Genomic DNA, 288358 nt, shown 5'->3' on the forward strand with positions numbered 1-288358 from the left:
TGTTACACCACTTGATCCCTGTTGGAGCTCTATTTGCTCTTATTATCAGATATAGGTCACCTGAAAATATTTTTAGGTGTGCTTGATTTAAATTGAAATTAGCAGTATTGGGACCATTGTTTCCATTATACTAGCTCCACAATGAAATAGGGTGCAGGCCAGGCAGCAGGCTGTTAGCCAGCCTGCCAGCATAGTGGAGTCTGCCACTAGCACAGTCAGTGTAGTCAGCTCAGCTATCACCATTGAGACCGTGTCTGTGCCTCGACCTAGGTTGGGCAAAACTAAACATGGCGGTGTTCGCCTTAGCAATCTCACTAGGATAAAGACCACCTCCATTCCTGTCATTATTGAAAGAGATCATGATACCTCACATCTCAAAATAGGGCTACTTAATGTTAGATCCCTTACTTCAAAGGCAATTATAGTCAATGAACTAATCACTGATCATAATCTTGATGTGATTGGCCTGACTGAAACATGGCTTAAGCCTGATGAATTTACTGTGTTAAATGAGGCCTCACCTCCTGGCTACACTAGTGACCATATCCCCCGTGCATCCCGCAAAGGCGGAGGTGTTGCTAACATTTACGATAGCAAATTTCAATTTACAAAAAAAAAAATGACGTTTTCGTCTTTTGAGCTTCTAGTCATGAAATCTATGCAGCCTACTCAATCACTTTTTATAGCTACTGTTTACAGGCCTCCTGGGCCATATACAGCGTTCCTCACTGAGTTCCCTGAATTCCTATCGGACCTTGTAGTCATAGCGGATAATATTCTAATCTTTGGTGACTTTAATATTCACATGGAAAAGTCCACAGACCCACTCCAAAAGGCTTTCGGAGCCATCATCGACTCAGTGGGTTTTGTCCAACATGTCTCTGGACCCACTCACTGTCACAGTCATACGCTGGACTTAGTTTTGTCCCATGGAATAAATGTTGTGGATCTTAATGTTTTTCCTCATAATCCTGGACTATCGGACCACCATTTTATTACGTTTGCAATTGCAACAAATAATCTGCTCAGACCCCAACCAAGGATCATCAAAAGTCGTGCTATAAATTCACAGACAACACAAAGATTCCTTGATGTCCTTCCAGACTCCTTCTGCCTACCCAAGGACGCCAGAGGACAAAAATCAGTTAACCACCTAACTGAGGAACTCAACTTAACCTTGCGCAATACCCTAGATGCAGTTGCACCCCTAAAAACTAAAAACATTTCTCATAAGAAACTGGCTCCCTGGTACACAGAAAATACCCGAGCTCTGAAGCAAGCTTCCAGAAAATTGGAACGGAAATGGCGCCACACCAAACTGGAAGTCTTCCGACTAGCTTGGAAAGACAGTACTGTGCAGTACCGAAGAGCCCTTACTGCTGCTCGATCATCCTATTTTTCTAACTTAATTGAGGAAAATAAGAACAATCCGAAATTCCTTTTTGATACTGTCGCAAAGCTAACTAAAAAGCAGCATTCCCCAAGAGAGGATGACTTTCACTTTAGCAGTGATAAATTCATGAACTTCTTTGAGGAAAAGATTATGATTATTAGAAAGCAAATTACGGACTCTTCCTTAAATCTGCGTATTCCTTCAAAGCTCAGTTGTCCTGAGTCTGCACAACTCTGCCAGGACCTAGGATCAAGAGAGACACTCAAGTGTTTTAGTACTATATCTCTTGACACAATGATGAAAATAATCATGGCCTCTAAACCTTCAAGCTGCATACTGGACCCTATTCCAACTAAACTACTGAAAGAGCTGCTTCCTGTGCTTGGCCCTACTATGTTGAACATAATAAACGGCTCTCTATCCACCGGATGTGTACCAAACTCACTAAAAGTGGCAGTAATAAAGCCTCTCTTGAAAAAGCCAAACCTTGACCCAGAAAATATAAAAAACTATCGGCCTATATCGAATCTTCCATTCCTCTCAAAAATTTTAGAAAAGGCTGTTGCGCAACAACTCACTGCCTTCCTGAAGACAAACAATGTATACGAAATGCTTCAGTCTGGTTTTAGACCCCATCATAGCACTGAGACGGCACTTGTGAAGGTGGTAAATTACATTTTAATGGCATCGGACCGAGGCTCTGCATCTGTCCTCGTGCTCCTAGACCTTAGTGCTGCTTTTGATACCATCGATCACCACATTCTTTTGGAGAGATTGGAAACCCAAATTGGTCTACACGGACAAGTTCTGGCCTGGTTTAGATCTTATCTGTCGGAAAGATATCAGTTTGTCTCTGTGAATGGTCTGTCCTCTGACAAATCAACTGTAAATTTCGGTGTTCCTCAAGGTTCCGTTTTAGGACCACTATTGTTTTCACTATATATTTTACCTCTTGGGGATGTTATTCGAAAACATAATGTTAACTTTCACTGCTATGCAGATGACACACAGCTGTACATTTCAATTAAACATGGTGAAGCCCCAAAATTGCCCTTGCTAGAAGAATGTGTTTCAGACATAAGGAAGTGGATGGCTGCAAACTTTCTACTTTTAAACTCGGACAAAACAGAGATGCTTGTTCTAGGTCCCAAGAAACAAAGAGATCTTCTGTTGAATCTGACAATTAATCTTAATGGTTGTACAGTCGTCTCAAATAAAACTGTGAAGGACCTCGGCGTTACTCTGGACCCTGATCTCTCTTTTGAAGAACATATCAAGACCATTTCAAGGACAGCTTTTTTCCATCTACGTAACATTGCAAAAATCAGGAACTTTCTGTCCAAAAATGATGCAGAAAAATTAATCCATGCTTTTGTCACTTCCAGGTTAGACTACTGCAATGCTCTACTTTCCGGCTACCCGGATAAAGCACTAAATAAACTTCAGTTAGTGCTAAATACGGCTGCTAGAATCCTGACTAGAACCAAAAAATTTGATCATATTACTCCAGTGCTAGCCTCTCTACACTGGCTTCCTGTCAAAGCAAGGGCTGATTTCAAGGTTTTACTGCTAACCTACAAAGCATTACATGGGCTTGCTCCTATCTATCTCTCTGATTTGGTCCTGCCGTACATACCTACACGTACGCTACGGTCACAAGACGCAGGCCTCCTAATTGTCCCTAGAATTTTTAAGCAAACAGCTGGAGGCAGGGCTTTCTCCTATAGAGCTCCATTTTTATGGAACGGTCTGCCTACCCATGTCAGAGACGCAAACTCGGTCTCAACCTTTAAGTCTCTACTGAAGACTCATCTCTTCAGTGGGTCATATGATTGAGTGTAGTCTGGCCCAGGAGTGGGAGGGTGAACGGAAAGGCTCTGGAGCAACGAACCACCCTTGCTGTCTCTGCCTGGCCGGTTCCCCTCTTTCCACTGGGATTCTCTGCCTCTAACCCTATTACAGGGGCTGAGTCACTGGCTTTACTGGGGCTCTCTCATGCCGTCCCTGGAGGAGGTGCGTCACCTGAGTGGGTTGAGTCACTGATGTGGTCATCCTGTCTGGGTTGGCGCCCCCCCCCCCCCCCCCCCCCTTAAGTTGTGCCGTGGCGGAGGTCTTTGTGGGCTATACTCAGCCTTGTCTCAGGATGGTAAGTTGGTGGTTGAAGATATCCCTCTAGTGGTGTGGGGGCTGTGCTTTGGCAAAGTGGGTGGGGTTATATCCTTCCTGTTTGGCCCTGTCCGGGGGTGTCCTCGGAGTGGGCCACAGTGTCTCCTGACCCCTCCTGTCTCAGCCTCCAGTATTTATGCTGCAGTAGTTTATGTGTCGGGGGGCTAGGGTCAGTTTGTTATATCTGGAGTACTTCTCCTGTCCTATTCGGTGTCCTGTGTGAATCTAAGTGTGCGTTCTCTAATTCTCTCCTTCTCTCTTTCTCTCTCTCGGAGGACCTGAGCCCTAGGACCATGCCCCAGGACTACCTGACATGATGACTCCTTGCTGTCCCCAGTCCACCTGGCTGTGCTGCTGCTCCAGTTTCAACTGTTCTGCCTTATTATTATTCGACCATGCTGATCATTTATGAACATTTGAACATCTTGGCCATGTTCTGTTATAATCTCCACCCGGCACAGCCAGAAGAGGACTGGCCATCCCATATATGCTCTCTCTAATTCTCTCTTTCTTTCTCTCTCTCGGAGGACCTGAGCCCTAGGACCATGCCCCAGGAATACCTGACATGATGACTCCTTGCTGTCCCCAGTCCACCTGACTGTGCTGCTGCTCCAGTTTCAACTATTCTGCCTTATTATTATTCGACCATGCTGGTCATTTATGAACATTTGAACATCTTGACCATGTTTTGTTATAATCTCCACCCGGCACAGCCAGAAGAGGACTGGCCACCCCACATAGCCTGGTTCCTCTCTAGGTTTCTTCCTAGGTTTTGGCCTTTCTAGGGAGTTTTTCCTAGCCACCGTGCTTCTTCACCTGCATTGCATGCTGTTTGGGGTTTTAGGCTGGGTTTCTGTACAGCACTTTGAGATATCAGCTGATGTACGAAGGGCTATATAAAATAAATTTGATTTGATTTGATTTACAGCTCAAATTATTGTTATTAGTCAAAGAAATTGAAGTTATGTCCATCATGAAGTTATGTTCGTCTCTTGTAATGGGAATGGATCCCTTTGTTTCTTGGCTTGAGCACCACTGGCACTGGTCTGAGCCATGTTGGACTCCCGAGGGGCGCAGCGGTCTAAGGAACTGCATCTCAGTGCTGGAGGCGTCACTACAGACCCCGGTTAAATTCCAGGCTGTATCACAACCGGCCAGTGGTGTAACGTACTTAAGTAAAAAATACTTTAAAGTACTACTTGAGTAGTTTTTTGGTGTATCTGTACTTTACAATTCATATTTTTACTATTTTTACTTCACTATATTCCCAAAGAAAATAATGTACTTTTTACTCCATACATTTTCCCTGACACCCAAAAGTACTAGTTACAATTTGAATGCTTAGCAGTACAGGAAAAAGGTCAAATTCACACACTTATCAAGAGAACGTCTCTTGTCATCCCTGCTGCTACTGATCTGGTGGACTCATTAAACATAAACGCTTCCTTTGTGAATTATGTCTGAGTGTTGTAGTTGCCCCTAGCTGTCAAAAAAAAGGAAATTGCCTATAAGGAATTTGATTTTGATTTTACTCAAGTATGACAATTTAGTACTTTGTACTTAAGTACATTTAAAATATGATACTGTTAGACTTTTACTCAAGTAGTATTTTACTGGGTTATTTTCACTCAAGTCATTTTATATTAAGGTATCTTTACTTTTACTCAAGTATAACAATTGAGTACCTTTTCCACCTCTGCAACCGGCCTGATTGGAAGTCCCATAGGGCGGCACCCAATTGGCACAGCGTCGTTAGGGTTTGGCCGGGGTAGGCGTCATTGTAAATGAGAATTCAGGATCGGTGTCCCGTCCACGGGACGGCTGAGCTAACGTAGGCTAATGCAATTAGCATGAGGTTGTAAGTAACAAGAACATTTCCCAGGACAAAGACATATCTGATATTGGCAGAAAGCTTAAATTCTTGTTAAAAATATTATGCTAAAGCAAGTTAAGTGAAACATTGAACGTGTGTGTGTTATGAGTGTGGGAGGCTACTACTGCTACTCAGTTTAGACTTTTTTGCCCCAAACTGCTGTAATACGGCACTGACGCAAACCGGCCGCACCCCAATAATTACCCAATCACGTGGTTTGAGCCTGACAACGACATCAAAGATATTTCTAACCTAAAATAGTATATTTCCAGGAGGTGCCAAGATGGCGTCTTGAACAGATGCTTTTTTATCGAGCTCCGTACCAAACTTCAGAAAGATTGTGGGAAAAAAACAAGTTTACAGTCATTACTATTTTTATTTGTTCAAGATATAAGACCTTTCCTGTGACTGGAAATAATTATTGGCAAATTTATTTTGGCATGTCCATGCAAAGTCGTGACAAAAAAAGAAAGGAAGAAGTTAGCCGTTCTATTGCAAATCAACAAGAGAGAAACGTGCTTATAGACAACTGCCATAACTACGCTTGACCTATGGATAATATCATGCTTTCGAATGCTGTTGAAGATGACGAATTCCCCTCTTTACCGGTTACTCCGTGCAAACCTCCACCCTACAAAAAACCCAACATAAACTCTGACATCGTGGCTACCCTCTCCTTACTCATCAACTCCAGGTGTGACGCCATTGAGAAAATGGTAGGCGCGAACACCATGGTTATCGAAGGCTTGAAAAAGACTGAAGTTTGCATGTGGTGAAATCAAGGATGTGAAAACGAGTGGCAAAAGTTGAAAAAAGGGTGGGAAATAATAACAATGTCTACCATAGACGTCTCACTGATCTGGAACAATATACAAGAAAATGGAACCTGAGACTCTACGGCTTGCCAGAGGTGGAGAATGAAGATGTGCGAGGAGAGGCTATCCGTATCTGCCAAGAAGTTTTGCCTGCAGAGAAGAACAAAGTTGGTGATACTATCGACGTTGTGCATCGCCTCGGCAAGAAGCAACAGCAAAACGATTCAAGACCTAGGGGTATCATCATCCTCTTCACTGCCAGATTCTACAGGGACGCTGTCTGGTGTCGTGTCTTTGGCTATGCCAGATGAAGTGATATGACATGCTATTCTATAAAATAATTTCTCTGTAATTAATATTACCTGATTGAGCTAATCATGTAAATGTAATTAACTAGAGAGTCGGGCACCACTAAATAATATTTATAGAGCTGTTATCTTCCGAATAAACTCTTAAAGATCTAGTAATATTTTACATCAATAGCAGTCAATATTAATCTTCATCTTAATTCAGTCTCATCTGAAAGTTGTAAATTCTTGGTTATCTGCACGAACCCTGGCTAACAATTTGAATCAGCAATACAAAATTGGGTTTAATCATGTATTTACTAAATACCTAACTAATCACACATAATTACACATACACATAATTAAATCATAACTTGATTAAAAATTACGTCATAAAGGAAAACGTCCCTAGCGGGCGGAACAGATATGACAGCTGGTTACACAAAAGAAAAGGGTTTGGGTTTGAGTGCAATAAATATTTACTCTGAGCTGCGCTTCGGTAGGTTGGTGGTAGAATGGAAGGCCGTGTTACCCAACCGAGTCCTTTGAAGAATGTCTCTGGTTGTCAATTGGATACGTTGTAGTAACGTCGTTGGGTGATAGACGGGATACTCTGTCTGTTCCTTCCTAACCCTCATTTGCATCTGCTGTTGCTAACTCAACTGCTAGGAGGTATCACTTCTGTAGTGAATAAGAGTTCAAAGTTCATACCATTTGCAACCAAAGCTCACGCTGATGTTGGCTTCGTTCTGTAGTTATTATCTGAACCATTCTGACATAGGACCGTCATCCTCAAGTCCTCGGAACAGGAAGTTATATTGTCGTCAAGGGCTTATATAGGAAGGGAGAGGAGGGCGTGTTTGAAAAGTTTTATAGCCCATGTCCCTTCACAGGGGTGGGCCACTGATTGAGCAGCCCTATCTTATGAAAACCCAAATCTCACATTTTAGAAGCTAAAATCACATTTCATCCCATCACGAATAATTTCATATTCAAACATTTAGATTGAACAACAATTCCATGTGAGTTCGATAACTCTGATGTGTAGACTTTCCACTGTAGAGTTTATGTCATCTTATCATTGATGAGAATGTCTCAGATGACAACCGAACTGACATCATATTCATTAAGTACCACCGCATATGTTAAATTGATCGGATTGCCAGAATATAGTTAATTTCCCCCTTATGACTGTCATAAACCTACCCCCCAGGCCAACGTCATGACACTGGAAAGCTGCTAGGAAGAATGCATTCCTTCAGAGCCATGGTATGCGTTTCACCGAGCATCTTAGCCCGGAGGACATAGAAAGAAGGAACAAGTTGTGGCCAACGATCAAGATAGCACGAAATGAGGGAAAGGCTGCTTACTTCGTCAGAGAACGAGGCTTCATCAAAGGTTTAGAAATCCATATTCCTCCCTAAAATCTCACTAGAAGGAACAGGTTGATTGTTTCAGCCATGGTATTCTCATTTTCCGTGTGTTGTTTACCTAACAAACATCAGGTGACTATTTTTCAGGAATACTCAGGTATTTCAATTTATTAGTTTGTTATTGTATGACCAGAATACCTATTTTGTTTACAAACTTACGAAGAAGATTTAAAGCTGTATTTTTTTTAAATGTATACAGTAACTAAGATACTGTTTTAAAGGGCATACAGGTCTGCTCTGACTTTACACGGTTATTGCTCTATTTAGTTATTAATACTTATTTCCAAAAAAGGTCTTAGGAACGTTTATATGTAAAACATTTTTTATTCAATTATTTTATGATCAGTTTTCATATGCGCTTAAAATAGTAGGTACCCTTTTATTTAAATTATTTCTCAGAATAGTTCCTGATTACACTAAAGATGGTTTTTAGTCTCTCTTACTACAAGAACCCTTGGTTTGGTCTAGAACATAATTTTCAGTTGAGTTGAATTTCAAAGCCAGATAACGTCTAGCTCAAAGGTTATGGAATAAGCTATTTTCACTTTAAATTGACTTAAATGGTGCAGATCTCGGTTCCTTATCGTTTACGTTCACTGCTCCTACGTCTTTGACTCATTCTACTACAGTTTATACTTTTATATAATCTTTGTTGTTTTGTCTTTGTCTATAGTTTCTCTTAATGCTAGGGGGTTACGAAACAATGTGAAGCGCAATGCCTTATTTTTATTTTCTAAACAATTTCGAACAGATTTTTGCTTTTTTCAAGAGTCTCACTCAATTTCGGCTGATGCCAACTTCTGGAGGTCACAGTGGGGCAACGATATTTGGGTTTCCCATGGATCTGAACGCTCCGCTGGTGTCACTACAATGAAAAATACCTTTGGTGGTAATGTTCTACACTCGGAATGTGACCCCTTTGGTCACTTTATTTGTCTTGTGATCAGTTACAATGACATTACGCTCATTACTGTAAACTTCTACGGGTACAACACCAAACAGGAGAATGATGAGTTACAATGACATTACACTCATTACTGTAAACTTCTACAGGTACAACACCAAACAGGAGAATGATGAGTTACAATGACATTACACTCATTACTGTAAACTTCTACAGGTACAACACCAAACATGAGAATGATGAGCTGCTTGAATCTATAGAGAAAAATATACTTCATTGGTTATCTAAATTTCCCAATTCGTTATTATTAATAGGAGGGGACTCTAACATTACTATAGATAATTCAACTGATAGATGGCCCCCAGGTAGGCCAACCAATCAGAATTTGGGTTTAATACTTTTTATGGAAAAGTTTGATCTTATGGAGAGAGAGGTTTCCGGCCGACAGATAATTTACTTGGAGTAACAAAACAGGTTCCAGACAATCCAGAATAGATTTTTGGCTTATATTAAAATGTATTGATAGTGAGTGTGTTACTACAAATATTTGTACTACTCCCCTCACAGACCATAGGGCTATTTACATTGATATCAAAATATTTACCCCTCATACTAACTTTGGTAGGGCATCCTACTGGAAGCTAAATAGATTATTAAATAATGATATAGTTAAATTTGAGGTTAAAGATCTGCTCTCACACTTTTGGGAAAGGGCTTGTGAAGAAAAATCCTATTGCAAGAACTGGGAGCTCTTTAAATTTGAGGTGTCCAAATACCTTAGAAAATATGGTTGTAATCTTGCTAAGACCAGAAGAGATGAGGAGGAAAAGGTGATCATTAAGATAACTTCCCTTTCTCAGAGGCCCCCAGCCGACCTCTCGGGGAGGAGAAGATGGAACTAATTGAGTTACAAAATAAACTGGATAATAATATATAAATATATTAATATCCTATTTCTTTAGACTTGAGAAATTTCACTCTAAAAATAACACTATCCATAAGTTAAACATTGATGGTGTTATTACAGATGACCAAAAATTAATCGCTAAATACTGTAGCAATTTTTACAGAAAATTGTATAGCTGTACGTACTGTCAGGAATCCACAGATATGTTTTTTAACTCACTGAATAATGTTCACTCTATCAGTGATATAGAATCTAAACAGTGTGATGAACCCATCAAAGTTGAAGAGATTATAGAGTATATCAAAAATCTAAAGAACAATAAATCCCCAGGTGTTGATGGAATTACATCAGAATTTTACAAATCATTTTCTGAACAAGTAGCTCCCTTCCTATTTGAAGTATTTTTAGAGAGTATTAAAAACAATGTTCTCCCTCCTACAATGAGTCAGGGGTTAATAACACTGATACCTAAGCCTAAAAAGAAGTGCTGCTCATCGATAACTGCCGTCCAATTTGTCTTCTTAATAATGACTATAAGATATTAGCCTTACTACTTGCAAAAATAATTAAAGAAGTCTTGGATGCAATCATTGATGAAACACAGTCTGGCTTCATGAGGAACAGACATATTTCTAACAATGTCAGACTAGTATTAGACATACTTGACTACTCAGACCTAATAACTGAGGATAGCTTCATATTATTTGTAGGTTTTTATAAAGCATTTGACACAGTAGAGCATCAGTTTCTTTTCCACTCCCTTGAGAGACTTGGCTTTGGGGATTTTTTCTGTAAGGCTATCAAGACTCTCTATGCAAATGGTAACAGCTCTATCAAAATTAAATATGGCACCTCACCTAGATTTGAGTTAAAGAGAGGAATTAGGCAAGGTTGTCCTATCTCTCCGTACCTGTTTTTATTAATCACCCAACTTCTTGCAAATTCTTTAAATAATAGTCCTGTACAAGGTATTTCCATAGCTGGTAAATAAATTATTGGAAGCCAGCTGGCTGATGATACTACACTTTTTCTGAAAGACGCTAACCAAATTCCCATATCGATCAATGTGATACAATCCTTTTCCAAAGCGTCTGGTCTATATCTTAACATGAATAAATGTGACCTCATAGCTGTCAAAGATTGTGTGACACCTTCATATTATGGTATTCCAGTAAAAGAATAACTTATATATTTAGGCATAACCATTACAAAGGATCAGAAGTGTAGAGGCTTACTAAATTTTAACCCTCTTATTAAAAAAAACTCAGAAGAAGCTAAATCAATGGCAACAGAGGGACTTATCTTTAAAAGGTAGAGTCCTAATAACCAAGGCCGAAGGTATCTCTAGACTAACATATGGTGCTCTATCTTTATATCTTGACAGTAAAATAAGCAAGGAGATAGACCAGATGCTTCTCAACTTTCTTTGGAGAAACCGTACCCATTACATTAGGAAAACTGTTGTAATGAACACTTATGAGAATGGTGGACTGAATTTTCTGGACTTTTCTACTTTAAATAATACTTTTAAGATCAATTGGATAAAACAATTCATAAGAAGACCCACTTCTATCTGGAATTTTATTCCTCATCATGTCTTCTCTACTTTTGGTGGCCTTAACTTCATGTTGTTTTGCAATTATAATATTGAGAAAGTTCCCGTGAAACTTTCTGCTTTTCATCAGCAGGTTTTCTTGTCATGGTCCTTAATTTATGAACACAACTTTTCTCCACACAGATATTATATATGGAATAATCGGGATATATTGTATAAAAATACTAATTTGTTTTTAGAATATTAGTTCCGAAATAATATCCTATTGGTCAACCAACTGGTAAATGCAGAGGGTCTTTTACTCAGTTATAAAGAATTATTATCTCTTTACAAGGTCCCTGTAACACCTAAAGATTTTGCAATTGTTTTAGATGCCATTCCCTCAGGTGTTGCTATGTTATTCAGGAACGTGTCAAGACCTGACCCTCAGAGCCTACCTTCTATTGACCCTGTTGACTCATCAGTAGGAAAGATTTGTTTCTCTTTTGGTCCATTCAACAACAGAGTGATACCAACCTTGTTTCAGTAGGATGTTGTATGTCATGCCTTATTGGAATGGATTTATTGATAATATCTGTTGGAAAAAAGTTTGGAAGTTGCCACACTTGTTAACAAAATTAAGGAAGTTTCCTTTAAAATTATTCATAAATATTATCCTGCCAACCACTATACGAAGAGGTTTAAGGAAAACATCAACTCAAATTGCTCCCTTTGTAATGACCACCCAGAAACAGTGTTGCATATTTTTTGGCATTGTAAGATAACTGTGGCAAGACATCAGTGGGTTTATAATTGAACACATTTATGAAGATTTTACACTATTGTGGAGAGATGTACTGTTTGGATTCTTTACATACAATAGAAATAAGCTGAAGCATTTTTATGTAATTAATTTCATTATTCTTTTGGCCAAATTTCATATACACAAATGTAAATTTACAAACAGAAAACCACATTTTCGTACCCTACAAAAAGAAAATGAACTGTATTTTAAGACGGTTAAATGCTCTACTAACAAAAAAGCTGTTAGAATTGTAAGTATATGCATGTCCCTTAAGGTCCTTGTGTAATTGTAATGTGATATTGTACCCCCTAGCTCGATTGTCCATTGTTTGTAATCTATGTATGCTTGTGTTCCCTCATGCGCTTTATGTATTGGTTTGTTGTTAATAAAATAAAATAAATGTTTAAAAAAAAAAAGTATATTTCCGTTAGGGGAAAATAATAAAATAAATGTTTAGAAAAAAAAAAAGTATATTTCCGTTAGGGGAGGCTTCCTCTGAAGTGCGTGTGTGCACAAACTCAATTCAACCTCCACGCCGTCTTAACATCGCAATTTTTGGGGGAACTTTGGCAAAGCGTCAAGTCTATAAAACGTATTGCGCTGTTCGTGACAATCTACTTTTAGGGAAATAAAAATGTATTGAGATCAGTTGTTTCATCGATGAGAAACTGTGCAGAATGTCTGCCCAGTTTCACCCTCTCGCACTCCACGCGACTGGAAGTGTCAGGGTTATCCCTTCTATATGTGACGCGCTGTCAGCTGACTGCAGTAAATTCACCAACCTTCGCTGCAAACACAGACCAGCAGCTGGAGGAACCACATATTCTTGTCCGTCTATCTCTCTCCGAACTAAACAATGGCAAGCCAGTCCCAGGGTATCCAGCAGCTTTTGCAAGCTGAAAAACGAGCTGCAGAAAAAGTAGCAGAAGCCCGCAAACGTAAGTTAAAATCTGCTGTCATTCAGCGGCGTAGATAAACTAAGCTAGCTAACGTTAGCTTGATTGGCTAACATTGTTTCTGGAAGATAACTAGTTTTAATGGCATAAGTAAAATTGTAACTATCAGCTACTGTAATAAACCCCAGATTTGACAGCCAACATATATATTTATTCCTAACTGCAAAGTGTGAAGATGGCAAGGCCTTCAATCCAAGATGACTAGCTACCTAGCCAGCAGATCCGACCCGCTGCGCTATTAGGTTCGGACAAACTTCCTGTATAGATTTAATGGCGTTTAAGACAACCGTGAACTCGTCAGTAATCTTCAGGTCGGAAAGTCGGAGCTTTAGAAAGAGGCCCCAGTTCCTTACTTGGAATTCCGAGTTGGGTGACCATTCAAAATTATTTTGTTTCCCTGTCGGAGCTCGTTTAAAAAAAAAGTTGCCTGTCTTAAAGGGAAAATTGATATCTAAATGTATCCTTTACCCTTCAGTCTAACTCCAACGGTTGGTTTCCCAGACCCCGATTAGCCTACCTCTGGACTAAACACTTAAATGGAAATTCTCCACTGAACATGGTTTTTAGCCCCAGACTAGGCCTAGACTTAAAATCTGTCTTGACAGTAGGCTACTTGCTTTTTTCCTCACAATTCTTTCACTAAGTCTCATTTCCCTATGAAACCATATGATTTCACTTCCTACTTTGTCAGGAACCACACAACAAACTGCGTAGTTGGGAAAACTTGATTGATTCAATTCCCCATTCAATGTTTATTTCACTTACTAGGCCTAAGTGCAGATTTTTTATTCTGTTTGATCAGGTAAGAACCGTCGACTGAAGCAGGCCAAGGAGGAAGCCCAGGCCGAGATTGAGCAGTACCGTATGCAGAGGGAGAAGGATTTTAAGACCAAGGAGGCTGCGGTGAGACACTGGGGGGACCGTTTTCATTTGCAAATGGGAAACATGAGTCATATTTTCCTAATCATAAGGCACTGTAGTTGGTAGCTAAATTGATAAGACCTTAACACTGGCCATATAATAACTTATTTAATACTTACTGTATGTTTTGAAGTGGTTTGTCTTGTAAGGTGGCCTAAATCGGTCTTCAATTTTTCCATTAGGCTCTTGGATCCCATGGTAACTCTGCTGTAGAGGTGGACAAAGAGACTGTGGGGAAGATGGGTAGCATCCAGACCAGCTACCAGCAGAACCGGGAAGGGGTGCTGGGCAACCTGCTTAAGATGGTGTGTGACATCAAGCCAGAGATCCATGTCAATTACCGTTTTGCTGGTTAAACCCCCTCATCACAACCCCTTATTAAACTAAGGAAACACTGAGACACTCTCATTGCACTGCCATCAGTTGACACATGCTTCATTGACACATCTACTACACCCATGCATGGTGCAAACCTCTTGGCCTGCCTGCTCATAACTTTAATGCTATACCCACAAGTTTATTTTCTCTATAAATATAATCAACAGATGTGTATATGATTCAAATAGGTATACCTTTGTCCAGTAAAATATAAAGCATATTCACTCTGTTGGTTAGTCAAAGCAGGCAGAGGTTCTTTTGGTCTTATGCAGTGTCTCTGTTTCCCATCTTCATCGCTTGTAGTATCAAGGTTTTTATGTAAAGGTTAGTGTGTGTCTTTCTGTGCAATGTTTATTAATATGGACATATTGTTCGTTTTATTTGTGGAGACCAAAATACAGTGCTTATTTCACTTAATGGACTGTTAGGCCTGGAAAAAAAAGATTGCTGTTTTGTTTGAATGTTTCCCTGCTGTCCCAATTTGATTTTTAATCTCTATGAATATATTATCCTGTATAGTGGATGTTCCTCTGTTCACAGCAATATAATAGTGTTCTTGTGGTTTATTCTTGAGTGACTGAAGTGACCATATCCTGTTTTCCTAATTTATTTCCTAAATTCTACAGCTAATGTAGAATTTGCTAGAGGTTGTGAGATTCCTCACCCCAAGTGCCCTGTGGTATGTTGTTTAGCTAGACTGTTAGAACCAGCCTGATTGCTCTGTTCACTGAAATAGAATGGTGAATGCAGCAATAAGGCTGGTTCCACCAGACCAGACGTGTCCAGCAGCCCAATACAGGAATACTGGAACAGACCAAAGAAAGCAGAACAACTGCAGCCATGTCTGTGACTTCTGGATAAGACATCATACATTGACAATCTTGATATAGCTGCCCCTGCGGAGTTTACATGCCTTTTGTGCTCAAAGTACTTCATAAAGTACCACTTTTATCCTCCAGAGGACACTACAACATCCCAATATATACATGTAATCTCAGAACTGATTTAGGTAAAGAATGCTCATTTCCTCAAACAATAGCTTTAGTACATCAAATTATTCTCAGTTTGATCATTTTTTATTTACCCTTTATTTAACTAGGCAAGTCTGTTAAGAACAAATTCTTATTAACAATGACGGCCTACCCAGCTAAACCCTAACCCGGAAGACGCTGGGCCAATTGTGCGCTACCCTATGGGACTCACAATTGCGGCTGGTTGTGATACAGGCGGGAATCGAACCAGGGTCTGTAGTGACGCCTCTAGTACTGAGACGCAGTGCCTTAGACTGGGAGCCCCAACATTGATTTTTAATTTACAGTATGCTTTTGATCATTAACATGTAATGTGGCTACAGGTAAGAGTTCACCTCTAAAATACACACATTGAGAATATCTGTAAATGAAAACGTACACATGTTTGTTTTTTGATGGTAACATGAAATTCACAGATGTTATACGATATCATGTAGGTTTATAACATGTCGACATCGTACGACATCGCGTCATCGTTCGGGCTGCCATGTGGCGGGGGGTTTCTACTAGTTACCACAGCCACAAAATCGTGAAAACAAAATATGAGTTTTGGTCTTAATTTAAATGTTAGGTTTAAATCATATTGCAAGAAGATAAATTGTAGAAATGGGCGGGGTTTATGACTTTGTGGCTGTGGTAACTAGTGACGGCGGAAATGCTTGCCCTGAACGGTCGTCTGATTGGCTACCATACGAAAACATGCGTGCTACGTCTACATTTTCCTGGTTTGTCAAAAGTCATCTTGCTGTGGTTGTTATACTTAAGTGTGCCGTGTGCTGTCGGCGTTTTGCCAGTAGAGTAAACGGGAATCTGGACGTTCATTTGAAAGCTCATAGTTAATCATTCGGTTGTGCGTTATTGAGACCAAAGAAAATCCCGCTGGAACCGAGTTCACTATATGTTGTGAGGTAAGCGCGTGCATGCCCAGACTATCCTCTCTCGCTTGTGTTTGACCTCTGTATGAAGCTAGCTACGAGGCAAAGCTAGTAGTCTAGCAAGTACTGGAGTTAACTTGATAGCTAGCAAAATATTTTTTGAGGTATCGTGCAACTTCAACCATCTCACAATTTAAGCCAAATGTTCTAAATATCTATCCTGGCGATTGACATCCCATTTTTATCGAATGTATGATTTTCATGAAGTCAGTTGTGGTTGAGAAACACTTGGATTTTGTATTCGCTAGTTGCAGTACACAAAACGCTACAGTTTGGTTGCCAACGACTAATTGATCTCTCCACTGCTAGGTTTCACGTGGCCCTTTTCCATTATGCTCTACCTATTCTGAAACAAGTAGCTAGGCTATCAAGACCGTTATCAAATTGTCATGCTTGTTAAATTGTCATCTTCAGCACAACCACAAACTTAAAATATACTCAATATTTCAATGTGTATTCCCTATTGCACAACTGGAATTTAAGGCTACAAATATGCAACAGTACGTTCTACTTACTTAAATGTTTTAGGCTAATTCAATTGCAGCCTTTTCAGAGCGATGATGAAACATGTAACCAACTGTGGCCCCTATAGGCTCCGTGCACTACGGTAGACCTCTTCCATCTCGGAACACGACCCATTAGTTATCCCCTCTCTGTAACAGAAAAGTGGACATTTTAATGTGCCTACAGACCAAAAGTGCCATGACCTATTGGTAATTATTTATGGCAGACCAAAAGTACAGTAGAAAAGGTCAAGACCCGACAACCAGAATAAATGTATGTTATCTATTTTATCTCTCATGGTCGGTACTCACTAATTTTATTGTGGGAAGTCTGCTTTTAAATTGCACTTGACAGCCACGGCAAACTGCCCCAATGCACACATCTATGGTCTTCAGAGATTAAGAGGCTGTTCATCAATATCTGCCTTTCCATCTTTTTGATGTAACTTTCTATTAGATTGCTCTGGAATAACAGAGTAACTCATAACTGGCTTTGTCATATTTTCATTTACTCTCAGATATGTGGATTGGAGGAATGTTTGAGTGGGTCTGAGGGAAACAGTGCCCTATTGTCTCTGTGTATCAGGAGGACAGGGTGACAGTATCCAATGGGCCAGGCTGTCCTCTAGCTCTGTTGTAGTTGGCCCTCTTTCTCATTGGCATCACTCCGATGTGACTGAAACTTGTTTGCCTGGCAAGGCTTCTCATTCTCAACAACAGGTTTACTTTACGGACAGACTTATACTTAGGCTAGTTAATAAAGGCAGTAGGGGACAACTATATTTGACTGACTTAAATTCCCTCCGCCAGGCTTAACTGACCTCCTTAGAATTTGAAATGGATTGTTTTGATCTTGATTATTTCAATCAATAATCAAGATCCAAACAATCACTAAGAATCCACTTCAAATTCTAAGCGGGTCAGTTAAGCCTGGCGGGGGGAATTTAAGACCTAGTCAAATATAGTTGTCCCCTACTGCATTTATTAACTAACCTAAGTATAAGTCTGTCCGTAAAGTAAACCCGTTGTTGAGAATGAGAACGTTTTATGTCCTGAAAACAAAAAAAGCCATTGATCTGTTTCTGGAACTCCTTTGCAGATTTCCTGAAACCATTTGGGTCACACACAACCATTCTATTCCATGAATGGTCCTATATGAGATTCCTGCTATTTATAATACACAAAGCAGTGGAATGATAACACAAATGACAGGTACAGTTAAATAAGGCTTAAACACTTGTAAATCAAAGATGGAATGATGAGTGTGATCAGAATGTAATGGAGAAAATCACGTTTGAATTGGCAACCTTTTGGTTATTGTACCTCAACCTGTATTGTTCCACACTATCAGGCTTTAAAAGATGGAATGTAGGCCTACATTGCCAATTTATTATTTTAGCTAGCCTGTGAAGCAACTAGCTAGCTACCCTTTACATTACTGTATTTGCCTCAAGTAGTGGCTCTTGTGCATTCATTAGGAATGTGTTTGATGTCTGGCAATTATGCAGCATGTTGGGCAACATGTGGTAAGTGGTGTGCTGTTAAACATGAAAGGATTAGGCTTAGGTCTACTTGATTATGTGGGGTCATTGATTGTGATATTTTACAGTGCAGTATTTTTTACTATCGTTTTGATGATATCGCAATATTATTTTTGCATTAGTTTGCTGTACCTGCACCAAAACTAGTTTGTTACCATCTTTTTAAATAGGTAGCCCATTTGTTAGCAGCACTTTAATTTCAGTGACTGATCAAAACATGGCTCTCTTGTCCCTCTGCAGCAAACATATGGTGTTGGAACATCGAATCGCAATACATATAAAATTGTGAGATTCACAACATGTATCGTGAGCTCCCTGGCATTTCCCAGCCATAGTACACACACTTGAGTAAATTGTAGTCTTCACTAAATAATTGAATTATCATGTCTAACGACAATGTTTCAGTTTGTGCAATCATAGAATGTTTTGTTGGTAATTGTCTCAATGCTAATTTTGGTTCCTTACATTTGTACTCTGTGCTATTTACTGCATATTTCATAATTGATTCAGTCACTCATCTTTGGTTGGGATTGTTATGAGCCAGTTTTATAAACTGACCTTTCATAAAAGGTGCATGTCGGCCTTGACACCTTTGACCTACTTTTAATTCATGTTTTTAAAAGCTGGAGGTGAGAATAATAAAAATAATCCTCAGCAATCTACACAGAGTACCCCATAATGACAAAGCGGAAATAGATTTTTAGACATGTTTGCATATGTATTAAAAATAAAAGCCGGAAATGCCTTATTTACATAACCCCCCCCCCCCCCCCCCAACCCCTCTTTTTACGCTGCTGCTACTCTCTGTTTATCGTATATGCATAGTCACTTCAACTATACATTCATGTACATACTACCTCAATTGGGCCGACCAATCAGTGCTCCCGCACATTGGCTAACTGGGCTATCTGCATTGTGTCCCACCCGCCAACCCCTCCTTTACGCTACTGCTACTCTCTGTTCATCATATATGCATAGTCACTTTAACCATATCTACAGGTACATACTACCTCAAATCAACCTGACTAACCAGTGTCTGTATGTAGCCTCACTACTGTATATAGCCTCGCTACTGTATATAGCCTGTCTTTTTACTGTTTTATTTATTTACCTACCTATTGTTCACCTAATACATTTTTTTGCACTTGGTTAGAGCCTGTAAGTAAGCATTTCACTGTAAGGTGTAAGGTACACCTGTTGTATTCGGCGCATGTGACAAACTTTGGTTTGATTTATTCAGACCCTTTGCTATGAGACTCAATTGAGCTCAGGTGCATCCTGTTTCCATTGATCATCATTGAGCAGTTTCAACAACTTGATTTAGAGTCCACCTGTGGTAAATTCAAGTGATTGGAGATGATTTGGAAAGGCACGCGCCTGTCTATATAAGTTGACAGTGCATGTCAGAGCAAAAACCAGGCCATGAGGTCGAAGGAATTGTCCGTAGAGCTCCGAGACCAGATTGTGTTGAGGCACAGATCTGGGGAAGAGTACCAAAAAATGTCCGCAGCATTGAAGGTCCCTAAGAACACAGTGGCCTCCATAATTCTTAAATGGAAGAAGTTTGGAACCACCAAGACTCTTCCTAGAGCAGGCTGCCTGGCCAAACTGAGCCTTTGGTCAGGGAGGTTACCAAGATCCCGAGGGTCACTCTAACAGAGCTACAGATTTCCTCTGTGGAGATGGGAGAACCTTCCAGGAGGACAACCATCTCTGCAGCACTCCACCAATCAGGCCTTTATGGTAGAGCACCCAGACGGAAGCCACTCCTCAGTAAAAGGCAAATGACAGCCCGCTTGGATTGCCAAAAGGCATCTGGCTCTCAGACCATGAGAAACCAGATTCTTTGGTCTGATGAAACCAAGACTGAACTCTTTTCCCTGAATGCCAAGTGTCACATCTGGAGGAAACCTGGCTCCATCCCTACAGTGAAGTGTGGTGGTAGCATCATGCTGTGGCAGGGTTTTTCAGCGGTAGGGACTAAGACTAGTCCGGATCAAGGGAAAGATTTAACGGAGCAAAGTACAGAGCGATCCTTGATGAAAACCTGCTCCAGAGTGCTCAGGACCTCAGACTGGGGCAAAGGTTCACCTTCCAACAGGACAACGACCCTAAGCACACAGTGAAGATAATGCTGGAGTGGCTTCAAGACAAGTCTCTGAATGTCCTTGAATGACCCAGCCAGAGCCCGGACTTGAACCCGATCGAACATCCTCTGGAGAGACCTGACAATAGCTGTGCAGTGACCCTCCCCATCCAACCTGACAGAGCTTGAGACGATCAGCAGAGAAGAACGGAAGAAACTCTCCAAATACAGGTGTGCGAAGCTTGTAGCTTCATACCCAATAAGACTTGAGGCAGTAATCGCTGCCAAAGGTGCTTCAACAAAGTACTGAGTAAAGGGTCTGAATACTTATGTAAATGTGATATTTCTGTTTTTTCTATTTAATACATTTGCAAAAATGTGTCTTATTGTTTGTCGTTTATGGGGTATTGTGTGTAGATTGATGAGCTTTATTCTTTTGAATCCATTTTAGAATAAGTAATGTAACATTAATTTTTCCATATTTGGTTATCTGAATACTTTCCGAATGCACTGTACATGCAATATTCCCTCAATGTTTTGTCACTGAGCAAATTTCAGGTCTGCTGAGCGCAAACTTCAATAAGCTACGTAGCCAATAGGCACTGCACTCGACACATTTATGAAATTGCTTATTCCACTTACTAATAAGCATGTACCCATTAACCTCTTAGCACACGGATCCCGTTATCTGGATCAAAATCGACAACATCCGGTGAATCTGAAGCGTGCCAAATTACAAAATTGTAATATTAAACATTCATGAACATACAAGTGTCTTACATCATTTAAAAGCTTAACTGTTTGTTAATTCAACCACATTGTCAGATTTCAAAAAGGCTTTACGGCAAAAGCACACCATGTGATTATCTGAGGACAGTGCCCCACATCAAAATACTTTTTCAAACCAGCACAGGCGTCACAAAATCCAAAATAGCTTGAAACTAAATCACTTACCTTTGAAGATCGTCCTCTGTTTGCAATCCCAAGGGTCCCAGCTACACAATGAATGGTCGTTTGTGTTGATAAAGTCCTTCTTTATATCCCAATAGTTGGTGCGCTTGATTCAGTAATCCACTCGTTCAACATGCATACAAACAAATCCAAAAAGTTTAAGTTCGTCCAAACTAGTCAAACAATGTTTCTAATTAATCCTCAGGTACTCAAATTTGATTGTTTATTTAGATATTAAAGACTGAGAATAGTATGTTCAATAGGGAAGATAAATAACGAAGAGTGCGCACCTCATGCGCAACAAGACTACCTTTCTAATTAGAGACACCTTGGGAAAAACATTTATTTGTATCTCCCATAGACTAGCATTGAAATGGCCTGTGACCCCCCCCCCCCCCCCCCCCCCCCCCCTCAATGCTACCAATTATATGCGTATCCTTCTGGGCCTGAGTAACAGGCAGTTTACTTTGGGCAAGTAATTCATCTTAACTTCCTAACACTGCCCCCTAGCCCTAAGAGGTTTTAAGAAAATGACTGTAAAAACTGTTAAATCCCAGTTGATTGAATTAAAAAAATTGTATGGTTGAGAGGGATGATGCAGAAGGAATTGAAAATAAGTCTGGCTGCACAACTGATTGGCAAACTTATTGCAAATTGAGATAATTTGACTAAATTGATAAAAAGAAGAAACTACACTATGAAACAAAGATGAATGATGGTATAAAAAAAAGCTTTGGATCACCTTAAATGAAATTCTTGGAAAAAAGGCACATTCAGCCCCATCATTCATTGAATCAGATGGCTCCTTTGTAACAAAACCAACTGATATTGCCAATTACTTTCATGATTTTTTAAAATTGTTAAGATTAGCAAATTTAGGCATGACATGCCAGCAACAAATACAGACATCCAAGTATATCTGACCAAATTATGAAATTCAAGCATTGTAATTTTAAATTCTGTGAAGTTAGTGTCGAATAATTGATTGTTCTCTATCAACAATGACAAGCCACCGGGGTCTGACAACTTGTATGGAAAATTACTGAGGATAATAGCGGACGATATTGCCACTCCCTATTTGCCCTATTTTCACTTTAAGCCTACTAGCATGTGTGTGCCCCCTGGCCAGGAGGGAAGCAAAAGTAATTCCTCTACATAAGAATAGTAAAGCCCCCTTTACAGGCTCCAATGGCTGACAAATCAGCCTGTTACCTACCTGTAGTAACCTTTTGGAAAAAAGTGTTTGACCAGATACAATGCTATTTCAAAGTAAACCTATTGACGACAAACTTCCAGCATGCTTATAGAGAAGGACAGTAATCAAGCACAGCACTTACACAAATGACTGATTGGCTGAGAGAAATTAATGATAGAAAGATTGGGGGGGGGGGCTGTTTTGTTAGACTTAAGTGCGGCTTTTAACACTTAACAAATAAGTTAGTCCTAAATATTTCTATTACTCAAAGCATTGTATTTGGGACAAATCATTCACTAAACCCTAAACCTCAACTACATCTCGTGTGGTCAGGTGCCACAAAAAAGGACGTAGGAAAATTGCAATTGGTTCAGAACCTTATGGAACAGCGGGGACTGTGAAGGAACACATGCCTCCACACACACACACACGATAACATATACACAAATACAAATAGGCAGAGGGTAGCATCATTTGTCTGTTCTCTGTAATAATGTATGGGAATAATGCAATTTATTTTGTAAAGTGGTTTCTTGCATCAAACAATTTTCAGTCACCTCCTAGATAAACAGGTAATTGTCAAGCGCTGCATGTTTTTTGTTTTTTTCCCCCCCCAAAAGTCTCATGGAATGTAGGCCCACATTGAACACCCCACATTGGCTGATAGTGTAGGCTGAATGATAAAACATGTTAAAATGTTATGGGATGCTGTGCAACTTCCAGCTCACGTTTACTGTGAACCCTGAAGTTGTACCCACTTTAAGTTGCAGTTTCAGACTAGAGGTTGACCGATTAATCGGAATGGACGATTAATTAGGGACGATTTTTCAAGATTTCATAACAATCGGAAATCAGTATTTTTGGACACCGATTTGGACGATAAAAAAAATAATATATATATTTTTTTTTAAGTACACCGTTTATTTAATCTTTATGTAACCAGGCAAGTCAGTTAAGAACACATTCTTATTTTCAATGATGGCCTAGGAACTAGAGGTCAGCCGATTATGATTTTTCAATACCGATACTGATTAATCTGACAATTTTTTAAATTAAAAATTGTATTTCTAATAATGACAATTACAACAATACTGAGTGAACACTTGTAACTTAATACATCCATAAAATCAATTGGCCTCAAATAAATAATGAAACATGTTCAATTTGGTTTAAATAATGCAAAAACAAAGTGTTGGAGAAGAAAGTAAAAGTGCAATATGTGCCATGTAAAAAAGCTAACGTATGAGTTCCTTGCTCAGAACATGAGAACATATGAAAGCTGGTGGTTCCTTTTAACATGAGTCTTCAATATTCCAAGGTAAGAGGTTTTAGGTTGTAGTTAATATAGTATTTATAGGACTATTTCTCTCTATACCATTTGTATTTCATATACCTTTGACTATTGGATGTTCTTATAGGCACTATAGTATAGCCAGTGTAACAGTATAGCTTCCCCCCCCCCACCTGGGCTCGAACCAGGAACACATCGACAACAGCCACACTCGAAGCAGCGTTACCCATCACTCCACAAAAGCCACGACGGGGATGGGAGTAACTACTCCAAGTCTCAGAGCGAGTGACATTTGAAACGCTGTTAGCGCGCACCCCGCTAACTAGCTAGCCATTTCAAATCGGTTACACCAGCCATTAGGCTGATAGGCTTGAAGTCATAAACAGCGCTGTTTTTGCGAATAGCTGCTGGCAAAACGCACGGAAGTGCTGTTTGAATGAATGATTACGGGCCTGCTGCTGCTCAGTCAGACTGCTCTATCAAATCAGACTTAATTATAACATAATAACACACAGAAATACGAGCCTTAGGTCATTAATATGGTCCAATCCGGAAACTATCATTTGGAAAACAAAATGTTTATTCTTTCAGTGAAATACGGAACCTTTCCTTATTTTATCTTACAGGTGGCATCCCTAAGTCTAAATATTCTTGTTCCATTGCACAACCTTCAATGTTATGTCATAATTACGTACAATTCTGGCAAATTAGTTCGCAATGAGCCAGGCGGCCTAAACTGTTACATATACCCTGACTCTGCGTGCATTGAACGCAAAAGAAATGACACAATTTCACCTGGTTAATATTGCCTGCTAACCTGGATTTCTTTTAGCTAAATATGCAGGTTTAAAAATATATACTTCTATGTATTGATTTTAAGAAAGGCATTGGTGTTTTGTGGTTAGGTACAGTCCAACGATTGTGCTTTTTTCACAAATGCGCTTTTGTTAAATCATCCCCCAGCGTTGCATCGATTATATGCCAGGCAGGACACACTAGATAAACTAGTAATATCATCAACCATGTGTAGTTATAACTAATGATTGTGATTGATTGTTTTTAAGATAAGTTTAATGCTAGCAAGCAACTTACCTTGGCTTCTACTGCATTCGCGTAACAAGCAGTCTCCTTGTGGAGTGCAATGAGAGGCAGGTGGTTATAGCGTTGGACTAGTTAACTGTAAGGTCGCAAGATTGGATCCCCCGAGCTGACAAGGTGAAAATCTGTTGTTCTGCCCCTGAACAAGGCAGTTAACCCACTGTTCCTAGGCCGTCATTGAAAATAAGAATGTGTTCTTAATTGACTTGCCTGGTTACATAAAGGTATAAAAAAAAAAGATGTAAAAAAATTGGCGCCAAAAAATACCAATTTACGATTGTTATGATAACTTGAAATCGGCCCTAATTAATCGGCCATTCCGATTAATCGGTCAACCTCTATTGCCTAGTTAAATAAAGGATACACACACACACACCACACTGACCAAAACATGATTTTGTTGGCATTTACATATGTCCCCATTGCCAGTAAAACATAATCAAAATCTCAAACATCAAAAACATTGGATAAACAAATCTGTATACAGTGTGTGCGTATGAAGTAAGGCGGTCAATAGGCCATAGTGGCGAAGTAATTACAAGTTAGCAATTATCACTGGAATGATAGATGTGTAGATGAGCATGTGCAAGTAGAAATCCTGGTGTGCAAAAGAGCAGAAAAAAACATGGGAATGAAGTAGGTAGTTGGTTGGATGGGCCATTTACAGATGGGCTGTGTACAGCTGTAGCGATCGATAAGCTGCTCTGACAGCTGATGCTTGAAGTTAGTGAGGGAGATGTAAGTCTTCAACTTCAGTGATTTTTGAAACTAGTACTGTCTAACTCCGTTAGGGCAACATCTGAAAAATAGCACACTTGGTAGTGTGTACCGGTGCTCAACCAGTAAGCGAAAAGCCAAAATCACGCATGACAGAACGGTTGATTGTCAAGGGCAATGAATTCCATTATCTTGGTGTTAATGGATTTCGCCTTTGAGTTGTCTTGCTGAAAAGTTCTTACTCTTTCAAATGACTGATCGATTTGTTGACTGCTTGATCCACACAGCTGACATTGTCGGCAAGGTTAGGAATGCTGTGCAACACAGCATACCTTACGTGTTGCGTAACATTTTACGTGGAGTCATTACGTCATGTACCTACGTTCTATAGGTATGCACAGTACCTTTGACATCAGTTTTTAACATCAGCATTAACCTGTCTACGATATTGGTTCCCAGCTGGGAACCTACCCTCCCACGTTCAGCTGAAACGGCGGCGCATGGAACGCAAAAATATTCTTAAAAATATTTAACCTCCACACATTAACAAGTCAAATAGCTCAAATGAAAGATAAACACCTTGTTCATCTAGCCAGCAAGTCAGATTTCTAAAATGTTTTACGGCGAAAACATAGCACATATATATGTAAAACCACCACCAGACACAGCTCATTTGAATAGCCAAAACATGCAATCAACAAACGCAGGATTAAAAAATAAATCGCTCACTAACCTTTTGAAAATCTTCATCAGATGACAGTAATATGACATGTTACACAGTACATCTTTTTTTTTCCCAATAATATGCCATTTATATCCATAAATGTCCATTTACAGTGAGTTCACGTTCAGAAATTACTCAAAAATGCCCGCAGGAAATCTAGGTAGCGCGGCAAGATAACGTAAATAGACATCATAAACTTTGACTAAATATACATGTTCTACATATAGTTAGAAAGATACACTGCTTCTTTATGCAACCGCTTTGTTAGATTTATTTTTAACGTTACAGAAATCGCACACTATTCAATATGCTGAGACGGCGCTCAGTTCCAAGCTACATTTCTACGTAATGTTGGAGTCAACAGAAACACAGATTTAAGCATAAATATTCCCTTACCTTCGATGGTCTTCGTTCAGAATGTTCTGGAAGGCTTCATACTTACCCAATACATAGTTTGGTTTCCAAGTCTTGCGTCTTTGTATTAGCTACTGCTAATAACATCAGCTGAAATGCACCCAAAACGTCCTCTGGTCCGGAAAAGTTGCGCATCAAAACTTCAAAATTACATATTATATGTCGACTAAACAGGTCAAACTAAGTGCAGAAGCAAGCTTTATGATGTTTTAGACACGCAAAACAAACTTCAATTCAATCGGCCATCGTCTGCCCTTCTCTTGAGTGCTGGAACAAAGGAATGGCTGGGACCAATTCGCGCCCCTACGCACAGCCTATTTTCTCGTGGCACGCACTAATTTCACTCCCATAGGGTCAATTCTCGCGGGATTTGAACGATTCAAAGCTCTACTGAAAGAGGACATCTACCCAGAATCATAACTGGTTGGGAAGGGTGGGGGCCATGACGTCAAAGTTGCTCCAACTTTCATGGCCACAAAAACTAGTTTGGAAGAATGCCTGCCCTGTGAGTTCTGCTATACTTACAGACATAATTCCAACGGTTTTAGAATCTTTAGAGTGTTTTCTATCCAATAATAATTTTTACTTGCATATATTAGCAATTTTTGACAGATTTTTTTTTCAGTTTACTAGGGGTACCCAATCTCTCCAAAGGGGGCATATGTCTGCCATATCCTTAACAGGTTTTAAACTAGACATCGGGCCAATACCGATGTTGGGATTTTTAGCTAATATTGTCCGATTCTGATATGTTCACCGATTTTATTTTTCTATCGTACATCCCTTCTAGTCACTTTAATAATGTTTACATATCTTGCATTATTCATCTCATATGTGTATATACTAATCTACTGTATTTTAGTCTTTGCTGCTCTGACATTGCTCGTCCATATATTTAAATATTCTTAATTCCATTCCTTTACCTAGATTTGTGTGTATTAGGTACGTGTTGTGAAATTGTTCTACATTACTTGTTAGATAGTATTGTACTGTACTACACCCGCAATAACATCTGCTAAACATGCGTATTAGTTGTGTTCTATGCATCAGCATTCAGTTTATGATCAATTATTTTGATCAGGAAAGTTTTTTTGTTTGTTTAACAGTCTAAGTGATGTGGATTGACCACCGACTGTTTGTCTGGTTAAAGGACGGTTTTACACAAACAAAGGTGTAATGGTTCTGCCCTCAAAGATGTCCCATAAAGCTAGCTTCATTTCTTTTCACTGCATTAGGGATAGCATAAACAGCCATTTCGGTTTTTAGAAAATATAAAATATTGTTGGCGCAGCAAACAACAGTGACTGGACATCCCATTATTTCTTCAGTTGGCTGTTTTGTCCAGCACGTATGTTTTTGGATGTGTTTTAAAGGGGCAATCCGCAGTTGCTACATTCATTTTTGGGGAGGGGGGTGGCACCATGTTATTGGTTGGATCAAAGGAAATGAGAGGCAGAATGGTCACATGAGGCGGACAGTCATGAGAAGGCAGATTAGTGCACTTCGGCATGACGCATTCACTTTCCCACTCTCTCGAGCAGGCGAGCACACTCGGGATCAGACTACACACCTGTACACATTGATGGGTTGCATGAACACTCGCACACATTGACAAGTATCTTGTCATTGATTTGGCTGTAACAGAAGTTCTGCATGTGGTGAGACATTTGGGTAAGTAAAAAAAAAAAAAACTGGAATAACAATTTCATATCAATTATCGAATCAAGAATGTTTATGCTACCATTTTAATAATGTACATTCCTTGTTGTATGAAATGTACTTCAGCTGTTTTTACTTCTTTGCATGCGCCAATGGATCTTTTTGGTTGTTCTGGAAAAAAGCATGGACTCCGTTAATTATTTGTTTCCTGCTTTATGTATAGCCCAACTGAGTGGGCTAATATATGAAGGAATTAGGCTAATTAACTATTACCCACTGTACTTTGACCGAGTGAGAGCAGTCTTTTGTCATTTGAGTCATATCTACATGAATGATGAAAATCATTCTTTGTTGTAACTGTCTTCAAGCATTGTGTAGCCTACTATAGTTTCCACTCTGGTACAAAACAGTTTACTGAGGATTTGCTTTGGTTAAAGATCAGAGTTCTAACGTTTATGATTCCAAGGACTTGCAGGAACATTTCACAATGGCTTTTATAACCTCATGTGGAGTGTGATTATATTCACAGTTCTTTGAACTCTGAGAGACAAAGTGCTGTGTAACACGACTTTAGACTGTTCTTGTCTTGCTTTAAAGGGCACAATGGTCTTCGCTTTGGACTTTTCAACAACTGATAAGAATTTAAGGTTCACGTTGACTTTGATGGAATGTTTATTTCTAAACCTAAGAAGACTTACGTGTTGGACTTAACTCTAAGAGGGACACCACCCATTATGAATAGCCTGTCTTCATAACACTGTTTTTGAGTATTAAGGTCAATTTTGTTGCACTTGGTCATAATGTCTACCTGCGTGTTGACTGTTTCTTTTGGTGAGGATTAAGCCCTTGACTGGCAGGTTAATTGATGTGATTTTGGGTCTTTTCATTTTGATTCTCGATGTCTGTTTTCCTTGTCCCCTGATGTCATTGGTTTCTGCCTCAGGGTGTCCCAGACATTTGATGTAACATGTTTTTCTCTAATTTAATAACATTAATGTCCATTAAGTGGGCATTTATTGGGTTATAAAGGCAGTTTTCTACGGATGTGGCCTCTGGTTGTTTGGCCATTAAATTAGTAATGGTCCTGGTAGAGTCAAATAGCATTTTTTTCCACCTTGATTGATTGCGCACTCTCATGTAGGGAGTGAAGGTGCTTTCAAGGTGCCATGGCTAGTAGACATGGATGACTCGAGCTGTGTATGAAATAGCCTTGGCACACAGTGGTCCAAACTGGCTTCACAGTTCTTGGGACCATGTGGTTCTGTTTGTAGCCTAAAATGTGCTTTCCTCAATTTAGGTACTTTTAACATCCAAACACAACTATAATTAGCCTAACTACCAGGAATTGCATTTTCAATACCTAGATTACAAACTGGCAAAGCTGCAATCGTTATCTTGGCCTACAAATGTTCATAGTCCGAATACTGTGCTTCTTTTTGCATGTCCTTGATGTCCAAGGAAATGGTTTCAACCAGTATTTACAATACACCCCAGTCAGCATTCTCCACCAGTGGGTTCAGTACAGTACGTTGAGGGGTTCATGGTTACAACACCTCTCACAATCACCATCTCTCCAAAGTAATAACACTAGGCACTTTGGAGAATTTGACTGACTTGTTTAATTATGGTGTTAACTTTTTAATCAGTGCTAACCCAGGAGCATTAGAGAGGATCTGGGGCTTGAACTCAGGCTGGTGCTGGTGGCACGGCGCCAAGCCCAGGACCAGGCTACTCCAAGTCTGAGTGGTTACCCCCTTCATCCCTCTTCAAGCTCACAGAGTCAAACACAGACCTGGACCTCACTTAAATTTGTCGTATACACCTGGAAAATGTAATGGTGGTTGCTTTCCTCATCAAGCAGGAGAGACACTGAATGTTTTGCGCAGGAGGAGAATAAGTAGAAGTCACAAAGTGCTGCTTAGGCCTTAGAGTTTTGGGGGGGTGCGTTTGTTTTTGTGCTGATTTCTGTCTCGGCTTCAAAAGAAGCTTCAAACATGAATTTTTGCAACATGTTTGGCACAGCTGCATACCTAGGCCAATTTGGGCGATTCTGTGGGAAGGTTAACCTGAGCATGCGCAAATAAAGTTAAGAATTTCCAAATGAGGTCTATATGTTAGAGTTCTGGCTTTATTTGAAAAGTAGGAAAGTGTATGAATTTTGGCCAATTCAGAGTAGGAGGGCAAGACTCAAAGGCTTTTCAGCCAATCCTGTGACCAACCACCCTGTTTCGGTCCTATGTAGAAACATTTGAAATGATGTTTCTTACATTGGATAAAAGTAGAGACTCCAACTTTCAAAGCAGCATTACGTTCCCCATTCTAGTTCGATGAACTTGTAACACCACTTTTGAGAAAATGGCCTGTGAATATTTTGGTACACCTACTGGAGAGATCTGCTTTGTCTACACCGGCTATTCCCAAACTGGGGTACGCGCAATGCCGTCGGGGGTACGCCAAATAAAAATGTGATTCACATTTTCAAATAGTTTGTTTAGATTTTCCTACAGGGCTATACATTTGGGTGATGTTTTTTTCTCGTCTGAGTAGCCTTGTTTCACTGCCAATAATAAAATGAAACCATCTAGTGTTCAGCGAAATAACACAATGTCAAATAATTAACATCCAGTCACATTAACCTGTCTAGGACTAGCGGAACCCCCCGCAACAGCCAGTGAAAGTACAGGGCGCCAAATTCAAAACAACAAAAATCTAATAATTAAAATTCTTCAAGCATACAAGTATTTTACACCATTTTAAAGATACAATTCTTGTTAATCCAGCCACAGTGGCTGATTTCAAAAAGGATTTACAGCGAAAGCCACAGAAACACAGCCATTTTATTCCAGACAAAGAGAGGAGTCACAAAAAGCAGAAATAGAGAAAATGAATCACTAACCTTTGATTTTCATCAGATGACACTTAGGACTTCATGTTACACAATACATGTATGTTTTGTTTGATAAAGTTCATATTTATATCAACAAATCTGAGTTTACATTGGCGCATTACGTTCAGTAGTTCTAAAACATGTGGTGATATTGCAGAGAGCCAGGTCAATTTACAGAAATAAACATTGATAAAGATACGACTCTTATACAAACTTCTCCTTAATGCAACCGCTGTCAGATTTCAAAAAAACTTTACGGAAAAAGCAAACCATGCAATAATCTGAGTACAGCGTTCAGACAACAAAGCAGCCAAAAAGATATCTGCCATATTGGGTGGTCGACATTAGTCAAAAATGGCATTATAAATATTCACTTACCTTTGATCTTCATCAGAATGCACTCCCAGGAATCGCAGTTCCACAATAAATGTTTGTTTTGTTCAATAATTTCCATCATTCATGTCTAAATAGCTTCTTCTGTTAAACAAATCCAAAAGCGCGTTCAGGTCCAGCTCAACGTCGGACGAAAAGTTCAAAAAGTTCTGTTACAGCCCGTAGAAACTTGTCAATCATTAGGATGTTTTTATCATAAATCTTCAATAATGTTCCAACCTGAGAATTCCTATGTCTGTCGAAAAGCAATGAAACGAGAGCTAACTCTCTCGTGACCTGACCGTGCCTCAGCGCCTGTGGCAATCTGCCAGACACCTGGCTCATTCCTCTCTCATTCAGTCCCACTTCACAGTAGAATCCTCAAACAAAGTTCTAAATACTGTTGACATCTAGTGGAAGCCTTAGGAAGTGCAACAACTAATATCCCACTATCTACAATAGGGGCTGAGTTTTTTTTTTTAACTACAAGCCTCAGATTTCCCACTTCCTGGTTGGATTTTTCTCAGGTTTTTGCCTGTGTACTATTGTTTGTACATATGAGTTCTGTTATACTCAGACATCATTCAAATAGTTTTAGAAACTTCAGAGTGTTTTCTATCCAATACTACTAATAATATGCATATATTAGCACCTGGGACAGAGTAGCAGGCAGTTTACTCTGGGCACCTTATTCATCCAAGCTATTCAATACTGCCCCCCCTGTCACCAATAAGTTAAAGGCGCACAGTCAACTTAGTGTATGTAAACTTCTGACCCACTGGAATTGTGATACAGTGAAATAACATGTCTGAACAATTGTTGGAAATGCACAAAGTAGATGTCCTTAACCGACTTGCCAAAACCTATAGTTTGTTAATAAATGTGTGGAGTAGTTGAAAAACCTAAGTGTGTGTGTAATTAAAATATATATATATTACACACACACACACATCTACCATTCAAAAGTTTGGAGTCACTTAGAAATGTCCCTTTTTTTTGTCCATTTAAAAAAAAAAAAAACACTTAAATTGATCAGAAATAGTTTAAACATTGTTAATGTTGTAAATTACTATTGTAGCTGGAAATGGCAGATTTTATTTATGGAATATCTACATATGCTTACATAGGCCCATTATCAGCAACCATCACTCCTGTGTTCCAATGGCATGTTGTGTTAGCTAATCCAAGTGTATAATTTTAAAATTGATCATTAGAAAACCCTTTTGCAATTATGTTAACACAGCTTAAAACTGTTCTGATTTAAAGAAGCAATAAAACTGGGTTTCTTTAGACTAGTTGAGCATCAACATTTGTGGGCTCGATTGCAGGCTCAAAATGGCTAGAAACAAAGACCTTTCTTCTGAAACTCGTCAGTCTATTCTTGCTCTGAGAAATGAAGGCTATATTTTTAGGTTAGGGTGTGATGACTGCCATTAAAGCTACATGTCATTTTTCAATCCTGAAGTACCAGGACCTTTTAACGTTCCAAATTACAAAAAGTGTTATACATTTTGATGATGAAATCTTTCAAATGTAAAGTCTAACATCCATAACGGTTGTTTTTCCTCTCTAAAGTACTATCGAAAATGTCAAATTATAGTTTGTGTTCAGACATGCCTTTCCTCCTTAATGAATATCCATGTTTTGACCTATGTTGTACAAACTCAGACTTTTGCTAATATGTTCAGAAAAAGCTTGGCCTACATGTAACACCAATAACGCTTCATATTTGCGTTTTACAACATGCCAATATTTAGAAGTCTGCTTTCTTGATTATACACCCAAGGTGTACTGTAGACGCACACATCAAACGTTTCATTTATATTTGCTTTGTCCATTCTTTGAAACATTAAGATGTGATTTTGTGTGCAAATGTAATGTTCATACTGCTGGAATCGCCTACCTACAACAAAAACAACCTGTCATGGACAAATGTGTGTAAAGGTGAGAAGTATACGTGACAATTTTTTTTGTCTGTATTTCCTGGTTCTTGCAGTACTACATTCGAGACGAACATGGACCACACGAACCATGACCATGACCATGACCACAGCAAAATGGCTGGCAGCATGGCTCCTCCCATGGTCACAGGCTCCCACGAGGATCATCTAGGGGGAGGTGGAGGAGGGGGCCATATGATGGTGAGTGGGCTTGGCACTCTGAAAAAGAAATCAGTCACACACTAATTTCTCTCTGTTACAATGTGGGGATGTACTTATGCTTGATCCAGCAATGCAGTTCGGAGGCGGTGACGCAGTTGCGGGGGCCAAGTCAAGCTCTGTACCGCATCGCCGTGCTCATCCCAAAAATGATCATAATTCTGAGGGCTCCGTATAGCTCCTCATTGATATGATTGGTTGATGGTATGTGGGGGCGGTACATCCTGTATAAACACAAACTCACTCCCTTAACAACTTCCTCCACAACAGCTCTGCTCCACGAAATGCAAGAATTACGAATGCCCTGACTTTTGAAGAGGCCGTATCGCAGTTAATGCTATATGTTCAATGCAGACACTGTAATGACCATAAATAGGCTTTTAGGCTTATCGCCCCATCTCTGCACTTCCTACGACCTCCTCACAAAGTTGTAAATCTGATTCAGATGAATGGTTTTAATTCAACTCTAGTTCAAACGGCCTGCTTGACATTTCTCTCTGCTGTGTGAACTGAATCAAATGAAATGTTATTGGTCACATACACATGGTTAGCAGATGTTATTGGTCACATACACATGGTTAGCAGATGTTATTGGTCACATACACATGGTTAGCAGATGTGTATGTGACCAATAACATGGTTAGCAGATGTTATTGGTCACATACACATGGTTAGCAGATGTTATTGCAAGTGTAGCGAAAAGACTTTGCTTCTAGTTCCTACAGTCCAGCAATATCTAACTAGTAATATCTAACAATTCCACCGCAAAATACACATGTCTAAGTAAAATAATGGAATAATGTATAAATATATGGATGAGCAATGTCAGAGCGGCATAGGCTAAGATGCAATAGATAGTATAGAATACGTATAAGATTAATGCAAGATATACAGTTGAAGTCGGAAGTTTACATAAACTTAGGCTGAAGTCATTAAAACTAGTTTTTCAACCACTCCACAAACTTCTTGTTAACAAACTATAGTTTTGGCAAGTCGGTTAGGACATCTACTTTGTGCATGACACAAGTAATTTTTCCAACAATTGTTTAGACAGATTATTTCACTTATTCACTGTATTACAATTCCAGTGGGTCAGAAGTTTACATACACTAAGTTGACTGTGCCTTTAAACAACTTGGAAAATTCCATAAAATTATGCCATGGCTTTAGAAGCTTCTGATAGGCTAATTGATGTAATTTGAGTGAATTGGAGATGTACCTCTGGATGTATTTCAAGGCCTATGGGTTCAAGTCTGTATATAGGCAGCAGCCTCTCTCTGCTAGTGATGGCTGTTCAACAGTCTGATGGCCTTGAGATAGAAGCTGTTTTTCAGTCTCTCTGCTTTGATGCACCTGTACTGAACATGCAGCTGCTCGAGTGGATGTTGTCCTTGATGATCTTTTTGGCCTTCCTGTGACATCAGGTGTTGTAGGTGTCCTGGAGGGCAGGTAGTGTCCTCTGGCGAGCCATGCGGTTGTGGGCGGTGCAGTTGCTGTACCATACAGTGATACAGCCCGACAGGATGCTCACAATCGCGCAAGTTTTAGGTGACAAGCCAAATTTCTTCAGCCTCCTGAGGTTGAAGAGGCGCTGTTGCGCCTTCATACCGTCTGTGTGGGAGGACCATTTCTGTTTGTCCTTGATGTGTACGCAGAGGAACATAACTTTCTATCGTCTCTACTGCTGTCCTGTGCATAGGGGGGGTGCTCCCTCTGCTGTTTCCACGGTCATCTCTGTTTTGTTGACGTTGTGATGTTATTTTCCTGACACCACACTCTGAGTGCCCTCCCCTCCCTGTAGGCTGTCTCGTCGTTGTTGATGATCAAGCCTGCTACTGTTGTCGTCTGCAAACCTGATGATTGAGTTGAAGGAGTGCATGGCCACACGGTCATGGTGAACAGGGAGTACAGCAGGGGGCTAAGCACTCACCCTTGTGGGGCCCCAGTGTTGAGGATCAGTGAAGTGGAGATGTTTCCCACCTTCACCACCTGGGAGCGGCCCGTCAGGAAGTCCAGGACCCAGTTGCACAGGGTGGGGTTCAGACCCAGGGCCTCAAGCTTAATGATGAGCTTGGAGGATACTATGGTGTTGAATGCTGAGCTGTAGTCAATGAACAACATTCTTACATAGGTATTCCTCTTGTCCAGATGGGATAGGGCAGTGTGGCGGCAATTGCATCGTCTGTGGATCTATTGGGGGCAGTAAGCAAATTGAAGTGGGTGTAGGGTGACAGGTAATGTGGAGGTGATATGATCCTTGACCAGTCTCTCAAAGCACTTCATGGTGACCGACGTGAGTGCTACGAGGCAATAGTAATTTAGTCTAGATACCTTTGCATTCTTGGGTACAGGAACAATGGTGGCTATCTTGAAGCATGTGGGGACAGCAGACTGGGATAGGAAGAGATTGAATATGTCTGTAAACATACCTGCACATCTGTGCATGCTCTGACGACGCGGCTATGGATGCCGTCTGGGCCAGCAGCCTTGCGAGGGTTAACACATTTAAATGTCTTACTCACGTCGGCCACAGAGAGCCCACAGTCCTTGGTAGCTGGCCGCGTCAGTGGCACTCTGTTATCCTCAAAGCGGGCAAAGAACATGTTTAGCTTGTCTAGCAGCAAGACGTCGGTGTCTGCGACGTGGCTGATTTTCCTTTTGTAGTCCGTGTTTGTCTGTAAACCCCTTGGCTCTATAGGTGTGATACCATTTTTTTTTTCTTTTTTTTCTGTCCCTCTTCTCCAGAAAATGACCTTCTACTTTGGCTACACAAACGTGGAGCTGCTGTTTGCCAGCCTTGTCATCAACACACCTGGAGGTAAGTTAGTGTGTGTTCCCAGAATGTATTTTCAGACTTGAAATGTAATGCAAAAAGTATTTTATGTATTGACCATGGCCATTGATTATTCATAAAACTAAAAATAATATTGGTTAGATAGTCTGTCAATTATTTAACATGTCTCCTCTTTCAGAGATGGTGGCGGCCTGCTTTGGTTGTTTCCTGCTGGCTGTGCTCTACGAGGGGCTGAAGATTGGCAGGGAGTTCCTGCTGAGGAGGAACCAGGTCAACGTGCGTTACAACTCCATGCCTGTCCCGGGGGCAGACGGCACCATGGTCATGGAGACCCACAAGACTGTAGGGTAAGTTAGACAACCAAGCAACAGGACTCCTTACTAACCGGACACATAGTAGAACTGCAGTGAAGTGGTCCATTTTACACCCCAATAATGAGACTTCTAGACATTGCAGTTCAAAAGGGCTACGCGCTCCATATCAACTTGCAGTAGGAAAATGTGAAGCCTCACTGTATGTGGTGAATGTTGTGGATATAACAGGAGTTTTTAAATGGCTTAGTTTGCCACTAACACCTGACTTGCAGAGTGCTGTCAATTAGTTTATTTGAAAACAACTTTTTTTAACCATCCTGTTTCCCCCTCTCCCCTGCAGCCAACGGATGCTGAGTATGGCACACTTGCTGCAGACGGTGTTACACATCATCCAGGTGGTGGTCAGCTATTTCCTCATGTTGGTCTTCATGACCTACAATGCTTATCTGTGTATCGCCGTTGCAGCCGGGGCAGGCGTCGGATACTTCTTATTCAGCTGGAAAAAGGCTGTGGTTGTTGATATCACTGAACACTGTCACTAATAGCCCCCCCCCCCCCCCCCAGTCTCTCTTCATCCTCCACCCACACACGCACATACATTCACACACAGGTATTCTCCATTTAATCGTCATCATCATGCATCCAGTTTTATATACGTTTATCTTATTTAAATGGTTCACTTTGTCACACAAAAGTTGCTTGATGGAAAATGTGAATTACGACTGAGCTTTTACATTTGTGACATTCAAGTCTGTCCTTTTAGTAGGTCCAGAAGACTACCCTCGACAACTAGCATGATGTTGGTATTCCAAATGCTGGCTTCTGTTATACCAACACCACTCCTGTCTGGCTCCACAGGGCCAAACATCCACTTCCCCCACTCGTGCCATTCTTCCATTCTGTTTTTGTTATTGCGCAACAACCAGTGCAGGTTCATCCTTGTAGCACTGGGGCTCTAGGCTCTTCTGCTCAGAGGGCTATTTATGACCCTTACAACAACCTCTCTCATTGAAGATCATTGTGAATAGGGCCTGAGTTTTTCCTGACCCCACCTGGGCCCAAGTTAAAGCCAATGTGTTCTTCTGAAGCCTTGTCATATCTGCATTCCATCTGACAATCTGGCGGGGGGGTCTAACATAATCAGTGTCTCAACTACAGGAGTCAAAGGTCATACTTGGGATTGTGTGGAGATGGTGGGGCAGCTCTGGCTGTATGACTAAGCCTTACTAAACCCTTTGCCTTAAAGGAGGGAAACATGACAGCCTAGGCCAACTGTAGTCTACTGACAAGTGCCAGTGCTATTTTAAAGAAGTTTGTCCAGTGGACAAGCAGTCAAGTACAGTACACTTTAAATGTTGTGTGATTATATACATTAGTGTAATGCAGCAGAGCGCGACAACATTTGAGACCCTCTTCATGAGACACACTGTAATGCAGTGTTCAATTTTGGTAGTTTATGAATGACAACCTCATTATTTACCAATGACACTTGGCACTCGGAGGCTTGATCTGACACACAAATGTAAATTGACTCTTGTACATCAAGAAGCCAATATAAAATGTTCATAATATAACTTGGGAGTAACTTTTGGTGCATTCATTCAATAGGCTTAAATTAGTTAGCATGTCAACACAACATGGACACTAGTGTCCTTATTGGAGCAAGTGCTCAGATCCCAAGGACAAGCAGGGAACTATGGGAAAGTACGAGGATGAATCTAGTGCTTTCTCAGACTGGCCTAGTAACATGATTACTGCACCTCTTGTGACCTATTGGTGCTTACGCCTCACAGTTCACACTTTGACAGGAGGGGATATCTATGAAGTAGAACCTAAAGAGAAAGTTGTATTTTTAGTTTCTTGATTATAATTTTTTTCATCTCTGAGAAATGACTAGTAAATGTTTATCAGTTGCCTAAAGCTGTGTTTTACACCGGCAGTCTGATTCTGATATTTTAATGATTTGGCAATAGAGCTGATTTGATTGGTTAAAGGACCAATTAGCGGAAATGTCAGAATTGCCTGTCTCTGTAGACCGGTAGCCCAATTCTGATTTTTTTTTTTTTTTTTTTTTTTTTTTTTTTTTTTTTTTGCACTCAGTTAATTGGTCTTTTGACCAATTAGATCTGGAAAAATATCGGTTGTAGAAAGATCTGATGTGATTGGTCAAAAGACCAATTAGTGGAAAAAATATCAGAATTGAGCTGCTTGTCTAAACACAGCCTTAGTGATGTGCTGTGCCTGGTTTGAGGGTCAAATTCCTAGTTGCTATAACTGGATTTAACTGCCGCACATTCTCATTACATTACAATCAAGCCAGGGACATTAATAGTTGGTGTATACTTGAACATATTATAACTGTTTCTGCTTTACCACATGGGATCATGTATCAAGATTTATTATTATAGTCTACTGTACAACTCGAGCGTTGAAGTTAATGGGCCAAAACAGCAGTGGGAGTCTGACTGCCACTCCAGCGCAGCAACAGCGTGAACATTACCTGGACTGTTAAGTCCACAGACATGTCTGTATAGTATGACGTATTTACTGTGCTGTAATCATCTAGAGAAAACAAGTAATAAATGGTATCATTCAAGAACTGTATGTTTGATTCTGTTGCATTCTCATAATGCAGCCTTGAAGGCCAATAAAACTACAATCATACCATTCTAAGTAATAACTGATTAGTTATCAAGTCCATTCCATTTTGCCCCAAAGATGCTACCTTCACCTTCCTGGGACTACCAAGTCTGGATTTTTGTAATCGAGGGAAACCACTACAACAGCTCCCATGAAACATGTTGTACAAAAGAAAGGCCACACGCTTTGCATCGCAAGTCATAACATTTCAGGTAAATGCAACAACATTACTTTAGAAGATATGTGTTATAAGCAAAACATGATCCTCAAACTACACATTTCTTTGTGAAGGGAATTCTGACCTCAGGCAAGCCCACAGGTATCCCTGACCATGTCAATAGCATTGTTACTGTGCCATCCACACACCAACACTGGTGGAGCCAACAGTTTGAGTAGTCTTGTGAATGTGCCTATTAGGAACCTAAAACTACAGGTTTCCAAAGAGTGAGGGCAAGGTGTTGGGTTTAGGATGGGGCTTGTAGCTTATTCTCTCGTTGATCATCTGTTCCCGTGTCTTTCCATCCCCTGTTCCACCGCTGGCCCCCACCATGTTACTAAACATAGCCACACCAACAACATCCACTTCATCGCTCTGTTTTTTCCGAATCTGAGAGGGGGGGCGTAGGTTGTTAGACAGAAGTTCTAGTATGTGTAATTCATGTAAAAAAAATAGTGCTTTTCTCACACCCAATGCGCGGATTTTATGCCAATCAAGCGTTTCTTAAAGTTAATGAGGAATTTAAGAAACGGGTTGCAGGCAATCCATCAACAACGCAAAGCCTCTTTATTATGCCTTTATACCTGCAGATAATACATTTATCCATGATGCTGTGGCTACTCACCTCAAGCTCTTTCTTGACACACTCAAACTCCTCAGTGTCATCCAACTTCAATTCCAGACGGGTGGGCTTTCTGCGCAGCATATTATATCCACAATGTTCGCTGTGAAGCAGATGTGCCCAAGGCTGTAAGTACTAACTTCTACTAGATGGCTAAAGACAAAGGTGACAGCTCAATTATCGAGTGTAATAATATGGCTTGCATTTGCTAAACCACTTAGCTAGCTACAGTGCCTTGCGAAAGTATTCGGCCCCCTTGAACTTTGCGATCTTTTGCCACATTTCAGGCTTCAAACATAAAGATATAAAACTGTATTTTTTGTGAAGAATCAACAACAAGTGGGACACAATCATGAAGTGGAACGACATTTATTGGATATTTTCAACTTTTTTAACAAATCAAAAACGGAAAAATTGGGCGTGCAAAATTATTCAGCCCCCTTAAGTTAATACTTTGTAGCGCCACCTTTTGCTGCGATTACAGCTGTAAGTCGCTTGGGGTATGTCTCTATCAGTTTTTCACATCGAGAGACTGAAATTTTTTCCCATTCCTCCTTTCAAAACAGCTCGAGCTCAGTGAGGTTGGATGGAGAGCATTTGTGAACAGCAGTTTTCAGTTCTTTCCACAGATTCTCGATTGGATTCAGGTCTGGACTTTGACTTGGCCATTCTAACACCTGGATATGTTTATTTTTGAACCATTCCATTGTAGATTTTGTTTTATGTTTTGGATCATTGTCTTGTTGGAAGACAAATCTCCGTCCCAGTCTCAGGTCTTTTGCAGACTCCATCAGGTTTTCTTCCAGAATGGTCCTGTATTTGGCTCCATCCATCTTCCCATCAATTTTAACCATCTTCCCTGTCCCTGCTGAAGAAAAGCAGGCCCAAACCATGATGCTACCACCACCATGTTTGACAGTGGGGATGGTGTGTTCAGCTGTGTTGCTTTTACGCCAAACATAACATTTTGCATTGTTGCCAAAAAGTTCAATTTTGGTTTCATCTGACCAGAGCACCTTCTTCCACATGTTTGGTGTGTCTCCCAGGTGGCTTGTGGCAAACTTTAAACAACACTTTTTATGGATATCTTTAAGAAATGGCTTTCTTCTTGCCACTCTTCCATAAAGGCCAGATTTGTGCAATATACGACTGATTGTTGTCCTATGGACAGAGTCTCCCACCTCAGCTGTAGATCTCTGCAGTTCATCCAGAGTGATCATGGGCCTCTTGGCTGCATCTCTGATCAGTCTTCTCCTTGTATGAGCTGAAAGTTTAGAGGGACGGCCAGGTCTTGGTAGATTTGCAGTGTCTGATACTCCTTCCATTTCAATATTATCGCTTGCACAGTGCTCCTTGGGATGTTTAAAGCTTGAGAAATCTTTTTGTATCCAAATCCGGCTTTAAACTTCTTCACAACAGTATCTCGGACCTGCCTGGTGTGTTCCTTGTTCTTCATGATGCTCTCTGCGCTTTTAACGGACCTCTGAGACTATCACAGTGCAGGTGCATTTATACGGAGACTTGATTACACACAGGTGGATTGTATGTATCATCATTAGTCATTTAGGTCAACATTGGATCATTCAGAGATCCTCACTGAACTTCTGGAGAGAGTTTGCTGCACTGAAAGTAAAGGGGCTGAATAATTTTCACGCCCAACTTTTCAGTTTTTGATTTGTTAAAAAAGTTTGAAATATCCAATAAATGTCGTTCCACTTCATGATTGTGTCCCACTTGTTGTTGATTCTTCACAAAAAAGTACAGTTTTATATCTTTATGTTTGAAGCCTGAAATGTGGCAAAAGGTCGCAAAGTTCAAGGGGGCCGAATACTTTCGCAAGGCACTGTATATACAATTACTAAACAATAGTTCATGTTAGGCTACCAAACAAATCAATCACACTAAAATCTCTAGCTAACTACATAAAAGACTAGTGACAGACCAAGCACGGCTAAAGAGGGCAAAATTGAGCGCTCCATACGTCAATTTGTCTCGGATCCAGTGGTACTCACAAAGAAACAGGCAAATCTTTCATATTTGCTTACATTTTGTTAATGTTGTTTATTTGGACAGCAGTAGCTAGCTAGCCTATCCCTGTAGAATCCGCTATAAATTGACGAAGGGTTTCTGGGTAACGTAGTTTTCAGCAGTGCCCGTGTTTGACCTTTCCGCTAGATGTCGCTGTGAAATGTGAACAGGCAACCACTTTTGTGTTTTGATTTTGCTAGCTGGTTGCGGTTCCTGTGTAATTGCGTTATTTCAAACCCAATACTAAAATACAGGTACATTAATCACCTTGAATGTTGAGCATTTTGTCTATTTGGTGATGCTTTTGGCAAACTGCTGAGTGTCGTTCGCTAACTAGTTTATCTGACGTTAGCTAGTTAGTCAACGTGTTCTTGTGTAAAGACTACTTTACAAACCCCTATGATTTTGTCAATGTGTCCCAGCCATTTAATTTACTGATTAGGGAGTTGTCAATTTTTGGTCAGCAAATTGATAGTTAGTAAACTACACACTCATTCCATTCATTCATATCTTTGTGTGGCTATTGTTTACTCCAGGACAGTATCATTCATTGTGGTGAACAGTGGGACCAGAGATGTCTGACGAGGATGAAGCTCCGCTGGTGAAGAAGACCAGAATTTTCTATGGCAGTCTGGAGGAGAGGGAGCGGCTGGGACGAGAGTCCTCTGGGTCAGGCAAAAATTCTGTCAAAGCAGGCATTGAGGCTGTCAACATCAACTGTTTATGGTTGGAGTCGTATGTATGTGTGTCTCTTAACTCAACTTACTTTCTCTCTCTCATCCCTCAGGTCCCGTGAGCTTGAGGAACACGTGAGTGAGCTTCAGTCTGGGGTATTGGCTGACTTTTTCTCGCTCGCTTTCTGCGCTCAGTCACAGTATCCACTTACGATCTAGAGGTTAAAGCTTGCTTACGGGCCCTTGGGGAGCCAATCGCACTGTTTGGTGAGGGGCCTGCTGAGAGACGAGAGAGGTGAGTCACAAGCATGGTTCTGTCCTACCCTTCTAATATTTTAATGTGTGGATTAAAAATGAAAGACCCTCTGAAGATCCTCTGATGCTTTTACAACATGTCACCCCTGTCAACTTACCAATTAAAATGGCAGTTTTGAGTTATTGTCTTTCTGCTTGAAAACACCACATCGAAAGTTATATTTTGCATGCATTATATCCACCTCTAACCTTAGCTCAACCTCTTTTCGATTTTGTTATTTATTTTCCAGGCTGAGGAATATCCTTTCTGTAGTGGGCCCAGATGCACTAAAGAAATCTAAGAAGGATGATGAAGGAAACTTAAATTACTTCTACCAAATCTCTATCAACATGTTAAATGTGCAACCAGAGGGAAAACATTTCTAGATCACCTGTACTCCACATACAGAGACGTGAACAAAGCTCTCCCTCGCCCTCCATTTGGTAAATTCAACCACAACTCTATCCTCCTGATTCCTGCTTACCGCAAGCAAAAATTAAAGCAGGAAGCACCAGTGACTCGGTCTATAAAAAAATGGTCAGATGAAGCAGATGCTAAACTACAGGACTGATGCTAAACTACAGGACTGCTTTGCTATCACAGACTGCAAGCAGGGCTTGCAAACTATTACAGACTACAAAGGGAAGCACAGCCGCGAGCTGCCCAGTGACACGAGCCTACCAGACGAGCTAAATCACTTCTATGTTCGCTTCGAGGCAAGCAACACTGAGGCATGCATGAGAGCATCAGCTGTTCCGGGCAACTGTGTGATCACGCTCTCCGTAGCCGACGTGAGTAAGACCTTTTTAAACAGGTCAACATACACAAGGCTGCGGGCCAGATGGATTACCAGGACGTGTGCTCTGGGCATGTGCTGACCAACTGACCGGTGTCTTCACTGACATTTTCAACATGTCCCTGATTGAGTCTGTAATACCAACATGCTTCAAGCGGACCACCATAGTCCCTGTGCCCAAGAACACAAGGCAACCTGCCTAAAAGACTACAGACCCATAGCACTCACGTCCGTAGCCATGAAGTGCTGGTACTGTAAATGTATCCATATTGAATGAATGGAGTGAAAACATTGTAGTAGTGAGAGAAATACATTGGAGAGTCAAGCCACATCATACCTTCTCCTGAATACACCTGTTGTATTCGGCGCACGTGACAAATAAACTTTGATTTGAGAAATCCAAACGTTCCCAGGAGGAGGTATGATATGTGGTTTGACTCTCCAATGTATTTCTCTCACTACTACAATGTTTTCACTCCATTCATTCAATATGGAGATACATTTACAGTACCAGTCAAACGTTTGGACACCTACTCATTCCAATGTTCTTTATTTTTACTCTTTTCTACATTGTAGAATAATAGTGAAGATATCAAAACTATGAAATAACACACATGGAATCAAGTTGCAACCAAAAAGTGTTAAACCAATCAAAATAGAAAGTACAAGAACTTCACAAGACCCTCAGCGTATGTCCTCCATCAGTCTCCAAAATAATTCAAGGACGTCTCTTGTTCCTGAAAAACTGTTGTAGAATATCAAAATGTTCTCTGCCTACTCAGAACCTGAATAACTACTGCAGTCAAATCGGTGACGACAGGCCTAAATCCTTCTGCCAATTTATCCCGAACTCCAAAATGCTTGTGACTGCCTCTTGATGAGTCCCTCAGTCTCCTCTCATTGCACTGCACAGACAGGAATGGTCTTGATGGTGTTTTATATCCATAGCCATCAAATAAGCATTTGTTAGAAGAATTGTCCTTGTCGTCCTGACTTGTTTTTTGTTCTCTCTAGGAGTGGCCTGTGGAATGTTCGACTTCACCCTTATCCGTACTCTTCGGGGTTAGAAGAATATCTTATTTTTGTCAATCATTGAGAAATTGCATTGCAATTTACTATTTTCCTTGACTTCTGTTGTCCTAAGTTAGGGCTGGGCGGTATACTGTATTTTACGATATATGGACCGGTTTGGGTTTTTACTTTACAGTAGACTAGAATACAGTATATACATATTAAATGAGTAAAGCAGTATGTAAAGTTTGGTCATACGCACATCCTTAACATAGGTGCTGGGCTAATAAAGAACAGACCTGATGAAGATCCATTTCAGATCGAAACGTTGTCAATAAAGTGGTGAATTTGGAGCTTTAAAGCAGTGTGTAAACATTAGTGACCAGTGATTCCATGTACAGTATATAGGGCAGCAGCCTCTAAAGTGCAGGGTTGAGTAACCTGGTGGTAGCCGGCTAGTGATGGCTATTTAACAGTCTGATGGCCTTGAGATAGAAGCTGTTTTTCAGTCTCTCTGTCCCAGCTTTGATGCACCTGTACTGACCTCGCCTTCTGGATGATAGCGTGGTGAACAGGCCGTGACTTGGGTGTTTCAATGAAAGCCTAGGAAGTGGGCTAACTGCCTTGTTCAGTAACAAATGCAGAAATGTATGAAAATGCAGATTTCTTTGAATTGAACAGTATTTAAATAATCAATGGAGAAAGACCAATTGAAATCACTTAGAATGTACAGTGGGGCAAAAACGTATTTAGTCAGCCACCAATTGTGCAAGTTCTCCCACTTAAAAAGATGAGGCCTGTAATTTTCATCATAGGTACACTTCAATTATGACAGACAAAATGAGAGAAAAAAAATCGAGAAAATCACATTGTAGGATTTTTTTATTTATTTATTTGCAAATTATGGTGGAAAATAAGTATTTGGTCAATAACAAAAGTTTATCTCAATACTTTGTGTTATACCCTTTGTTGGCAATGACAGAGGTCAAATGTTTTCTGTAAGTCTTCACAAGGTTTTCACACACTGTTGCTGGTATTTTGGCCCATTCCTCCATGCAGATCTCCTCTAGAGCAGTGATGTTTTGGGGCTGTTGCTGGGCAGCACGGACTTGCAACTCCCTCCAAAGATTTTCTATGGGGTTGAGATCTGGAGACTGGCTAGGCCACTCCAGGACCTTGAAATGCTTCTTACGAAGCCACTCCTTTGTTGCCCTGGCGGTGTGTTTGGGATCATTGTCATGTTGAAAGACTCACCCATCTTCAATGCCCTTGCTGATGGAAGGAGGTTTTCACTCAAATTCTCACGATACATGGCCCCATTCATTCTTTCCTTTACATGGATCAGTCGTCCTGGTCCCTTTGCAGAAAACAGCCTGAAAGCATGATGTTTCCACCCCCATGCTTCACAGTAGGTATGGTGTTCTTTGGATGCAACTCAGCATTCTTTGTCCTCCAAACATGACAAGTTGACGAGTTTTTACCAAAATGTTCTATTTTGGTTTCATCTGACCATATGACATTCTCCCAATCTTCTTCTGGATCATCCAAATGCTCTCTAGCAAACTTCAGACGGGCCTGGACATGTACTGGCTTAAGCAGGGGGACACGTCTGGCATTGCAGGATTTGAGTCCCTGGCAGTGTAGTGTGTTACTGATGGTAGGCTTTGTTACTTTGGTCCCAGCTCTCTGCAGGTCATTCACTAGGTCTCCCCGTGTGGTTCTGGGATTTTTGCTCACCGTTCTTGCGATCATTTTGACCCCACGGGGTGAGATCTTGCGTGGAGCCCCAGATCGAGGGAGATTATCAGTGGTCTTGTATGTCTTCCATTTCCTAATAATTTCTCCCACAGTTGATTTCTTCAAACCAAGCTGCTTACCTATTGCAGATTCAGTCTTCCCAGCCTGGTGCAGGTCTACAATTTTGTTTCTGGTGTCCTTTGACAGGTCTTTGGTCTTGGCCATAGTGGAGTTTGGAGTGTGACTGTTTGAGGTTGTGGACAGTTGTCTTTTTATACTGATAACAAGTTCAAATAGGTGCCATTAATACAGGTAACAAGTGGAGGACAGAGGAGCCTCTTAAATAAGAAGTTACAGGTCTGTGAGAGCCAGAAATCTTGCTTGTTTGTAGGTGACCAAATACTTTTTTTCCACCATAATTTGCAAATAAATTCATTAAAAATCCTACAATGTGATTTTCTGGATTTTTTTTTCTCATTTTGTCTGTCATAGTTGAAGTGTACCTATGATAAATTACAGGCCTCATCTTTTTAAGTGGGAGAACTTGCACAATTAGTGGCTGACTAAATACTTTTTCCCCCACTGTATGTGTTGCCACCATAGGGTCACGCACTACTCATGAAGAAAATGTTGAACATTCATTATTCAAAAACATAAAATACCGTCATACTGTCCTTTTTATTTTTATGCAGTGATATGCTATTTTGGCCATATCGTCCAGCCCTATCCTGAATGATAAATAAGTCAATCATTTGATAATGATAATAGTTATTCTCTTTTCCTGTCCCTTGGCCAGAACACCTATGTGGGGGCCATCTGTTTCCATCCTCAGGCCACAACACCTACGTGGGGGCCATCTGTTTCCATCCTCAGGCCACAACACCTACGTGGGGGCCATCTGTTTCCATCCTCAGGCCACAACACCTACGTGGGGGCCATCTCTTTCCATCCTCAGGCCACTCTGACTATGGAGGACTCTGATGTTAACATGGCCTCCTGTGCTGCCAATGGTACCGTCAGACTCGAGTCTGTACAGGTCTGCTCTGGTTGATATGTACTGTGTGTCTTTCTCTGTCTGTCAAATGAGGGAAACTACCTAAAGTTGGATCAAATATGATTCAGGAGGAGAGGGGTTGAGAAAAGCAGTGTATTTTTTTTCTAAATGTTCGCAATTATCATAAACAGTAGCTAACTGTGAGCTGGTGAAATGAATGGTGGCGATTTAAAGGTGTGTTGTAACCTCTCTCTCTGTCTCTGTCTCTCTCTGTGTGTGTGTGTGTAGTGATGAGCCTGTCGCTGACATCGAGGGCCACTCCTGAGGGTAGCACGAGTAGCCTGGCACCCCTGTGGACGCTTCCTGGGCACCACCTGGTGGGTGAATTTATTTGTAAACGTTCTTTAATTTGTTCTATCATTTTCAGAATGTCTGATCCAGGTAAAACAATAAAAACAAAACATGATCACTTGCACCAAATGTCTCAACTTTAGCCATAGATGTTACTCTCGTCAGACTTGTCATTCGAATTGATTCTGAAGTGGGGCTTAATCCTCACTCTCTCACCCATTCTCTCACTCACTCACTCACTCACTCACACTCCTGGAGGCCCAGGAGGAGATCCTGCACCAGGAGGGACACAGTAAAGGAGTCCACGACCTGCACTTCCACCCTGACGACTCTGTGGTAGGCACTGGGTAAGATCTCACTGGATACACTATGAAAGTCTGTCAATTGTCAGTAAAAAAACATACATTTTTGTGTTGTCTTTTCCTTGTCTCTGCACATCCTGTTGCAATATATGTTGCCAGTGAATCAAGCGAATGGCTGGTGACTTTTGTAGAGTATTATCCCATCCATTATTTCTACAACAAACCTTCAGATAACTGGGATCTCAGTGTCCTCTCCAAAACGAAAACATTAGCTAGAAAAGGCTTTTATCAACCCTGTAATTGAAGAGCTGTCAGGTCACAGAGCATATCTATATTTGGCCTATAGAAGGGAATGGGGGCTATAGGAAAACAATGGTCTTATTCTGTGATTCAATAATCTGTTTAATGAAGGCCAGTAGATGTCCACCCAGTTATCTCAATTAGAGGCTTGGCAGAACAAATAGCCTCTCAGTGGCTTGCTGGATTTGAATCATACAGGGATATTCCCTTCAAGTCCCCTCTTAATAACATGCTGTCTTACGCACACTTCCCAACTCTCTCAGTGCACAGTGATCTCATACATATAATCAACTCAGTCTACTGCCTGAGCAATTTGGAGGACTGAGAAGGTTTAGCAGCTTGTTATGTGATTGTTATAACCTCAATTAAATTAAGGCAGATGCAACAACTGGCTCCATGTGACACACGAGCTGATGTGTTTTTGTACAGATCTACGCTATTGTTGGAAAGTGACTTGCACCAGTCAAGACAGTCAGCACATTGATTTATAGTAGAAGGAATTACAGATCACTATTCACCCCTCATCTACAGGACTGTTAGTTGAATCCTAGTTTGCCTCAATATTAATCTCTCTCAGGGGTCTGGATTCGTTTGGGCGTATTTGGGACCTTCGGACCGGTGCTGTGTGATGTTCCTGGAGGGCCATCGCAGAGATTTACAGCATCGACTTCTCTCCCAACAGGTAAATTACATGGTTAGATTCTGTGTTAATGATATCTGATGGATAGGGCCAGATAATCCTGACTGTGATCTAAACTGGGAAAAAAAAGGAAACGTCCTCTCACTCTCAACTGTTTATTTTCAGCAAACTTAACATGTGTAAATATTTGTATGAACATAAGATTCAACAACTGAGACAAACTGAACAAGTTCCACAGACATGTGACTAACAGAAATGGAATAATGTGTCCCTTAACAAAGGGGGGTCAAAATCCAAAGTAACAGTCGGTATCTGGTGTGGCCACCAACTGCATTAAGTACTGCTGTGCATCTCCTCCTCATGGACTGCACCAGATTTGCCAGTTCTTGCTGTGAGATGTTACCCCACTCTTCCACCAAGGCTCCTGCAAGTTCCCGGACATTTCTGGGGGGAATGGCCCTAGCCCTCACCCTCCGATCCAACAGGTCCCAGAAGCGTACCACATGAGGGAGGAGGATGTCTTACCTGTAACGCACAGCGTTGAGATTGCCTGCAATGACAACAAGCTCAGTCTGATGATGCTGTGACACAACGCCCCAGACCATGACGGACCCTCCACCTCCAAATTGATCCCGCTCCAGAGTACAGGCCTCGGTGTAACACTCATTCCTTTAACGATAAATGCAAATCCGACAATCACCCCTGGTGAGACAAAACCGCGACTTGTCAGTGAAGAGCACTTTTTGCCAGTCCTGTCTGGTCCAGCGACGGTGGGTTTGTGCCCATAGGCGACATTGTTGCCGGTGATGTCTGGTGAGGACCTGCGTTACAACAGGCCTACAAGCCCTCAATCCAGCCTCTCTCAGCCTATTGCGGACAGTCTGAGCATTGATGGAGGGATTGTGCGTTCCTGGTGTAACTCAGGCAGTTGTTGTTGCCATCCTGTACCTGGCCCGCAGGTGTGATGTTCGGATGTACCGATCCTGTGCAGGTGTTGTTACACATTTTCTGCCACTGCGAGGGCGATCAGCTGTCCGTCCTGTCTCGCTGTCTTAGGCGTCTCACAGTACGGACATTGCAATTTATTGCCCTGGCCACATCTGCAGTCCTCATGCCTCCTTGTAGCACGCCTAAGGCACGTTCATGCATGTGAGCAGGGACCCTGGACATCTTTCTTTTGGTGTTTTTCAGTCACTAGAAAGGCCTCTTTAGTGTCGTACGTTTTCAACTATGACCTTATTTGCTTACCTTCTGTAAGCTGTTAGTGTCTTTGCAATGAAGATCTGTGGAGTTAATTCATGAAAATCCAAATATCTTTGAAAAACAGGTTCCTGAAAAAGGAATGTTTATTTTTTTGCCGAGTTTATAGGTGTCTGGTTAGACTAAACGCTCCTTCCAGACTCGCATTAAGCATCTCCAATCCAAAATTATATCTAGAATCGAATCCTATTTCGCAACAAAGCATCCTTCAGTCATGCTGCCAAACTTACCCTCGTAAAACTGACTATCCTACCGATTTTTGACTTCGACGATGTCATTTACAAAATAGCCTCCAACGCTGTACTCAGACTGCATCCAATTTGCTATCACAGTGCCATCCGTTTTGTCACCAAAGCCCCATATACTACCCACCACTGCGACCTGTATGCTCTCGTTGGCTGGCCCTCGCTTCATATCCGTTGCCAAATCCACTGGCTCCAGGTCATCTATAAGTCTTTGCTAGGTAAAGCCCCGCCTTATCTCAGCTCACTGGTCACCATAGCAGCACCCACCCGTAGCACGTGCTCCAGCAGGTATATTTCACTGGTCACCCCCAAAGCCAATTCCTACTTTGGCTACCTTTCCTTCCAGTTCTCTGCTGCCAATGACTGGAACGAATTGCAAAAATCACTGAAGCTGGAGACTCATATCTCCCTCACTAACTTTAAGCACCAGTTGTCAGAGCAGCTCACAGATCACTGCACCTGTACATAGCCCATCCAACTACCTCATCCCCATAAGGTTATTTATTTATTTGTTTTTGTCGTTTCTTTGCTCCTTTGCACCGCAGTATCTCTATTTGCACGTTCAGCTTCTGCACATCTATCACTCCAGTGTTTAATTGCCAAATTGTAATTATTTTGCTACTATGGCCTATTTATTGCCTTACCTCCCTTATCTTACCTCATTTGCATACACTGTATTGTGTATATATACTTTTTCCCCTATTGTGTTATTGACTATGTTTTGTTTATTCCATGTGTAACTGTTTGTGTTGCTTTGCTTTATCTTGGCCAGGTCACAGTTGAATATGAGAACTTGTTCTCAACTAGCCTACCTGGTTAAGTAAAGGTGAAATATAAATAACACCTTTAAGGTGTGGGACCTGCGTCACAGGAAGTGCATCTACACCATCCCCTCCCATCAGAACCTAGTGTCCTCTATCAAATTCCAACTTGAGTTTTTCCAGATCCCACCTACTTCACTTATTAATTTCACATTAAATGGATACTTTGGGATTTTGGCAATTAGGCCCTTTATCTACTTCCCCAGAGTCAGATTAACTCGTGGATACAATTTTCTTTGTCCATGCTAGGAGATTCCCGTAAACTTCCAGTCATTGCGCTAATGCTAGTTAGCATTGGCTCATGAAACTACCTCTAACTTCCTTCATACTGGACAGAGACATAAAAATGGTGTCTCTGGGGAAGTAGATAAAGGGCGTGGTTGCCAAAATCCCGAAGTATCCCTTTAACTTAATTTAAATTGATCCAGCATATGAACTGAAAATACTTGATTGACCCTATAATGGCATACAGGTAACCCTTTGCACAATACCTCAATGATTTTCAAAAGTCACACGGAAAAGGTTTAGCAGCAAGTTATGTACTGTTATAACTGGTTGCAATTTTTCCCTCTTCCTCTCTTAGCCAATGATGGTCACTTCATCCTGACCTGGGCCTGTGACAACACAGCCAAGGTGTGGACCCACCAGGGCGCGCCACGAGGGCAAGGTGATGTCCCCTGACGGACAACTCATCGCCACCTGCTCCTACGACCTACACCTTCAAACTCTGCATGTCAGAGTGAGCAGGGGAGGGAGTATCACCCATAAAAAGAGAATGGCATTCTATGGTACCTTCTATTTCTATGGTAATACCGAACTGTCATCCCATACAAATAGATCATAAAATATTAGCATTTTCACGATTGACGGATGAGTCTTTGAACATCCTAAATATTCTGAATTGTACACTTGTCTGATTTACATTTAGTAGATGGTTAAATTATTATTGAACAACAACGTTAGTCTCTTGATGTCTACAACTTTGAAGCTGTCCTTTCTCCCAGATAATTTGTTCAATAATGTTTTAGGTGATTTGTAAACATGAGTCAGTTGGCGTCAGAAGTCGATCCTTTTGTCTAGTTTTTAATAAAAACAATAACTCCATATTTTCTTCATTCTTTTACACTTGCACATGACAAAATGGTTACATACAAAATAATGGAAACACGTAAATGAGGGATACGAAGTATATTGAAGGCTGGTGCTTCCACACAGGTGTGGTTTGTAAATTAATTAAGGGTCATGCATAAAAATGCTGGACAGGCATATTTGAGCTACCATGGCTTACCCTAGGATGACAATGCCCCATCCACAGGGCACGAATGGTCACTGAATGGTTTGATGACTATCAGTCACCAGATCTCAACCCAATTGAACACTAATGGGATATTCTAGAGTGGCTAGATAAATTATACTATAACTCAATGAAGTGTGTATAAAATAATGGACTTTCAATAATCAAGGTACCAATAGCTCCAACTGCATAGTTGAAAGGAGGCAGAGGAGTCTTTCGGTTGTAGGTGAGGTCATTGAGGTCTTTATCCAGCGTCCCATTTTGAGTGCTGAAATGTTCTTTCTCCCACGATGTGGGGAAAAAATGTTGTCCCCCACACAACTTTGTCAGTCTCGTGAACACTGTTCTAGCCAGTAGTGTTTTTTTTTTTAGTAGTAGTAAATTTTTCCTTGGTCAGATCACGCAGTCAGGCCCTAGTTAACCTATATTTTCCATTGTTTTAGCCTTGGAAGCCCAGGCATTCCTATAATCAATTACAGCTGGCACTGTAATGGGAATACTGCTGCCCAGATGCTTTAAACTCTTGCATCCTAGCAGCACCACCAGCAGCAGAAGAAGCGCCTGCAGCAAGGGCTCCTGTGGAAGCGAGGCTCAGCCAGTCCTCCATGGTTCCAGGTGGCCTGAGGTTGCTCTATGATGGGCTGCTTCCCAAATGAGGGCTTTAGCTCCAGCTGGTTGCCTAGTTCTCTTCCTCCCTGCTGGGGGCTGGACCTCTGGCTGTCCAAGTCAGCCTTGACCCCCAGGAAGGCTGCTAGGTCCAGGTCCAGGGCTGTAGCTCCCCCGCGAGGTAGCGGAGTGTTCTGCCGGCATTGTGGACAGGGGATCCACATCTGCTGGGGAGTAGGAGAGGGAGCAGGGTTGATTGGGACACGTTGGTTTGTCAATCCATTATAGATATTTAGGTAGACTAATAGTTATGACTGCTGAAGCTAATAATGAGCTCTCGATACAGCATTCCTCTTCGAAAAGTGTCCGGAAAGGAATCTGTTGCTCTTTAGGATTGGTCAGGTTAATTTAAGATTATGCATATTGGCTGATCCTAACAAATCAGTTCTCCCCTTTTATCAAATCACTTTCACTAAATCAAAGGAACAAGTGAGCTGGCTATAGCTTAACAAGGCCCAGTCTGTGAGCTATTCTGAAAGTGGTCCAAATATCTTACTTTTTATAGTCCCTAATTGACCAGAGATGCTGCCTCTGTAGGACTGCTGTCATGACAGTCAGACCCACCTGCTCATTGAGGATGGTGTCAAGGCGTCTCAGGCAGGCCTGGCAGAAGGTGTGGCCGCAGTAGAGCTTGCGTGGCAGCCTCTCAGCCAGGTTGAAGGCACAGAAGCAGATGATACAGTCCAGTTTACGGCTGTCTCTGGATGGTGGAACTCCTCCGGCCGACACACCACTCTCTACAGGGGGATCTTCTGGGGCCTCTATGTCAGGGGCCTCTGCGGGGGCTTCTGGGGCATGAAAGTCTGGGGCATCAGGTACTGGGGCTTCCTCCTCCATCCTGTACAGGAAACTAGATTATGAATGGCGCATATTGCTGGTGACCATGTGACACAACTGATAAGATATTTATAGCACCTGTTATGTGCAATACATTGCAGCCCAATGCTTAATAGTTAAAATAATCAAACTGAAACCAATTTATTGGAGAAACGAACAGTTGATAATACAAATGTTGAGGAAACTAGAGGAATGGAATTAATAAGGAATTTAGACTCAAGAAAAAGGATTGAGACCCATGTTTGATGTCAGCTGTGGACTTCTGTTACAGCATTCTCTGTCCGGTCAGTCAGTTGTGTGATGGTATAAGACAACAGGTTGATTGTAAGCAGAGACCAATATCTATTTACTGGATAAGAGTGTCTGCTAAATGACTAAAACCGAATGTCAGTCTCAGATCTTCTATACCGTGGGTTCTCAAACCTTGCTGTTAATTGTATTTGAACTTTTCCACAGCTACCAAACCTGATTCAAATTGTGAACTAATCATCAAGCTCTTGACAAGGTGAATCAGGTGAATTAGTTCAGGGCTACAACAAAGTTGTGAAACGTCTGGGGTCCCCGAGGAGAGGTATAATAACATCTGTTCGTTAGTACCTGTTGACTGTCATTAACTAAAACATTGCCTAACAGAACTGAAAAAAAAAAACTTAAAACATGGCGTACCTTCTGGTTTGTCCTCCAAACCTCCTAAAGGTCCTTGGTAGTTCCCTGGAGACCTGCCATGACTTCTGTTTTCAAAGCAACCTCCGTCCCAGGACCAGTCCAGTGTTGTTCTCCTTTACTGGCAAACTAAATCGACACTACAGTATAGGGTCAGATAGTAGAGTGATGAACTTATTACATAGCCTAGTTCCTGTTGTCTCTAGTACAATCCCCTGGAGGGTAGGTCTTCCTCCCTTTATCTCCCCTGTTGTTCAGCTCTACTCTTCCACAGAAGCTGCTCTAATGATGAGCAAACAATTTGAGCCTGCAGCGGCTCCTCAGGCCGTTTAATATTTCAGGCTGCCCGTCCCTGTGAACTCACACTCATAGGCCTGTCAATGGAGCGTGTTACATATTAAAGAGGCTACAGAGAACAATGGGGTTCTCAGGGGTAGAGAGAGCTTATTATCATCTATTGGGCTGATGGGATGGGCCCTCTGCCTCACCACGTACACAATCAAACACACGTGCACGCAAACATGCACACGATAACACACAGGCGAACCAGGCTCGCATTCCTGTATTGAGGGAGCAGGTAACAGATCAGCTTACACTGGCAACAATAGACAAGCAGAAACCCTACACTCCATTCGCTAGCATCCACTCATCGGAGTAAGGCCTGAAGTCCATAAGACCCAGTCACACAGGGCCTATACACAACATACTGTAGGTGTCCTTGTAACCTTTACAATGTGACATTGCCTTGTCCAGTCAAATGACCCCGAGCCCATATTAGCCTCTTCTCCCAGGACACCACTTTCAGATCTGAAGAGAATGGATAAGTGTAAGCAATATGGTGATTGGTAATGGACTTAATGGAACTCATATCTATCCAGTTCCTAGAGATCTGAAAACACCAAGGTGTTAGGGACTAGAACAAGGAACCAGTGGTTGTTTTCCTTGTTCATTGGTGTTGAGATGCACTGGAGACACTAGATGGTAGCAGAGATCAGACATATATACAGCATGTTCAGGATGAGTGTAGGCGGCCGACTCCTAGGGGGAACAGAATGAAACATTTACTCAGACTGACCATTGCAACATATGTTTTTCGAAAGTTATTGTTTGTTATTGAGTGGCTTCCTCCCTTGCGCCGTAAAACAGGTCTATGAAAGATGAGTAAAGGAAGAAAACAGCTGATGCTTATCTTAATCTTCTGCAAATAGAGATTTCCAGGTGTCTCTGAACTTCTGTACATGCTTCGTAGCATATTTAGCTTTAGTTCTCACCATGTTATGGTTAGGTTATTGTAGTAGATTAAGATTAAATCCATACTGCAGAAGATCCATACTATAGAGCGATTTAAATTTAAAGGCAATGTTCCCGTAACGGCAGATCTCCTCTTCGTCTGAAGAGGAGTAAGTATCGGACCAAGATGCAGCGTGGTAAGTGTCCATAACAAAAACAAACGATAACGTGAAATCTTCAAAAACCGAAACAGTACCGTGTGGCAACAAACACCCACAAACCAGCAGTGAAACCCAGGCTACCTAAGTATGATTCTCAATCAGAGACAACTAACGACACCTGCCTCTGATTGAGAACCATACTAGGCCGAAACAGAAACCAAACAAAGGAAATAAAGGTCAGAACGTGATAGTTCCAATGTTCGCGGAGACTGCATTCACAGTAAACGCTCATTTTGTCTGCTCAATCGGAAATTATTATTACAATCGTGCTATAATGCGGCTCTTCTGCAAACCGGATTTAGCCCTTTAAAAAGTTGTTTTTATTTTTTGGTAGTGGAACATTCCTTGAAATAACATTATATAATTCATGTCTACTCTATACTGTCTCCTATGAGATGGAAATACATTCTACTTGATTTCCATATATATTTTGACTAAGGCCTCTGTTTAATCATACAAAGTAATACATCAAATCAAATTTTATTGGTCACACACATGGTTAGCAGATGTTAATGTGAGTGCAGCGAAATGCTTGTGCTTCTAGTTCTGACCATGCAGTAATATCTAACATGTAATCTAACAATTTCACAACAACTACCTTATACACACTAGTGTAAAGGAATGAATAAGAATATGTACATATAAATAAATATATGGATGAGCGATGGCCGCACGGCATAGGCAAGATGCAGTAGATGGTATAGAGTACAGTATATACATATGAGGTGAGTAATGTAGGGTATGTAAACATTATATAAAGTTGCATTGTTTAAAGAGACCAGTGATACATTTATTACATAATTGTTTTTATTATTAAAGTGGCTAGAGATTTGAGTCTGTATGTTTGCAGCAGCCACTCAATGTTAGTGATGGCTGTTTAACAGTCTGATGGCATTGAGATACCTGTACTGACCTCGCCTTCTGGATGATAGCGGGGTGAACAGGTAGTTGCTCGGGTGGTTGTTGTCCTTGATGATCTTTTTGGCCTTCCTGTGACATCGGATGGTGTAGGTGTCCTGGAGGGCAGGTAGCTTGCCCCGGTGATGCATTGTGCAGACCTCACTACCCTCTGGAGAGCCTTACGGTTGTGGGCGGAGCAGTTGCCATACCAGGCGTTGATACAGTCCGGCAGGATGCTCTCGATTGTGCATCTGTAACTCACAAACTGAGTGTTTTCGGTGACAAGCCAAATTCCTTCAGCCTCCTGAGGTTGAAGAGGCGCTGTTGCGCCTTCTTCACCACGCTGTCTGTGTGGGTGGACCATTTCAGTTTGTCCGTGATGTGTACGCCGAGGAACTTACCTTCTCCACTACTGTCTCGTCAATGTGGCTAGGGGGGTGGTCTCTCTGCTGTTTCCTGAAGTCCACGATCATCTACTTTGTTTTGTTGACATTGATTGTGAGGTTATTTTCCTGACACCACACTCCGAGGGCCCTCACCTTCTCCCTGTAGGCCGTCTCGTCGTTGTTGGTAATCAAGCCTACCACTATAGTGTCATACAAAGGAATAGCACTGTTAACGTTGGTCTGTATGGGTCAATGATTAACAAATGAGACAGTGGAACATTTTACCCTTTGCATATTTACTAACCCAATGTTAGTATGTGTCTCAGTATAGGGACTATTTGGCACACAACACAAGAACAGGTCTGTTTCATATATGATCATGTTTTACATTAACAAAAATAGTCTGCTGTCCCAAGTAGGGGATCATCACTCACCTTTTGTCCTTTTGTGTGCTCATGTTTTATTTATTTATTTAACCTTTATTTTCAAGGTCCCATTGAGACCAAGGTCTCTTTTGCAAGGGAGCCCTGTATCTTACCATTAAACAACAAATTACACACAGAAAATGAAAATATAAAGACAGTACAGAAACATAAAATAAAACACAATCACATTCCTCAACAGAGGCCCTCAATCAACACTCTGAACTGCCCGAAAGGCACCAATGCATCCATTTGTAGGGAACTCTGAAGATACATGTTCCATACATGGAGTGCAAAGACACTTAAAGCTGTTTATCCTAAACCTGTAACAGTAAAAGACGGAATTTCCAGAGTTAGCCATCCCTGTTATTGGGTATGATAAATCGTACTTCTATGGGTAAGTAAAGTTTTTGCAAAAGGGCTTTATAAATTAATAAAATGCAGTGTGCAATATGGTGAACCGCATCTAACGGCTTAATGAAGTGGCTGCTGCATTCAAGTAGATCAGTGGTTCCCAAACTTTTTATAGTCCCGTACCCCTTCAAACATTCAACCTCCAGCTGCGTACCCCCTCTAGCACCGGGGTCAGCGCACTCTCAAATGTTGTGTTTTGCCATCATTGTAAGCCTGCCACACACACACTATACAATACATTTATTAAACATAAGAATGAGTGTTATAATAATAATCAATAATTTTGCTCTTCATTTAACCATCTTGCATATAAAACCACAACTCTGCAATGTTGGTTTGTATTGGAGAGAGTCTCCGTCTTAAATAATTTTCCACACACAGTCTGTGCCTTTATTTAGTTTTCATGCTAGTGAGGGCCGAGAATCCACTCTCACATAGGTATGTGGTTGAAAGGGCATCAGAGTCTTAAATTAACAGCTCGATTTGAAAAGACAGGATACTCTTGAGCGAAGCCCACTCCACTATGTCTCCCTGTCATGGCTTTTGCGCCATCTGTACAGCTACCAACATGAGTTTGGCTACATACGGACCGTTAGTGGAATTCCTGCGAGAGAGTAATGGTTAACGTGATTGGATGTTAATCATTTGACTAGGCTACCTGTATTTGACATTGTGTTGTTATTTCGCTGAACACGAGATGGTTTAATTTTATTAAGGGCAGTGAAACGAGGCTACTCTGGCGAGAAGAAAAAACCTCACCCAAATGTATTGGAAAATATTGGAAAATATAAATGGACTGTTTGAAAATGTGAAGGAAAAAAAAGATACACTGCTCAAAAAAATAAAGGGAACACTAAAATAACACATCTTAGATCTGAATGAATGAAATATTCTTATTAAATACTTTTTCTTTACATAGTTGAATGTGCTGACAACAAAATCACACAAAAATGATCAATGGAAATCAAATGTATCAACCCATGGAGGTCTGGATTTGGAGTCACACTCAAAATTAAAGTGGAAAACCACACTACAGGCTGATCCAACTTTGATGTAATGTCCTTAAAACAAGTCAAAATGAGGCTCAGTAGTGTGTGTGGCCTCCACGTGCCTGTATGACCTCCCTACAATGCCTGGGCATGCTCCTGATGAGGTGGCGGATGGTCTCCTGAGGGATCTCCTCCCAGACCTGGACTAAAGCATCCGCCAACTCCTGGACAGTCTGTGGTGCAACGTGGCATTGGTGGATGGAGCGAGACATGATGTCCCAGATGTACTCAATTGGATTCAGGTCTGGGGAACGGGCGTGCCAGTCCATAACATCAATACCTTCCTCTTGCAGGAACTGCTGACACACTCCAGCCACATGAGGTCTAGCATTGTCTTGAATTAGGAGGAACCCAGGGCCAACCGCACCAGCATATGGTCTCACAAGGGGTCTGAGGATCTCATCTCGGTACCTAATGGCAGTCAGGCTACCTCTGGCGAGCACATGGAGGGCTGTGCGGCCCCCCAAAGAAATGCCACCCCACACCATGACTGACCCACCACCAAACCGGTCATGCTGGAGGATGTTGCAGGCAGCAGAACGTTCTCCACGGCGTCTCCAGACTCTGTCACATCTGTCACATGTGCTCAGTGTGAACCTGCTTTCATCTGTGAAGAGCACAGGGCGCCAGTGGCGAATTGGCCAATCATGGTGTTCTCTAGCAAATGCCAAACGTCCTGCACGGTGTTGGGCTGTAAGCACAACCCCCACCTGTGGACGTCGGGCCCTCATACCACCCTCATGGAGTCTGTTTCTATCCGTTTGAGCAGACACATGCACATTTGTGGCCTGCTGGAGGTCATTTTGCAGGGCTCTGGCAGTGCTCCTCCTGCTCCTCCTTGCACAAAAGCGGAGGTAGCAGTCCTGCTGCTGGGTTTTTGCCCTCCTACGGCCTCCTCCACATCTCCTGATGTACTGGCCTGTCTCCTGGTAGCGCCTCCATGCTCTGGACACTACGCTGACAGACACAGCAAACCTTCTTGCCACAGCTCACATTGATGTGCCATCCTGGATGAGCTGCACTACCTGAGCCACTTGTGTGGGTTGTAGACTCCGTCTCATGCTACCACTAGAGTGAAAGCACCACCAGCATTCAAAAGTGACCAAAACATCAGCCAGGAAGCATAGGAACTGAGAAGTGGTCTGTGGTCACCACCTGCAGAACCACTCCTTTATTGGGGGTGTCTTGCTAATTGCCTATAATTTCCACCTGTTGTCTATGTAAAACAATGAAAGCAAACTGTAGTTCAGACAGAGCCTGATCAACAGTGGGGGCAATGGAATAAACAATAGTATCGTCTGCATACAGGTGCAGGTAAAAAAATGTTTTACAGACAAACCAATATTGTTAATGTATACAGTAAACCAGGGGAGCATCTTTCACTGGGGATGGGGGGGTACATGTTTTCCACGCATTCTGAAATTACATTTTTGTCCCCCCCAGTTTTATCATTGCAATGTGATTTTTAAAAAACAGTGTGCTTTAGGACCATGTGGACGCCTCCGAGCAATCGGGTAGGCTGTTTGGAGTGTTTATCCAACTGGATAATTTTTTTTGTATAAATTATGGCCCACCCACACACTTCTAAAACCAAAGTTGCGCCCCTGCAGTAAACATGTAAAGCCTGTTTAAGCAATACTTGGAATTTTGGTATCTACACAAGTTTCAATCTGCCTTTCACCAGCTACTGAAATACACTGAAACTGAAATACTGCTCACTCATGAAACTAGCAAAAATTCTGCACTGGAAGTACCTGTGATCAGTTCTTTCGTAATAAAGTTTGTGAGGCTCATTCAGGAATGCTGTTCATCCACTCAGTTGTGCAGTACAGGAGACAGTAAGGTTTGATGTGGCCCGAGAGAAGTTGTCCGCAACCAACCACTGATCTAGGATGAGATGAACCTACCTCCCCAATCATCATTCCATCAGGAAGGTGTCAATATCTGATTCAAGACCAGTGAACAACTTTTACATATCCCCCTTGATGACATTGGCCAAATTTCAAAAGAGACCCCATTTTCCATATTGTGCGCTGCTTGACCAGCAGTCCCCTGAGTAGCCCTTCATTAAGTAGTGCACTTTATGGGGATTAGGGTGTGATTTCAGATGCAGAGAGAGATTGAACTAGGCAACTCTCATCACTGATGATTATGGTGACCTATGTTGTTTTGTATTCAAATGTCAAACCTGACCTCATCTTGATTCCGACTCCTGCCACATAATTTGACAATACAATCAAGGCCCTGCCTACTGGCTTTGACATCACAGAAATTCATAACATATTCTAGAGGTTGTAGTTACACTGATGGACTTATCTTCCATACTTCTCCACTAAATGTTGGTAAATGTTATCTTTCTGGGTTGTATGTGCACAAGCAAAACCAACTTCCCTAACAATGTTGTGTTGTATTGTACTTCGATTTCTGTGAAATGTAGAGATCTTTAGTGTATGAGGTTTTGCATGTCACGAGAAGTACATTGCATGATATTTCTGTGATTATTTTTAGCTATGACCTAACTCTATTTACACTGTCAACTATCCATAGGAAGTAAAACAAATACACTTACCGTCTCATGTTTCTTCTCAGTATCACTCTCACTCACACACACACACACACACACACACACAAACACTCACTCACGAAATAACCTTTCTACTGTTGACCGAGGGGTGTGGACCTACAGATGTAGGATCTTAATTTGAGCCAGTTAGCTACAGCAGGAAAATAATTGTTTGGATTATAATTAATGGACATTTTTCAAAAGGGAAAATTCAAAGTGTAAATTACAAACTTCAGAAGCCTTTTTAAACTTCAAATACACTTCAACTTTTTAAAAATTCTCCTGCAACAGGGTGATTCAATTCAGATCCTATGGGCAGAGAGCACCTGAGGCTGGGAGTGCCAGTTATTCCAGTCAGTACCTTGTAAGGCCTGCCCTCCTGTCACACCAGTTCCCTTCCAGCAGTGTCATAGAACACTTACATATGCCTGAAGAATCACAACCTCTAATGGAATGTGTGAGCTGGAACAGGTGCATGAATTGTTCTATGACACCAGTGACACTGAGCAATACACTCAGAACTGTTATTGGTCCTCTGACAGCTCATTCTTATTGAGGACCAATGAGGACAGAAATCTGTAAAGTGACTTGAATACATTCATTTAAACCTGCAGACACAGTAGTATGATGGTATATTGTTAACAAGTGATATAGTTACTCAGCCTGGTCTCATAGACTAGACATAACATAGTAAATGCAAATTCGGCACACTCAAATTATTATGATATGTTACATTTGGTGTAGGGTGGTTGGTAGGGGTTGATGGGTGGGCATATAGCGCAAATCTTGGTGGTTGCTCAGGGTGGATGGGTGGGCGTATAACTCGAACGGGGTGGATGGGTGGGCGTATAACTCGAACGGGGTTGATGGGTGGGCGTATAACTCGAACGGGGTTGATGGGTGGGCGTATAACTCGAACGGGGTGGATGGGTGGGTGTATAACTCGAACAGGGTTGATGGGTGGGCGTATAACTCGAACGGGGTGGATGGGTGGGCGTATAGCGCAAATCTTGGTGGTTGCTCAGGGTGGATGGGTGGGCGTATAACTCGAACGGGGTTGATGGGTGGGCGTATAACTCGAACGGGGTGGATGGGTGGGTATATAACTCGAACAGGGTTGATGGGTGGGCGTATAACTCGAACGGGGTGGATGGGTGGGCGTATAACTCGAACGGGGTGGATGGGTGGGCGTATAACTCGAACAGGGTGGATGGGTGGGTGTATAACTCGAACGGGGTTGATGGGTGGGCCTATAACTCGAACGGGGTGGATGGGTGGGTGTATAACTCGAACGGGGTTGATGGGTGGGCGTATAACTCGAACGGGGTGGATGGGTGGGCGTATAACTCGAACGGGGTGGATGGGTGGGCGTATAACTCGAACGGGGTGGATGGGTGGGCGTATAACTCGAACGGGGTGGATGGGTGGGCGTATAACTCGAACGGGGTGGATGGGTGGGCGTATAATTCGAACGGGGTGGATGGGTGGGCGTATAACTCGAACGGGGTGGATGGGTGGGCGTATAACTCGAACGGGGTGGATGGGTGGGCGTATAACTCGAACGGGGTGGATGGGTGGGCCTATATCTCGAACGGGGTTGATGGGTAGGCATATAACTCGAACGGGGTTGATGGGTGGGCGTCTAACTCGAACGGGGTTGATGGGTGGGTGTATAACTCGAACGGGGTTGATGGGTGGGTGTATAACTCGAACGGGGTTGATGGGTGGGTGTATAACTCGAACGGGGTTGATGGGTGGGTGTATAACTCGAACGGGGTTGATGGGTGGGCGTATAATTTGAACGGGGTTAATGGGTTGGGCGTATAACGCGAATGTCTAGCAACCCAAAGGTGAGTTTGAATCTCATCACAGACAACTTTAGCATTTTAGCTAATTAGCAACTTTTCAACTACTTACTACTTTTTAGCTACTTTGCAACTACTTAGCATGTTAGCTAACTCTTCCCCTAACCCTAATCTTAACCTTAACACTTTCAGCTAACCCTTCCCCTAACCTTAACCCTTTAAAATAACCTTAGCCAGCTATCTAACGTTGGTCACCTAGCTAGAACTCATACAATATAATAGGTTTTGCAAATTCCTAACATATAATATGAATTATAATCCGTAACACATCATCACCAATAATGTGAATAATTGACTGTAGAAGTGCTAGATTAAATTTGACCCCGTGATGAAGTTCTTATTCATGACTTGCATCTGAAACTCCATCTGAAATCAATAGTTTCACCCAATTTTGACTAGGTCACAAATTTTTATCAGTCGGGAAAACAAGACACCATGTTTGGTTCCTGACTCAAATATTCCCCAGAGCTTAGTCTCATGTCCTTGTCTTTCTTCCTTTCAAACCGGTCTGATAAGGTGGCTGCTGAGAGCAAGAGGAGCTTAAGGCTGGAATTGAGTGTTTACCCACTGTCTTTATGCATGTCTACCTGCACAATGATTATTTGGAAAACATTAAGCATTTACCTGTGAAGGGAGTCTTGTATCTTGCAGTAGTGCCACATTTTTACAGTAACCAATATTTTATTTGACTGGGAAAACGAGCTACTGAATAAATACCACAATACAGGTTTGATTGAATTGAACATTAGCTGATTTCTAGGAAGTGTAGCACTACTCTCACTCTGAGAAATACAGCAGGTTCAACCTACACCAGTTCTGTCGTCACTGTTGTGTGACTGTTACACCACAAACTAGTCATGGGTAGAAAGAAGATTGCAGGAGTAACCCCATAAGACATTGCAGTACACACCATCATGAAAAAGGCCCATACTGTATTTGGACTGAACGATAATTACCTAAGAGTTTTGCCTCACCTTAGAGGTAACCTGGCCAGGAAAATCTCTGGGGCCTGCAGTTTTTCTTGGTTAAGTCACATTATCTTGTAAAACTCTAACAATAATAGTTATTCAATGTAGTTAACACAGTTGATAACACAGCCACACAACTCAATCAATTCACTATAATTCATCCCTTCTTCTTTCTTATTGCACTTTCTTATTACAACAGTATATCATTCGTAGGTCTTTGTTATTATTCCTTGCTGTTTGACAGTGGCCTTTAAAGTGTTGCTCCAGAGGTTTTGAATAATTTCAGCCAGTAGTTTTAAAAGTAGTGCTCACGAGCCAAAACGGGTCCCCAATTTTTTTTTATACAATTTTGTACGATGTTATTAATTTTGTGTGATATGTTACGAATTGCAAAAAAATAAGAATACAAGAAAATTATATTCTGATTCGTACAATATGTTATGAATTTGACTGGATCTTTAACTTTGGGTCCTAGTCACCGGAGTAGTTGCCACTGCTGACTGGAGAGAAAGTAGCAATTTATACTCATGCATGTGTTGCCATGTAATTCTGTTGGGGGCTTAGGGTCTAGTGGTTGGAGCGTTGGACTAGTAACCAAAAGGTTGCAAGATCAAATCTCGGAGCTGATAAGGTAAAAATCTGTCGTTCTGCCCCTGAACAAGGCAGTTAACTCCCTGTTCCTAGGCCGTCATTGAAAATAAGAATTTGTTCTTAACTGACTTGTCTAGTTAAATAAGGGTAAAAAAACAAAGAGAGGCTTTCACACATGGAACCAGTTCATGATGAGGTGACCCTGATATGCTGTAGTAGCTTGCTAAAAATGAAAGATCATTTCTATAAGCTAACAATGCAGAGTAGAATTTTAGTAATGGTTTCACAAGGCTAAACTATGGATGGTTTTGTGTAACTCAAACAAATAAGACAGCATGTGTGTGATCACATTACATTTCAATTCTCATCCAGTCAGATGAATTGATGCCTCTTGTTTCAACTCTTTTTGTCCAGGAGGGACAGTAAGGTGCTGTCTACCACATACACAGAGAAGAATGACTGGGGTTGGGGCTGGGCTGCAGGACCTGTGGCCTGGTTTCCTGGGACCTAGTTGCACAAAGGCAGCATTGTAAACCCTCAGCAGCAGAGAGACCAGCCCAGCAGATGGATAAGCAGGACGGAGTGGTGTGTTATGGGTTGGGGTGGGGAAACTGGACTGATCAGTAAGGCCCATGAAAACTGAACCAGCTTCTAAGCTAGCTGCCCCTCTAGTTTCACCTCACCGGTTTGGCCAAGTCTGTCAGTGCCAAGCCAAAGGTCTGAATGTCATCTTTTGTGACGGGTCAGTTTAAGAGAAGATGTAAAGTGCTATTCACATTCTAATTCCTTGACATCTGTCTACTGTACCTCTTGTCATACTCTCTAACACTTCCTGAAAACTGGCTAAGTGAATCATTCACTCAAGGCTGTCCGTTTCCCATCATTCAAACACTGACAGACAAAAACAAAATCAGGCACAAAGGCATTAGGGTATAAATAAAGCAACAAATATTTCCATAGCTAAATATAGCACAGTCGTGTTTGACAAGAAGAAAAAAAGCAAGCGTACAAAGTTTTCACTTCAACATAAGTGAAAAGATTGTGAAAGACCTCTGTTTCAAAGGTAGATTCTGCCATGCTGGCTGTGAGGGCATTTTGCCTTCAAGAAGAATCCATTTCGGAATTGAATACAATTTAAATGATACCACTGATGAATCCTTCAATAACTATACATGTTTAGCCAGTAACGGCTTTTGGCTTTTAAACCAGCTGGTAACACTAGATTGGACAGTGTCTTCAGACAGTGTCCCTTGATTGTCTTAGTTCATATACCCAGAATCCTATGTGGCCGGGGAGTTGTAGGACTATTTCCTGATCTGGGCCTATGTTGCCGGTTTACTTCCGTCGGCAGCGAAAGCAGCAGGTACGACAGCGTCCAAACTCCTCTTCCGTGTCCTCCTTCACTGTGTAGGAGGTCTGGCCGTCATAATAAGGGGTGTTTGAGGCGCCACCATCTCCATTGTTGGTACCTTCTGAGGGGAATGGCGACTGCCCCCCGGGTTTGAAGGCACCGTAGGGGTTAAGGGAGTAATTGCGGTTGCTGTAGGTACTGTCCAGAGCGATGGGGTTGATGATGATCGTGCTGTCCTCTGCAGAATGTAGCTTGGCCCGAGGGATGGTCACGTCTCCATAAGGGTTTTCCAGAGACGAATTCATTATGACTGACTGATTATGGAAGGCTGAGAGTACGAAACACAGGCAGATAGAGTCTGTGGCTGTCAATCTCTTGACAGGCTTTTGGTTTGATGTGTTGGATCTCAGACAGGGTATTGAGGCTCAGATCTGAAGCTTTGCTGTCAACGTTTGTTCTAGTTTCCTCTGGTGACTTGAACTGGCTCCAAGAATACTCCTGTAAAAGACAGATTTAATCATTTTAATACAACTGTAGTTGTAAAGAGAATCCTGAAACTACAAAAGCTCTGGTTCTGTTCTGTTTGACCTTCACGAAATTCTGAGAAAAAAGTATTATCACAATGCAGTGAAATGACACTTGGATGTATCTCTTTTTCATTTTCATCTCGACTGCTTCATTATTTTCCTGCGTATTCCTATCGTTCTCAATTTACGGTTTATCGATAAACTCCTCATATTGCTAAAATTCGATCCCATTCTCTTTCCAAATAAAATTAATGATCATATGTCATGTTGACACCTTTATATGGATGACTACATCTTTAAAAAAACACATCCTAACACCAACAGTGAAGGCAAAACTTCACCAATAAAAGCACTGATTGTTTATGCTTACCTTTTTAACTTGTGGAATCCCTCAGCAGTCAAGTGTTATATGATATCCCATGAAAGTCCCCTGGTCTTCTGACGTTTCATATAATCCAGTGAGCACTTGAAGGTTGAATGGTTGTCTCTTGCAGATCTTTATTAGTGTACTCCCACTGTGTCTTCATTGGAAAAGGGAGCCACACCTGTAGCGATGTGTGTCAGAGTGAGGACTGAGGTGGTGGTGGCCACACACACACAGGTGCAACCTTGACTCAAGGATAGACGCAACATAGTAAACGTAAATCGGTCTCCCTCCATTTAGTATGATACTGTATGTTACTTTTCGTATGGTATGTATCAGTTTGTGGATGTCTATCATCCATTTCATATGATATGTTACGAATTCCACTTCGTTGTGGTTAAGGGTACGGGTTAAGGTTAGGTTTAGCTAACATGCTAAATAGTTGCAAAGTAGCTAAAAGTAGTTGCAAAGTTGCTAATTAGCTAACATGCTAAAGTTGTCCTTGATGTGATTCAAACACACAACAATTGGGTTGCTAGACGTTTGCGTTATACGCCCACCACTCCTCCCTTTACCAACCTTCCTTCTGTCTTATGCAACCATACCAAACGTAACACATCATACTAATTTGAGTGTCAAAGATTTATGTTTGCTAAGTTACATTTAGATTTTGAGGCCAGGCTGTCAAGTGAGGAGGAGTGTTGTTGGTGTACCTGGGAGTCACCTGATCCAATCCCTATGTGAGCAGAGCAGCTACCTGAAACCCAAAGAGGGCGTGGTGATGACTGGCTAGCCCAGCCCTGGTTTATCATTCCTCTAGCTGCTCAAAACACAGGCGTATTTGTCATGGCAACCAGGGCCCATATCCACAAAGCGTCACGGAGTATGAGTGCTGACCTAGGATGTCCATATAAGCTTATTCATTAGGATCTAAAAGTCAAAACTGACGCTAAATCAGCACATCTACTCTGAGACGCTTTGTGGAAACGGCCCTAGTCTCTCTTTCTCCCCATGCCCCTCCTCTCTCTTTTTCTCTCACAATATCTCAATCGGTATCTGTCGCCTGCTGCTAACACCACCCATTGCAAATATTCACTTAAAAGCCCTAACATAATGTAACTGGTAAATGACAGTGTAAACACTCAAAGCTATAATCACACAGGTTGGTCATAAGGACAGCAACAAAAACCCTATGACAAAGATTTGTGTTTGTTATTTTTAGTCTGCGTTTGTTGTATTTAAGAGTTTTTTAGTTGCAGGGAGTGGTTTATAGAAAATAAAAATAGAGAGCATTCTGTGTTTAAATCATGATATTTCAGTCAATCTGAACAGGACTGCCGACATAGCTGCCTAAATGGGTGTTTAGGCTTAGTTCCAGTGTTAAACATTAACCTGGTTCCATATGAAACACATTCCTGCAGCCATTTCCTCTGCTTTGACCCAGAACCTTTACATTTGCATGTGTGTGCACTCAGCAAAAATTCCTCATACCAATGTTTGTTAAATGGATCAAAGTGAACGAGAGTTTGCTTCCAGACAATTCTATGGCCTTTTGTTTTCCTCGTCAACCCTTTTCACTTTAGTTAATAAGGCGTGGTACCTTTTTTGTGCATTTATGTTCTTAGCCTGCATATATTTGAGTCGTTTTTCACTTTCTGAATTGGCCTCACAACCATGTAGACAGACATACATTGCACTTTTTCCCCATAGGTCGGTGCAGTACCCTCATTTCACCAGTGAGAGAAAGTAGCACAAGGAGCGCGAGCTTAGTTTAAATTGCTTCACCAGTGTCATATTTCTTCATCCTTACTATCAACAATAGGAAAGGGGGTAGGGGAATCTGATCCTAGATCTGTGATTTAGGGTAACTTCTACATTAAGCTAATTTACATAGCAGGGGATTGCTCCCATTACCCAATGTGACATTCCCCCCAACATTATCAGCATGGAGTAGTTAAGCTCTGGAGGTCATCTCTAATCCTATAAATATGTGAAGTACATACTTTCTCGTCACGCACACATATACAAAAACACATTTTTAAGAATACACAATTTATTAGACATGTTTTCTTGCTTTTCAAACAATTCAGGTTAAAATCTATGCAGTGATGAATGATTCAAGTATATTACAATGTACATATAAAAACAAGTGTGCAACAGGCAGTAGCCAGGCCAGACCCTGGTGTTTGGTTTCTGTATGCAACACTTGTGGAACAACGATGTAGCCAAGGGGAGTTTGTGTCACTGGCAGCGCCCCGGTCTGTCACATCTGTGACCCCCACTCCTCTGAGGCTAAAGTTAAAATGTCCTTTACCCACAGGTCAGAGTCAGGTGAGGTCTCTACCCCCTCATACAGAGAATTAATCCAGCAGCAGCAACACAAAAAGCACAAATGTCCACATTTGTTCAAAGCAAAACATATTAAAAAAAATACACTGAAAAACTAAAACCCCCAAAATAAATTTTTGGCACTACTATAAAACAAACAGAACTACATAAGAAAATGTGCTTTAAACCAGCTCAGCCCTGGGTATCACAATCATTATACATTAAGTGCATGATACATAGTTAGTATTGATATCAGCAGAACTTAAGCTTTACAGTCTTAAATAAACTTTTGTTAACACGTTCATAGGCAGATAACTTCCAGTAACAACTTATTCCAATTGAACCGAACAGAAGAAGACAAAAGTATCAGTTGCCAGTACCAGTTTGCACATTCTCTCCCATGATCCTACCACCAGTGCTGCACATTGTCATAGGTTTGTTTTTGGAATGACGGTCAGAGGGCTGCACTGTATATTAGCATAAAAAGGTATGGCTCCATTCAGAGGAATACGTCAGGATTTAGTCCATTAATGGATTGGGTTAGATTAACACACGTCATCAATCATCTCAACATCATATGTTAAACAATGTGACATACCTTTTAGCAGTCATTTAGGAATGAAAGTGCCATGTGAGTTATGCTGGCATGCTAAACTGTAACACTACAATAGAACTCCATTAGAAGAGATCCACCTGGTTTGAACCCCCTCCATGTAGACGACACCTGTTAGCAGTGCTTGACTTGGAATGAAAGTAGTGCAGGAGCTGTCTTGTTCCAAGTCTATCCATTAGATCATGTTCACCGAAATTCACAACAGGTATGCTACAGAGATTATTTTAAGAGTTCATAGACATTTTCCATTACTTCGGAAGTTTAACCAAATGGTCATGACTATTATTATAGCCTACATGAAATAGTAAGCATTATTGACACTGGAAGACTGCTGTGTCTGATCCCATGTAGGCCTTCAATCTCCTGCCATTGTGCCCTTAATCAAGGCACTTAACCCCCCACAAACTTGTCAACATGTGGTCAAACCTCCATCTGGAGAGCTCTTGGGTGTGCAGGCTTCGCTTTTGCTCCAGGCCTGAAACACTTCTTATCAAGGTTCTGTTGAGCAGCTGATGTTTAGGCTACAATGTGGTTAGACCAGGACTTGAAGAAAAGCCTGCACACCTAGTAGCTATCCTGGAGGATGGTTGCCACACTTCCTATAAAATATTGCAACACTACAACCAAATATCTTTGTTTTTAATCAAATGATTCCCTCATTAAATGAATCAGAGATCAAATGGATAAGGTAGGCTACTATACATGTTTATATATAAAGGCTCAAATATTCATGCTTCAGGGGAGATCTATGCACAGCAAGTTATTTGTCAATTGTTATAATTTTTTTACGTTACCTGCAGCAGAAATTAGCACAGACACACACACTGAAGGGTCATTCCGATAATGGCTGATGTCCATTTTTAAGTGTGCCTTCATGAATTACATTAGCAAAAATCATGAAATGCCTTTTCATGACCTGATAAACCCTCTTTTGGCAAAAGCCCTTCATGCGCATTCAGGCTGGCTCATTTTCAATAGGCACAATCTTGAACTGACATCCTACTGGCAAATAAACGTGAGCAAAGCGGAATCAGAAAATGAATACCCATTGGCCATTGCTAGTTAACGCAGATCCTGCCTTCATTCCACTTTGATCAAACTTTTTTGTCTCGGTGTATGAATCTAGACCGGTGACAGGCTACTTTGTTTTACAGTGCCTTGCGAAAGTATTCGGCCCCCTTGAACTTTGCGACCTTTTGCCACATTTCAGGCTTCAAACATAAAGATATACAACTGTATTTTTTTGTGAAGAATCAACAACAAGTGGGACACAATCATGAAGTGGAACGACATTTATTGGATATTTCAAACCTTTTTAACAAATCAAAAACGGAAAAATTGGGCGTGCAAAATTATTCAGCCCCTTTACTTTCAGTGCAGCAAACTCTCTCCAGAAGTTCAGTGAGGATCTCTGAATGATCCAATGTTGACCTAAATGACTAATGATGATAAATACAATCCACCTGTGTGTAATCAAGTCTCCGTATAAATGCACCTGCACTGTGATAGTCTCAGAGGTCCGTTAAAAGCGCAGAGAGCATCGTGAAGAACAAGGAACACACCAGGCAGGTCCGAGATACTGTTGTGAAGAAGTTTAAAGCCGGATTTGGATACAAAAAGATTTCCCAAGCTTTAAACATCCCAAGGAGCACTGTGCAAGCGATAATATTGAAATGGAAGGAGTATCAGACCACTGCAAATCTACCAAGACCTAGCCGTCCCTCTAAACTTTCAGCTCATACAAGGAGAAGACTGATCAGAGAAGCAGCCAAGAGGCCCATGATCACTCTGGATGAACTGCAGAGATCTACAGCTGAGGTGGGAGACTCTGTCCATAGGACAACAATCAGTCGTATATTGCACAAATCTGGCCTTTATGGAAGAGTGGCAAGAAGAAAGCCATTTCTTAAAGATATCCATAAAAAGTGTCGTTTAAAGTTTGCCACAAGCCACCTGGGAGACACACCAAACATGTGGAAGAAGGTGCTCTGGTCAGATGAAACCAAAATTGAACTTTTTGGCAACAATGCAAAACGTTATGTTTGGCGTAAAAGCAACACAGCTGAACACACCATCCCCACTGTCAAACATGGTGGTGGCAGCAGCATGGTTTGGGCCTGCTTTTCTTCGGCAGGGACAGGGAAGATGGTTAAAATTGATGGGAAGATGGATGGAGCCAAATACAGGACCATTCTGGAAGAAAACCTGATGGAGTCTGCAAAAGAACTGAGACTGGGACGGAGATTTGTCTTCCAACAAGACAATGATCCAAAACATAAAGCAAAATCTACAATGGAATGGTTCAAAAATAAACATATCCAGGTGTTAGAATGGCCAAGTCAAAGTCCAGACCTGAATCCAATCGAGAATCTGTGGAAAGAACTGAAAACTGCTGTTCACAAATGCTCTCCATCCAACCTCACTGAGCTCGAGCTGTTTTGCAAGGAGGAATGGGAAAAAATGTCAGTCTCTCGATGTGCAAAACTGATAGAGACATACCCCAAGCGACTTACAGCTGTAATCGCAGCAAAAGGTGGCGCTACAAAGTATTAACTTAAGGGGGCTGAATAATTTTGCACGCCCAATTTTTCAGTATTTGATTTGTTAAAGTTTGAAATATCCAATAAATGTCGTTCCACTTCATGATTGTGTCCCACTTGTTGATTCTTCACAAAAAAATACAGTTTTATATCTTTATGTTTGAAGCCTGAAATGTGGCAAAAGGTCGCAAAGTTCAAGGGGGCCGAATACTTTCGCAAGGCACTGTATATAGGAGCCGGTACGCAATCCATCAAACATTTGAAGTGTCGGTAAGGCCTCCGGGTAGCTCAGTCCCAAGTCAAGCACTGCCTGTTAGGCATCACTTACAGTAAAACAACAGCGATAATTGGCATCAGGCAGGCAACACTACTAGCTACCACTAATGGTGATTAATAACGCATTGCTGGGATGGCAGAGATCGTACATCATGGGCTTACTACAACAGGGTTGTATTTATTAGGGCAGACTGAGGCAAAACATTTTACAACGGAAAGTTAAGGTATTCAGCCTGTTTTCTTCTGGCAGGTGCCTAATGAATAAGACCCAGACTTGTCTGACTGGGAGGAGTGGTGCCAGTCTGTACCTCCATGACAGGGAGGGAAGAGTCCACATAATCACCCCCAACGCAAGCACCTTTTCTGGGGGTGGCAGAAGAGGGAGAGACCAAAGGAGAACAGAAAGGCATTCAGTATCAGAATGAAGGGAAATTAGAGAAGGAAGAGGGTAGACGTGTGGCTTCTGGTACATTCCTTCTTCGTGGTATGTGTACTGTAGGTGTGTGTATACTGTACATTGTATAGGGAAGCCTGTCCACATGATAGAGGCTGTGTGTGACAGGGGTTATCTGTATGTGTGGAGATGTGTCTTGCTAGCCTGGTCCCAGATCTGTTTGTGATGTATTGCCAAAGGCCATATGAGCTGGGCTACACAGCACTAGCCAGATCTGTAATCAGGCTGGTGTCTTGCTGCTTGTGTCTGAAATCTCAGGAGGAACTCCTAGTTGAAGAGGATACCCCTGACAAAAGGCAATATGGGCACAATTTAGTAACATTTTTTTTTTTTTTTAAAGCTATGTCGTTATTCTTATGGAAAGTAAATGTAACTAATTGCTATAAACTCTTTATTTTGCTGGTCAGGTATGTACACTAGTCGTAATCAACTGTCCAACTGACAAAATAAGTCAATTGTTAATAGAAACTCTAGTCGATGAAAACGGGGAGACCCCCTTGGTAGTAATGCAACAGTGGTGACTGACTTTTTTCTGTAAGTCCATTAGTGTGTGAATGAGTGTGTGTCTAAGTCAGCCTGTGCACCTCCGCTCAAATCTGTACACACGTTAGTGTCCCCATCAGTTTATTTTAGTCCGTTTTCCCCCAGAAAGTGTGTCTCTGGTTGGCCATCTCGGCTCACAGTCCCCAGGGGTTCTCCGTAGCGGATCTTCTGGCCGGCCTTCAGGTTGAAGCTGAAGTCGTGCGGAGCCTCGAAGAGAAGGACTATAGTGGAGCCCAGGTTGAACTCTCCCAGGTGCTCCCCTTTCCTCATGCTCACTCCCTCCTGGTTGTTGTTGGACAAGTAGCTGAAGTCGTTGTACGAGCCTTTGCTGTAGCGTGGGCTGTTAGTGCGCAGCTCCTGGATACAGACAGAGAGAGAGAGAGACAGAAAGGATACAGTTTAGTAAATACATTATAATAATGATCCAATGCATACAATGTCAAGTGTTTTGAGCATCTGGTGGAAAGGATTTGATCTAAAGCGACTTAGTCACACATATATTAAGTACACGTGACACATGGGGGAATCAAACCCATAGCCCTGATGTTAAATGCACCCTGCTCCAACCAACCCTTAACACTGAAAGGATATCTCATAACTGCCCCATTTATCCAGTGCCCATCATGTGATGTGTAAAACATTTGAGGAGAATAGGTAAATTGGACTAAGCCCCATTAGACGATGAGCAGCATGATAGCTGCTGAATGAAGTCATATCCTCCTGTTATGATGTTGACGGTCTGGTTGGGAACAGCTTGTGCCACTGGCCCCCCTCCTCACTTTTCATCTTTCTCGTCTCCCTCCCCCCTCCTAGTTGTCTTCCCTCCCCTTCCACCTCCCCCCTCTCCTCACCCTTCCTTCGCTTCCCCCTTCCTGATCAGGCTCTTCTTAATGACGGTGATGGAGTTGGCTTACAGTTAACCGCCTCACCTACATATTAAAACGACCACGTCATCCTAAGCCTCTTGTCTAATCAATGGAAGTATATGGCTCCTATGGGAAATCAGTCAGTTTAAACACAGAGTGGAGAGATTAAATAGGCCTATCCGGTGTGTGTGTCGGCAGCTTAGGGAAATGGCCTGACGTATAGGTAAGTGGGACAGGAAGCAGAGGGAGCTGAAGGGAGTGAAAGCTCATACTGCGAGAAATGTAATAGGAGTCAGAGTGACAATGGGTCAGAACCTCTCTTAAGTCAGCATTATTTCTACTGTATGTACTGTTATGTCCTAATAATTCATCTTTGAGTAAATACTATGGCACAGTACCAGAATAGGCTCAGACCAGGCCCCCAGTGTCTGGTCTGGACCAGCTCTGCTGGTTGGCTACTGCGTAGCTACCTAGTGGTGTCAAAAGTCCTGGTCTGCCCTAGAAAGCCTATGTAAATTACGATCGTCAGAACAGCCAAACTATTCTTTATTTTTACGTCTGTTTTGGGCTCTAAAATGTGTTTATTATGATCAAGTTCGATCCCCAACGTGAATTATTTTAAAGTTCGCTACAAATTGAGATATTTAGTTAAATAGTGATCCATTCTGACTACTACATTTGTCATCACACAGGATCACGTGCTGACACAGACCAATCACGGGCTGGCAGGTTACGAGGAGGCTCTCACCCTCATGCACTCTTTGCGCGTCTCTTGGGCAGGATGACCATGATCCTTTGCTAGTTATGCCCACTTTCACCATGATCCTTAGCGATATTTTTGTGCCAGTCAGCAATATGGCGGGCTTCAAATACTTCTATGAAAATCTCACGATGACGTCTGCGCTATCACTATCTACTGGTTTTAATGTCTATGGGTCAGACTAGTAAACATTCACCCTAAGTGGGCTGTAGCGCTAACTAACCTTGTCAAAGTAGATACGTATGGAGCCCACGTTGGTGGCCCCTACAGCGGTGAGGGAGAAGAAGCCGTGCGTCCACTCTCCGCTCAACACCACCCTCTCGTTATGGCAGAACAGTTCTTTGATCCAGCGGGCCACGCCAGGGTTCACTGACATCAGAGAGCCTGGGAGGGACACAGACAGGGAGCAGGAGGTAAATACACAGCTATACAGACATGACACAAAACATGAGGTATAATACAAACACTGCAAGCAGCACCATATTTATACACCAAATATGATTTTTAGGACTGTGCCATTTTAGATCAGATAGGAGTGAGGGTGAAAGGTGCAGCATGGCAAGTCTGAGTATGTAGAATGATTATGGTGTGTGTCCTGGACATCCTGGGATTGTCCTAGCATCATCCTACCATAGCAGAGTAATTCTGGTGTTTATATATGATGCGTATTGTATTAGTAGGACAGTCCTAACAGGGTACTGACCAGGGAAGTGTCTTCTGTGGGCCACCCTCCAGTCTGTGGGGGAGTGGAAGCAGTGGTAATCTCCTGGAGCCAGGTACACCACACAGTGGAACAGCTCATTCCCCTCTTTAGTCACCAGCAGGTCCTGAAACGAGCTGGGGTCCTCTTCATCTGGGAAAACACACATACATCCACCGTTCTGGTCAGCAGGCAAGGTGTGTCATACAAACCAATCCTAAATGAGCCCTAATCTCTGAGTCTATTAGGTCTATAACATACGTGTAATATTTCCTTCCAATCCTTTGAGATCAACAAGTCTAAAGGAGGTAGGGGGGATTAAGGGTCAAATTGGGATTGGGCATTAGACCAGGAGGGGGAAAGGGTAGAGGTATTCACTTGATGGCTTGATGGTACTGTTGATGGCCTCAGCCCAGGTGTGTGGTCCCAGGAAGGTCTCCAAAGAGTATGTGACTCCTTTGACTTGCTCCACCTCACAGTTCCGCACCCGCCCAAAGTGCAGGATCTTCCCATCTGCTGGGCTGATCTGAAAAGCACACAGACATTATGGCTTTAGCCAGGGATCTACTCCTCTGTGTGTATAAAAGCCAGTAGAGACAACTCTGATCAGACACAGAGCAGGAAGAGTAGTTCAAATTCATACACACCGTTCACACACAGACAGACAGGTCACATATACCTGTGAACATGCATGCACGCACAAACACACACTTACCACGCAGTGTGAGTCACACACGGGCCGGATAGCTGGTTTGAGTTTCCGTCTAAAGAATTCTCCCAGGTTCCTGTATTGAATTAGGTCTTCCACAGCAGCCTCCTGCATGTTGACACCAAACGTCCAGATATACAGACTGTAGACTGGCTTCCTCAGCCAGGTCGGCAGCTCCACCTGGTTCAGCCGACCCCAGGCCCGAGACAGCAGCCGTGTCGGGATGGTCTTGTACAGAGCAACCTGAACGAAGGAGGAGGAGAATGTTGGGTTACACTACACATAGCTAAACTCCATGTTCTCACATTGGCTACATCCTGGCTCCTTGTTTTTGTGGTCTGGCCAACTCCTATGGTCATTGTTACACCAAACGACCATAGGAGTTGGCAACAGTGCACAAACAGATCTGGCACCGGGCAACTTCTTCTCTACTGGGAGAACTCTAGAAGGAGAAGCTAGAACCCTAGCAGACAAGGCTATTGAAGGCAAGTTGACATCTTGAATAAAAGTATTAGCCTCCCATATCACTAGGTGAATTGCATCAAGACCATGTGCGGGACAGGTAGTAAGGTTGAGGTGTTGACAGCGTTTTAAGGTGCCTGAATAAATCAAACTTTTGCACACCTGAAGTTCTGTCTTAGTTTACAGGTGCATTGTAAAATCCTAAAGTGAACAGGTTGCAAATTCAACTTTTCCAGATAACTGCAAAGTTTCAGTCGCATACAAAGCCATCAATTCACGGCTTTAAGGATATCTAAACATAAACCTAGCCCTAAGCTGCACTCACCAAAACACAACCACATCTGAGCAGCAGCATCAAAAAAACAAACAAATGAATCGAAAGTTCATTGATTCCTACATCTCCGTATCCATGAGATGTGACCAGTCAAGTTGAAGGAGCCGCCTGTCACTTGACTTCTCTGCACAGGTGTAGAACATCCATCTGCGACTCACGCAGAGACACTTACAATGTGAAGTACGAAATTCAGTGTGCGTTGAAGTGAAGAGTGACAAAGCGATCTGATGATCTGACCCTCCTAGCACCTGCAAGCAGTCAGGACTGTTTAGACTCCTCTATCGCCTGAGCGATCCATATGATTTGCTGCTTGACTTGCTGCTGCTGCTGCTGCTGCTTCTAGCTGTTCGCTGGGCCAGGCTGGCATCATCAATAGCTTCTGCCTAGCTAAGTGGATTAGTCAGGTTCTGGACCAGCTGACATGAGGAAGGAGGAGAAAAGGGCTCTAATAAAGCTTACCTATCCTCCCCTTCGAAAATGTTGCGAATCGGATGTTGCAAGATATCTGATGATATAGATGGGGTTAAATACGCAAAACATGATTAATTTAATACCGGGCTAATGATGATGTGTGGAAGCAAGCCTTGTTAATTATAATTAGTTGACTGTGCACTTTAGGGATCTGCAGCCTACAGGATCAAATCCGTCCAAGTCCAACACGGCTACGAACAGACCGCGGCACAATATATATATATATATATTTTTTTTTACATGGCCTCAGATGCGAGGACAGAATAATTAATAAACACAATGGCAGATTTAAAATAGACTTAAAATAGAATAGGAGTTAAACAGGTAGGTAGGTAGGTAGGTAGGTAGGTAGGTAAGTAGGAGGGGAAAAGGGCCTAGAAAATCCATTTGATCCACAGTGTGGCTCAATCCACATGGAGTTCAGGGCTAAATTAAAAACCATGAAGGTGATCAGAGTTCAGACTGAACAGAAATACAAACGTAGGGAGAAATACTGGGGCTTAATTAATGTGGGTTACAACCCAAATTATTTTCCAATCATTTCGTTCTGAACAGAACCATTATTTTTTCCCCCCTTCCAGCCAGCAAAATTAAGTTCTGAACTGACTCAAACCCCCCAAAAGTGAATGTTTATTTCGTTCCTTTCTGATCCAATCAGTGCGCATAGAGCAGCTTGCTATGGAGGAAGCAAGTCATAGTTGTTCACATGCATTGGAGAGACAAATTTGGGTGCGAGATGCGACAAGTTTTGCGAATGGGGAGGGAGCAAGAAAGGGTGGAGAAGGAGGCTTGGTTTGAAGTGTTGGGCATCTTATGACATGCACTATCTGAATTAGGCCCAAAGAATTATACCTACGGAGGAGCGGCTTTTATGAGGGAACTTTGAATGTCTTCGACCTTCAGAGAGTTGACTTAACGTTGGACCACAGCTAGCTAGCTAACAAGCTTGTGGATGCAGAGGCACCAGAATTTAAATAAAAACACGTCTTACCTTTTAGTAGTTAATAAATCCAATGTGAAACGTTACTATAGTAACTATAGTATCTTTAACGAACATTGAAAAAGTTAATCCATTCTAAATCTAATAAAAAAAATCTGTCCCTAATTTCTGTACCACGCTTGTAACGTCAGTAGGCTACAGTAGCCTATGCTTTGGAGGGGGAAGCGCAGGTAGCCTATACACTCACTGGCAAAGATTTGAAGCTGGCAGGCAGACATTGGAACAAGTTTGAGTGACAGAGTGAGGGCTTTGCATAGGCACTTTGTTGATGAGAAAGAAAGTTCCCGGAAAGTAAAATAACATTATTCCCAAGCTTTTAAAATAACGGTTCTGTTCCGGAACAGTATAGTTCACTTCCGGTTCCGATTCGGTTCCTCAAAAAATGCATTTTCCAGTTTTCCTGGTCGCAACATACGGAACATTGCAGATGAACTATAACGTACAGATCAAACTGATGAAATGAGCTGACAAAATTATTCAATATGATTGATAGAGAAGTACCCTACATGACCAAAAGTATGTGAACACCTGCTTATCAAACATCTCATTACAAAATCATGGGCATTAATATGGATTTGGTCCCCCCTTTGATGCTATAACAGCCTCTACTCTTCTGGGAAGGCTTTCCGCTAGATGTTGAAACACTGCTGTGGGGACATGCTTCCAATCAGGCACAAGAGCATTAGTGAGGTCAGGCACTGATGTTGGGCAATGAGGCCTGGCTCGCAGTCGGCGTACCAATTCATCCCATAGGTGTTCGATGGGGTTGAGGTCAGAGCTCTGTGCAGGACAGTTAAGTTCTTCCACACCGATCGACAAACCATTTCTGTATGGCCCTCGCTTTGTTCACGGGGGCATTGTCATGCTGAAACAGCCTTCCCCAAACTGTTGCCAAAGTTGAAAGTACAGAATCGTCGAGAATGTCATTGTATGCTGTAGTGTTAAGATTTCCCTTCACTGGAACTAAGGGGCCTAGCCCAAACCATGAAAAACAGCCCCAGACCATTATTCCTCCTCCACCAAACATTACAGGTGGCACTATGCATTGGGGCAGGTAGCATTCTCCTGGCATCCGCCAAACCCAGATTTGTCCATCAGACGGCCAGATTGTGAAGCGTGATTCATCACTCCAGAGAACGCGTTTCCACTGCTCCAGAGTTCAATGGCGGCGAGCTTTACACCACTCCAGCCAACGCTTGGCGATGCAAATGGTGATCTTAGGCTTGTGTGCGGCTGCTCGGCAAAGGAAACCCATTTCATGAAGCTCCTGACTTTGCTTCCAGAGGTAGTTTGGAAGTCTATAGTGAGTGTTGCAACCAAGGACAGACAATTTTTATGCGCTGCGCACTTCAGCACACGGCGGTCCTGTTCTGTGAGCTTGTGGGGCCTACCACTTCACAGCTGAGCTGTTGTTGCTCCTAGACATTTCCACTTCACAATAACAACACTTACAGTCGACCGGGGAAGCTAAAGTATTGCAGAAATTTAACAAACTGACTTGTTGGAAAGGTGGCATCCTATGACGGTGCCACGTTGAAAGTCAGAGCTCTTCAGTAAGGCCATTCTACTGTCAATGTTTGTCTATGGAGATTGCATGGCTTTGTGCTCAGTTTATATACACCCGTCAGCAACAGGTGTTGCTGAAAAAGCAGAATCCACTAATTTGAAGGAGTAACCATACTTTTGTATATAGAGTACACACCGTCCTGAATTTAAGCCACCGGTGCTGCCTGCTGAGTCTAGATCCACCCACATAACTCACAGGTAGTTAGCTCCTGTAGCTAAAGATAAATCACAGATAATGTCCAAACTGCAGAAAATGAGATCAGCAGACGCTATGGATGGCAGACAAGTTCCATCTCCACGACTGAGTTCCCCCTTTGAAAAATGGTCCAGGGGAGGTGGAATAGATCAACATTTCATTAACATTAAATGCTTATTGGCTGATGGTAAGGGAAAAACAGCGTCCATTGAAACTAAGTGCACTCAGTCACCCTGTGACTATGACAGCACGAGCGAGCAAAGCAGAAGAACAAAACAAAGCATTTCTCTGTTATTGTGTGGCCCACACAAAGGGCCTTTGATAGGCTGTACGGTAGAGCCTGTACAGGGAAGCTCTGCAGGTCCATATGGGTCCAGCCATCTGTGTCGGGGGGGGGGGGGGGGGGGGGGGTTACACCTCACACAAGGATGGGCATTTTAAATGATTTCACTATTCGTCTCAGGAGAGGCAGTGCACTATGTACAGGCGGGTGGGGGTGGGGACTGTGCCCTCAGCACAGACGGGTGGGGGAGGGGAGCGAGAGGACCAGGGGCGGGTGTGTCTGACATGGAGGGAGATAGACAAACCTGTTGCTGCGATAGGGTCTCTATCCTCTCATCTGGTAGTGTGTGTCTTGATGTAAAGGAGCTAGCTAGCTACGTTAGTCAGTTAAGTTAGTAAGCCAGCTAGCTAGCTGGGCTAATTGAGGCCATTTTGTTGTGCGTCCTTGATGACAACAACTCTTTCATATTAAACTGCCTACCAGTTGGTTGATCATTGAAGCCTACTCCTAATTTAGCCAACTTAATTCCATAATTGTAAATCCATTTTACATTGATTAAAAATCTCTCACTTCACTTGCTACACATGGAGCCTCTGACGGTAATGCTTTGATTGACAAGAGTGAAAAGTGTGTAGGCTACCGATACATTTTATTATTATTAAATGGGGCGCACTCATGAAACTATTGTTTTATTAAAATGTATAATGGCATAGTCTAATAATTTTATTACATTTCATACAAAGTCTTTACATTAAAAAAAGGCAGACAGATACAGTACAGGTCAAAAGTTATGACACCTACTCATTCAAGGGTTTTTAATTTTTTTATACTATTTTCTACATTGTAGACTAATAGTGAAGACAAAAATTATGAAATCATGTAGTAACCAAAATAGATTTTATATTTGAGATTCTTCAAAGTAGCCACACTTTGATAACAGCTTTGCACACTCTTGGCATTCTCTCAGAGCTTGAAGGAATGCTTTTCCAACAGTCTTGAAGGAGTTCCCACATATGCTGAGCACTTGTTGGCTGCTTTTCCTTCACACTGCGGTCCAACTCATACCATCTCAAATTGGGTTGAGTTTAGGTAATTATGGAGGCCAGGTTCTGGCGCAGCACTCCATCACTCTCTTTATTGGTCAAATAGCCCTTACACAGCCTGGAGGTGTGTTTTGGGTCATTGTCCTGTTGAAAAACATATGATAGTTCCACTAAGCGAAAACCAGATGGGATGGTGTATCACTGCAGAATGCTGGGCAAGTCATGCTGATTAAGTGTGCATTGAATTCTAAATAAAATCAGACGGTCACCAACAAAGCACCTCCACACCTCCTCCATGCTTCATGGTAGGAACCACACATGCAGAGATCATCCATTCACCTACTCTGCGTCACAAAGACACAGCGGTTGGAACCAAAAGTCTTTAATCTCAGACCAAAATGACAAATTTCTACTGGTTGAATGTCCATTGCTCGTGTTTCTTTGCCGAAGCAAGTCTCTTCTTATTATTGGTGTCCTTTAGTAGAAATTTCTTTGCAGCAATTTGACATTGAAGGCCTGATATCACGCAGTCTTCTCTGAACAGTTGATGTTGTGATGTGTTTTTTACTTGAACTCTGGGAAGCATTTTTTGAGTCTGGTAACTAATTAACTTATCCTCTGCAGCAGAGGCAACTCTGGGTCTTCCTTTCCTGTGGCGGTCCTCGTGAGAGCCAGTTTCATTATAGTGCTTGATGGTTTTTGCAACTGCACTTGAAGAAACTTTCAAAAGGTCTTGAAATTTTCTGGACTGACTGACCTTCATGTCTTAAAGTAATGATGGACTGTCGTTTCTCTTATGCTCTTTGTTTCTCTATGCTTATTTCAGCTGTTCTTGCCATAACATGGGGCGGCTGGTTAGCGCATTGGACTAGTAAACTTAAAGGTTGCAAGTTCAAATCCCCGAGCTGACAAGGTACAAATCTGTCGTTCTGCCCCTGAACAGGCACTGTTCCTAGGCCTTGAAAATAAAAGAGAGCCGCACACTCTAGGAGCTAAGATGCAAAAATGTAATTACCAACGTTTCGACAGCCAAGCTGTCTTCATCATGGTATAATCACAAACACTGCGGGATGACTCGATTATGTAGTGTCAAAAGACACAGGTGTCTGTAATCGTGGCCTAATATCATTGGTTAATTATCAAATATTAAAATAGCATACAAACAAATGGATAGCATGCGATCATAGATTATTTGACTACACAAGCTTACAAACAATTACAATGGCAAAATCACAAGAAAATCACCGAAGGGCGCAAGGGTCTTTAAGTTAAAGATCCAGGCAGCCTCTCGTTTTAACAATAAATGATCAAGGTCACCCCCTGTTCCTAGGCCGTCATTGAAAATATGATTTAGTTCTTAACTGACTTGCCTTGTTAAATAAAGGCTCAATAAGTAAATACAAGTAATCAAATGCTGTTCGGATATTTAAATAACTGTGCCCATCCCTACGCACCCACATCAGTGCCTCTAACAGACCACCTCTAACCGAGAAAACCTAGCGTCACGACGCAGGGGAAACTAACGACCATAGGGGTTATTAGAGTGATGATATTGCTTTTTAAGTGTTCACGTTGTACGTTACCTTGTAAGAGAGGAACTCTCAATCTACTCCACAAGTATTCTAAGAGTTGGTACCCCTGGATGCTGAGATTGACATTCACACACAAACCCCCAGATATACACAAATAAATTATGCAGCATCTGTTAGCAGGTAAATACTCACCCTGCTTGTTGGTCTCCAGCCAACCTTTGCCAGGGGCTTGAGTGCACCGAAGGTCAGGAAGTAGTAGAGGAAGCTGAGCGGCCATGAGCGCAGCCGCAAGGCGGGCCGGGACATGCAGCTCAACTGGCCAAGACGACGCCGCAAGGCCAACTGAGGGAACTGCAACCTAGGCAACCATACAAAATGCTGGGTTGGCACAGGTATGGCCGTGTATACATAGTACACACAAAACAGTCTCAGTACAGAAACACTGAAAGACGACAGACAGACGACAGGCAGGCAGGCAGACCGACAGGCAGGGACACCGACAGGCAGGCAGGCAGGGACACCGCCAGCAGTCCACCCGGCAGGCAGACAGCCCAGCAGGCAGGACAGAGGCTCACACATTCACCACAGACTCTCTACCCCACAAACACCCACACAGGCAAAGCACGCGAATAATGCGCATACCTATGTCCACACAAGGGACATGACACAATGGTCCTACACAAAGACATGTTAAATACCGGCATAATGGGAAAAACAAAATGACACAATGATGCCCTCTTACTTTATACTGGTCAAACACAATCACACAACACATTCCTATCAGGAAATAGGCTACTGTACGTTCACATGTTCTGACTGCACACATCCTCCCCACTGTATCCCCAAACTCTCTTCAACAATGCAGATGGTACTCTTCTACAGTATCTCATCCAAACCACCACATGATTAGTTTCCTAAGAAACTCCTCATATATTCATATTTCACACAGAATCCACCCTACTCTTCAGACTGCTTTTAGTCAGGCCAACTGTGTGTCTTTAAAATATCCTAATGCCTAACAACCATCCATCCAGATCTCTCAATATGCCTTGTTAAAATGGCTAAAAAATAAGTTAGCCTTAGCCTTCGCTTAGCAGGATTTTGATGACAAACCTTGTGCTTGTCATAGTGTGGATGGTCAACACACCGCATAAAATGCATAGAAACAGCATATCCACCCAACAGCCAAATCAAATCATCTGCGCATGAATATGCCTGGCTGCACTGTAAAACAGTCTATTAAAATAGGCTTAAGTGGCTGTGATGTATTGCCCTGGTTCTGTACAATAGGACCAACTAGGGCAGCAGTGATGCAGCAGTGGACTCTAAAGGGGGGAGGCCAATGTTACCGCAACAAGGGACATCCAACGCACGCAATGTGCAAAACCACCGTCTTTGTCCAAAACCACAGGCCGTGTCTGAATACCCGCACTTGCGTTCTAAATAGTAGGTATTTGGGTATGTAAAAAAAAAAAAAAATTGTACATTCATACATATTTTTTGATTTTTTTGCATACCCAAATTATTTATTTTATAGTATACACATTTTCAAATAATAATGAACGAATGGCTCTGCTATGTCCACATAAGCTTCAGCATGTCAGGGGAAGTGGATCATACTTGGCCCTGAGAGTGATGAGCCAGAGCTAACAGGCCTGAAAAGGGAGGGAAGGGGGAGAGAGGGGGTATAATACATTCTGCTGTACAGCTATCTATAGGCCTAAAGAATACCAGTCCACTCTAATCAGGATAAGAGACAAACACTGACACCCTAATAGACAGTCAGCAGCACCTTAACACCTGCCACTGGCATACACATAGACACTGCCGACTAGAGGTGACCTGTAGGCCAAACCGAGGAGGCAAGTCTAATAACAACAATAGAGTAGGACTGGACACGTTCAATTACAACAGTTGATCCTGAAACACTAACATAACTAAGCTAAGGACCCTGGGACTAAACACCTCCCTCTGCAACTGGATCTTGGACTTCCAGACGGGCCACCCCCAGGTAGTGAGGGTAGGCAACAACACATCTGCTACGCTGATCCTCAACACCGGTTCCCCTCAGGGGTGCATGCTTAGTACCCTCCTGTACTCCCTGTTCACCCATGACTGTGTGGCTAAGCACGACTCCAACACCAACATTAAGTTTGCTGATGACAACAGCCTGATCACCGACAATGACGAGACAACCATTAGGGAGGAGGTCAAAGGCCTGTCAGCGTGGTGCCATGCCAACAATCTCTCCCTCAATGTGAGCAAGACAAAGGAGATGATCGTGGACTACAGGAAAAGGAGTACCGAACAGGCCCCCCATTCACAGTCACTGCGGGATGGGGCTGAAGTGGAGCGGGTCGAGAGTTTCAAGTTCCTTGGTGTCCACATCACCAACAAACTATCATGGTTCAAACACACCAAGACAGTCGTGAAGAGGGCACAACAACACCTTTCCCCCCTCAGGAGACAAACTATTTGGCATGCCCTGGTTCTATTTGGCATGCCCTGGTTCTGTGAGGATCCCTCCCAGATCCTCACAAAGTTCTACAGCTGCACCATCGAGAGCATCCTGACCGGTTGCATCACCGCCTGGTATGGCAACTGCTCGGCATCTGACCATAAGGCGCTACAGAGGGTAATGTGTACGGCCCAATACATCACTGGAGCCACGCTTCCTGCCATCCAGGACCTATATTTCATTTTGCCTTTATTTAACTAGGCAAGTCAGTTAAGTACAAATTCTTATTTTCAATGACGGCCTAGGAAGTGCCTGTTCAGGGGCAGAACGACTGATTTGTACCTTGTCAGCTCGGGGGTTTGAACTTGCAACCTTCCGGTTACCAGTCCAACGCTCTAACCACTAGGCTACCCTGCCGCCTCATATACTAGGCAGTGTCAGAGGAAGGCCCCAAAAAATTGTCAAAGACTCCAGTCACCCAAGTCATAGACGTGTCTCTCTGCTACCGCACGGCAAGCGGTACGGGATCGCCAAGTCTAGGTCCAAAAGGCTCCTTAACAAATTCTACCCCCAAGCTATAAGAATGCTGAACAATTAATCAAATGGACACCTGGACTACTTACATTGATTCCCCCCTCTTTTTTTTTTACACTACAGCTACTCGCTGGTTATCATCTATGCAGTCACTTTAGCCCTAACCTACATGTACAAATCACCTTGACTAACCTATACCCCGCACATTAACTCAGTACCGGGCCCCCTGTATATAGCCGCATTATTGTTATGCAATTCTACTGTTACCTTTTATCTGATTGACTAAATATTTTATTAAACTCTATTTATTGAACTGCACTGTTGGTTAAGGGCTTGTAAGTAAGTATTTCACAGTAAGGTCAATACCTGTTTTATTTGGCACGTGACAAATAAATATTTGATTTGATGACACACTCACAGGTCGGTCAGTGGCCCTGTTGTGTCTTTAATCCATGTGTCATTATAGACCTGTTTTGCATCAGAGCTGAATCAGATCAATTGAATGGTGCTTTACAGGTTGGTGTTGATGCACCCTTTGTGAAACTACAGACAGTGCTTAACGATTGTCCCCAGCACAGACAGAACACTGCCCATATTGTTCCACAACACACACACACACAGATCTGAGGATGGTTTTTAGATCCGGAGCAGTGTGTGGAGCTGTGCGGTTCAGTGGGTCTACACAGACAGTCCTATCACCATCTTTTACGGTCTAATTTCTCAAGGGTTTGATCACCACAACATAACAATCAGAGGGGGAAAAAGGTCATCAACAAATCTAATGATCCACAGCAAGAGATCTAAGATACACCTGATTCTAGAAACCTGGAATTATTGAGTCATCAAGGAAAATCACATCTCTGATTACTTTGGCTACACAGATGTCTGGATAGGGGATGACTTCCACTGAGGCATGCTGCTGATGTGGCTGCATGGTGCCGTTCAGTAGGTAGTGTATTGGAGCTGGCGACTGCTCTCCTCACAGTTGGCTGGCCTGGTTTGGACTGCAGAGTGTGACACTGGGCCACTCATCTTTTCTAAACTCTAAACAGGAGAGCAATATTTACTACTCACAGCAGCATATAAGAGTAGAGCTAATATAGCTAATTTTGCCTAAACAAAGTTATTTGCATAATGTTTAACTCCTTTATAAAAGGATATAAAAAAGGCAAAGAAATAATTTAAATGTAATTGAATCTCAATTCTCATAGAAGTCTACCAGTGCAGAACATTTTAAATACTTCTTTACCATAACCTGTCATATGCCTTGGTTTCAGCCATCGTACAGCTTAAACATCCCAGCCACTCGGATAAATGCCACAAAAGTAACAAAGTCAACATGTAAAGAATACACTTCTACCCTTTTAAAAAATTTCCTGGCTATCCCGTCTCTAGCTCGCTCTCTATCACACAAAACGCACGCTCCAGCAGCACCCCCCTCTCTTCCTCAATGCAGGCACATATTAGCCAATCACTGACTGCATAGCATTCTCTCTCTCCTGCCTCTATCCACACAAGCTGAGTCTTAGCCTTCATGCAGCTATTGAAAACTCCATCTCTCCGTTACTTCTTTCAGGACCACTTCTGAGGCTGGCAGGGTAAGGCTGGACCAGATGCTTTGTTCAACCCTTTGACTGGCTTGCCTGTTCAGGGCTTAAGGACATTACGTTGCAATTAGGCCAAACAGAGGCTTTGTGCTGCCTGGGACACACAGAGAGAAAGAGAGAGAGAGAGAGAGAGAGCGCGAGACAAAAAAACATTGAGGGGGCTTTGGGAGTGCAGACCAACTGTACCCACTCAATAGTCACCCCCTTGGCTCACACTTGTCCCCATGCTCATGAAGCAGCCAGGACACAGCTCAACACAAAGTACACAACACAACCACCCACTCACAAACCACACCTTCAATCTAACGACAGAACATTACATTAATAGTTCCCTCTATGCTCGCTCAAGTCATCCCTCTCAGGCTCTTTCAATCCATCTCTACCACTCATGTACTGTAAACAGTCCCTATATAGGCTAAGTACCATTCATTCCCTCTCCATGTCAGTCCTCTCTCTCATGTACAGCAGGCATGTTATACACACACGTCAAGTCATCCTGTAGTCATTCATCTCGTTCCCTCTCTCTCTCAGCATACCTGAATCGGTTCCTGTGGCTGAGTGCTTGGGCCCCCTGGTTGCCCTGGCCTGAGCTGTTGCCGCCGCTGACTCCCCCCTGCTCCCCAGAGGAGCTGATCGGCCGGAGCCGGCGCACATCAACCCTAACTCTGTGGAGATTGTAGCAAGACGGAGGGCTGTGCAAAGACTTGCAGCATCTCACCATTTCCCTGAGCTCCGCGCTGCTGCCCGCTGCAGGTTCCTGCTCTGACACATTATCACTGAAGGTGTGGGGGGGATTACAGACACTTCTCTCACTGGGGCTGCCTCTCTCTCGCTCAGTGTGCACACGTCTGTTCTCTCGCTGGATCTTGTTCTCTCGCTCTGCTATTCTCAAGCCCGGCCCCCTTCTCTGGTAGGATGGATGTGACGTGGTGAAGGGGGGTAATCCGTTCGCTCCCTCTCTTCGCTCTCTGTCATTTCTCTCTCTCGCTCTCTCAGGGTTCCAGGGGCCTTATTTTGTACCAGAGGGCAGAGCCTGGGTGCCAGAAGGTGGGGTGACTGTTTCACAGCTGATCTGAGAGGAGCTGCAGCAGACTGGTGACAGTGAGAGACTGGAGGAGGACTGGTCTGCCTGGGGGGAGGGGCAGCTTGATGAGAGAGAGAAAAAAAATCCCATCAGCTATAGTGTTCATGGACCCTGTTAAAGATTCCTGGCCGCTCCCCTATACTGCTAATAAGTGTTGTGTAACAGTATAATTTGTCATTCTTTCCATAAGGATGCTTGCCGTACCTTGTTTATTTAACTTAGGTTTTGGCCTGTTTTGAAAGCCTGGCTAGACTCCACTGCTTCCTACTTTATCCTATCCTACAATCAGCTGATGGGGAGGGCATCTGGACCCTTTCTCCTAACCACAGGAATAACAGAAATTAGCAGATTATGACAATTAGTCTATCTATTCATTCCCTGTTGTTTTGTTAAGAGTGAATCATTTCAGAACGTTAAGCATTGGTTACCATGAAGATAACGTGGTTAAATGAATGTCTATTATTAAAGCCCATCAGCTTTCTTACTTGTCTGACTTTTCCAAAATAGCCTCTCGACAAAATCTCATGTCTTGTTTAACACAAAAAATTGCTTTCACGCACTTGCAAATAATCCCTTTGGTTTGGTGTCAGTTACATTAATTACGGTTCAAAGGGCTGAAATGCATCTTCAGTAGCCTTTTAAAACCATCCCTAAAAATACCAGTCAGACAACAGATGTCTAACAATGACACTTAACATTCTGAAATGATTCACTATTTACAAAACAGCAGGGAGTGAAGAGATAACAGATCATGATCTTATTAGCTAGGTTTCCATCCCATTGGCGACAGATTTTCATTTGAATGTTCAAAAATGTGCATTAAAAAAATGTGCATTTCCTCACCAGTGGTGTTTACAAATCTGTGCATGATGACGTGGTGTGCACAAAATGTACTTTTTCGCTTAAAAAATTTCATGCACTGAATAAAAATCTAAAAGTTCAATGTGTTACCATCACATTTTCAACTGCACTGATAATTTTGTCACAAAAACTGTTAAATATCAAATGTGCCTGCTCTGGTCCTGGCACCTGCACTCTAGCCAACAGCTCACAGACAGTGTGGGTAGGCTGTGTTGGTTGGCTAGTCTACATGATGAGATTATTATGGATAAGAGCTAAAATATTGTTATTTGTCAAATGGCAGTCAAGCTCCACTATGGGAGATCCATAAAGGGCTTGATGTGGCCAGCCGGTAATCCACTCGAGTGTCCCGGCTACCGGTTCGTACTTTCTCCATTCAGGCTGCAAAGGCTTCAACTTCCTCAACTTTATTACAGTTGAAGTCGGAAGTTTACATACACCTTAGCCAAATACATTTAAACTCAGTTTATCACAATTCCTGATATTTAATCTTAGTAAAAAATTCCCTGTCAGTTAGGATCACCACTTTATTTTAAGAATGTGAAATGTCAGAATAATAGTAGAGAGAATGATTTCTTTCAGCTTTTATTTATTTCATCACATTCCCAGGAGGTCAGAGGTTTACAAACACTAAATTCGTGTTTGATAGCATTGCCTTTAAATGTTTTAAATTGGGTCAAATGTTTCAGGTAGCCTTCCACAAGCATCCCACAATAAGTTGAATAAGGGTGAATTTTGGCCCATTCCTCCAGACAAAGCTGGTGTAACTGAGTCAGGTTTGTAGGCCCCTTTTTCAGTTCTGCCCACAACTTTTCTATAGGATTGAGGTCAGGGCTTTGTGATGGCCACTCCAATACCTTGACTTTGTTGTCCTTAAGCCATTTTGCCACAACTTTGGAAGTATGCTTGGGGTCATTGTCCATTTGGAAGCCATTTGTGACCAAGCTTTAACTTCCTGACTAATGTCTTGAGATGTTGCTTCAATATATCCACATAATTTTCCTCCCTCATGATGCCATCTATTTTGTGAAATGCACCAATCCATCTTGCAGCAAAGCACGCCCACAACATGATGCTGCCATCCTTGTGCTTCACGGTTGGGATGGTGTTCTTCGGCTTGCAAGCCTCCTCCTTTTTCCTCCAAACATAACGATGGTCATTATGGCCAAACAGTTCTATTTTTGGTTCATCAGACCAGAGGACATTTCTCCAAAAAGTACGATCTTTGTCCCCATGTGCAGTTGCAAACCGTAGTCTGGCTTTTTTATGGCGGTCTTGGAGCAGTGGCTTCTTCCTTACTGAGCGGCCTTTCAGGTTATGTCGTTATAGGACTCGTTTTACTGTGGATCTAGATACTTTTGTACCCGTTTCCTCCAGCATCTTCACAAGGTTCTTTCCTGTTGTTCTGGGATTGATTTGCACTTTTCGCACCAAAGTATGTTAATCTCCAGGAGGCAGAACGCGTCTCTTTCCTGAGCGGTATGACAGCTGCGTGGTCCCATGGTGTTTAGACTTGCATACTATTGTTTGTACAGGTGAACGTGGTACCTTCAGGCATTTGGAAATTGCTCCCAAGGAGAAACCAGACTTGTGGAGGTCTATAATTCGCTTTCTGAGGTCTTGGCTAATTTATTTTGAGTTTCCCATGATGTCAAGCAAAGAGGCACTGAGTTTGAAGGTAGGCCTTGAAATACATCCACAGGTACAACTCCAATTACCTCAAATTATGTCAATTAGCCTATCAGAAGCTTCTAAGATCGTGTCATGCACAAAGCAGATGTCCTAACGGACTTGCCAAAACTATAGTTTGCTAACAAGACATTTGTGGAGTGGTTGAAAAACAAGTTTTAATAACTCCAACCTAAGTGTATGTAAACTTCCGACTTCAACTGTAATGGTGAGAAGGTGAAAAAAAAAGTGGACTTTATGAAAACACCATTTTCTCCCACCGTGCTAGAGAGGCTAAATGCTAATTGCGGATGTTGCATATCATGTTCAGCCATTCAGGTTGCTGCAGTGTTTTTTCACGCCTAACCTAACGTAGCAAGCGTAAAAGAAACAGGACCCCTGGTCTGATTGTTTCAAAATAAAAAAAGTTGTGCTTATTAAACATAGTTTTTGTATTGGATTTGTTGGCATGAACTCGTTTACAAAACATTATTCATCGTTTTAATAAATACTAAATATTTTGAAGTGAAATAATGCATCATACCGGCTGTATTTCTATATTATACATCTTGAAAACTTGATTGCTGATATGCAACAAAAATAAATGGCACTATATCAACAATGTACTAATGAAACAAATACCAAAAGATAGTTTTGGGGTGGAATTTTCCTTTAACACTGAGCAACATGGGCCTGGTATCCACAGTACTCCACTAATTATACAGTTACCAACATGATAACATTTTGTATCCACCCCCCCATTTCATTGTTTTACCTAAATGTACTGTAATTTAAGATTTAAAACTGCAAAGTTCTCTGCCGCATAGCAAAATGTGTAGAATTGCAGGATATTAGCATTAAAGCGACAACAAAAAATATGTCTGAACTATGATAAATGTATAGAATTTCAGGAAATTCGCTTGAAAACGGCAAAGTTCTCTCTCCGATGCCAAGAGGCGGGCCTTTAATATTGGTTGATCTGGCCATGCACTGCCAAAGTTATAGTAAAACTCATATGCTATTTTTATCTAACACGAGTTGTGTGCTGATGAGGGGCTCAATAATGAATTTGCTATCACAAACAAGGTCCCCGCCGGTCCCAAAAAGTATGAAAACACGACCTAGAAGGCCTCTTTAGAAAAATAGCACACTATACTCCCAGAGCGTCCAACTATTTTCTCAATATTGTTTATCCATCAGTCTGATGTTGCACCTTTTTTGGTGGTGAGTCTTCAGTTAACACTATTAGTCTCTCAAGCAACGCAAGTCTTCACCAAACAGGGAGCCGGTCCCTAAAAGCAGGACAACACCCACTTCCTTCCTTATCTGACACACTGATGCTATGGACTACTGTTATGAGTAATCTACTCATAACAGTTACTGTAAAGACATAGGAAGTGTCAAAGTAATACTTAAGTACAGATTCTGTTTATCCCAAAATTCACTTTGGATTTTGTTACCACTTCCTGTAACAGTTCCCTATTAAACAATATTCTGTTGAATTAGATTACATTGAACACTTCCATAAACATAGTTACATATTTCAGATAATGCATTATACAACTTCAATCTAAAATTGTGTTTTTCCATTTTCAAAAAAGAAACTCCGAACATTACCTTCTGTTGTCTGAAGAGTGAATCAAATTGACAAAGGGGAAGTTAAGTCTCTCACTGCGTGCTAGTTAAAGGTGAAGGCTAGTCAGTACCCTCTACTCTCACACAATAAAGTCCTGCGTACAGGCTGGACAAGCCCTTTAAGAGACTAGAGGGTGGGCGGGCAGATATCACGTTCAAGGGACTATAATTGCTGGGTGATGTCATCTGACTCACCACATGCCAAAGTAGCCTAATGGTCCAACTGCACAAATCTACTGCAGAATCTACAGCAGTAATACGATAATCATCTCATCATTCATCAAATTGACAGTGGGGCCATCTTAACGATAAGTTTGGGGTGATGAACTAGACTTCACAAATATTCAAATGTGTACAGTACAGATAGCACTGTGTAATCAACTAAGCCTACAAGCAGCCATGTACATGTAACTGCCAAAATAAAGGAAACACCAACACAAAAATGTCTTAATAGGGCATTGGGCCACCATTTATTTGAATGGTAAATCTCTTTATAAAATGGGTGTATTATATTTCCATTCAAAGAAAAGTATCTATTCATGTTAATGTTTTTAAAATATATGTAAACTGAAGATTTTTGTCTGTAATGCATTTGTGCCAATCATTTATGTTGTGACAAGGTAAGGTTGGTATACAGAAGATAAACACATTTGACCAAATAGGGATAACACTTTTGGTTACTACATGATTCCATGTGTGTTATGTAATAGTTTTGATGTCTTCACTATTATTCTACAATGCAGAAAATAGTACAAATCAAAACCCTGGAATGAGTAGGTGTGTCCAAACTTTGGCTGCTATACTAAGCTTACTAATGACAATGACATTATTATAATAACAACAACAAGATCAGGGAAAAAGAGCGTTATTATTATTATAAATATATTTTTGACAATTTGGAAGTGTAAACAGTAAATAAATTAGAAATAATACCAGGGAGGCTGGACTAATGAAAAAAAAAGTGCAAAGCGTTAATCACAGCATAGTAAAGATTAAAAACTGCCGAATTTGTGAAATTGTTGTGTGAGACTTGGTGCTCACGGAATCAGTGGGCTTTCAACCAAACACTCAAACAGTCAACATAAATCAGGATTGGTCTTATTTCTGTAGATATATATGGATGATCTCTAAAGCCAGGCACATTTAACAGTTAGGCTATTGATTATAGAACTAATTAAGTTGGGGTTTCCTCTATCCTCTCTTTTCTTAGACAATTAAGGCAAGGGCTGTTTTCGTCTCCTAACTCTGCTGCTGCCTCCGCCGCATTGCTCTTAACACCAATATGGTGGTTAACTTCGCTAATATGCACATAGCAACACAGTCAAGGAAAAGGCGCCAATTCAACAGCGCACTGATGTGTTTCAGAACCGTGGACAGCAACCACTATGCAATGCGAGATAAAGTGCATTAGCTTATAAAATAATATTATTTGTATTGCACCATTGTTCTTACATAATATGACCATATACAATTTCAGTTGCATATGTCTTAGACTGATGAACTGTGCCATCCAAATGGATCATTCCACTCAGACAGAATCAGAAAGGTATCTTGTTTACCATGATTTTTTGTTTTGCTACTGTTAACTTAAGAAATCTTCATCAAGCCTATCGACTAAACAGTCGTCTAAATCTGGTTATCCTTACAATTTATGCACACAATTGCGGCTGGTCAGATCAGCACACCAGTAAATAGCTAACATTACATCGCAAGTCTGATGGCTCATTGCCGAAAATGGTGCATGTTCAAAATGATAACCAGCTAAAGCTAGCTACGTTTTCTATTACCTCCCATCTAATATCTTAGGACCATCTAAAATCTAGCCAACTAGCATAGTAGCTAATATAGCTAACAGCACAGATGAAAGGGTTAGTTATTGTAATCTTTGCTAATAGGTCACATAGCAATCTGGTTAGCTAGCTTGCTTATTGCATGCATATCCGGGAAAGTCGACACAAGCCTTAATATTAGTGAATTAACTAAAACTAATATTTTCAATAGGAGTTTGATTTTGGTCACTGTGTCAGTCAACCACTTCTCAAAACTGCACCTTTCTGTTGGAGAATGAGCTGGTTTGCTGCTGCTGGTGATTTCCACAGATTGACATTCCTTGGCATGGTGCAGTGCTCGTGGCGAGGCGGAGAGTGGCGACTGGTGTAAAGGGACTATCGGCAATATCGGTCCGAGTCTTCATTTCTCAGAACAAGAATAGACTGAAGAGTTTCAGAAGAAAGTTATTTGTTTCTGGCCATTTTGAGCCTGTAATCAAACCTACAAATGCTGATGCTCCAGATACTCAACTAGTCTAAAGAAGGCCAGTTAATGCTTTTTTAAATCAGGACAGTTTTCAGCTATGCTAACATAATTGCAAAAGGGTTTTCTAATGATCAATGAGCCTTTTAAAAAAAATGATACACTTGGATTAGCTAACAACGCTTCTGATAATGAGCCTATGTATATATTCAACTTCATATTTTTATTTTAAAAATCAGCCATTTCCAGCTACAATAGTCATTTACAACATTAGAAATGTCTACACCGTATTTCTGATCAATTTGATGACATTTCAAAAACAAGTGACCCCAAACTTGAACAGTAGTGTATATCTGCATTTATCCATTCTACAATACCTCTGTCTTTACCCAAAGAGGAACTGATAAATCTGTCTGTAGAGAGTGTGAGACAGGAAATGCTCCTATCCCCAATTTCCCTGTAGCTGGCTCAGAATGCTGTCTTTGGCTTGTCGGAAGGGAAATTGAGAGCCCCTGTCTAGTCTGCTCATTACCATTCCATTCGCGTCTCAGCCCAGATTCACCCTGAGAAGAACTCAGGCCATTGTTAGGAGGTCATATGCATGTGGGTCTTTGAGAAGCCAAATTAAACTTGTGAAGTGTGAGCCTAACTCTCTGACAAGTGTGTGTGTGTGTCCACAGTAGTGCTGAGCAATAAGTGCTTTTTGAGGTCGGTTCATATAAATCACGGTTTTCAATGCTGTAACAAAAAACAAATGATGGTAGTGATTGGCCATTACAGCATATCACTTATTAATAAACCATCCTTTATTCACATTACTTTAATCAAATATTTCAGTTCTGTATATAATTGTTTTTTATTTGATGACTTAATATTTGATTCAAGTCCTCATATAATCTCTGCTCAGGCTATAGCTCCCCAGAGTCATCCTTCAGGCTAACCATAGCGGTAGTTCTTCAAAAGTAGATCAGGCATACTTTTAACACGGCTAAATAACAACTATCAATCAATTACATGTACTGTCGTGTAGACCTAAACAACCGCTCTTTATTCCCCTTGTGTCGCTCTATTGCTCTTCCTCTCCATGTCTGTCTGCCTGCCCCACAGGCTTGCCCAGAAAGAACCAATGAGAACAGGCACAATGGATTCTGGTCATTGTAGTTAATTACCATCTTTCGGCGCTTAACTAAGATGAGTTGGGACAACATATCCCAGAGACAAATCTCTATAAAGAAACAGCACACATGGTGCGTTGAGTGCACAAAAAAACATGGAATTCAAATACTTGGACTTCAGTCAGTTATTTAAAAAACAAAATAAACCAACATTTTGGTTAATTGCTCAGCACTAATATAAGGTGAGTGTGTGTGTGTGTGTGTCTTCATAGTCACGGTGGTAAGTTGAGATGCCATGATGACAATGCTGACCTTGACAGTGACCAGGGGACCTTGCCAAGTCACTTTCTGATAGTCGCATGTTGTATTGGACAGTTCAAAAGGGGGTGCGACCAAAAGTCCACCACGTTGACAGTTCCATGCTTATTTACAATATAGCGAGACAAAAACTTCAACTTAAGTCTGGGAAATTCCCTAACCCAATCCCCAAACTAGCCAATGAGCTTCCATTTGCACTGTGACAGAACCTCACCCCACACTCAATTCATTGCAAAGCCCTATTGAGAAAGTCTGCATACCAGGCCCCCAAAGGGTACACATCAAAATAGGCAAGTATTTATTACAGTACTGCCGTATAAATATTCACACTTTTGTAGCTAAAGCAAATAAGCCCACCAATCTGTTCATTTACATAAGATTAGTTCCTTTACATACAGAAGTGAAACAGTTTACAGGGGGTATTTTGTCAAGGACAATTATGTCAAAAGAAATTCTCTCTGGGTCACAGTAGTATAACAGTATAAAAGCGACTATGGTGCATAAACAACAGTACTGATTCTACAGAGTGAGAGAGGATAGAAATGGCATAGGATACATTTTTACAGGGTTGGGGGAGATTCCATTTATTTTCTGTATGTTATTTGGTTAATGAATGTACATAAAATGAAGAGAAGACAATTTGAAGTGATGCCTTCTGTGCTTTTTTCAATTCTCATACGGTCCCATGGTATCTGTAAAATTACATAATTATGTGCCAGTGGCACAAGTCCTCGACCAGGGGTCCAAATCACATTCAGCTGTGGGACGATTTTTCCTTGAGCAGATGGTCGGAACATAGGTATTAATAATTTGTACACTGCAAAACGACTGCAAGAAACCGAAACAGATATAGTATGAGAAAAACAGAATACTTTCAAACCATTAATACTTTGGTATATGATCACATATGCCCAGAGCTTGACTTAAAAAATGATTTATATATATATATATATATATATATATATATATATATATATATATTTATTTATTTGTATTTTATTTAACTAGGCAAGTCAGTTAAGAACAAATTCTTAAATACAATGACGGCCTACACCGTCCAAACCTGGACAACTTGGACGACGCTGGGCCAATTGTGTGCCGCCTTATGGGACTCCCAATCACATCCGGTTGTGATACCGGCTGGATTCGAAACAGGGTGTCTGTGGTGACGCCATCTAGCACTGAGATGCAGTGCCTTAGACCGCTGCGCCACTCGGGAGCCCCAGACTTGAGCCCCAGTTTATATTTAGGTGCAGGAGCTCCACAATACTTTTGAGATGATATTCTATAAGATGAGCAGGAGCTCAAGCACTAGAAAATGTGAGGTGTCGGTACTTTGCTCCGGTGAGCTCCTGCCCATGTCAAGCACTGCATATGCCTATTTATGCGTGGAAATACTTGTGAACAGATTTCCTAAATAAAGAAAAAGCACTGAGCTCATTTCCTGGTGATATTACAATCATGTCCAAGAACAAAAATGCTAATTTTGTAAGTATTATTTTATTTAACTTATTTTTTGCTCAGAAAACTTGGGGGGGGGGGGGGGGGGCAAATTAAAATCACCAGCAGGCCAAATTCAGGAACCCTGTTTTAGACTCTACAAAGTCATGATTTAGCCTATATCACTTAAACCTTTTCCCTTAAGCATTCAACATGGACCTTTCAGGCTACCACCTGACCTCAAAACGTACACAGTGCCAACACCTGCAAATGCAATATTGCAACCCTGGGCTTTCCCCATGATAATTTGTGCTAGCATAGAGCTCTATATTGCTTCATATATAGGCTACACAGGGCTCTACAGTGCGACCATTTTACTTGCATGTGCGCCTAAAAGACTCCCAGTGATTTGATAGATACTGTAAGACCAAGTCAAAGACTAACACATGTATGGTAAGATGATTACACCACAGAAAGAGAGGGGAAAGGTCACAGAAATGGCATGAAAAACAGGCGTACGCTTGGTCCTTCTGATCGGTCTGATCTTATGGTTGTTGGTTATCTGCAATGACATCACCTATTTTGACACTTGGCCGTCTCCCATGTTAAATAGCCTAAACAAACAATAGGCTACGTGGAGCTTGTTGCGCTTACTACCATGACACACCGACATTGGGCCTGTCGGGATTACTCCTATGACACTAACACTACGTACACTTAAAAGATCACTATTCCAACAAAATCCCACGGAATGAGCCTCCGTATCACTTCTGGAATAGGTTTGCTAATCCAGCTGTTCCAAACGAGTTTGATTAGGTCAACAACTTGTAAGGCATTAGAGACAAAGGGATAGACCAAATAAGCCTAGTTCTGCACTCGAAAAAAAATAGACAGAATGAAAATGTAGCACTAAAACTGACGAAGACATCGGGCATAATTTCAAGCTATGACTTACGGAAGTCCAGAGAGGACAGATTCACTTTTTATGGCTGCAGGGGCAGTATTGAGTAGTTTGGATGAAAAGGTGCCCATTGTAAACGGCCAGCTCCTCACTCGGAGTTGCTAATATATGCATATTATTAGTGTTGGATAGAAAACACTCTGAAGTTTCTAAAACTGTTTGAATTATGTCTGTGGGTATAACAGGACTCATATAGCAGGCAAAAACCTGAGAAATTCCACTTCCTGTTTTTTTTCTTCTGGGGGTGGCAGATTTTCAACCAAGCTCTCAATGAAATTACAGCGAGATATGGATGAGTTTTCACTTCCTACGCCTTCCACTAGATGTCAACAGTCAATAGAACTTTGTCTGATGACTAATGTGAAGGGGGTTCAAATGACACAGGAAATGGTCACCACTGCCACGAGTTGACCATGCATTCACTATGCGCGTTCACAGGGGAAGCACCTGCGTTCCACCGCTCATTTGAAGTCATTCTAATTCTCCGGTTGGAACGTTATTCAAGATATATGTAAACAACATTCTAAAGATTGATTCAGTACATCGTTTGACATGTTTCTACTGACTGTTAGGGAACTTTTGGACATTTCGTCACGTTATAGTGGACGAGCTTTGTGACTTTGGAATTGTTTACCAAACGCGCTAACCAAAGTAGCTAATTGGACATAAACAAAGGACATTTTCGAACAAATCCAGCATTTATTGTGGACCTGGGATTCCTAGGACTGCATTTTGATGAAGTTCAAAGGTAAGGAAACATTTATCATGTATTTTCTGGTTTCTGTCGACTCCAACATGGCGGCTAATTTGGCTTCTGTTCTGAGCGCCGTCTCAGATTATTGCATGTGTTGCTTTTCCGTAAACTGTTTTTGAAATCTGACACAGCGGTTGCATTAAGGAGAGGTATATCTATAATTCCATGTGTATAACTTGTATTATCATCTACATTTATGATGAGTATTTCTGTTGAAACGATGTGGCTATGCAAAATCACTTGATGTTTTTGGAACTAGTGAATCTAAATAGCCAATGTAAACTCAGATTGTTTGATATAAATATTAACTTTATCAAACAAAACATTATTGTGTAACAGGAAGTCCTATGAGTGTCATCTGATGAAGATAAAATTAATCACTAACCTTGAATTATCTTTATTTCTGGTTTTTGTGAATGCTATATTTCACTGGAAAATGGCTGTGCTTATTGTGGTTTGGTGGAGACCTAACAATCGTTTGTAGTGCTTTCGCTGAAAAGCCTATTTGAAATCGGACACTTTGGTGGGATTAACAACGAGAAAAGCTTTAAAATTATATAAGACACATGTATGTTTTAGGAATTGTAATTATGAGATTTCTGTGGTTTGAATTTGGCGCCCTCTATTTTCACTGGTAGTTGTCATATCGATCCCGTTACCGGGATTGCAGGCATAACAAGTTAATAAATAAAAAATATCACGACAGATGTGCTTAGTGCAAAGTCTTAGATCTTTGTAGTCTTACTGCCTCTGATGCACTACGACATTGCTGTCAATCTATCGTTAACTTTTTTATTTTATTTTACCTGTATTTAACTAGGCAAGTCAGTTAAGAACAAATTCTTATTTTCAATGACGGCCTAGGAACAGTGGGTTAACTGCCTGTTCAGGGGCAGAACGACAGATTTGTACCTTGTCAGCTCGGGGGTTTGAACTTGCAACCTTCCAGTTACTAGTCCAACGCTCTAACCACTAGGCTACCCTGCCGCCCCACTTCTTGGTGACAGGGGGCAGTATTTTCACGTCCGGATGAAATGCATGCCCAAATTCAACTGCCTGCTACTCATCCCCAGAAGATAAGATATGCATATTATTAGATTATTATTAGATTTGGATAGAAAACAATTCCATTATTTTACTTTTAGATGTGTGTGTATTGTTATGAATTGTTAGATATTACTGCAGTGTTGGAGCTAGGAACACCAGCATTTCACTACACCCGTATACTAACATCTGCTAAATGTGTGTGTGCGACCAATACAATTAAATTATATGTAGGGACTGAAAAAGCACAGTGCACAAATCATACCGGGTGTGGATTTTCCTTCGATTAGGCTTTTTAAATTCAATCAGTAAACAGTGGGCTGAACTAGTGTTGACGGCAAGCATAAGAACACCTGTGATATTGTTCTCCATAATACCCATCCTGCTGCCTGGGACCATGACTAGATCCAAAGATACTGTAGATTGACACCAGAAGTTCTCCCTACCTGGGTTTCATTGGCGATGCGTGGAGGCACCTCGATACCAATCTTTGTTAGCTCCCGGTCCTTGTAGTGGCCGTACTGGTCGTATCCCATGTAGCCTCCGCCTGTGGCGATGAGGAGAGGAAAGGGCCTGATGCGAGCCTGAAGGCCGAGAGAGGCTGCATTGAACCGCTGTCGCCCTGCACCATGCATATAACACAAGGGTAATATTACGAACAGTTACAGTTCTTTCCATAACAGGTCTTGCATATTCAGTACCAGTCAGAAGTTTGGTCACACCTACTCATTCAAGGGTTTTTCTTTATTTAAAAAAAAAACGATTTTCTACATTGTAGAATAATAGTGAAGACATCAAAACTATGAACACATATGGAATCATGTAGTACCCCACCCCCCCCCCAAAAAGTGTTAAACAAATCAAAATAGAATTCATATTTTTTATTCTTCAGAAGTAGTCACCCTTTGCGCCTTGACAGCTTTGCACACTCATGGCATTCTCTCAACCAGCATCATGAGGTAGTCACCTGGAATGCATTTCAATTAACAGGTGTGCCTTGTTAAAAGTTCATTTGTGGAATTTCTTTCCTTAATGCGCTTTGAGCCAATCAGTTGTATTGTGACAAGGTAGGGGTGGGTATACAGAAGATAGCCCTATTTGGTAAAAGACAAAGTCCATATTATGGCAAGTACAGCTCAAATAAGCAAAGAGAAACAACAGTCCATCATTCCTTTAAGATATGGTCAGTCAATCCGGAACATTTCAAGAACTGCAGTCACAAAAACCATCAGGCGCTATGATGAAACTGGCTCTCATGAGGACCGCCACAGGAAAGGAAGACCCAGAGTTACCTCTGCTGCAGAGGATACATTCATTAGAATTACCAGCCTCAAAAATTACAGCCCAAATAAATGTTTCAGAGTTCGAGTAACAGACACATCTCAACTGTTCAGTGGAGACTGCATGAAATCAGGCCTTCATGGTCAAATTGCTGCAAAGAAACCACTACTAAAAGGACACCAATAATAAGAAGAGACTTGCTTGGGCCAAGAAACATGAGCAATGGACATTAGACCAGTGGAAATCTGTCCTTTGGTCTGATGAGGCCAAATGTGACATTTTTGGTTCCAACCACCGTGTCTTTGTAAGATGCAGAGTAGGTGAACAGATGATCTCAGCATGTGTGGTTCCCACGTGAAGAATGGAGGTGGTGTGATGGTGCTTTGCTGGTGAAACTGTGTGATTTATTTAGAATTCAAGGCACACTTAACCAGCATGGCTACCACAGAATTCTGCAGCGATATGCCATCCCATCTGGTTTGCTCTGTGTGGGACTATCATTTGTTTTTCAACAGGTCAATGACCCAACACACCTCCAGGCTGTGTGAGGGGTATTTGACCAAGAAGAAGAGTGATGGAGTGCTGCGTCAGATGACCTGACCTCCACAATCACCCAACCCAATTGAGATGGTTTGGGATGAATTGGACCGTAGAGTGAAGGAAAATAGGGCCCTATGATTTCCGTGATGCGGAAAATGCGGACGGAATATTAATGTAGTAACCTAAATGATTTCAAAATTGTAAAATTAGACGAGTATGCCTAAAGCCATTTTTTGATTGTGGTATTTTTAGGGGGGGGGGGGGGTGAATGCATGGGACCATTACTTCACCTCACAACTTAGCGGTCACTTTGAGAAACATGTCAAAGAGGCCATTTGAGACGGCCAAGTTGTCTCATTCATATATATGAGACTATTATTATTTTATTTTTTTAAACCTTAACCCTAAATTCAGAGCAGAGCAATACCCAAAGGACTATGAGTCAGGCGATAAGCTGTTCTGCAAATTCTGTAAACATACTATTGATTTGACCAGTAAAAATGTGTCATGACCACTTAAAGTCTAAAGCCCATGTGAAGAACAAGGAAAAGCACCATGTTAGCCAGAGCATGCCTCTTCAAATGACCATTACTAGTGCAAGTGCATCAGCAGATTCAAGACGATAATTTATTCAGGACTTTGTGGCTGTGTGCGCCGAGTCTGACATCCCCTTAGAAAAGCTAAGAAAGCTACAGCAGTTTCTAGTGAAGCATTGCAAACAGGGAGGAGCGTTGCCCGAAAATGAGAGCAGCCTCCATCAAACTCACCTGCCCCGTGTGTTTGACCAACATGACTGCCGTTCTACAGAAGAAGTTTGCGGTGGTTGTTGACGAGACAACAGAGGCAGGTGATTCTAAAAATCGTCATTGGTGAGTTACCAGCCTATTTATATATCGTTGCAATAGCCTACATTTACATTCTGCAATGTGAACTGTCCGCATGCAAATTGTGATATTCCAAACAACGAGATATCGTGGTGAAATATAGCGATGCATAATGTCAGCAGCTATCTGCCTCTCCATCTAGCCAATTATCGCTGTATAGTGTTTACACTTGAAATGTAAATAACTTATTCACAATATTATTTTAGGTTAAAACATAATTAAAGTTCTTCCTTATCTTTCATTGTAGGTGTAGAAAACCAGTACTTTCCGGTGGATGTCATTTTCATGGACCGATGCAACTACTCAACTTTTCCCAAGCTATACTAGCCTCCCTCCACAGCAACGATCTGAACCTGAATGATGCCTGGGCTTTGGTCACAGATGATGCCTCCTACTGCCTCAAGGCATTCAGAACCTCCTTGTAAGGAGTGATGCCCAACAGTGTCCATGTAACCGGTCTCTGCCATGTCATCAATCTGGTGGGTGAGCCCTGGCAACACTACAAATACTTCTCTGAAGTTGTGACATGGAAAGAGAAGATGGGTGAGCTTCCTCATTATGAAGGAGTTTGTGCAGGCCAAGGCTCCTCCTGAAGCAGTGAGCTCCAGATGGAATAGCTGGTTTGAGGCAGTGAAGTACCATGCAGAGCATGTTCATCTGTACAGAGAGTTTTTGTTGGCAGAAAAGTTATCATCCCAGGCAGTCACAAACATCCTCAGCCAGCTGGAAATAGAGGAGAAGGTTGCTGCATTTTTACCTAGATTCTTGCATGACTTTTTAAAAATGTATAATGAAACACTTAGTAGAAAGCTGTATTGAAGCACTTGACTTGATTTAAAAAATAGTGCACTGTTGAGTTGCATCATCTTATTCAATTGTTGACGTTTAATTAATTCATATTAATAGACATTCTTTCTGATGATAAAATTAGTGTAAATCGTAAAACACAGAATTCAGAAAATGTTTAAACAAAAAAAACGGAATTTGGAAAAGACTAAAGCTGATTTCAAAGGGCCATAGGAAAAGCAGCCAACATGTGCTCAGCATATGTGGGAACGCCTTCAAGACTGTTGGAAAAACATAGAGTATGCCAAGAATGTGCAAAGCTGTCATCAAGGCAAAGGGTGGCTACTATGAAAAATCTAAAATATTTTGATTTGTGAACACTTTTTTTGGTTACCACATGATTCCATGTGTTACTTCATAGTTTTGATGTCTTCACTATTATTCTACAATGCAGAAAACAGTACAAATAAAGAAAATCCCTTGAATGAGTAGTCAAACTTTTGATTGGTACTGTATTTTTATTTTTTTTATCATAATTCCTATTGTAGCTAAATGTGCACGTCATGTTATTGTAAATAAACCATAGAACCGGGTAGACTAATTACTGAGTTGAGACAATGGCCTAGGCTACTCGCTGGATAGTGTGATAGAGTTGACTCACAAATTATGTAATTATTTGTGTCTGAAAGTTTTTACTGATAATGTACTGGCCAGAATGAGAGAAGCTCTAATATGAACAATTAATAAACCAGTGTTTGGCAATCCCACAGCCCAGGGTGGTTGCGCCAAACGTTGAATAATATCTAGGCCTGACAAGTTATGTCTCGATATTTTGCATCAATGCACACTGAAACCATTGTGGTGTAATCAGAGGTGTAGTAGAGGGTAAATGTTTACCAACCTTTTTTATTTTGCACAAGCATTTACACACATTTGTTACCCACTACATTACTGCGTGTAATCCTTTAGCGCACAACTTAGTACTCAAATGTCTTGTAAAATACAAAAAATATATGGCTTTGTCAAAAGAATACTATAGCAACTGATTGATACACCTACTAAGGCCATTGGAATGTTCAGTAAGTTGGTACTACAATTTGCACCTCAGTTTCTGAATTTGCTACACTGGTGTCAGAGGAGAGATGGCGCCCCTGTGACGCCATTGGAGTAATGCACTTGTAAGGGTCTTTAAGGTGTTTTAAAGAGAGTTAAAGTGATACAGGATAGCAGTAATGCCACTTTACTTTTGGTTAACACACTACTTACTACCACTGAGCATGTTCATCTAATTAGCACAGAGACTACTGGGAATGTAGTCAAAGAGTGTTTGACAGCCCCAGTCACCATGTTGGTTGTAAAAGCCTGGGTCTTGTCTGGGACTGTTGTGTGAGGATGTCAGTGTGAAACTCACCACTGGATAATGAACGCCATGGCCCTGGATGAAACTGTCCAGCTCCTTGTGCTCTGAAGCGGAGCCACCCACTGCAGGCAGACAGAAGAAGCACATACTCTAGTTATATATTTCAATAACTATCCCAATACCACATTAAGAGATCGGAGCTACAATATACAGTACCGGTCAAAAGTTTAGACACCTACTCAAAGGTTTTTCTTTATTTTTACTATTTTCTACATTGTAGAATAATAGTGAAGACATCAAAACTACAGAATAACACATATGGAATCATGTAGTAACGAAAAGAAAGAAAAAGAAGTGTTCAACAAATCAAAATATTTTAGATTATTCAAAGTAACCACCCTTTGCCTTGACAACTTTGCACTCTTGGCATTCCCTCAACCAGCTTCACAAGGAATGCTTTTCCAACAGTCTTGAAGGAGTTCCCACATATGCTGAGCACATGTTGGCAGCTTTTTGTTCATTCTGCAGTCCAACACAACCCAAACCATCTCAATTGGGTTGAGGTCAGATGATTGTGGAGGCCAGGTCATCTGATGCAGCACTCCATCACTCTCCTTGGTCAAATAACCCTTACACAGTCTGGAGGGGTGTTGAGTCATTGTCCTGTTGAAAAACAAACGATAGCCCCACTAAGTGCAAACCAGATGGGATGGCTTATCACTGCAGAATGCTGTGGTAGCCATGCTGGTTATAAGTGTGCAATGAATTCTAAATAAATCACACAGTGTCACCAGCAAAGCACCACCACACCATCGCACCTCCTCCTCCATGCTTCACGGTGGGAACCACACATGCAGAGATTATCCATTCACATGCTCTGCGTCTCACAAAGACACAGTGGTTGGAAACAAAAATCTCAAATTTGGACTCATCAGACTATAGGACAAATTGAATTGAATGTCCATTGCTCATGTTTCTTGGCCCAAGCAAGTCTCTTCTTATTGGTGTCCTTTAGTAGTGGTTTCTTTGCAGCAATTTGACCATGAAGGCATGATTTCACGCAGTCTCCTTGGAACAGTTGATGTTGAGATTGGAGCTGCACAATATATCGGAGAATATATTGGAATCAGACGATATTTGCTAAAAATGACAACATCGGCCCGATGTCTAGTTTAACGGCAATGTGCAAAACCGATGTCAAAGCTGACGTACCTACATTATATACAGTGGGGAGAACAAGTATTTGATAACCTGCAAAATTGGCAGTGTTTCCCACTTACAAGTAAATAATGAAACATGTTCAATTTCATTTAAATAATGCAAAAACAAAGTGTTGGAGAAGAAAGTAAAAGTACAATATGTGCTATGTAAGAAAGCTAACGTTTCAGTTCCTTGCTCAGAACATGAGAACATATGAAAGCTGGTGGTTCCTTTTAACATGAGTCTTCAATATTCCCAGGTAAGAAGTTTTAGGTTGTAGTTATTATAGGAATTATAGGACTATTTCCCTCTATACAATTTGTATTTCATTAACCTTTGACTATTGGATGTTCTTATAGACACTTTAGTATTGCCAGTGTAACAGTATAGCTTCCGTCCCTCTCCTCACTCCTCCCTGGGCTCGAACCAGGAACACATCAATAACAGCCACCCTCGAAGCAGCGTTACCCATGCAGAGCAAGGGGAACAACTACTCCAAGTCTCAGAGCGAGTGACGTTTGAAACGCTATTAGCACGCACCCCTGCTGTTTGAATGAATGCTTACGAGCCTGCTGGTGCCTACCATCGCTCAGTCAGACTTCTCTATCAAATCATAGACTTAATTATAACATAATAACACACAGAAATACGAGCCTTAGGTCATTAATATGGTCCAATCCGGAAACTATCATTTCGAAAACAAAACGTTTACTCTTTCAGTGAAATCCGTATTTTATCTAATGTATGGCATCCCTAAGTCTAAATATTGCTGTTACATTGTACAACCTTCAATATTATGTTATAATTACGTAAAATTCTGGCAAATTAGTTCGCAATGAGCCAGGCAGCCCAAACTGTTGCATATACCCTGACTCTGCGTGCAATGAATGTAAGAGAACCAACACAATTTCACCTGGTTAATATTGCCTGCTAACCTGGATTTCTTTTAGCTAAATATGCAGGTTTAAAAATATATACTTCTGTGTATTGATTTTAAGAAAGGCATTGATGTTTATGGTTAGGTACACGTTGGAGCAACGACAATCCTTTTCTGCGAATGCGCACCGCATCGATTATATGCAACGCAGGACACGCTAGATAAACTAGTAATATCATCAACCATGTGTAGTTAGTTATAACTAATGATTATGATTAATTGTTTTTTATAAGATAAGTTTAATGCTAGCTAGCAATCTAACTTGGCTTCTTACTGCATTTGCGTAACGGGCAGGCTCCTCATGAGGTAGGTGGTTAGTGCATTGGACTAGTTAACCGTAAGGTTGCAAGATTGAATCCCCGAGCTGACAAGGTAAAAATCTGTTGTTCTGCCCCTGAACAAGGCAGTTAACCCACCGTTCCTAGGCCGTCATTGAAAATAAGAATGTGTTCTTAACTGAGTTGCCTGGTTAAATAAAGTTTGTTTTAAATTTTTATTAAATTAAAACAAACAACAAAAAAATGGTCAAAATCGGCATCCAAAAATACCGATTTCAAATTGTTATGAAAACTTGAAATCGGCCATTCCGATTAATCGGTCTACCTCTAGTCTTGATACAACATTTTGAACAGATATGCAATGGTTCATTGGATCAGTCTACAACTTTGCACGTTGATTCCATCTAGTGGCCAAAGTCTAAATTGCACCTGGGCTGGAATAACGCATCATGGCTTCTTACATTTCAAAGATAATGCAAAGAAAAAATCATTCTCCTAAATTATTTTCACATTTCCAAAAACTTCAAAGTGTTTCCTTTCAAATGGTATCAAGAATATGCATATCCTTGCATCAGGTCCTGAGCAACAGGCAGTTAGATTTGGGTGTCATTTTAGGTGAACATTTAAAAAAAGGGGCGGATCCCATTTAGAACAATGACGGTCCATCGAAGCAGGATGTCTAAGTATGGGTGGTCCCGGGAATCAAATCGACTACCCTGGCGTTACAAACACCATACTCTCCCACCAGTTCAAATTTTTGCGCCAAAAGTACTTTAATATTTTTCTTGCCAGCATGTTCGCCAAACTACTAAACTGTTAGTGGCACTGTCACAATGCAGAATCATGACATAGTAGGTGGGGTTGTAAACAACACAAATATTACTGACTAGTAGTAACGTTAAATATAAAATGTTGTTGACACGAGTGACAAGACATTGGCATCATTAGAGCTAGGTAGCTAATGCTAGCCGCAATAACTTTTGAAATTAGCAAACCGGTGTTACATTTTCTCCCATCAACACAATTATATTATTACTCTTCCAATGGTGTGTAGCCACCATGCATTGGAATAGCAACATAATTCTGACAAATAAACGTTCACAAGCAAATTACAACATTACCTGCTAATTTTCCTCGCTGTCAGTGGCAGCTGATTACAGCACAACTTTCCGAAGGACGCTGCCATCTTGTGAGTGTGTAGAACGATCGTTTAAACAACCAATCAGTACTCGGTATTGAGGAAAGCTTCTTCGTCTTCGCAAGACGAATATTAATCCTAGCTGGAGGTCTTTGTCGCCACCTAAAGGATTGTGATACTATAACACTGTGTCTGATTGTGCCAAAGAGTATGGCAAAGATTTGTATAACTAACCCAAGATAGACCACAGACTGTTGTTTCCTATGGGAACTAATTAATCATAGCGGGCAGAACGAGCAAGAAGGTGGGCAGAGCCAAGCACGAGCTAGTGAGAGCCTATTGGGGCGTTCTAGCATGTATTTGCAAATTTCCGTTAGGGAACGCATACTCTGTGAGGTGCGCGTGTGCCATTTCTTAATTCGCCCTTGCATTCCTTCTGAACAACGACATTTTTTCAAACTTTGACAAAGGGTAAAGTCTACAAAATTTAGTCCACTTTTAGTCCACTCTACTCGTAACTTATTTTAGTTTTCGAAACAGAAAACTGTATTTAGATGAAATGTTTAATCGATGGGGAAAATTTGCAGAATGAGGGGCAAAATCCATCTTGCTCTATCTCACTTCACATCCGATTAACATCCGGTCACATCCGGATATATATCTTGTCTCATTTATCTAAATTTGAGTGTGGGTTGTGGCGAGATTTACAATTGAAATACCGCGAGAGTTTGGACTTCATGGAGTATTATGTTGCTATGACGATAGCTTCCAAGAGTTAGGACCTTTGGCGATGGTAGAAAATATGCTTTTATTTATAGACTGTATATTGGTTTGCTCATTCATCTGTGATGACAGTTAGTATTCATAAGGATACGTCGTAACGATGCAAGCTAAGGTTAAATTTATGCTTATTTATAAAACCCTCTTAGGCCTCACTCCCCCTTATCTGAGATACCTACTGCAGCCCTCATTCTCCTCAAACAACACCTGTTCGAACTGCCCAATCATGTTTGTACTATGTTGTGTTTTCATGTGTTGCTGCCATGCTATGTTCTTAGGTGTCTCTTCATGTAGTGTTGTGGTGTCTCTCTTGTCGTGATGTGTGTTTTGCCCTATATTTTATTTTTAATCCCAGCCCCCGTAGGAGGCATTTTGCCTTCTGATAGGCCGTCATTGTTAATAAGAATTAGTTGTTAATGGACTTGCCTAGTTAAATAAAAAGAAATAAAATGTCACCGTGGAATGCCAATTAGCTAACATCACTGTCCTCGGGAAGCACGACAAGAAGGTGCACCGCTATAGCGTTGGTGTTGTACTTGTACGGATGTGCTTACCAACTTTAAGTGCGTCAACGTGGCAGATGTATTCACAGTTTGGCCAATGTTTTCTCTGCCATGATTTTATTTCACGTAGTATAGAAACAATAAGTTATTTAGATCTGTGATTCCCAAACCTTTATTCTCGGCCCCACTTCCAGCATTGGTGAATATCCCGATTTGGTCAAGAAGCGCGAACACGCAAATATATACTGAACATAAATAGAAACGTAAAGTGTTGTTGGTCCCATGTTTCATGAGCTGAAATAAAAGATCACCAACATTTTCTATATGCACAAAAAAACTTCTCTCTCAAATGTTGTGCACAAATTTGTTTACATCCCTGTTAGTGAGCAGTTCTCCTTTGCCAAAATAATCCATCCATCTGACAGGTGTGGCATATCAAGAAACTGATTAAACAGCATGATCATTACACAGGAGCACCTTGTGCTGGGGACAATAAAAGGCCACTCTAAAATATGCCATTTTGTCACAGATGTCTCAAGTTGAGGGAGCACGCAATTGACATGCTGACTGATGGAATGTCCACCAGAGCTGTTGCCTGATAATTTAATGTTAATTTCTCTACCATAATTTGGCAGTACGTCCAACCGGCCTCACAATCGCAGACCACATGAACCACGCCAGCCCAGGACCTCCATATCCGGCTTCTTCCCCTTGCGGGATCGTCTGAGACCAGTCACCCAGACAGACAGCTGATGAAACTGAGGAGTATTTCTGTCTGTAATAACACCTTCTGTGGGGGAAAACTCATTCTGACTGGCTGGACCTGGCTCCCTAGTGGATGGGCCTATGCCCTCCCAGGCTCATCCATGGCTACGCCCCTGCCTATTCATGTGAAATCCATATATTAGGGCCTTATAGGAACTATAACAGAGTAAAATTGTTGCGTTTATATTTTTGTTCAGTAAAGGTAGCATTGATTTACATTGGATTTGTGCCACAAATGCTAAAAAGTTATAATTTGAAGTTGTAACAGAGGCCAGGTAAACAAAACCAAAGCATGGATTGCTGTCATACCTTGTCCATAGACTGTTTACCCTATGTAACCGGTGTGAAATGGCTAGTTAGCAGGGTGCGCAGCTTTTGTGGAGCGATAGGTAACAATGCTTCGAGCGTGGCTGTTGTCGATGTGTACAGAGGGTCCCTGGTTCGAGCCCTGGTAGGGGCGAGGAGAGGGACGGAAGCTATACTGTTACACCTACATGGTCTGTTTCACTTCCAGATTTCTCAAAAGGAAATATGGTTATTTCAGCCAAACAAATAGATCAGTTTGCATATCCAACTAATTAATAAATTACACAAATACACTATTTTATTCGTAAAATATATTACAATTAAAATGATTGACAATACTAATCTTTAGTGTTGGCCTGTGAGATGCATGTCTACGGTAAGTGCCCATCACTTAACATAGGATGAAATAAAGAATTAAAAAATAAATAAAAAGCAATATAAAGTTTTATTTTCAGACATGGGGGTTCCCAAAATGTGTCACGTTTTCCACTACACACCAGTGTAAACTAAAGAATCCTGTTATTGTCAAATTAAAAGAAAAAAGATTTCATATCACTCACCAATAACTTTGTCACATTTTTCTACCATTCCATCTCTGGCCTCAAGAGCAGAGGTCAGAGTGAGGAAGAGAAGGGGCACTAGAACACTTCACAGGGTCTGGCTCTTTGGGAGTAAATATGTGCAGACTTTTGCCACACTAGCAAATCTACTGGCAAATAGGTCCAGGGCAGTGGAGGAGTATATACAAAGATTGCAATCCGCATGAAGGCTCTCTTAGAAAGTAACCATACAAAAAAATACAAGAGAAAATTAATGACAAAAAAAAAAAATACCTCCAGAACTTTTTTTATAACGGCAGAACACTGTATAAGTTATGGAGAAGTTTGAACAGTGGAATACTTGGGTGTTAAATGCAAACCCCATTAAATCCGTCAGGTAATGACTTGAAAAACTGTTCTGAACAATTCATGAAAGGATTATGTCAATGTGTGCTGATGCTGAGCTGAATGTTTCTACTTGATTCAGAACAAAGACCTATCTGATATGTAATGATGATTGACCCCAGATAGACAAAGTATTCACTTCAAATGAGTGTTCCATAATAAATGGTCATGATTTAAAAATAATGCATGATGAGAATTATGGTAATGAATTGAACACTACAAACTATTTCATTGCTGGTTCCTAGATAAGTTTCTGCTTTAACAAAATCCTTATCTCCACAGTCATTATTCAATGTAAAAATGAGATTGCATTAAGGACAGGCTGTTTGGTATGACAATGCTAGAAGTTTAGAAACAGATCGGGCAACCAAGCTAGGTCTTCCAATCTAAGGCATCAGAGTTCTTAATGGACCTATTTACAGGCCTGATTTAACTTTATATGAAAGATTAACGCACACTCACAAAGAGAAGATGGGTAAATGCTGTTGTAAGACAGACCAGTTAGTGGATCCATATTTCGCTCCACATCATGTGGCATGGACTGATGTGGATTTTATGGATCACATGTAAAAAATTAAAAAATAAAGTTTTTAAATAACAAAACAAAAAAATCCATTCTGAACTTTAACATCTATAATATACATTTTGCAATATAATATACTAGGTAGGCGGTTTAGCAGCAATAGGAATTAGGACAATATCTACAGGCACGCAGCCCACACTCACTTATCCAAGCACAGGACCACTCAGTGCACATTACTTGTAATCCTCAAACACATTCTTATCCATTGGAAAATGGTTAGACCCAGGAGTTTTTCCTGACCATGTGACCACCTGAAAGATTCTGTGGGAAGATCTCAATTGAAAACGCCTCACATTGTCTACTTCTTAAAACCCATTGGAGGTCAGAGGGAAGGGACCTCTGGCTCTCTCATCCAATGGGTTTTGAAAAGGAGAAGGACACAAGGAGTATGCAATTGAGATAACTAGGGCCCAGAGTTTTTCCAGGACACATGTTCAGGAAAAATCCTGTCCCTAGAAATGTTCGGCAGCTATTAGAAGATGAGGCCATATCACAGCCAGACAATTGAATAACCCTAACCTGAGACCATCCAGCATTAGAATACTGGGAGACAGACATGGTCAATGGTGTCAAGAGTCCCTATGCAGAGGAGTTTGAAGTCTATGACAGTTTAAACAAAAAAGGGGCTGTCTACAAAATAAATCTAAACACAAAGATGTTGCATATTTCATATGTCCAAAGAAAAATGATGCACCAAAAAGGAAAATCAATCCACAGGAAGAAACCGCAAAAAAAAAAAAAAAGATTCCAGTTTGTGATCAAAGATTAGGTCCATTTCTACCAAATGACCATTTCCATAGGTACTGAGTTCTTTACAGTGAGCCAAGGGACTTAAACCTTGAGGCCTTTCAACCCAAAATGGCCTCGTAGTACGACTGTGTAGCTAGGTCAAGGAAAGGCAAACTTTTTGGCTTCAGGGCCACATCAGGATTTCAAAATTCAATGGAGGGCCGCACAGATTTTTTGGGGACGGACGGGTTTGTTAAAATCAATTTGCGGCCCAGAAAAACTTCAGTTATTTGGAAATATATAAGCCCATTATAATTTCTACATACCATCTAGATTTAAATGACCAAGAGTGGCCTTGAGTATTTTATCTAACCCAAAATAATAATTTTTACTTTAAACTTGTATTACTCAAACATCCCGTGGGCCAGATTGTATGGGCTCATAGTTTGTCCAGTCCTGATCTAGGTCCTCAACACTGAAGTAGAGATAATATACCATCTATAGGAAAATAACATTTTCACATTTGTATCAAATTGTGTTCGCACATCAGATGGACCGGATGATGCACATCAGGTGAAAAAGACTGTTAATCATGGACTTTTCCTTTTCTTTACAAATACTGCAAAATATATGTATTGTTTCACTATGATTCAGGATGGGAAATCCTCATCATCTAGATCCCAGTCGGGTTATCAGGGAGATGTACTGAACTGATGCCCCCACATGTAGCATCTTTCCCAACAATGCATGAGGAGGTAGAGAGACATGGGGCACCAATCCAGTTGGTCAGTTACCGCCATTCCTAAGGCCAGGCTAGCAGTGAGGCTGTCATCAGGGGAGTAAAGCTGCAAATATACCGTTGACTGTCAGAAACGGCTGTGTCCTCACAAGGTCCCGTTCAAAACAACAATTTAATGAATGAGTTGATGAGAAATCTGAATGAGGTAAGAGGGAAAGTGCTCAGGTATGGGTTGTCAAACTTGTCTTCCATGTGTTCACAATGCGAATGTTCCATGTGTGTGTACGAACGCACACATCCAAGTATGAGCACCCACAATTCTGTTATCACAGGTTCAATTATAGTTCCTAAGAACAAAGTAGTAATTGTTCAACCACTATTCATTATCTATCATAACTATCCTGTCTTTGCTGGATTGAGTTTAAATTTTCATAAAAGGCACACATTAAGTCCATTTTTTCTAGCACTTCAAAGTCTGCCAGTTCTAAAACAAATAATCTGAATGGGCATTTCAGGGGCCCCGAAGTAGAAAAACCTAACACGATCATAGAAATCTCTTAACATGCTCTAATTATTAAAATCCAGTTTCATAAGCCCAATCAATTTACAAAACAAGCTGTCCAAAAACTGAGAATGATGAACCGTATGCAATGCATGTGTGTAGCATGTCACAAATGATAACTTGTTCACTCTATAATATGCTACTTTGACCCGATGGGCTTGGGTCAAAAGTAGAGCACTATGATGAATAGGGTACCATTTGTGAGAGTTTGTATTTGGATGTGAAATAGGGGGTATTGTGGGACTGCTCAGTCCTCCAGGCCTTGGCGGGTGAAGAAGTCTTCCAGCTCGCTCAGCCTCTCGATGAGCATGACATCCAGGTCGGCATCGTCAGGCCTCCCCCGCCGACTACGCCCCCTGGGTCCCTTTACGCGCAGGGGAGCCATGTTGGCCCGGACTTTGCGTTTGCGCGGCAATGTGAAGTCGGGGAAGTCCAGTACACGCTTCCTCTTCTGGTGGCCAATGCAGACCAGAGATCCGTTCTTCTCCTTGGGCTCCTCGAAGATGGTCTCCAGGCTCCTGGTATGGGAAAACAATGATAAACCATAATACTAGACAATATGATAAACCATAATACTAGACAATATGATAAACCATAATACTAGACAATATGATAAACCATAATACTAGACAATATGATAAACCATAATACTAGACAATATGATAAACCATATACTAGACAATATGATAAACCATATACTAGACAATATGATAAACCATATACTAGACAATATGATAAACCATAATACTAGACAATATGATAAACCATAATACTAGACAATATGATAAACCATAATACTAGACAATATGATAAACCATATACTAGACAATATGATAAACCATTAACTAGTGCTGAGTGAAGTGCTTTTTTGAGGTCGGTCCAGTTTCGATTATTAAAAAATAAATTACTGTTTTCGATTCCTGTTATTTAAAAAAAAAAAAAACATTAAATGCACTATGAATTTAATGTGTCGAATGCTTTAACACAGAATAAAACAATTAATAAAAGTCCCATGATGGTAGTGACTGCCCATTACTGCTTATCACTTAAATCAGAATATATTGACATTACTTTAAAAAAAAAAATCAGTTGTGTATTACATTTGTTTTAGTTATTATTTCATTATAAGTCATCTCTATAGAGCTGCTGTCTGACAAAATCACTATTTTAGAAGTTCTTCAAAGTAAATAAGGCATTCTGGTATGACTGCTGAATACCAACTATCAATCACTAAGATCAAGTATTTTCAGGTAGAGATACCTCGCAACTGCTCCCCTCATGATGACCCATTTGTCTCTTTTACATAACATGCGTAAAAGCTACACAGACCGAACAAGTAGGCGCATAATGGATTATGGTCATTGTAGTTAATTACCATGTTTTCTGCGCTAAACTACAAGCTCACAAAAAAAAGACCGAAATGGAATTCAAAGAACAACCAACATTAGTCAATAAGTTGTTTAAAAAATGTCAATAACAGAAATGTCAGTTAACTGCTAAGCAATAACACGCACTAAACAAAATGGTAAACCATATGATGAACAATATTAAAGCGGAAATTACACTGAGATTAAGATTTTTCACATTAAAATGTATACCAAACAAAAACCATTGAAATCAAAGTTTAATAAACCATTCAACTATGTACAAGGACTACTTTTAACAATTTCCCCAGAAAATGTTACAAAAACACATTTACAGGAAGAACTGTGCAGATACAAAAAGTTTGGTAACAGAATAAAACTCAGGGAAATTTTACAGTAACTGTTACCAAACTTTGTATCTGCACAGTTTTTACAGTTAATGTTTTTTTATTTACTGTATAAATTGTTCAAAGTAGTCATTGTGCATAGAGGTGTATGGTTTGTTAAACTTTGAAATCAATGGTTTTTGTTTGGCATACATTTTAAAGTGAAAAATCTGTGCCTCAGCGTAATTCTGTTAACTTGGAATTGCCTATGCCTATTTTATTAGCCTATTGACTAACAAGTGGTTTCAATATACTGTCAATTGTCATGTTCTCCAACTTGAGGTACAGTTTGAATAATAAAAATGATGATGGCTGACCTGTTGGGAGTGGGTGATTTGTAATTCTTGTTGGTGTAAATCTCCTCCAAGCTGAACTCCTTCTTCTTCAGTCTGATGGGATGTATGCAAAAAAACATGTAAAACACAGTTGGCACTCTGTGTGATCACATGAGCTGTGGTATTTCAATAATCCCATTGTTTTGTTAGTTACTGAGTTTTTAACTTACCTCTTTGGTTTGGGCAAGCCCATGGGAGTGAGGTTGTTGTCTGGTTTGGGAACAGTCTTCCGAATGCGGATCTGGGATACCCTCTTGGAGCGCTGGCATGGCTGGGTTCCCACACTCGCATCATACAGACCACCCTACAGAACAAAATAAAGAAAAAGTGAGCAAGATCACAGAACCAGAAAATAATTGTATTTTAATAATATAGCAAAGAAGTCACAAGGGAGAGGTACAACTAGCTGGATTGCAAGAGTTTGTGTTCAGACAATGGAAGAGGTGCTTCCTTGAAAAAGACTGCAGAGACTGCAACTAAGAATTAGCTAAATTGCTCAAATCTGGGTGGAACGTTTGTTGTGCATGATCCCTATAAATTGTAAGGATTGAGAGCCACACCTACAGGTAACTGCCAAAATAAAGGAAACACTTGAGTAAATGGATACAAAGTATATTGAAAGCAGGTGCTTCCACACAAGTGTGGTTCCTGAGTTAAGTAATCAACAACAAATTCTGTGCGGGCCATTATTTTGGCCCCCATAGGTTGACAATGCCCCCATCCACAGTGCACGGGTGGTCATTGAATGGTTTGATGAGAATGAAAACGATGATAACCATATGCATTGGCCGTCTCAGTCAGCAGATTTCAACCCAAATGAACACTTATGGGAGATTCTGGAGTGGCGCCTGAGACAGTGTTTTCCACCACCATCAACAAAACACCAAATTCTGGAAATTCTTGTGGAAGAATGGTGTCTAGGGATGTGCATCTCTTCTTTCATATGCATCTATATACATGGGCTCCAATAGCAAGCATTTTCATTTGGAACAATTTGGTTTGATTAGGGGAATGAATTTGTGTGATTTGGATCAATTCGATACAATTACATGCATTTTTTTGCATAAACACATTCATTTTCCATTTATATCTGCTGCTGATGGGAGCTCAGGAGCTGGGCCTCTGAGCTGGATCTGTCTGAGCTTTGGATTTCTTCTCTAAGCTGAGTGGCCCTCAGTGTGTGTGTGTGTGTGTGTGTGTGTAGGTACCTGAGCTGAACCATAGGGCAGCTCCAGTACCTATGCTTTTTGTCCCCCTACTTTTTTTAAAATCGGAAAACGACCAATTTGTCATTTTTGCAGATAAAATGTTGAGTTGACACAATGACAATACTAATCTTTAGAAATTAGAATGGCATTTAGCCAATTAGTATACTGCAGCTTTGGATTTTACCCAGTCTCAATAGCAAATGGTTTAGACCGATTGAAATTTTAAGGAGAGTTTTTCACTCCAACCAATTAATGTGACCATGCACAGCTCCAAAAAAGTATTGCTGTCATTTATGAAATGACCCTGTTCATGTAACAATGACCAAATACACTGACCGTTTAAAGCAAAAACTACCAAAACGATTTCTTATAGTGAACCTAAACAACTAAATCAAATCTGAATGATTGAAAACCCCAATCAGCTGTTGGATGGGAGTTGCATCCACTCCGGTAGGCTACACAACTCCGGTAAAACACAATTGGTAACATTTAGTTGAGTTACAATTAGTTGAGACAATTACATGAATTGTTCTATATAACTAGGCAAGTCAGTTAAGAACAAATTCTTATTTACAATGATGGCCTACACCGGCCAAACCTGAATGACGCTGGGCCAATTGTGCGCCGCCCTATGGGGCTCCCAATCACAGTCGGTTGTGATACAGCCTGGATTTGAACCAGACGCCTCTAGCACTGAGACGCAGTACCTTATACCGCTACAGATATCATTAAAAACTGCAAACATTTCTCCCCACCTTATGACAAAATGTGTAGAACTGCAGGAAATTGGCTGTAAAACAGCAAATTTTCCTATCCGCCCTATGGCAAAATGAGTAGAATTGCAGCAAACTTGCTTTAAAACTTAAAACGTAAATGTTTTTTTCTAGGGCTGCACTATTTGGACAAAATATATAATTGCGATTTTTGGGCCAGATATTGCAATTTCTATTATGAATTGCAACAAGTGGGTGAAAACTTGGTAATTCCATCAGACATGGTTAAAACAACTGTCTGGGTAGAGAACATCACTTCTAACATGAGATCATGTGAATTAACACTGTGCTAACTGAACACAAAACCAAATGAAACTCATCTTTCCCAACATTGTTATAGGCTACATATGATAAAAGATGGGATTATAATGCCTACATATTAACAAGCCAAAATATATTATTGATTCATTCATGAATAACATTATGAGTTCCTATTTCCCAATACGAGTTCTTAATTAAGTTAATTATTTATTCAAGCAGCCATGGGCTGCAGATGGAATATGAATCTTATGATTGTGTAATTATGTATAAATAGGCTGAAACATTATTATTAGTCAAAGTGCCTTTAAAAAATTGTAACACATAGCCTACTGATTGCAAGGTGCAGTCTGTGTCCAAAACATTGGCGTTCCAGTCATTCAATGTGACATGTTTAAACTCCTCCCTTAATTTTGTTATATGGTGATTTGGGAGAAATATGTATACTTTTTATCCAGCTTGTTTATCATCTTCTTGAAGCCATCTTTGCTGACTGTGTAAATAGGAACCATGTCTTTGGCTCTCTGATAGCCTCGGACTTATATGCGGGATGTTTTTTTGTAGGGTGTTACACGAAAACGCATCATCAACCAATGCATGTTTCACGTAGGCGGCTGGTTGTGGCTGAGGGGCTTTGCTGCTGTCGGGTGCTTTTTTTACTATTCAATCATCATAAAGTAGTGGATGGTTATTCTTCAAATTATTAAATCAATTGTCGAGACAACTCAGACAGTTTGAGGTTTGCCTGTACCGAAATACTGCCATAGCACTGAAGATGCGCCCTTCTTGGCACCAAATTGACATTCTTGTTAGCACTAGCAGCACCGGACACACTGAGGTAAAGCCACAGTTGCTAAACCTCATACTGTACTGTCTTTGGTGAAGCCCTTTCTCTCCTCACCAGCATCTAAATGTGCGCTCTAACCAGGGATGCTTGTGATTGGCCAGCATGTGCATGCCATGCAGAGTGTGAGAGATACCCGCGAGCAAATGCGGCCCCTCGTGAGTGTGGCCCCCACACCCATCAAAGTTGCCCATCCCTGTCTAGTCAAAGTCCATTCTAAGACAAAGTTACTGTACATGCCAGGCTCACCTCTCTGGTTGGGCTGCGGCCATGCAGACCAGGGTATTTGACGTTGGCACTGGCGATGGCAAAGCTGGGCACAGGCTCGGGCTGGTTATCCAGACGCATGGTCTTGGGGCTGTGGCTATGACTGGTCTTGGGGCTGGAAAGGGCCCGCTCTGGGGGGAGTCTGACCCAACGTCGCCTTGTCGGTGAGAAGGTGAGAGACGTACTGCTGGGCAGAAAACAGAATGGAGACACAGTTTGTGATGATATTCAATAATAGGCATAGGTTGTGCATCACTTATACATGCTGTTTATCCTTTGAGATGCCACTGACAACAGCAGTAACAGATGTAATGTAGCCAGCCCATATTAGTTTGCCAATCAATTATTACATTGCATTTCATGGACATTCAATAGTGCCATGTCTAGACATCTGCTCACCTTGCTGTGCTAGACATTCTGACAGAGGTAGCTTCTTGACTGCACGATTGAGCATAACTGCAATTACAAACCAACAAGCAAGCAAACAAGAAATCAGCAGAATATCTTCAAATGTTTACTATAATAAGTAAATATTTTTTCTCTCTATTAACATATTGCTTATGAAAACGGCTCTTAGCACATGAAAATGCCTATCAATACTGACCTGTGGTCATTGTCCAGGCCAGGAGGGCCTGTGTAGTCCTTGAGGGGAGGATACATGTACTTCTTCTGTGACTCTATAATCTGACACATCACCGTCTCCACCGCTGTGGCCGACAACCTCATGAGGGGCATGGGGCACTTGTGTCTGAACCAGTGGCGGAAGGAGGCGGGGGAGGATGCAGCCAGCACGGTGCTCAGACCCGCCTTGGAGAACTTGGAGAAGCCCATCTGGCTGAAGAGGGACATGGGGAACTGGCCTGTGGCATGGAAGAGGCCGTGCTGCAGGGTAGAAGAGTCTCTGTCCAGGGCCTTGCTGCTACAGCATAAGGAGGAGAAGGTCTGGGCTAGGGGCCCTAGCTGCAGGGGGGACAGAGGCAAGACTGGGCTGCCCAGAATCACCAGGGGCTGCCAGTGGTGCTGCGACGTCTCCTCCTCCAGCTCCGGGAGAGACATGGCTAGAGCACCACTAGTGCTGCGAACGCCTTTCAGGGGCCGCTTCTTACAGGAGGACCGGTCCTTATTCCAGTGGTTCTTGAGCTTGGAGTTGAAGACGCACGGGATGTTCCCCCTTCTACTTTGACCACCATCCGGGGGTGAGGGGAGCTCCGGGGATGGGCTGGAAGGTACAAGCTGGCTGGCTGTGTTCGACAGCTGGAGTAGGAGGGCCTGGCCTTGGGGGTGGATGGATCTAACACCAACCATGAGAGATTTAGAAGAGCCATTTCGAGGAGAGGAGAGCTTGGAGGCTACGGAGGAGTCTAGAGAGGGGCTGGAAGAGTGGAAGTGCAGGAAGGATCGATCCGTGGCTTGTTTGCCCTTCTGAGGGTCCACGTAGCCAGACATGGGTGGGGAGGACAGAGGGGACCAGGAAGAGGGTGCAAAGACTGAACCTGATAGTGATGATGCTCCATCTGGAGACTTCAGCTGGGCGTGGGACAATGGATTGTGTTGCTGATGAGGTATTGTAAAGTTTAGAGTCTGCTTGTGTTGTTGACTCTGCTGCCTCTCCTCGGCTGCCTCCCTGCCCACACCAACCTGTGGTTGGTCCTGTATCTGAGCAGAGAAGCTACTCTTGACGGACTTAGTGGCGGAAGAGATAAACTCATTGACCGAGTGTGCCTTCGCTTCCCTCTTGTTCCGCCTCTTCCTCTCAGGCTTCTGGTCTTTCTCTGCCTCTTTGGAGAACTGAGTGTAGGCCGTGTGGTCAGTGCGAGGTGGGCTGGTGATCCTAAGTTGGATGTTAGTTGAAGCAGGAGCTATTCTTCCCGCGTGCTCTGGCCTAGATGACCTTACAACTTCAACGGAATGTGGCGACAGAGAGAAAGCTCCTATAGCGCTCAACTGTACCCCCTCAGGAAATGCAGCCATAGTCCTACCCTTACCCGTAAGTGGACACTTATGGACCTCAGTGCTTTTGGACAGGCCTTGGGATTCAGTGGGGAAGTGTACATGAGGAGAGTGTGGATGGGTCTCTATACTCTCTCTCCTGTTCCCAGATTGTGCCTTCTGCGAAGGGGATGGAAGGGGCACTTCCTGGCTGTCACTAGACTCTGTGTCTGCCAGGGCAGAATTGACCAACCAGTTAAGAGCGTCCCGCCCCTTCTCGGCCGCCAGCTCCATGTCCAGATCTTCAAAGTCCGACACAGGAGAGTAGTTCCCTTGTTTGCTCCCCTCAGTGACCGACTTAGAGGGAGCTTTTCCCATGGAGGATACGGACCGGCCTGACTCTGTTCTTTTCATTTTCCCACCTAACCCCTCTTTGTGGTCACGGCTCGGGGCCGGACTGTGGCTGGGTGAAAATGTCGTTGTCATCATCCATTGACATCCAGTGACACTCCCCTTGTCTAAGTCTGCTCCTGAGGAGCCCATATTGCACAAAGGGTTAGGACTGTGTGGTAACAACTTGGTGAAGTCCTCTTCTTTCAGCACTCTTGGTTCCTTTCCTGTACAACACAAGAAACATTACTTACCAACAAAATAATCTTCAATCAAGTAGTTAAACACTGGCAGCCCGTGGCCCCCATGTTTGGCGTCACTAAGAAATGTCCTTGTTTTTGAAAAGCATATGTTTTGTCCATTAAAAACACAGTGCAGACTGTCATTTACAACAAACAATTGTAGCTGGAAACAGTGATTTTTATGGAATACCTACAGAGGCCCATTATCAGCAACCATCACTCCAGTTTTTCAATGGCATGTTGTGTTAGCTAATCCAAGTTTATCATTTTAAAAGGCCAATTGATCATTAGGAAACCCGATTTGCAATTATGTTAGTACAGCTGAAAACTGATTAAAGAAGCAATAAAACTGGCCTTCTTTAGACTAGTTGAGTGTCTAGAGCATCAGCATTTGTGGGTCTGTCTACAGGCTCAAAATGGCCAGAAACAAAGACCTTTCTTCTGAAATTGACAGCTTCATTAAATAGTACCCGCAAAACACACATCTCAACATCAACAGTGAAGAGGCGACTCCGGGATGCTGGCCTTCTAGGCAGAGTTGCAAAGAAAAAGCCATATCTCAAACTGGCCAATAAAAAGAAAAGAAAAAGAACAGACACTGGACAGAGGAACTCTGCCTAGAAGGCCAGCATCCCAGAGTCGCCTCTTCACTGTTGACATTGAGACGGGTGTTTTGCGGGTATTACTTAATGAAGGTTCCAGTTGAGGACTTGTGAGGCGTCTGTTTCTCAAACTAGACACCTAATGTACTGGTCATCTTGCTCAGTTGTGCACCAGGACCTCCCATTAATCTTTCTATTCTGGTTAGAGCCTGTTTGCGCTGTTCTGTGAAGGGAGTAGTAAACAGCGTTGTATGAGATCTTCAGTTTCTTGGCAATTTCTCGCATGGAATAGCCTTCATTTCTCAGAACAAGAACAGACTGACGAGTTTCAGAAGAAAGTATGTATACATACACGTATGTATACATACACACACACACACACACACACACACACGTATGTATACATACACACACATGTATGTATGTATGTATACATACATACATACATACATACATACATACACACACACGTATGTATGTGTATGTATGTATGTATGTATGTATGTATGTATACATACACACACACACACACACACACACATGTGCGTGCGTGCGCGCACACACACACACGTATGTATGTATGTATACACACACACACACACAGTGCCTTGCGAAAGTATTCGGCCCCCTTGAACTTTGCGACCTTTTGCCACATTTCAGGCTTCAAACATAAAGATATAAAACTGCAAGAGTGACAAGAAGAAAGCCATTTCTTAAAGATATCCATAAAAAGTGTTGTTTAAAGTTTGCCACAAGCCACCTGGGAGACACACCAAACATGTGGAAGAAGGTGCTCTGGTCAGATGAAACCAAAATTGAACTTTTTGGCAACAATGCAAAACGTTATGTTTGGCGTAAAAGCAACACAGCTCATCACTCTGAACACACCATCCCCACTGTCAAACATGGTGGTGGCAGCATCATGGTTTGGGCCTGCTTTTCTTCAGCAGGGACAGGGAAGATGGTTAAAATTGATGGGAAGATGGATGGAGCCAAATACAGGACCATTCTGGAAGAAAACCTGATGGAGTCTTCAAAAGACCTGAGACTGGGACGGAGATTTGTCTTCCAACAAGACAATGATCCAAAACATAAAGCAAAATCTACAATGGAATGGTTCAAAAATAAACATATCCAGGTGTTAGAATGGCCAAGTCAAAGTCCAGACCTGAATCCAATCGAGAATCTGTGGAAAGAACTGAAAACTGCTGTTCACAAATGCTCTCCATCCAACCTCACTGAGCTCGAGCTGTTTTGCAAGTAGGAATGGGAAAAAATGTCAGTCTCTCGATGTGCAAAACTGATAGAGACATACCCCAAGCGACTTACAGCTGTAAATCGCAGCAAAAGGTGGCGCTACAAAGTATTAACTTAAGGGGGCTGAATAATTTTGCACACCCAATTTTTCAGTTTTGGATTTGTTAAAAAAGTTTGAAATATCCAATAAATGTCGTTCCACTTCCATGATTGTGTCCCACTTGTTGTTGATTCTTCACAAAAAAATACAGTTTTATATCTTTATGTTTGAAGCCTGAAATGTGGCAAAAGGTCGCAAAGTTCAAGGGGGCCGAATACTTTCGCAAGGCACTGTACATACATGACATACATACATACATACATACGTATGTGTATACAGTTGAAGTCGGAAGTTTACATACACCTTAGCCAAATATATTTAAACTCAGTTTCACAATTCCTGACATTTAATCCTAGTAAAAATTCCCTGTCTAAGGTCAGTTAGGATAACCACTGAAATGTCAGAATAATAGTAGAGTGAATTATTTATTTCAGCTTTTATTTTTTCCCATCACATTCCCAGTGGGTCAGAAGTTTACATACACTCAATTAGTATTTGGTAGCATTGCCTTTAAATTGTTTAACTTGGGTCAAACGTTTTGGGGAGCCTTCCACAAGCTTCCCACAATAAGTTGGGTGAATTTTGGCCCATTCCTTCAGACAGAGATGGTGTAACTGAGTCAGGTTTGTAGGCCTCCTTGCTCGCACAATCTTTTTCAATTCTGCCCACAAATTTTCTATATGATTGAGGTCAACCTTGACTTTGTTGTCCTTAAGCCATTTTGCCACAACTTTGGAAGTATGCTTGGGGTCATTGTCCATTTAGAAGACCAATTTGCAACCAAACTTTAACTTCCTGATGTCTGGAGATGTTGCTTCAATTTAACCACAATTTTCCTCCCTCATGAAGCCATCTATTTTGTGAAGTGCACCAGCCCCTCCTGCAGCAAAGCACCCCCACAACATGATTCTGACACCCCCGTGGTTCATGGTTGGGATGGTGTTCTTCGGCTTGCAAGCTTCCCCCTTTTTCCTCCAAACATAATGGTCATTATGGCCAACAAGTTATAATTTTGTTTCATCAGACTAGAGGACATTTCTCCAAAAAGTAATATCTTTGTCCCTATGTGCAGTTGCAAACCGTAGTCTATCTTTTTTATGGCAGTTTTGGAGCCGTGGCTTCTTCCTTGCTGAGCGGCCTTTCAGGTTGTCGATATAGGACTAGTTTTACTGTGGATATAGATACTTTTGTACCCGTTTCCTCCAGCATCTTCACAAGGTCCCTTGCTGCTGTTCTGGGATTGATTTGCACTTTTCGCACCAAAGTACATTCATCTCTAGGAGACAGAACGTGTCTCCTTCCTGAGCGGTATGAAGGCTGCATGGCCCAATGGTGTTTATACTTGCGTACGATTGCTTGTACAGATGAACGTGGTACCTTCAGCCGTTTGGAAAAAGCTCCCAAGGATAAACCAGACTTGTGGAGGTGTATAATTTTTAGGCCTTGAAATACATCCACAGGTACACCTCCAATTGACTCAAATTATGTCAATTAGCCTATCAGAAGCTTCTAAAGCCATGACATCATTTTATGGAATTTTCCAAGCTGTTTAAAGGCACAGTCAACTTAGTGTATATAAACTTCTGACCCACTGGAATTGTGATACAGTGAATTAATCTGTCTGTAAACAGATGTTGGAAAAATTACTTGTGTCATGGACAAAGTAGATGTCCTAACCGACTTGCCAAAACTATAGTTTGTTAACAAGAAATTTGTGGAGTGGTTGAAAAACGAGTTTCAAGAACTCCAACCTAAGTGTATGTAAACTTCTGACTTCAACGGTATATAATCCACACAGTCTTAAAAACATTTAACTTTTCTCCTTTTTTAAATGACTTAATAAAATGTAGCAGGGAGGCATGCACACACATTTCAGCGTGGTGCCTTCTAATCTTTAGTGCGTCAACTTCAACTCACCCAGACCATGGAGAGGTGACAGGTCCTGTTTGGCGACAGCAGCAGTCATCCCTCTTGCCAGCTGGCCCACCTGGATCCTGAGCAGAGCCAGGCTGTTGCCATGTGTGGTGCCCTGCTCACAGAGCTGCTCCATCCTCCTCTCCACCACCTCCAGACGCTGGCACAGGGAGCCGAGGGAGCCCGTCAGCAGCCGCTTCATCTCTGCCTGGTGGGCTTCCAGGCAGCGCTTCAGGGTCCCCAGCTGCTCTCCCGTGGGGCCAGCCGGGGGAGTAGGATCAGAGGGGCACACCTGAGGAGGGGAGGTAGGCTCTGTGCACAGAACACAGTCACAGAGAGTGTGAGTTGGAACTGGGGAGGTTGATTGTCAGGTTTGGGCAGCTAAAGGAGACCTTTTCATAATTTCACCCGATCACTTCTCCTCGCGTTTCAGTCTGATCATTTAGATTGCTGCTGCCTCCTGTTAGCCTACTACTATGATAAATCAATTGGTGAGGAACAGATATAGCCCTTGGTTCTCCCCAGACCTGACTGCCCTTAACCAACACAAAAACATCCTATGGCGTTCTGCATTAGCATCGAACAGCCCCCGTGATATGCAGCTTTTCAGGGAAGCTAGAAACCATTATACACAGGCAGTTAGAAAAGCCAAGGCTAGCTTTTTCAAGCAGAAATTTGCTTCCTGCAACACTAACTCAAAAAAGTTCTGAGACACTGCAAAGTCCATGGAGAATAAGAACACCTCCTCCCAGCTGCCCACTGCACTGAAGATAGGAAACACTGTCACCACTGATAAATCCACTATAATTGAGAATTACAATAAGCGTTTTTCTACAGGTGGCCACAGCAACTTGCCCAAGCCTTCCCCATTTCTCCTTCTCCCAAATCCAGTCAGCTGATGTTCTGAAAGAGCTGCAAAATCTGGACCCCTACAAATCAGCCGGGCTAGACAATCTGGACCCTTTCTAAAATGATCTGCCAAAATTGTTGCCACCCCTATGACTAGCCTGTTCAACCTCTCTTTCGTGTCATCTGAGATTCCCAAAGATTGGAAAGCAGCTACGGTCATCCCCCTCTTCTACACTTGACCCAAACTGCTACAGACCTATATCTATCCTACCCTGCCTTTCTAAGGTCTTTAAAAGCCAAGTCAACAAACAGATTACCGACCATTTCGAATCTCACCATACCCTCTCTGCTATGCAATCTGGTTTCAGAGCTGGTCATTGGTGCACCTCAGCCACACTCAAGGTCCTAAACGATATCTTAACCACCATCTATAAGAAACATTACTGTGCAGCCGTATTCATTGATCTGGCCAAGGCTTTCGACTTTGTCAATCACCACATCGGCAGACTCGACAGCCTTGGTTTCTCAAATGATTGCCTCGCCTGGTTCACCAACTACTTCTCTGATAGAGTTCAGTGTGTCAAATCGGAGGGTCTGCTGTCCGGACCTCTGGCAGTCCCTATAGGGGTGCCACAGGGTTCAATTCTTGGACCGACTCTCTTCTCTGTATACATCAATGATGTCGCTCTTGCTGCTGGTGAGTCTCTGATCCACCTCTACGCAGACGACACCATTCTGTATACTTCTGGCCCTTCTTTGGACACTGTATCAACAACCCTCCAGACAAGCTTCAATGCCATACAACAATCCTTCCGCGGCCTCCAATTGCTCTTAAATACAAGTAAAACTAAATGCATGCTCTTCAACCGATCGCTGCCTGCACCTGCCCGCCTGTCCAACATCACTACTCTGGACGGCTCTGACTTAGAATACGTGGACAACTACAAATACCTAGGTGTCTGGTTAGACTGTAAACTCTCCTCCCACATCAAACATCTCCAATCCAAAGTTAAATCTAGAATTGGCTTCCTATTTCACAACAAAGCATCCTTCACTCATGCTGCCAAACATACCCTTGTAAAACTGACCATCCTACCAATCCTCGACTTCGGCGATGTCATTCACAAAATAGCCTCCAATACCCTACTCAACAAATTGGATGCAGTCTATCACAGTGCCATCCGTTTTGTCACCAAAGCCCCATATACTACCCACCATTGCGACCTGTACGCTCTCGTTGGCTGGCCCTCGCTACATATTCGTCGCCAGACCCACTGGCTCCAGGTCATCTATAAATCTATGCTAGGTAAAGCTCCACCTTATCTCAGCTCACTGGTCACAATAACAACACCCACCCATAGCACGCGCTCCAGCAGGTATATCTCACTAGTCATCCCCAAAGCCAACACCTCCTTTGGCCGCCTTTCCTTCCAGTTTTCTGCTGCCAATGACTGGAACGAACTATAAAAACCTCTGAAACTGGAAACACTCATCTCCCTCACTAGCTTTAAGCACCAGCTGTCAGAGCAGCTCACAGATTACTGCACCTGTACATAGCCCACCTATAATTTAGCCCAAACAACTACCTCTTTCCCTACTGTATTTATTTATTTATTTATTTAGCTTCTTTGCACCCCATTATTTTTATTTCTACCTAGCACATTCTTCCACTGCAAATCTACCATTCCAGTGTTTTACTTGCTATATTGTATTTACTTTGCCACCATGGCCTTTTTTTGCCTTTACCTCCCTGATCTCACCTCATTTGCTCACATCGTATATAGACTTGTTTCTACTGTATTATTGACTGTATGTTTGTTTTACTCCATGTGTAACTCTGTCATTGTATGTGTCGAACTGCTTTGCTTTATCTTGGCCAGGTCCCAATTGTAAATGAGAACTTGTTCTCAACTTGCCTACCTGGTTAAATAAAGGTGAAATATAAAAAATAACCTCTAACAAGCGGTGAATGGGTAGGTAAATATAAAATGCCAAAGCGCATTATCTTTATATATTTTTTACCACTTTTTCTCCCAAATTTTGTGGTATCCAATTGGTAGTTACAGTCTTGTCTCATCGCTGCAACTCCCGTATGGACTCGGGAGAGGCGAAGGTCGAGAGCCTGCGTCCTCCGAAACATAACCCAACCAAGCCGCACTGCTTATTGACACAATGCCCATTTAACCCGGAAGCCAGCCGCACCAACGTGTTGGAGGAAACAGCATGCACAGCGCCCGGCCCACCACAGAAGTTGCCGTTAGTGAGCCATGGGACAAGGACATCCCTGACGGACAAACCTTCCTCTAACCCGGACGACGCTGTGCCAATTGTGCGCCGCCTCATGGGTCTCCCGGTCACGGCCGGCTGCAACAGAGCCTGGACTCGAACAAAGAATCTCGACTGGCAAAGCTAGTACTGCGATGCTGGGCCTCAGACCACTGCACCACTCAGGAGGCCCCGAGGCGCATTCTTACTGAGTGACTGCAAATGTGTCTGCCCGCTGCAAGTTAAGGACAGACAGACAGACACACACCTTCGAGCGCTACGCCTAATATGAAGCTTTTTTGGTCTTTAAACTTGTAGACTGATAAGTACATGTTGACAAAATAACTAGGCATATTACAACACTTCCGTGTTTTCTGAACATGAGTATCTTCCGATCCAATTCGGCTATCAACTGTCAATTTACAGATATGATCACGAGTATGGCCAGGTTGGCACCCCCTTAGTTTCTATGCACAACAAACTGATAACAACAATTGTACATTACCTAGTTGTTTTGGATGAACCCAGACATTGCCTTTGTTGCCGGTTCTTTGGGTGCCTTGGACCTGAAAATGACCACGCACAAATTTACACACGATCCAATACACAGACATAGGATACACATGCAGAAACATAAGCATACTCTAAGACAGGGTTCCCCAACCGGCGGCCCAAGTTTTATTTGGCCCTTCACGTTTTTTGGGGGGGTATTTTTATTGTTGGACATAAGACTGTAAAAACATTAGGAAATCAGCTCCAAGTGGCTTCAATTTAATAAATATGTTGCCAAGTATTCCCACGCATAATATAGACACACGTGATCATACACAAACGTAAACCAGGTTTGAAATGATTATGTTTTAGTCAAACATATATGTTAGGTCCAACAGATTGCGGTTAATTTGCAGTCTAAAAATGATTTGTAATTATTTTACGGCCGCCCCCACTCACAAAAAATAATAATAAAATAGTCCTACGGCTGAATCTAGTTGATGATCGCTGCACTAAGAACACCACACACATTCCCCACCTGGTCTGACACTTGTGTCTCTGTTCTTCTGAAATCGGAAGAGCCTGCAGTCCCTCTCAAACTGGAGACTGAACCCAAAGCCCTCTGCCTGTGCTCTGCCGGAGTCTGTCTCTCTCTCACACCAGAGTCCATCCCAAGACTACCATCTCTATCTCTGCTCTCTGCTGGTCTGTGAGACATAGTCACGGTCACCAGAGGTCCTCCATCCTCCGCAGCATTCCTCTGGTCCTTGCTAGTCTCTCTGCACCCTGTGGCCAGTTGTTCATGGTACAGCTGGGAGAGAGAAGGGCATGGACCCACCGACGTGGAGCCGGGGAGCTGCTGACCACCTCTTGGATCAGCCGAAACAGATGACAACATCATCACACATGGGCTGAAGGGCCTGCGGAGCAGAGGGGACAAGAGGGGTTCCTGGGTCAGATTCCGGTTCAGATAATTGTATTGCCAATACAACATGGTTGATTAACCAAGAGATGCCCAGTGATTGAATATAACACCTTATGATAGCTGGATAATCAACTACATTTAATAAAACAAATCTACATTTGTCTAAAATAAACATATTTCAATCTAATTATTGCATGCAACCTTGAGGCGAATACCAAATAATTTCTCTATTATTACCCAGCAGTGTGATTTAGTTAATCTAGCCATCATTACCTAACCCCACGCATAATCCCCGACTGCTACAACAAGTAAACTGCCTCGCTACACGCACAAGCTAGCTTTGTGGTTTGACAGATCGAATCTACTACTAGCATGACCAAAACAGACACCAAACATAATAGCGAGTCTATTGAAGAAAAAAACACTGATCAAACGTAAATCAAAATCACTCACTCACTCACTGCCTGCCTGTCTGCATTCCCAATACTCTCTACAATAACACGACTGTCTACATATTTTATACTATCGCATAATGTAGCTAGCCGCTGCGATCAAAACGTCGAAGGGCCCGTGTTACACGAGTCGCGCTTTGTTGAAGCATTTTAGACGGTAGGTTTAGACAATTGTGATAACATACCTCGACCAGAGCTCTGCGCCCACTGTGGATATGTGGCTTTACCAAACTCGCCCCAAGACGTGCCCTACAAACTCCTAGATAAAATTCAAATTTGCTGTTCCATCCAGACGTCCCGTACTAATGATTTCTATCTCAACTGCGCTTCCGGTGGAAAGCGGCTCTTGATGGGAAGGCGAAAAGGCAGTTTAGCATTACATTTCAAAACCTAGCTACTTTGTAAGCCAGTATACAGAGATGGCAAGATGTCTCTTTAAAATCTTGCTAACCGTATATTTGCAAAATAGTTATACGCTAACTGCCAATGTTTTTTTTTGCAAGAATTACAGATTTGTTTACGAACAAATAAATACATGAATCTCGCTCTCGGATCAGGGCGAGACAATTGGCCGGATTGGATCGTAGCCTACTTCCTTTTGAAGGACTCAGCCATTGGCGCAGACCAGCCGGGTCGAGCACTCTTCTCCTCCCATTGGTGCATCGATGAGAAACGGCATTATGGGTTACCAAAATAATGTACAGTATAGGCCTTGTTTGCATGACGTAATATTTACAATATATTCGTTTTAGACAAATCACATACACAAAACCAGTCTTTTTTTGAATTTCCTCAGTAGTGCTGTCATATTGGGGTCCATATCAATAAGATTATAAAATATTTTTATTTGGTCCCCAACAACAACAACAAAAAAATGTAGAACTGGCAAAGGGACAGGGTTCCGGTCTTGATGCACGGTTTCGAATACTCCTACAGTTTTGCTTCGGTACTGCACTTTAACTGACGGCCGGCCCTGAAATACAATTTCCAATGGTAATGGAGGCTCCTCAGAGGAGGAATGAAATAAAAATTGTAAAATATTGAAAAAGTTATACTTTTTAGATAAAACTATACTAAATATATGAATGTCACCAAATAACTGATTAAAACACATTGTTTTGCAATGTAGGTCTACAGTAGCCTCAACAGCACTCTGGGTACATTGACTTAAATCCAAAATCTAGGAGGCTCATGGTTCTCACCCCCTTCCATAGATGTACATGGTAATTATGGCAACTTCCCGGAGGACGTCCTCCAACCTATCAGAACTCTTGCAGCATGAACTGACATGTTGTCCACTCAATCAAAGGATCAGAGAATTACAGAAAGTACAGAAAGCATTAACTACAGCTAGCTAACTCTGCAGTGCATAAAATGTGGTGAGTAGTTGAGTCAAAGAGAGAGAAAGAAAATAGTTGAAAAGTTTTGAACAAATGCATTTCTTCAAATATTATGGCAGAGCAAGAGAGAGAGAAAGCTAGCTATATTTCCTTGTGTTATTTTCACTTTCACTTACATTGCTAGCAAATGCAGCTAGCCAACGTTAGTTTAGCCTACTCAAACACTCGGCTCAAACAGAGAGGGATAGTATGTTAGCTAGCTGACTGTGGCTATCCAACACTGGAACTCTTCCAAGTCAAGGTATTCATTTATTTCCACCGGGTCCCGCCGGTGTAACTGCTAAAACTGCTTGCTGACTGTACACTGTACTGCATGATTGTGGCGGGTTTACTAATGCGTTAGTTCTATTAGCTATGTTTACTATGATGTTAACTAATATGGTGACAACGATGTGGGCTATGTGTAGAGGTTAGCGGTTATGATATGATGGTTTGGCTTGGAAAGGTTTTTTCGCCTGGTCACAGACAGTTGATTTGTTGTGCGCTGAAGTCTACAAACAAAGGGAAAATGTGAGAGCTAGATGTAGGCTAGAGTGTGGAAGGCGGTATTGAATGTGTGCTGTCTGTTACCTGATTACTCAAATTTATCTCGACCTGTACACAAACGTTGTAAAGGTTGTAGCAACCTCACGATGTGTATAGGGAAAATGTGAGTATCATATAGTAGCCTAAACCTATCGATGTTATATTGTTGTACATCAGTGTTACAATATGCTGTAATAGAAATAAGGCGATGCTCATAAAAAATTTAAAAATATCCTTCCTAATCTTAAATGGTACTGACTGCCACTGATTTCCAAACATGGCCACATATAGAGAAATCAGATTTGAAAATTCCTAATAAGAAACTTTAGGTACATATTGTATAAACACAAACTCACTTCCTTGACAACTTCCTTGACAAGAAACATGGACAACTTTGACAAAAGGCTATCAGAATATGTTCACAAATAAAAACATTGTTATGAGTTGGAACTCCTGGAAAGAATTTGGGGAGGTATTGGGCGCAGGAGGCCGGTGGCATCTTGATTGGGAGGACGGGCTCAAAGTAATGGCTGGAATGGAATAAATGCAATGGTATTGAACACATAAAACACATGGTTTCCATGTGTTTGATGCTGGACGCTGAATTGGTGCACATTCAACAAATCTGATACAATAAAGTGGATATTTGTCAAATCTGTCATGATTGATGTATTGTAACAGGCCCACAATGGGGTTACTAAAATCAGATTTTGATATTTGGCTGTTTTTGCTGCATAACATTTAGAAGTTGTCCCTTTTCAGGTTTAGAAAAAGTGACTGCTAAATGCTAACTCCTGTTCGTATAAGCTGGTAGCATAGCTAGCATACAGAAATCGGTGGTGGTAGTCAAAGTAGTTTTCAATTGTAATGCAGTTGATTGATAACGATGACACTAATATGTATTTGGTTGACATCCATACAAGCATTATACTCCGAATTTTTGCTCAACAGAGTGTGAAATACACATATAAACAATAGCCTAAATGTGGGCAAAGTTTTGCTGGGGGGCAAAGGGGAGATTCGGGATAGAGATTGAGGTTGGAAAATGGTGTAGCCTTTTTAATTTATGTTATCTTGGCTGAGCTACTAAGTAAAGCACCCGGAAACGGACTCCAACATTTTAGAAGAGGTAAGGTCTTGTCTTTCGTTTAGCCAGTTGCTTGTAATTACCTGGATGGCTATAGCGATTAACCCTGAATCACTACGAGTGGTGCAGTACAGTACAATTTATTGGATACAGTATGACAGCTCCTCAAAGCACAAGAAGTATGAGAAATGCGGACTTCTGCAGAGAGGCATTGCAGTAAATGCTTTACAGCCACTGCAGATGTTGATTGACCATTAAGAGTCTTTGGCTCGATTTGGCATCTGCAAGCCTCCAGAGGCTCCGCAATTGTCTCACACTCTCAGTATGGAGCCTCCGGACCCCATTTTCAGATCAAGCATAAATAGTTTTTTATCCTCCTTCTGCTATCCCTAGTCAATCCTATACACATAATGTATTGTGCTGCAAAAGTGAGTATCATTTCCTAAATAAATGTACTCCACTGTACAAAGGTTTTGTATCCCTACTTGAGTTGTGTTGGTGGTTCTACCACAGGGTAAGTAGTTCGTCAAGTGCAGTTTCCAAGGGCCACAGCTTGAAACTAGATGTAGGAAGACTTCCCCTGACAGTAGCCTCTCCACCACCAAGACCCTTGCAGTGCCTCCTCATGGAAAAACATATGGTTACTAGCTTACTTACGAATTACGCAAAACTACTTGTGATCTTGCAGTAGCAGTGGGTCTTAGAGGAGTAATGTGCATGCCCACTGGAATGTGGACACGCCCAACCACTGCCCCAACTATGGGTTAATAGCCAGTTAAAGGGCTCCAAGCATCAAAGGGTGGAGTAGGACCTTGAGCTAAAACGGCCAACAACAAATGTCAGGAGGATCTGTTCCCATTGTTCTAATCTGATGCTCCAGGACATGGGGAGATTGAGGCAAAAATGATGGCAACTGTTGCCTTATAGTTTTCCAATTGTAGAAAATATACATTTGATTCTTTATTTGTGTTCTTATATCAAATCAAATCAAATCAAATCAAATCAAATTTTATTTGTCACATACACATGGTTAGCAGATGTTAATGCGAGTGTAGCGAAATGCTTGTGCTTCTAGTTCCGACAATGCAGTAATAACAAGTAATCTAACTAACAATTCCAAAACTACTGTCTTGTACACAGTGTAAGGGGATAAAGAATATGTACATAAGGATATATGAATGAGTGATGGTACAGAGCAGCATAGGCAAGATACAGTAGATGGTATCGGGTACAGTATGTACAAATGAGATGAGTATGTAAACAAAGTGGCATAGTATAGTATAAAGTGGCTAGTGATACATGTATTACATAAGGATACCGTCGATGATATAGAGTACAGTATATACGTATGCATATGAGATGAATAATGTAGGGTAAGTAACATTTATATAAGGTAGCATTGTTTAAAGTGGCTAGTGATATATTTACATCATTTCCCATCAATTCCCATTATTAAAGTGGCTGGAGTTGAGTCAGTGTCAGTGTGTTGGCAGCAGCCACTCAGTGTTAGTGGTGGCTGTTTAACAGTCTGATGGCCTTGAGATAGAAGCTGTTTTTCAGTCTCTCGGTCCCAGCTTTGATGCACCTGTACTGACCTCGCCTTCTGGATGATAGCGGGGTGAACAGGCAGTGGCTCGGGTGGTTGATGTCCTTGATGATCTTTATGGCCTTCCTGTGACATCGGGTGGTGTAGGTGTCCTGGAGGGCAGGTAGTTTGCCCCCGGTGATGCGTTGTGCAGACCTCACTACCCTCTGGAGAGCCTTACGGTTGAGGGCGGTGCAGTTGCCATACCAGGCGGTGATACAGCCCGCCAGGATGCTCTCGATTGTGCATCTGTAGAAGTTTGTGAGTGCTTTTGGTGACAAGCCGAATTTCTTCAGCCTCCTGAGGTTGAAGAGGCGCTGCTGCGCCTTCTTCACGATGCTGTCTGTGTGAGTGGACCAATTCAGTTTGTCTGTGATGTGTATGCCGAGGAACTTAAAACTTGCTACCCTCTCCACTACTGTTCCATCGATGTGGATAGGGGGGTGTTCCCTCTGCTGTTTCCTGAAGTCCACAATCATCTCCTTAGTTTTGTTGACGTTGAGTGTGAGGTTGTTTTCCTGACACCACACTCCGAGGGCCCTCACCTCCTCCCTGTAGGCCTGTAGGCCGTTATATCCATTGATATGTCTGGTTTCTATCAGTTATTCATAGAGTCATGTAGGTAATTAGTCCAGACTCATTAAAGAGTAGGGTTATTGTAAGTACACATGCTGTATAAGGAAATTATTTATCTGTACATTAACATAAAACTATGGTCAATAAATACAATGTCATCAAAGGTCTAGACTTGATTGTATCAATACTAATATGTTGGGGTGTGGATAAGGTAATGGAACTTAGATGTAAGAAGCATACGTTGAGCAAGAAATTGGGTTTAGGTGCAAGTTTGCTGCCAAGCTGATGTGTGGCAGTAAATTGCTGTTTTGTTAATTTACAAGGCCATGATATTCAGAAGATGTTACCCTGCATCTCATTTTTTGTTTTAATCTCTTTTAAGCCATTACTTCTTCAGGATTGGTGGGTCCCCCATGGACAGTTGAGCGAATGTAGGCTAATGCGAATAGAATGAGGTTGTGCGTAAGTACCAAGAACATTTCCCAGGACATAGACATATCGGATATCTAACTGCACTGTCCAATTTACAGTAGCTATTACAGTGAAAGAATACCATGCTATTGTTTGAGGAGAGTGCACAGTTTTGAACTTGAAAAGTTATTAATAAACAAATTAGGCACATTTGGGCTGTCTTGATACAACATTTTGAACAGAAATGCAATGGTTCATTGGATCAGTCTAAATTGTTGCAGATACCCTGCTGCCAACTAGTGGCCAAAATCTAAATTGCACCTGGGCTGGAATAATACATTATGGCCTTTCTCTTGAATTTCAAAGATGATGGTCCAAAAAAAAAAACTTTTCAGCTTCCCCCCAGACAGGCTCTTGGTCTTCATTCCTTTGTGATTGAATCAGAACTAGGGGTTAAGGTTTAAAAATTACATAAAAAACATGTTGTCCTGTCTAATTTGGTAGGGACAAATCATTCACTAAACGCTAAACCTGAACAAAATATTGTAATAATTAAGGGGGAAATTGAGCAAGTTGAGGAGACAACTGCTTGGAGTAACCCTGGATTGTAATCTCTAATGGTCCAAACATAATAATACAACAGTAGCTAAAATGAGGAGAGGTATTTCCATAATAAAGCACGGTTCTGCCTTAACGCTATCAACAAGACAGGTCCTACAAGCCCTAGTAGAGAGATAGACTTCATTACTACTTGTATTTGTGAGAAGTATTTGTCAGGGGTGTGAATGAGGACCCAAAAGCGAATTAACAAACAGAGTTTCTTTAATGATGAACACACGTGGGCTCAGATGGACAGGTAGATGTCCAGGACAAGGTTGCAGCAAACACGATGATAGTCTGGTTCAGGCATGAGACACACAAACAAGAATCCGACAAAGACAGGAGCAGAAACAGAGAGAGATATAGGGACCTAATCAGAGGGAAAAAGGGAACAGGTGGGAAAAGGGGTGAATGAGGTAGTCAGAGAAGACAAGGAACAGCTGGGGGAAAGAGGGACAGAAACGGTAACCTAGTACGACCAGCAGAGGGAGACAGGGTGAAAGGAAAGGACAGAAAGACACAACATGACAATACATGACAGTACCCCCCCACTCACCGAGCGCCTCCTGGCGCACTCGAGGAGGAAACCTGGCGGCAACGGAGGAAATCCTCGATCAGCGCACGGTCCAGCACGTCCCGAGAGGGAACCCAACTCCTCTCCTCAGGACCGTACCCCTCCCAATCTACGAGGTACTGGTGACCACGGCCCCGAGGACGCATGTCCAAAATCCTACGGACCCTGTAGATGGGTGCGCCCTCGACAAGGATGGGGGGGGGGGGGGGAAGACGAGCGGGGGCGCGAAGAACGGGCTTGATACAGGAGACATGGAAGACCGGGTGGACGCGACGAAGGTATCGCGGAAGAAGAAGTCGAACTGCGACAGGATTAATGACCCGAGAAATACGGAACGGACCAATGAACCGCGGGGTGAACTTGCGAGAAGCCGTCTTAAGGGGAAGGTTCTGAGTGGAGAGCCAAACTCTCTGACCGCGACAATATCTAGGACTCTTAGTTCTACGCTTATTAGCAGCCCTCACAGTCTGCGTCCTATAACGGCAAAGTGCAGACCTGACCCTCTTCCAGGTGCGCTCGCAACGTTGGACAAAAGCCTGAGCGGAGGGGACGCTGGACTCGGCGAACTGAGATGAGAACAGCGGAGGCTGGTACCCGAGGCTACTCTGAAAAGGAGATAGCCCGGTCGCAGACGAAGGAAGCGAGTTGTGGGCGTATTCTGCCCAGGGGAGCTGTTCTGACCAAGACGCAGGGTTGCGAAAAGAAAGACTGCGTAAGATGCGACCAATAGTCTGATTGGCCCGTTCTGCTTGACCGTTAGACTGGGGGTGAAAGCCGGAAGAGAGACTGACGGAAGCCCCAATCAAACGGCAAAACTCCCTCCAAAATTGAGACGTGAATTGCGGACCTCTGTCCGAAACGACGTCTGACGGAAGGCCATGAATTCTGAAAACATTCTCGATGATGATTTGTGGCGTCTCTTTAGCAGAAGGAAGCTTAGCAAAGGGAATGAAATGAGCCGCCTTAGAGAACCTATCGACAACCGTAAGAATAACAGTCTTCCCCGCTGACGAAGGCAGTCCGGTGACAAAATCTAAGGCGATGTGAGACCACGGTCGAGAGGGAATGGGAAGCGGCCTGAGACGGCCGGCAGGAGGGGAGTTACCGGACTTAGTCTGCGCGCAGACCGAACAAGCAGCCACGAAACGACGCGTGTCATGCTCCCGGGTGGGCCACCAAAAACGCTGCCGAATGGAAGCAAGCGTACCCCGAACGCCAGGGTGGCCGGCTAACTTGGCAGAGTGAGCCCACTGAAGAACGGCCAGACGAGTAGGAACGGGAACGAAAAGAAGGTTCCTAGGACAAGCGCGCGGCGACGGAGTGTGAGTGAGCGCTTGCTTTACCTGCCTCTCAATTCCCCAGACAGTCAACCCGACAACACGCCCCTCAGGGAGAATCCCCTCGGGGTCAGTGGAGGCTACTGAAGAACTGAAGAGACGAGATAAAGCATCAGGCTTGGTGTTCTTAGAGCCCGGACGATAAGAAATCACGAACTCGAAACGAGCGAAAAACAGCGCCCAACGCGCCTGACGCGCATTAAGTCGTTTGGCAGAACGGATGTACTCCAGGTTCCTATGGTCAGTCCAAACGACAAAAGGAACGGTCGCCCCCTCCAACCACTGTCGCCATTCGCCTAGGGCTAACCGGATGGCGAGCAGTTCGCGGTTTCCCACATCATAGTTACGTTCCGACGGCGACAGGCGATGAGAAAAATACGCGCATGGGTGGACCTTGTCGTCAGAGAGGGAGCGCTGAGAAAGAATGGCTCCCACACCCACCTCTGACGCGTCAACCTCGACAACGAACTGTCTAGAGACGTCAGGTGTAACAAGGATAGGAGCGGATGTAAAACGATTCTTGAGGAGATCAAAAGCTCCCTGGGCGGAAACGGACCACTTAAAGCACGTCTTGACAGAAGTAAGGGCTGTGAGAGGACCTGACCGAAATTACGGATGAAACGACGATAGAAGTTCGCGAAGCCGAGAAAGCGCTGCAGCTCGACGCGTGACTTAGGGGCGGGCCAATCAATGACAGCTTGGACCTTAGCGGGATCCATCTTAATGCCTTCAGCGGAAATAACAGAACCGAGAAATGTGACGGAGGAGGCATGAAAAGTGCACTTCTCAGCCTTCACAAAAAGACAATTCTCTAAAAGGCGCTGGAGGACACGTCGAACGTGCTGAAGATGAATCTGGAGTGACGGTGAAAAAATCAGGATATCGTCAAGGTAAACGAAAACAAAGATGTTCAGCATGTCTCTCAGGACATCATTGACTAATGCCTGAAAGACAGCTGGAGCGTTAGCGAGGCCGAAAGGAAGAACCCGGTATTCAAAGTGCCCTAACGGAGTGTTAAACGCCGTCTTCCACTCGTCCCCCTCCCTGATGCGCACGAGATGGTAAGCGTTACGAAGGTCCAACTTAGTGAAAAACCTGGCTCCCTGCAGGATCTCGAAGGCTGAAGACATAAGAGGAAGCGGATAACGATTCTTCACTGTTATGTCATTCAGCCCTCGATAATCTATGCAGGGGCGCAGAGACCCGTCCTTCTTCTTGACAAAAAAACCCCCCGCTCCGGCGGGAGAGGAGGAGGGGACTATGGTACCGGCGTCAAGAGCTACAGACAAATAATCCTCGAGAGCCTTACGTTCGGGAGCCGACAGAGAGTATAGTCTACCCCGGGGGGGAGTGGTTCCCGGAAGGAGATCAATACTACAATCATACGACCGGTGTGGAGGAAGAGAGGTGGCCCTGGACCGACTGAACACCGTGCGCAGATCGTGATATTCCTCCGGCACCCCTGTCAAATCACCAGGCTCCTCCTGTGAAGAAGAGACAGAGGAAACAGGAGGGATAGCAGACATTAAACATTTCACATGACAAGAGACGTTCCAGGAGAGGATAGAATTACTAGACCAATTAATGGAAGGATTATGACAAACTAGCCAGGGATGGCCCAAAACAACAGGTGTAAAAGGTGAACGAAAAATTAAAAAAGAAATGGTTTCGCTATGATTACCAGAAACAGTGAGGGTTAAAGGTAGCGTCTCACGCTGAATCCTGGGGAGAGGACTACCATCCAGGGCGAACAAGGCCGTGGACTCCCTTAACTGTCTGAGAGGAATGTCATGTTCCCGAGCCCAGGTCTCGTCCATAAAACAGCCCTCCGCCCCAGAGTCTATTAAGGCACTGCAGGAAGCTGACGAACCGGTCCAGCGTAGATGGACCGACAAGGTAGTGCAGGATCTTGAAGGAGAGACAGGATTAGTAGCGCACACCAGTAGCCCTCCGCTTATTGATGAGCTCTGGCTTTTACTGGACATGAAGTGACAAAATGACCAGCAGAACCGCAATAGAGACAGAGGCGGTTGGTGATTCTCCGTTCCCTCTCCTTAGTCGAGATGCGGATACCTCCCAGCTGCATAGGCTCAGCTCCCGAGCCGGCAGAGGAAGATGGTAGTGATGCGGAGAGGGGGGCAACGGAAAACGCGAGCTCCTTTCCACGTGCTCGGTGACGAAGATCAACGTGTCGCTCAATGCGAATAGCGAGTTCAATCAAGGAATCCACGCTGGAAGGAACCTCCCGGGAGAGAATCTCATCCTTTACCTCTGCGCGGAGACCCTCCAGAAGACGAGCGAGCAAAGCCGGCTCGTTCCAGCCACTGGAGGCAGCAAGAGTGCGAAACTCAATAGAGTAGTCTGTTATGGATCGATTGCCTTGACATAGGGAAGACAGGGCCCTGGAAGCCTCCTCCCCAAAAACAGATCGATCAAAAACCCGTATCATCTCCTCCTTAAAGTCCTGATACTGGTTAGTACACTCAGCCCTTGCCTCCCAGATTGCCGTGCCCCACTCACGAGCCCGTCCAGTAAGGAGAGATATGACGTAGGCGACACGAGCAGTGCTCCTGGCGTAAGTGTTGGGCTGGAGAGAAAACACAATATCACACTGGGTGAGGAACGAGCGGCATTCAGTGGGCTCCCCAGAGTAACACGGCGGGTTATTGATTCTGGGCTCCGGAGATTCGAAAGCCCTGGAAGTGGCCGGTGGATCGAGGCGGAGATGGTGAACCTGTTCTGTGAGGTTGGAGACTTGGGTGGCCAGGGTCTCAACGGCATGTCGAGCAGCAGACAATTCCTGCTCGTGTCTGCCTAGCATCGCTCCCTGGATCTCGACGGCTGAGTGGAGAGGATCCGAAGTCGCTGGGTCCATTCTTGGTCGGATTCTTCTGTCAGGGGTGTGAATGAGGACCCAAAAGCGAATTAACAAACAGAGTTTCTTTAATGATGAACACACGTGGGCTCAGATGGACAGGTAGATTCCGACAGGACAGGACAAGGTTGCAGCAAACACGATGATAGTCTGGTTCAGGCATGAGACACACAAACAAGAATCCGACAAAGACAGGAGCAGAAACAGAGAGAGATATAGGGACCTAATCAGAGGGAAAAAGGGAACAGGTGGGAAAAGGGGTGAATGAGGTAGTCAGAGAAGACAAGGAACAGCTGGGGGAAAGAGGGACAGAAACGGTAACCTAGTACGACCAGCAGAGGGAGACAGGGTGAAAGGAAAGGACAGAAAGACACAACATGACAATACATGACAGTATTAACATGTTGAATGCAGCGAGCGGTCGGTTTAAAATACTAGCACACAGCTCAGACACCCATGCATACCCCACAAGACATGCCACCAGAGGTCTCTTCACAGTCCCCCAGTCCAGAACAGACTATGGAAGTCACACAGTACTACATAGAGTCATGACTAAATGGAACTCTATTCCACATCAAGTAACTGATGCAAGCAGTAAAGTTAGACTTATAAGTCAAATAAAAATACACCTCATGGAACAGCGGGGACTGTGAACGGACACACACAATAACATACGCACTATACACACACACATGGATTTTGTTGTAGAGATGTGGTAGTTGAGTAGTGGCCTGAGGGCACACAGTGTGTTTTGAAATGTGTTAATTATTTATAACTGCCTTCATTTTGCTGGACCCCTCTGCAGCAGCTAATGGGGAGTCGTAATAAATACAAAAGGCCAGTTGAAAGTAGGCTCAGCAAAGTATCCCACTCAGAAACCAGATCATAGACATTGCATTACTTAAATTTATTGTTTTATTCATACAAATCTATGGGGTGATAAGAGCCAAAGCAAAGTAGCTGTTACTGAAAGTATAACACTCAAGGATAACGTTCTTAAAAGAAAAAGCATGGAAAATATATAAGACATGAAATTGTATTTTAGTCACACCAACTGACAACTGTTGCAATCGCCATATCAACAGAGTTGATTGAAATTTGTTTAGTGCAGCCAATACAAACAAAAAGAGACAAAAAAAAAAAACAAATAATCCTCGAGAGCCTTACGTTCGGGAGCCGACAGAGAGTATAGTCTACCCCGGGGGGGAGTGGTTCCCGGAAGGAGATCAATACTACAATCATACGACCGGTGTGGAGGAAGAGAGGTGGCCCTGGACCGACTGAACACCGTGCGCAGATCGTGATATTCCTCCGGCACCCCTGTCAAATCACCAGGCTCCTCCTGTGAAGAAGAGACAGAGGAAACAGGAGGGATAGCAGACATTAAACATTTCACATGACAAGAGACGTTCCAGGAGAGGATAGAATTACTAGACCAATTAATGGAAGGATTATGACAAACTAGCCAGGGATGGCCCAAAACAACAGGTGTAAAAGGTGAACGAAAAATTAAAAAAGAAATGGTTTCGCTATGATTACCAGAAACAGTGAGGGTTAAAGGTAGCGTCTCACGCTGAATCCTGGGGAGAGGACTACCATCCAGGGCGAACAAGGCCGTGGACTCCCTTAACTGTCTGAGAGGAATGTCATGTTCCCGAGCCCAGGTCTCGTCCATAAAACAGCCCTCCGCCCCAGAGTCTATTAAGGCACTGCAGGAAGCTGACGAACCGGTCCAGCGTAGATGGACCGACAAGGTAGTGCAGGATCTTGAAGGAGAGACAGGATTAGTAGCGCACACCAGTAGCCCTCCGCTTATTGATGAGCTCTGGCTTTTACTGGACATGAAGTGACAAAATGACCAGCAGAACCGCAATAGAGACAGAGGCGGTTGGTGATTCTCCGTTCCCTCTCCTTAGTCGAGATGCGGATACCTCCCAGCTGCATAGGCTCAGCTCCCGAGCCGGCAGAGGAAGATGGTAGTGATGCGGAGAGGGGGGCAACGGAAAACGCGAGCTCCTTTCCACGTGCTCGGTGACGAAGATCAACGTGTCGCTCAATGCGAATAGCGAGTTCAATCAAGGAATCCACGCTGGAAGGAACCTCCCGGGAGAGAATCTCATCCTTTACCTCTGCGCGGAGACCCTCCAGAAGACGAGCGAGCAAAGCCGGCTCGTTCCAGCCACTGGAGGCAGCAAGAGTGCGAAACTCAATAGAGTAGTCTGTTATGGATCGATTGCCTTGACATAGGGAAGACAGGGCCCTGGAAGCCTCCTCCCCAAAAACAGATCGATCAAAAACCCGTATCATCTCCTCCTTAAAGTCCTGATACTGGTTAGTACACTCAGCCCTTGCCTCCCAGATTGCCGTGCCCCACTCACGAGCCCGTCCAGTAAGGAGAGATATGACGTAGGCGACACGAGCAGTGCTCCTGGCGTAAGTGTTGGGCTGGAGAGAAAACACAATATCACACTGGGTGAGGAACGAGCGGCATTCAGTGGGCTCCCCAGAGTAACACGGCGGGTTATTGATTCTGGGCTCCGGAGATTCGAAAGCCCTGGAAGTGGCCGGTGGATCGAGGCGGAGATGGTGAACCTGTTCTGTGAGGTTGGAGACTTGGGTGGCCAGGGTCTCAACGGCATGTCGAGCAGCAGACAATTCCTGCTCGTGTCTGCCTAGCATCGCTCCCTGGATCTCGACGGCTGAGTGGAGAGGATCCGAAGTCGCTGGGTCCATTCTTGGTCGGATTCTTCTGTCAGGGGTGTGAATGAGGACCCAAAAGCGAATTAACAAACAGAGTTTCTTTAATGATGAACACACGTGGGCTCAGATGGACAGGTAGATTCCGACAGGACAGGACAAGGTTGCAGCAAACACGATGATAGTCTGGTTCAGGCATGAGACACACAAACAAGAATCCGACAAAGACAGGAGCAGAAACAGAGAGAGATATAGGGACCTAATCAGAGGGAAAAAGGGAACAGGTGGGAAAAGGGGTGAATGAGGTAGTCAGAGAAGACAAGGAACAGCTGGGGGAAAGAGGGACAGAAACGGTAACCTAGTACGACCAGCAGAGGGAGACAGGGTGAAAGGAAAGGACAGAAAGACACAACATGACAATACATGACAGTATTAACATGTTGAATGCAGCGAGCGGTCGGTTTAAAATACTAGCACACAGCTCAGACACCCATGCATACCCCACAAGACATGCCACCAGAGGTCTCTTCACAGTCCCCCAGTCCAGAACAGACTATGGAAGTCACACAGTACTACATAGAGTCATGACTAAATGGAACTCTATTCCACATCAAGTAACTGATGCAAGCAGTAAAGTTAGACTTATAAGTCAAATAAAAATACACCTCATGGAACAGCGGGGACTGTGAACGGACACACACAATAACATACGCACTATACACACACACATGGATTTTGTTGTAGAGATGTGGTAGTTGAGTAGTGGCCTGAGGGCACACAGTGTGTTTTGAAATGTGTTAATTATTTATAACTGCCTTCATTTTGCTGGACCCCTCTGCAGCAGCTAATGGGGAGTCGTAATAAATACAAAAGGCCAGTTGAAAGTAGGCTCAGCAAAGTATCCCACTCAGAAACCAGATCATAGACATTGCATTACTTAAATTTATTGTTTTATTCATACAAATCTATGGGGTGATAAGAGCCAAAGCAAAGTAGCTGTTACTGAAAGTATAACACTCAAGGATAACGTTCTTAAAAGAAAAAGCATGGAAAATATATAAGACATGAAATTGTATTTTAGTCACACCAACTGACAACTGTTGCAATCGCCATATCAACAGAGTTGATTGAAATTTGTTTAGTGCAGCCAATACAAACAAAAAGAGACAAAAAAAAAAAACAAATAATCCTCGAGAGCCTTACGTTCGGGAGCCGACAGAGAGTATAGTCTACCCCGGGGGGGAGTGGTTCCCGGAAGGAGATCAATACTACAATCATACGACCGGTGTGGAGGAAGAGAGGTGGCCCTGGACCGACTGAACACCGTGCGCAGATCGTGATATTCCTCCGGCACCCCTGTCAAATCACCAGGCTCCTCCTGTGAAGAAGAGACAGAGGAAACAGGAGGGATAGCAGACATTAAACATTTCACATGACAAGAGACGTTCCAGGAGAGGATAGAATTACTAGACCAATTAATGGAAGGATTATGACAAACTAGCCAGGGATGGCCCAAAACAACAGGTGTAAAAGGTGAACGAAAAATTAAAAAAGAAATGGTTTCGCTATGATTACCAGAAACAGTGAGGGTTAAAGGTAGCGTCTCACGCTGAATCCTGGGGAGAGGACTACCATCCAGGGCGAACAAGGCCGTGGACTCCCTTAACTGTCTGAGAGGAATGTCATGTTCCCGAGCCCAGGTCTCGTCCATAAAACAGCCCTCCGCCCCAGAGTCTATTAAGGCACTGCAGGAAGCTGACGAACCGGTCCAGCGTAGATGGACCGACAAGGTAGTGCAGGATCTTGAAGGAGAGACAGGATTAGTAGCGCACACCAGTAGCCCTCCGCTTATTGATGAGCTCTGGCTTTTACTGGACATGAAGTGACAAAATGACCAGCAGAACCGCAATAGAGACAGAGGCGGTTGGTGATTCTCCGTTCCCTCTCCTTAGTCGAGATGCGGATACCTCCCAGCTGCATAGGCTCAGCTCCCGAGCCGGCAGAGGAAGATGGTAGTGATGCGGAGAGGGGGGCAACGGAAAACGCGAGCTCCTTTCCACGTGCTCGGTGACGAAGATCAACGTGTCGCTCAATGCGAATAGCGAGTTCAATCAAGGAATCCACGCTGGAAGGAACCTCCCGGGAGAGAATCTCATCCTTTACCTCTGCGCGGAGACCCTCCAGAAGACGAGCGAGCAAAGCCGGCTCGTTCCAGCCACTGGAGGCAGCAAGAGTGCGAAACTCAATAGAGTAGTCTGTTATGGATCGATTGCCTTGACATAGGGAAGACAGGGCCCTGGAAGCCTCCTCCCCAAAAACAGATCGATCAAAAACCCGTATCATCTCCTCCTTAAAGTCCTGATACTGGTTAGTACACTCAGCCCTTGCCTCCCAGATTGCCGTGCCCCACTCACGAGCCCGTCCAGTAAGGAGAGATATGACGTAGGCGACACGAGCAGTGCTCCTGGCGTAAGTGTTGGGCTGGAGAGAAAACACAATATCACACTGGGTGAGGAACGAGCGGCATTCAGTGGGCTCCCCAGAGTAACACGGCGGGTTATTGATTCTGGGCTCCGGAGATTCGAAAGCCCTGGAAGTGGCCGGTGGATCGAGGCGGAGATGGTGAACCTGTTCTGTGAGGTTGGAGACTTGGGTGGCCAGGGTCTCAACGGCATGTCGAGCAGCAGACAATTCCTGCTCGTGTCTGCCTAGCATCGCTCCCTGGATCTCGACGGCTGAGTGGAGAGGATCCGAAGTCGCTGGGTCCATTCTTGGTCGGATTCTTCTGTCAGGGGTGTGAATGAGGACCCAAAAGCGAATTAACAAACAGAGTTTCTTTAATGATGAACACACGTGGGCTCAGATGGACAGGTAGATTCCGACAGGACAGGACAAGGTTGCAGCAAACACGATGATAGTCTGGTTCAGGCATGAGACACACAAACAAGAATCCGACAAAGACAGGAGCAGAAACAGAGAGAGATATAGGGACCTAATCAGAGGGAAAAAGGGAACAGGTGGGAAAAGGGGTGAATGAGGTAGTCAGAGAAGACAAGGAACAGCTGGGGGAAAGAGGGACAGAAACGGTAACCTAGTACGACCAGCAGAGGGAGACAGGGTGAAAGGAAAGGACAGAAAGACACAACATGACAATACATGACAGTATTAACATGTTGAATGCAGCGAGCGGTCGGTTTAAAATACTAGCACACAGCTCAGACACCCATGCATACCCCACAAGACATGCCACCAGAGGTCTCTTCACAGTCCCCCAGTCCAGAACAGACTATGGAAGTCACACAGTACTACATAGAGTCATGACTAAATGGAACTCTATTCCACATCAAGTAACTGATGCAAGCAGTAAAGTTAGACTTATAAGTCAAATAAAAATACACCTCATGGAACAGCGGGGACTGTGAACGGACACACACAATAACATACGCACTATACACACACACATGGATTTTGTTGTAGAGATGTGGTAGTTGAGTAGTGGCCTGAGGGCACACAGTGTGTTTTGAAATGTGTTAATTATTTATAACTGCCTTCATTTTGCTGGACCCCTCTGCAGCAGCTAATGGGGAGTCGTAATAAATACAAAAGGCCAGTTGAAAGTAGGCTCAGCAAAGTATCCCACTCAGAAACCAGATCATAGACATTGCATTACTTAAATTTATTGTTTTATTCATACAAATCTATGGGGTGATAAGAGCCAAAGCAAAGTAGCTGTTACTGAAAGTATAACACTCAAGGATAACGTTCTTAAAAGAAAAAGCATGGAAAATATATAAGACATGAAATTGTATTTTAGTCACACCAACTGACAACTGTTGCAATCGCCATATCAACAGAGTTGATTGAAATTTGTTTAGTGCAGCCAATACAAACAAAAAGAGACAAAAAAAAAAAACAAATAATCCTCGAGAGCCTTACGTTCGGGAGCCGACAGAGAGTATAGTCTACCCCGGGGGGGAGTGGTTCCCGGAAGGAGATCAATACTACAATCATACGACCGGTGTGGAGGAAGAGAGGTGGCCCTGGACCGACTGAACACCGTGCGCAGATCGTGATATTCCTCCGGCACCCCTGTCAAATCACCAGGCTCCTCCTGTGAAGAAGAGACAGAGGAAACAGGAGGGATAGCAGACATTAAACATTTCACATGACAAGAGACGTTCCAGGAGAGGATAGAATTACTAGACCAATTAATGGAAGGATTATGACAAACTAGCCAGGGATGGCCCAAAACAACAGGTGTAAAAGGTGAACGAAAAATTAAAAAAGAAATGGTTTCGCTATGATTACCAGAAACAGTGAGGGTTAAAGGTAGCGTCTCACGCTGAATCCTGGGGAGAGGACTACCATCCAGGGCGAACAAGGCCGTGGACTCCCTTAACTGTCTGAGAGGAATGTCATGTTCCCGAGCCCAGGTCTCGTCCATAAAACAGCCCTCCGCCCCAGAGTCTATTAAGGCACTGCAGGAAGCTGACGAACCGGTCCAGCGTAGATGGACCGACAAGGTAGTGCAGGATCTTGAAGGAGAGACAGGATTAGTAGCGCACACCAGTAGCCCTCCGCTTATTGATGAGCTCTGGCTTTTACTGGACATGAAGTGACAAAATGACCAGCAGAACCGCAATAGAGACAGAGGCGGTTGGTGATTCTCCGTTCCCTCTCCTTAGTCGAGATGCGGATACCTCCCAGCTGCATAGGCTCAGCTCCCGAGCCGGCAGAGGAAGATGGTAGTGATGCGGAGAGGGGGGCAACGGAAAACGCGAGCTCCTTTCCACGTGCTCGGTGACGAAGATCAACGTGTCGCTCAATGCGAATAGCGAGTTCAATCAAGGAATCCACGCTGGAAGGAACCTCCCGGGAGAGAATCTCATCCTTTACCTCTGCGCGGAGACCCTCCAGAAGACGAGCGAGCAAAGCCGGCTCGTTCCAGCCACTGGAGGCAGCAAGAGTGCGAAACTCAATAGAGTAGTCTGTTATGGATCGATTGCCTTGACATAGGGAAGACAGGGCCCTGGAAGCCTCCTCCCCAAAAACAGATCGATCAAAAACCCGTATCATCTCCTCCTTAAAGTCCTGATACTGGTTAGTACACTCAGCCCTTGCCTCCCAGATTGCCGTGCCCCACTCACGAGCCCGTCCAGTAAGGAGAGATATGACGTAGGCGACACGAGCAGTGCTCCTGGCGTAAGTGTTGGGCTGGAGAGAAAACACAATATCACACTGGGTGAGGAACGAGCGGCATTCAGTGGGCTCCCCAGAGTAACACGGCGGGTTATTGATTCTGGGCTCCGGAGATTCGAAAGCCCTGGAAGTGGCCGGTGGATCGAGGCGGAGATGGTGAACCTGTTCTGTGAGGTTGGAGACTTGGGTGGCCAGGGTCTCAACGGCATGTCGAGCAGCAGACAATTCCTGCTCGTGTCTGCCTAGCATCGCTCCCTGGATCTCGACGGCTGAGTGGAGAGGATCCGAAGTCGCTGGGTCCATTCTTGGTCGGATTCTTCTGTCAGGGGTGTGAATGAGGACCCAAAAGCGAATTAACAAACAGAGTTTCTTTAATGATGAACACACGTGGGCTCAGATGGACAGGTAGATTCCGACAGGACAGGACAAGGTTGCAGCAAACACGATGATAGTCTGGTTCAGGCATGAGACACACAAACAAGAATCCGACAAAGACAGGAGCAGAAACAGAGAGAGATATAGGGACCTAATCAGAGGGAAAAAGGGAACAGGTGGGAAAAGGGGTGAATGAGGTAGTCAGAGAAGACAAGGAACAGCTGGGGGAAAGAGGGACAGAAACGGTAACCTAGTACGACCAGCAGAGGGAGACAGGGTGAAAGGAAAGGACAGAAAGACACAACATGACAATACATGACAGTATTAACATGTTGAATGCAGCGAGCGGTCGGTTTAAAATACTAGCACACAGCTCAGACACCCATGCATACCCCACAAGACATGCCACCAGAGGTCTCTTCACAGTCCCCCAGTCCAGAACAGACTATGGAAGTCACACAGTACTACATAGAGTCATGACTAAATGGAACTCTATTCCACATCAAGTAACTGATGCAAGCAGTAAAGTTAGACTTATAAGTCAAATAAAAATACACCTCATGGAACAGCGGGGACTGTGAACGGACACACACAATAACATACGCACTATACACACACACATGGATTTTGTTGTAGAGATGTGGTAGTTGAGTAGTGGCCTGAGGGCACACAGTGTGTTTTGAAATGTGTTAATTATTTATAACTGCCTTCATTTTGCTGGACCCCTCTGCAGCAGCTAATGGGGAGTCGTAATAAATACAAAAGGCCAGTTGAAAGTAGGCTCAGCAAAGTATCCCACTCAGAAACCAGATCATAGACATTGCATTACTTAAATTTATTGTTTTATTCATACAAATCTATGGGGTGATAAGAGCCAAAGCAAAGTAGCTGTTACTGAAAGTATAACACTCAAGGATAACGTTCTTAAAAGAAAAAGCATGGAAAATATATAAGACATGAAATTGTATTTTAGTCACACCAACTGACAACTGTTGCAATCGCCATATCAACAGAGTTGATTGAAATTTGTTTAGTGCAGCCAATACAAACAAAAAGAGACAAAAAAAAAAAACAAATAATCCTCGAGAGCCTTACGTTCGGGAGCCGACAGAGAGTATAGTCTACCCCGGGGGGGAGTGGTTCCCGGAAGGAGATCAATACTACAATCATACGACCGGTGTGGAGGAAGAGAGGTGGCCCTGGACCGACTGAACACCGTGCGCAGATCGTGATATTCCTCCGGCACCCCTGTCAAATCACCAGGCTCCTCCTGTGAAGAAGAGACAGAGGAAACAGGAGGGATAGCAGACATTAAACATTTCACATGACAAGAGACGTTCCAGGAGAGGATAGAATTACTAGACCAATTAATGGAAGGATTATGACAAACTAGCCAGGGATGGCCCAAAACAACAGGTGTAAAAGGTGAACGAAAAATTAAAAAAGAAATGGTTTCGCTATGATTACCAGAAACAGTGAGGGTTAAAGGTAGCGTCTCACGCTGAATCCTGGGGAGAGGACTACCATCCAGGGCGAACAAGGCCGTGGACTCCCTTAACTGTCTGAGAGGAATGTCATGTTCCCGAGCCCAGGTCTCGTCCATAAAACAGCCCTCCGCCCCAGAGTCTATTAAGGCACTGCAGGAAGCTGACGAACCGGTCCAGCGTAGATGGACCGACAAGGTAGTGCAGGATCTTGAAGGAGAGACAGGATTAGTAGCGCACACCAGTAGCCCTCCGCTTATTGATGAGCTCTGGCTTTTACTGGACATGAAGTGACAAAATGACCAGCAGAACCGCAATAGAGACAGAGGCGGTTGGTGATTCTCCGTTCCCTCTCCTTAGTCGAGATGCGGATACCTCCCAGCTGCATAGGCTCAGCTCCCGAGCCGGCAGAGGAAGATGGTAGTGATGCGGAGAGGGGGGCAACGGAAAACGCGAGCTCCTTTCCACGTGCTCGGTGACGAAGATCAACGTGTCGCTCAATGCGAATAGCGAGTTCAATCAAGGAATCCACGCTGGAAGGAACCTCCCGGGAGAGAATCTCATCCTTTACCTCTGCGCGGAGACCCTCCAGAAGACGAGCGAGCAAAGCCGGCTCGTTCCAGCCACTGGAGGCAGCAAGAGTGCGAAACTCAATAGAGTAGTCTGTTATGGATCGATTGCCTTGACATAGGGAAGACAGGGCCCTGGAAGCCTCCTCCCCAAAAACAGATCGATCAAAAACCCGTATCATCTCCTCCTTAAAGTCCTGATACTGGTTAGTACACTCAGCCCTTGCCTCCCAGATTGCCGTGCCCCACTCACGAGCCCGTCCAGTAAGGAGAGATATGACGTAGGCGACACGAGCAGTGCTCCTGGCGTAAGTGTTGGGCTGGAGAGAAAACACAATATCACACTGGGTGAGGAACGAGCGGCATTCAGTGGGCTCCCCAGAGTAACACGGCGGGTTATTGATTCTGGGCTCCGGAGATTCGAAAGCCCTGGAAGTGGCCGGTGGATCGAGGCGGAGATGGTGAACCTGTTCTGTGAGGTTGGAGACTTGGGTGGCCAGGGTCTCAACGGCATGTCGAGCAGCAGACAATTCCTGCTCGTGTCTGCCTAGCATCGCTCCCTGGATCTCGACGGCTGAGTGGAGAGGATCCGAAGTCGCTGGGTCCATTCTTGGTCGGATTCTTCTGTCAGGGGTGTGAATGAGGACCCAAAAGCGAATTAACAAACAGAGTTTCTTTAATGATGAACACACGTGGGCTCAGATGGACAGGTAGATTCCGACAGGACAGGACAAGGTTGCAGCAAACACGATGATAGTCTGGTTCAGGCATGAGACACACAAACAAGAATCCGACAAAGACAGGAGCAGAAACAGAGAGAGATATAGGGACCTAATCAGAGGGAAAAAGGGAACAGGTGGGAAAAGGGGTGAATGAGGTAGTCAGAGAAGACAAGGAACAGCTGGGGGAAAGAGGGACAGAAACGGTAACCTAGTACGACCAGCAGAGGGAGACAGGGTGAAAGGAAAGGACAGAAAGACACAACATGACAATACATGACAGTATTAACATGTTGAATGCAGCGAGCGGTCGGTTTAAAATACTAGCACACAGCTCAGACACCCATGCATACCCCACAAGACATGCCACCAGAGGTCTCTTCACAGTCCCCCAGTCCAGAACAGACTATGGAAGTCACACAGTACTACATAGAGTCATGACTAAATGGAACTCTATTCCACATCAAGTAACTGATGCAAGCAGTAAAGTTAGACTTATAAGTCAAATAAAAATACACCTCATGGAACAGCGGGGACTGTGAACGGACACACACAATAACATACGCACTATACACACACACATGGATTTTGTTGTAGAGATGTGGTAGTTGAGTAGTGGCCTGAGGGCACACAGTGTGTTTTGAAATGTGTTAATTATTTATAACTGCCTTCATTTTGCTGGACCCCTCTGCAGCAGCTAATGGGGAGTCGTAATAAATACAAAAGGCCAGTTGAAAGTAGGCTCAGCAAAGTATCCCACTCAGAAACCAGATCATAGACATTGCATTACTTAAATTTATTGTTTTATTCATACAAATCTATGGGGTGATAAGAGCCAAAGCAAAGTAGCTGTTACTGAAAGTATAACACTCAAGGATAACGTTCTTAAAAGAAAAAGCATGGAAAATATATAAGACATGAAATTGTATTTTAGTCACACCAACTGACAACTGTTGCAATCGCCATATCAACAGAGTTGATTGAAATTTGTTTAGTGCAGCCAATACAAACAAAAAGAGACAAAAAAAAAAAAAAAAAAAAAAAAAAAAAAAAAAGAGAAAAATAAAAGACAAAACCTCCATAAAAGCGTTCATTTTTGATGATCAAGGGCCTCTGTACATACTAGTGTAACCAGAACAGTATTGTCCTCACTAAAGTGACAGAGGAAGCTATTATCTAGACTATTGAGATTCAGCCACAGTGTGTGTCGTCAAGGTGAGGAGGTGTTGAAGGTGCCCCTCGGGGGTCAGCGGGAGGCGAAGGGAGATATGTCTTTGTGGGTGAACATGAAGGCGTCGCTCGGTTTTTGAAGTAACAGGAACTGCAAAGTCAGCCATCATACCGTAGATCACCGGGTGCGTCGCAGGTTCGAGGCATGCTCCACCTTCAACTCCTCCTGTAACACACAGGTCCTGTTGGAAACTTAGGGGTTAGTGGTTTAAGTGTAAGGGGCTAGGTGAGAGTAGGAGGTAATGGTTGTCCTCCCACACCAGACACCTCTTCTCAAACACTGGCTTATCATCACTCACCTCTGACACACCACCAGGTAAAAAAGGGGAACATTCCTAAGTGTGTGTGTATGTATGTATTTGGGACACGAGAGCTCACATGCACTTGGCCAGGTGCCTAAACAGGATATGTCATCACACAGGGAGGAAGATGGCAGGAGCAGTGTGTCACATGTTCCCCTTGTGTAGGCCAGGTTACTGTAAAAGCACTGTGACAACTGCTGATTTAAAAAGAAAAAGGCCAAATATAGACTTTTGATTGACTGATTGTATAAGTAGATGTCCACTTACCCGTCATGTGGGAAGTAGCAGTGCCAACACTGCCAAGTGGCTGGGATGTCCTCCACTGAGTCCACTGTCCTCTCTACCCCAAACAACTCCACCATCTGCACCCCAGCTCCCTATGACCAGTTTGACGCATTGGCCCACCAGACTAATCACAGTTGGGTGGAAGTGTCTGGAAATTAAATCAAAACAACTGAGAGCACATAGAACAGTGAACACACTTACCTAGCACAAAAAAAAAAGAGTAGGGCAGAGTGACTAAAACAACTGACACATGGAGGTTGAGATGAGTGTGTCCTGGCAAAAAAAATCTGGCAGCTGCTTCTGATTAAATTCAATTTTCACAGAGCAGCTTGTTGCAATTTCGATGAGGCTCTCTTGTTCAGATATGAGTAAGTGGACTGGAGGCAGGGCATGAAAGGGATAACGAATCCAGTTGTTTGTGTCATCCGTTTCGGAAAAGTTCCTGCATAATTGTGCATCCACCTCAGGTGCTTCGCTATATCACATTTGACATTGTCCGTAAGCTTGAGTTCATTTGCACACAAAAAAAGAAAAGACCTGTGTTGTCCTTGTTAATGCAGACAGAGAAGAGCTCCAACTTCTTAATCATAGCCACAATTTTGTCCCTACATTGAATATAGTTGCGGGGAGTCCCTGTAATCCTAGATTCAGAAAAAAAAATTATCACCCAGATAGGCCAGTCGTGCGTGATGACGAGTTTCTCACAAGCAGTCAGACAAGTGAAAATTATGGTCAGTAAAGAAAACTTTAAGCTCATCTCTAAAAAAAAGTGTCAATAATTTGCCACTTGATAACCAGCACACATTGTACATTGTAAAAGCATTATATGGTCGCTGCCCATATCATTGCATAGTGCAGAAAATACACAAGAGTTCAGGGGCTGTCACGCCCTGACCTGAGTATTCTTTGTTTTCTTTATATATGACGAGAATGATGTGTGTTTTGTCTCATCTAGGGTTTTTGTACTGTCTAGGGATTTTGTAGGTTTATGGGGTTGTTTACCATCTAGGTGTTTATGTAGGTCTATGGTTGCCTAGATTGGTTCTCAATTAGAGGCAGGTGTTTATCGTTGTCTCTGATTGGGAACCATATTTAGGCAGCCATCTTCTTTGGGTATTTGGTGGGTTATTGTCTATGTTATGTTGCACGTTAGCACATTGTTTCATTAGCAGTCACGTTCGTCTTATCGTTTTGTTGAAGTTTTCTTCCTGTTCTTCCTGCAATAAAGAAGAATGTATTCTAACCACGCTGCGCTTTGGTCTACTCCATGCGACGATTGTGACAGGGGTCTTGCTTTAGCAAAGTGAACCATTTTCACTGTAGTGTCCAAAACGTCTTTCAAGCTGTCAGACATTCCCTTGGCAGCAAGAGCCTCTCGGTGGATGATGCAATGTACCCAAGTGGCGTCGTGAGCAACTGCTTGCACATGCGTTACCACGCCACTACGTCTCCCTGTAAAGGCTTTTGCGCCATTAGTACAGATACCAACATGAGCAGCAGCTGCGTTTGGCTACATTTGAACCGTTAGTGGAATTCCTGCGAGAGAGTAATGGTTAATGTGATTGGATGTTAATTATTTGACTAGGCTACCTGTATTTGACATTGTGTGGTTATTTCACTGAACACCAGCAGGTATATCTCACTGGTCATCCCCAAAGCCAACACCTCCTTTGGCTGCCTTTCCTTTCAGTTCTCTGCTGCCAATGACTGGAACGAATTTCAAAAATCGCTGAAGCTGGAGACATATTTCCCTCACTAACTTTAAACATCAGCTATCTGAGCAGCTAACCGATCGCTGCAGCTGTACATAGGCCACCTGTAAATAGTAATCTACCTACCTTGTTTCCATACTGTTTTTATTTACTTTTCTGCTCTTTTGCACACCAGTATTTCTACTTGCATATCATCTGCACATCTATCACTCCAGTGTTAATTTGCTCAATTGTAATTACTTCGCTACTATGGCCTATTTATTGCCTTACCTCCTCACGCCATTTGCACACAATGTATATAGACTTTTTCTATTGTGTTATTGACTGTACGCTTGTTTATTCCATGTGTAACTCTGTGTTGTTGATTGTGTCGCACTGCTTTGCTTTATCTTGGCCAGGTTCCAGTTGTAAATGAGAACTTGTTCAACTAGCCTACCTGGTAAAGGTGAAATTTAAAAATACATTTAAAAAATATGGTTTAATTTTATTAAGGGCAGTGAAACTAAGCTACTCAGGCGAGAAAAAAACCTCACCCAAATGTATAGCCCTGTTGGAAAATATAAATGGACTGTTTGAAAATGTGAAGCAAAAAAGTTTTAAAAAAAATAATTAAAAGTGTATTTTTTATTTGGGTACCCCTGTTTGGGAATACCTGCTCTAGTATATACGAAGCCATACCATGCAAGGCAATGAATGGCAGTGCCTGCCTGTACATGTGTAGTGTCACCGTCAACCAAACCAGCGTCAATCTCATGCAGTGGTGCAGGTGTAGTAGTGGCCATATGCAATATGCCCACCTATTGCTCTACAGATATACTCACGAACTACCATTGAGAATGATTGAACAATTGAACGATCCATTGTACTTCCTTAAATCTCTGCCATTATTAGGTGGAGGGAATTACCACCTACATATACCATTGTTATATAAATATTCATACACATAGCTCATATAAACAAAGACATTCCGTAGTAAGAACACATACACCCAGCCATAAGACTGACCCCCTCTTCCTTATATAAACACACATCTCATCTCCCTCTAACTGGCCGGTCCCAAGAGCAAAGCACTTTTGCTGTGCACCAATGGGGCCCGCTCTGGCTAGAGCAAGGCCCGCCTCCAACCCTCCGACCAGTCAAGAAGACCGAAACGACAAGACTCCACCTACTTTATTCTATGTATAAAAATGTATGTAACCATTGTATAGGTCTCTTTTTCACCTGGCTCCTTGCCGAGTTATGTGAACTAGGTCCGTGCACGTAAAACTGCGGGACAAGATATCTCTGACTCATTAAAACTGTCTTTCGTTACAACTGAAATCCACTCTGTCCAGCGTCCGTGATTTGGTCTCAACTCTCCAGTATTTGAACACTAACAGAATACAGAGTAAACAATTGTTGATCATTAATTCATACTCACCTGATGGCAGAGAAAGGGTCATGGTCAAAACTCGGCATGTCAAGCCGTGTTAGTTGGGGCTGGATAGTCTTGAACGATCTTTGTAACCTACCATAGACAGACATGCATACATACACAAGCACACTCACCTGTTTGGTATGATAGCTAGCTAGTTTTAGCTCAATGCTTGTTGGCTTTTAATATAATCTCCCTGTCTTGTCTGTAAAGCCACCAATAATTGAAGGCAGCTAACTAACAAACGTAAATTATTGGTGACTTTAATTTATAACTAACCTGCGAAAGATAGCTAGCTGGATATGTTCAGGTAATATCAGTAACACAGCCTTTACTTTGAAAACAACTAGCGACGTAATCATGTTGCAGCCCCTCCTCTCTATGCCCACACCATCTCTGTTCAATCTTGTGAACGAATGAATTACTGCGGTCGAAATGATTATCCGTCTTGGTTGTATAAATTCGGAAATTGATTGAACGAACAGTACACGGATGACATTTGAACAAAGAAATATAAAACGATCATGAGAATATATCATGGGTAGCCATGGAAAAAGTCATTTATCAATTAACCTTGCCATTTACACTATAACGTGTAAACGTTAACGTGAGTATAATAACTGTATAATAGATTAGAATATAATAACTGTTCCCTGAGATTCTTTCAAGCTGCAATAGAACATTTATGCAAAGTCAACCAGGGAGGAAGGTTACCCTCCTCTTCCTTCTACGATACGGCAGACTGCAAAAAGAACGTTGTAAACATAATGTGCAGAATAGTTCACTATCACGAACGAGGTGGAGTGAGTAATTCCACATTCACATGCTAGTCCTTACTAGGTAACTCGGAAATGTCCAAATGACTAGATGGTTGAAGTACACGTGCCGTCAACCAGTTAGCAAGTCGTAAATTTCCGAGTTCCAACTAGCACTTGAACGCGACATAAATTCAGAAAGTCTTCACGCTCTCTCCCAACTAAAATAGTTTCTACTGGATTTTGCACCGACTCGGATAAATTATTTATTCTCGGGATAACAATAAGATCGTGCAGAAACATGGTAAGCTGTTAATCCAAAGTAAATCAAGAAAATGGAATTGTTTTGTGTGACATTCAAAAACGATTTATTATAATTTGGAATTTAACTTCAGATGCACGGGCTACTTCCACTTTCCTTTTGCCTATGTTGACGGAATAATGTTCTATGACATTACTTTTGAGACTAGGGAGGATTCATATAGAGCCTAGTCTATATGTTATGATAATACAGAATACTTTGTAAACACCATTGACAAGTGGTTAATTAAATGCGTATTTGAAACGCTGCTTTGTTTGAGCATTCACATTGGGTGCATCTCAATAGCTAAAAGTGGGTTCCTCTGCTCGTCCCTCTCCATTCGCCTGTAGTCTAGTGATTTCAAAGAACATGACAAACAGGTAAGATTAAATTCCACATGCTATGTCGGGATTTATTTTACAGGTTAGTTTTCAGATATTGCGCAGATGAGACGGAGAGAGGAAGACAGTATACTTTGAGAGATACCCCAGCATATCCTTGCCTAGCTGGAGGTCGTTGACACATTTTATTGCACCTACAGGATAACAATTTAACATACACCTGAAATATGAATAGGCCTATCATAAGATTTACTTACTGTAAATCAAAAGACAACATATTGTAAAATAGATATTCATTTGAGTTTTCGGAACAACACGGTTCAATCAAATGTGGAATTGATTTGACAAATACATTATATTTGAAAGGGTATCATTTATCTTCATATTTTGTTGAATAAAAACATCCATGAATACCACCCCATGTATTATTTTGCTGTAGCCAACAATTACAAAAAAAATATACATTCCTTGACAGCTGCTTGGTTTACAGTTCTTCCTTTTTAGAGTGCTACATTTCAGCCTTGACCTCAGGGTGAAGTTGCCCTTATAAATGCTGATCTGGGGCCAGTTTAATGGTTAAGGTTAGGATTGGGGGAGGGGGAACTGATCCTAGATCTGTACCTAGGGGAAACTTCACCCTGTAGTGAAACACATTCTACCTCTTCCTCTGGCTAAAAAAGAGAATCTCTAGGGATTTTTGTTTCATATTTTATATTATATTTGTTAGATATTCTGTTGGGTTTATCAACATTAAATCAACACCAGCGCTTTGACAGAACTGTAGGAAAATATTTGTATTTAATTCACGTGCCATCTCTCTCAGCCTGACAAGAACAGTCGGCTGCGTCAGGTTCAGGAAGAGGCGGAGGAGGTGAAGGTCATCATGATGGACAACATGGAGAAGACCGAGGAACGCAAGGCGAAACTGCAGGACCTTGACAAAAGGGCTGAGGAACTGAAGTTCAAAGTGAGACTGGGATTGCTTTTTAATTATTAATACACACACACACACCATTTTTATTCTGATCCAATTCAGATGCATCACTTTTTAATATAAAAGCTGTTCAGACCTCACTCTGGCCAAGCCTTCCACAACCGGAGGTCCTTTTTGGTGTTCAAGATAGACAGTGGTGTTTTATCAGAACGGTGAATTGACTTTAGTGCTTGATTGGTTTGTTTGTTTAGAGCAAGTCCTTCCACAAGACCTCAATGAAGGTGAAGGAGCAGAAGAAATGTGACAACATCAAGGCCAAATGGAAGCTCATTGCTGTTGTTGCAGCCTCGGCCATAATTGTCATTCTAGTAGCTACCTTCATGTTGGTCAACAGATCAAGCCCTGAAAACACACATGATATAGGCAGTATCCCAATGAACGAAGGAGGCATTACACCAACAACCATTGGGCCTGGGAAGTAGGCTATAGCCTAGAATCAATAGGGCTGAAGAGGAAACAAATAGTGGGCACTACTTGAAGTATACTAATATCGGTGAAAGGTATTTTCTAGCTTCTGTTGTTGATACTTTACTTGTCCTTGTACACCCATTGGAGACTACTACAGATCAATCAGGGAAGATAAATAACTTATTAGGTGCATAACTTGTTAAAGATTTGCATTATTCAGAATCTTGTTGGGATTACCAATTATCTGTAAAATATTACATCTGATAATATTGAAATCAGAAAAGGTAAGACATTAGGGGTGATGAGATAGGAAATAGATCAAATCTTTCAACAGCATTTATAATGCATTACTGTACATCTTGGGATACATAACTAAGGTTAACCTGAATATAAAATAGTTGTATTTTGTAGTGTATTTGAAAATACCATCTTTTCAAATACTCGTGGCAATAATTTCCTTTGATATTCAAATACAGGTCTCAGAAAAAAATTCTGTATTTTGAATACGTCTTTCAGAAAATACTGCAGAGAAATAGCTATTTTTTGAAGAAAAATATTTTATGGTTGCCAAATATTTTAGGAAAAACCAAAAACTACAACAGTTGCGTTGAAATATAATGACCATAAGCACATGGTTTGGAGGGCTCCTAGATATGAATCTTAATATAGCCTAGAATTAAATAAATGAAGGACATGGAATCCCCTCAACATTAGAGTAGACCACTTTTGCAGCTTAAAAATGACCAACAAATATACAGTATTTTCATAATGATTGAGACAAGGTAATACAGTAACACTTGACATCAAGTTCTTATACATGTGTAGTAATTTTGTGACAATAGCGACATTGTTGTTACATAGGACCTTGGAAATTGCTTTATAATTGCACAATGGAGTTATTACACGAGTGGAATAAGGACAGTCATTATTCCTTGTGTACATGAGTTAAAAATGCAGCTGATTGCTATGCAATTAAAATGCAATTACCAATTATGTAACATGCTAATAAAATGTTTAAGTTTTATTACCCAGGCACAAGAACAGTTGTTAAGTGGAATGCTAATGGTTACAAAATATGGCTATTAAGTGTCAAAAGGAAACTAAATATCTCAAAACTTAAATAACTATAGCCAAAATCATGTTAGTTTGTATTCTGAGTAAACTGTCTCTTTAAATATGTTATAGTGTGTGTTTGAAACAACACTTACCCACAGATGGACAAAGAGTTAAGTTGTTTTTGCTAAGCATCCAACTTGCTGTTTGCAGATGGCTTTGAATTTCTCTGCAGTAATTTCAGGTGTCATAAAATTAATTGCAACTTTCTACCTTTTCAGTGGCATGTTGAGTCAGTCGAACGTCAACTGATTTATACTTATCTTTACAAAATATCATTGGTTTGACTTGATTATGTACTCCTATGGCAATGGATTTTACAGAATGTTCAGATATAAAATGTGTTGTGTATATCAAATATGACTGTCAAATAGAATGGTATAGTATAGGAGATTGTGTGCGAGCACTATTCATTATTTATATCTTCAACATGCAGTTGCAGATAAAGTTTGTTAGTTGAAAGCAGACAATCCAATAGTTTCTTAAAAAGTAGCCACTTCCTGAGATCGGTATTGAAAAATAAAAACAAGGTACTTGCTTTATCAGTTGCGTATTGAAATGGTTTTAGAAAATAGTCATTTTTTGGAGATCTGTATTCAAATACTTTGTCACCTCCAAAGTAACTATTTGTTCCCCCTTAAATGGTTACCTTCCACAAAGCATAGTTAAAACTAAAGTTATCCCAGATCTGAACCTGAATAACCTCACATTTTCAATGACACCATTCATTTCCCAAAGATATAACCAGACAAAAATGTGTTTATATTTTACTGAAGGTACACCACCATTTACTCTGTCATTCTTGAAGGACTAGTTGATAGACGTCACGTGTTGACAAAACAAGGCATTACATTGTCAAGAACAGGATTTAACTGACAATATAATTCAATTTTTAGAAATGAGTGTAACGTCCCTCAATGCTGAAGAACTGATTGATAGTCACATTAAATAGGCAATAGCCAAAATGCCCTTGCTTGCTAAATAACTGACGTTTGTAGTGTAAACACAATGGGATTGTTTTTGACAATGACACCTGTTCAACCCTTTTATAAACAGTCAACAGGAACTCCCCAATAGCCAGCTGTGTCTAGTTCATTGACCAGTTGAATGGACATTGAGTCAAAAATATGTTTTGTTATCTTGCAATTGCATTATTGATTTATTTTATCCAGTAAATTAAAGTAGATTTTTTTTTTAAGTACATTAACCCTGATTGCTCATTATTTCAACATGATTGGCTGGCAATTACCAATAGGCTATTTTGTCTAAGTGATTTGAATGTATCAACCTTACTGCATTCCAAAGGGGAAATAATCTCCTTTCCCTCATCACAACTCTGCCAGATGGTTTAGAATGTTTAAATTCCCTTAATACATACTTTGACTCTCCCCTTTCAACCTATCCAATCATTTGAAAAAAGTCAAGGACAAACTAAATATAACGTTTTTAAATGGAATTCAGCCTAAATCACATGGCATTGGTTTTGCATGCCAGTTTACCCCGGTGAAGGGATTTTGCACTTGATTCAAAAACCTGCATCTCCAGGAGTGACATCGAAAGACAACTGTTCCACCCAATGAGATGTAGTAACCGTAAATGACTGAACGGGGTGCTCGTTTGAAGAAACTGTGCATCCAGGGGCGTCATTTCAGCAAAACAATTAAGCTCATTTACTGCATTTCTACACAATTTAAAAACTAAAACAAAGACATTATCACCTTGTTTCTGTAGTTTCATTCACATCAATAGGAGACTTGCCTAAGCATCAGTGTAATGGGTGCATGTCCGTGGCAGTGAAGTCAGAGGCGCAGGAAAACAAACTTGGTATAAACGGCGTCGTTTAATAAATGCTAATAAAACTCCAAAAACCAAAATAATAAGTGGGTACAAAACCCGTCACACATCGACACATGACTTGCACATAACATACAATAATACATCTCCGACAAGGACATGAGGGGGGAACAGAGGGTTAAATACACATGTAATTGATGGGATTGGAACCAGGTGTGAAGGAAGACAAGACAAAACCAATGGAAAATGGACCAGTGATGGCAGAAGGTCGGTGACGTCGACAGCCGAACACCGCCTGAACAAGGAGAGGGACCGACTTCGGTGGAAGTCGTGACAATCAGACAGTTACCATATAATATTCACTCTGAAATAAGTATGCCTAAAATAGAAGAAAGTCTCTACAAGCCAGAATGTCGAATAAAATGATATTTACAAGTACTTTACCGGTTGTCTGTGCCTTTGATCCTTTTGACGGTAGGAGGTGGAAATAGGGTATCCACAGTAAAGTGTTTCCCCGACTTTTTAGTAAATTCTGTCTCTTGTATTTTCAATCTCCCAAGTCATTGCAGGTGATGCACAATATGTTAACAGTAGCATAATGTAAAGGAATGTAATCTGCTATAAGTATTTGAAATCTACCTGCTGATTGCATGGGCCAACTTTCAGTCTGTAGTTCGGTAGGCTCAGCCATATTGTGCAAGTGTTTGTCACAGTGCGAATTGCAAACCAATAAACAGACCAGCGTACTGAAGGTCGGGTTGATAACACTTCCCTGTGGATATTTTGTCTCTGATTACCTCCGAAATGGGGACAAATCAGCTGACATGTAAAGTGAATTGAAATGAAACATTCTGACTGTTCGACAATGCTGCGCTATATGTTGGAGAGGTAAGTATTTCACTCTCTGGGTTCTAAAATAGGCTAATAGGTGACTCAATATTCCACAAACTCATGACATTAAATAATTAACTAGCTCAGCACCGGGATTAAAACGGTTTGATTTGACTAAACTAGCAGTTACCCTACCTACTCAAAGCCATCTACTACAGCCATTTTACCTCTGCACTGCTTGGAGAAAAAGTAATGCTGTTTCGATAAGATATCCATAAAGCCAGTCCGCCCGCCGGCATACAAACAGCCTTCCCTCCCGCTCCCAGGCATCTACATGGTCCTAAAGTCAGTCCTTTTATATCGCTAAACTGCATTTGCCTTCGGGATTGGAATTATTTTATAATAAACGCAACATGCAACAATTAACGGTTCTGAGTTACAGTTCATATAAGGAAATCAATCAATTGAAATGAATTCATTAGCCCTAATCTATGGATTTTATGACTGGGCACAGGCCCAGCCAATCAAAATTCGTTTTTCTCTACAAAAAGAGAGAAATAATATTCTACAATGTAGAAAATAGTAAACAATAAAGAAAAACCCTTGTTCCAAACTTCTTCCATTTCAGAATGATGGAGGCCACTGTGTTCTTGGGGACCTTCAATGCTGCAAAAAATGCTTTGATACCTTCCCCAGATCTGTGCCTCGACACAATCCTGTCTTGGAGCTCTACCGAAAATTCATATGACCTCATGGCTTCGTTTTGGCCCTGACATGCACTGTCAACTGTAGACAGGTGTGTGCATTTCCAAAACATGTTCAATCAATTGCATTTACCACAGGTGGACACCAAGTTGTAGAAACATGTCAAGGATGATCAATGGAAACAGGATGCACCTGAGCTCAATTTCGAGTCTCATAAGCAAAAATGTCTGAATACTTACGTAAATTAGGTATTTCTGTTTGTTTTTTTATACACTACCGTTCAAAAGTTTGGGGTCACTTAGAAATGTCCTTGTTTTTGAAAGAAAGGCACATTTAGTCCATTAAAATAACATCACATTTATCAGATTTAATGTTGTAAATTACTATTGTAGCTGCAAACGGGATGATTTTTAATGTAATATCTACAGTGCATTTACCAAATTATATTTTGAAAGAGGGAGCAAAATATTTTAAGCATATGTTTTCTTTTCGGTCTCCTCTATTTCTCCTATATTTCTTTTCGGTCTCCTCTATTTCTCCTATATTTCTTTTCAGTCTCCTTTATTTCTACTGAATGTAATTCAGGATTTCTTTCCTAGTAATAATAATAATAAGGGAAATTTAACAAATGTACAGAAAGACCAGTGTGAAGGCCAACTTACAGAAGAGGAACTTTTTGAGGCAATTTAATATTTTCAGTCTTTAAAAACACTAGGACTTGATGGTATACCTGTAGAGTTATATCATACCTTTTTTTGATGTACTCAAAGATCCATTATTAGCATGTTTTAATTACTCCTTTAAAAATGGTAGACTTTCAGGTACTCAACAATAAGGTCTGATTTCATTACTACTAAAACAGAATCCAGGTGGTAAGTATAAAGATCCAGTCAATTTAAAAAACTGGAGGCCTCTTACACTTCAATGTTGTGATTTGAAAATCCTGGCGAAATGCATAGCACGTAGAATAAAAAAGGTTTTACCAGATATTGTTCATTATCTCATTGGAGATAATATACGACAATTACTTGAAACAATTGAACATTGTGAAGCATCAAAGATACCAGGCCTGGTCTTCATAGCAGATTTTGAGAAGGTGTTTGATAAAGTATGACTAGAATTTATATTTAAATGCTTGGATTACTTTAATTTCAGTGAATCTCTTATACAATGGCTTAAAGTTATGTACAGCAACCTCAGATGTAATATTGTAAATAATGGTTGCTTTTCAGAAAGTATTGAGCTTTTAAGAGGAGTAAAACAAGGCTGTCCATTGTCTCTATATCTATTTATTATGGCCATTGAAATGCTAGCTATTAAAATGAGATCCAACAGGAACATCGAGGGGTTAGAAATCCAGGGGATAAAAACAAAAGTGTCAATGTATGCTGATGACTCTGGATCCCTGCACAGTCTCATTGAAGATATTGATCACTTTTCTAGCCTCTCTGGACTAAAACCTAATTATGACATATTACGTATTGGATTGTTAAAAGACACAGTGTTTACACTACCTTGTAGTTTACTAATAAAATGGGCCGATTGTGAAGTAGACATACTTGGTATTCAGATCTCAAATCATATAAATGAAGTTACCACAATCAATTTCAATAGAAAGTTTGCAAAAATAGATAAGATTCTGCAACCATGGAGAGGTCAATACATGTCTATTTATGGAGAAATCACATTGATTAACTCTTTGATCGTATCACAGTTTACTTACTTACTAATGGCACGCCTACTCCAGAGGACTCGTTTTTTTGTAATCAAATGAGCAAAAAATAATTTGTTTTATTTGGAATGCTAAAATTAAATGTGCCTATTCATATTGTGAATATGAGTTTGTGGGGATACAATTATTAAATATTAAAGCTTTAAACCTCTCACTAAAAGTATCACTCACACATCAATTATATTTGAACCCAAAATGGTTCTCCAGTAGATTATTCAGAAAGGGTCATCCATTGTTCAAAAATGGCCTTTTTGCCTTTATACAGATTACAACTTCTCATTTCCAACTAATTGAAAATGAAATTTTGTTGAAAGTATCTTCCTTTTTTAAACAAGCCATATAAAGCTGGTTACAATTTCAGTTTTATCCTCCAGAAATGATAGAACAAACATTACAACAAATGTTATGGTTAAACTCAAATATACTGATTAATAAAAAAACATTCTTTATGAATTTATTTTTATTGTATTATATTTATTAATGATATTATGAATACAATCGGTGAAGTTATGTCAAATGTGCAGCTATCGAAAATATATGGGAACGTTTGCTCAATCCAACTTTATAACCAACTGATTGGAGCATTAACACAATAATGGAGGAGGCAAGTGAAAAAAGGAGAAGGTGGGGAATTTATTTGCCTGCCATATATTAACGATACAAATTGGCTGAAAGGTATTGGCATAAATAGAAATACATATACCAGTTTTATTTGAGGACAGAAATGTTGACAGCTGCGCCATACAGGTTGCAAAATAAATGAGAAGATATTTTTGATATACCGATTCCATGGCACATGGTTTATGAACTGGTCCAAAAAACAACACTTGATTCAAATCACAACATTAATTTAAAATGTACCTTACAAATAGCGGTGTTGGGTGATTTGGAAAGCCATAGTCAGTCAATAAATAATATAATTATACTCGTAGGAAAGTTTTTCATCTTTAGCTCTCAATCTGTGGATACTATACGATTAGAAAGGTTAAAAATGTATGTAAAACATCACAGCACAATTGAAAAATATATGGCACATGGAAACCAAACGAGGGTGGTCTATGGTGATAGGTGGGATGGGCTGAGAGTGGCTGAGGGGTGGGATTAAAGAGTTTCTGTCATGTATTATTGTTATATGATTGCTTTATATAAAAGTACCATGAATGTAAAATGTGTATACAAAATGTATATGTAAAATGTATATGTAAAATGTATATGTAAAATGTATATGTATATTTAAAATATATGTAGCAGAAAAGCTGTAAAAAAACAACAACAATATATGTGTCCTCCGAAGAGGGGTGGTGGTGCATGGGTTAATAATTTTTTATTTTTTTTTAAATTAAAAAATTTAAAAAAATGTTTGGCAAAGCCTCTCCTTGGTGCAATCCAGAATCCTTGCGACTAAACCCTAAACCTTAACCCTTACCCTTACCTTAACCATGACCATAAACCTTACCTAACCCTGACCTTAATCCTAACCTTAACCCTTACCTTAACCATTTTCAATTTCAACTTGTCCCATAGATAGCGTAGACCATTGACCAGTACATAGCATCAGCAATCCAGGGTTTATACACATCACTGGTTCCACCTGTGTCGTTTAACACATTAGCTTTCAAAAGGAGCGCACCTATTCATGCAGGTTCATATAAACTCTCCACCCTCTCCTACTGCACCCACTCGATGGTCCGATATACAGTAACGCATCTGACCAATAGGAACACGGAAAATATCAAACACAGGAAACGACTACACTTCTGATTGGGTGATAGAGGAGCTCTCGCATACAGGGACAGAATTTTCGCTCACCGTTTGCAGATGTGTTTACTATAAATACATGAAAACTGAACCACTATCGTAAATTGCAACACCATTCAAAGGTAAGGACTATTCGGTGAAATACCTTATGTGAGCTGAACGATAATTGTCTGATTTAACTGTGCGGTATTGGGGTGTCAGATTTCAACAAAATGAACCGGCTTCTAAAGGGTCGGGCAAACTGTGCGGCTGTTTTCTCTTTTGAAATGAGCATATCAGTTAAAAAGCGTACAATATTCTGGTAATTGAGCTGTGCTAAATAAGCCATGAATATAGATTTGCTCATAATTGCTATATTTAATTGTTTCATAATATACAATGCGAATTGATGTTTGAAGTTGTTTTGAAAAGGATCAAAATGGGAACCTTGCAAGAACCCAGTGCTTTGACAGCCAGACTGCAGAACACTCTCATGTCTTACCATAGCCTGGATGAGAATGAGTGGAGGGTAGCCAAGAAATCGGTGGGTGATACAGTATTTTCACAGTCTATTTAATCACCTCCTATACTGTAGGCTCAAAAGTTGATTGGAAACGATGTTTACCACACACCATATACTGTCTTCACCCACTTACACTTTCAATTCCTCCTAAGCTCATTTTGTTTGTGCAAAACTGCGCTGGCACCAGACTGTTTCTTCTGCGTCTATGGGGTTTCCACTATCTTGATGTTTTTTGTAATCTTACATTGTAGAAAGATGTCACGGTATGGAGAAAGTCATCAGAGGAGTTTCATGGCTATCTGTAAGTATGGGCCTTCTTTCAGTAATGACCCTGGGCATGAAATCACAAATATCATGCCTATATTTTGTGTTTTAGCCATATTGCAGTCAATGCATTCCCTTTTATTGATGAAAAAGGAACCCACTGGCCACATACATAAATTAAATGTCTATTCCACGTTGGTTCAACATAATTTAATTGAAATGACGTGGAAACAAGGTTGATTCAACCATTGTGCACCCAGTGGGAAGGTTTATTTGTCTGATCTGATGTGTGATGGTTTTATCTTGCAGGTATAAATCCCAGGGTATGGTCGACGATAACCCCAATAGAATAGTGGATTACATACGCCCTGGGCCTTATCGATTAGACTGGGATAGTTTGATGACAGCAATGGACATAATAGAAAACCTTGATCAGGTAAACCCATCATCCCTTAAGTGTTCTTTGATTACGTGATCAAATGACAAAAGTACAGTGGGGCAAAAAAGTATTTAGTCAGCCACCAATTGTGCAAGTTCTCCCACTTAAAAAGGCGAGAGAGGCCTGTAATTTTCATCATAGGTACACTTCAACTATGACAGACAAAATGAGAGAAAAAAAATCCAGAAAATCACATTGTAGGATTTTTAATGAATTTATTTGCAAATTATGGTGGTAAGTAAGTAAGTATAAGTATTTGGTCAATAACAAAAGTTTATCTCAATACTTTGTTATATACCCTTTGTTGGCAATGACAGAGGTCAAACGTTTTCTGTAAGTCTTCACAAGGTTTTCACACACTGTTGCTGGTATTTTGGCCCATTCCTTCATGCAGATCTCCTCTAGAGCAATGATGTTTTGGGGGTGTTGCTGGGCAACAAGGACTTTCAACTCCCTCCAAAGATTTTCTTTGGGGTTGAGATCTGGAGACTGGCTAGGCCACTCCAGGACCTTGAAATGCTTCTTACGAAGCCACTCCTTCGTTGCCTGGGCGGTGTGTTTGGGATCATTGTCATGCTGAAAGACCCAGCCACGTTTCATCTTCAATGCCCTTGCTGATAGAAGGAGGTTTTCACTCAATCTCACGATACATGGCCCCATTCATCCTTTCCTTTACACGGATCAGTCGTCCTGGTACCTTTGCAGAAAAACAGCCCCAAAGCATCATGTTTCCACCCCCATGCTTCACAGTACGTATGGTGTTCTTTGGCTCCAACTCAGCATTCTTTGTCCTCCAAACACGACGAGTTGAGTTTTTACCAAAAAGTTATATTTTGGTTTCATCTGACCATATGACATTCTCCCAATCTTCTTCTGGATCATCCAAATGCTCTCTAGCAAACTTCAGACGGGCCTGGACATGTACTGGCTTAAGCAGGGGGACACGTCTGGCACTGCAGGATTTGAGTCCCTGGCGATTTCTTCAAACCAAGCTGCTTACCTATTGCAGATTCAGTCTTCCCAGCCTGGTGCAGGTCTACAATTTTGTTTCTGGTGTCCTTTGACAGCTCTTTGGTCTTGGCCATAGTGGAGTTTGGAGTGTGACTGTTTTGAGGTTGTGGACAGGTGTCTTTTATACTGATAACAAGTTCAAACAGGTGCCATTAATACAGGTAACGAGTGGAGGAAGAAGAGGAGCCTCTTAAAGAAGAAGTTACAGGTCTGTGAGAGAAATCTTGCTTGTTTGTAGCTGACCAAATACTCATTTTCCACCATATTTTACAAATAAATTCATAAAAAATCCTACAATGAGATTTTCTGGATTTCTTTTCTTCTCATTTTGTCTGTCATAGTTGAAGTGTACCTATGATGAAAATTACAGGCCTCTCCCATCTTTTTAAGTGGGAGAACTTGCACAATTGGTGGCTGACTAAATACTTTTTTGCCCCACTGTATCTTATTTCTCTCTTGAAGATACATGCAGACTGCACAGAGGTTTTTTTGTGTTATTCCTATTTTACCACACTTAAGTAGACCCACTGCCCTAAATATTAGTCAATTTGTCAGAATAATGATATTCCATCTTCTTATTAGGTTATATAAAAGAGCTTTGTCACAGTTAGCATGTTATCCCAAATGAATCAATGGCTAAGTTTATCTCTGTCTGTCTGCAGGGCTGTTGTGTGATGAGGTACACAACTGCAGGCCAGCTGTGGAACATCATAGCTCCCAGAGAGTTTATTGATTTCTCCTACACCACAGACTACCAGGATGGACTATTGTCCTGCGGTGAGTAGCAATGTGCAGTGATGGAACCACAAGGGAAGGTAGCATAATGAATACAAATGTGTTGTGTGTAAGACGTCTGGAGTTCACTGCTTTCTTCTAACTATAGTATTAGTATCTAACTAAAATGCTGAATCCCAAACAGCCTCACAGGTTTGATATTTAAAGATTGTGATCCAGGAAATGTTTTCTGTGTAATAACTCTGTGTAGGTGTGTAATATCTCTGTGTCTGCGACTCTGTCTATGTGTGTAATAGTTCTGTGTAGGTGTGTAATAGTTATCTGTAGGTGTGTAATATCTCTGTGTCTGTGTGTAATAGCTCTGTGTCTGCGACTCTGTCTATGTGTGTAATAGTTCTGTGTAGGTGTGTAATAGCTCTGTGTAGGTGTGTAATAGCTCTGTGTCTGCGACTCTGTCTATGTGTGTAATAGTTCTGTGTAGGTGTGTAATAGTTCTGTGTAGGTGTGTAATAGCTCTATGTCTGTGACTCTGTCTGTGTGTAATAGTTCTGTGTAGGTGTGTAATAGTTATCTGTAGGTGTGTAATATCTCTGTGTCTGTGTGTAATAGCTCTGTGTCTGCGACTCTGTCTATGTGTGTAATAGTTCTGTGTAGGTGTGTAATAGCTCTGTGTCTGCGACTCTGTCTATGTGTGTAATAGTTCTGTGTAGGTGTGTAATAGTTCTGTGTAGGTGTGTAATATCTCTGTGTCTGTGACTCTGTCTGTTTCTGTGTGTAATAGTTCTGTGTCTGTGTGTAATAGCTCTGTGTCTGTGTAGGTGTTTCCTTTTCTGTTCAATTTCCAAAAGTAGTGTTTAACTGAAACATTTAAATTGTTCTAAACTTTAGGGAGTCAATTTTTTTATCTTTCCTTTCCACAAGGTCTATATGCAGGGTCAACTTATTTTAGGGAGACCCGGAAGACCACTCCAGGAAGCTGTCTGACCACAGATTTTGTCTGTCTCCACTATCCACCAGGTATCAGTGTGGAGCATGAGGAGCAGCATCAGAGTTATGTCCGGGGCTTCAACCACCCATGTGGCTGGTTCTGTGTGCCCACCCCAGATAGCACCACCACCCCAGCCCAGAGCCTCCTGACAGGGTACATTCAGACAGACCTCCGGGGTATGATCCCCCAGTCTGCCGTGGACACAGCCATGGCCAGCACCCTCATCAACTTCTACACTGACCTGCGCAGGGCTCTGAAGAAGGCCTAACCAGTACTAGCCCGGTTGCCAGATTGGTTTATGCTTTAGCCAACTCTGTCGTATTTGTTGTTATACTGAATGCATGGGATGGCAAGGGAAGTAAGAGGAGTTGGCTAAAACACGTTCAAATCTGGCGACTAGGCTAAACCAGTACATCCTAACAGCACTCCTTTTTTAATACACCAGTCGATTGATCAGTCAGTCTATACTCCACCCTCATAGAGGGCTATAGAGATCCAACTCCAATTCACACCAACTCAGGGCAGGATCCAGTTTAGGTTGAAACAGGGTAGGAGTTAAAGGACATGGTCTGACCTGGTCTGCTGCTCACTGGACTTTGGAGTTGTGACTTGTTATTTGTTTGCTCTTTAAATCATTATATAATACTGAAAATTGCTACGGGATTAAGGTATTACACAAACACTGAAGCACTTGATCAAAGTCGATGTTTGCCTTTTTTGTTGATCTCTTTTGCTGATTTCGGACAAACATCGAACATACCCAACAGATTAAATCGTTGGGGGTAGATAGATAAAAAAATATAGGTAGACAGACAGCCAATACAATCAATGCAATGTTGCTTTTAGTTGAAGTTACACGTGAAAGTGTTTGCAGGACTATACATTGGAATTTGACTGGTGTGTCACGCCCTGATCTGTTTCACCTGTCCTTGTGCTTGTCTCCACCCCCCTCCAGGTGTCACCCATCTTCGCTATTATCCCTGTGTATTTATACCTGTGTTCTCTGTCTGTTTGTTGCCAGTTGGTCTTGTTAGTTCAAGTTTATCAGCGGTTTTCCTGGCAGCGCCTATCGTTTCCCAGCCTCTCTTTCCTCGTCATCCTGGTTTTTGACCTTTGCCTGTCCTGACCCTTTACCCGCCCGTCTGACCTCTCTGCCTGACCCTGAGCCTGCCTGCCGTCCTGTACCTTTGCTCCACCTCTGGATTACTGAACTCTGCCTGTCCCTGACCCTGAGTCCGCCTGCCGTCCTGTACCTTTGCCTTACCCTGGATCTTCGACCCCTGCCTGCCTTGACCTGTCTTTGCCTGCCCCTATTGCTACAATAAACATGGTTACTTCAACAGTCTGCATCTGGGTCTTACCTTGATCCATGATATGGTGCTAATATAAATTGTTGATGTCCATCAAATGTCTTCAACGATAGCTACCGATAACAGTATCCAGCCAGACATGCATCTATCTGTTTATGTTTTTATAATAATGATTAACTGTAACTCTTTGGACTATAATAGTAGATATCAGACACTGATTTGACATTCATCCCAAATATTCCTCGGTGAGAAAATAACAAATGTCACTGCCAGACAAAATCCATGATAAAAAGAACTACAACAATATGAGTAGGAAAGCATGGTACTGTACACTAAAAGCCTCATGTAAAAGAGTTTGCGAAACCTTTTTGAATTATTTTATAACCAGCTCAATATCAAGTACAGCATATTATGTACACTAGATTGATGCATTCTTTCCAATTTCATGTGTGTTTTTATTTGTATCCCTTCTTGCCTTTTGTATTGTTCTGTAATGTAACAGAAGGAAGAAATTGGATGCCACACGTACCTTTTTTGATCCTTCACACTTCTCCCTATTGTTCCTTGCCTTAGGACTAAATGAACATGAGAAGAGAACTTAACAATTCTATACTGAACCAAAATATAAAAGCAACATACAACAATTTCTAAGATTTTACTGAGTTACAGTTCATATAAGGAAATTAGTCAATTGAAATAAATTCATTAGGCCCTAATCTATGGATGTTTTACTGTTGTTTTATTTCTTTACTTTACTTACTTACTTACCTATTGTTCACCTAATACCTTTTTTGCACTTTTGGTTAGAGCCTGTAAGTAAGCATTTCGCTGTAAGGTCTACACCTGTACACCTGTTGTAAGGTCTGGGCCTGTACACCTGTTGTATACGGCGCACGTGACAAATAAACTTTGATTTGATTTGATGGGCCATGGGTGAGCCTGGGAGAGCATAGGCCCACCCACTTTGGAGCCAGGCTCACCCACTGGGGAATCAGAATTAGTTTTTCCCCACAAAAGGGCTTTATTACAGACACAGTTTCATCAGCTGTCCTGTTGGCTGGTCTCAGACGATCCTGCAGGTGAAGAAGCCAGATATGGAAGTCCTGGGCTGGCGAGGTTACACTTGGTCTGCGGTTGTGAGGCCAATTGGGCGTACTCCCAAATTCTCTAAAATGATGTTGGAGGTGGCTTATGGTAGAGAAATGAACATTTAATTCTCTGGCAACAGCTCTGGTGGACATTCAGCATGTAAGAGACATCTGTGGCATTGTGTTGTGTGACAAAACTGCACATTTTTGAGTGGCCTTTTATTGTCCCCAGCATAAGGTGCACCTGTGTAATGATCATGCTGTTTAATCAGCTTCTTCATATGCCACACTTGTCATGTGGATGTATTATATTGGCCAAGGAGAAATGCTCACTAAGGGATTTAAACCAATTTTGACACAAGATTTGAGAGAAATAAGCTTTTTGTGTGTCTGTAAAATTTCGGGGATCTTTTATTTCAGCTCATGAAACATGAACCAACACTTTAAATGTTGCGTTTATATTTTTGTTCAGTATATTTTCTAAGTTTGATAAACAAAAACAAAAAACTAAAATTAAAGATATTCTTTATAGGACAAGCAGCCCATAGGCAAATATTAGTAGGGTTATTTATTTTAAGTTATTGTTAGAATTTGTTAAGTTATTGTATGCTACTATAAAGGCTGTAATATTTAATCAGGGTTGGGATGTAATGGATCCCTTGTAGTATTTATTTTATAGTACAATACTAAAAAACATGCTCTGCTTTGCCCCTCTTATCATTTTGGAATTCTTCATACATTTTCTCATGTGATTCAAGATGTCCATTGTTATGTATATTAATGTTAATTAAAGTACGGTCTTCATGTCTCACCCCATCGCCCTTTCTTGGTCTAATGTTGGGTATGAATCTATGTCATTAAAGGTACACTCCTTTTACTTTTGTTTCCACCACTGTAAATCATTTGTTTGTGAAATGGTAAACACAAAGGTTATCAGTCAAATAAAATGTATTTTATTTAGCAGTTCTTTACAGATACCTAGCCTTAAACCCCAAAGAGCAAGCAATGCAGAAGCAGAAGCACAGTGGCTAAGAAAAACTCCCTAGAAGAAACCTAAGAAGTAGTGGAGGCTGCTGAGGGGAGGATGGCTCATAATAATGGCTGAAACGGAGCAAATGGAATGGCATCAAACAAGGGGGCAACTTTGGTTTTAGAAGTGGGGGAGACATAACTTTTTTATTCAAGTACATCATTGCCTCGGGGCAAAAATTATATTTTTGTCCCCTCGGGGGAACATGTTGTGCCCCTGGATATAATTGATACCATTCCACTAATTCCGCTCCAGTCATTACCATGACCCCATTCTCCCAAATTAAGGTGCCACCAACCTCCTGTGCTAAGGAGAAACCTAGAGAGGAACCAGGCGCCAAGGGGTGGTCAGTCCTCTTCTGGCTGAACCAGTTGGAGATTTAAGAGTATATGAGGTCATTAATGCCAGATCGTTTTTCAAGACGTGTAATTGTTTATAGATGACCAGCAGGATAAAATAATAACTATGATGGCTGTAGATGGTGCTCAACACTTTTTTTATTTAACCTTTATTTAACCAGGCAAGCTAGTTGAGAACAAGTTCTCATTTACAACTGCAACCTGGCCAAGATAAAGCAAAGCAGAAAAAATGGCATGGCATGAAGAGGTAGGCAATAAATAGGCCATAGTAGCGAAGTAATTACAATTTAGCATATTAACACTGGAGTGATAAATGAGCCGATGATGATGTGCAAGTAGAGATACTGGTGTACAAAAGAGTAGAAAGTAAATAAAAACAATATGGGGGTGAGGTAGGTTAATTGGGTGGGCTATTTACAGATGGACTATGTACAGGTGCAGCGATCGGTTAGCTGCTCAGATAGCTGATGTTTAAAGTTAGTGAGGGAAATATAAGTCTCCAGCTTCAGCGATTTTTGCAATTAATTCCAGTCACTGGCAGCAGAGAACTGGAAGGAAAGGCAGCCAAAGGAGGTGTTGGCTTTGGCGATGACTAGTGAGATATACCTGCTGGAGCGCGTGCTACGGGTGGGTGTTGTTATTGTGACCAGTGAGCTGAGATAAGGTGGAGCTTTACCTAGCATAGATTTATAGATGACCTGGAGCCAGTGGGTCTGGCGACGAATATGTAGCGAGGGCCAGCCGACTAGAGCATACAGGTCGCAGTGGTGGGTGGTATAAGGGGCTTTGGTAACAAAACAGATGGCACTGTGATAGACTGCATCCAGTTTGCTAAGTAGAGTATTGGAAGCTATTTTGTAAGCGACAACGCTGAAGTCGAGGATCGGTAGGATAGTCAGTTTTACTAGGGTAAGTTTGGCAGAGTGAGTGAAGGATGCTTTGTTTGCGAAATAGGAAGCCAATTCTAGATTTGATTTTGGATTGGAGATGTTTAATATGAGTCTGGAAGGAGAGTTACAGTCTAGCCAGACACCTAGGTATTTGTAGTTGTCCACATATTCTAGGTCAGAACCGTCCAGGGTAGTGATGCTAGTCGGGCAGGCAGCGAACGGTTGAAAAGCATGTATTTGGTTTAACTAAGAGCAGTTGGAGGCCACGGAAGGAGTGTTGTATGGCATTGAAGCTCCTTCGGAAGTTAGTTAACACGGTGTCCAAAGAAGTGCCAGATGTATACAGATGGTGTCGTCTGCGTAGAGTTGGATCAGGGAATCACCCGCAGCAAGAGCGACATGATATATACAGAGAAAAGAGTCGGCCCGAGAATTGAACCCTGTGGTACCCCCATAGAGACTGCCAGAGGTCTGGACAACAGGCACACTGAATTGACACACTGAACTCTATCTGAGAAGTAGTTGGTGAATCAGGCGAGGCAGTCATTTGAGAAACCAAGACCTGTTGAGTCTGCCGATAAGAATACGGTGATTGACAGAGTCGAAAGCCTTAGCCAGGTCGATGAAGACAGCTGCACAGTACTCTTTTTTTATCGATGGCAGTTATGATATTGTTTAGTACCTTGAGCGTGGCTGAGGTGCACCCGTGACGAGCTCGGAAACCAGTTTGCACAGCGAAGAAGGTACGGTGGAATTTGAAATGGTCAGTGATCTGTTTATTAACTTGGCTTTCGAAGACGTTAGAGAGGCAGGGCAGGGGGGGCAGAGCTGTTGGCTGGGGTTGGGGTAGCCAGGAGGAAAGCATGGCCAGCCGTAGAGAAATGCTTATTTAAATTTTCGAAAATCATGGATTTATTGGTTGTGATCGTGTTACCTAGCCTCAGAGTAATGGGCAAATGGGAGGAAGTGCTCTTGTTCTCCATGGACTTTACAGTGCCCCAAAACCTTTTGGAGTTAGAGCTACAGGGTGAACATTTCTGTTTGAAAAAGCAAGCCTTTGCTTTCCTGACTGACTGCGTGTATTGGTACCTGACTTCCCTGAACAGCTGCATATCGCAGGGACTATTCGATGCAATTGCAGTCCGCCTGTCACGTCCTGACATTAGTTCCTTTTTTATGTCTCTATTTTAGTTTGGTCAGGGCGTGAATTGGGTTGGGCATTCTATGTTTTGGTTCTATGTTTTGTATTTCTGGTTTTGGCCTGGTATGGTTCCCAATCAGAGGCAGCTGTCAATCGTTGTCTCTGATTGAGAACCATACTTAGGCAGCCTGTTTTCCCACTATGGGTTGTGGGTAGTTGTTTTCTGTTTTGTGTTGCTGCACCTTACAGGACTGTTTAGTTTTTGTTTCACTCTCTTTGTTATTTTGTTTAGTGTTTCTGTTCCAATAAATAGCATGAACACTTACCACGCTGCGCATTGGTCCGATCCTTCGTACTCCTCGTCAGAGGAGAACTACCCACCAAGAAAGGACCAAGCAGCGATGGTAACGAGAGGCAGCGATATCTGGAGAAATGGACATGGGAGGAGATATTGGACATCAAGGGACCCTGGGCACAGGCTGGAGAATATCTCTGCCCCCCAAGGAAGAACTGGAGGTAGCGAAAGTTGAGCGGCGGCGATATGAGGTAAGGCAGCGCAACAGGCACTAGAGGCAGGGGGGCACACGGGGAGATTGGCGGAGTCAGGCGATAGACCTGAGCCAACTCCCCGTGCTTACCGGAATAAGCGTAGTACTGGGCAGGCACCGTGTTATGCGGTCAAGCGCACGGTGTCGCCAGTACGTGCTCACAGCCCGGTGCGCTATATGCCAGCCCCCCGCAAGTGCCATGCGAGAGTGGGCATCTAGCCAGGGCATATTGTGCCGGCTCAGCGTGTTTTTGTCTCCGGTACGCCGTTTCGGCCCAGGGTATCCTGTGCCGGCTCTGCGTGCTGTGCCTCCGGGGCGCTGGGAGGGTGCAGTGTGCCCTATGCCTGCGCTCCGCCCGTGCCGGGCGAATATGGGCATTGAGCCTAAGGGAGAGGTGCGAGTGGTATGCACCCGATCTCCAGTGCTCACCCACAGCCCGGTTCAACCTGCGCCTGCACTCTGGAGGGTCCGGGCTAAAGTGGTCATCCAGCCAGGAGGAGAGGTGCCAAGGCTGCGCACCAGAGCTCCAGTGCTCCCCCACAGCCCGGTCCATCCGGTGCCTCCTCCACACACCAGGCTTCCTGTAGGTCTCCCCAGCCTGGTGGGTCCTGTGGCAGCCCCACACACCAGGCTGTCTCTCAGTCTCCTCCCTCCAGGTTCTGCCGCCTGTCCGACGCTTCCAGAGCCTCCCTCCTGTCCGGAGTCCCCCGTCAGTCAGCAGCTTCCAGTCGCCCGTCAGTCAGGAGCTGCCAGAGCCGCCCGTCAGTCAGGAGCTGCCAGAGCCGCCCGTCAGTCAGGAGCTGCCAGAGCCGCCCGTCAGTCAGGAGCTGCCAGAGCCGCCCGTCAGTCAGGAGCTGCCAGAGCCGCCCGTCAGTCAGGAGCTGCCAGAGCCGCCCGTCAGTCAGGAGCTGCCAGAGCCGCCCGTCAGACAGGAGCTGCCAGAGCCGCCCGTCAGTCAGGAGCTGCCAGAGCCGCCCGTCAGTCAGGAGCTGTCAGAGTCTCCCGCCTGTCCGGCGCTGCCAGAGTCTCCCGCCTGTCCGGCGCTGCCAGAGTCTCCCGCCTGTCCGGCGCTGCCAGAGTCTCCCGCCTGTCCGGCGCTGCCAGAGTCTCCCGCCTGTCCGGCGCTGCCAAAGTCTCCCGCCTGTCCGGCGCTGCCAGAGTCTCCCGCCTGTCCGGCGCTGCCAGAGTCTCCCGCCTATTCGGGGCCTGCTTTAAGGGCCCCCAGTCTGGGGTCGGCGGCGAGGATCGGCGCTCCAAAGGCGCCACTTAAGTGGGCCAAGACTATGGTGGAGTGGGGTCCACGTCCCGCGCCAGAGCCGCCACCATGGACAGACGCCCACCCAGACCCTCCCCTATGGGTTTAGGTTTTGCGGCCGGAGTCCGCACCTTTGGTCCGATCCTTCATACTCCTCGTCAGAAGAGGAAGAAAACCGTTACACCGCCACAGGATGTTTTTGTGCTGGTCAAGGGCAGTCAGGTCTGGAGTGAACCAAGGGCTATATCTGTTCTTAGTTCTACATTTTTTGAAAGGGGCATGCTTTTTTAAGATGGTGAGGAAATTACTTTTAAAGAACGACCAGGCATCCTTGTCTGACGGGATGAGGTCAATATCCTTCCAGGATACCCAGGTTGTTTGACCGCGGACCCATAGCGGATACAGGCAAGAAGGCAGTGATCACTGAGATCCTGATTGAAAACAGCAGAGGTATATTTGGAGGGCAAGTTGGTCAGGATAATATCTATGAGGGTACCCATGTTTACGGATTTAGGGTTGTATCTGGTGGGTTCCTTGATGATTTATGTAAGATTGAGGGCATCTAGCTTAGATTGTAGGACTGCCGGGGTGTTAAGCATATCCCAGTTTAGGTCACCTAACAGAACGAACTCTGAAGATAGATGAGGGGCAATCAATTCACATATGGTGTCCAGCTGGGAGCTGAGGGGGGACTATAACAGGCGGCAACAGTGAGAGACTTATTTCTGGAGAGATTCATTTTTAAAATTAGAAGTTCTAACTGTTTGGGCATAGACCTGGAAAGTATGACAGAACTTTGCAGGCCATCTCTGCAGTAGATTGCAACTCCTCCCCCTTTAGCAGTTCTATCTTGACGGAAAATATTGTAGTTGGGTATGGGCTCATTGTGGGTGAAAAGATACATTAATATGACTTGACTGTTCTAGTCGTGTGTGTCAGATTAGCCTGAGAAAATGCTCATTACTCTCAATATTCACATATTTAAAATGCTCTATAATGTCTAAAATACAACCTCTTATTGTTTTCTGCAGCATGTCTGCTCCCTGGTGGTCAGCTAATGGATGTTCTGCACTTTTCAGTTGTGCAAGTTCTGTACTTGTCAAATCTCTGCTACTCCATCTGCAATGAATAATTGCAGGTGCGCTTGATTTAATGTATTTGATGTCTGGATGATAGCAATTAAATCGGTAAGTGATACAGTATTTTCACAGCATCTTTGTCGTGATCCCTGTGACCACTGTCAGGGGGTCCTTTAACATCAGTGAGGTGACGTTTTTTTTCAGTGTTTGATAGTCACGTGCACAGGGTTGCAGGTGTGATTGCAGGGTACAGTGAACAGTGTGTGTGTGTGTGTGTGTGTGTGTTTGTGAGGCAGACAGGCCCCTTCAGACAACCTGTTGCTGTTTAACGGCCTGACACGTCTATCGCTGCTGCAACCTGGTCCTTATGAGTGTAACATAACAACATTGGTCTGGGTGCCGGTCTTTTTCTGCTTTAGCCAATTTGCTGTTGTCTTTCCAAACTTGCTAAACATAAGGCAAGACAACAATGTGATGTTTTACTGTTGAGTTTAGAAACAATCGGATACCCAGACTATCGCATCAGGGATTATGTTTAATCAGTAACAGATCTTCTACTGGGTTGTGTTGTACTCTGCTGTATTCATTATAATGTGTCCTTTGTCAGTTTATTTGACCGTAGGGAATCACAACATCCCTGCAGAGAGAGAGAGAGAAAGAGACTGAGAATTAAGGGAAAGAAAAAAGAGAGAGATAAACAGTGATAGACCACCTCTAGGCTGTGCCTACACTTTCGATACCCAGTCATAAATTAGTCATCAGTATCACTTCCCTGTTGTGATCTTATTTCCACACAGCCCTCTAGTCTAATTGCAGGTGCGCTCGATTTTGCTGATCTGACCTGGCCATTGGGAGGACAGTGCACTTTAGGACAAATAAATGGGTCATGCGGTGTGCCGGGAGAGCTAAATCGGCGAGAAGCTACAGGTAGATCGTACTTTTTCGACTGACGTCACTCCCAGGGATGGGCTTGTCACGTGGTTAAAGTCTGCTCTATCTTGTGGAAAACAACCTCTGAGCTTTAAGGGAAAAAACTGGGAGAAAAACTACTGGAGATAACAAGCTAATTTAGCAGGGGCAAAGGTAAGCCCAAACTATTTCAACAAAGCACTCTAATAATCACAATTTTTGTAAATGACCACGTAGACCGAAGTCTATAGCTTTACCATAACATATTCAGAAGCTACTTTTCACTCCAGTGTTGCCGGAGAAGGGAGCCAAGTTTCTAATTCGTCGCAACGACTGCATTCGAATAGCTTATTTCCGATAGCCTTACCAAATGCACAATCCACTATTACGTCCAAGTAGGTTATGCACTTGTCTTTATTATTAAATGCGACAAACTAAATCCAACATTCACAGACAGTGAAAAGGTAGGCTGAACTGCCATTACAGCGAACGTGCCCTTTGAAACAACCGAGTCAGGGGTGCTGGATACAATATAACGTTACTGTATTAAGTTATATTTTGTTTCAAGTCAAGTGATAGTGTAATAAGCAATAATATAAAGATTCGTATGGTAGGCCTAATTATTCCTGTCTTTCAATGGTTGTTTTACTTCACCTGTGAAATACCCTTATGTTTTTGTTAATAGTATTATAGATACTTTGAATGGTTTGCTTTCACAAATTGCAGGGCAATTCAAAATGCATTTTGAACAATTAAAATGCATTGTTTTATTTGTTTTATCAGTAGGCTATAATGATATAGTGCTTTAGCCCCGGGCTACTCTTTTCTTTTACCACCTACAGTGGGACAAAAAAGTATTTAGTCAGCCACCAATTGTGCAAGTTCTCCCACTTAAAAAGATGAGAGGCCTGTAATTTTCATCATAGGTACACTTCAACTATGACAGACAAAATGAGAAAAAAAAAATCCAGAAAATCACATTGTAGGATTTTTAATTAATTAATTTGCTAATTATGGTGGGAAATTTGGTATTTGGTCACCTACAAACAAACAATATTTCTGGCTCTCACAGACCTGTAACTTCTTCTTTAAGAGGCTCCTCTGTCCTCCATTCGTTACCTGTATTAATGGCACCTGTTTGAACTTGTTATCAGTATAAAAGACACCTGTCCGCAACCTGAAACAGTCACGCTCCAAACTCCACCTATGGCCAAGACCAAAGAGCTGTCAAAGGACACCAGAAACAAAATTGTAGACCTGCACCAGGCTGGGAAGACTGAATCTGCAATAGGTAAATAGCTTGGTTTGAAGAAATCAACTGTGGGAGCAATTATTAGGAAATGGAAGACATACAAGACCACTGATAATCTCCCTCGATCTGGGGCTCCACGCAAGATCTCACCCCGTGGGGTCAAAATGATCACAAGAACGGTGAGCAAAAATCCCAGAACCACACGGGGGGACCTAGTGAATGACCTGCAGAGAGCTGGGACCAAAGTAACAAAGCCTACCATCAGTAACACACAACGCCGCCAGGGACTCAAATCCTGCAGTGCCAGACGTGTCCCCCTGCTTAAGCCAGTACATGTCCAGGCCCGTCTGAAGTTTGCTAGAGAGCATTTGGATGATCCAGAAGAAGATTGGGAGAATGTAATATGGTCAGATGAAACCAAAATATAACTTTTTGGTAAAAACTCAACTCGTCGTGTTTGGAGGACAAAGAATGCTGAGTTGCATCCAAAGAACACCATACTATATTGTGAAACATGGGGGTGGAAACATCATGCTTTGGGGCTGTTTTTCTGCAAAGGGACCAGGACGACTGATCCGTGTAAAGGAAAGAATGAATGGGGCCATGTATCGTGAGATTTTGAGTGAAAAACTCCTTCCATCAGCAAAGGCATTAAGGATGAAACATGGCTGGGTCTTTCAACATTACAATGATCCCAAACACACCGCCCGGGCAATGAAGGAGTGGCTTCGTAAGAAGCGTTTCAAGGTCCTGGAGTGGCCTAGCCAAATCTTTGGAAGGAGTTGAAAGTCCGTGTTGCCCAGCAACAGCCCCAAAACATCACTGCTCTAGAGGAGATCTGCATGGAGGAATGGGCCAAAATACCAGCAACAGTGTGTGAAAACCTTGTGAAGACTTACAGAAAACATTTGTCCTCTGTCATTGCCAACAAAGGGTATATAACAAAGTATTGAGAAACTTTTGTTATTGACCAAATACTTATGTTCCACCATCATTTGCAAATTAATTAATTAAAAATCCTACAATGTGATTTTCTGGGTTTTTATTTCTTCTATTTTTGTCTGTCATAGTTGAAGTGTACCTATGATGAAAATTACAGGCCTCTCTCATATTTTTAAGTGGGAGAACTTGCACAATTGGTGGCTGACTAAATACTTTTTTGCCCCACTGTATATGATTTTGGAGACTTGCATTTTTAGTCAATTACATTGTAGAATGTGTACCCATTTAATGTGTGTATAAACCCAAATACTAATCTTTGTGTCTGCAGGTGATTCCTGGATGTATGTATGATCTGTATGTCCAGACAAGGTTTGCATTCTGACCTGCAAGCCAATGTAAGTCGTGCTGAGTGACTGCGTGTGAAAGAGGTATTCCAACACAGTATGTTCATTTATCATAATCTAATAACATAATTTATCCTCTCCAATTGAAGATGGCATGCTGGCTAATGATCATCAATAATATATTTTTGTGTCACTACTGCTAGTAATTAAAGCAACACACTGCTGACTATCCAACCCTTACAAAAAAAGATAGCGGTTTTGAAACTGCAGTAAAAGTGTAGTAACTGCAGTCGACTGTGGTATTTTGGACACAGTATTTGCAGCATTTGTACTGCACTCTAACTCAAATCTAATGTTATTGGTCAATGCTTACATACAAGCCCCTAACCAACAATGCAGTTCAAGAAATAGAGTTAAGGAAATATTTACTAAATAATGTAAAGTTTAAAATCCAAAAGTAACAGAATAAAATGACATAACAATAACGAGGCTATATACAGGGTGTACCGGTACCGAGTCAATGTGCAGGGGTACAGGTTAGTTGAGGTACTTTGTAAAGGGACTATGCATAGATAATAAACAGTGAGTAGCAGAAGTGTATAAAAAAAATGCAGTTATACTGCACTCTGACTGCAATCTTTTTTTGTAAGGGAAATTACTCTAGTACTCAATAGTCCAATGTAGGCTAGCCTATATGCCCACTTCCTTATTTAGTTGTGGCACAAAAATGTGTTCCTGACTCAACTTGCACTCTTTCATTTGTACTTTTAGGGTGTTTTCACATATTGTCGTCTTTAAAATAACTGATCGCAGTCCTCTTTAAAGTGCTAAATAACTCAGTTCACTTCAACTATTTTGTCCTCTTTGCATTGGCATTGCTATGTTTAGAAAGGAACCAAGATATTTCTCCAACATGCACTCTGGATTTTTTACATAGAGCAGGACAAACCATCTTTTGGGGGGGGGAACCTGAACATCATCATATTCTCTCTTTTGTGGCACCTATGTGAGGGTTTAGGGCAGGGGAAAAGGTGTTGCAGTAGTCTAGTGTGTGGTGCGGGAATAATGACACACGAACCTGGGGAGTGTGGTGTTCACATTGTCCTAAAAATGGGAACCTGACTACGGAATTCAAGTGAACCGGACTCCGATCACCTCTTGATGGTCTCAGTTCGGTTCGCTTCAGGGGATCTTTTGAGGGGTCTGAGTTTCTTTGGCGTGTTCACACTGCTTAAAAAATTAAGCAAACCGTAAAAAAAAAAAAGCTGAAAGGGACCAAGTGTGAAAACACCCTAAGTGCAGCTACTCCAGTTCTCTACCATTCTTGATGACCTATGGTTTAGGGTTAATCTTCTATGGTGCTTGGGTCAGCATATAGTTTTGGGCTGGTATCTATGGTTTGGTATACCATTACATTGTGCATGTTTGGTTGACGTTATCAGTGGTGTGCCTGTTTTTTAAGTTTGCGATCTGGGATTTCTGATTGTTTTGACACATTTCCTGCTTCTGCTTTCCTCATTTATTGTGCTCTTGTAATCTCTTCTTGCTGTACTTATTTCATCATCATGCCATTCATCCTAAAAGATTTTTAATACTTTTGTGAAATATAAAAAGTTTCGATATTTAGCTGTTTTGAAAAGGGGACTATAACTTTTGTGTGTGTGTACTCGTGTGTGCAGGGCTCATCTCTTTCCCCATGACCTCTGGAGGAGGTCCCTGCGGCCGCACTGAGCGTGTCCGTCATGAACCCCATTACGACCAGGTCCCGCCAGGCTCCCTACGCCGAAACGACCCCTTTGACCTTCAACCCCTGAGGTACCAGCGGAGCACCGAACTAGCCCTGAGCTCTGATCCCCTTCCGCCCCCTCCCCTGCCCGACCAGCCCCCTGTGGGGCCCGAGTATGACCCCAGCGTCAGTGAGGACAACCCAGACCCTGACCCAGATCCACACCTCGAACTAGACCCTGCCCTCGACATCAAACCGGTCCACCGTTTCATCCCTGACTCGTGGAAGAGCTTCTTCCGAGGGACCAGTCTCCGCAGCAGCAAGCCCTGCCCCATGCCTGCCTCCTCCTCCTCTTCTAACAACAACAACAGCACCAGTGGCGGGGTGCGCTGCTCGCCCCCACACTCGCCCTCCCTGCCCAGATCCTACCGGGACCCCTATGGGGGGTCGGGGGGAAGCAGCTACAACTCCCGCAAGGAGCTCCTGGGAGTGGGTGACCACCAAGAGTCAATTTCGGGACGCACACTCCACACGGCGCTCACCTACAGCGAGCGGGTGGAAGAGTACCACGAGCGCTACGGCTACATGAAGTCCTGGGCGGGCCTGCTGAGGATTCTGGGATGCGTGGAGCTGCTGCTGGGTGCAGCGGTGTTCGCCTGCGTGTGCGCGTACGTGCACAAGGACAACGAGTGGTTCAACATGTTTGGCTACTCCTCGCCTGGAAGTGCATACGGAGGCTACGGAGGGGGGATGTACGGAGCGGGCACCGGAGGGTCCTACTACTCGGGTCCTCAGACTCCGTTTGTGTTAGTTGTGGCGGGGCTGGCCTGGATCGTGACTGTGATATTGTTGGTGATAGGGATGACTATGTACTACCGCACCATCCTACTGGATTCCTCCTGGTGGCCCCTGACAGAGTTTACTATAAACCTGGCCATGGCCGTGCTCTACATGGCTGCAGGTGGGTGGGAAGTGAACTACACACTTTAGAGAGAGAATGCAATGCTATGTCAATGTAAACTATGATGATGGTTACTATTATTTGTGGTTCTTCCAACTGCTTAGCTGGTTATAGCATGATACTTGTAACACCAGTGTTGTGGTTGACTACAGCAGGGGCCATACATTTTATAATAATATACAGTAACTGTGTTGACTCGTTGGATAAAAGTATTTACTAAATGACCATACTACTATCATTATTAGCTGTAGTCTACGTCAGGGACACCACGCGGGGCGGTCTCTGCTCCCTTCCCATCTTCAACAATGGCATCAACGGGGCTTTTTGCCGCACCGAGGCCGGACAGACAGCCGCCATCATCTTTCTGTTCGTCACCATGGTGATCTACCTGATCGGGGCCATTGTGTGTCTGAAGTTGTGGCGGCACGAGCAGGCACGCATGTACCGGGAAAAGTATGGCCTGGAGGTGAGATTGTGGGTGTGTGCCTGAGGCACGAGGTTAAAAGTTAGGACTGAGAAGAAAGTTACATTTCTGTGAGGATGTCTAAGTTGCAGGTATTATTTGCATTCATTGGTGTCTGATTCACAGTTGATGCAAGCTTGGCAATGAAAATAAAGCTGTCTGAACCACTACACTAATGAGAAAGGGTGAGAGGGGTGTGAATGAGTGCATGTGCGCGTTCACACTGCGTGATGGTCCATTGAGAGAGCATTGTTCATTAGTGGATGGGGGTTGCCATGGTAGCTTGCTATGTTCTATGTTAATTGCTAGGCGGCTCAGGTACCACTTGTTCTATTGCTTTCATTCAGTTCTCATGTGAGGAAGAAAATCTGTTCTAGTTATGAAAACATTGGAGCAACATTTTATTTGGATAGTCCATCTGTAGATGCTCTACAGACTCAGTTTAAATGTTACTATCTACTAACCTTAACCCTTATTCTAGAACTAACCTTAACCCTTATTCTAGAACTAACTTTAACCCTTATTCGAGGACTAACCTGACCCCTTATTTTAGAACTAACCGTAACCTTGCTTATACACAGATAATTTGACCATCTGTACAGCATCTACAGATATACTTTCCAAATCAAGTGTGACTTTGTCTTTCTGTATGCTGTATACATTGAGTGTGCAAAATATTAAGAATGCCTGATCTTTCCACTACAAACTGACTAGGTGAATCCAGGTGAAAGCTATAATCCCTTATTGACGTGACTTGCTAAATCCACTTTAGTCAGTGTAGATGAGGGCAGGATTTTTAAGCTTTTGAGACAATGGAGACATGGATTGTGTATGTGTGTCATTCAGAGGGTGAATGGGCAAGACAAAATATTTAAGTGCCTTTGAACAGGGTATGGTAGTAGCTGCCGGGCGCACTGGTTGTATCAAGAACTGCAACGCTGCTGGGTTTTTCATGCTCAACAGTTTCCCATGTACATCAAGAATAGTCCACCACCCAAGGACATCCAGCCAAAGGACACAACTGTGGGAAGCATTGGAGTCAACCTGGCCCAGCATCTCTGTGGAACGCAAAAGGGGGGGGTGCAACTCAATATTAGGAATGTGTTCATAATAATTTGTACACTCAGTGTATATGCAGTCTTATATTACATAAATATAAGCTCTTTTTTTTGCAGAAGTGTCATTTTAGACTTACACAACTTCTGTTTTCTTATTACGCAGATGCATACGACAGATTTCCCTGCGGCGCGGTCTTTGGTAAGCATTTACTGCTGAGCTTAATGTTTTTATTTATGGCTTAATGCCAACAAAGAAATCTATGGTGTTGATCAGCTCCTTAGTATTACACATACTCCAGTTACATCCATGGTCTATATTTCTATGGTTCTGTCTTTGTTCTTCTTTCTCCCAGATGCCGGTTCCAGAGCCAATTCAGGGTTCTACTGTGGTTCCCATCCAGGCTGCGGTACCCAAGGCAGGGCCACCGAAGGTTCTACAGGGAGCTATCCCTTCTGGTCACATCCCCAAACCAGTCATCATGCCTGACTATATAGCGTGAGTGGCACCTTCACACACAGGGCAGTGGGAGAGTAGTTGATACAGGGGTTTTATTGATAGAATTCAACCACCATGTTCAAATCTGAATTTAGTTTATTTGAAAGCTTTCAGGGAATGCACAGAGATTGCATTGGTGCATGGAATTATGCTCAGGATGTTAAATTATTAGGACAAATATCTGCCCTGTAATGTTAAGCGGGTGTAAAAAAAAAAGAAAGGACAGTCAATCTAGCACAAAGGTAGAATGTGCAATGATTACTGAGTCCTCTGGCGGGATTGTAAGTAGAATGTCATGTGGGCTGATAAACAAAAACCATGAGCCATATGCAAATTCAAGCTCTGCCTTAGCAGCCTAGACAGGAATTGTAATTTTTTTCTCTGGACATTTTGGGGGCAAATCCTAACTTCTTTAGAGGCAAATCCTAACTTCTTTAGAGGCAAATCCTAAGCGTTCAGGAGAAAAATAGCTTCTTTGCTGTTTTTAATTCTACACATTTTCGCCACTCGTAGTGAGCACAATGTTGAATTTTCGGCCTTCCTGATGTAAATATCCTTTGTTGTTTTTATCACTCCCATAACAATGACCCTGTTTGTTCTTATCCCTCCTATAATCATTAAGCCTGTTTAAGTTTAACACTTTATATTGAGTTGCCCTAATGCCTTGCAACTATTTTAGTACTCAGTCACCCAGTTCTGCATGGTATGTACATATTAGGTTACATTGAATAGTAATAAGACAGGAAAATTGTGTTTTAATTAGTAAAGGGTGTAGTAACTGTGTATTTACATTGACAACAATAACTGTATACCTTAATAAATATACATTTTGTAAAGTAAATACATTAATACCTTGCAGTAATACATTTAATTTATGTAAAGTGTGACTGATCTCTGTTTCACTGTAGTAAGTAGGCTACCCTGTGTTCTTTCTAGACCTGTTGTTGGAAGTAAAGTTACACTGTCTGCCATGGAGGAAGCCCCCTTTGCTTTCTGCCTCTCGTGTTGTAATAATGAATCCTCTGTTCCTCCGCTGCCCACTCTCTTCCCCCCTGCAGTAAGTACCCAACCATCCGTACGGTCGATGAGCGGGACCAGTACCGGGCTGTGTTCAATGACCAGTACTCTGAGTACAAGGAGCTCCACGCCGACGTGCAGGCCACCACCAGGAAGTTTGACGAGCTGGACGCCATGATGCGTGCCCTACCCCAGCACCCCAACAGTCAGATGGTGATTGGCCATGTCCTGCTGTTACGCAACCACACATTCACTTCCTGTTTATTATTTTTGTTCTTTTCTTGTTGATTGCATCTATTTGGTCTAAGAGTCTTCCTCTCTCTTTGTCTGCTGTAATTAACACTGATATTAAAAGAACTGGATAGGTGACAGGAAATAGCATTATAAACGTCAGCCATATTGCTTTCACCTAGCATGTTTTCAGATCAGTGCCGATGGAGACAATGAGAGGAAGCCATATTGAGAATATCAACACTAAATAGTTGTTCGTTCTGCTCTCATTGTGGTGCTCTGCCCCCCCCCCCCACCCCTCCGTCCTCAAACTTCCTTGAATCCTCCCCCTCTATTTCCTCTCCCCTGTACTTCTCCTCCACCCTCCACTTCCTCTCAAAGCCATCAAACTGTACTTTCGATTCCTGAAGTTTCCTGATTTTTGAACTCATTACAATCTTGCATTATCTATTTTTCACCAGGAGTATGACCGCGTAAACAAAATCCTTCAGGAGTACCAGAGGAAGAAAAATGTGAGTTTGTCCCCTGCCTTTCTCTCAATCATTCAGCTGCCCATATTGTAACAGTTGCCAACTCCAATTGGCCCTATATTCAGATTAAAAGACCTAGCCTATCCTTGTAAATAAAGCACCATTAGCAGACAGGGTGTAGTAAGTCACCTGTGTGCCAGTGGTTGTTAATCTATACTGCCACTGTGGGAAAGATGAATCGAGCATGAGTGGGCAGAGAGAGGAAGTGTGTGTTCTTCTATCCTTGTGGGTCCTTAAAATCACCAAGTTCCCACAAGTAAAACAAGGAAAATTCTCCTTTGTGGGGACATTGGTTATTTTAAATTCAGGGTTTCGGGTTACAATTAGGGTTAGGTTTGGTTTAGGGTTAGGGAAAATCTTTTGACATTTTTTAAGGAAATGTATTTTAGGTCCCTCGAGGATAGAAGAACATAACGTGTGTGCTTCTGTTCCGGCATGAGGAAGTATTGAATTTCCTTGCAAACCTTCTCACATGAATGGGCTCATTGTGTTTTCTCGAAACCTAGAGGTAGAGGAAACGGCATCACTTCATATTCAGCACAGTGCTGATGGTCTCTATCCTTCTTTATTTAAAAGGAGTGGGGTCAGGGAAAACACACAAGCTGAACTTGTATAAAAAAAGTAGTACTAAACTTCTTTTCCCTGGCACACTCTACTAACTCACAATGCTGTTTAATATCACAATTATCCATGCTAAGCTTCTTTTCCCTGGCACACTCTACTAACTCACAATGCTGTTTAATATCACAATTATCCATGCTAAGCTTCTTTTCCCTGGCACACTCTACTAACTCACAATGCTGTTTAATATCACAATTATCCATGCTAAGCTTCTTTTCCCTGGCACACTCTACTAACTCACAATGCTGTTTAATATCACAATTATCCATGCTAAGCTTCTTTTCCCTGGCACACTCTACTAACTCACAATGCTGTTTAATATCACAATTATCCATGCTAAGCTTCTTTTCCCTGGCACACTCTACTAACTCACAATGCTGTTTAATATCACAATTATCCATGCTAAGCTTCTTTTCCCTGACACACTCTACTAACTCACAATGCTGTTTAATATCACAATTATCCATGCTAAGCTTCTTCTCCCTGGCACACTCTACTAACTCACAATGCTGTTTAATATCACAATTATCCATGCTAAGATTATTTTCCCTGGCACACTCTACTAACTCACAATGCTGTTTAATATCACAATTATCCATGCTAAGCTTCTTCTCCCTGGCGCACACTATTAACTCACAATGCTGTTTAATATCACAATTATCCACACTTGAGTTCTACATGTGACATGTTATTGGCCTTACATTGTCTTTTTGACATTTGACACAGAGCTAATTCATATGCATTATGCTTAGGCCATAAGACGTTTCTGCCATGCAATGATGCATATGCCAGTAACTCTTTAAACTGGATTTCGATTTGCCAGAGCATTGCAGGATAACTGATAGGTTTGGTTAGTTTGAAAATTCAAGAAATCTGAAACTTCTCTTCTCTCTTGCTGTTAGGATCCTACGTTCCAGGAGAAGAGGGAGCGCTGTGAATACCTGAAGAACAAACTGGCCCACATTAAACAGAAGATCCACGAGTACGACAAGGTCATGGAGTGGAACGATGGCTACGGCTAAACCAGCAGTATCTGTCTGGGGAGACCACTGGGAACCAGGAGGAGACCAGTTAAAACTAGTAGGGACCAGTTTAAAATAAAGGAAAACAGATGGGGACCAGTTTAAAATAAAGGAAAACAGATGGGTACCAGTTTAAAATAAAGGAAAACAGATGGGGACCAGTTTAAAATAAAGGAAAACAGATGGGGACCAGTTTAAAATAAAGGAAAACAGATGGGAGACATTTTTAGTTTAAATTTGATTAGGAATGAAACCGGTTCAGGCTGGTTGGAACGGTGGTTTAAAATGGTGTCCCTTTCCTTTCAGAGACTGCACTTCTTTTTGAACCGGAACATTTTCTTAATTAAACCCCAAAAGAAACTGGAGTGTGTGTGCGACTGTGTGTGTGTGTGTGCATGATGGAGAATTGACCAAAGGGGCATCTGGAGCAATGCTTTACTTTTTTACTGAAAATGACCTTGATATGCAAACAAAGACCAGTATGGTAATGTAACTGGACATACCACTGTATCTAAGGCCTTCTAATCCATTTCACCATACTCACGCAACACCAGCTGCTCAAGTGTTTCACAAAGGGAGAACAGGATTAGGCTGCAATCCTTCAAATGGATCATGGAAATTCTTGCATGCCTTTACATTTTACATGCTTTTATCAATCACTTTTTTCTACTCCCTCCATTCCTTGACTCCTAGCTCACTGACTCATTGGAACACTAGAGTGATGACGATTGTCATGTTGCAATCCATTTTGTTTTTACTCAACCACTGTTCAACCACTATCCAAAGTTAACTTATTAGGTAACCGTGATACTATGGCTCACTTTGGGTATGGTTTACTACCTGAACTCTTCAACTGCTGTATCTCAAGACTGTCTGTGTTATACACTGACCATCTGGAGGATTTGTGAATTTCCAAATCATCATATTGTGAGAATCAGGTAACATACAGGTGTCCCTCCTGAGTGCTGATTATGCTTTTTGGAAAGATCACACACAATGTCTGATATATTTAATGACCACACTGATTTCTGTGTAGTTTTAGTACCATGTTCTACCATTTCATTAAACAACTACTTATTTCCTCCACTTGTGTTAGGCAGTTTGTAGTAGTGAATAACCTTTGCATGTGCCTTGGTGTGTTAATGTAAATAAATGACTGTTATATTTATGTCTTGTCTTCTATCATTTTGTGACTATGAACAAACATACGTTTTATTGCATTTAAATGTTGTCTTCCTGTATTAGACCAAATGTGATATTTAGAAAGGTTATTTCGAAAGTTATCCATGATGAATTGGTGCTTGCTGTCTTCGAGACTACACCTCTGCTATTGCATGTCTGTTTTCGTATTATTTAGCAGTAGGCCCTACAAGCAGGCCTGTCAGTTTGCCACTCTCCTTAAAAACATACAGTAAAATGTCTGAAATTGAAAAACAAGCAATTGTTGTTGATAGCTCACAGGGTCTGCAAATTACAGGGTCTGCATACACTTGGCAGTTTACTTTTGTCATTGATGTTACAGTAAAGTATTTTTGCTGATGGAAAATCCATCGATTACAGTCTGCTTTATGCAAACTTGTGTGAAATAGGCCTACTGCATTTGCAGGTATTCAATGACACTTGTAACAAACTATATGTTTTCCATTATATGTATACCGCAGGGATGTATATAATATGTTTGTAGTTTCTGGCTTCTGGCACTTGCTTACCACCGAACTGAATGGAAGACATACAGGGGAAAGAAAAAGGCTAGCCTAGGCTACTCCCAGAGGAAGCCTCTTGTAGGCCTACCAAGCAACCAAAATAAAACATTAGTGCACGTGCATTTGACTTGGATTATTTTCGTTTTGTTTCACTTCTGTTGACTTTGTTTGCTTCAATACATTTTTCGTTGTAACAACTCTTCATTGTGGTACAAGCCTGCCTGATGGAGATGAGAGGAGGAAACCAGACACCCTTCACATTCGGGGGCGGGGAAATGTGTGTGTGTGTGTGGTGGGGGTGGGGGGTGAAGGGTGAAGGGGCGGGTCATATTTTGACGATGTCACACCTGAACAAGGTGTGGCCTGTTATTGAGAATCGGACGGAATTTCACCAGAAACCACTGGTGTCAGACGCGCTGACTATTTTCCAACAGGTGAGTGGTTCGGCTTTATTTTGTGGAACATTTGTTTCATTGTGAAATCGTGTTTGTGGTAAGATCACATTATCTTTTTTCGCAATGTTATCTTAATTAAAATGTCGTGTTATTGGAAACGAAACAAAAGTTTTTTTTTGTATCAACATTTGTTCAGCCTAGTTCAAACGCTTTACTGATATTATTTTATTGGTTATGAGTAGCCTATGATTTAACAACGGGATCAACAACTAGATTAATTCAAGGACCGATTCCCCCCCCCCCCCCCCCTAATTACAAATAGTTTGTCGATTGGAAATTGACTTCAAGAATCTATAACATGTTTGCCTAAAACATAATCATTTCAAACCTAGCTTATATTTGTTTTTACAGTCGTGTGTGTGTGTGTGTGTGTGTGTGTGTGTGTGTGTGTGTGTGTGTGTGTGTGTGTGTGAGCAAATTAATCCACCCGCAGGTCAAATTCGTCATGTGGCAACCAGTTGGGGAACCCTCATTTAAGAAATCAGTAATGCATGTCAGTTACTGTGTCATTATTCAGGTTCAAAATGTTGCAGATATAAATTTAACCTGGTTGACAAGCCATATGGCTTATGTGGATTAGAGAATAACGCAGATAATTGTCCTCATTATTTGAAAATGAATACCCCACTGAAAACAACTCTTTGTTGACTGTTGTTTTTTTTTTTGTCACACCTGTTCTCACTGTTTCCCTTGGGGAGGAAGCCTTGTGTCATTATTCACTGTGTTTTGTAACTCTCCTGTAGACACTGAGGCAGTGAGCTGTATGTTTCTTTGCTTTATTCTAATGTTTTTTTCTCCAACAGAGCTCAAACAGTTTTAAAGAGAGAGACCCTTTGGGCACCTGTGGATTCAGGAATGTCTTCCAAGCACAACGGGAGTCCGCCTCCCTATGAGTCAGATGGATAGTGAGTCGTAACTTTTACTTTACCCCTACTATATCTCTGTCAAAAGGTTTATGACCTTCCTGACCTATACATATTTGATATACTTGTTGGGTGGAAAAGGCATGAACTTTTACCTAAAGGTTTGATCTTGTATTATGTTTATCGAAAACCATAGTAGTGCAATAACTCATACTATATGAGGTGTTTGCTCAATAGAGATTGTAGCTTGTGTTGTTGGCCCACGGCAGTTTATAGCTCTCCTCTATATGTGTCTCACACACAATTGTCTTTGCTAACTTGCTCATCCTACAATTTATGTTCCTACACTTGACACCCCCACTCTGTTACAATCCACGTTTAATCGGTTGTCTGTCTCCCTCTGCAGTCATGAGCCACCCCAGCCGGCGTACTCCTACTACCCCGACGATGAGTTCCAGCACTTCTACAAATGGACGTCTCCACCGGGCATCATCAAGCTGATGGCCGTCATCGTCATTGTCCTCTGTGTGGCCATATTTGCCTGTGTGGCCTCTACGCTGGCCTGGGACAGCCAGGGGGCCATGTCTGGCTTCGGTGGTTACGGGGGCAGCTCGTATGGGGGCAGCTCGTACGGAGGCGGTGGTTACTCCGGTAGCTTTGGTGGTGCTGCCTATGGTGCCGGTAACAACTATGGCTACGGCGGACTCGGAGGGAACTACAATGACCCTCGCACTGGCAAAGGATTCATCATTGCCATGGCAGCATTCAGCTTCATCACAGCCCTTGTCATTTTCATCATCGTGGTGTCGAGGCATGGCCTGTCGGAGTCTAGAAGGTTCTACCTAGCTGTGGTGATCATCTGTGCTATCCTGGCCCTGCTGATGCTCATAGCGACTATAGTGTACCTGGTGGCGGTGAACCCCATGGCTCAATCTACAGGGTCGATCTATGGGAGCCAGCTGGCAGGCCTGTGTGCCCAGTACCAGGGCCCCCAGGTTTCAGGAATGTTGGTCAACCAGTATCTCTACCATTACTGTGTGGTGGAGCCTCAGGAGGTGAGTGTACTTTGTGTGTGTTTGTGAGAGAGGGGATGTATGTATGCCTCCTTTTGCCGCATACTTCCTCTCATCTCTGTGGTGGTGTCTGGGTCTGTGTGTCTCACCCAACTTCCCCATCCTGATCCAGGCCATAGCGATAGTGTTTGGCTTCCTGGTGATGGCGGCTCTGATCATCATGATGGTGTTTGCCTTAAAGACGCGCCAGAAAATCAGGAATTATGGCAAGTCCAACGTCCTGTGGAGGAAGGTGAAGATCATCAACGAGGAGGCCCCGCCCCAGGACGTGGAGGCATGGGTGAGTTAGGGAGTGGATGGGAGTGGATGGGTACACATGGGGGATGAATGTCGAATATATTTTTTTAATTACTTGTGTCTTTCACTTGCATTCCACACAAACCCCCAGAGGGAAGCAAGGAGAGGAAATGTGGAAACAATGATCAAAGGAAACACACTTGTAATAAGTGAGACATTACGGTTTCATATTGATATCACCTGTTAGGCGCTAACAGATCAGTGATCATGAAGGATAGGACAGAAATTATTGAAGACATTTTACACTATTGAAATGCTCTCATTCTATTCAAAGGTAATGCTTCTTCTAAACATGTACAGCTAGAGTTAGGAAATCATATCTGCAGAGTTTGTCTGACCCTATAGTTTCTTTCACTTCCTGAAGGCTGTATGAAAGGAGGGGACATTTTTTGTTGTTGTTGACTGTTCCAGTTGTTATGAATGACAGCCTACACAGAATTGTAGCACTTCGTTCACCTTAACCCTTCAGGGTTTTCTGTCTCTGAACAAACTGCTGCGGTCAGAGTTGTTGTTGACCTCTGGTGGTTTCAGTGAAACCAGGTACTGTGTTCTCATGCATGGAGAAGGATTAGTCAGGCCAATATGTCTGCCTGTTGACTGTTTTGTTCTACAGCAGTAGTCTGATAGGTAAAGTAGTAAGACCTGTTCTCCCAGAGTCAGCAGCATTGGAGGTTTGAGGAGAGAGCTCTCTCACACTCAGTTTCTGGGTGTGGTTTGTGTATGGTGGTTTCACTCCCAGTCAGTAAAATGGTGTGTAGAATAAGACCTTCAAAAACAAAAATGGCAGTTGGGAGGTATATTATTTCAAGAGGTTCTCTGTTGAATGAGGACAGTAAGCAGTTAAGGAAAAACATGGTCAGTGCTCAAAAGTAAAAAGAGGAGTCAACGATGAATACCTAAATCATGATAATGAAGTGGGAGTTCAGTCAAGATAGTAAGTGGCTCATAGTCGAGGTAAGTTTCAGTATGGTCCAACAAAATTATTTAACATTTACACACTGCAGCTTTTTTTCACCAAACTTACAACTGGTATTTGAGTTTTGCACTAGAGGAAAATGTGAAAGAGGAAGAGCTGGTCTAACTAGTATTTAAACCCATGCTGACCAATACAAGCAAAGTAGACACATGCACAACATTACAGAACAGCAACATGACCCTGAGAAACTGAAGAGGCGGAGAAGTGCTGTGTGGCTCGTGAAAACCTTTCTGAAATTGCTGAGGCAGTGTTATTGCATGGATGAGTGTGTCTTCCCTGGTCTACTGATTACACTGATGGGAAAATTCTGTCTGTCTACAAATGACACCTACTTAGTACCTACCCCTTATGCACTTGTGGAGGTCTGAGAGGAGTGGATAGGTGTAAACCATACTGTGAACATTCCACTTAGCTTGTCAGAGGTACTACCAAATTGCTAGCCTTATGCAATTAGCAATTTCAGATCTGAACAAAGTCCCAACACCAACGCTCCAAGCATTACTATAGTGGCAGGCTTTGCTCTGGGAAGTATTTCTGCATATGTTTTTCAGTGTAAATGTGTCTTACTATCAAGTTGGTACAACGTCATCAAATACAGTATGTCATTGTTCTGATGAGGATTCAATCTAAGCATGATGTGGCATTTCACTCCCCAGAGGAAGCATACTTCTATTACTGTACATCTGCATTTCAATTCCCCCTTCACACATATAGGCCTACCTGTTCAGATGACACTTTTTCAATTTGTATCTCAAGGCGGTTCCGTTGCCACAGTACAAATAGTATGATTATCTTGTCTGTTGTGGCTCTCTCAGCTGCTGTGGCTCTCTCAGCTGCTGTGGCTCTCTCAGCTGCTGTGGCTCTCTCAGCTGCTGTGGCTCTCTCAGCTGCTGTGGCTCTCTCAGCTGCTGTGGCTCTCTCAGCTGCTGTGGCTCTCTCAGCTGCTGTGGCTCTCTCAGCTGCTGTGGCTCTCTCAGCTGCTGTGGCTCTCTCAGCTGCTGTGGCTCTCTCAGCTGCTGTGGCTCTCTCAGCTGCTGTGGCTCTCTCAGCTGCTGTGGCTCTCTCAGCTGCTGTGGCTCTCTCAGCTGCTGTGGCTCTCTCAGCTGCTGTGGCTGTCTCGCCTGCTGTGAGTTAGGTCACTGAAGTATATGTTGTATCCCCTCTGCAGGTGAACAATGTGTCAGGTTTTCCTGATGAAGGTGTGGTGCTGACCGACTACCCAGAGAAGTTTGGAGGATCCAGGAGTCACCTGGACGACACCAGCACCAACTACGACAAACCTCCCTACAATGACAGCCCAGCGTGAGTACAGACAATACAGTACAGTTACAAACAGGCTTACACTACAACTACAGCCCACTTTAGTACAGACGAGATTAGATCTGTGGAATTGATCAAAGAACAATTACCTTATATTGTCTTATCATCTCATAATGTTATACTGGGAATTAAACAAAGAGTTGTTAACTACCAAAGGGAAGGAAAGCTATCTACATGGGTGCATGGAACATTAGGTCATGAAACAAGATGGTGGTGGGCTATTAAGTTTGCAGACGACACAACAGTGGTAGGCCTGATCAACGACGAGACAGCCTATAGGGAGGAGGTCAGAGACCTGGCCGGGTGGTGCCAGAATTAACAGCCTATCTCTCAACGTAACCGAGACTAAGGAGATGATTGTGGACTATAGGAAAAGGAGGACCGAGCACACTGCATTCTCATCGACGGGGCTGTAGTGTAGCAGGTAGAGTTCCTTGGTGTCCACATCAACAACAAACTAGAATGTTCCAAACACACCAAGACAGTTGTGAAGAGGGCACGACAAAGCCTATTCCCCCTCAGAAAACTAAAAAGATTTGGTATGGGTCCTGAGATCCTCAAGGTTCAACAGCTGCAACATCGAGAGCATCCTGACTGGTTGCATCACTGCCTGGTACGGCAATTGCTCGGCCTCCGACCGCATGGCACTACAGAGGGTAGTGAGTACGACCCAGTACATCACTTGAGCTTAGCTGCCTGCCATCCAGGACCTCTACACCAGGCGGTATCAGAGGAAGGCCCTACAAATTGTCAAAGACCTCAGCCACCCCAGTCATAGACTGTTCTCTACTACCGCATGGCAAGCGGTACCGGAGTGCCAAGTCTAGGACAAAAAGGCTTCTCAACAGTTTTTACCCCCAAGCCATAAGACTCATGAACAGGTAATCAAATGGCTACCTGGACTATTTACATTGTGTGCCCCCCAACCCCTCTTTTTACGCTGCTGCTACTCTCTGTTTATCATATATGCATAGTCACTTTAACTATACATTCATGTACATACTACCTCAATTGGGCTGATCAACCAGTGCTCCCGCACATTGGCTAATCAAGCTATCTGCCTTATCCCTCCTCCCTCCACCCGCCAGTGGACTCCACCCGCCAGTATGACTGGTGACTGAAATACACTAATGCACCTTGTCATGCTTGTTTGAAGCAGAAATGTTTTGCTTTTATTTTTAATTCACCATTACACAACATTAGTGTCAATTTTTCCCACCCGGTCAGCAAAGTAAAAATGGGCAGTGCAAGTTCTGCACTTTTTATTTATTTATATTTTTTAAACTTTTGCTTGTGGCAGTAGCTGTAATGGCCTACAACAGTAATCCAACACTAACTTTTAAGTATTAGCAGGTAGACCGCAGCATTGATCACTGCTTAGGGGAAGTGAAGCTCCCCGCATTAACTGACCCGGGTCATTTTGATTCGTCAATGGTTAATAATACTAAATGGAGTAATTTGATCAGTTTGTATTGGGGCAACTCTATTTCTAAAGTATTAAATCAAGACTCCCATCTTTCCTTGTCTGTCTCATAGTCCTCCAGTAGTTTGTGACTTCCCTGTGCACAGTAGTGCCCCCTACAGCAGTGGCTCAGAGATGGCCAGCTCAGCAGCAGGGAAGCCCAAGAAGAGACGGGCCGGTCGTCCTCGCCGTACTGATGGACAGGATACAGACTACGCTTCTTCTGGGGACGAGCTGGATGACGACAATGACTTCGACAGGTACAGAGAGAGACAGAATTACAGTTGTAGTGATAATGGTTGTATGTATTTTAGTTGACAGCTACTATTAATACTACAAGATTGAAGTTGCTGTTCTGTGCCACAAAGTCTGAAAACATATTGCCGTCTAGGTTTCCACAATAAAATGTTCAAGTGTATTCTGACACACCCTCTCTCCCCCTTTCTCTCTCTCCTCAGTGAGTTCCCCACCATTGCCAATGAGCAGGAACGTGTGGACTACAAGCGTGAGTTTGACCGGGATCACCAGGAGTACAAGGACCTGCAGGGAGAGCTGGACATCATCAACAAGAGCCTGTCAGAGGTGGACAGAGAGCTGGATGAGCTGCAGGAGGGAAGCCCCCAGTTCCTGGTGAGTTTGATGGAATCATTTTGGTGAGGAATGGGCTAATCTTGATCACATGATGCCTAGTTATTTGGGAAGCAAGGTGATTTGTTGATCAGTGATTCTGTGCAGTTTGAATGTAGTCAATCTCAAACGTGCACTTTAGAGGACTAGCTAGGTAGTTAAAGGTTTTCCTGGTCAGGTCATGTGGCCAGTAAAAATTCTGGTCCCAATTTATAGCATTGAGAAAATGTCCATGATATGTTGCATTGTTTCTCAATCACATGCTAACTTTAGGGTGTGGAAGAAAGGGTTCATGAGAGGGATAGTTGTTTGAGAAGTATATTTGTTTGCATTTTCAATAATCTTTCTTTCCCCTACAGGATGCTATGGAAAAGTACAACAGGCTAAAGGACATAAAGAAGGTAGGTATCCACAACATTTAAGCAACGCCTCTTTGTTTGATCTACTTCCTTATGTACGCCCTCTTCTGTCTCTTCTGAGTACTACACCCCAGTCCCACATTGTCATGAAGTTTGAGAAAGTACATGTGGTTATCATGTCCCTTGTGAACTGATTTAGAACTAGATTTCTATACACTTGTACTTACCATACTTATTATAGTCATAAAACAAAACTGACCAGCTACAGAAGACAATGTACCTTCATTGGCCCATTCTTCCTGGTCTACAGTCAGCAGATTACCAGTTGAAGAAGCGCAGGTGTAAATACCTGAAGGCCAAACTGTCCCACATCAAGAGGATGGTCGCTGACTACGATCGCAGGGCCTGAACTTCCTGTCACCTGACGTCAGCCAGGATACTTCTTCCGGTTCAGAGTTGATGCCAGATGTAACACTGGTGGTTTGAGTCAGATTCTACTTATTTCTTTGACTCTGCTCTAGTAACACTAGCAAATCACTTAGAATTAAGCAATGTATTGAGCATTAATTCTAAGTGCTATGCTTGTGTAGATATAAGAACGTAACCTTTGTAATTAGGTTTGTGGTTGCCGTATACTGAGCATCTTCACTGAGAAGTGTCTTCCCAAGGATCTCCACTGTGATTGGATGGATGTGCTAGGGATCAGCCAATCCACAGTATACTACAAAGCTGTTAAAAATGAAGTTATCTCGCACATACTTCCCGAGACAATGGCTGTAGAAATATGTGTGGGTTGTGTGACTTTTTTTTTTTAAATGGGTAATTTGAATGTGCAGAAACAATATATTTATATGACTGCATTAAGTTATTCGTGTTCAAATGCTTGTGTTAACTCTTGTTTCGTATAATGAATGGTACTTAGTGCAGTTTATCCTCTCTGTTGTCTGTTGCTAATGTTGGGATGGGACAAAATGACAACCTCAAACTGTGATGTTGTGAGACTGATTTCACTCTGATACATTAGATGTTTTTTTTACAGCTTCCTCTTTTAGATAAGATGTTCACTTTTTATTCTTTCACTTTCTATTTTCTCTTAACCTCATTGTCAGGTTTTAATACTTGTACTTATGAAAGGTTTGCCATTTGTAAATATGTGAATATACTTGTGGTCTCTTTATGTACTAATGCGTTGTACCCTCTCCTGTAATTTTTTTTTGTCAGTTGCTAAAGACTTTGAAACGGTTATACTTTGTAAATCATTATGCATTTGATTCATGTTCTGTTTACTTTTTTGATCTAAATGGAATATATTCAAGGTCACCTTTTTAAAACTGATAATTCAATAAAGATTTGCGTAACAGTTGAAATCAACATGATCAATTTTGTTTTATATGGTCTCTTAAAGCCATTCTCAGGTTTTTCAATGTGTGAATATACTGATATATACTTAGTTATATTATATTGATGTAATATGGTCTGCTCTCTTTTGTCAGTTGCTAAAGACTTTGAAACTTTTTTTTATCAAGATGCCTTAAGGTCTTTTTAAATAAAATAATTAAACTGCACTTTTTTTGCAATGACTTATTTTTAATACCAGTACTTTTCATTGTCAGTCTACTGCGAACACTACTAATCATAGCTAAACAGCAATTAACACTTATAACAGGGTCAAATTATTACTTCAGGTCGGAAAGTCAGTGCTCTAGAAAGATGCCAGAGTTTCTGACTTGGAGATTTTGAAGTGTCTGTTCTATATCTAGGAGGTACTGCATAAGAATGCTCAGAAAATGGTGCTAGACGGATGATGAGCTGTGCCTGGTTTTCTCCAGACATAACACTTTGTGTTCCTGCCAAATAGTTAGATTTTTGTCTTATGCTCAGTCTTTCACATGCCTCTTTGCAAACTTCAGGCATGCTGTCATGTGCCTTTTTCTCAGGAGTGGCTTCCTTCTGGCCACTGATAAAACCCAGATTGGTGAAGTGTTGTAGAGACTGTTGTCCTTCTGGCAGGTTCTCCCATCTCAGGCAAGGAACTCTGTAGTTCTGTCAGAGTGGTCATTGGGTTCTTGGTCATCTCCCTGACTAAGGTCCTTCTTGCCCGATTGCTCAGTTTGATCGGGCAGGTAGTTCTAGGCAGAGTCTGGGTAGTTTCATATTTTTTAAATTTCCCAATGATGGAGACCACTGTGTTCTTGGAAACATTCAACATGAGACATGATTTAATATCCTTCCCCAAATACATGCCTCATCACAATTCTATCTCGGCGATCTTCGAACAGTTCCTTGGACTTAGTATAGTTTCTGCTCTGACATGCACTTCTTCGGTGAGGTTTAATAGCGGTTGGCATCCAATATGTTGCATTACCGCCCCCAACTGAACTATAATACAGATCCATTACACTTTATGATACAAAATGGGAAATGGGAACCAAAAACATAATTTTCAATTTTAAAAAAGTATACATATTTTTATATTTTTATGACCCTTCCAACTATCCCTACACTATCCCTACACTTGTGGGGCTCCCGAGTGGCGCAGTGGTCCCAAGGCACTGTGCTTGAGGTGTCACTACAGATAGGTTCAAATCCAGGCTGTATCACAACTGGCTGTGATTGGGAGTGCCATAGGGCGATGCACAATTGGCCCAGCATCATCCGGGTTTGGCCGGTGTAGGCCGTCATTGTAAATAAAAACGTGTTCTTAACTGACTTGACTAGTTTAAAAAAAACTAATTAAAACACATCACCTGATTTCATTATTAACCCTTTCTGATCCTACCCCAGGCCAACGAGCCAGGAGGACTGGACACCACCACTCGACACATGCTGTAACTCTTCTGAAGTCAAATCTCATACACCCAAGTGCTTCTCTGCAGCTGCCACCACAACATATATTTTCTGTGACTCACGTTCCATTTCTGCAGTACAGGTGATAACAATTGCTATGAACGCTTAGAAGCCAACCTTACTGAAGCATATACTGTATCACTCATTGGCCTATCCCTTTGTGCTGGCATAGATCTAATTTCCATAGGGATCCTCTCAGAATCCCTCATCCTTGACCCATCCTCCTCTACTTTCTTCACTGCCTCAGCATACGGCATCTTCTGCACTACTCTGACTCTAGCCACCTCAACCTGCCTCTCGCACCAGACACTTCCGATCCCCAGCAACATGTGTACCCCTACAGTTGACGCACACACAACTTAATCCAGCGAAACTACACAATCCTCTATCCCATGCCCTCCTGCTCTGTTTCACCATGCTCACAACAGGGTCAGCATCGCACCAAACGGCGGCCATCACAAACACCAGGAATCTTCAACTTCAATTGCTCCACCTTCACACTACCCCAGAAATCACTGCTTTCAATGATGCCTTGTTCCTAGGAGTAAAGTAAGAAATAGATCTTGACTCAAGTTGCGTGATCTGACATGAACTGTCAACTTTGGGACCTCATATAGACAGGTGTGTTGCTTTCTAATGTCCAAACAACTGAAACAAGTTGTAGTGACATCTCAAGGATGCACCTGGAGTGTCACAGCAAAGGGGTGTGAATACTTAATGTAAATTCATATTTCTGTATTTAATTTTCTATACATTTGCAACAATTTCTAAAAACCTGTTTTCACTTTGCCATTATGGGGTATTGTGTGTAGATGGGTGAAATCAAAATCAATTTAATCAATTTTGAATTCAGGCTGTAACACAACAAAATGTGGAATAAGTCAAGGGGTATGAATAATTTCTGAATGCACTTTCAAGGCAGCTGGGAACTCTGAAGAAAACGATCTTCAGTGATCTGCAGGTAGGAAAGTCAAAGCTCTAGAAAGATGCCTGAGTTTCCGACTTGAAATTCTGAGTTGGTTGACCGGTTAAAATGATTTTTCCCTGTCGGAGCTCGTTTTTTTCAGAGTTCCCAGTTGTCTTGAACGCACTGAAGTCTCTGACTTCCGACTTCAGTGTGTTCAAGAAAACTCGGAACTTGGGGAAAAACAAGCTCCGACTGGATGTTTTTTGGGGAACTGTCATCTAACTCGGGAACTCAGGCATCTTTCTAGTGCTCTGACTTTCCGATCTGAAGATCACTGAAGTCATGATTTGACCTTGTTTTTTCCCCCTGAGGTTCCAGTTGTCTTGAATTCACTTAAGTCGGGAGTCTGAGATTTCCCGAGTTCCCAGTTCCCAGTTGTTTTAACGCGGCATCAGAGACACAAACAACACATAGCAGGTTACAAAGTAGAGCTTTGTAGCTATTTTTTGATGTATGGGTTGTTGGGTATTCATCCAAATTCACAATTCGCCAACCCCATTTCCATGACGAGTGCTAGCTTGGTAGCTGTGTGGGAGTGCCGACTCCATTCGCTGAGGCAACGAGCAGGGCGAGACTCAGCGTTGCTTGGCTGTATTGCGGCATTGGCTGTACCTCTTAACATTAAATACATACAACCATTGAGTAGACCATGTCTAAGAGGAAATATTTAAACTTTTCACCCAACTGGGGTTCACCCATACGTCTGACCTTGACACTATAATTTCTTTCAATCAAAAATATGAAAATAAAATAGGCTAAGATGACTGTGGGCAATCTCCTTGAATATATTCAAGGACCTTCACAGTAAAGGTGAAGTTAGGATCTCTGTCTGTGTTCAGCATACATGTAATAATGTTTTTTTTAACAGTTTGTTTTAGCATATTTTTTCTTTGCCTATCATTCTTCCCAGTGAAATTTTAACTGAGAGGTCCTACTGGTCCTGTTGTTGCCTTGGCGGGGAATGATGTAATTTTGCCATGTAACTTCAAACCCAGCATTAGTGCTGTGGGCACAAAGGTGGAGTGGCTCAGACCGGACAAGTCCCTCACTACTGTCCATATTTATGAAAAGCAGAGCGGAGAAGAGGAGCAGAATGACTTCTACAGAGTAAGAACAGCACTGTTCAAAGAACTTCAGAAAGGCAACACTTTATTAAAACTGACCGAAGTGAAACTCTCTGATGCGGGACACTATAAATGCGTTGTAATTTAAATGCACAGCATGAATGTATTTTCCTTTGTTATATTGACATTCCTGCTTAATGGTTTCTTTGTTCTGGAAATCCATTAGACCTGCATAAATATTACATTGTTTGTCTGGCTCATTACTGCATTTAACTAATGCTGGATGAGTGTCCCCAAAACATAAAGTTAATCTTAAATCCATGGTTGGGAAATGGACGAATCATGATCTTAATGCCAAAGATAACCTGTATGTTTTTTTGGGGGAAGCTAACGTTATTAGTTTAAAAAATAAGTAGTTCAGATTAAACAAATTCCTGTTGATGTTAAAGGCCTAGTGCAGTCAAAATTACACCATCAGTGGTGTAAAGTACTTAAGTGAAAAAAAATAATTAAGAACTACTTAAGTAGTTTTTATGGGTATCTGTACTTTACTATTTATATTTTTTACTACTTTTACTTTTACTTCACTACATTCCTTAAGAAAATATTGTACTTTTTACTCCATACATTTTCCCTGACACCCAAAATAACTAATTACAGTTTGAATACTTAGCAGGACAGGAAAATAGTCAAATTCATGCACTTATCAACCAAACATCCTTGTTCACGCCTACTGCCTCTGATCTGGCGGACTCACTAAACACACATTCTTCATTTGTAAGTTATGTCTCAATGTTGGAGTGTGCCCGCGGCTTTCCGTAAATAAATAAAAAACAAGAAAATGGTGCCATCTGGTTTGCTTAATATAAGGAATATGAAATTATTTATACTTTTACTTTTAATACTTAAGTATATTTTAAACCAAATACTTTTAGACTTTTACTCAAGTAGAATTTTACTGGGTGACTTTTACTTTTACTTAAGTAATTTTCTATTAAGGTATCTTTACTTTTACTCAAGTATGACAGTTGGGTACATTTTCCACCACTGTATATCATATTGTAGAACAGCTGAGGAAAGTGTGAAAAAGTTTGATCAGGGTAATTTGCTGATAGTTGCTGATTCAAAACACAGTCTACAAAGGACCTTCTAATCAGCAGGTTTGCATGGGTGGGAGTTTTGTCTTTCCATGGTAACATCACTATGTGGTAAAAGCTAGTTTTCAGTTTCCCCTCCCCACTCAGACTACTCCCAGACAGTCTGAGCAAAATTCTTCCTTGAGAAGAGGAGGGTACTTAATTGTTACCCAGAAATTATTTGATATTGATATAAAAATGGTTGCATTGGGCCTTTAATGAATAATTTGCAGTTTAAGATCTACAGTTGAATTCGGAAGGTTACATACACTTAGGTTGGAGTCATTAAAACGTATTTTTCAACCACTCCACACATTTCTTTTTAACAAACTATAGTTTTGGCAAGTTGGTTAGGACATCTACTTTGTGCATGATACAAGTCATTTTTCCAACAACTATTTACAGACAGATTATTTCACTTATAATTCACTGTATTACAATTCCAGTGGGTCAGAAGTTTAAATACACCAAGTTGATTGTGCCATTAAACAGCTTGGAAAATTCCAGAAAATTGTCATGGCTTTAGAAGCTTCTGATAGGCTAGTTGACATAATTTGGGTCAATTGGAGGTGTACCTGTGGATGTATTTCAAGGCCTACCTTCAAACTCAGTTCCTCTTTGCTTGACATCATGGGATAATCAAAAGAAATCAGCCAAGACCTCAGAAAAAAAAATTGTAGACCTCCACAAGTCTGGTTCTTTCTTGGGAGCAATTTCCAAATGCCTGAAGGTATCATGTTCATCTGTACAAACAATAGTATGCAAGTCTAAACACCATGGAACCACGCAGCCGTAATTCTGCTCAGGAAGAAGACGCGTTCTGTCTCCTAGAGATCAATGTACTTTGCTGTGAAAAGTGCAAATCAATCCCAGAACAACAGCAAAAGACCTTGTGAAGATGCTGGAGGAAACAGGTACAAAAGTATCTATATCCACAGTAAAATGAGTCGTATATCGACATAACCTGAACGGCGCTCAGCAAGGAAGAAGCCACTGCTCCAAAACCGCCATAAAAAAGCCAGACTACGGTTTGCAACTGCACATGGGGACAAAGATCGTACTTTTTGGAGAAATGTCCTCTAGTCTGATGAAACAAAAATAGAACTGTTTGGCCATAATGACTATCGTTATGTTTGGAGGAAAAAGGGGGTTCTCTTGCAAACCGAAGAACACCATCCCAACTGTGAAGCACAGGGGTGGCAGCATCATGTTGTGGGGGTGCTTTGCTGCAGGAGGGACTGGTGCACTTCACAACATAGATGGCATCATGAGGCGGGAAAATTATGTGGATATATTGAAGCAACATCTTAAGACATCAGTCAGGAAGTTAAAGCTTGGTCGCAAATGGGTCTTCCAAATGGACAATGACCCCAAGTATACTTCCAAAGTTGTGGCAAAATGGCTTAAAGACAACAAAGACCAGGTATTGGTGTGGCCATCACAAAGCCCTGACCTCAATCCTATAGAAAATTTGTGGGCAGAACTGAAAAAGCACTTGTGAGCAAGGAGGCCTACAAACCTGACTCAGTTACACTAGCTCTGTCAGGAGGAATGGGCCAAAATTCACCCAATGTATTGTGGGAAGCTTGTGGAAGGCTACCCGAAACGTTTGACCCAAGTTAAACAATTTAAAGGCAATGCTACCAAATACTAATTGATTGTATGTAAACTTCTGACCCACTGGGAACGTGGTGAAAGAAATAAAAGCTGAAATAAATCATTCTCTCTACTATATATGTTTTGACCATGACAGTTTACAATCTAAGGTAACGCCAAGTACAGCCACACCATTCATTACCAGATTCAGCTGAGGTCTAGAACTGAAGGAATCATTTGTACCAAATACAATGCTCTTAGTTTTAGAGATGTTGTAGAGATGTTCAGGGCCAGTTTATTACTGGCCACCCATTCCAAAACAGACAGTGACCTCATTAGCTGTGGTTGCTGATGCACACGTGTATATGGTGGAATCATCAGCATACATGGACACACGTGCTGTGTTTAATGCCAGTGGCAGTGTAACGGTCGTTGTATGAAGAAGGTGTGGACCAAAGCGCAGCATGGTAAGTGTTCATGTTATTTTTATTTAAACTGAACACAAAACAAAACAACAAGAGAATGAGCGAAAACGAAACAGTCCTGTCAGGTACAGAAACACAAAACAGAAAACAACTACCCACAACCCATAGTGGGAAAACAGACTGCCTAAGTATGGTTAGCTGCAAAATCTGGACCCCTACAAATCAGCCGGGCTAGACAATCTGGACCCTCTCTTTCTAAAATTATCTGCTGAAATTGTTGCAACCCCTATTACTAGCCTGTTCAACCTCTCTTTCGTATCGTCTGAGATTCCCAAAGATTGGAAAGCTGTCGTGGTCATCCCCCTCTTCAAAGGGGGTGACACTCTAGACCCAAACTGCTACAGACCTATATCTATCCTACCCTGTCTTTCTAAGGTCTTCGAAAGCCAAGTTAACAAACAGATTTCGAATCCCACCATACCTTCTCCACTATGCAATCTGCTTTCAGAGCTGGTCATGGGTGCACCTCAGCCACGCTCAAGGTTCTAAACGACATCATAACCGCCATCGATAAGAGACATTACTGTGCAGCCATATTCATCGACCTGGCCAAGGCTTTCAACTCTGTCAATCACAACATTCTTATTGACAGACTCGACAGCCTTGGTTTCTCAAATGATTGCCTCGCCTGGTTTACCAACTACTTCTCTGATAGAATTCAGTGTGTCAAATCGGAGGGCCTGTTGTCCGGACCTCTGACAGTCTCTATGGGTTCAATTCTCGGGCCGACTCTCTTTTCTGTATACATCAATTATGTTGCTCTTGCTGCTGGTGATTCTCTGATCCACCTCTACGCAGACGACACCATTCTGTATACTTCTGGCCTCTCCTTGGACACTGTGTTAACTAACCTCCAGACGAGCTTCAATGCCATACAACTCTCCTTCCGTGGCCTCCAACTGCTCTTAAACGCAAGTAAAACTAAATGCATTCTATTCAATCGATCACTGCCCGCACCTGCCCGCCCATCCAGCATCACTACTCTGGACGGCTCTGACTTAGAATACGTGGACAACTACAAATACCTGGGTGTCTGGTTAGACTGTAAACTCTCCTTCCAGACTCACATTAAGCATCTCCAATCCAAAATTAAATCTAGAATTGGCTTCCTATATCGCAACAAAGCATCCTTCACTCATGCTGCCAAACATACCCTCGTAAAACTGACCACTCTACCGATCCTCGACTTCGGTGATGTCATCTATAAAATAGCCTCCAACACTCTACTCAACAAACTGGATGCAGCCTTCTTTCGGCGGCGGCTCGGGTGCGGGACGTGGACCCCGCTCCACCTCAGTCTTGGCCCACTTCGGTGGCGCCTTTGGAGCGGCGACCCTCGCCGCCGACCCCGGACTGGGGACCCTTTCAGCGGACCAAAAATCAGTTAACCACCTAACCAAGGATCTAAACTTAACCTTGTGTAATAACCTAGATGCAGTCTCACCTCTAATAACAAAAACAACTGTCACAAGAAATTAGATATTTTAAACTCTATCAAAACATAAATGCTATCTCTAGGTCCCAAGAAAGAAAGATCTGCTGTTTGATCTGACAATTAATCTTGAAAAAAAATGTGAAGGACCTCTGTGTTACTCTGGACCCTGATCTCTCTTTTTACAAGCACATAAAAAATATTTTCCATTTTCGTAATCACAAAGTCTTTGTCCAGAAATTCTGCAGAAAAGCTCATCCATGCTTTTGCCACTTCTAGATTAGAGTACAGCAATGCTCTACTCTTTGGCTACCCGGATAAAGCACTAAATAAATTTCAGTTAATGCTAAATACGGCTTCTAGAATCTTGACTAGAACCCAAACTTTTGGTCATATTACTCATATTCCAGTGCTTGCCTCTCTACAATGGTTTCCTGTCAAGGCTAGGACTGATTTGAAGATTTTACTGCTAACCTAAAAAGCATCACATGGCCTTGCTCCTACCTACAGTGCCTTGCGAAAGTATTCGGCCCCCTTGAACTTTGCGACCTTTTGCCACATTTCAGGCTTCAAACATAAAGATATAAAACTGTATTTTTTTGTGAAGAATCAACAACAAGTGGGACACAATCGTGAAGTGGAACGACATTTATTGGATATTTCAAACTTTTTTAACAAATCAAAAACTGAAAAATTGGGCGTGCAAAATTATTCAGCCCCTTTACTTTCAGTGCAGCAAACTCTCTCCAGAAGTTCAGTGAGGATCTCTGAATGATCCAATGTTGACCTAAATGACTAATGATGATAAATACAATCCACCTGTGTGTAATCAAGTCTCCGTATAAATGCACCTGCACTGTGATAGTCTCAGAGGTCCGTTAAAAGCGCAGGGAGCATCATGAAGAACAAGGAACACACCAGGCAGGTCCGAGATACTGTTGTGAAGAAGTTTAAAGCCGGATTTGGATACAAAAAGATTTCCCAAGCTTTAAACATCCCAATGAGCACTGTGCAAGCGATAATATTGAAATGGAAGGAGTATCAGACCACTGCAAATCTACCAAGACCTGGCCGTCCCTCTAAACTTTCAGGTCATACAAGGAGAAGACTGATCAGACATGCAGCCAAGAGGCCCATGATCACTCTGGATGAACTGCAGAGATCTACAGCTGAGGTGGGAGACTCTGTCCATAGGACAACAATCAGTCGTATATTGCACAAATCTGGCCTTTATGGAAGAGTGGCAAGAAGAAAGCCATTTCTTAAAGATATCCATAAAAAGTGTAGTTTAAAGTTTGCCACAAGCCACCTGGGAGACACACCAAACATGTGGAAGAAGGTGCTCTGGTCAGATGAAACCAAAATTGAACTTTTTGGCAACAATGCAAAACGTTATGTTTGGCGTAAAAGCAACACAGCTGAACACACCATCCCCACTGTCAAACATAGTGGTGGCAGCATCATGGTTTGGGCCTGCTTTTCTTCAGCAGGGACAGGGAAGATGGTTAAAATTGATGGGAAGATGGATGGAGCCAAATACAGGACCATTCTGGAAGAAAACCTGATCGAGTCTGCAAAAGACCTGAGACTGGGACGGACATTTGTCTTCCAACAAGACAATGATCCAAAACATAAAGCAAAATCTACAATGGAATGGTTCAATAATAAACATATCCAGGTGTTAGAATGGCCAAGTCAAAGTCCAGACCTGAATCCAATCGAGAATCTGTGGAAAGAACTGAAAACTGCTGTTCACAAATGCTCTCCATCCAACCTCACTGAGCTCGAGCTGTTTTGCAAGGAGGAATGGGAAAAAATGTCAGTCTCTTGATGTGCAAAACTGATAGAGACATACCCCAAGTGACTTACAGCTGTAATCGCAGCAAAAGGTGGCGCTACAAAGTATTAACTTAAGGGGGCTGAATAATTTTGCACGCCCAATTTTTTCAGTTTTCGATTTGTTAAAAAAGTTTGAAATATCCAATAAATGTCGTTCCACTTCATGATTGTGTCCCACTTGTTGTTGATTCTTCACAAAAAAATACAGTTTTATATCTTTATGTTTGAAGCCTGAAATGTGGCAAAATGTGGCAAAGTTCAAGGGGGCCGAATACTTTTGCAAGGCACTGTATCTCTCCGATTTGATTCTGCCGTACATACCTACATGTACGCTATGGTTGCAAGACGCAAGCCTCCTTATTGTTCCTAGAATTTCAAAGCAAACAGCTGGAGGCAGGGCTTTCTCCTATAGAGCTACATTTTTATGGAATGGTCTGCCTATCCATGTGAGAGACACAGACTAGGTCTCGACCTTTAAGTCTTTACTGAAGTCATCTCTTCAGTAGGTCCTATGTTTGAGTGTAGTCTGGCCCAGGGGTGTGAAGGTAAGGCACTGGAGTATCAACCCGCCCTTGATGTCTCTGTCTGGCTGGTTCCCCTCTCTCCACTGAGATTCTTTGCATCTGACCCTATTACGGGTGTCACTGGCTTACTAGTCTGGCTGGCTCTCCCATGCCCTCCCTAGGAGCGGTGTTTCCCTTCCTGACAGGCTTTTTTGGCTACTCAATTTGAGTGAGTTTAGTCACTGACATGATCCTCCTGTCCGATTTTGCACCCCCTTGGGCTCTTGCTGTGGGGGAGATCTTCCTGGGCTATACTCAACCTTGTCATGGGGTAGTAGGTTAGTTGATATCCTTTCGATGGTGTGGGAGCGTTGCTTTGGGAAAGTGAGTGGGGTTATATCCTGCCTAGTTGGCCCTGTCCGGGGATATCGTCGTCGGACAGGGCCATAGTTACTATGTCTGTGATATGTGGTTGTCCCACCTAGCTATCTTAATTAAGATGAATGCACTAACTGTGCATTGCTCTGGATAAGATCATCTGCTAAATGACTAAAATGTCAATGTAAAATGGGTGTGTGAATACTTATGTAAATTAGATATTTCTTTAATTTGCAATAAATTTGCAAAAATGTCTAGAAACATGCTTTCACTTTGTTATTGTGCTGTATTTTGTGTAGATGGTGATTTAAAAAAAATGTTTTATTCCTTTTGAATTCACGCTGTAGGACAACAAAATGTGCAATAAGTCTAGGGGTATGAATACTTTTTGAAGGTACCGTAGGCCTAACCACACATAATAAACATCATTGCGTTACATTCCAGTCAAAAAGCTTGGCTGAGGCAGCAAGCATCACGTGGTGGCTTCTCAATCTCTTCTGGCTCCCCCATTCCAATCTCATTTTCGTCTTCACTAAGTAGCACGTAAAACAAGGAACCATGACTGGAAGGGAATTGTGTAGCTATTGTGTAGTTATCAATCGGCTTTTCAATCTACATTTTGAGAAAACATGTAAAATTATTTCATATTTAAAAAATAACTATCTCTACTTTGCTCAAATGTGTTTGTGTCTGCCTATTCGACACACGATGGCGGCATTTAGCAACTGCCCTGTGCCCATTATGAAATTAGGGGAAAGAAGAAGGGAAAAGAAGGAAAGGGGGGAGTAAATTAGAAACTAAACGAGGCGGGGGTGTAAGTGAAGGCTATATTTATATTGTCCTGAAATAAAGTGATTAATGTCAGCGCTGTGCCATGTTTGGTTGCCACCAGATCAACCCACCCCCTCTTCCATGCCCTACCTCCACATAGTGTCCCGAGTATCGAACGATCTTCCCAAATTTAACCCCTCCTTGGCGTAGGACGGAGTCACTGCCGAAGTTTTTTTTTTTTACGGAGAAAGGGAACTGTTAAGGAAAGCGAATCCAGGCTGTCCCTCAAGAGATGGTACTTATGACCGAACAACCGGACAGAGATCTAACTCCGTTATCTACGCCAGAACAAGTTGTAAAGTCTGTCAAACCGGTCAGAAAAGATCCGAGGGGGATCCAATCGACGTAAGTTTGTATGTTTTCAGTTCTGCACAGCGCAGGGCCGGGGGCCTAGTAAGCTTGCAAGTTAGCTAGCTATGTAACCACTTTTGTTGTTGATGCATAGCTAGCTAACGTTAGCTAGTTAAGTCCTTGCTTTCCCAAGCTCTCTCGATAAAGTTTGCGTTTAATTTGGAAGCAACCTCACACGAAGTTATGATATGTTGTGTATTTTTTATGCAGTTATTTCTATAACGCTAACGTTAGCAAGCGAATAGTGTTTTCAACTTTAAAGACATGGAATTGGAGAATTAAAGTTGACCTCGTCCCAATGGATTTTCCTTCATTGTTTGTCTACCTAGTTAGATAACCTTGATTGTGCATTTGCAAAACTTATTTGTCGTCATTCTGATGGGATAACGTTATTTGACGCGTGGCACTGTTTGATCTTAAAAAACGTATAACACTCAGCCAGTTAAGTATGTCCAATCAGTTCATTGCGCCAATTCTGTTGCAAAACGTTTAACAAAAATAGTTTACTCCAAATAGAAAAAGTTTTGCAATGATAACGAGAATTTCTATTGAAGAAATTCAGGTAGTTCCCTCGCTGTTTTGTACTGTTTTCTCTGGGGTGTATTCATAACGGTTAAGAACTAAACCGAAGCGAACAGCACAAACGAAACGGGGAGGGACCTACCTGAATTTGTCCAACAGAAACGCTTGTTTGTGTTTTCCATTTGCAATAAACGATTTTATGTTGCAAAACGTATTTGCAACCGAATCAACATAATGATTACACATCTGTTTGCTTCCATTTGATTCTTGACCAGTAAATGTTTCCATTGCAAGACGTGAGCGGGTTGCTGATGTCAACGTTGTGAACAGAGTGCCCCGTGGTGGTGTGGTTATGGTATGGGCAGGCGTAAGCTACTGACAACACAAACAATTGCATTTTATCGATGGCAATTTGAATGCACAGATACCGTGAAGAGATCCTGAGGCCCATTGTCACGCCATTAATCCGCTGCCATCACCTCATGTTCCAGCAACATAATGCACAGCCTTATGTCGCAAGGATCTGTACACAATTCCTGGAAGCTGAAAATGTCCCAGTTCTTCAATGGCCTGCATATTCCCCAGACATGTCACCAATTGAGCATGTTTGGGATGCTCTGGATCGTCGTATATGACAGCGTGTTCCAGTTCCCGCCAATATCCAGCAACTTCGCACAGCCATTGAAGAGGAGTGGGGCTACAGTCCACAATCAACAGCCGGATCAACTCTATGAACTGTACATCAGTACAGTCTTTGTAATTGATGCATGTTGCACTTTATGTTTTTGTTCAGTGTAGCTTGCTAGCTAAGGTTGACCGCAGTGATAATGGTTGATTGCATTTTAATGTATGGTTTTCAAAGGTTAATAAAGATTGTATGACTTTAGTAACTAAAGTTGACTGCGATTTCCAAAAACTACAGGCTACATTGGTAAATGTGCAATATCAATGCTCAGCCAGATTTGATCTTCTTTTTGAAAGAGTTTGAATGGGGATTTTGTTAAATGATTTCCCAATGATAGGTAGCTAGTTGAATCAATGTCCATGTTCATAAAGAAGGAAAACCTCTTGTACTGACTGTTGTCCCACATCAAAAGGTGCCGGATCTTTGTATTACTTCTGCCCTGCTGTTTTCAACCCCATCATTTGAGGCTAAACGTTTTAATAATATATCTCTACAGGTCTGAATGGAGAAACAACACGAGTTTAGCTAGCTACAACATATCATGTTTGACTGTCACACTACTGTGTCCAGGTCGGAGGCAGCGAATGGAGGAGAGGACAAGCCCAGGAGGAGTGCCAGTGGGAGGTCTGCTGGGGACACTCAGGTGTCAATGGACACTGAGTCAGACCTCTCAGAGAGCAGGAAGAAACCACCCCTCATGAAGTGAGACTTACAGATACCATAAATCATGTATTATGTGAATATGTGGTAAAATGGTCAACTGTCTGCTCTAGCACACAGGGTGCACATGTTTTGTTTTAGCCCAGCACTGACATATTTGATTAAACTAATCTCCAAGCCCCTTCTTAGTTTAGTGTCTGTAGATCAAGTGAGTTTGTGCTGGTCTAGAACAAAATGTGCACCACCTGTGGATCCCCTAGGGATGGAGAAACCATGCTTTAGCCATTGTTGTCATACCAATTTGTTGTGATACCATACATGTGAGGTTTTGGAACATGGATATATCTACTTCTGTTTAAAAGTTTGGGGTGACTTAAGAAATTTCCTTGTTTTTGAAAGAAAAGCTATTTCTTTTAAAATAACATCAAATTGATCAGAAATGTAGACATTTAAATGGGAAATCTACGTAGGCGTACAGAGGCCCATTATCAGCAACCATCACTCCTGTGTTCCAATGGCACGTTGTGTTAGCTAATCCAAGTTTATAATTTTAAAAGGCTAATTGATCATTAGACAATGGGCGTCTGTACGCCTATGTAGATATTCCATTAAATATCAGCCGTTTCCAGCTACAATAGTAATTTACAACATTAACAATGTCTATGCTGTATTTCTGATCAATTTGATGTTATTTTAATTGAAAAATGTGCTTTTCTTTCAAAAACAAGGGACATTTCTAAGTGACCCCATACTTTTGAAAGGTAGTGTAGATTACCAACTCTCTAATGCTTGACCACATTCGATGGCGCTAGGACACAGTTTTATGTTATTGATTAATACATCAGACTGCACTGTCTGGGGCTGTTATGTGATCCACACCTGGGTCGAGTTCATTAGGCGCAAATCAGGAGAAACTGTTTTGAAACAGGAGGTTCTTCTTTTGCTTGACTAATAAGAAAAGCCCATTTGTTTTTCATTTGAAAACATTTTGGCCTATTTTGTGACCTACAAAGCTTGGCTGAGTATTGTGTTGACGAACCTTGATGTTGCTGTATAAACAACACACTTTACATAACCATGCTGCAAGGGATGTGGCTGGCTGTCCTCATGGGAGTTGCTCGTCTTTTTGACTGCTGTAGATCTAGGGAAAACAATATTTAATTTCAATAGGAGTCAAAGTGGATGTGTCATTGACAGTAAGAACTTAGCCAAGTCAACTTGTTTTGGACTATTCTATTGAAGTTGTCTGTCTACATTATTGTTTTTGTACCAATCACTTGCAATATTGGTTGCTACTGTGCTTGTGTGTTAATCTTGTCCCCTTTTTCAGATTTAAGGCTGTGGAGCTGCCTTCCCCGATGCAAACTCCAAGTGACGGTGAAACTAAGTTTGAAGGAAGAAAGAAATCCCAGTCCAGTCAGGTGTGTTTATACTGTATATCAGGCCACCCACACAATCACATTTTCCATTGGTCTCCACAATGTGTGTATGTTTGTTTGGAATTAGCATAATGGCTGAGCAGCTGACTTGCAAAACTAGAGTTTTGTGAGTAAAGTATCTTGACAAAGTTAAAGGTGCAATATGCAGAACTCACTCTGCCATTTCCTGGTTGAAAACATTCTAATAGTGCGCCAAATTTCAGTTTGTGACAAAACAAGCAGTACACTGTAGAGAATCATTGTACGATCTAAACCGCTGTGAAATATATTTTACATAACCAAAAGTAAAAGATCCAAAAAACTAAACTTAAAAAATGGGGAGCATAGAAATAGTGCACACAGCCTTGCTTTCAATAAGAATGACAGATCTCTAACTTAAATTTCTATGTGAATTTGGTCGAGTTGCCCAAAAAGTTACATTGTAGCTTTAAGTCTACACAACCCTAATGATCTTTAAATGGATGCTTGTATTTGACATTACCTAGTTGCACATGCACCTCAATATCAATACGTTTGGTCATTTGGAAAGGGAGGTAAAGAAAGTAATACATTTCAAAAGGTCACATTTATCAACATTTGGATGTATTGTCTTCTCTTGCAGATATCCAAGACAAATGCCCAGTACCATAAAATATTCAAAGAAATCAGCAAGGATGAGTTACTGAAACAAAGTAAGTGGCTTGGTCTTCAATTTAAATGAAAGTTTAAAAGGGTGACTTTCTCCATTTTCCTCTTGTTTATAAAAATACACAAGATTTGCATTATTCTTTCACTTGAAAATAAGCCACAGAGTCTTGTCATTTGTGCAGAATAGATTTTGCCTGTCATCCTCTGCTATGTCTCTTCTCAGGTTACACCTGTGCACTGCAGAAAGACATGCTGTATCAGGGCAAAATGTTTGTGTCTGATAACTGGATATGTTTCCACTCCAAAGTCTTCGGCAGAGATACTAAGGTACAGTATAACAATGGAATACTATAGTCATTACTCCTCCAGTCTAGATTTAATTACATTGTTGTTCCTGATAACTGCAAGCACCAGTTTAGTACACACACACTATCATTACAATTCTGAGTTGTTACATTTATCAGGAGTTGACTTTCCTACTAATGAACTGAAAGGTTGTAGACCAGGAGTTGTTTCACTGACTTAATGTCAACAGATTTGCTATAAATGTTTTTAATAATACTTTTTATTGACTTTTTCTCCTTGGTAGTACTTTGCCTGGTCTCTCTAGGAAAAGAGGTTCAAAAAAGACAATCACTGAAATATAGTTGAAGTGAAATAATGTTTGCTTTCCCTTTCCCAGATTGCTATTCCTGTACTCTCTGTGACTCTTATCAAGAAGACAAAAACTGCCATTTTGGTTCCAAATGCACTCGTTATCACATCCACAAACAAGCGGGTATGACCAGTTTTATTTGTCGATATTCAATTGTCAAGTTTGGTCTTAATTAAAAACACTTTTTTTTTTATTATTGTCATTTATAATTCATTATTTAAAATCTGTTTTCCAGCACGTATTTGCATCATTCCTATCCCGAGATACAACCTATAAACTTCTGAAATCCGTCTGCGTTCATCTGGATGTAAGTTCTTCCTCCTTGTCCTCTTTTCTTTAACGCACTGTTGTGACATTTGACATAGTCTTATTTTGTGTTGTATTACAGATAACATTAGCACTGAGGTTAAACATGTTCTTTCTGTTGTCATAATACTGTGTTATACTGCAACAGGGACTTTTCCATAGGGCTGTGACGATACCAGTATCAAAGTTTATTTTTTGCCACGGAAAAAAAATAAACACGAAGCAGACCAAACTCTTTGGTCCTTTAAAAACTTCCTCTATGTAAAATAGTGTGTGCTATAGCTTGGGAAATAAATACATGTGACTGGATGATGTTTGTTTACAACATGAGGGCTGTTTTCCTAAAGAAATTGAATACGCTTTTTGTTTCCTTGCCACGGTACTACTGTGTATTGCGATACTGGTATCGTCCCGGCCTTACTTTTCAAGTCTTAACTCATTGAACACCATTGTAGGGGGACAATACAGGGAGCAGCCTCATTACTTCCTCTGCTGAGAATAGCTTCATAGCCGATTGTCCCTCCTCACTTCCTCTGGTCAGTACTAAGACAGTTGCCTTTTTCCCAACTCTTCTTCTTATATGACCATACAGTGAAGGGTGTGTGTGTAATGTAATGGTTCTACTGTACCCTCTGTGTCTGGACAAAGTTTCATTTATATTCAATAATGTTTTTATTTCAATGGGATCATCTGTATGGACAAAATGAACGTAAATATTATGTGTGTAGGATTTCTCTGGAGACTTCTCAGACCTGGATGGGGTTGTGTGCCAGAGGAGGCAAGACATGCTGGAGACCAGCAGCTCAGGCTCCCAGACCCCAGACTATGAGAAAATGACGGGTGGGTTCTCCCTTTATGATGGCAGGGGAGTCCAACCCCCCCCTTGTGAAAAACAAGACAATCATCATACACAATAGACAGACAGATGCAACATCATAGAGACAGAAATAAACCCTGAGAGATGGTGATTAGACGCTTTATACCCTTCCATGAGTGGAGAGAAAGGAATTGCCCCCGAGTATGGAGTCTTATCTATACAGCTTAGAAAAGAGCAGTACTCTCACAGCTTCTAATAACCTAATAGATTAGTTATTACTGAGTCATGAGTTGGACTGGGAGGTGCAATCAGAGGCTTTCAGTTAGTTCAGCTTCTCTGCCCAGACACGGCAGTCGCCAAACTTGTACTGTACAGGCTCACTTTTTATTGTAGTCCGTAGGCTTGAGTTCAGTTGTATTTGAACAGACATGGTTTACTTTTTACATGTTGATACAGTCATGATTTTATGGTTTGTTTAAGAAAATCTTTTTTTTTAAGTAATTGGGATTAATTGGCTGTAGACAAATCGGTCTTAGTACATACATCAATGAGAGAGCTGTATATCCTTTCACCTGTTGACTGCATATGCTTATTGGAAGGCTGAGTATAACACAGATGGTTCGGTGAACCACGCGCACATGAAGAGTAATCTTGCCTGAGACCTGAAGACTCATCTTAGCTCCCCGAGCGAATGCCTTGGCTTTAGCTCAGTGGGCTAACATGGTTTAGTTTGCGCACAGGCGACCCGGCCTTGATACCAATTAACAAGACCACATCTGATAATGTTGGTAGTTAGGCATGTTGAATTGAAAGGAAATTAGTTCAAATATTTAACGACCAGTGGTGTTCAGAGAGCAATCTGTGTTTTGTTTCTGCAGAGTTCCCCAGCATCCCAGACACGTTCCTGAGCGCGGTGAAGAATGTAGAGGTGGCGGTGCACGCAGACATCCACCTCCAGACCCCCAACCAAAAACACGGAGCCGCTCACCAGAACGGTGAGGCCTCCTTATGCATGAGCGTGGTGCAATGGAAACAGCAAGACTCTTAAATACTTCTGCATTCTCTCTCCCTGGTATCCTAAGGGTTGGCTTCTATCATTTTCCAGAGGGAATGGAATCTGAAAAGTAGAACAGATTGTAATATAAACATTAAGAGAAGGATAAGATCTTAAAGATGTAGTTCTGCAAGTGTTAATTAATATTTGTTTAGCTTCGTCTTTTTGGATTTAAGTCCGGCCCTCTGTGTTGCTGACCTGTGCACTAATCCTGTCTTATCTGTAGGGCCGACCAAGCCTGCCCAGGGTGTTGTACACAAAGTGAAATCGCTACAGCCAGTGTCGTTGAACACCCTTCTACTCGTCTATTTGTTCCTGTGAGTATCCTCTCATTATGAGTCATAAGGGGGTGTCGAGGCCATCTAACAAGTTTTGTAGCTAATCTAATAATTTCACTTGTCGCCAGGCATGTCAAAACAAGTAAAGTGAACTGGGTGTTTTGTCCTGCCTTGGGTGTTAACTTGGTTGTGGAATTGTGACTGTTTGTGTCATGTAGGAGATGATTCAACAATGGGAGTTGAATCGGAAATACTTGTTTCTTATTAAAAGCCAATGGGTTCCTGTAGATTCCAGCCCTCATCGGGGTGCGTGACGTGTTTGTGTTGTCTTTGCAGAGTTAGTGTCCTTGTCTTGTCTTCGTGTTACATGGCCTTCAAGATTGTGGCTCTTGAGAAGCGGCTGAACTCGTTGAGTTCTGTGGGGGAGTATGCACACAACGAGTAAGAGCTGCCACTGAACACTCACAACAACTTTGTCTGAGATAACCGCATCAATGGGAATTAGTTAACAGATTAACAATTGCAATGCAATGAGAATCCAGTCCTAGTATCTGTGGTATACAGTAGATAGTGTTATAATGAATGATAAACCTGAAATTTGACATTACAAACTGTTGGAAAACCCGAAGAATGACTGGGTCAGTCAAGAAACTGTAATTCTTTATCATGTTCTAAAGATGTGTAATATCATTTTGATGTAATTTTTCAACATTTCCTGACATTTCCATAGAAAATTGTAAACCCACTTGTTAAAATCCATACAATTTAAATGTTAATTTCTTTAGGTGTTCAATTCAAAGGCTATTTTACAATACGTACATGTATTCTAACGATGGGATACAGTAAAATGGACCTTTTGCTTTTTGTGGTCTTTCATTTGCGTCTTGCTATAGGAATGAGCTGAAACTGAATATACCTGAATTCTTACAACGGCTAATTCAGAGCATATTTTGTTTCAGAAACGTTGTGCATCACAGATCGCAGGTCGACTTCAATGCCGAAATCTATGGGGAGCTGTCTACAAACCTGTTCAAGCTAGAAAAGGTTTGTCGCCTTGCCAGCGAAGACAGTGTCAACAACCTGCTCACTGTTTGCTACTCCCACTTGTTTAATCCGCTTCATTAAAGTTCACTTTTTGGGAGTAGCTTATAGTTACTAGTCTAGCTTGTCCGTGTGTGTGTGTGTGTGATACTCTTTCATTGTCACCTCGCCACTCTCCATGGAACAGCTCAAACATGCCATGCAGTCAGCTCTGTCACTGAGCTAACAACTACTCATTAAGTGGGACAATAGCTCTGCTTTCCCAATAACATATTTTGTATGAACCATTCCCCACTTGGTTACATAATGTGAGCTTGTTGGGGATTGTGAATAGGCCAATGTGGGAGTGTTCTCTGCTCATCAGCCTCTCATGCATGCTATTGTTTTGCGGTGTGTTTTTATTAATTCAGTGCATGTTTTAACCTGTCGTCAATCCTACCAAACCAGATTCAGAGAAATCTCCGTAAGCTACTTGAAGAGACCTGACTTAAGGACCCGTTGGTCGCCTCGCTGGACGGAAGTGGCACCTTCATAAAACGCTGGTGAAAACACTGCAGATCTGATCGGCAATCTGTTACCAAATAACAGACTGCCACTTTGGAAAAGAGACCATTTCTTAATTGTGCAATAGCAGTATCTTCCTTCTCTTTCTACTCAGGACAAAACCCATTATTTTGTGTCTGATAGCATGCCAGTGTAATCAAGACATTTCAGCAACTGTAGCTAGTTTGGGCTGAATCCTAACTTGAAACTCACGCGCTTAATAACGCAGAATTCTGCTTTTAGGGGCAATCTGCAGTTGCTACATTCATTTTTGGACTGAATTAATGATATTCCTCAAGAATCAATGGGTACATAACTTATAAGTGCTTCATGAGCTTAGTTCAACTGTCGTACCCCACTAGAACCCAAAATATAACCTGGTTTTACTCCAATATTTGAAAACAAACACTATATAGCCTAAAACATGGTTAATTATGACTGACATCATTGGTGGTCAGTCTTTGCATCCATAGCTTTGTCTATTAATTTGAGTGGTTACATTTCCCCAGCCCCATGTGTTTCTTTACCGAAGCCGGGGTGGGAAAATGCATTGTTTCAACTGCTGATTGCCGCATTAAATCATGCCTCGATGTCAATGGGACATTTCTGTGGAAATTTGAGTTGTGTTCGGGTTTCAAGGTATAGGATACAAACCTTAGCAAAGAGAAGCCATAAGCTTTAGCCTATGTAGTACTGTACCTGAGAAGCTTTTCAATATTAATGGGATGTTTTCAGGTATGAGTAGGTCCCAAGGACCCACCTATTTCAATGTTTTTCTATTAACATTTCAAAAATGGTCAGTCTTGTAATGCCTACTGTTCATGTGCCCATTTTGTTACAGGTATGAATTGCCAATAAAATATTTATAGTTCTTGCTTCATTTTTTTGTATCAAACTGTCATCCAACATGCCTAAATGCTGTTTTCAACCACTCAGTAAATAGGCTCCATTTTCTCAATTTTCATTAAGCACTGAATGATTCACACAATGTATAACTGAAGTGAATGCCAGATGTGACAAGTCTATGGCTTCTACTGCATCATGGATGTGTGTATATAGTTAAAGGAACATGACTCTCTCTCACCTTGTCTGACAGTGCGGTCCAACACTGGTCCACTACTTTGAGTAAGATTTGCATTCAGGTAAAACAGAGCATGAATTTGAGTGCCCCATTCAGCCTCGTACCACAGAACAGACTGCTCTTTCGGTGCGTTTTGCCATTGTCAGGTGAATTAATGATTTGCATTCACTTTGAGTGTTCATCATACATAAAGATTACACTGTTGATATATTTGTCATGCTTTTCACATCTGAACATAATATCTGCATTTTATTCTAATGAATGAGAGAGGGAAGTTGTTATTTTGCTAATAGTGGCAGCTACTAGCCTATTATAGAGCCTCAATTGATGTCTTGTCAATCATTATAAACTCACCTATTCGGAGGTATGCTGTAAACATGAAAATTATGATGAAACTAAATTATGCACAACTAACCTATATAATTTGTCCAAGTGCCTATATTTTCATTATTTTAAATGTAGTCATATGAAACCATTAGCAATGGAATATCGTTAGGAGGCACCCCCTTTACATTTGGCCTGTCTGTCAACCCATGTTAAGGCTGCACATGACGTAACACCCACACTGCAAAGTGCAATGGCGAAATTTAACAATAACAGCCATCGCTTCTCGGTACCATATGTATTATGTCGTTAACATTAAAGAAAACAGAACCGTTCTCCCGGAGAGTCACAACATGCAACATCTGTAAATTTAACGCGCGCGGGGCTGCGACTAGGAGTATTCTACTGTCTCTGCAAGCGATGACAGTTTAAAACGCGGGTAAGTTTCATGTAATTGCAATACCGTCCATTTTCAATGCCAAACCATTTTCACAGCAAACTGGTTTGTGCGCCTGCTTTTAAAGGGGCGTGGCGGCTGGAATGCAGGGTACCCCATCTCCAGCTAAAGATGCTGATAGCTTAGCAACTACGATAGGGGAAAGCAGACGAGAGCAACAACAATGGATTTACCATTTGTAAGCATCTTTCGCAATGTCTGACTATGCACGGAGCAATTTTGTGTGATGACCCGACCATCAACTGTTCTGACACGACTGTAGCGCGAGCTACACGGTGCTATGACTGCTGACTCGAAATGTAAACAAAGGGAGACGGGCCTTTTGCTATTTCTCACAATGCCTGGCATTGAAGTTGTCGTTGATAGTGTCAATAACTGTTTTTATTATGCACGATGCATGTATTAGTACAAGCAGACCGTAGATCCATGTGGTCGATGGTGTCTGCTAAACCATAATGTTTCAAACTATACAAAAAGACGGACCGAACAAAAATATAAACGCAACATGTAAAGTGTTGGTCCCATGTTTCATGAGCTGAAATAAACATTTCCCGAAATTAAGCACAAAAATATTATTTCTCTCAAATGTTGTGCAGACATTTTTTTTACATCCCTGTTCAGTGAGTATTTATCCTTTTCCAAGATAATCCATCCACCTGACAGTGGCATATCAAGAAGCTGATTAAACCGCACACAGGTGCACCTTGTGCTGAGGACAATACAAGGCCACTCTAAAATGTGCAGTTTTGTCACACAACACAATGCCCCAGATGTCTCAAGTTTTGAGGAAATGTGCAATTGGCATGCTGACTGTAGGAATGTCCACCAGAGTTGTTGCCAGATAATTTATGTTAATTTCTCTACCGTAAGTGGCCTCCAACGTTGTTTTAGAGAATTTGACAGTACGTCCAACCGTCCTCACAACCGCAGACCATGTGTAACCACGCCAGCCCAGGACCTCCACATCTGGCTTCTTCATCTGCGGGATTATCTGAGACCAGCCATGACATTGAGGAATATTTCTGTCTGTAATAAAGCCCTTTTGTGGGGAAAACTAATTATGTTTGGCTGGGCCTGGCTCTTCAATTTCAAATCCATTACCTTTACAAAAATATAAAAATTAACCAAACATAAATAACCATGGTTTTCAAGTGCCCCTGCCCAGTCGTGTGAAATCCAAAGATTAGGGCCAAATACATTTATTTCAATTGACTGATTTCCTTATATCAAATCAAATCAAATTTTATTTGTCACATACACATGGTTAGCAGATGTTAATGCGAGTGTAGCGAAATGCTTGTGCTTCTAGTTCCGACAATGCAGTAATAACCAACAAGTAATCTAGCTAACAATTCCAAAACTACTACCTTATAGACACAAGTGTAAGGGGATAAAGAATATGTACATAAAGATATATGAATGAGTGATGGTACAGAGTGGAATAGGCAAGATACAGTAGATGGTATTGAGTACAGTATATACATATGAGATGAGTATGTAAACAAAGTGGCATAGTTAAAGTGGCTAGTGATACATGTATTACATAAAGATGCAGTAGATGATATAGAGTACAGTATATACGTATACATATGAGATTAATAATGTAGGGTATGTAAACATTATATTAGGTAGCATTGTTTAAAGTGGCTAGTAATATATTTTACATCATTTCCCATCAATTCCCATTATTAAAGTGGCTGGAGTTGAGTCAGTGTGTTGGCAGCAGCCACTCAATATTAGTGGTGGCTGTTTAACAGTCTGATGGCCTTGAGATAGAAGCTGTTTTTCAGTCTCTCGGTCCCAGCTTTGATGCACCTGTACTGACCTTGCCTTCTGGATGATAGCGGGGTGAACAGGCAGTGGCTCAGGTGGTTGTTGTCCCTGATGATCTTTATGGCCTTCCTGTGACATCGGGTGGTGTAGGTGTCCTGGAGGGCAAGAAGTTTGCCCCCGGTGATGCGTTGTGCAGACCTCACTACCCTCTGGAGAGCCTTACGGTTGTGGGCGGAGCAGTTGCCGTACCAGGCGGTGATACAGCCCGACAGGATGCTCTCGATTGTGCATCTGTAGAAGTTTGTGAGTGCTTTTGGTGACAAGCCAAATTTCTTCAGCCTCCTGAGGTTGAAGAGGCGCTGCTGCGCCTTCTTCACGATGCTGTCTGTGTGGGTGGACCAATTCAGTTTGTCTGGGATGTGTACGCCGAGGAACTTAAAACTTACTACCCTTTCCACTACTGTTCCATCGATGTGGATAGGGGGGTGTTCCCTCTGCTGTTTCCTGAAGTTCACAATCATCTCCTTAGTTTTGTTGACGTTGAGTGTGAGGTTATTTTCCTGACACCACACTCCGAGGGCCCTCACCTCCTCCCTGTAGGCCGTCTCGTCGTTGTTGGTAATCAAGCCTACCACTGTTGTGTCGTCCGCAAACTTGATGATTGAGTTGGAGGCGTGCGTGGCCACACAGTCGTGGGTGAACAGGGAGTACAGGAGAGGGCTCAGAACGCACCCTTGTGGGGCCCCAGTGTTGAGAATCAGCGGGGTGGAGATGTTGTTGCCTACCCTCACCACCTGGGGGCGGTCCGTCAGGAAGTCCAGTACCCAGTTGCACACGGCGGGGTCGAGACCCAGGGTCTCGAGCTTGATGACGAGCTTGGAGGGCACTATGGTGTTAAATGCCGAGCTGTAGTCGATGAACAGCATTCTCACACATCTTGTCCAGATGGGTTAGGGCAGTGTGCAGTGTGGTTGAGATTGCATCGTCTGTGGACCTATTTGGGCGGTAAGCAAATTGGAGTGGGTCTAGGGTGTCAGGTAGGGTGGAGGTGATATGGTCCTTGACTAGTCTCTCAAAGCACTTCATGATGACGGAAGTGAGTGCTACGGGGTAGTCGTTTAGCTCAGTTACCTTAGCTTTCTTGGGAACAGGAACAATGGTGGCCCTCTTGAATCATGTGGGAACAACAGACTGGGATAGGGATTGACTGAATATGTCCGTAAACACACCAGCCAGCTGGTCTGCGCATGCTCTGAGGGCGCGGCTGGGGATGCCGTCTGGGCCTGCAGCCTTGCGAGGGTTAACACGTTTAAATGTTTTCCTCACGTCGGCTGCAGTGAAGGAGAGTCCGCATGTTTTGGTTGCGGGCCGTGTCAGTGGCACTGTATTGTCCTCAAAGCGGGCAAAAAAGTTATTTAGTCTGCCTGGGAGCAAGACATCCTGGTCCGTGACGGGGCTGGTTTTCTTTTTGTAATCCGTGATTGACTGTAGACCCTGCCACATACCTCTTGTGTCTGAGCCGTTGAATTAAGATTCTACTTTGTCTCTATACTGACGCTTAGCTTGTTTGATTGCCTTGCGGAGGGAATGGCTACACTGTTTGTATTCGGTCATGTTTCCGGTCACCTTGCCCTGATTAAAAGCAGTGGTTCGCGCTTTCAGTTTCACGCGCCATCAATCCACGGTTTCTGGTTTGGGAATGTTTTAATCTATGGGAACGACATCTTCAACGCACGTTCTAATGAACTCGAACACTGAATCAGCGTATTCGTCAATGTTGTTGTTTGATGCAATACGAAACATATCCCAGTTATATGAAGTGCAACTCAGTAAAATCGTTGAAATTGTCAAATGTTGCGTTCTTATTTTTGTTCAGTATAATTATTTTCTCTTCTAATACAATGACAAGCTTTTTTGAATGCAAAATGATCAGGCTAGATACCATACCATGCCAATTGTTTAATATGGGCATTGGGCTATAATGCCTCCACCTAAACAAGAAATACATACTGGAAAATACATCAGATCTGCCAAATTGTCTATCTCTCTGACCTGACTGACGTCGTATTGTCTTAGTGTCATATCCAGAAAAAGCAGTGCCCTACTGTCTGCAGTACCTTTCTCTCAGTCTTTATTAAATAGTACTATAGTTTGGTTTCCAAAAGATATTCAGATGGAGACCTGCACTCACTGATAATCTAGCATTACCATGTCATCAACACATCAGAAAATATGCCTTCATAGTAAACTTTTCAAGTTAATTTGGACTCTGACGTTGTTGTTGCCAGGTCTTAGGCGTACTGAGGGAATCATGGCCACGGAAGAACCATCCCCTCCGTCGTCCATGGAGAGCAACAAACCCGGCTTCCCCAAACAGATCCTGGCCAACAAGCTGGAAGATAAACACCTGTGTAACTGCTGTCAGAAGCTGCTGCGGAGGCCCTTCCAAGCCCAGTGTGGACACCGCTTCTGTTCCTACTGCTTCAATAGGACTGTCAGGTGGGAGTTCAAAGACTGTATCTCAACTGTATACAATCATCTGTATTTTCTCCTTTACCTGTAATGTGTAAGTACTGGTCTGGTAAAACCTAAGGAAGAAACTGTATGCTATTGAAATGCACCCCAGGTTATGATGCCTGATGAATATATTACACATTTGACAATATGACACACTGTCCTGTTATTTTGTACTGTTTGTTGACATAATATTCCCATTACAGAGATGGACCTCAGAAATGCAGTGCTTGTATCAAAGAGGACATTTTTGAAGAGCCCACGTCGATTCTAAAACAAGGCTGTGTAAGTTTCTACAAAATGCGTCTTTCATTACAGTGTCACTTTATCCTCTCAAAGAACAAGTAAGATCAAAATGTGCCCTTCAAATAATATGTGTCCATGTTATTTGGAGCGTGCACACACACACACACACACACACACACACACACACACACACACACACACACACACACACACACACACACACACACACACACACACACACACACACACACACACACACACACCTCTCAATCATAAATGGAGCATTCGGAAACAGTACAGTCTCACTGTAAAGGAAAAAGCCTTGGCAAAATGTTAGTTTGCTCTCACTTCTGCAGGCTTTTCCTGACAACGCAGCTCGACGAGAGGTCGAAAACCTCTCTGTTGTCTGCATCAACGAAGGCTGTACCTGGAAAGGCAATATTAAAGAATATGAGGTTAGTTGAGCGTGGTTGTAGACTGATTATAAACCTTTTCATCATTCAAACGAAGCATTTAGACAGACATTTTTGTTGAAAAAAGAAATGGTGCCACAGATGGTTATAAGCAATGCACCTCAATACTGTATTTGCTTTGCTGTGTTCTTGCTTCATGATCAGTTTGACCGAAGATCCTTGTTTAGGCTGTTCTGAACATATACTAAAGCCAAATGAATCCTAACTTTATTTTCTGTCACTTACAGTTGAGCCACGAGGGGAAGTGTGACTACATGATCATCCCCTGCCCCTCCTGTAAAGAGCAGATCCGCTTCAACGAACAGGAACGCCACAACGAGCGAGAGTGCCCTGAGAGAACTCTCAACTGCAAGTACTGCAAGGAACCATTCCATTTCAAAAACATCAAGGTGAGAAATAATGCATGCTCCGAGAGAGAACGTCCATCCATCTGTTTATTTGTGAAATCTTTCAAATGGCTGGCTTACGATCGTATCAATTTTGCAAGGAACATTAGGGTCAATATTTGTAAGAAGCTATACAAGAACACGTCCTTTATTTAGGCCCACGACGAGATCTGCCCCAAGTACCCCATGATCTGTGAAGGCTGTGCCAAGAAGAAAATACCCAGGGAGAAGGTGAGTTCTTAAAGTTTCAACATACACAATATAGCCAATTATAGCCAAACGTGACTGAATGCGTTTGAAAAATGCATAACGGAAAAGGAAGCTCAATATTGAGAGAAAATAATCCACTCTCTTTTAAGAAGGTTGTTGTTCGAAATAGCTGTAGAACCTGTCAAATCATTGTGTATTGTTTCGTCTTTGGCTCTTTCCCTAGTACGTGGACCACATTAAGTTCTGCAGCAAATTCAGAACTCCATGCAGATTCCATGTTGTTGGGTGTGATATGTCAGTAAGTAGCTTTCTTATCTCTTCAGAGCTATGGTTTTAATGAATCCTAATTAAACAAACGAGGTTGTTACTGTGTAATTACTATTTACCATGTTATTTCTTAAATAATACCTGGTAATAATTCAGTGCTACTGTTAGAACAGCTCTCCTCTCCCCCTCTCTCTGTACAGGTGGAGAAGGAGAGGATCCATGACCACGAGAGGGCCTGCGCCTATGAGCACCTCAACTTGCTGCTGCACTACATTATGGGGATGAAGGTGAGGATGAGTATGGATGTAGTGGAGCGTAAGTGCCCATTAAAGCAGTGGTATTCAAAGTCGGGGTTGCAGGGGAACTGCAATGGGGTCGCCCAAAAAATTATTATAAAAGTACAAGATATTATATGGGACTATATAAAAAAGTTGTTGAGAAAGATAATGAAATACAATTGTATTTAGTAGATGTATTTATTGGTTTCCTTTTGTTTTGTTAAGAGATGAAAACATAATGAATTGAAGGTTATGTGCTGATGTAAAAATCGAAATGTACCTATTTTATGGTTGGTTTGGGATGAGTTGGATTTGGGGTGGGATCGTGAGAAATGAATGCTAAAAAAATGGCGTCCCCAGAAATTCTGGTGGAAAAAATGGGGTCCCTGCTGAAAAAGTTTGAATAAAAGATGGTTGTTTGCATTAGCATTTACTTACTCTGTGTTTACTTTACCTACCTTATTTTCTTCCTCTCCATCCATGAAGGTGAGCATGGAGGGCCTGCAGCCGCAAGGCCTGGAGCTGGCTGGACACAAGCTCCTGGAGCTCCACCATTCCCTCAGGGAGCTGGAGGCACGCGTCTCCCAGCTCAGCACTAACTCCACCGGGCCTCCCGTGCAGGGGGCCACCAACTCTTCTTCCTCCCCGGGCCTCTCCGGGCCTCCCGCCCTAGCTCTTCCCCTGCCTCCACCTCCCGCCCTGGCCCCCGCCCTGACTGTGTCCACCTCCTTCACCCCCTTGCCCAGCTCGGTGGGGGCGGCCCTGGAGCTACAGCTCCACAGTGAGAAGACCAAGGTGGCGGAGCTGGGACGCAGGTGCACCGACCTGGAGGTGAAGGCGGGGATGTTTGAGAATGTGGTTTGTGTGTTGAACCGAGAGGTGGAGCGCTTTGCCACAACCATGGAGGCCAGTAACAGACAGCATCGCCTAGACCAGGATAAGATTGAGGTCCTGAGCAACAAGGTAATAAGGCCCTGAAGCAGAAATGAAATTCAGTCATTTAATTTATACATCCCTATCCAACATTTTAATTCAATGGCATGACTTACTGGGGTATAAAGCTGGAGGTTCTGAGGCTTGTGGTGGCATTTTTCTGCTTTACCAAATTACCAGAGTTACAGACTACACACCAGTCAGAGTTACACTTAAACTACATATATTTTATTAAGAGCTTTGCAATAGCCCTTTTTGACTTTCAATGATGCGCTATCTCCAATGAACCATTGAAAAGTACCACCAGAAAAGTACAAAGATCTTTTATAGCCAAGATACACCCCTCTCAACTTACATGACGAACCACAGATCTTAGGAACAGTTCACAAAGGCTAAGATTTGTATGAAAGATATCTATAAAACATAGCAGACAGTTACTGCTGTGTCAACAGTTCTCATTGTAAAGACCAGCGTCTGGCCCCCTCCTACTCCAAACTGGAACCCGTCTCACCCTGGTACGGTATAGCACAAAAACATTACCTTTACTATCTGGAATGTTCTTTAGGCTTTATTACCCAAAGACATGGTCAATCTCCTCTGTCAGTGCTATCTCATAGAGGCCCATCCTCAGTGGAACACACACACAATACTCTATTCTGTCTAATTTAACAACTATTCTTATAACAATCTTACAAGCATTAAAACATAATCTTGCAATTTTCCACGACAGGTTATTGACTTCATAGAAGCTAACACATATTTGTGTGTGTGTGTCTCAGGTGCGGCAGCTGGAGAGGACGGTGGGTCTGAAAGACCTGACGGTAGCAGAGATGGAAGGCAGGCTGAGGGAGATATCGGGCACCACATTCGACGGCGTCTTCATCTGGAGGATCTCTGACTTTACCAAAAAAAGACAGGATGCCATCGCTGGCCGAGCTCCTGCCATGTTCTCACCAGGTAAACCAGAACTATTGCAGTCCGTGTTAAGACTGAGACCAAAGGGGCTTCGAGACTGAGTCAAGGCCGAAACCAGAACAACCATATCGAGACTATAATTATACCGTAGTAGTGCAAGTCATAATGACAGTGCAAAACGTAGGCTATTGTGTTTCCATAATAATATTTAAATCACAGTTTTTCAGCCTTCTACACCAGTAAATATGGCTATAAAATGTCTGTTTTTCCCCAACAGCCTTCTACACCAGTAAATACGGCTATAAGATGTGTCTGCGGATCTACCTGAACGGGGACGGGACAGGGCGTGGCAGCCACCTGTCTCTGTTCTTTGTGGTGATGAGGGGACTGAGTGATGCTTTGCTCAAATGGCCCTTCAACCAGAAGGTAAGGACCAGGGGACTCATTTAGAAAATGCATAGAAAATGCATTAGAAGGTCATACATTTTACATGCTGTATATTGAAATCCACACGAATCCTGTAATTTATGCAGTACCAGTCAAACGTTTGGACACACATACTCATTCAAGGGTTTTTCTTTATTTTTATTATTTTCTACATAGTAGATAATAGTAGTATAATAGTGATGACACCAACACTATGAAATAACACATATGGAATTATGTAGTAACCAAACAAGTGTTAAACAAATCAAAATATATTTATATTATATATTATTATTATTATTATATATTTGAGATTCTTCAAAGTTGCCACCCTTTGCCTTGATGACAGCTTTGCACAAACTTGGCATTCTCTCAACCAGCTTCACCTGGAATGCTTTTCCAACAGTCTTGAACGAGTTCCCACATATGCTGAGCACTTGTTGGTTGTTTTTCCTTTACGCTGCAGTCCAACTCATCCCAAACCATCTCAATTGGGTTGAGGTTGGGTGATTGTGGAGGCCAGGTCATCTGATACAGCTCTCCATCACTTTCCTTCTTGGTCAAATAGCCCTTACATAGCCTGGAAGTTTGTTGGGTCATCGTCCTGTTGAAAAACAAATTGTAGTCCCACTAAGCGCAAACCAGATGGGATGGCGTATCGCTGCAGAATTCTGTGGTAGCCATGCTGTTTAAGTGTGCCTAATTCTATGATTTATTACGTTTTCTATATCAGACATTGTTTTGTTCGTACTCTTTTTATTTGTAAATAATCATTAATCAACAAAGAGGTGAAAAGAGGGCAACCCAGTCAAGTGTCAGACAGAGTTGTTGTTCTCATTTTATGTCAGACAGAGTTGTTGTTCTCATTTTATGTCAGACAGAGTTGTTGTTCTCATCTTATGTCAGACAGAGTTGTTGTTCTCATCTTATGTCAGACAGAGTTGTTGTTCTCATCTTATGTCAGACAGGGTTGTTGTTCTCATTTTATGTCAGACAGAGTTGTTGTTCTCATCTTATGTCAGAGTTGTTGTTCTCATCTTATGTCAGAGTTGTTGTTCTCATCTTATGTCACAGTTGTTGTTCTCATCTTATGTCAGTTGTTGTTCTCATCTTATGTCAGAGTTGTTGTTCTCATCTTATGTCAGAGTTGTTGTTCTCATCTTATGTCAGACAGAGTTGTTGTTCTCATTTTATGTCAGACAGAGTTGTTGTTCTCATCTTATGTCAGACAGAGTTGTTGTTCTCATCTTATGTCAGACAGAGTTGTTGTTCTCATCTTATGTCAGACAGAGTTGTTCTCATCTTATGTCAGACAGAGTTGTTGTTCTCATCTTATGTCAGACAGAGTTGTTGTTCTCATTTTATGTCAGACAGAGTTGTTGTTCTCATCTTATGTCAGACAAAGTCGTTGTTCTCATCTTATGTCAGACAGGGTTGTTGAGGTAAAGTCAGAATGGCAGCTGGCAGGTTTGTGAAGTCATCTGGTTTGCACTCATGAGGTCTATCCCTCACACTTTCTGTATCTCTCTCTGTATCTCTCTCTCTCAATTCAATTCAATTTGCTTTATTGGCATGACGTAACAATGTACATATTGCCAAAACTTACTTTGGAGATTTACAATATTAACATAATTAAAATAATAATAATCAGTAACACCAATAATCAAGGGTCAAAATAACCATACATCGAGCAACAACAATACAATAAGCATAGAGGACAGGTTGGTTGGTCTGTCAGACACTGTCTCTCATCTTATGGCAGACAGCAATGTACATAGTGAGCTGCCAACTCACAGCTCTCTGCGTCCTCCCCCAACAGGACGGGTTGCATATCCTCATCAGAGAGGTATTTGAAACCTTGAATAAGGGTTTCAATTCTGGGGAAATTACATTATTGTTTTATATTTTTGACATTTTGTCAGAAAATGCAGCTCTGTCTCCGGTTCTGCTGTGGTACAGTGGTTGCACAGCCTTTCCTCTACAGGGAGCCATGTTTTCCTGTGTTTAACCTTCTTAATGGCAAGGCTGTGCTCACTGAGCCTGTACTTTGTCAAGGTGTTTCTAAGGTTTTGATCAGTAAAAATGTTAAAATAGTTAGCCACAGTGTACTGTCGATTTAGGACCAGATAGTACTGCATATTGCTTTGTGCTTGTGTTTCCCAATTGGTAATATAGTTTTGTTTTGATTGTGTTGTAATTTGGTTTATTCTGATTGATTGGATGTTTTGGTCCTGAGGCTTCAGTGTGTTAGTAGAACAGGTTTGTGAATTCAGCCCCAGGACCAGCTGGATGAGGGGACTCTTTTCTTTGCTCAGCTCTTGGCATTGCAGGGCTTGGTATTGATATGAGAGGGGGTCACTGTATTTTAGATGTTTCCAAAACGTAATTGCTCTTTTGTTATTATTATTTTTTATTATTAGTGGATATTGGCCTAATTCTGCCCTGCATGCAATGTTTGTAGTTTTCCTCTGGACACGTAGGAGGATCTTACAGAACTCTGCATGCAGGGTTTCAATTGGGTGTTTGTCCTATTGGGTGATGTCTTGTTTTACAAGTGTACCCCATACCTGCTGCCATAAAGTGCAATTGGTTCAATGACACATTCAATTAGTTTTAGCCAAATTGTTATAGGTATTTCAATTTGAATTTGTTTTTTAATGGCGTAGAATGCCCTGCATGCTTTCTCTGTCAGTTCATTCACTGCCTCATTAAGGTGTCCAGTTGAGCTTATTTTTCAATCTACGTAATTGTAGTGTGTGCAGTACTCTATATATTTTGTACCAATTGAGAACTCACTCTCTCTCTCTGAATGCTGGGAATTGTATGAGTGAGTGCGAGTGTTGTGTAGAGTTAGATATCCTGGTTTTTCTTTTACTTTTCCTTTTGTTGGTGGTATCTTTTTTTCTTCCTATGATTACGGTTATCATTATTTTTATTTAGTTGTTGTGGTAGAATTAAGTATATTGTTGTTCGTGTCGAAATTACCCTGGCTTTGGCGGGGATGGCGACCCACATGGGGACGCCGTCTCTGCCACTTCGGCACGGCTTTAGGTGTGTTACTGAAGCTACTGTCACTGGAGGAGTTTTTGGTAGTGGAGGAGTTTTTGGTCGAGAGAAGGCATGCTATGAGAATGTTGCTTATGCGTCATGGATGAATAAAGCGGTGGTGGTTTTTCTTAAAGAAGAGAGTCTTGAAGAGCATGGCGTACTTCTTAAAGAAGAGCGTCTTGTTGATCGTATGGTTGAGCATGGCGTACTTCTTAAAGAAGAGTGTCTTGTTGATCGTATGGTTGAGCATGGCGTACTTCTTAAAGAAGAGCGTCTTGTTGATCGTATGGTTGAGCATGGCGTACTTCTTAAAGAAGAGAGTCTTGTTGATCGTATGGTTGAGCATGGCGTACTTCTTAAAGAAGAGCGTCTTGTTGAGCATGGCGTACTTCTTAAAGGTATGTTTATTCTAGTTACAACGCTTTTTTTCTCTGTCAACAAGGGTAACGATTTCGAATATACCGCCGTTTATTCCCATTGAGCTATTGCCATAAACTATATGCTTGCCCGAAAAGGGAGAAGGCGGAGGGAGGGGCGCAGGTGGTCCTCGTAACGCCTGAGCCCAGTGATGTAGGGAGAAGTGGGTCGACAGTGGTTGAGCAGCCACACGCACCTGTTTCTGAGGAACAAGTTGTCAGTGTTGAGGGCACGGAGTTGCAACTTGTACCAGAGGAGAATGCTATGCAGCAGAAAAATATTGTTGTAGAAGGTAAGGACAGATCTGAAGAATCATTTCCAGACTGGAGTTGCCCAGTACGAGTGCTGGGGTACAGGAGGGGGGTCATGTGGAGCTAGGCTCCCAGGTAGTGGAGGAGATGCCCACTACGAGTAATGGGGTACAGGAGGGGGCTCAGGTGGGGCTAGTCTCCCAGGTAGTGGAGGAGATGCCTGGTACGAGTGAAGGGTTGCAAGTGGGGAGTGTTGAGAGGGATGTGGTAGAGGGGAATCAGTGGTCTGTGGGCTCAGTTGAGGAGGATAAGGATATGGATATCTCTCCTGATACGATAGCAGCTGATGAAGACTCAATTTACAGTCTAGAGGAGGTAAATGGGTTCCTGGATCAGACTTTTGGGAAATCTGTGAAATTGGCAGATTTTTTTTATGTTGATAAGTTTGTGAGGTCAGCTGTGGTGTTACAGAAGACAGTGGGGTTAGACAAGCTGAGTGAGGAGAAGCGTTTTCGCTTGAGGACATTTACTACTGCTGTCACTGCAGCAAAAGGTAGTGGGAAACGTGGTCAGCTTCTTAGGGCTGCAATCCCGTTAACGGGATTGATATGACAACAGCCAGTGAAAGTGCAGAGCGCCAAATTCAAACAACAGAAATCTCATAATTAAAATTCCTCAAACATTCAGTTTTTAATTTGTTAAAAAAGTTTGAAATATCCAATAAATTTTGTTCCACTTCATGATTGTGTCCCACTTGTTGTTGATTCTTCACAAAAAAATACAGTTTTATATCTTTATGTTTGAAGCCTGAAATGTGGCAAAAGGTCGCAAAGTTCAAGGGGGCCGACTACTTTCGCAAGGCACTGTATATATAAAGATCGGCCGATTAATCGGTATCGGCGTTGAAAAATCAGAATCGGTCGACCTCTAGCTCAGATACATACAACCTGTCTAACCTTACTTCTGTGTATTGACATTGCAACGTAAACAGATGGTCTGCCTTTGTCTCCCTGATGGGAAGGTGACCATGGATGAAATGCGCCAACATGCCGTGGATTTCTACTCTGCCCTCTATAAGGCGGAGGATTGGGATTCTCTGAGTACTGATCACTTGTTACAAGGTCTTCCTCAATTGGGTCCTGAGCAGAGAGTTGCTTTGGATTCTGACATTAGTCTGCAGGAGCTGTCCACAGCAGTTATGCAGCTCTCATCAGGCCGAGACCCTGGCATCGATGGTTTACCATCTGAGTTCTATAAGCACTTTTGGGGGTTTATTGGGGAAGAATTTTAAGACGTGGTGTGTGAATCTTTTCCTGAGGGTTGTCTTCCTGTATCTTGTCAACTTGCTGTGCTTTCATTGTTGCCAAAAGGGGGGGATTTGGCTCTTATAGAAAATTGGCGACCTGTTGCGTTGCTGTGTGCAGAATATAAAATTGTATCTAAATGTCTCTCAAACAGGTTGAATATCTGGGGCTGTTGGTCCACAAGGACCAGTCTTACTGTGTACCTGACCGCTCTATTATTGATCATTTGTTTCTAATAAGAGATGTGTTAGACATTAGTAAACTGTCTGATGTGAATGTGGGTTTACTTTCATTGGATCAGGAGAAGGCTTTTGACCATATGGACCATCAGTACTTGTTCAAAACAATGAAAGCCTTTGGGTTTGGGGTTGGCGTATGCAGATGATGTGACAGTTTTTATTACAGCGGATGAGGATGTTAAGGTTCTCTCAAATGCTTTAAAGGTGTATGAGAGGGCCTCCTCAGCTAGAGTCAATTGGGAAAAGAGTGAATCGCTGTGGGCAGGTCAGCTTCATATAGGGTCCACTCCACGGTTACCAGAGGGGCTTCAATGGGGAAGAGATGGGATGAAGAAAAATAACTGGGAGGGTGTAGTGCAGAAAGTGTGTGCCAGACTGTCAAGGTGGAAGTGGGTGCTACCCCAGCTGTCTTATAGGGGAAGGGTATTGGTAGCTAATAATCTTGCTGCCTCTACCCTGTGGCATAGACTAATGATTTTACAGCCACTGTGGGTCTGATACAAGAGCTTCAGAGGACCCTTATCAATTTATTTTGGTCAGGACAACATTGGATTAAAGCTACAGCCCTGTACCTGCAACTGCATTAGGGTGGGTAAGGTCTGGTGGACATTTCTTCCAGGATCATGGCTTTTCGGCTTCAAAAAAGCAGCCCAGAGACTGTTGCACAGTGACGGTTTTAGCTGGGTTGACACAGTCTACACATTGATGAGGAGAGCGGGCTGTTTGGGCTTAGACAAGCATCTTTTCCTCTTAAAGTTAGAGGGAGGTGATTTGTCTGATCGGACTCCATTTTATGAGTCTGTTATGCAGGCTTGGAGAGTTTTTGTCATGTCCCGTAAGGCCGTCACGCCACCAGGGATGTGGCTTTTTGAAGAGCCTCTTGGACTGCCATCCAGTCCTGTGCTATGGGTTCAGCCAGCCTACATTCATGCCTGTTAGGTGTGGGGTGTACTAAACTGGGTCATCTGATGCGGAGCAGGAGCAGATCGTTGGAGGAGCTGGGAGAAAGAGCAGCTCTTCTACTGAGGAAGGTCGTAGATGAGGTCTGTAATTCTTTGCCAGTACTTCATCGACAATATGTGACTGACACTTCCAATTCTGATCGGTGGAAGGACGGTCTGGATTATTTATTTTTATTTTTATTTTACCTTTATTTAACCAGGCAAGTCAGTTAAGAACACATTCTTATTTTCAATGACGGCCTGGGAACAGTGGGTTAACTGCCTGTTCAGGGGCAGAACGACAGATTTGTACCTTGTCAGCTCGGGGGTTTGAACTCACAACCTTCCGGTTACTAGTCCAACGCTCTAACCACTAGGCTACCCTGCCGCCCCGATTATGTGTTCCCTGCACTGATTGTAAGTGCTGCGGCGGGGGATTTAGAGGGGTGTACTTACTTTGCTTAATTTTGTGTCAGGGGCAGCCAAATTAGCAATATGGAAGACCCGAAAGAACAGTATTCGGGGACAGAGGTCTGTGGATGGGTGGGAATGCTGGAGGGAATGTTGGCAGCGAGACAGAGTTGAGTTTGCCTATTACAAACTGGTTAACAATATTGAACTGTTTGAGTATATGGGGTATTTAGAGGCTGTTATGTTTAGTTACTGTGGAGGAGAATTTGGTGTTGTGTTTAATTGATGTGTAACTATGGTTTTGTATGAGTGTATATAGTGTTGTGAGCTCCCAGACCCAATAAAGATGATTTAAAATTCAAACTCTCTCTCTCTCACCAGGTGACTCTGATGCTGCTGGACCAGAGTAACAGGGAGCACATCATCGATGCCTTCCGGCCCGACGTCACTTCCTCCTCCTTCCAGAGGCCTGTAAGTGAGATGAACATCGCCAGCGGCTGCCCGCTCTTCTGCCCGCTCTCCAAGCTCGACGCCAAGAACTCCTACATCCGCGACGACACCATTTTCATTAAGGCCATCGTGGATCTCACAGGCCTCTAGGATGCACCCTTTGAAGTGGAAGTGCAAGACAACCGAGCAGCAATGTGGCCATTCAGGCTTAATTTTGGCTGCTTTTGAGCACCATTTCGGCTCCATTTTGGTTCCGTTCGGGCCTATTTCAGTCCCCTTCATTAGTAGGGAGACTGACATGCTTGCTACCGTGTGCTGCACGTGGCTCCAGTTTGCCCAGCACAGGAGGCCCTTGCACTGTTGTAGCTCTACCATCTCTCAATGCCACAATCCTGGTTCCTCATGGTGCTTGAACCCCAGTTGGTGTGTAGCTTTATTATTTGTTTTCATGGAAATAACTCCAGAATATAGTCTCAATATTTAGTAGGACAGAACCTGTGGTATTTAAATGGGGATATGTGGCAATTGAATTGATTTGGAGGGCATCTTTTTCTCTTTGTTTTTCATAAGACTTCATTAGGTCTCAGAGAGAGTGAATTGTAGCCGTTAGAGAATAGCAAAAAGAGGGATATGAACCTTTTCCTTGTCAGTGTAGAAAACTGCCCCACTGCTTATCGCAGAAGTAGAGCTTATCGTGGCTTGGTGCAGCAGGGTATTCACTTTATCTCTTGTTTCCGATCTCAACCGAGTCATTTTGATTGTGGATATCGTGAGCTTCTCAATGCCATTGTTGAGTACATTTGCATAGACAAACGTGGAGTTATGTTATGAATAAGAATATGGGCATTTGTTTGCCTTTTTGCGCAAATTGCATGCGGGCTATCTTTTATTGGCCTTGGTGTTGAAGTGCTCGCTCTTTTCATTGGGCTGCTGAAGGGATCCTTCCTTGTTCGTTATTACACCTGTGAGTGAGTTAAACCATCTGTGATGGTGGACATTGCCTGCATGTCTTGGATCCAGGCATATACTTTTACATATACTTGTTGGTGTTGCGTTTCTTGTTCCTCTTTAGGGGTTGAGGCTTATGGGATTGGTGGTTTGGTACATCTGTGGAAGATACAGTGGAGTTATCAGGGTGTTATAAGGCAGCTTGCCAATCAAAGCCTGAGGCATACAAGTGTATTTCTATCACTGGTAAATACATCAAGCTGGAAGAGCTTTCCCCTCCAGGATATGCTCATTACAGTAGCTCATATATCAACACATAGTACTGTGCCCCACCACAGATGTTAATACAGGTTCCATGAACTGAAGGAATGGTGTGTTCCTTGTTTTCTGTTCATATTACAGTGTGGTACATTTGTATGTAGTTTTGCTGCTATGTCAGATATGTTGGTGATGTAAAACAAATGTGTTGCGATCAATGCGAAATTTAGCACAGACAGTTGAAGGTGTAAAGTGGAAGGATAAAGAGAGATGTAACCACAAAGTGAAAACAAGTGAATGTGATGGTATACTTTGCCATTGGACCATAGTGGTTGATCATCGTTAATTGATGTTTGATGTAACTCTAGATAAATCCCATTAACCTGTGGGTGACAGGGAAACCTCTTAGCCTAGGTGGTAGTATTATGATTCATGAAGCCCCACAAATGACATTGACCAAAATGCTAAATCTGAGGAAATCCTTTAGATCTGAAATATATCTGTAGGTTGTATGCTTGTCCATTAGGGGGTGGTGTTTTACTTGGTATGCCTGTGTGCGTCCCCAATAGTCTTCCCCCTCTGGACTTGTGTAGGGGTTTTCACCTGCCTGTTTTGAAACCAGTCTTGACCTGTTTTGAAACCTCTCTGTGCATGGGAGGGTTCAATTCATATTCAGTATCGCAGTTCGTGGTTGGCTTACCTCGTAGACCAATGGCGAATGCATTTATTTGCATTTATTTGGAGGAGTATAAATAAAGATGTTAGAGTTATTATTATGCCATATCTCGCACAGCTTCTGTTCAACACAAGCAGATGCCTATATATATATATATATATATATATATATTCATAAGAATTTATAAATATAATATCATAATGTTGAACAATTCAATATATTGATGTTACTATACCCATATTGTTATTAATAAATATAGTATAGTATATTATTAATTATATAAATAATACCTACTTTTTGTTTGTCGAGGTGGTTTAAGACAAGTCTGGAAAACCCCTTAAAGTAACCCAAATACATAAAATGCTGTGCCACATAATACCAACCATGGCACCCCATTCTCCTGGGTTAACTGAGGGTTAAAAACCAAAATATGAAGTGGTTGTGTTTACATTCCCCAAAATGACCCTTTAAAGGTTCCCACAGTAATTCTGTGTCATATAACTGTGCTTCTCAACCTTTTCTGTACCACTGGGGCCGAAAAACAATGGTCCCTCTTGTACCAAGAACCGTCAAGTTGCTATGGTCCTTCCTCCTCGAAGGACTCCTTAGGCCTATATCAAAACAGCACTTGAGATCTGGCTACATTATTGTCAGCTAACCATCTGATGGACCAGTCAGCAGCATCCCTGGGACTGGGGCCAATCCACAGGCCAGAGGTTGAGGACCACTGATTTTTTTGTCTTCTGAGAAAGGGTGCGTTGGTTGTTATTATAGGTAGTATTTGCGCTCTGAACATCATATTTGTGCAGTCAGTGAATATGGTGTTTGGTCCTTTGATGGTTATAGACAGGGTTTGGTTCTGCAGGAGTTGATTCTGACTATGTTCATTATAGGGCAGAGGTAGCTTTTTTAGCATCAAACTGGAGAAGTTGTTCAGTCAGTTTACAGCCCTCAACGAAAAGGAATTCATATATATTATTTCCTTTCCATAAATACTTATTCTTGTGTTGTGCCAGAATGTTATATTACCTCCAAATTATTGCAAAAGCTGTGTTATACATTGTACTTGTATTCTATGCTAAAAAATGGTGCCAAATATGCTTAGAGAAATAGATATTATGTACATATGAAGGTTTATGGTTTGTATTTTTGTTTCATTCCAATGTAATGCATGGGTCACTTTTGGAACCACCTAGACTGATGGAGTACTTTCAGCAAAATATCTCCTCATAATCCAATAATATACCTTTCTTTAGGTCTCTGAATGTAAAGCTTTAATGCAGTGGTCCTTTACTCTTTCTGGGAGAGAAAACCGGTTCTGTTTTAACAGTTGTTGATACAGTTGAATTTAATGAACTTTAATTGTGCACTTTGTATTATTTAAATGTTAAACAGGGTACTACTTTGTTCTGTGATTTGTATACTGTGAAGTCAGAGCTATATACATTCTGATTTGTTGATCATGTATGTTCTCTATACGCTGTAAAGGCTGTAACAGGACATGTAGTATGCAATAAATTTGTCATTGGATTCCTGGGTTTTGTTTGTCTCATACCAAGTCTCTGTTTGTGTCGCAAATTGCACCCTATTCCCTATATTGTGCACTACTTTTGACCAGGACCCATGGAATATGGTGGACATTTGGGACACTGCCTCTGACTTCCATCTCTTTCCTGCTGGCTAGAGTGAGGGAGTCATTGGTTTTGTTGTTCCTGTATTCACCCAGAAGATGGTGCTGCTCACCATTGTTTTACACTGGTTGCCATCAGTACATTTACCATGTATGATCTTCAAACAGGGATTATTTCACTCCTTTTAATGAGATTTGGCCATCTGCCAGAGATAAAGATCTAATACAGATTCTGGTTTCTGAGAATCTCGGATTTACTCTCTGAGTCAAATAACCCCTTGACCGTATTCTGCGCCTTTTAAGGAGGGACGAGTCATAGGCGAAGCAACTGAACCATGGACAGATTTATGTAACGGGCTCTTCATCGAGAAGAATAAAACGGACACGAATCATTGGAATATAGCAAATGGAAATAATAAATTATTCTATGTGGAGTAGATGTTATAGTGTGATTTGGCTCCTTGAATAGTTTCTATGTGTCTTTCAAAGGCATGATTGAGCCCTAGACTGATACCCACAATCCTTCTGTCAAGGATTCCATAATTTTATGTTTTGTGTGTACAAGAAATAGCCAAGGACCCACGTTTCAGCAATCTACTGGCAAGTCTGCTTGGCAAACTTGTACTTTTGTCATGCTACAATACAAAAAATTCAACTGCACAATTACAGTCAAACAAATGATTTCCCTGACAGTGTTGGGACAATGAATAAAAACCTAATGACCCACATTTCACCATTGCATCTTGTGCTTAACATTACAATACAATATCCACCTCACACAAATTCCAGTGAAACAAATTCCTTCCCAGACAGTCTTAGAGTGTCGGGACTCTAACTGGAAATTTCACTCTAACATATCCCAGAGAGGGGTACTCTAGTATAGTAGTGGTTGGGTGAGTCATGATTCATGATGGGACAGTGGAACTGAATTGGCAGTACCAAGGCTTTTCTGCAGGAAGTGGTGGGAAGGGAAGACGACTGGCCCACACAGCCGTTGAGGCTCCTGTAGCTAGGGTTGCCAACCCTGCCCATTGGGCCTGGACTGGAAGCTCCTGGAGGATGGAGAAATCAGCCTTTGAATCCCAGGGAGCAGTACATTTCTTACATGTCTAATTGAAATGAATGACTTAGTGTTAAAACTGGGATTTCTACAATCTCCCAGAATGAGTTTGTTCTGACTTGGCAACCGACTTGGCTGCAGTTGTCACTAGCGGGATATGCTAGAAAGTATGACTGTCTATTAAGCACAAATGTGGTGTTCATGGTCTTGTTGATTAAGTCTAACAATGTTCAATTGTGCCACTTCTGTACATTATAGCATGGTCTGTCTGTTTGGCCTGAACCGAAACCCCTGGATAGGAGGAGAGTCCTCTGACATGGTGATGATTGGTAGGATAACACAGACCTAATACAGTGTTGCCAGTCTGCCCTCCAAAAAGAGATTAGAGGTTGCTGATGATAATTGATTAACTCTGGAAGAGATGTGGATGGACAGGACAATTAACTCTGACCTGGCATCTGTCTGTAGTGGGCTTACAGCACCAACCAGTGAGTGAAATGTAATTTAGACATACAGAATGTGACTCTATGCTAATGACAATAAGCAGATCTAGTTTCCCTACTCTGGTCAGAGGGCATTCTACCAGCATATACACCCTCTGTGGGCAGAGGCCATATGCCATTATGCCATGATATCACTCAGGTTTATGTCTGTGTGTGAGTGTCAGAGGAGGCTGGTGGGATGAGCTATAGGAGGATGGGCTCATTGTAATGACTGGAATGGATTTAATGGAATGGAGTCAAACATGTGGTTTCCAAATGTTTGATATATTTGATACAGTTCCATTTATTCCATTCCAGTCATTACAATGAGCCCATCCTCCTATTGCTCATCCCACCAGCCTCCTCTGGTGTGTGTGTATGTGTGTGCTTGCACACGTTTTTTATGTGCGTGCGTGTGTGTGTGTGAGCATGTGTGTGTGATTGTGTGTGTGTGAGAGCCATTATGACGTGATTTCATTTGGGTCCTTGCTTACACTCACAATGTGGTGTTTTCAGTAACAGGCTACCAGTGAGTCACTTCCTCTGTGCAGCCTGGAACCTCTTCATCACATGCTAGTGGAACATTATACTGGTCCAGTATGGCTGGGGAATGGAGCTTTCATTTCCATAGAGATGTAACTGGAGATGATTCTCCTTGTGCATTGTGGTGGCTATTGTTTGTGAAATTGTTCCATTCCATTACTTATTGTCCATATTCAGATCTACACATATTCATCTTTCGATTAACATCGGGCCAAAACAATATACTGAAACTTACCGTAAGTCACCAACCCTGTCTTCCTGCCATAGGAAATGAACCTGGGTTATATCAAGGTGTGTTCAGATATCTTGAGGAGACCTAATGTTGCAATGCTGCAGTTGCCAGCCAACAGCTTTTACTGTTTGTTTCTGGGCAAACATGAAAGGAGTTAGTCTGACCATCTGTCATGTTCACTTTTATATGACAGCGTTTTATTCAAGACCACGAGAAGAAGCTGGGGTTCTTAATCATACTTGGAGAGGCTGGAATCAGAAGGATACATCTTTGTGCTGTTTGGATAGAGGATTGGAATGGTGGAACCTTTTCAGCTAGTTGTGCCTGTTATAAAGATCATGGGAAAAGTGTGTGTGTGTGTGTGTGTGTGTGTGTGTGTGTGTGTGTGTGTGTGTGTGTGTGTGTGTGTGTGTGTGTGTGTGTGTGTGTGTGTGTGTGTGTGTGTGTGTGTGTGTGTGGAAAGGCAGATGAATAAGTTTGGAATTGATGTGTCTGGTTTAAATCTTTGATGTGAACCATGCATTGTAAAGTTCAAATAAGTTCATAATGCCTGCAGTAACTCTTCAAGACTATCTTCCTCTTAAAAAGTGACATTTTAAATCAGACACAAAGACAGGAAGGTGAGGGAGAGAGAGAGAGAGAAAGAGAAAGAGAGTTCACCCACATAGAGTACACACAATAAGAGACTGTATTGAAGAGGCAACAACTACACTGCTAATGGGATAATGACACTAACATGTAATCACACTGAAGACAGTTGCTTCAAGTTGTCTAAGAAAATAAGGCTCCGCACAAAATGTTCAGTCTCAAATCCCCTCATTATGCAACACCCTCAGTTGCCATGTCCCCCGCTAGCTTTATTAGGGCAATAACAAGCCCCAGGCATGCCAATTAACAGGGAGCGGCTCCCTCTGACAAGCACTCTTATTGGCGTTCAGAGAAGATGTGATGTCACAGACGGCCCTCTATATTCTGGGTCACAGGTCCGCCATGAAAATGGGGTCCAGTACGTACAACTGAGTTTTCAGTTTAAAAGAGGTATTTGTTTCAGGAGTTCCCCTGGAGTTGAGAGACTTTGGTTTTGGGGTTAGGAAAGCTACCTAGTTGTTTTAGAGGACCAGTCTTTTAAGAGAGGGAGACGAATGGGAAATTGGAGAGAATACATTGGCTATCAAAATACTGTAGATCTAGCGGCTACTACCTTTGATCAGGCAAGTTTGAATGGTTGTGTTCACTGGGGACCAAATGGAAGAAAAAATACTGAAACAGGGAGGGACTACTGGATTTTTCCAATTAGAAACACACATTTTTTATTTCTGTTGCAAAATGTTTTTAAAATGTTCCGTTGCATGCCCCAATGAACACGACCATGGTGAAGGCTTGTTGGGTTTCCCTCTCTGTTCACTCAAGAGAAACCAACTTGATCCACAGCTTTCAGGAGCCAAGTCTTTGAATGACACGTTGCATAGGGAAAACTCTTTCAAAGCCACATTTTTCATGAAATCTATATGGAAACGGTTAGCAGATAAATCAAAAGGAGGGATATCTGTAAAGTTTGCCATATGTCATCATAGTGAGCCAGTAGGGAAATGGAAAAACGAAGAGTATGCAAGTCCCCAGTTTGATAATGATCCCATGGTACCTACAGTACCAGTCAAAAGTTTGGACACACCTACTTTTTCTTTATTTTTACTATTTTCTACATTGTAGAATAATAGTGAAGACATTGAAACTATGAAATAACACATATGGAATCATGTAGTAACCAAAAATATATATATTTTATGTTTTAGATTCTTCAAAGTAGCCACCCTTTGCCTTGATGACAGCTTTGCACACTCTAAAATGTATTTTGATTTGTTTAACCCTTTTTTGGTTACTACATGATTCCATATGTTTTATTTCATAGTTTTGATGTCTTCACTATTATTCTACAATGTAGAAAATAGTAAAAATAAAGAAAAATCCTAGAATGAGTAGGTGTGTCCAAACTTTTGACTGGTACTGTATATGGTTCCACAATGCAAGGGCTGGGTGAGAAACCCCAGTTTCCACCCTGCATACTAGGCCTACAGGCCGTCCTCAAATGAGTGAGTTGACCACTGGGGTAATAGGCCCTGACACACTCCCCCATCTCCCCTGAAATACAGTGCCTTGCGAAAGTATTCGGCCCCCTTGAACTTTGCGACCTTTTGCCACATTTCAGGCTTCAAACATAAAGATATAAAACTGTATTTTTTTGTGAAGAATCAACAACAAGTGGGACACAATCATGAAGTGGAATGACATTTATTGGATATTTCAAACTTTTTTAACAAATCAAAAACTGAAAAATTGGGCGTGCAAAATTATTCAGCCCCTTTACTTTCAGTGCAGCAAACTCTCTCTAGAAGTTCAGTGAGGATCTCTGAATGATCCAATGTTGACCTAAATGACTAATGATGATAAATACAATCCACCTGTGTGTAATCAAGTCTCCGTATAAATGCACCTGCACTGTGATAGTCTCAGAGGTCCGTTAAAAGCGCAGAGAGCATCATGAAGAACAAGGAACACACCAGGCAGGTCCGAGATACTGTTGTGAAGAAGTTTAAAGCCGGATTTGGATACAAAAAGATTTCCCAAGCTTTAAACATCCCAAGGAGCACTGTGCAAGCGATAATATTGAAATGGAAGGAGTATCAGACCACTGCAAATCTACCAAGACCTGGCCGTCCCTCTAAACTTTCAGCTCATACAAGGAGAAGACTGCAGCCAAGAGGCCCATGATCACTCTGGATGAACTGCAGAGATCTACAGCTGAGGTGGGAGACTCTGTCCATAGGACAACAATCAGTCGTATATTGCACAAATCTGGCCTTTATGGAAGAGTGGCAAGAAGAAAGCCATTTCTTAAAGATATCCATAAAAAGTGTTGTTTAAAGTTTGCCACAAGCCACCTGGGAGACACACCAAACATGTGGAAGAAGGTGCTCTGGTCAGATGAAACCAAAATTGAACTTTTTGGCAACAATGCAAAACGTTATGTTTGGTGTAAAAGCAACACAGCTCATCACCCTGAACACACCATCCCCACTGTCAAACATGGTGGTGGCAGCATCATGGTTTGGGCCTGCTTTTCTTCAGCAGGGACAGGGAAGATGGTTAAAATTGATGGGAAGATGGATGGAGCCAAATACAGGACCATTCTGGAAGAAAACCTGATGGAGTCTGCAAAAGACCTGAGACTGGGACGGAGATTTGTCTTCCAACAAGACAATGATCCAAAACATAAAGCAAAATCTACAATGGAATGGTTCAAAAATAAACATATCCAGGTGTTAGAATGGCCAAGTCAAAGTCCAGACCTGAATCCAATCGAGAATCTGTGGAAAGAACTGAAAACTGCTGTTCACAAATGCTCTCCATCCAACCTCACTGAGCTCGAGCTGTTTTGCAAGGAGGAATGGGAACAAATTTCAGTCTCTCGATGTGCAAAACTGATAGAGACATACCCCAAGCAACTTACAGCTGTAATCGCAGCAAAAGGTGGCGCTACAAAGTATTAACTTAAGGGGGCTGAATAATTTTGCACGCCCAATTTTTCAGTTTTTGATTTGTTAAAACAGTTTGAAATATCCAATAAATGTTGTTCCACTTCATGATTGTGTCCCACTTGTTGTTGATTCTTCACAAAAAAATACAGTTTTATATCTTTATGTTTGAAGCCTGAAATGTGGCAAAAGGTCGCAAAGTTCAAGGGGGCCGAATACTTTCACAAGGCACTGTAAACACAAGGCTACCCACAGGAGCCACTTTTACAAGCCCCCGTCCCAAACCGAGGGTCAATCACTCATATCAGAGGATCCTGGACCAACACGTCACAGGGGATAAAGCATGAGTGCCCCACTGGGATAATAGGGTACTTCAGATTCAGGCACCATATGTAGTATACTGAGGTGAGGACAGCTATAGATGGTACATTGCTGATCTATTTCCCAGCATTTCTAAATTGGTTTCACTGTATATTAATGATACGTGGCTATGTTCATGTCGGTGTAGGTGATTATTTGAGAAATAGTCATTGTTTCTGCCTGAATTTTCAATAAAAGTAGCTATGGTTTTTGTTGATGCCTGAATTTCCCCACTCAGCAGGGACTTATTCAATTATTATAGTGCTTCAAGGGTCACAGTATAAAGCTCATTGAAACAATCACCCTAAATTGCTTACTCCATAAGGGCCCGTGCTCTGATGCTCATTTGAAAATGTGAAAAGATGAGGTGGTATGACCCTCACAGAGATTGTGTTGCAGTGTGGTTTTGCCAAACAACAGTGGAAAAATAGCAGTCACTTAGTTTGCATCAATACTCAAGTACAGTCCATCCATAGAATCAATATCGTGCCATTTCTGGAATTAAAAGCAAAAATTCTGGAGAGTACTGAAGCTGTCTCCCTCTGGGCACAGACGTCAATTCTATATTCAAATCAAATCAAATTTATTTATATAGCCCTTCGTACATCAGCTGATATCTCAAAGTGCTGTACAGAAACCCAGCCTAAAACCCCAAACAGCAAGCAATGCAGGTGTTGAAGCATGTTGGCTAGGAAAAACTCCCTAGAAAAGCCAAAACCTAGGAAGAAACCTAGAGAGGAACCAGGCTATGTGGGGTGGCCAGTCCTCTTCTGGCTGTGCCGGGTGGAGATTATAACAGAACATGGCCAAGATGTTCAAATGTTCATAAATGACCAGCATGGTCGAATAATAATAAGGCAGAACAGTTGAAACTGGAGCAGCAGCACGGTCAGGTGGACTGGGGACAGCAAGGAGTCATCATGTCAGGTAGTCCTGGGGCATGGTCCTAGGGCTCAGGTCCTCTGAGAGAGAGAAAGAAAGAAAGATATTGGTCCCACGTCATTTCAGACGTGGAAACAACGTTGATTCAACCGGTGTGCCCAGTGGGCTTTGTATGACCACTGACTCATTAATCATTTATGAGAAGATAAGGAATGACTCTTATTGACTGAGGAATATAATGACTTAAGTTACACTGTGGCTGATTTGATAGAAATTTCCCTCTTAAGAGAGTTTTCCGATGCTGATTCAAAGTATTTCACTCTCGAGGTACTCAAACCAATAAATACAACACACTGAGTGGAAATCTGCATTGTTGAGGAACTATGTCTATCCAACTGTCGTAGGCTTGAGCTATTAGCTTCCCCCAGTGTGCTTTTACACAGTTGGGTGCGATAGGTGAATAACATAGCAAAGAAACAGGGCTTCAGCAGATGGAACATTTATGAAATACTGACATAATAGTACTCCACTTGTCTCTGTTTTCCCCTGTTGCAGAGGAAAGGCTGTGGAAATTGGTTATGGGGGTGAAAGTGATGGTGGGGGGATGTGAGGGTTGTCTTACAAACACCAGCGGTTTGGCCCTGGTGGTGACAAGGCTGGGGCTGACAGCCAACAGTCATTTCGTGGGATCCTTTTGAATTAGAGCTTGTGGGTATAAAGCCCTGAGTGTCTGTGTATTCCTTTTTGACTTCCACATACTGTAATTATGTTTTCCTACGAGAGCTTCTCAATCCAGATATACTGATATGGTCCTCCAATAAAGATCAGGCTCCAGTAATGAAGAAGTGTCCTGCGGAAAAGAGGGAGAAGGGTGTGTTTTATATACTGTAACTGCAAACCTGTAAAAGGGACTTGATCAAGCTATGTTGAAGGCTATAGGAGGGCCTGTTGCTCTATGTCAGGGTTGTCAAACTCATTTTGCCCCCAGAGGGCTGCACTCGATCTTCAACGAGGTCCGGATGGCCGCACTCGATCTTCAACGAGGTCCGGAGGGCCGCACTCAATCTTCAACGAGGTCCGGAGGGCCGCACACGATCTTCAACGAGGTCCGGAGGGCCGCACTCGATCTTCAACTAGGTCCGGAGGGACGCAATTGGTCTTCAACAAGGTCAGGAGGGCCGCACTCGATCTTCAACGAGGTCCGGAGGGACGCAATTGGTCTTCAACAAGGTCAGGAGGGCCGCACTCGATCTTCAACGAGGTTCGGAGGGACGCAATTGGTCTTCAACAAGATCAGGAGGGCCGAACTCGATCTTCAACGAGGTCCGGAGGGACGCATTTGGTCTTTAACGAGGTCCGGAGGGAAGCACTGAAAATATGTTATATTTCCTCGCCGTGGAAATTTGAAAAAAAGATAGTCCTCTATCCATTGTTTGGGGAATTTTTTATACTCCCTGACTGTCTGGCTTTAATTTAGGTGATTATTAATGAGCTGGACACAGTCAAGAAACTGTATAAATGTAGGTCCATGATCATTTCTACACAGTTTTCTGTTTTCAGTTGGTTTTAGTCATTTTCAAGTATATTAAGTTTGTTTCCCCTCCCAGAGCGTCTGCTAAATGACTTTAAATCTGACCAGACTAATCACAGCATTACCTATTGCCCATGCGGCTCCTTTTGCTCCATGCATGAAGAGTAATGGCGCTTCAGTCTTATTCTGTAGATGGCCATAAAAACCAGGAGAGAGAGCTGGATATTCCTTAGTCATGACTGGATGGAAAGATCTATAAGATCTGAGACGATATTATCTAGGGTCTCCCCACACTGCCAGATGAAGGTGAGACAAGAGTGATGTCATGAGCAGTGGTAGGTCTACTAGAGCGCTAGAGTACCATTAAAGTTGAATTATTTAAAATCCAGTCCTCTATTTTGATTTAAAAACTGTGTGTGTGTGTTTGTGTGTGTGTGTGTGTGTGTGTTTGCGTGCATTTGTCTGTGTGTGTGTGTGTGTGTGTGTGTATGTATGCTTGCGTGTGTGTACTGTAAGTGTGTTTGTTCCTCCTGACCTAAATGACCAACCAAATTAAATTGTTAGGCCTATCCATGCTTTGTTCACATGAACACCAGGTTTTCACAGGTTATTAGACACCTGGATCTGTCCTGCGGTTTATGAGTAGAGCCTGTAAAATGGCAGCAATGGCACCGCTTACCATTCAAATTCACCACTGTGCCTTTGACTTGTCAACAGTATAATTCAAACAACGTGGTCCAGAGGTGCTCAACTATAGAGACAGCTGTATGTCATGTTTTAGGTTCCCAAAACGTATTTCTGATGGACAAAGGCGTCAGATGGCAGTGAAGTAAGGGGATTGTCACGGTTTTGTGGGTGGTTTGGACTGGAGGCTGTGAAAACTACATACCAAGTGCAACAGGACTCAGGAGACACACTATATGTGTGTGATCTGGACTCCTAGCAAAAGTTTGGATGAGAGAGAGAGAGTAGTACGCCTGCATAGTATTCAGTTCTGTTCACTTTTCCTCGCCTCTTACTCACTTTCTGTGTCTTTCTGTGTGTGCACTGTGTGTGTATGTGTTTGTGTGACCTATATTCACTCAGAGGCCGATTCCAACCCGAGTTAAGAGTGTGTAAATGGAATGTAATTCCCTTTTTAGGCACTTTTCTCTCTATGTGTATTCAGACCTGAACTTAATAGCATGCTATTCACTCGCTATTCGTTTGTGGTGGAGATCAAAAAATGAAGGTGTGGCGGAGGTGTGTCTACAACTGTTTTCTGACCTTGAATGAATTCCTTCATAATTCCGCCACCTTTACGAGCGATGAAAAGATGAATTAGGTCGGTTCCAAGTGGAACAACATCTACTTTCTTTATCTCGATAAAACGACACCATTCTCCATGCACTGTAATTTACTAATTGAAACGAGCTATTGATAAGAGCTAAGTAAATGAGTAAGCCATTTGGATAAGGGGATTGTAAATATAAATTACACATGTTTTAGATATATTTTAGGCCTTATGATCGCTGGAGACAAATGTGAAAACAGTCATATGGCAACAAACTGAAGCATATCAACATATCACCTTTTCCATAGTGAAGTTTATGAAATGCTGGCCTTATAACTTGCAGGGATGACATTTGGAGACCCAAGCTATAGGCTTCTCTAGCAATGACAGTATAGCGCAAAACCTACCAAGTTGATATATGATTTTTAGGTTTTAATTATATGGCTGGACTTTTCACTTAAAAACGATCGGTAGCTACCGTCAGCTATACCCACATACATTTATAATTGTCACCTTATTGTTTGTTTCCTTACATTTTGCATCATTCCATTCTTAGTTTTTTTTCCTCTGCGTTTGTTTGGTTGTTCCTGAGGATCGCTAGGAATAGTGGATGCTATTAAGCTAACGTATTAGAAGCTGTACAATAATTTGGGACAGTTCACAACGACTGGACCGTTGTCATCACAGTTCCATGATTAGTGAGAAATATTAAGGTTGATTTAAAGAACTACTGTTCAACCCCTAATGTACACTTTTCTCATCTTCCAATATTTCATGGATTGAACAATTGAATATGGCAACTTTAAGGAGGAATCAAACCACTGTATTTTTGATTCACCAATATATTTTGTGCGTAAAGGCTCTCCAAACCGTTTTTTTTTCTTCATAAATACCTTCCTAACCTTAATTAATATACAAAATCAGAGTATTTTTTTATATACCAATTGTTGCAGAAAAGTAGATGAATATGCATGAATTTACATGGCCCAGCCCTAATATTATGCACCTTTAACTTGAGAAAATTAAAGGTACACCAAATTTAAAGAAATGGCTTTAGATAAATGTACTGAAAACTCTATTGAATGAAAACTTGACGAGAAAATCCGTTTACCAGCAAGTGGGAGGGTTTTCAGTGGTTGAATTAATTGTATTCAAAGGCAAGGGAACCACACCTGCAAAGTCCGTTACGCACTAGCATAAGGTAAATCTGAATACCAACTACTGAGACGTGTGTTGAAAAGACGTACATTTCCTATGTCTGAATCGGGCCCTCAGACCTTCATATACCCACATGAACATTAACAGTCCCTTGACTTATGTCCTGTCCAACCCTGTCTAAGTCCTAAATTCAATACCGGCTCAGTTTAATGGTTTGTATGCTACTTCATGCCCAAGGCTATATCATATGTACTATTTGAAACATATATTCCCTTTAAAGCACAAGACTTCTGATATGTCACACAAACACACTCATTATGGCAGACTAGAATGTACAGTAGTGAAGGCTGCAACTGAGAGAAAAGCCTGATGTGTGTGTGATGGACACCCCTGACTCACTAGTCTCAGCCTCTGTTTCTAGCTGAGGCTAGGAAAGGACAGCCGGAGATGACAGGGCAGCACGTGACCACGTCCTCCCCAAGGCCCACAGACCGAAAATGAGATCACCGTCTTCTATAGTCTGCGCTCCACCACCTTTGTGCTCTGCATTCTAAATCATCATCCCTATTCACTGATGCCAACAGTTTCCATTCAGACAAAACAGATAGCATAATGGTTGCGTTATTTTGTCTAGACCTCTGCTCTGACCCCGTAAATAGGGATATACAGTATGTAATGCACTTAGTCCCAGCTTCAGACTCTGGTTGAATGCTTTTACACGGAACTCCCCAATCAGTCATTCAAAGGTGATTACGGCAGAGCACTTACTGTAGTGACTGATGTCGATGTTCGTCGGCACTTTGGTTTTAAGGACACTTGATATCCAACAAACCAGTGAAAGTGTCTTTGGTAAGTTGGGAGGCACATGGATATAGGACACATGTACTATATCATACAATCATCTTTGGAACATGGTTGTTAAAGTTGTTAAATGTTGTGTGACACATGATGCTACTTTATTAGATTGTCTAGCTAAGCATCTACTGTGGACTGCATCTATATAATGCCCCAACAGTGAAACCATAGCCTCAGATAATAACTTGAATGCTCTTATTTAGAACAAGCAGCTTTGTGGTAGAATGTCACCTTCCCATATGGTAAATATCAGAGAAAGACATTTTCAAAATCAATGTACACCTTTGAACCCTTGATTGCCGTCACCAGCGTCTTGGACTATTTCATTGCCTATGCTCTAAGAGTTGCAAAAAAAACTCTTTACATTATATGCTGGGTTGTGACCCACACAGTAGCAGCAGTAGTAGGTGTACTGTAGACTATGTGTCTCTTTACTGTTCCCCTAACAAGATACGTCAACATGTTAATGGTCTCAGTGCTTGTTTTGACAGCTAGGGGCTGAATACTAACGATGATGTCAAGTTTTTCCAGGATTCCCGAGCTCTGTGTAATAGGACTTACTTTGAACAGGCACGAGGATGGAGGATTAGAGTGTTTCGGCTCTCTTCCCAGACGTTTCCCGGGTGTTTGAAAGATTGTGGCTGGTGAGGAATCGTAACATTGATTTTAAAGTGCCTTTAATGAAAATAAAATGGGGATTTGTCAGAATGACCCACAGCCTGTCTAGCTGGTAAGGAATGTTGATGAGCAAAACCTTTCCGATAAATAGACCTAAGGGGTTGCAGTTGTTCATTCACAACCCTCCATGTCAATGTCTTACAATGGCAACGTCTTTGTTAACTGCTGCTCATTCGGAAAGTATTCAGACCCCTTGACTTTTTCCACATTTTGTTAAGTTACAGCCTTATTCTAAAATGTATTAAATAGATTTTCCCTCATCAATCTACACACTATACCCCATAATGACAAAGCAAAATGTTTTTTTTATACATTTTTGCATATTTATAATACCCCCCCCCCCCCCCCCGGGAAATAATACATTTACATATGTATTCAGACCCTTTACTCAGTACTTTTTTGAAGCACCTTTGGCAGTGATTACAGCCTTGATCTTCTTGGGTATGACTATACAAGCTTGGCACACCTGTATTTGGCGAGTTTCTCTCATCCTTCTCCGCAGATTCTCTCAAGCTTTGTCAGGTTGGTTGGGGAGCGTCTCTGCACATCTAGAAGCCACTCCTGCGTTGTCTTGGCTGAGTGCTTAGGGTCATTGTCCTGTTGGAAGGTGAACCTTCACCCGAGTCTGAGGTCCTGAGCGCTCTGGAGCAGGATCTCTCTGTACTTTGCCCCGTTGCTCTTACCCTTGATCCTGACTAATCTCCCAGTCCCTGCCGCTGAAAAACATCCCCACAGCATGATGCTGCCACCACCATGGTTCACCATAGGGATGGTGCCAGGTTGCCTCCAGACGTGACGCTTGGCATTCAGGCCAAAGAGTTCAATCTTGTTTTCATCAGCCTAGAGAATCTTGTTTCTCATGGTTTGAGTCCTTTAGGTGCCTTTTGGCAAACTCCAAGCTGGCTGTCATGTGCATTTTACTGAGGAGTGGCTTCCGTCTGGCTACTCTACCATAATAGCCTGAGTGGTGGAGTACTGCAGAGATACTTGTCCTTCTGGAAGGTTCTCCTATCTCCACAGAGGAACTCTGGAGCTCTGTCAGAGTGACCATCGGGTTCTTGGTCACCTCCCTGACCAAGGCCCCTTCTCCCCGATTGCTCTAGGAAGTGTCTTGGTGGTTACAAACTTCTTCCATTTAAGAATGATGGAGGCCACTGTGTTCTTGGGGACCCTTAAATGCTGCAGAAATGTTATGGTACTCTTCCCCAGATCTGTGCCTCGACACAATCCTGTCTCGGAACGCTACAGACAATTCCTTCGACCTCATGGCTTGGTTTTTGCTCTAACATACACTGTCAACTGTGAGACCTTTTACAGACAGGTGTGTGCCTTTCCAAATCATGTCCAATCAATTGAATTTCCCACAGGTGGACTCCAATCAAGTTGTAGAAATATCTCAAGGATGATCAATGGAAACAGGATGCACCTGAGCTCAATTTTGAGTCTCATAGCAAAGTGTCTGAATATTTATGTAAATAAGGTATTTATGTTTTCGCTTTGTCATTATGAGGGTATTGATGATTATTTTTTTGTATTTAAACAATTTTAGAATAAGGCTGTAATGTAACAAAATGTGGAAAAAGTTAAGGGTTCTGAATACTTTCTAAATGCACTGTATATCATTCTGAAAAACTTAAATAATTTACCTGTGAGAGGAGTCTAGAGTAGTAGTAGTAGGAGAAGTGTTTCTTCATTCGAACTTACTTTATCTTTGAGAGCTAGTGTGTAAATAGGGCTGTTCTATTGAGTCCTATGATTATCTTTACCTACTGTATGAAAAAACTCCCACGGTTAGTTTCCAAGAAAACTATGGTTACTCCAAAACTATGTGTGGAAATCTTGAAAATGTATTGGCAGATGTCACAAAAGACAAGAGAAGTCATATTCCATTTGTAAAATTGCTATCAGCTAATAAATGACTTAGATCATATTAAATAGTTGTTATCCCAATATGTACATGGTTTATTGTCACGCTCTGATCTGTTCCACCTGTCTTTGTGATTATCTCCACCCCCCTCCAGGTGCCGCCCATCTTCCCCATTATCCCCTGTGTATTTATACCTGTGTTCTCTGTTTGTCTGTGCCAGTTTGTTTTGTTCGTAGAACTTACCAGTGTTTGTTTCCCTGCTCCTGCCTGTTTATTGCTCCTGTTTTCCAGACTTTCCCAGTTTTGACCCCTGCCTTCCCTGACCCTGAGACTGCCTGCCATTCTAGACCATTACACCCTTTCTGGATTACTGACCCCTGCCTGCCTTGACCTGTCAATTGCCTGCCCCTGTGGTTGTAATAAACTCTTGTTACTTCTACACCTTCTGCATCTGGGTCATACCTTTAAATGTGATAGTTTATGGCACATAGTAAACTGCAATCCATGGGGTGTCTACTCCAAGAATGTTGAGTTGACTCCAGTCAGCACTTATACAAATATGTAATCATTCTGTCATATATTTACTTGAGATGTCGTAGCCGAATGCTCAGCTTTTTAAACAGAGTAATTGAGGTGCGTGTATTGCTTGACTCTCGCCATGACGTTCCTGTTTTCTGAGGTTTTTTGGCATCAATCATGTCACCGACTGGAATGAACACTCACGTAGACCCTGACTGCAGCCTGATTTCACACTCCTCCTGTTCAGTGGGAACTCTGATCCAGTAACCATGCAGAACTGGGACAGGAAGTTGTGTGCATATTGAGGGGAATGCAGTTCATGGGCATATCTCAAATCAATCAACCCATCAATCCCTCAATCAAATAAAACCAATTCTATAAATCTGAATATGATCAAATAACTTTTGTTGCTAAGAAATTGAGATGGGAAGACAGTGGGTTTGTAGCTAAAGTCGCTGGGTGAGATTCGTACCTTAGCTCAGAGTTGGCTTCCCTACCCAGGACCAGACTCTGGCTCATTGGCTGTTTCATAATATTGACTTCGGCTCATTGGCAATTTCATGATATTTGTTGTGTAACAACAGTCATTATCCATCATTTATTCACAGTCACACCGGCAGGATTTTAGAGCAGAAATGAACACTGTTTTGTCTTTTCTCTTTGTAGAGGAGCATTGGGGTTTGGACAGTGCTTCTGGTTTCCCAGCCAAATTCCCATACTTCATTTCAGAATATTATCGTTCACATCTAAGAGTTGCCAGGTCTTCTGCACCCAATCGCCATAAAACACTGGCTTTCCTGTACGGAGTACATGTACACTAAGCACGACTAGCGGAGAAGCAGTATGTCACATTAAGGAGAAGTAAACAGTTATGAAACTTCACTCAGGGGGTAGAAACAGGGCTACGAGGTGACTTCATGGTAAATGGGAAAAGCAGTAAACAGCGTCACACTTCCAATGTAGTGATGCTTCAACACTAGGAATTTTACAGGAGCTGTGATTTCCTAGGGCTGAATGAATGTAAAAGGCCCCTGGTTTGTTTCCAGCCGCGGGGCCTTGCAAGCCCGTTTTACCGCCAGTGGAATGGCAAAACAAGGGATTAGTTGCTAGGCATATCATGAAAGATGTTATTGTTCTGATCAGGGCAGTGAAATGCCTGGACTGAGATGATGCCAGTTTGAAATGAAGGGTAGCATTACTCTTCTACCGTCTCTCAGGACCGCTGTTGAGTACAAGTTCAGGGATGACCAAATATAGTATATTATACCTTTATGTCCTTTTACCTGTTTGTTATTTAATGATATGGTTTCTACCCTAAGGGTATTATTCAATTTGATGTGCGACAGGATGTAGTCAGGGTTGGATATGTTACTTTCTAAATGTAATCTGTTACAGTTACCAGTTACCTGTCCAAAATTAGAATCAGTAACATCACTTTTTGATTACCCAAACACTGATTACATTTCGTTACTTTTAGATTACTTTCTTTTTAAGAGGCATTAGATGAAGACAACAATGTATGTTACCAATTGAATGACATCTATTGCAGGATAAATCAATGTTAAAGTTTACATAGCTGGCCATATATGGATGCTACATTTTACTTAATGGATTGGTTATGTAGGCTTCTTCTAACTCATCGCTTTCTACTACATATAATAATACAATTAAATTATATGTTTACATTAAAAACCAAAGTCTACCAAAGTCTATCATTCCAGTCATTCCAATAAATGTTATACCCCTTGATCTTCAAGAATAGGACTTGGAAGTATGGACGTATAAATTAGTCACGTTGTGTTACTTGAGCATGACCCCAAAACGAAGGACTTATTAGCCAGCCCTACTCTGTTCTTTATTATTTTGTTGTAATGGAGGACTTATTGGGCTCATTGATTCGAGTTGAAAAATAAGTGCTGCGCTCGTGGAATGGCATACTTTGAGTACTACTAAAAAGTGCTATTTACATGTGAAAAATGAATGCCATATGCTGCATTTGCTATAGGTCTATTGTTTACCTTTTTGTTGGTGACACGTTGACATCTTGATAATATGCAGCTGGGCAAATGCAGGGCAAATCCATAGATGAAACAATAACAAAACGGTCGCCCCACCTCTGTTTTGGAATAAAACTGAGGGATTGGGCATGGAGAAATGTAACCAGTCTCAGATTACTAGACAGAGCTATGGATGCAATAAAATTATTGTTTTAACTATGTTATGAGGCTGTACAGTGTTTGTTGGAGTAAAACAAGCTTATATTTTGGGTTGTCATGGAGTGTGACAGTTTATGCTCATGACTCATTTATAAGGTATATTCTTCAAGAATCAATGGATATACAGTATCAGTCAAAAGTTTGGACACACCTACTCGTTCTATATGTTCTATATTGTAGAATAATAGTGAAGACATCAAAACTATGAAATAACACAAATAATCGTGTAGTAACCAAAAAAGTGTTAAACAAATTTACAAATATTTTATGTTTTAGATTCTTCAAAGTAGCCACTCTTTGCCTTGATGACAGCTTTGCACAGTCTTGGCATTCTCTCAACCTGCTTCACCTGGAATGCTTTTCCAACAGTCTTGAAGGAGTTCCCACATATGCTGAGCACTTGTTGGCTGCTTTTCATTCATTCTGCGGTACAACTCATCCCAAACCATCTCAATTGGGTTGAGGTGGGTGATTGTGGAGGCTAGGTCATCTGATGCAGCATTCCATCACTTTCCTTCTAGGTCAAATAGCCCTTATACAATCTGGAGGTGTGTTGGGTCATTGTCCTGTTGAAAAACAAATGATAGTCCCACTAAGAGCAAACCAGATGGGATGGCGTATCGCTGCAGAATGCTGTGGTAGCCATGCTGGTTAAGTGCGTCTTAAATTCTAAATACATCACAGAGAGTGTCACCAGCAAAGCACCCCCACACCATCACACCTCCTCCTCCATGCTTCACGGTGGGAACTACACATACAGAGATATATCCGTTCACCCAGTCAGTCTCACAAAGACACGCGGTTGGAACCAAAAATCTCAAATTTGGACTCATCAGACCAAAGGACAGATTTCCACCGGTCTAATGTCCATTGCTTGTGTTTCTTGGCCCAAGCAAGTCTCTTCTTATTGGTGTCCTTTAGTAGTGGTTTCTTTGCAGCAATTTGACCATGAAGGCCTGATTAACGCAGTCTCCTCTGAACAGTTGATGTTGAGATGTGTCTGCGAAGCATCTATTTGGGCTGCAATTTCTAAAAGAACTTATCCTCTGCAGCAGAGGTAACTCTGGGTCTTCCTTTCCTGTGGCGATCCTCATGAGAGACAGTTTCATCATAGCGCTTGATGGTTTTTGCAACTACACTTGAAGAAACTTGAAAAGTTCTTGAAATTTTCCATATTGACTGACCTTCATGTCTTAAAGTAATGATGGACTGTTGTTTCTCTTTGCTTATTTGAACTGTTCTTGCCATAATATGGACTTGGTCTTTTACCATTTAGGGCTGTCTTCTGTACACCAACCCCTACCTTGTCACAACACAACTGATTGGCGCAAACACATTAAGAAGGAAAGAAATTCCACAAATGAACTTTTAAGAAGGCACACCTGTTCATTGAATTGCATTCCTGTGTGCAAAGCTGTCATCAAGGCAAAGGGTGGCTACTTTGAAGAATCACAAATATAACATATATTTTGATTTGTTTAACATGTTTTTGCTTTCTACATCATTCCATATGTGTTATTTCATAGTTTTGATGTCTTCAGTATTATTCTACAATGTAGAAAATAGCAAAAATGAAGAAAAACCCTTGAATGAGTAGGTGTGTCCAAACTTTTGACTGGTACTGTATATATATATATATATATATATATATATATATATACACACACTGTAAATGGACACATCTTCGAAAAGGGATGTAGCGACTAAAGATTGCCCCTTTAAGTCTATCAAAAGTTTGCATGTTCGAAGATGTGTCCATTAGGCCTATGGATTTTCTTTTTTATCAACATTAATTAGATTGAGCAATAAAAGCCCCAATTTTATTCCGTAGTCTTGGATCAACACTATACAGCTGTTGCAAAAGCATATTTTTCACTGGCTGCACACTGGTTTCAAAAACAATGATTGATAGGCAGCTTAAACTTCTTGAATTCAACCATTATTGGGTTCAAATACACACTTAGACTTGTGAACAGCCATCCATAGCAACCACAATCCGTAAGGCGTAAATAGCTAAATGAGTGAGTAGCAGTGTGATCCACATCAATGCGCTATGTAGATATCAATAAGTGATATCTGTATGGCCGTAGACTACACCACTACTGTCATCCTTACCTCCAAGCGTTTATTCTAGTTGGATAATCTTTGGATGCCGACTGCAGTCACACCATTGGAAGACATAGCTTGGTCTGTAGCCTACAAAAGCCTAATCCTGCTCTTTTCCCGCAATCCATCAAACACATTTGGTGTGTCATCATAGTGGTCTGACTTGTGGTCAGACTCGCTCAGGTGGAACAAACTTAAACTTGCAACCTTTTTTCAATACTGATTTGAATGTCATTGAGAAAACAGAGAAGTCTCAAAGATTTTTTTTCTCGCAAACATCCTTTCTGAATTTAAAAGTAATCTTTGAACTAATCATGTTGTTTTTAAAAGTATCTGTAATCTGATTACAATATTTTTGCTGGTAATGTAATGGATTACAGTTACCGTTTTTTGTAACCCTTTACATGTAATTGATTAAATGTAATCGGTTACTCCCCAACCCTGGATGCGGTGATACACCAAGAGAAAAACAGAAGTATGAAATGATCACAATTGATTGAGGTCAGTTAATAATGAGGCAACATGACAAATCCAAAGATGCAGTATCAGAGGAAATAGTATCTGTTTTGTGATATCTAACATAAAACTGTACATATGAAACTCCCATCTTACTGTTCAATAAAATATTTTGGCCCAAATCAAATTGAAAATAGTTCATGACAGAATTCCTCCAAAACCTGAATTCCTCATTACATTTCACATTAATACTGCCATAGTTTATCCTGCTTTATTCCAATGTGTTTTTCTACAATGCCACCTTGAAATGTCAGGACATTTGCTAAACAGCAGAATCAAGTAATTCCCTGAGGCCCTGTCAATACATGATTAAACAGACAGGATACAGATACACCCCTTGTTTGCCCTCTCCCTTCTGCTTCTTAATGAACCACAGTCCCTAAACATTAAGCTACAGTGTTAACTGGTAACACTATTTACACTGAACAAAATATAATCCCAACATGTAAAGCATTGGTTTCATGTTTCATGAGCTGAAATAAAAGATCCCAGAAATTTTCCATACACACAAAAATATTATTTCTCTCAAATTTTGAGCACATATTTGTTAGTATATCTTTGTTAGTAAGCATTTCTCCTTTGCCAAGATAATCCATCCACTTGACAGGTGTGCCATATCAAGAAGCTTGTGCTGGGGACAATAAAAGGCCACTCTAAAATGTGCAGTTTTGTCACACAACATAATGCCACAGATGTCTCAATTTCTGAGGGAGCATGCAACCAGAGCTGTTGCCAGAGAATTTCATGTTAATTTCTCTATCATAAGCCGCCAATGATGTTTTAGAGGATTTGTCAGTACGCCCAACCGGCCTCACAACCGCAGACCACAAGTAACCACGCCAGCACAGGACCTCCACATCCAGCTTCCTCACCTGAGGGATAATCTGAGACCAGTCATCCAGACAGCTGATGAAACTGTGGGTTTGCACAACTGAAGAATTTCTGCACAAACTGTCAGAAACCATCTCAGGGAAGCTCATCTACGTGCTTGTCGTCCTCACCGGGGTCTTGACCTTTCTGAAGTTCGGCTTTGTAACCAACTTTAGTGGGAAAATGCTCACCTTTGATGGCCATTGGTACGCTGGAGAAGTTAGCTCTTCATGGATGAATCCCTCAGTTCATCCCACAGCGCCAGTTCTGCTTACCAACAGTGGCTCACTAGGGTGAGTGGTTTGCTGATGTCAATGTTGTGAACAGAGTGCCCAATGGTGGCGGTGGGGTTGTGGTATGGGCTAGCATAAGCTACAGACAATGAACACAATTGTATTTTATTGATGGCAATTTCAATGCCCAGAGATACCGTGACCAGATCCTGAGGACCCCTGACGTGCCATTCATCCACCAACCATCACCCCATGTTTCAGCATGATAATGCACGGCCTCATGTTGCAAGGATCTGTACACAATTCCTGGAAGCTGTCACCGTTCTTCCATGGCCTGCATACTCACCAGGCATGTCACCCACATTGATCATAATTGGGATATAGACCTTTTCCATAATACGAGGACTGACAACATGACACATCAAAACTGATTGTTCTAAAACTGATTGTTCTATCCTGCTCTTGTGAGCTTTTCATCACAACGATATCTCTCTAGAAGAACATTCTAGTCTTGCCTGAAAAATGTTTAGATTCTTTGTATGACCCTTGATTATATACACAACCAGCAAATTTCAATGGAAACGTCTTCTTGGATCAGATGAAGATTATCCCTTCTGTTCAGAGAGTCAAAAAAGATACACTCAATGATCCAGAACATTCCCAGTAATCCCGTACCATTAATCCACTTTTTACCCAGGATGAATGGACATTCAAGATGATAATCCTTCAAATCTTTAGAATTATGTCTCAATATTGCACAATCGAGAGCAATCCTTTGGTGCACACTTTGAGAGGTACAGTACTGCACAAAACCGCTGAGGCTTCAACAGTCATGTCATTAGCTGATGCCTAAAACAGCATACCCGATGAGAAGTGTGTTGTTATGATCTGCTACCTTGGCGGTTGTAAAGTGACTTTAAAATCAAGCCTGTAGCCATCTTACCAGACTTAACGCTTCACCACTATTAGCGGATGGTGGATTATGTAGCTCCTACCTGGCCTCAAATGAGGAGTAGCAAGATGATACGTGTCCAGAAATCACCTCTATTTCCCATGTGTTCAATCTGATCCGTTTCCATGTATCCAAACATGGTCCCACTTCATTGATATACACTGAGCGTACAAAACCCTAAGGACACCTGCTCTTCTGTAGCGGTCTTTATATGTACCACAGAAGACCCAAGAAATGAAGAGTGACACCAGGGCTGTCTTTTTGGTCTTTTATGTAGATCTGCAATAATGTTATGAAAAGACAAGAATACATCAGTCTCCAATGTACCATCTGACAAGTTGTTGTTTCTCTCTCAGTGTTTGCTCAGACTGTACAACTGAATGCATTATCCACATTTAACCAAACCCCTCTGAATCAGAGAGGTGCAGGGGGCTGCCATAATCAATATCCACAGCACCAAGGGAACAGTGGGTTAACTGCCTTGCTCAAAACAACAGATTTTTACCTTGTCAGCTCGGGGATTTGATCCAGCAACCTTTCGGTTATTGGCCCACCGCTCTAACCACTAGGCTACCTGCCACCTGATGTAATCATATTCATACATAAAGCCATAATATATAGAATAAAATAGTCAACAATCTTCAATACAAAGACTGTATAATAGTAGTTCTTAGACAATAGAACCAAACCTACAATAATATTCTGAAAAGACAAGACAGGAATACATCAGTCTCCAATGCACCATCTGACAAGTTATTCTATAGAGGAGCACGTAGAAAAGTAAAACACATAGAGTTCAAGTCGGAAGTTTACATACACTTAGGTTGGAGTCATTAAAACTAGTTTTTCAACCACTCCACAAATTTCTTGTTAAACAAACTATAGCTTTGGCAAGTCGGTTAGGACATCAACTTTGTGCATGACAAGTAATTTTTCCAGCAATTGTTTACAGACAGATTATTTCACTTATAATTCACTGTATCACATTCCCAGTGGGTCAGAAGTTTACATACACTAAATTGACTGTCTTTAAACAGCTTGGAAAATTCCAGAAAATGATGTCATGGCTTTAGAAGCTTCCAATAGGCTAATTGACATCATTTGAGTCAATTGGACGTGTACCTGTGGATGTATTTCAAGGCCTACCTTCAAACTCAGTGCCTCTTGCTTGACATCATGGGAAAATAAAACAAAATCAGCCAAGACCTCAGGAAGAAAATTGTAGACCTCCACAAGTCTGGTTCATCCTTGGGAGCAATTTCCAAACATCTGAAGGTACCACGTTCATCTGTACAAACAATAGCACACAGGTATTAACACCATGGGACCACGCAGCCGTCATACCACTCAGGACAGAGACGTGTTCTGTCTCCTAGAGATGAACGTGCTTTGGTGCGAAAAGTGCAAATCAATCCCAGAACAACAGCAAAGGACTTTGTGAAGATGCTGGAGGAAGCATGTACAAAAGTATCTATATCCACGGTAAAACGAGTCCTACATCAACATAACCTGAAAGACCACTCAGCAGTGAAGAAGCCACTGCTCCAAAACCACCATAAAAAAGCCTGACTATGGTTTGCAACTGCACATGGGGACAAAGATTGTACTTTTTGGAGAAATGTCCTCTGGTCTGATGAAACAAAATAGAACCGTTTGGCCATAATGACCAAAGGTGAGGCTTGCAAGCCGAAGAACACCATCCCAACCGTGAAGCACGGGGGTGGCAGCATCATGCTGTGGGGGTGCTTTGCTGCAGGAGGGACTGGTGCACTTCACAAAACAGACGGCATCATGAGGTGGGAAAATTATGTGGATATATTGGAGCAACATTAAGACATCAGTCAAGAAGTTAAAGCTTGGTCACAAATGGGTCTTCCAAATGGACAATGATCCCAAGCATACTTCCAAAGTTGTGGCAAAATGGCTTAAGGACAACAAAGTCAAGGTATTGGAGGGGCCATCACAAAGCCCAGACCTCAATCCCATAGAAAATTTGTGGGCAGAACTGAAAAAGCTTGTGCGTACAAACCTGCCTGAGTTACACTAGCTCTATCAAGAGGATTGGGCCAAAATTCACCCAATTTATTGTGGGAAGCTTGTGGAAGGCTACCCGAAACGTTTGATCCAAGTTAAACAATTTAAAGGCAATACTACCAAATACTAATTGAGTGTATGTAAACTTCTGACCCACAGGGAATGAGATGAAAGAAATAAAAGCTGAAATAAATAATTCTCTCTACTATTATTCTGACATTTAACATTCTTAAAAAAAGTGGTGATCCTAACTGACCTAAAACATGGAATTTATACTAGGATTAAATGTCAGGAAAAACTGAGATTAAATGTACAGTGCCTTGCGAAAGTATTCGGCCCCCTTGAACTTTGCGACCTTTTGCCACATTTCAGGCTTCAAACATAAAGATATAAAACTGTATTTTTTTGTGGAGAATCAACAACAAGTGGGACACAATCATGAAGTGGAACGACATTTATTGGATATTTCAAACTTTTTTAACAAATCAAAAACTGAAAAATTGGGCGTGTAAAATTATTCAGCCCCCTTATGTTAATACTTTGTAGCGCCACCTTTTGCTGCGATTACAGCTGTAAGTCGCTTGGGGTATGTCTCTATCAGTTTTGCACATCGAGAGACTGAATTTTTTTCCCATTCCTCCTTGCAAAACAGCTCGAGCTCAGTGAGGTTGGATGGAGAGCATTTGTGAACAGCAGTTTTCAGTTCTTTCCACAGATTCTCGATTGGATTCAGGTCTGGACTTTGACTTGGCCATTCTAACACCTGGATATGTTTATTTTTGAACCATTCCATTGTAGATTTTGCTTTATGTTTTGGATCATTGTCTTGTTGGAAGACAAATCTCTGTCCCAGTCTCAGGTCTTTTGCAGACTCCATCAGGTTTTCTTCCAGAATGGTCCTGTATTTGGCTCCATCCATCTTCCCATCAATTTTAACCATCTTCCCTGTCCCTGCTGTTGAAAAGCAGGCCCAAACCATGATGCTGCCACCACCATGTTTGACAGTGGGGATGGTGTGTTCAAGGTGATGAGCTGTGTTGCTTTTACGCCAAACATAACGTTTTGCATTGTTGCCAAAAAGTTCAATTTTGGTTTCATCTGACCAAAGCACCTTCTTCCACATGTTTGGTGTGTCTCCCAGGTGGCTTGTGGCAAACTTTAAACTACACTTTTTATGGATATCTTTAAGAAATGGCTTTCTTCTTGCCACTCTTCCATAAAGGCCAGATTTGTGCAATATACGACTGATTGTTGTCCTATGGACAGAGTCTCCCACCTCAGCTGTAGATCTCTGCAGTTCATCCAGAGTGATCATGGGCCTCTTGGCTGCATCTCTGATCAGTCTTCTCCTTGTATGAGCTGAAAGTTTAGAGGGACGGCCAGGTCTTGGTAGATTTGCAGTGGTCTGATACTCCTTCCATTTCAATATTATCGCTTGCACAGTGCTCCTTGGGATGTTTAAAGCTTGGGAAATCTTTTTGTATCCAAATCCGGCTTTAAACTTCTTCACAACAGTATCTCGGACCTGCCTGGTGTGTTCCTTGTTCTTCATGATGCTCTCTGCGCTTTTAACGGACCTCTGAGACTATCACAGTGCAGGTGCATTTATACGGAGACTTGATTACACACAGGTGGATTGTATTTATCATCATTAGTCATTTAGGTCAACATTGGATCATTCAGAGATCCTCACTGAACTTCTGGAGAGAGTTTGCTGCACTGAAAGTAAAGGGGCTGAATAATTTTGCACGCCCAATTTTTCAGTTTTTGATTTGTTAAAAAAGTTTGAAATATCCAATAAATGTTGTTCCACTTCGTGATTGTGCACCACTTGTTGTTGATTCTTCACAAAAAAATACAGTTTTATATCTTTATGTTTGAAGCCTGAAATGTGGCAAAAGGTCGCAAAGTTCAAGGGGGCCGAATACTTTCGCAAGGCACTGTATTTGGCTAAGGTGTATGCTAACTTTCGACTAAGGTTGTCACGAACCTCGCCGAAGATGGTGCCTCTTCCTGTTCGGGCGGTGCTCGGCGGTCGTCGTCGCCGGCCTATTAGCTGCCATCGATTCCCTTTCCGTTTGTTTTGGGTTATTGGGTAATTGGGTACACCTGTTTTGTATTAGGGTTTGTTTGTAGGGTATTTAAGGGCACTAGGCCCGCTGGGTATTTGTGCGGGCTTGTTTTTGTTACTCTGTGTTTAATGGTGTGATTTATTTGTGTATTTATTTTCCGGACTATTTTGTCCTGTTGTTTGGACTGGCAACTTATATACGCCCTGTGTGTTGGTGTGACTGTTTTGTTGCGCTGGGGAATAAATTTGAAAAACGACTGAACCCTGCTCTCTGCGCCTGATTCCACCCACCACACCTAGTTGATCGTAACAAAGGTTTATGGAAACTTTCCATACAACTTTCAGCTGTATCCTGTCTCACATCGCCTATACATTGCTAGGTGCTTTCAGTGTTGACAGTATTAAAATACAACAACTCATGTACAAAAACACTGTAATACAAACAAGCTACAACGTGAAATCGCATTTATCCCATTCAGACCCTAGAAAGCTAAAACTACATCGCCCACAATGCAACGCTAGCATACGTTGGCAGCTCAGCTAACTATCTGCAACTTAATATTAAGAAGGTGTTCTTAATGTTTTGTACAGTCCGTGTAGATCAAAACTTTTCTGTAATTCATCTGGCAGGTATAGTATATAATAGATCAGCAGTCTTTTCACTGCCAAGACGACCCTGTCCTTATAAGGCTTTACTGCCCTTTAAGTATGCTGCTTCAGATAGAGCGTTGTGTGTTTTATGGGGGACCTTGGACCAGGGAGCCATGTTCAACAACTTCCTGTCAGGAAATGGGGACATCCAGGGTCCCCTTGGAAGACCTCACTTCCTCCCGAAGTTGTTCTTGGAATAAGAACTGAGACAGAGGAATGTTTTTACTCTGAGGTTTTATATCAGCTGTGCTATTTGTGAGATTACCATCTGATATCAGGAGTGCGAGATGTTTTAGGCATGATAAGAGGATGTAAGTTCAGAATAGCTATTATCTTTAAATGAGAATTGGGATCAATGAATGAAATCAAAGTGGAAAGCCTGCAGGCCTGAATCCTAACTTGACAGTAAGTCAAATATCCCATGCAAACCACCCATTGGCTTCAAGATTTACGCAAAAGTTGGAAAGTACATACATTAAACTCAAGTCAGGATTCAACCTGTATAGCGTAATGTACAAAATAAACTAAATGTTGTTTGAAAAAAGAACTACTGTGTGTGCACCATGATTCCACCTTCAGCCCAGCCAGTGTATGTCACAGACATACTAAAGATGCAACATTTACACTGTGACCATGGGATCATATTTATGTTGGGGAGCTGGTTTGAAGGCTGTGGTATTTTGTGATAACTGTAGATAGAGGCTTCCATCAAATCATGCATGGCTTATGATCGCTTTAATCTCAGCAATCACTGTTTACATCAAGATGAAGCAAAGAGGAATTCCCAAAAGATGTCTACAAATGTGGTAGTACATGTAATAAAACCATTTGTTATGTTGATACTATATAATTCAAATGCTTACATGTAGGCTATTGCAAATGTAAGCACTACCATCTTCATGTGCTTAGTATTATTTAGATGCTTTGTACTCAGTCTGGACAGTCTTTGACCACTGCTGTGATACATTGTCTTCCTCCCAGTGGGACAGAGTTCTACAACAGGACACCCTGACTCCTACTCCTTATTATCTTGCCTATCCATCATGGTGGTCCTCCAGTTGGCCCAGACCGATGTCAATGAGCCCATTTCAGCTCGCTCTCGGTAGATAGCGATGATATCATAGCTTCCAGACTGGTGTGCTGATTCATTAACATGAGACGGAGGTTTGTTTTGGTCTAGTTCCACTGGGCTGATTACACACTGGTCTGGCCTTGTTTGGGGTTGTCCCTCGGGGGTCTTTTGGGTTCACATCGGACAGAACATGTCATCTTTGTAGCCTGACATTATGCCTAATTCCCAATCAAACACCTACCCTCTCAGTTTGTGTCTTTTGGATAAATGTCAAAGGTCAGTGAGTTTGTGAGATCATGTTGCGCCCCTATCCATACTGACACATCTTAGAAGTCGGGGGAGATATTAGCAACACAGGGCTATGCTAGGTGGGCTTTTGCAATATTGGTAACAACATCCAAATGCTGGGAACAATGTTATCTCCTCCCAACGTCTTAACAACGTCTTCATCTCCTGTGCATCTCATCCTAATGTCTTCAGCTCCTCTGGAACAGATGACACTGTCACCACTGAGGGTTAAAGTAGTTTTGCGATTTGCCAAGGAATGCTGTTTTGGAGAACCCCTGGAGAACTTTGTCTGCCTCTCCAGTGACCTCCCCACCTTGGAGAACAGATGCCGTGTGGACGGGTTCCCCTGGTAACCAAATATTGAAATCAGCAGTGCTAAAACATGGAAATTTGCCTGGAATCCCCTAGGAGCCATACTTCATGCGTTTCGGATGGACAAAGTCAAAAAACGTCTATGGACCAGTGGTGTCTCAACAAGGGAGGCAGAGAAATAACTTCTGATAGGATTTGCTGAATCAGGGAATACACTTAATCTAGGTATCTATGGTCTTAAAAACACACTGGGACTTTGTTTTATGATAAACACAGCTTAGATGGATAGCTACCATTATGCACACTTATGCACAATAATTATGCATTGCTCCATCAACATTCTAAATGCGTGTGATAAGCAATAAATACTGTTCAGGAATTTGAATATTGGGATTCTGATCAAAATACCAAAGGCACTGGTTTCATTATGGGACATGGTCTGTCAGATGTTGATGTTCTGCATGGTGTGAAACAGGAAGCATGTGAGCCAGGTTGTACAGGATAAATGAGACCCAAAAGTCTTGAATGAAGTACCTCTTCTACAGTTTACATCAATGGCAGAAGGAGCAGCTGATGACAAGTCTTAATATATATTTTATTTCAATCATTCCCTACAGACTTATTCGTTATCAAAAGCCCTGAGGAGAGTCTGTTAGGCACGGACTAAGTCTCAGACATGAAACAGTTTTATATATAGAAAGGGAAATCCTGTTTTTCATTTCAGGCTTGGATACATGTTGGTATTGGCACTAGTTGAGGATTGCCCAATCGCTTTCCTCTTTCATGCGGTCGTAAATCAGCGAGCCAATGATTAGCTTTCCCTGGATGCCTCCGAGGCAGCCCTGTTAGAAACAGGATCAAAGAACCCCAAGAAGCTGTCCATTTCAGTCTCTGACCTGGGAACCATTAAGAAAACCACCAATATTTACGACAAGTTTTACACTGGCCATTATTGACATATATTTCAAACTCTCTTCTTCCTATCATAAAGATGAAAGTCTTTCTTCATTTTTGTTGTATTAGGGTTTTGATTGGACTGTTGTGCAGCCTTGAAGTAACCTTGGGGGCTGGACGATGTAAAAACTCTAAATAATTTTGATAGCTGTGGTCTGTGTTTGAGCGGGTGACGACTCCCACACTGTGATAATCGCTTTAGACGCATTTTAATACATGAAAGGATTCAGCCTGGCAATGTGGGAAAAGAGGTTTAAAATACTTTTGTATGGTTATTCAAACTCTAAAAATGTCTTCCTGCAAATAGAAATGAGTAGTAGTGAGCCAAAACGATCCAATGTGTCTTTCTCTGGACAGGTCAAGGAGAATTTGTGTGACTTCTGGTTAATTGGTTCCAGGCCTTTTGAGGATATGCTCTACTGTACTCAATTGACCCTTCACTAAGCCCCGCCCCAGCCATCTGGGAAACCAATCGCAGCACTCCAATGGATAGCAACACGGTCGTAACTAGTTACTACAACCACAAAGTCATAAAATCCTACTTATTTCTACAATTTCTCTTTTTAAAATCTAATTTTAAACCTAACCCTAATATTAACCACACTGCTAACCCTATGCCTAACCCTACGCTTAATTGAAGATCAAAAATCTAATTTTTGTTTTCATGAATTTGTACACTATAGCTAAGTTTTACTTTGTGGCTGTGGTAACTAGTGGAATCTAGTGGAACAGAGTGGATCCAGGAATGTCACAAGTTAATTAACATGAAAAAACTCTATAATGAATGGCTAAATTATTTCCGAAACAATCTTTCTCATCACTCTGTTCCACCACCATATTTGGTAGTGAGTGGAAACGGCAAATAGATGCTTTATATTTATACATCCAGTGAAATATCTGTCTCGTACATTTTACCAGGTTCCCGTGAAGCAATTGTAATGACAGTCCACCACAACATAACCCAGAGTATCCTGATCAGCAAGGGGTATTCTGTGTTTAATTTCATTGTGTATTAAAAACACAGGTTGAGATCGTTGTGAATGCATTTCCCCAGTGGTTAAAAGGGGAAGTGGGTTTGCCGGGAAAATGTTGTCCGAGGTTGCAACAGTAACCAAGGGGGCGGGGCTTAGCGAAGGGTCAATTGTACAGACATGTATTGTAGCAAATGAACTGTACATGTGCTGTATTTTCCTTTGACATAAAAAACGTTTCCTGATCGTTTTCTTTTTCAGGTTAGAACACAACTCTTTCCAAGGACACAGGGGAGAAGCTGAGTTCATACTACATCATCCAAGTTACAAGAACAAGCTCCTCTTTATAACAGTAGAACCTATTTGTTACTGTTCACAGTCCACATCCTTATCCTATTCTTCAGAGAGGGTGGCTTCACCATGTTGTCAGTCAGTCCGGAAGTCTGGAAACTCAGAGAGAGAGAGACTCTGATCCTCGCAGAGATTTCCCCGTGGACTTCACACCCAGGCTTTTGTCTCTGTGATGGATGCAGGCCTGAGGGGGATTAGTCACTGTCTGGCTATCTGCAGTGGGGTTAGGCAGGGCTGCACTCGGCATGCACAGGCCCTGTTAACCAAACACTGCCATAACCAAGATAGAATAGATGGAGACATATGGTGATGGAAGGAAACCGGGAGACAGTGTGCCAAAATAGAAGAGTCACCATGACAATTATAAATAGTGACATTAGGGTTCCTAAATAGAGATAGGCTATTTGGCAAGGATTAGTTTGAATGACAAATTACTGCACTGTACATGCCCTCATGAATACTGTAATGCTGAAATCACACTGATGTAGTTATAAATGGCCTAGTCAAGGATTTCCCTCTTCATCTGCCCCATCCCTGTTACCGGGCCTGTGTTAGATTTTAGTCCATAACCAATGGATTGGTTCCCAACAAGTTCAAAGAGATAATGAAATGCACCTATTATCCAAAAAGAAATGTTACTTTTGTTTTACAACTTGACAATACACATCACTATTTTGCACTACTGTTCAGACAGAAGGGTAGCTTTTCAACTCTGATATCTATATATTATGTCTGGAGGCACTGACCTCTTTCATGCCACTGATTTGTGCGACTGACAGCTGATTGTCAGTATTGATTTTGGCTCCTTCATAGGGGACTCCCTACAGAGAGGCAGATTGCCATTGAAATAGGCCATTGAAATCATCCATTGCTGAATTACATTGTCTGTAGAGATATGAGTATTAGCTAGGCTGTCTGCAGTAGTCAGATCTGTGGGTTTGAGCGAACTTGCAGACCCAGCCGATCGTCAAGGCTTTGAGAGCTTAGGAATACAAACTTAGTACACTCTCGTCAATGGCTGACAGTGTTACGGTTTACAACATGGCTCTTGGATGTTTCATGAAGTGACACCAGAACACATGAGAACATTTGGACCGGAAGGCCTGCTTGTGACATGAGAGGGGCTTCCCCTGCATCCCTCTGGTTTGTTTTGGAGAGTGGACGGACGGTGGTTACCCTCTGAATTTGAGAAGGAAGAAGCATGAAGTGACCTCACGAGGCCTGCAGTGTCTGTCACGCTGTTGCTCTGCGGTGTAGACAGCTGTAGTAGCTCACTGGATAGAGCCGAGGGATTTGAGGTTTGTTCCAACATTTTTCATTATTGTACATATTGGTGAAAAAGCAATGCAAAAAAAAAGGCTTCTTATTTTAAAGTACCATACAGTAAGCCAGATTCTAGACAAAAATTGGAACAAAGTACAAATCCGGTTCATGTTAACAATAAGAAGTAAGCACCCTATTTTTCCATGCGTGATATAGATCCAGGGAACAATGAATAGGCAGGGAGGCATAGTTCTTTTGGTAGGGTATTCCTCCCAGACCTAGTGGAGTTACATTGATTTCTGGCTCAATGATTTTAACCTTTATTCCAGAGCTGTGACATAGATCTTAACAGATTCGACATCCAATCAAACTTTATCATGAATGAAGCCCATAGTGTAGATTTATTGACACAATAATCATGGTGTAAGAGGAAAGATGACTGCTGAAAAAGTTATTTGTGACGTTACAAGGACTGGAACAGTATTCAATATTAAAATATTTCAGATCAGTGAGTACGGGCCCAGAGGTTTTTCCTGAATCCTGACCATGTCACCTGACTATGACAAAACACTGGGACCTAGTTTTCTGTTCTGGTCACTTGGCCAGGAAAAATATATGTTCCTATACACGGGTTGGTTGTTTAACTATAGGGTAAAACAGACAGGGTTGGCTTAGGCCTTGTCTAGACCTGACAGTTCATGCAGCTTTAGTATTATATAGTTCTGATCATGGAATTCCGAACGCTATTGCATCTACACCTACATTTAAATGTCTCTACCATGTCCACAGTGATTCCGGATTCTCGAGCCATATTCAAATGTCCTTATGCATTATATGGAATAGGCAAAATATGATAATAACACAACAACTGATGGCAGTAGCTAACTATTGTAGCTAACTAGCAAGCTAACCTTGGTAGCTAGCAAGCAATGCTAAAGGGATTTCAAACGGGTTAGCACAACTCCAAAATCGTTTTTCAAAATATTAGCTAGAGGGCTAGCATTTGAGGCCAGCAAACATGTTCCTCATATGCTAGAAACGTATTTCCTCCAACATTATAATGAAAAGGTGCCTCTCGGTCCCAAAACACACGTTTTTAGGAGACTTGTGGGAGGAGTGCTGATAACGTCACCCACTGTATGCGCTTTTGGTAGCTTGGCTACATCCAGACTGAGGAGACATGCACACACAATGCATCCCTGACCACCTTCTGATGTGGTCAGCCAGATCTGAACACAATCAGACCACAACTTTTGTGCATCTAGGCCCGTCTTTCAATGTGATCTTCATAATCTGACAGCAGAAGTTGAAAGTACTGTAAGTGTCAAGTGTAGACACGACCTTAGACTGTTGAAAACAAGTAAACTATATTTAGTCTCCAAATGTTTTACACAAACATACATACCTTTGCACAATGAGCACTTGTCTCTCAAATACATCATAATTTAGCTATCTAGCAATTTTTTATTATTAGCAGACATGAAATCAGTCAAAACAAGACACAGTATCAATAACAAAATCTCTATGATTTCCCACACAGCAGCTTATTGTCACTGTTGCTAGCTAGCTGACCACTCAGAATGATAATAACACACACCTTTCGGCCACATAGATGTATGCATAATTTTCATTTAATACATTTACATTTTAGAAGACACTCTTGTCCCTTATGGGACTTGAACCCACAAGCTTTACATTGCAAGTGCCATACTCTACCAACTGAGCTACACACGACTACTTACTCACCCTGTAGGTGAATTATGCATAGAGCTTTGCAGACTGCATAACTATTGCACAACTACAATGAGACAGTGAATTCACATGCAATAGTTCAAATGAAAACAACACGGGGCAGCCAAGTTCATGCAACTGTCAGTGAACAAGCAAAACCTGGTTGTCCTGACAAGAAACTCCAAACTCTGTAATGGAGATTATAAATATCTAATTCTATGATTTACTATTACATTTCCCATATCAGACATTGGGGTGTCTTGTAATTACTATTTTTATCTTTAAATAATCATTAATCAACAAAGAGGTGAAAAGAGGGCAACCCAGTCAAGTGTCAGACAGAGTTGTTGTTCTCATTTTATGTCAGACAGAGTTGTTGAGGTAAAGTCAGAATGGCAGCTGGCAGGTTTGTGAAGTCATCTGGTTTGCACTCATGAGGTCTATCCCTCACACTTTCTGTATATCTCTCTCTCTCTGATTGTGTTTTGCTCTTCATGGATTTGGACTTTACTAGGGGGAAAATGATGAGACAGGAGTCACCTGCTCCTGTGCTGAAGATAGATGGCAGTGAGAGACAGCCAAGATTGGACGCCAACTACCACCAGAGAAGTGTATCTGGGACAAAGATTCATATGGGCTAGAGGTCACTGGACTGTTGCTTACAGACCTCTCAACAGTCTAGACTAACCCACATATTTTAACCCAGTGATGGATAAACATACAATTAGGTTGGGATTTCGTAACATGTTACTTTACATTTAGCTACCATCTATAAAGGATTTATAACCAGGTTTAAGTCTACTTCTGGAAGCACTGATATAGCCTACTAGATTTGACTTATGCCTCTTTAAGAGAGGGTGTTGGTTTGGAGATTGCGGAACTCACCAAAATTCTCTCCACATTTGCTGTGTGTGTGTCCACAGCCGGGGGCATGTATATGAGGAGGATAAACCATGAGCAAGACCTTCAAAAATGTTCCACCTCCCACGGGTGTCCACATCTAAGGGCGATGGTGCAGTTGCCATAGGGACACCAGATTGTTTTGGTTGGTGTTGGTTAGACTTCCTTCTTTATGAGCGATGCCTTCTCTGCTTCAGATTTCCCCTTCTCTCCCTCCTAAAGCAACAGGAGGACCCATTTCCATTGTGCATTCAGAGACTTGGTTCTTTCATGGAAAGACTTTCATCATAATAAAGCCTTACACCCATTGGCATAATTACTTGTAATTAAGACCATTATGTTCAACTGCCTCAATAACCATAGCAAGATGGCACAGACAGATGGTCGCCTCGCTTCACATCCTTAGGAAACTATGCAGTATTTTTTACTGCAGTATTTTTTTCTTACATAGTGTAACGTCGTCTGTGTGTAGCTGGTGTGATGAGTCAGGCGCAGGACAGCAGATATGAGTAAGAAAAACACTTTTACTCAAAAATCTAAATATATACACGTAATATACACAGCCACACAATACAGATCACAATACAACAAACAATCACAAAAACCATGTGGGGAACAGAGGGTTAAATAATGAACAGGGGATTGTGGGAGTGAAAACAGGTGTGTGAAACTAAGACAAAACAAATGGAAAATGAAAAGTGGATCTTAAGTTGTGCCGTGGCGGAGGTCTTTGTGGGCTATACTCAGCCTTGTCTCAGGATGGTAAGTTGGTGGTTGAAGATATCCCTCTAGTGGTGTGGGGGCTGTGCTTTGGCAAAGTGGGTGGGGTTATATCCTTCCTGTTTGGCCCTGTCCGGGGGTGTCCTCGGAGTGGGCCACAGTGTCTCCTGACCCCTCCTGTCTCAGCCTCCAGTATTTATGCTGCAGTAGTTTATGTGTCGGGGGGCTAGGGTCAGTTTGTTATATCTGGAGTACTTCTCCTGTCCTATTCGGTGTCCTGTGTGAATCTAAGTGTGCGTTCTCTAATTCTCTCCTTCTCTCTTTCTCTCTCTCGGAGGACCTGAGCCCTAGGACCATGCCCCAGGACTACCTGACATGATGACTCCTTGCTGTCCCCAGTCCACCTGGCTGTGCTGCTGCTCCAGTTTCAACTGTTCTGCCTTATTATTATTCGACCATGCTGATCATTTATGAACATTTGAACATCTTGGCCATGTTCTGTTATAATCTCCACCCGGCACAGCCAGAAGAGGACTGGCCATCCCACATATGCTCTCTCTAATTCTCTCTTTCTTTCTCTCTCTCGGAGGACCTGAGCCCTAGGACCATGCCCCAGGAATACCTGACATGATGACTCCTTGCTGTCCCCAGTCCACCTGACTGTGCTGCTGCTCCAGTTTCAACTATTCTGCCTTATTATTATTCGACCATGCTGGTCATTTATGAACATTTGAACATCTTGACCATGTTTTGTTATAATCTCCACCCGGCACAGCCAGAAGAGGACTGGCCACCCCACATAGCCTGGTTCCTCTCTAGGTTTCTTCCTAGGTTTTGGCCTTTCTAGGGAGTTTTTCCTAGCCACCGTGCTTCTTCACCTGCATTGCTTGCTGTTTGGGGTTTTAGGCTGGGTTTCTGTACAGCACTTTGAGATATCAGCTGATGTACGAAGGGCTATATAAAATAAATTTGATTGATTGATTGATCGGCGGTAGCTAGAAGGCCGGTGATGTCAACCGCCGAATGCAGCCTGAACAAGAAGAGGGACCGACTTCGGCGGAAGTCGTGACAGTACCCCCCCTTGACGCATGGCTCCAGCAGCGCGCTGACACCGACCTCGGGGACGACCCGGAGGACGAGGTGCAGGGCGATCCGGATGGAGACGGTGGAAATCCCGCAACAATGAAGAGTCCAGGACGTCCTCCACCGGCACCCAGCATCTCACCTCTGGACCGTATGCCTCCCACTCCACGAGGTACTGGAGGCCCCTCGTCCGACGCCTCGAGTCCAGGATAGCTCGAACAGCATAACGGCGGGGCCCTCTCGATGTCAGAGGGGGGCGGAGGAACCTCCTGCACCTCAGCTTCCTGGAGTGGACCAGCCACCACCGGCCTGAAGAGAGACACATGGAATGAGGGATTAATACGATAATCTGGGGGAAGCTGTAACATGTAACATACCTCGTTCAGGCTCCTCAGGACTTTAAATGGCCCCACAAACCGCAGACCCAGTTTCCGGCAGGGCAGGCGGAGGGGCAGATTTCGGGTCGAGAGCCAGACCCGGTCCCCCGGTGTGAACACCGGGGCCTCACTGCGGTGCTGGTCAGCGCCCTCTTTTGCCGCCTGACGGCCCGTTGCAGGTGCACATGGGCAGCGTCCCAGGTCTCCGAGTGCTTGACCCATTCGTCCAGCGCAGGAGCTTCGATCTGGCTCTGATGCCACGGTGCCAGAACTGGCTAATAACCCAGTACACACTGGAAAGGAGAGAGGTTAGTGGAGGAGTGGCAGAGCGAGTTTTTGGCCATCTCTGCCCAGGGGATGAACGCCGCCCACTCCCCCAGCCAGTCCTGGCAATATGACCGCAGAACCCTAACCATATCCTGGTTGGCTCTCTCTACCTGCCCGTTAATCTTGGGGTGAAATCATGAGGTGAGGCTGACCGAGACCCCCAGACATTCCATGAACGCTCTCCAGACCCTGGACGTGAACTGGGGACCTCGATCAGAGACTATGTCCTCAGGCACCCTGTAGTGCCGGAAGACATGAGTGAACAGGGCCTCCGCAGTCTGTAGGGCTGTAGGGAGACCGGGCAAAGGGAGGAAACGGCAGGACTTAGAAAACCGATCCACAATGACCAGGATCGTGGTGTTGCCCTGTGAGGGAGGAAGACCCGTCAGGAAGTCCACCGACAGGTGGAACCACGGTCGTTGTGGAACAGGTAGGAGTTGTAATTTCCCTCTGGGCAGGTGCCTGGGAGCCTTGCACTGGGCGCACACCGAGCTGGAGGAAACATAAACCCTCACATCCTTGGCCAAGGTGGGCCACCAGTACTTCCCACTAAGGCAACACACTGTCCCGCACTGGCCCGATGCCAGGAGGACCAGAGGAGGGTGACGTATGGTCCCAATAGATCAAACTTTGCGAACAGGAGACGGAACGTACAGGCGCCCAGCTGGACACTGGTGGGGAGTGGGTTCTGTGGGTAACGCCCGCTCAATGTCCGCGTCCAGCTCCCACACCACCGGTGCCACCAGGCAAGAGGCCGGAAGTATGATCCATGGACCACTCCTCTGTGTCATACATCCGGGATAGTGCGTCTGCCTTAGCGTTCTGGGAACCTGGTCTGTAGGAGAGGGTGAAAACAAAACGGGTAAAGAACATAGCCCACCTTGTCTGGCGAGGGTTCAGTCTCCTCGCCGCCCGGATTTAATTCAGATTGCGGTGGTCAGTCCAGATGAGAAAAAGGTGTTTAGCCCCCTCAAGCCAATGTCTCCACGCCTTCAGAGCCTTGACAACAGCCAATAGCTCCCGGTCCCCCACATCATTGTTTCGCTCCGCCGTGCTGAGCTTCTTCAAAAAGAAAGCACAAAAGAAGGTACCTCCCTTCAGCAGTGAGGTAATGGGAGCTGCTACCTGACCAAAACCCCGGATAAACCGCCGGTAGTAGTTGGCAAACCCTGTAAACGGCTGCACTTCCTTTACTGTGGTGGGAGTCGGCCAATTACGCACGGCTGAAATGCGGTCACTCTCCATCTCCATGTGGAAATGTGGTACCCTAAGGAGACGGACTGTTGGAAGAACAAGCATTTCTCAGCCTTGATGTACCGGTCATGATCCATCAGTCGACCAAGCACCCTGCGCACCAGGGACACATGCTCGGCGCGTGTAGCGGAGTATATCAGAATGTCATCAATATACACCACTACACACTGCCCGTGCAGGTCCCGGATAATCTCGTCAACAAAGGCCTGGAAAACTGATGGAGCATTCATCAACCCGTACGGCATGACGAGGTACTCATAGTGCCCTGAGGTGGTACTAAATGCAGTCTTCCATTCGTCCCCCTCTCGGATACGCACCAGGTTGTAAGCGCTCCTGAGATCCAACTTTGTGAAGAAGCGCGCCCCGTGCATTGACTCGATCGCACTGGCGATGAGAGGCAGCGGGTAGCTATACCTACAGTAATCTGGTTGATCCCTCGATTGTCAATTCACGGGCGCAGACCCCCATCCTTCTTCTTCACAAAAAATAAACTTGAGGAGGCAGGTGAAGTGGAGGGCCGAATGTATCCCTGCCTCAGGGATTCGGAGACATATGTTTCCATAGCCACCGTCTCCTCCTGTGACAGAGGATACACGTGACTCCTGGGAAGTTCTGCGTCTACCAGGAGATTTATCACCAATCTCCCCGTTGATGAGGTGGTAACTTAATCGCCCTCTTCTTACAGAAGGCGAGAGCCAAATCAGCATATTCTGAGGGGATGCGCACGGTGGAGACCTGGTCTGGACTCTCCATCGTAGTCGCACCGATGGAAACCCCCACACACCTCCCTGAGCACTCTCGTGACCACCCCTTGAGAGCCCTCTGTTGCCACGCAATAGTGGGGTCATGACAGGCCAACCAGGGTAAGCCCATCACCATGGGAAACGCAGGAGGATCATTAAGGAAGAGACTGATGCAGGGAATGGCCCCTCCTCCGGTTGCCCTAAGTGCAGCACCTCCCAGCTCCATGGGCGTCGGAGCGGAGGTGCTGGGGGATGGAACTGACAGGTCCCGATCCGGACGTCCGCGGGCAGTCAGCAGGTTGTCCAGCCGGATGGACAGGTCCACCAGATGGTCCAATGTGAGGGTGGTGTCTCTGCAGGCCAACTCCTGATGGAAGTCCTCGCGCAGACTGCACCTGCCCTGATCGATCAGGGCCCCGTCGTTCCATCCCGCGCTGGTGGCCAGGGTCCGGAATTCCAAGGCGAAATCCTGCGTGCTCCTCGTCCCCTGCCTCAGGTGGAACAGACGTTCGGGTGAACTCTGCGTAATGATCCAATGCCGCATCTCCCTCACACCATACGCCGTAGGCCCATTCCAGGGCTTTGCCTGAGAGGCAGGAGACGAGGGCGGACACACTCTCACGCCCCGAAGGAGCCAGGTAGAGCTCCAGCTGTAGTAGAAAACCCTGACATCCGGCAGCCGTCCCATCATACTCCCTCGGGAGCACGAGTCGAATCCCGCTGGGACCAGGGGAAGGAGGGGTGGACAGTGGGACCTGTTGTAGTGGAGCTGGTGGAGGCGCTGGAAAACCTCTCTCCAAATGATCCATAGTCTGCAGCACGCGATCCATGGCCGTGCCCAGACGTTGCAACATGATCGCGTGCTGCTGAACGCGCTCCTCCACTGGAACAGGGAGGGCATCTGCTCCTGCTGACTCCATTCTTAGTTGAGTGATTCTGTAATGTCGTCTGTGTGTAGCTGGTGAGATGAGTCAGGCGCAGGACAGCAGATATATGAGTAATAAAAACACTTTTACTCAAAAATCCAAATATATACACGTAATATACACGGCCACACAAAACAGAGGGTTAAATAATGAACAGGTGATTGTGGGATTGAAAACAGGTGTGTGAAACAAAGACAAAATAAATTGAAAATGAAAAGTGGATCGGCGGTACCTAGATGACGCCCAAAAATCGTAAGTGTCCAGTGAAGTTGAAGAAACATATAGCCGGGAAGAACTATTGAATATAAGAGCAACATCAACTTACCAACATTATGACCAGGAATATGACTTTTCCAAAGTGGAACCTTTGTTCGAACCTCCACCCTGGACATTGGTTCTAATCCCAGAGGCCGACCCAAAACAACGTTGTTGCCGCATTAGAGGCAGACGGGGCGGCCTCCTGGTCGGATTTACAAGGTGAGCACACCATCCAAAGCTTCCAAGCATATTACTCGCCAATGTCCAGTTTCTAGACGACAAGGTGGACGAAATTAGGGCATGAGTTGCCTTCCAAAGAGACATCAGAGATTGTAACATTCTCTGTTTCACAGAAACATGGCTCACTCTGGATATGTTGTCAGAGTCGGTATAGCCAC

The 288358-nt window shown here is 42.3% G+C and overlaps 14 protein-coding genes and 2 long non-coding RNA genes across 42 annotated transcripts; 10 read left to right on the plus strand and 6 right to left on the minus strand.

The window, feature by feature from the left end:
* The first annotated feature begins 12878 nt into the window (after positions 1 to 12878).
* Positions 12879 to 14913, plus strand: vatg1 (Vacuolar ATP synthase subunit G 1). The gene is given in 3 exon segments (NM_001165176.2): positions 12879 to 13055; positions 13876 to 13976; positions 14177 to 14913. Coding segments are annotated over 3 exon segments (357 nt in total). The 5' UTR covers positions 12879 to 12973; the 3' UTR covers positions 14351 to 14913.
* A 1126-nt stretch (positions 14914 to 16039) lies between these two features.
* LOC110523463 (high affinity copper uptake protein 1) lies at positions 16040 to 39639 on the plus strand. Of its 2 annotated transcripts, none has more exons than XM_021602162.3 (5): positions 16040 to 16311; positions 33773 to 33917; positions 36681 to 36753; positions 36908 to 37076; positions 37384 to 39639. In XM_021602162.3, exons 2-5 carry the CDS (start codon positions 33792 to 33794, stop codon positions 37583 to 37585), a joined length of 570 nt encoding a protein of 189 aa, XP_021457837.3. In that variant the 5' UTR covers positions 16040 to 16311; positions 33773 to 33791; the 3' UTR covers positions 37586 to 39639. The 2 variants fall into 2 exon arrangements, with proteins under 2 accessions (XP_021457837.3, XP_021457838.3); XM_021602163.3 differs by lacking the exon at positions 16040 to 16311 and adding an exon at positions 28316 to 28529.
* Positions 38394 to 42629, minus strand: LOC110523464 (anaphase-promoting complex subunit CDC26). Its single transcript, XM_036977092.2, has 3 exons — positions 42568 to 42629; positions 40526 to 40625; positions 38394 to 40290 (listed from the first exon to the last, which is right to left on the minus strand). Exons 2-3 carry the CDS (start codon positions 40604 to 40606, stop codon positions 40111 to 40113), a joined length of 261 nt encoding a protein of 86 aa, XP_036832987.1. The 5' UTR covers positions 40607 to 40625; positions 42568 to 42629; the 3' UTR covers positions 38394 to 40110.
* On the plus strand, positions 39763 to 53080 carry LOC118964576 (uncharacterized). Its single transcript, XM_090234231.1, has 10 exons — positions 39763 to 39895; positions 40561 to 40650; positions 43087 to 43219; positions 43338 to 43359; positions 45330 to 45377; positions 47860 to 48099; positions 48346 to 48434; positions 48667 to 48755; positions 49588 to 49692; positions 52560 to 53080. Exons 3-7 carry the CDS (start codon positions 43125 to 43127, stop codon positions 48346 to 48348), a joined length of 408 nt encoding a protein of 135 aa, XP_090090357.1. The 5' UTR covers positions 39763 to 39895; positions 40561 to 40650; positions 43087 to 43124; the 3' UTR covers positions 48349 to 48434; positions 48667 to 48755; positions 49588 to 49692; positions 52560 to 53080.
* Positions 53047 to 58380, minus strand: LOC110523462 (RING finger protein 224). 4 transcript variants are annotated; one of them, XM_090234229.1, is made up of 4 exons: positions 57801 to 58380; positions 55440 to 56474; positions 54501 to 54774; positions 53047 to 54100 (listed from the first exon to the last, which is right to left on the minus strand). In XM_090234229.1, exons 3-4 carry the CDS (start codon positions 54771 to 54773, stop codon positions 53801 to 53803), a joined length of 573 nt encoding a protein of 190 aa, XP_090090355.1. In that variant the 5' UTR covers position 54774; positions 55440 to 56474; positions 57801 to 58380; the 3' UTR covers positions 53047 to 53800. The 4 variants fall into 4 exon arrangements, with proteins under 4 accessions (XP_090090355.1, XP_021457833.3, XP_090090356.1 ...); XM_021602158.3 differs by having other exon boundaries at positions 53047 to 54103; positions 57801 to 58052; XM_090234230.1 differs by lacking the exon at positions 57801 to 58380 and adding an exon at positions 56708 to 57053.
* A 7220-nt stretch (positions 58381 to 65600) lies between these two features.
* LOC149983205 (uncharacterized) lies at positions 65601 to 67835 on the minus strand. The gene has a single exon (XM_090234232.1). The coding sequence runs from the start codon at positions 67699 to 67701 to the stop codon at positions 67381 to 67383; it is 321 nt and encodes a 106-aa protein (XP_090090358.1). The 5' UTR covers positions 67702 to 67835; the 3' UTR covers positions 65601 to 67380.
* Positions 67836 to 70322: 2487 nt separating this feature from the next.
* On the minus strand, positions 70323 to 111733 carry LOC110523465 (phosphatidylserine decarboxylase proenzyme, mitochondrial). 9 transcript variants are annotated; one of them, XM_090234235.1, is made up of 10 exons: positions 111083 to 111725; positions 107598 to 107668; positions 103142 to 103317; positions 90281 to 90707; positions 85156 to 85321; positions 78083 to 78319; positions 77746 to 77893; positions 77371 to 77520; positions 76891 to 77051; positions 70323 to 75398 (listed from the first exon to the last, which is right to left on the minus strand). In XM_090234235.1, the coding sequence occupies exons 4-10, from the start codon at positions 90331 to 90333 to the stop codon at positions 75123 to 75125; spliced, it is 1191 nt and encodes a 396-aa protein (XP_090090361.1). In that variant the 5' UTR covers positions 90334 to 90707; positions 103142 to 103317; positions 107598 to 107668; positions 111083 to 111725; the 3' UTR covers positions 70323 to 75122. The 9 variants fall into 9 exon arrangements, with proteins under 9 accessions (XP_090090361.1, XP_090090360.1, XP_090090363.1 ...); XM_090234234.1 differs by having other exon boundaries at positions 90099 to 90707; positions 111083 to 111158; XM_090234237.1 differs by lacking the exon at positions 90281 to 90707 and having other exon boundaries at positions 111083 to 111718.
* Positions 105220 to 106683, plus strand: LOC149983206 (uncharacterized). The gene is made up of 2 exons (XR_016495929.1): positions 105220 to 105385; positions 105648 to 106683. It is a non-coding gene; the product is annotated as an uncharacterized LOC149983206 (long non-coding RNA).
* Positions 111734 to 113879: 2146 nt separating the features above from the next.
* LOC110523467 (uncharacterized) lies at positions 113880 to 134521 on the minus strand. 2 transcript variants are annotated; one of them, XM_021602171.3, is made up of 10 exons: positions 134048 to 134521; positions 133024 to 133405; positions 132499 to 132559; positions 128883 to 129191; positions 123050 to 124991; positions 122845 to 122901; positions 122428 to 122629; positions 119266 to 119399; positions 119078 to 119149; positions 113880 to 117528 (listed from the first exon to the last, which is right to left on the minus strand). In XM_021602171.3, the coding sequence occupies exons 2-10, from the start codon at positions 133384 to 133386 to the stop codon at positions 117258 to 117260; spliced, it is 3411 nt and encodes a 1136-aa protein (XP_021457846.3). In that variant the 5' UTR covers positions 133387 to 133405; positions 134048 to 134521; the 3' UTR covers positions 113880 to 117257. The 2 variants fall into 2 exon arrangements, with proteins under 2 accessions (XP_021457846.3, XP_021457845.3); XM_021602170.3 differs by having other exon boundaries at positions 122428 to 122632.
* A 22126-nt stretch (positions 134522 to 156647) lies between these two features.
* On the minus strand, positions 156648 to 160915 carry LOC110523469 (uncharacterized). 2 transcript variants are annotated; one of them, XR_016495930.1, is made up of 3 exons: positions 160825 to 160915; positions 157675 to 157840; positions 156648 to 157287 (listed from the first exon to the last, which is right to left on the minus strand). It is a non-coding gene; the product is annotated as an uncharacterized LOC110523469 (long non-coding RNA). The 2 variants fall into 2 exon arrangements; XR_002473451.3 differs by lacking the exon at positions 160825 to 160915 and having other exon boundaries at positions 157675 to 160533.
* Positions 160916 to 161221: 306 nt separating this feature from the next.
* Positions 161222 to 166967, plus strand: LOC110523468 (uncharacterized). The gene is made up of 3 exons (XM_021602173.3): positions 161222 to 161877; positions 163039 to 163182; positions 163401 to 166967. Exons 1-3 carry the CDS (start codon positions 161875 to 161877, stop codon positions 163629 to 163631), a joined length of 378 nt encoding a protein of 125 aa, XP_021457848.2. The 5' UTR covers positions 161222 to 161874; the 3' UTR covers positions 163632 to 166967.
* A 4565-nt stretch (positions 166968 to 171532) lies between these two features.
* Positions 171533 to 177517, plus strand: stard4 (StAR related lipid transfer domain containing 4). 6 transcript variants are annotated; one of them, XM_021602177.3, is made up of 7 exons: positions 171533 to 171672; positions 171962 to 172073; positions 172304 to 172353; positions 172626 to 172752; positions 174429 to 174543; positions 175519 to 175642; positions 176511 to 177517. In XM_021602177.3, exons 2-7 carry the CDS (start codon positions 171969 to 171971, stop codon positions 176521 to 176523), a joined length of 534 nt encoding a protein of 177 aa, XP_021457852.1. In that variant the 5' UTR covers positions 171533 to 171672; positions 171962 to 171968; the 3' UTR covers positions 176524 to 177517. The 6 variants fall into 6 exon arrangements, with proteins under 6 accessions (XP_021457852.1, XP_021457849.1, XP_090090367.1 ...); XM_090234240.1 differs by having other exon boundaries at positions 171556 to 171672; positions 171949 to 172073; XM_021602174.3 differs by lacking the exon at positions 176511 to 177517 and having other exon boundaries at positions 175519 to 175909.
* A 7300-nt stretch (positions 177518 to 184817) lies between these two features.
* On the plus strand, positions 184818 to 196929 carry marveld2a (MARVEL domain containing 2a). Of its 6 annotated transcripts, none has more exons than XM_036977098.2 (9): positions 184818 to 185272; positions 187621 to 187687; positions 189316 to 190323; positions 190569 to 190789; positions 192008 to 192043; positions 192198 to 192340; positions 193399 to 193570; positions 194050 to 194100; positions 195642 to 196929. In XM_036977098.2, the coding sequence occupies exons 3-9, from the start codon at positions 189333 to 189335 to the stop codon at positions 195759 to 195761; spliced, it is 1734 nt and encodes a 577-aa protein (XP_036832993.2). In that variant the 5' UTR covers positions 184818 to 185272; positions 187621 to 187687; positions 189316 to 189332; the 3' UTR covers positions 195762 to 196929. The 6 variants fall into 6 exon arrangements, with proteins under 6 accessions (XP_036832993.2, XP_090090369.1, XP_036832991.2 ...); XM_090234243.1 differs by having other exon boundaries at positions 184943 to 185272; positions 187621 to 187720; positions 191750 to 192043; XM_036977096.2 differs by having other exon boundaries at positions 184943 to 185272; positions 187621 to 187720.
* Positions 196930 to 197672: 743 nt separating this feature from the next.
* Positions 197673 to 206461, plus strand: oclna (occludin a). Of its 2 annotated transcripts, XM_021601275.3 has the most exons (9): positions 197673 to 197898; positions 198723 to 198824; positions 199189 to 199837; positions 199968 to 200135; positions 202297 to 202430; positions 203985 to 204170; positions 204369 to 204540; positions 204897 to 204938; positions 205207 to 206461. In XM_021601275.3, the coding sequence occupies exons 2-9, from the start codon at positions 198775 to 198777 to the stop codon at positions 205303 to 205305; spliced, it is 1500 nt and encodes a 499-aa protein (XP_021456950.3). In that variant the 5' UTR covers positions 197673 to 197898; positions 198723 to 198774; the 3' UTR covers positions 205306 to 206461.
* Positions 206462 to 217856: 11395 nt separating this feature from the next.
* Positions 217857 to 227823, plus strand: gramd2b (GRAM domain containing 2B). 2 transcript variants are annotated; one of them, XM_021602181.3, is made up of 14 exons: positions 217857 to 218319; positions 220103 to 220234; positions 221523 to 221613; positions 222233 to 222302; positions 222482 to 222585; positions 222941 to 223036; positions 223149 to 223220; positions 223675 to 223755; positions 223948 to 224059; positions 224915 to 225031; positions 225317 to 225407; positions 225705 to 225809; positions 226328 to 226412; positions 226857 to 227823. In XM_021602181.3, the coding sequence occupies exons 1-14, from the start codon at positions 218207 to 218209 to the stop codon at positions 226893 to 226895; spliced, it is 1308 nt and encodes a 435-aa protein (XP_021457856.3). In that variant the 5' UTR covers positions 217857 to 218206; the 3' UTR covers positions 226896 to 227823. The 2 variants fall into 2 exon arrangements, with proteins under 2 accessions (XP_021457856.3, XP_021457857.3); XM_021602182.3 differs by lacking the exon at positions 225705 to 225809.
* A 772-nt stretch (positions 227824 to 228595) lies between these two features.
* On the plus strand, positions 228596 to 247708 carry LOC110523473 (TNF receptor-associated factor 2). Its single transcript, XM_021602183.3, has 12 exons — positions 228596 to 228796; positions 232876 to 233086; positions 233308 to 233386; positions 233704 to 233802; positions 234048 to 234209; positions 234363 to 234437; positions 234640 to 234714; positions 234884 to 234970; positions 235448 to 235924; positions 236674 to 236851; positions 237087 to 237235; positions 244228 to 247708. The coding sequence occupies exons 2-12, from the start codon at positions 232899 to 232901 to the stop codon at positions 244444 to 244446; spliced, it is 1788 nt and encodes a 595-aa protein (XP_021457858.2). The 5' UTR covers positions 228596 to 228796; positions 232876 to 232898; the 3' UTR covers positions 244447 to 247708.
* Positions 247709 to 288358: the final 40650 nt, after the last annotated feature.

Source organism: Oncorhynchus mykiss, chromosome 5, assembly GCF_057628025.1.
Source record: "Oncorhynchus mykiss isolate SJ-2025 chromosome 5, ASM5762802v1, whole genome shotgun sequence".
In the NCBI taxonomy this organism is placed as follows: Eukaryota; Metazoa; Chordata; class Actinopteri; order Salmoniformes; family Salmonidae; genus Oncorhynchus; species Oncorhynchus mykiss.

What these genes read in the sequence shown, in the direction of transcription:
- LOC110523463 (XM_021602162.3), top strand. Translation starts at nt 33,792, where the DNA reads ATGGACCACACGAACCATGACCATGACCATGACCACAGCAAAATGGCT. An exon ending in GAGGAGGGGGCCATATGATG is followed by an intron (nt 33,918 to 36,680) that starts GTGAGTGGGCTT and finishes CCTCTTCTCCAG; the next exon opens with AAAATGACCTTCTACTTTGG. An exon ending in GAGACCCACAAGACTGTAGG is followed by an intron (nt 37,077 to 37,383) that starts GTAAGTTAGACA and finishes TCTCCCCTGCAG; the next exon opens with CCAACGGATGCTGAGTATGG.
- LOC110523464 (XM_036977092.2), bottom strand. Translation starts at nt 40,606, where the DNA reads ATGCTGCGCAGAAAGCCCACCCGTCTGGAATTGAAGTTGGATGACACT. An exon ending in GTGTCAAGAAAGAGCTTGAG is followed by an intron (nt 40,291 to 40,525) that starts GTGAGTAGCCAC and finishes CCCCCCTCTCAG; the next exon opens with ATTCGGAAAAAACAGAGCGA.
- LOC118964576 (XM_090234231.1), top strand. Translation starts at nt 43,125, where the DNA reads ATGTCTGACGAGGATGAAGCTCCGCTGGTGAAGAAGACCAGAATTTTC. An exon ending in CTGGGACGAGAGTCCTCTGG is followed by an intron (nt 43,220 to 43,337) that starts GTCAGGCAAAAA and finishes CTCATCCCTCAG; the next exon opens with GTCCCGTGAGCTTGAGGAAC. An exon ending in CCCGTGAGCTTGAGGAACAC is followed by an intron (nt 43,360 to 45,329) that starts GTGAGTGAGCTT and finishes TGTTCTCTCTAG; the next exon opens with GAGTGGCCTGTGGAATGTTC.
- LOC110523462 (XM_021602158.3), bottom strand. Translation starts at nt 54,773, where the DNA reads ATGGAGGAGGAAGCCCCAGTACCTGATGCCCCAGACTTTCATGCCCCA. An exon ending in ACACCATCCTCAATGAGCAG is followed by an intron (nt 54,104 to 54,500) that starts GTGGGTCTGACT and finishes CCTACTCCCCAG; the next exon opens with CAGATGTGGATCCCCTGTCC.
- LOC149983205 (XM_090234232.1), bottom strand. Translation starts at nt 67,701, where the DNA reads ATGAATTCGTCTCTGGAAAACCCTTATGGAGACGTGACCATCCCTCGG.
- LOC110523465 (XM_090234234.1), bottom strand. Translation starts at nt 90,283, where the DNA reads ATGGTGAGATGCTGCAAGTCTTTGCACAGCCCTCCGTCTTGCTACAAT. An exon ending in GCTGGAGACCAACAAGCAGG is followed by an intron (nt 78,320 to 85,155) that starts GTGAGTATTTAC and finishes TCCTTCGTTCAG; the next exon opens with GTTGCTCTGTACAAGACCAT. An exon ending in TACGTATCTACTTTGACAAG is followed by an intron (nt 75,399 to 76,890) that starts GTTAGTTAGCGC and finishes GTCTGTATCCAG; the next exon opens with GAGCTGCGCACTAACAGCCC.
- LOC110523467 (XM_021602170.3), bottom strand. Translation starts at nt 133,386, where the DNA reads ATGATGTTGTCATCTGTTTCGGCTGATCCAAGAGGTGGTCAGCAGCTC. An exon ending in AGACACAAGTGTCAGACCAG is followed by an intron (nt 132,560 to 133,023) that starts GTGGGGAATGTG and finishes GGTCATTTTCAG; the next exon opens with GTCCAAGGCACCCAAAGAAC. An exon ending in AGAATGTCTAGCACAGCAAG is followed by an intron (nt 122,633 to 122,844) that starts GTGAGCAGATGT and finishes TTTTCTGCCCAG; the next exon opens with CAGTACGTCTCTCACCTTCT.
- LOC110523468 (XM_021602173.3), top strand. An exon ending in CTGAGGAACTGAAGTTCAAA is followed by an intron (nt 163,183 to 163,400) that starts GTGAGACTGGGA and finishes TTGTTTGTTTAG; the next exon opens with AGCAAGTCCTTCCACAAGAC.
- stard4 (XM_021602174.3), top strand. Translation starts at nt 171,969, where the DNA reads ATGGGAACCTTGCAAGAACCCAGTGCTTTGACAGCCAGACTGCAGAAC. An exon ending in GGAGGGTAGCCAAGAAATCG is followed by an intron (nt 172,074 to 172,303) that starts GTGGGTGATACA and finishes CTTACATTGTAG; the next exon opens with AAAGATGTCACGGTATGGAG. An exon ending in TAATAGAAAACCTTGATCAG is followed by an intron (nt 172,753 to 174,428) that starts GTAAACCCATCA and finishes GTCTGTCTGCAG; the next exon opens with GGCTGTTGTGTGATGAGGTA.
- marveld2a (XM_090234243.1), top strand. Translation starts at nt 189,333, where the DNA reads ATGACCTCTGGAGGAGGTCCCTGCGGCCGCACTGAGCGTGTCCGTCAT. An exon ending in GGGAAAAGTATGGCCTGGAG is followed by an intron (nt 190,790 to 191,749) that starts GTGAGATTGTGG and finishes CATGCTCAACAG; the next exon opens with TTTCCCATGTACATCAAGAA. An exon ending in AGCACCCCAACAGTCAGATG is followed by an intron (nt 193,571 to 194,049) that starts GTGATTGGCCAT and finishes ATTTTTCACCAG; the next exon opens with GAGTATGACCGCGTAAACAA.
- oclna (XM_021601275.3), top strand. Translation starts at nt 198,775, where the DNA reads ATGTCTTCCAAGCACAACGGGAGTCCGCCTCCCTATGAGTCAGATGGA. An exon ending in CCCTACAATGACAGCCCAGC is followed by an intron (nt 202,431 to 203,984) that starts GTGAGTACAGAC and finishes TCTGTCTCATAG; the next exon opens with TCCTCCAGTAGTTTGTGACT. An exon ending in AGGGAAGCCCCCAGTTCCTG is followed by an intron (nt 204,541 to 204,896) that starts GTGAGTTTGATG and finishes TTTCCCCTACAG; the next exon opens with GATGCTATGGAAAAGTACAA.
- gramd2b (XM_021602181.3), top strand. Translation starts at nt 218,207, where the DNA reads ATGGTACTTATGACCGAACAACCGGACAGAGATCTAACTCCGTTATCT. An exon ending in GGATGAGTTACTGAAACAAA is followed by an intron (nt 222,303 to 222,481) that starts GTAAGTGGCTTG and finishes GTCTCTTCTCAG; the next exon opens with GTTACACCTGTGCACTGCAG. An exon ending in CCGTCTGCGTTCATCTGGAT is followed by an intron (nt 223,221 to 223,674) that starts GTAAGTTCTTCC and finishes ACACCATTGTAG; the next exon opens with GGGGACAATACAGGGAGCAG.
- LOC110523473 (XM_021602183.3), top strand. Translation starts at nt 232,899, where the DNA reads ATGGCCACGGAAGAACCATCCCCTCCGTCGTCCATGGAGAGCAACAAA. An exon ending in CGATTCTAAAACAAGGCTGT is followed by an intron (nt 233,387 to 233,703) that starts GTAAGTTTCTAC and finishes TCACTTCTGCAG; the next exon opens with GCTTTTCCTGACAACGCAGC. An exon ending in TCCTGCCATGTTCTCACCAG is followed by an intron (nt 236,852 to 237,086) that starts GTAAACCAGAAC and finishes TTTCCCCAACAG; the next exon opens with CCTTCTACACCAGTAAATAC.